Source organism: Corvus kubaryi, unplaced genomic scaffold (assembly GCF_017639235.1).
Source record: "Corvus kubaryi isolate FWS band 111438036 unplaced genomic scaffold, C.kubaryi_AGA036_p1.0 split3-131, whole genome shotgun sequence".
NCBI classification, from domain to species: Eukaryota; Metazoa; Chordata; class Aves; order Passeriformes; family Corvidae; genus Corvus; species Corvus kubaryi.
In genome coordinates this window covers 3954545-4242902 of record NW_024582083.1, presented here as the reverse complement: position 1 = coordinate 4242902, position 288358 = coordinate 3954545, and the positions used below count along the sequence as shown (strand labels likewise).

The following is a 288358-nucleotide window of genomic DNA, read 5'->3' as shown; positions in this document are numbered from 1 at the left end:
AGATCTAGCCTACTTTGACTCTTAGATAAGATCTACCTGATAAATGCAAATTACCACACTTGTTGCCTTTATCTTTTCTAGCTGAACTTCATTCTTTTGGCTTAGGGTGACTGGAACTGCCTAGAGTTTATTCCTGGAAAAGTGTCAGGCTGTGGGCCAAAGGACCCATTCATAGGATCATAATATAGTAAAAGAGGATGATACAGATTAGAAGGACCTTCTGAGACAATCTAGTCAAACCTCCTGTTCAAAGCAGGGTGAGCTATGAGGTCAGGACAGATTCTCATGGTTTTATCTGGGCACTCTGTTGCGCTGATATTGGACTGTAAAATGCCGCGACCTTCCCAAGAGCGCCTCCAAGGAAGCCTCTCGGTGCAGCCAGCACACTGGCACACACACACACACAGGATAGCCGGCTAAAACAGTCCGACAGTGAATGAGCAAGAAGGGTCTTCACGTAGGGTTCTACAGGAGAGATTTAATGCATCTGCACTCCTGCAAGGTTCCAGAGAAGTAGGGGAGAACAATGGGGTGTCCAGGGTCAGGGAACCAATAGAGAAACTCTGAGGGGGTATCAGGTTACAAGGGGTGGGGTGGCCAACAGAGCCAACCAGGGGAGCAGAACGGGGGTACATTAACAGAACAGAACAGAGCGTTCTGGGGGAGGCTTTTTCAGTCACCGTAAGTTGGAAAGGAACCTAGGACTTATCCCACTGTAGGACTCCTTTCATTCCTTGTCCAGCAGGTCCACTGGCCTCCACAGCAGTCCTTCACTGAACTTACTCTATTTTCTTGATGCCTTTCTTGTGTTGGGAGCCCAAAACTGGAAGCGGTATGACAGATGTGGCCTAAGAAGTGCCTAGTAGAGACAAAAAAATTAAACATGTAAAATAGAAAACAGTTCTAATACTTTCTCTTTTACATGCTAAGGATAGAGAATATTTCTTTAAAAAAAAATTAATCACATTTGTGTCCATAAAGTAATTTTCTCTGGATTCTGAGATTATATTTAACACTGCAATCTCTGTTATGTTGTGTTTTATTTTAGTTACTCAGAAAATGAATAGAATTTTTACTATTAGGAGTGTTGATTAACCTAGGCATACCTAGAAAGTCCTTTATGGAAGGTGTATGTCGAGCTCTGCCACACTACTAAGAACAAATCCTACTTTTTCTAGCTTCTCTGTGACTTTCATCTCAAGAAATAAAGGTATCAAGGTGAAATGCAGTAGTTTACTGTCATCCATGTCCACTATACTCATTAGTAATCTACAGCATGTTAGAGTTACTAGAGCCTCAAGCTTTTACAGAATTTTAATTTGTTCTTTCTCAGTCACTGAGACTGAGCTGAAGTTTATTCAGATAGTTGTTTCTTATTTTTACCAGTGCTCTGTATTTTCTCCTGGACTCCTGTTATTAAAGGAGGATACTTTTATCCAAATCATGAATAATACAATTAAACTAGTAGAAATAGAAATTTAAATGGATTGAAAATGCAATTTCAATTTCTATCACATGTAGAATCAATGAGTACTTTGAATTTTGGTAATTTTCATTTTATTCCTATGGTATGACTGACCTCTGGTGGGAATCACTAAATATTATTTTAATTTCTCACCAAGAACGGGTTTTTTTTCCCACTAGTGATCCTATTGATTTGATCCCTGCCTGGCAGGGATCATATGCCTTTCTACCTCATGAAACTGAGGTAGAAATTATATCTAGCAAATTATTTTATTGGGAACTGAGGCTGGTGATTGTCTTCCTCCATTTCTTCTAAGAAGTCCTTACTGAAAGATGTCAAAATGAGAAAATACTTGAAAGAAGCTTAATTCATTGTGTTCATGCAGTTGTTTATTAGGTGCATACTGTCTCTGCTGTGACTAAAATCAGTAACATTTCATAAACTATTTTAAGTGGAGGAACCGCCACCTTGACAATGCTGTTGCTGTTTGTTGGTAGTTACAGTGTTCGGACTGCCTAGAATTCATTTCAGGAAATGAAATGCAATGAGTCCAACATTTGCAAATGAGATCAGGCCAAATCAGAAAGTCCCACTTGCCCTTAGTGACTTGCACAATGTAGACTTTGAACAGCTTTTGCAGGACATGAGGAAGAAGAAGGTGACAGACCCTTCCTGACTGATGATTACTGGTAGTTTTCAAAAAGCTGTAACCAGGGATAATCACTACTCTGAACAGGCTTGCAGACAGGCTCTGGTTGCCAAATCTAGCCCTCGGGTGAGATTCGCTTTGAAGTGCTGGACCAGTAGGTCATTACTATTTTCTCTCACAGGAGTCCCACAAGATCTTCCACAGTCTCGTGCTGTGGAAGTGCCCAGTAGCTCAGTTTCTTATAAACTAGGAGTTTAGGGTAAAACGAGTTGTTTGTTCTAATCTATTGAATGTACTGACTAGATCATTACTGGCTATAATGGGAATTTTAAACACCTAAATTTAAGCCATCTCCAGAGTTTTAGTGGCAACAGATTTTTAGGCTGGATAACACCACCATCCTGGAGTGCCACTCACCATAAGACCCTTTCATATTGCAGGGCTACTGGCCCACATGACATTGAGCCTGAGAAGGCTCAGGCCTGTGTTGCGCTGTGCTGCACATCCCACCAGGCTCTCAAGCCTGTGGCTGCAGGACACTATCGGCCAGCTCACTGCGAGAGAGAAGACTGCAAGACTTCTCCCACTTGGCACCCGGTGTCTTTGCCATTATCTAAAAGTGCAGTAGGAAGTTTTCTTGTGGATATCTTCCCTGTTCAGGAGTAGAAATGATGACTATAGTTATACATATGTAAAAAAATCTATAGTAGCTCAAATGGTCAATATGGGGTAACCTTTTCTACAGGCAGGGTCTGCATGGTGTGCTGAACATCTAAAGGAAGGTAAGATTACTTGTGCTGTTCTCTATTTCTTTAATTTTTCTAGCTATAATAAAAAGCATTTAACCTATACTTTGCAGAGTTCAAGTGTCTTTCTAACTGGGAGCATAATGGACCAGTATCTTGTAATGCAAAACACTTCCTTTTCTCATTTTTCTTTTTTTTTTTTTCAGAAATACTGGTGGGATTTCTAGTCTACATTGAAGGGGAAAAAAGTAACCCCAGAGGCAAATATTTTAGAATCAAAAAGTATTGAGGCTTCTCTGGTTCCTTTCTTTGGGAAGAATTAGCTTGGCAGAACTCCTTCAAGGTAGAAAAGGCAAGGAGCTGGCAAATGTAATTATATGTAACTCCTTTTATTATAGACCAGAATAGATAAAATTGCTGCACTGGAACAGAGCTTCCCTTAGAACTTTATGCTCTTAAACATCTATATAGGAGCAAGCTCTTATAAACAGTATATACAAGCCTTTTAGTTAAAGGCAGTACCTAATAATGTCATGATATGTGCTCAGGCCTTGCAGCAGTAATTCATTGTATTGTTTTAAATTTATTGTTACTCATGCTGCAAGCTCTTAACACCTCCAATGAACTTTGATATTGCAGTACTGCTAAAGCCCAGATCTTCCAGCAGATCAACCAGATCTATCATCAGACACAAAGACTGAAATCACCCCTTTGGCTAGGAAAGTCTGACATGCTCAAATGGCAGTGGCTGGATCCAGATGAGGTGGGATTAGGTGATTTCAAATACAGTGCTGTGTCTAGTGCCAGCAGGTATGTGGGCATGGAGCTCCCTGAGGCGTGCCATGGAACAGGGATATGTGGTGGAGCTGTGTGCTGTGGTCAGGGGCCATTCAATGATGCTGTAGGATGACATTACAGAGCACGTGGCATGTGTGGGCCAGACATCACCACTTCAGGAGATGGAGACTGGAAATTGGCTGGAGTCAGTGTTTTCTGTTTTTGCTGAAACTTCAGTTTTGAGGTAATCCTGTTCACTGTCAGTACATTAAATTGTATAACTACATTCTGATCTCTTCCCTCATGGGTCTGTGAAATAATTTCTTTAGTGTTCTTACCACATCCCCCACTTCTGTTCTACCTCCTTCTTACTTCTTTCAGTCCCTCATCTGCATCTTTTATCCTTGAGAAGCCTTTCAGTGACCAGGTTCATAGTTAATTTTCTCTAGCCCTCTTCCTCCTGTGCTTTTCAGAGTGTTTAAGTCTACCTCAATGTAGCCTCTCCTTAGCAGGAGTTCTCTCTGCTTTTCTTTGACCTTCTTCTACTGTTATCTCTTGATTATAAGTAAAATCTGACAGCTTAAATAAAGGATGGTAATATAGTCAATACACAGTAAAATTATGTCAGGCTGTGACAGTTCTGCTGAAGAATTAAAAAGTCAGAGTTCACACACTCTTTTTTTCTGTAGAAAGACATTATTAGCATTGATCCTTCATATGCAAAAAATGGAAGATTAAAAAACAATTTTACTTAATTAAGTTTTCTTTTGATCTTTTTCTTTGCCCTTCCTTCCTGCTCCCTCCCTGATGCCATTCAGACTCTTCAGTTTTCATTGAATAAAGCTGGATATTATGTTTCTTTTCAAGTGCTTTCATGCAGGTAAAATATATTAATGCTTTCTTATTCATCTCTGGAGGCTAAATCAGTAGTTTTCAAGAAAGCAGCAGAGTGGATGTAACTGGAACAGGACCAAGGTCCAGAACTGAGATCTTGTTGCTTTCAAATTTGGAGCATCATGGCATCTACATAAAATAAGGATAATACTGTAACTGCTTTTATAGAAGCAATGCATTTTAAAAGCTGCCTTTTAGAGAACTTTATAATAGTAAGATCCAAGACTAATGAATCCTGTCTTTCATTATATCAAACAAAATTTTTGTCCCTGATTTTAATGGGGGCAAGATTGTGCTTGGACATATTTGAAACAGAAAGATAAAGTCTGTTTTAAACACATTTTCAACATGATAGAATTTACTGAAACATCAAATATAGTGTTAGGAAAGTACAGCAGAACTACTATGGTAGATAAATGCATTGTACCATTGTGACTTAAAAGATGTTAGGAAAAAATGTACATTTTTGAGTGCTAATTAATGAACTCTACTTTTGACAACTGCTAAGCTGGCTCAGATTTATAATGATTGACCTGAATATCTCTGGTTGTATCACTGTTTTGATCTGTCATGTAATTATTTTACATTTAACTAGAGCAAAAATTGTTTGACACAAGTTAGTTACTGCATATATGTGTTAAATTTCCGATATTTTGAATATTTTTAGTTGTGCAGAAGCATGTCCTAGGTTGGTATTTGGCAAACCTAGAGGAATTGCTAACAGGTTGACTTTGAGCATTATATAGCTACGCTACCTTCCTTTATATAGTCATCATAAGTCCTTGGGGTTTTTTTTAGGTGAGATGCTAAACTATTGAAAAATATGATTCTAAATTTCTCAAATAAAAGGCAAATGAGAAATACCCAAATTAATCATCAGTGTTAAAGATCACCTTTTAGCTGCCTGCTAGATGTTATAAAAATCTGAAACTTTTAAGTTTTGAGGTAACTTCCTTCTTTTATGTAAAGCTCTTGCAAGAGAAGAAAGAATATGTTTGCTTCTTGACTTCTATGGTTTTGCAGTGAAATGTTGCTTTCATCTGAAATACTTTATTTAAACAGGGTAGCAAAAATCAAATGATCATAAACCTTTCATGTCCTGTCTCTCCCTGATCATATCTACAAACTCAGTCTTAGCCATTGGTACAAGTGAATACGACAGTTCATGTATTACTGGGGAGAGCCTGATTTTTAAAAATATTGTGTCTAAAATACTAATTAAAATTAATTGTGATCAGATCGTGATTATTTCTTGGATTTAATAATATGCCAAGACTCTTTAAGTCTGCATTCTTCATTCATAAAACATTTTCATTTTATACATTTTGAGCTGCTCATTTCTATTGCATTTTGTAATTTCAGCATCTGTATATATTTCTTTTGAGTATATATTACTTTTGAGTAATAATTTCTAATACTTATAGCTTCAAGTAAAATTACATTGCTGGGATGGATGACCAAATTAAAAAATATAAGATGAATTTATCTTAATGGCTTGTAAAACATAAAGTTAGAGAGATGTGAATGTTTCAAAACATAGAGCTAGTTTCAATGTAAAATGGGGAGTGGAAGGGAAAGAATTGCAATGGTTTGCTAATAACTTTCTCTCTTAACTAGAACAAGGAGAAATAATCTTTGTTCCTTTTGCTTCTGGAAAGATGTAGATGTGATTGTCCCAACTATAGGCCTGTGGATATTCATCCTGGACTAACCTCTTTTTGGAAATAAATATAAGCAAAACGGAACATGTGTGCAATTGCTAAGTGACACTCAATCACTTAACAGTAAGTTTTAGAGTGATATACATTTATTATCTTTGAAAAAGATCCCATTTAAAATAATGTAATAATTTATTAAAATTATCAGTATGCTAAAATTGCACTTGCATCAGTTGCTGGTAAATATCAATTTTCAGAGCCAGCAGTTGATAATGTATAATGGTTGTAGTTAAAAACCTTGGCAGCCTTAAGACTTTGTCTGGGGGCCAAAAAGCTGGTCTCTTTGACTTGTTCTTTGGCTTTCATGCTGTCTTCTGTCAAGGAGGTTAATAGAAGTGATCTTGGCCAATGAATTCTCATCAGATGCCTTACCAACTAAATGCCCCATTCGTATAAAATGTAAGTTTCTAATCATATTCTGCACTGACAAAAGCAAGTGTTTTTGCTGAAATACATGGAATTGAACACCACAGCCCACTGTGGTGGTGCATCCTACCCCTCATTGGGCCTTCTCTGCCTTCTCAGGCCTGTTCCATGATCTCAGTAATTCTCGTTAGGCCACAGCCTTTGTGTAACGAGTTCAGCAGTGAAATGTCCCTTGGCCATACCAGGACCTCTTGCACGGCTAAGACAGGAGTGGCACTGTCTGTTACAGGGACACCTGTTGCATGACAAAGGAGGGGAATGAGAAACAATCAGTCATCCCTGACAGCCCTGGAACATGACCCACCTGAATCATAACCCAAGTGAAACGGTACCATTATTACTGGACTTTTGAATAATTTCAGTAATTATCAACTTGATTATGGCCAGGATGGAAACTTTCTGATGACTAAAGGCAATCATCTTGCCACCCAATAAAGAACAGTCCTAAGCGAGGCCCTTTGAGCTCTCCTGGACTGCAGTGGGCTGTGCCGACATCTTTGCCTGAGTGGGACACTTCTCAGAGCTTGAAAACTCTCAAGTTTGCAATGCGTGAAGGACTGTCATCAGCTGAGGACAGGGTCTCAGCTGATACCCCAAATCCTCAAGGCTCAGCCCTTGTCTGTTGATAGACACCAAGGTATTCAACATATTTCACTGACACTCGAGGGGAATTTTTGAGGTACCTCTGTGCATATAAATCCATACATCTTTGTGTCTGTGTGTGTGCATAAGTGAATTGATTAAATACCTTATAGATAATTGAGTTACTGTTGTGATTATAATCAATACTATTGAATCACTGTATAAATTTTAAATTAACCACTTACTCAGTTCTGCTAAATCCTTCAGGCTTAAACTCCTTGTACAGGTCTGAGGCTAAGATTAGACCCAGCTGCACTTGGGCTCCATCCAGGAATTTAGAAAGCAAGGGGGTCTGCTCCAACCCTTGTTACTCAATGTGTGAATCTCCATTATCCTTTTGCACCCTTATAATTTTGTATCCCTAGACTCTGTGGAAATCATTCTAAACCGACTCTAATTCCATTTTTCTTGTACACTTCATCTATGTAATCAGTAATAGAGTGAAGCTTGCCACCAAACTGTGTTAGGTCACACTTCCAAAATATGTATATTAAGACCTACTTTTGCTAATAACTTTGGCAGTGATTCTTTAAGTGACCAAACTACTCACTTGTAACACCACTTAAAATAAACTAGTTTCCTATGGAAACATTATCTAATTTTTTTACTAGTGGACTTTGTATTGTAAAATTTGGATACCTTACTAAGAATGTTTAAAAAATAACACCTATTGCTGTCACTTTGTTAAAAAAAATAGTTTTACACTAGCCAGTGTCATACATTTTTGTGGAGCTGATCAGTTTTTGGACTAGTACTTCTACATAATAATTTAACCTGCTGGCGCTAATTCTTCATATTATTTATCTTCCTAAATATGTAAATGCAAAAAAGGAAATTTGTTTTTATAACCAATTAGAAAATATATGTGTCTCAGATGAAGGATTATAGTAGTTTTCTAGCCTATAGTATATAGATTTGAATTTCCCTGGTATGCTGTAAACAGATTGCTAATCCTTCCGGTTGGCAGTGTAATAGCTGTAAAGATGTGTTTGATGTTCTGTGGCTGGGTCTTGCTCAGATTATTGAAGTCTTTAAAAAATCATGGTGATCTGCCTACATTATGGAATTTTTAAGCAAGAAAATGCATTTGCATAAATATAAGAAAAGAATCTGAGAGGCAACATAGATTTTTTTAAAAATAAATTTCTGATGATTTATTAAATATAATGAAACACTGAAAAAGGGTCAAACCCATTTTTTTAGCCTGCCACACTCATTAAATAATGGAAAATATCTGCTTGAATTGCCTAAACATACTAAACATAAGAGAAATGTACTCTTTAACAAAATAGCTTTTTCCTTTCATAATGCAACATTTCATAATCCAGTGTCAATGGATACACCAGTACATTCAGTAAAAGCCAAATCTAGTACTTATTCTGTACCAGATGATTTACCAACTCTGTGATTGTTATAATGTCCCCTTTGCTCCATAACTGAAGCTTAAGAGCTGGTAGAGAATTCTAATTTTCCCTTTTATCTTGAAGTAGTTAAGGATATTTTTCAATTCCCTGTTGTTTTTATGCTTCGCCCCCCTGCCGCCCTTTTTTAAAAAAAATTTCTTTATGTTCTTATTCTGTGCTATTTTTGCCTGTAGATCTGGAAAACAATAAGTGTTTTCCTCCCTGACTGCAAACTTTGCAGCTTTCAGAGCACTCATCTCCAGTAACCACCTCAATGCTTTTGCCTTGTTGCTGAGAGACCCCATCTCCTGACCTTACAAGCTCTGCTTGTGGAAGTTGACAGTTTCATTCAACACTGCTGAGAAATACAACAAATAGCAAGGTTGGCTTTGTGGATGGAGATGTGCTTTCCAGGAGCATTTGAGTATTTGGCAGGGAATCTGGAGGAGTAATGTTATAATGTTATCTTGTTTGCAGAGGAATCAACCCACCACTGAGAATGGTGGACCCGTTTTCAGGGTTTTATTTGGGTTTTTTCTGAACTTTTTTTGTTGATGCTGTTTGGCTGTGTTTGGTTTTGACCTCTGGTTGTTTTTTTGTTTGGTTTTTTTTTTTGGTTTTTTTTTTGGTTTTTTTTTTTTTTTTTTTTTGGGGGGGGTGGGTTTTTATATAAATTTTTTTTTTTTTTTGTTTTTTTTTTTTGTTTTTTTTTTTGGTTTTTTTTTGTTTTTTTTTTCCGGAGGGGAGGGATGTTCTATAAATTGCTCGTGTTACCTGCATGGCAGGATGTTGTGATTTTTCTGCGAAATGGTGCTTGGCCCTGTAAAACACAGGCAAGTGGTAATATTGCTGACTGCCTTATCAGTTCTGCACCTCATTCAGGCTTGTTTAGTTATTGCACAACAGAAAGGTAGTTCATATGTGGTTTGCTGTGTATGCCAGTGACATCTCCGATTTGGCTCAGCTGAATAACCTGCGCCGGTGGCTGTCCAATGCGAGGTGTTTCTTTAAGGCTTTCTTTGCAATCTGGTAGTGTTCCGATACCAATTTTTTTCAGAGCAGCTATTTAGAAGAGGTATCACACAAGAAAAGAGAATAAAGAGGAAAAAAAGAGCAGGGTGAAAACCTGCCGGAGCGTTTGCCCGCTGTGACAACGGGCGGACGGGAGAGCGGAGCCGCTGCGGCGGTGACGTCATGCTGAAGGCGCTTCCAGGGAGCGCGCCCAGCAGGGGGCGCCGCGCTCCGCGGCCGCGCGGGAGGGGCGCGCGCGGTGCCCTTTGTGCCGCCGGCAGCGCGCGCTGTCCCTGTCCGTGTCCGTGTCCGTGTCCTTGTCCCTGTCCGTGTCCCTGTCCCTGTCCGTGTCCCTGTCCATGTCCCTGTCCCTGTCCCTGTCCCTGTCCGGCTGCGGCTGCACCGCGGATCCGCGGGGAGCGCGGCACGGCTTTAGACTAGCGAGCTGCTTTTGAGCGGAACACAGCGAAAGCGAGAGCCTGGTCTAGAAAACATTGTCTCGTGGTGCTCTGCGGTTTTTTTACTGTGTTTGATCCTGTCTTTGCTTTTCCAGTAGCCTGTGGTAATTGCCTCTGTTCTATGGAAAAACAAAACACCGCCCCCCACGCCGCCAAAAAAAGGGGAAAAGCAAGGATTACGTCATCTGTTTTTAAAGAGAGTGGAAATCCCTTTTCTTTGAGGAGAGAAGGGAGATTGTTTTTCTCGCAGCCTCCCGCAGGTGGAGAGCTGGAGGATAATTTAAGGTCTGATCTAGAGGACGTCATGCGGTCGGACACAGAAGACAGCGCAGTTCCTAATCTTAGATGGGGATTTCTTGCAGTCGAAATTGTTGATCTTGATTCAAGTCGCCGCCCAATCATAAAAACAGCCCCTTTTTTTCTGTTTGATTCGAGCTGGTTTGGTTCAGAGAGGAATGCAGTTTGTATGAAAAACAATGCTTCCATTGGACAGGGACATCAGCTTCTCAGAGAAGTCTCCCTGTATCCCCCCTCCCCTGCTACAAAACCTTGCCACACAAACCCAACACAATTGCCAAAAGAAATAGTCCTGGAAGATGATTGTTTCTGTCTTTATAAGCACATGAAGCAGGCCAGTGGTTGCTTCAGGTGTTGTTGAGTTGGGTAGGCAGCGGCTCAACAAAGTTGCAGTAATCAATTTTCTGGTAAAGAAAATAAAATAAACTGCTAAGAAGGAGGTAAAGAAAATAAAATATACTGCTAAGAAGGAGGGGAAAGGGAGCATGTTGAAGAAGGCTTGTTCCAAAATGTTGCGTGTGAAATATGCAACATTTTGGTGATCTTTGAAAAGAAAAATGCTCTCGAGTGTGAAAAAGACCCCTAAGTCCTTTTTGTAATATCATCCTGAATAATTTTGTGTTTTGTGACAATCCTGTTGCTAATAGTGAAACCCATTAGGGTATTGTCAGTTATGTTTTGGTACTGTGTAAGAAAGCTAGTGCAATCATTGAAATGATTAGCATGGGGAAAGAGAGGATGATAACACTATAAATGAATGAAGGAACTGATACTGGAATAGGAAAAAATACTGAAAATACTTTGCTAATAACTTTTGTGTTGACAACTCCTGGCTTTTATTAACAAAACAAATAAAATTTCACAGGTGTCCTAGGTAGACATGATTTCTTTATCCCAAATACTAAATCATTTTACTTTAGCCTTTTTGGTTTGCTTTTCTCCCCCAAATCACTTAGATTCATTGGCAGCATCCCCATATTCTGAGAGGAAACATTTTTCAGCTGACTTTTAAAACTATAATTATTTCAATAACATAGTAAAGATAGCAATTTGAGATTTTTCCTCATCTTTCAGTGTAAAGGTTGTATAGGTCATGAGACATGTCTAGTCAGCATCCTTTTGTAGGTATGGACTTTTGCATTCTCTTCTCTTCCAGCTGTGAAAATACACTTGCAAAACTAAATCCAGTTTATGTTGGTAACCTTTTTTTCCCAAAGTTCCAAAGAAATTCTTACCTGTCTCTACTGATGAAGGTGTGACTTCAAATGCAGCAAAAATTGATGAATGTAGTCACCATGCAGGACACAGATGTTGCATTTAAAGATGATTATAATGACAGCTTTCCTCACCCAAGTGATGCTGGTATGATGAGTGTTGACGAGATCCTGTCGCTGGTTCTACTAGATTTTCTTCCTTTAGAGGATGTTAGAGCCTATGCAGTAGAGGAGATATGATAGTAGGAAGCACTTTTTGAAGCAAAAACTCCAGGGAGAAGTAGCAGGGGAAAAAAGTCTCTGTCCGTCAAAGTGTTGCTCTTCATATTTTGTTTTATAAATATTTGCAGTAGTGCTGGGAGGCAGCAGGAGGAGTAGCTCAGGAAAACACTTAACTGAGAATAATCAAATTGAACTTATTAGACCAAGTGTTTCCTTGAGAAGAGAGTTTGAAGTGTAAGATTTATCTGCTTTGGTATTATTTGGGCAATGAGGAGAAAAGGTTTTAGTTCATTCTACAGGATTTTTTAATTTCAAAACGTGATACTAATCAACAATTTAATACTTTCTGACCAGGTCAATGTCAGGTCTTTCATACCAGAAAACTCTTTAAGTCTCTCTGAAAGTACTGATATTAATGTTTATTCATCCTTTGCCATAGCCCAGAGAATGGCATATCCTTGGACCAGATCCCCTTCCACAGTCATCTTCTGAGATAAGTGTGCTTTCTGAACAGTTCTCTTATGTTATATATGACCCAATAATGTACCACATATTGACACTGAGTGTCATAAATTGTCCCTGTCTAAAGGCAGGTACAGTTTGCTTATATGTAATATAGCTAATATACCTACTGTTTTTCCATTTTAAGATTTGAAAATCTTAAGGTGATCTCTTTGGGCCTCTGGTCACTAGCCTGCCAGACCTCTGTGCCTTCTGAGAAAGTTTGGGGGAGAGGAATGCTAACTATGTGAGAGGAAGACCGAGTTAAGAGTTCATATAAGCAAACTGAGACTGATTGATGTGCATCTAATATTGCTATTTCTTATTTTTCTTTAAAGGTTATGGTGATTATGAAAGGTCCTCAGGAACTGGAGAAAGCTAATTAATATGCCTACTTTCAAGAGGGAAAGGAAGGATATCCAGAGAACTGTACACAGGACAGTCTCATCTCTGTTCCTGGGAAGATTATGAAATGAATCTTCCGCGAAGCAATTGTTAGGCACAGCAAGGTAAATAATGTGATTTGTAACAGCCATCATGGCTTTACTGAGGACAAACCATGTCTGACTAACCTGATTACATTGTGTAATGAGGCACCTGTCTCTGTAGATGAGGGGATGACAGGTAAACAATTTTGTTTACTTTGACTTAATCAAGTATTTTGACATAGTTTCTTAAAGCGTTACAGACTAGTGGCCACAACACGGGTGGGAAAGTGGCTGCATTGTATGTCTCAAAGAACAGCGGTGTACTGCATGATGTCTAAGGAGTGGCTGCACTTTAGAGGCTGATACTGGTGCAAATATTGCTTAACATTTTCATCATTGACCTGGATGAGGGAAAGTGCCCTTTTCTTTGTGAATGACAGCAAAATGGGTGGCAAACTGAGTCAGCCTATATGCTGGGCTATATGCAGGGCTAGCACTCAAAAGGACCTCAGCTAACCTGACTATAAGGTACCTGGGGAAATTTGGTAAGAACAGACATACCTGGGCTGGCATAACCCCATGCAACAGCATAGGCTGGTGAGTGACTTGCCACAAAACAGCTCTTTCATAAAAGACCCAAGGCTGAGTGAGAATTTAAACATGAGTCAGCACTGTGTCATGAAAGCTGTCTGCCTGCTTGGTGGTCACAGTATGTGTAGCCTGCATAGCAAGGGAAGTAATTCTTTTCTCTTATTCAGTACTTGAGATTGCATCAGGTGAGTACAGCTCAGAGATATGTCCATCCTTTCCCCATGGCCATCAGGAGATTGCTAAACTGGAATATGTTCAGCAGATGGCTGTCAGAATAGCTAAAGGGATAGAGCACCATGGAGATTTTCGGCTGTTGAAAACATGGAGTTCTCATTTCATAAAGGGATAAATATATACGATTATTTAATACAGAATGGATCGCTAAAAATGGTGTGCTTTTAACACCTAAGATTGTGTGGGTAGAGAAGTTCTGGAGTGAAAACAAAACTAATACCTAGGAAGTAGTCTGGAAAGAATACTGTTCTTTCCAAACATACAAAGGTTAAAAAGAAAGTAGTATTGACCCTTAGTATTCCAATTGCATTACGAGAAAGATTAAAAATAAACAGGTTAAAGGAATTTTATGATTGGCTTACTCACTATTCTCCTTTTACACTTATTCTAGTCTGCTTTGGTTTCCATAGATACTAGTTTAATCATGATGCACAGAGCTATTTCTAATTACAGTATATGCCAGCATAAAATTAATTCTTTGAGTATCTCAAGCAAAAAACCAGCTTGCAGCTTGTTCTTTGACATTTTATTATCACAAATCCTGAAGTAGCACACTAGGACATCATATTTAGGCTGTTCATTTTATTTAGGAAAAAAAGTCTTTAAATATATACCTGCTTAGATCTGTGTCAAGGGAGGCAGGTTACAGAAGGACTATATTGTACCCAAGGCTGCTGCATTAATTTCAAATTATTTCGCACTTGTAAATGATCAGTGGCTACTATAGAAAAGACCTGTCATACTGAAGATCCAATGCAATCTAGTTCTGTCCTCTGTCTTTTATCAATGTGAAGTTTTTGTGACATCTTTAAAATCTTCTTAGGCAAATACATGCTTTTTCCTTCCAAAAAAAAAGAGAATGAGTTAGATATATCTTGTCTTGAAGAACTTGCAAGGACTCAGGTCCTACAGCTGAGTACAGGTGAACCAGACACAGAGTTCAGTGAGAAGTTATTCAAGTGCAGTGATTGCAGGCTAGGTCACAAATGAAAAAAGGCTGATTTTTTCAAGAAAACTAAATGCTAAGCATGAACATTAGAGAAGTTGGTGGGACTTGATGATCAGTGCTGTTGAAAACCATGCCAAAACTTGCTGATATTAATTTTCTAAGTGAAGTAAACATTTGTCTCATTGTTTTGCCTTATTATAGTACAAACTTTTCTTATATGAAATAATAATCCTATTTTATTTCCCTATTCAACTGCCATCCATCTCTGAAGCTGTGACTATAGTAATATATTATCTTTTCAAATATGTTTCTGCAGTGTAAAGTAGAAAGAACAGAATCAGAACTTTTTGTGTTGTGATTGTTGCTGACAATAATAGCATATTTAATTAAAATGTTTTCCCCATCTTTTTGACTATTAATGATCTGTGTTGTCAAGAATCAAAAATAGCCTTTCCTTAAATGTTTAGGATAAAGGTAGAATTTTGCAGACTTGTAGAGATTTTAACTCTACAAAGAGAGTTAAAATGAAAATTTTCTTGAAATACAGAATTTGAACTATAAATAAGCAAAACTATTTGACGATACTATACAGGTCATCCATTTATCAAGCTTGAAGTGAGAAATACAGTCTTCAAGTCTTCCTGTTTGCTATCTAATGAGTGTTCTGACAGTTCACTGCCTGTAATATTGTTTCATTGACTCACTTAAACATTGAAAGTATGAATTAAGATATATGGTGCATACAAAGAGCTAATTTAAGTAATTCTAAAATTATTGAGATAATTATCATTCAAACTGGTGTACAGTTGACTTATTGAATGCACTTAATAGATACACTTTTTTTACTCTTGTTTCTGACTAGAGACTACTGTAAATTTTTCTGAGTTTCTTCTAATTAACAGAAAAGAATGGATCTCTGTTAGGGGTGAACTTCTGCTTCCTATGTAAAAAAACATATCTGTATAGATTCTTTAAAACCTGAATTGCTAAACAATAAATGGTTTTGATAGTAATCTTCCCTTTGAATTCAGCAAAAGTCTTTCTGTGAGCAAAGAATGTGAATTGGAATATGAACGCATTTGTTAAGAACTAGAATTTTTAACTTCTAAAATGATGCACTGACTTTGCTTGATTTATGAGTATTAACAATGTCTAATTAGTTGGAAAAGCTTATGGGCATCTTTCCCTTTAACACAATTTGGATCATGGAATACAATAACCAGTGTCTCTCCCATTTGCTTCTTCCATAAACATCCTTGCTATATTGTATAGTGAACTGTCTTTTTATATAATGTACATTGTATACTAGTATTTCTTAAAAAATTTTGCCAACTTTTATTGACTCAGTCACTTCTAGACAAGTTTTCACATGTAGATCAAAAGATGCTGCACTAATTGTAAGATAAATCATTAGTGTGTCATCACTTGAAATATTATCTATAGACTGAGGGTTTTAGTTAGGTTCTTTTAATGTTAAATCCATCTTGCTTCATCTTTAGCCTTCATCTCCAAACTTTCTATATTTTCTTATGTAGAATTTTACCTGCATGAGATGGCTGGTCTACTAGACTTTAAAGGTATTTTTTAACATTTGATATACGTGCTTTTTTCAGGTACATTATTTCTGGACTTGCATTGCAACAAATTAGAATATGCTTTTAACTGAAAAATGTAAAACTATTTCACTTTCTCATCTGTAAAGTATTTTTTTTGAGGGTGAAATATTAGTGTAGTTAAAATACTGTTCTGTAAGCACTGTGTAAATGTTGTCTTTTCCACCAGTACTGGTAGAAGTACTACTTTAAATTGACTTGGCAAAAAAAAGAAAAAAAATTAAAAGAAACCAAACCAATCAACCAACCAACCAACTCCAATAAATAATAAAAGTAAGCTTGCTAAGTTTGATGCAGAATTCTTGGAATGTTTCTTTTGATGCTCTCTTAGCTATTGGGCATTCTCCTCCTGTTGTGATTAAGAAGCGCTGTTGTAGTACATTAGAAAGAGTAATCAATAGATGTTGTCCTATAGCACAGCACACTCAAACAAAATCCAATCTAAAAACTCTCACAATTCATGGTATTCTCATATATTCCCATGAACACTGTTTTAAAGTTGATAGGCATATATTTGTTCCAGAAACTATGGGGCTGAACTGATAATAAGAAATTGTTTCTCTCATTGGAATTAACTGTGAAATTCCTTGTAGAGTTTCCAAAAAGATTGTGGATGCTTGCTTCAAAATGTATTGACATATTCAAATATATTGGTTTCTTATTTGAGCAGAGTGGTTGGCCATCATTTGTTATTGGCAGATGGAATTGATATCTCTATGTTACATATTATAATCAACTCAAACTTTATTCTGTCCTGATTCTTCAAGCCTAATGGATACAGCATAGAGCAGTGCTTACATCCATTTGTTTTAAATGTCTAGACAATTTACTTTTTTATTTCCCCTTTTGAATGATCTTATAGCTATCCTAGTGTGTTTAAATAACCAAAAAATTGCTAAATATTTCTCTGGTGAACTGATGAGGGAGAAAAATATTATAGAAGAGTCACAAAACCCAGTGGATCATATGATCATTTATTTTCATTTTTCCTCATATTTAGTGGTAGAGGAAGCGTGAATTTATCTCACAAAATTAAAGAAGTTAATGTTAGCCAGTTCAGAGTTAAAATAGTTTAAAATAACTTGTTTTGATGGTAGCTGAATCCAATGAACCTTGCTAGATGCAAGATAGCAGCTTCTCTCAGTTTCCAGGCAGTCTCTAGCCAGACTGCTTCCCTGTGGGCACACACATATACAGACACAACCACACATATGGCAGGGACAGCCAGCCATTGCAGACACCTGCAAAAACACACAGAGCATTCATAAGCATGAACAAGATGAGCCAGACAAACCTAATGGCCAGTAGCTTGCTACAGGTGTCAGATCTCTTTTATTCCCTGACTTCTCTCCATTTTGCTGGTCTTGTTTCTTGTTGATTCATCTTTATCCCCCCTCACCTCCATCCTTGTCTTCCCCAAATTAACAATTTTTATGTAATTACTTCTACTCAATGGGTCACCATTGTACCTAGGTACCACTGGCTTTACACTCTCTGTTTGGTGAAGTTAGACCATTTTTTTATCTAACTGGGCACACTATTCATATTGTTTTGTCTAAAATGGCGTGTGTGGTTGTTATTGTTGCTAGCTGGAGGAAATAGGCAGTTGCCTCAACAATGGAAGCAAACTGGTAACAACAGGATTGTTCATATTATAGTTCATGTTTTATCAGCCTTTTAAGTGAAACATTGGTTAAAAAATTTATTCTAAAAGGCCTTAAAAATATTCTGTGTGACTCATTTAGAGTTTGGGGCTTTGTTCTCAATATATACTACAGTAGTGTGGGGTTTTTTTAATATCTATTGGCTTTGAGCTATAGTGTATACTTAATAAGCAGAGAAATTTACTGTTTAAAAAGCATGAAATGCAGATGTTTAGAATTATGCAATGTGCTTATTTTGACTCAATGAGTGTTCCGATGGTTGATGATGCAGACATTTAAATTTCATAAATGATTGCTTTTCAGAATCTCTGTTAATGGAACTGAAAAAATTTCAGTATCTCTCGATTTTAGCCTTGAGCAGTACACAAGGTCTAGTTTGGGATGCAGTTAGGAAAAGAGTTCTATGAGGAGTTATATATATGTTAACAGTAACACATTTAAATTCAAAATCTTTGCAGGAGTAATCCATCCATTCAGTTTAGTAGTAGTTGTGTAGGGATTATTTTTTTTAAAGTGGGAATTAGAAGGGCCCAGTAAATAGCTGATATGCTTGTAGATAGCAGGGAACTTTTTAGAACGTGAGGAGGAAGTTACCTGGGAAAGTCCTTCTGAAGATGCTGGGGTCCATCAGCGCTGGTCAGTTTTTAAGCACCACCTTCTAAAGGACCTGGCAATTCCAAACTGTCAGAAGTCAAGCAGGTGATGCAGAAGGCCAGCTTGGCTGACCAGGAATCTTCTTACGGATATTTGGCAAAAAAGGAAAGCATATGGCCAGTGGAAGCAAATTCAGGCAACATGTAAGGCACACAAAGATGCTGCTTGCCAGTCTAGGGAGAAAATTTGTGTAGCCACAGCTCAACCGGATTTGAAGCTGCTGAGAACTGTGGGGGACAATAAAAAGGTTTTTAAAATATATTAATGTCAAAAAGCAGTGCAGAAATTACATCAACCCATCACAGGATGGGGATGGTCACCTCACAGTCAGGAACATTGACAAGGCAGAGGTGTTTAATGCTTTCTTTGTGTCTGTCTTCAGCATCATTCCTGGGCTATGGGGGTCCCAGCATCCTGAGCAGGAAGACCATGGCTGTGAGAGTGATAAACTCCCAGTTGACCCTGAACTTGTGTGGCGTTTGCTGCTCCAGCTGGATCCTTCTAAATCTGTGGGGCCTGATGGGATTCATCTGAGAATACTCAAAGAGCTGGCTGATGTCATCACAAGACCTCTCTAGATGAGTTTTGAATGGTCTTGGGAATCTGGAGAGGTCCCAGTTGACTGGAAGCTGGAGAAAATTGTCCCAGTTTTCAAGAAGGGCAAGAAAAATGACCCTGGAAATTCCAGGTCTGTCAGTCTCATTTTGGTGACTGGTAAAATTATGGAGAAGATTATTCTGGGAGGTATTGGAAATCACCTGAAAGACAACACAGTCATTGGTAACAGCCAACACAGCTTCATGAAAGTCCTGTTTGTCACACCTGATTTCCTTTTATGACAAAGTTACCCATCCAGCTGATGAAAGGAAGTCATCTGATGTGATCTTTTGGGATTTCACTAAAGCTTTCTGTACTGTCTTTATTAGTATCCCTCTGAACAAAATTACTCAGCTGGATAAACACATCATATGATGGGTGAGTAACTGTCTCATGGGTTGGGCACAAAGGGGGATTACTGTGAATGGGATAATATCAGGCCAGTGACCAGTTACTGTAGGGCTCCACTGTAGGGCCAGTGCTCTTCAACATCTTCCTAAACAATTTGGATGCAGGACTTGAAGGAATACTAAGTTTGCAGATGATAGTAAATTTGGAGGACATGTTGTCTCCCTCGAAGGCAGGGAGGCCCTGAAGAGGGACCTAGATAAAATAGAGGGCTGGAAAATCACCAGTCATATGAAGTTTAAAAAGGGCAAGTGCTGGATTCTGTGCCTGGGAAGGGGTAACCCTAGATGTACAGATAGACTAGAGAACAAGAGGCTGGACAGCAGCACTGCAAAAAGAGATCTGAGGGTCCTGATTGATGGCAAGTTACATCTCTGCGCAGGCAGCCAGGAGGGTCAACCATGTCCTAGGTTGCATCAGGCACAGCATCACCAGCTGGGCAAAGGAGGGGATTGTCCCTCTCTGCTCTGCACTGGGGCAGCCTCACCTCGAGTGCTGGGGGCAGTTTTAGGTGCCATGATATAAGAAAGATATTACGCTATTAGACAGTGTCCAAAGGAGGGCAACAGAAATGGTGAAAGGCCTTGTGGGGAGACAGAAAGAGGAGTGGCTGAGGTCTGTTCAGCCTGGAGAGGAGGAGACTGAGGGGAGACCTCATCATGATCTATAGCTTCCTCATAATGGGAAACAACAAGGCAGGATCTCATCTCTTCTTCCTGGTGATCAGTGACAGTACCCTAAGGAATAGTATGAAGATGTGTCAGGGAAGGTTTAGACTGGGTAATAGAAAAATTTTTTCACCCAGAGAGTGGTCAGGCACTGGAATAGGCTCCCCAGGGAGGTGGTCACAGCACCAAACTTGACAGAGTTTGAGAAGTGTTTAGACATTATCAGGCACATAGTGGTGTTCTTAGGGCTGTACTCTGCAGGGTCAGGAGCTGGATTTTGACGATCCTTGTGGGTCCCTTCCAGCTCAGGGTATTGTATGATATAATAAGACACAGCCATAGCACACAAAGATAAATCGTTGTGGTCATTGCTTACTCCATTGTTGCATAAACTACAGGAGCAAGATTCCACTCAATGAGGAACAAACCTAAATCATTGCCTCAAATAATGTCTAATAGATCTTTAATAAGGAAGATAGTAATCAATTGTCACAATCATAGAATTAGTCTGAGACTGCTGAAACCTGAAATTGTTTACTTGGTAACAGTGGTGTTTAATCTACAAATGAAGCCAGCCTTGGTGGTGCTAGGTAAGTGGCAGATACCAAAGAAATGTTTTATGTTTTGTTGTTTTGGATTTTTTTTTTAAAGAAGGCAAGAGGGCTCCCAGAAATTTTTAGAGTGCTACAGATTAAATATGTTTGAAAATTCATGCTATAGTGAGGTATATTCTTTATTTTACTTCTAAAGGTGTCTATTAATGAACCTTTTCTTGGAAGGTGAATATTGGGCTATTAAGATGTATTGGTTTGACCCACTAGGACTATTTCAAGTGGGTTTGTATTTTATTATGTTGATTGAATTTTGACTAAGCTTTTCAGTTCAAGGGTGAAAAGGTATTTTAAAGATTGAAAGAGCCTATAAAAAATTAGGCTGTCAAAGGATATGTCTACTTTTCCATAGAATGTGCCCACTGACTTCTAGTTATTCATATTTTGCATAGTTCCCAGCATGTGTATCTTTACAGTCCTTCAGGAGGTTCCTTATAGCCTGTCTAATGAGCTTAGTAGCAGTTGTGAAAGAATATTAAAATCTGTAATGAAGAAAATTAATTGCTCATTTTGGTTCTTAAATATCTGAAGTAGCAAAAGGAGATTGAGGTTCAAAACTGTCATTTTACTATCCACTGGATTGTAAGAGAAATGTAAAGAAAATAACTTTGAATTCTCTTGGTCATGGAAAGTGAGAGAGGATCCTTGAGTACAGGGCGTCTAAAAGCATGGCAGCTGAGACACTGATCTTCTTGGGGAAAAGTCAGAACACAGAGCTCAAAATATAGTCTGAGTAGTTGATAGGGTTTGGGTTGTGGGTGAGATGTCTTGTTTTTTCTGAACATCACCTGGGAGGAATGAGGAATGTCCCACCAATGAATGCTACAATTTGGTGATGAGGATGCATCATTAAAACTGTATTTGGATTGCCTCAGGCAGAAGAGGAAAATGAATTAGCATCTTCCATTTCACAGATAAGTGTTCTTAGATTGCACTGTAGTGTAAATTATGTTTTCTTTTTTCTCCATCTGCATTTTACAATAGAATATTTATCTCCTAATTATTAAAAGAGAAGCAGTTGGCAGTTACCTTCCTTCTGATACCTACTTTACTGAAGGTATGCCAGAAAAGGGATAGATTTGTATATATTCTGCATTTCTTAGTCTTCCTGTTGGTTATTCCTAGACATCCTTCTGATTGGTGAACATGATATTATTTATACCCTTTAAAATATAAAGCTTTGTTGCTGGAGTCCTGTCATAGGATCCTAACTTTCAGACTTGTGACCAAGCAGATAAAATTAAGGTAACTTTTATATGCCCAAATATTTTCTTATATTTAATTCTTATCAAAGTATTGAAAAGATCTGAAATCATATGTGAAAATTTAACTGCACACTGATCTCAAATCAGCAAGAAGCAGGAGACATGGGAGTTCCTTGTGTAAATGGTTTTTTTCTTATTCTGGTGCTGTTCTCTGGGAAAGTATTCAAGCCTCAAAGAAAGAACTGTTTAATAAGAATCCTTGCAATTGCCAGTGAGCACACACACTTCCATGAAATAACTAGGCCAATTTTTTGTTTTCTTTTTGTTTTTTTAAATACATTGTTTTCATCAGATCTTTTTAGATATTATGATGTGATATTATATTATGATATTGATCAATCATCAACTATTACTCCATAACATCCATCAGATCTAGATGGATGAAATGTATTTGAGTCTCATCCAATGTTAGTGATTTTAATTGCTGTCATGTCCCTTGCTTGGACTGAAAAATGTGTAACTTGCTTCTGAGTCGTTTCTGCACAGAGCATACAGGGAGCATCATGCCGAACACATCCCCAGTCATGTGACTGAAAAGTCTGATGCATGATTTATCTTGAATCATACCCTGTATGTTTCTGGAACAAACAAGATATATTTGCAACAGCCAGGAGCATAGCAAACCTCACTGGTTTTCTAAACAGACATTGCAGTAAGCTCTTTAAAAGAGTAGAAAAGTTAAAGCTTAACTTAGGTTGTGCCAAGAGATTTAGACTGTATTCCCAGTCCTCTTTTCTGTCTTTTTACTTTATATACAGGGACAACTTGGCGTCCTTGCTTGTTTCACACACATTTTCTTGATTGGCTATATCTGTGCTTCTGACTGCATAATCTAGATATTGCTTATGTATTAGGTAATCTGTGAGTGTGAACCACAAAAGATGAAATCATTACAGTCTTATGGCAAAAAGCCTGCCTTGAGTTAGTGAGGTGTTTTTTTTGTTTCCCAGACCTCTGGGGAAAAGCATGTCCTCATCTTCGCTGTTTCTGTAGGCAAGTTCTGGATTGTTCCCTGGCTTAACCTGGGATGCTGTCCAGAGGGTCTAATTCTGACATCTTAGGAAAGGAGTTTAGGTATTTAAATGGGAGAGTATTCTGTAGCTATTACTATAAATATGTGACATTAAAACAGTCTGTAGCAACAGCTCTCAGGTGAATTTAGAAATCTTTTTGTATAGATGCTTTCTGGTTTTTTCATTTTATTTAAAGACTAACAAAATTTTTAGATGTTTAAATGCTTTGTTCTTTAAATAGTGGATTTTGAAAATTAATATTCCTCTCACTAGAACAGTACTGTAAACAGAAAGCAGTCATACTGCCAAGTGACTGTGAATGCAACAGTTGCTTTTTGAACTGAATAGAGTTCTTTTGATGTGGTTTATACTGTGAAACATTTAAAAATGTTATGTACTTTTCCACACTATATAAGTAGTAGTAAGAGTGTGTCAAAATATACAGCTTTAAAATAAGTAGTGTGTTTACTCGCAGATTTTACTTTGTATGCCCCAGAGTGTAAAGATTACTTTTTTTCCCTTGTGAAATTCAGTATGTGTAGAATTGGAATTGTATTCATAATAGAAAATTTATTTCAGAAACTACTTGGCTCAAAAGAATAAGCATGTTAATTTTAACTAGTCACAGTAAGCTAAGTTTATTCCAAAAGTGAAATAGCAATTTTTGTTTATTACTGTACTGTTTGCTGCCTTCCAGGCAAACTAAAATAATTTTGTTCCTTCCTATTTTGAAATTACCACTACCATTGCATTCTGAATCCTAAGAAAATCTACAAAGATTTACTCTAAGATTCATTCATCCGCTATTTGAAAATACTGATATATATTTTTGCTCTTTTAAGGAAGGATGATGAAATGGTTTTAGCATGTGCTGATTCTGTGGTATCTGTATGTATGTATGCTATGGCTTTGTCTGTATTGAATTGTATTTGATTGGAAACATGCAACAGCTTATTTGCTTTTTAAATATATAGCTGGAAAAAATTTTATGGAGCAGGTAGGCTGAGAGAGATACTAGCAAATGTTTATTCTATTTTTTTTTTGTGTATATGTGAATTGCAAGATTGTTATGGTTGGTATTTATATCTGATCCACTCTGGCAAAATATTTTATTTAAATGTTAAGTTTGCTACAGTAGTTCTTTATGTCTCTGCATTGCCTGTAGAACTTTTAGCAGCAGAATGCTGCATGTTCATATATTTTTATTTCACTCTGCAGTGGATATCTGAAAGGAAAAAGTATTCCAACAGCAGTCATATGTTTAATATCAGTCCTGTTTAATATTTTTATCAATGATCTGGACAAGGGAATTAAGTGCACCCTCAGTAAGTTTGCAGGTTGGATCAATGGGGCCAGTTGTACAAGGTTCAACAAGGCCAGGTGCTGGGTCTTGCACTTGGGTCACACCAACCCCCTGCAGCACTACAGGCTTGGGAATGAGTGGCTGGAAAGCTGTCTGGCGGAAGAGGACCTGAAGGTGTTGGTCAATGAGAGCAGAATTCATTTGTCAGGTAAGTGGATGTCTGGAATTTCCCAGAGAGTATTAACACTTGAGGATCTTATATCTTTATAAGGTAGTCTAAATTTCAGTTGTCAGTATGTTCTGGTAAGTTGTTTTTGCCCATGATGAAGATCTTTTTTGGGTATAGCACCTATTTAGAACTATAAATTCAATTCTTACTTACTAATCTTAGTACTATATTTATACCTTGAATTTTCCCGTGGATCATCTGAGAATTGGAAGTCTTTGTCAGGAGTCCAACTGGACACATGGCCTGAGTGTCAAATAACCACATTTCAAAATTTGATGGCATATACTGGCCTGAGAATCTGCTGTCAGAAGGTGCAACTTTCAGGCTATGCCCTATTCACTTGTCATTACTGGCTCTAGGGGATAAGGAGAGCTTAAAGTAGGCACAACATTAATTTAATCCTATGATACCTTGTTGCAAGCGTCTTACAGAGAAGGTACTGCGTGCTGCCGGGCAGTTGGTAGTGGTGAGCAGGTAAAGGAGAGCGGGCAAAGCACTACAGCCTGCTGGGAATTCCCAGTACAAGTGTTCTCATGAATTTTGACAATACTTGCGTATAACTCTCATTAATTTTCTCATAATTCCAGGTAAAAAGAGCTACCAGAACAAAAGAGTAAAATTGTATTCTATTTTATATATCTTCTAAATATAAATATTGATTTAAAATAATAAGCAAAACCCAGACCATCTCCTAAGAGAAGCTCCTTTTTTAACATATGGCAGGCCTGTGGAAGGTAGCTAATGTTTTGTCTTCATTGCTTGACTAGAGTTTCAGCATCTGTATCTCTGGCCTGAAGCCCTTATCCTTTCCAGGAATGGTCTTTGGCCTACACCTGCTTTTATGTAGCTAGATTAAGATGAAACAGATGGCTGGTTGCAAAAGAGAATATAAAACTGCATAGAAATATTCTAAATGCTTTACTGCTTCTCATCTTATTTAACACAAGGTCATTTTGTGATTTTTTTTCCTATCCAAATCCTTGCTGAAGATAAAAATGTGCTGTGGGTTGTAAAACTCTTAATTCCCCACCCTTAATGGCCTGATGAAAGACTGAATAATCCTCATGCAAGTTAGAACATTAACATGAAGTCCACAGAGGCGGAAGGAAACCAGGAAGGCCTAAAAAAGAAAGATCAACAGCTTCTGATTAAACAACATGTTATTTTAATTCTGTCTTGATTTAGTGGATGAGTTCAAATCAGTGGATTTCGAATAAAATCTCTTCTACACAGTAGATGTAGCATGTGTCTGATGCAAGTTGATATTCAGAACAGAGGTTTGTCGTCATGGGAAGCTGTTTACTAGTTTGGGGTGACCCAGCTTTTTTGATCCTTAAGGGATAGAGTTCTTACTTTTAATGAGCTTGAAGATCTTTATGCTTAATTGATTAGTTAGATTTTTAAAGTAGTAGTGAATGAATTTCTTAGCTTGAAAAATTATTTCTGCCTGTGGCCCACAGTGTTTTCCTGTTTAACCATGGAGGATGCAGAACTTTGTAGTCTCATAGTGTTTCCATTTTTTCACTTTTCCTCTGATTATCATCTCCTGTTTAAACCCTGGGTCTCCTGACCTGTTTTTGTTTTATAATATTAGTCAGACGGATTATTTGCATGCTAGATTTTCAATTCAAAAAAGGAGTCAGTGGAAGACTGATGAACCCAATGCTGCACTGAATAGAGTAAGAGTTGTTTACTACATCATAATACTTATTCATGTTTGTCAGGTAGTGTGCTTGACATCTCATCCTCTAAGACCTGTGCATCTCCTGATATATTCACCTGAGAATAATTTGCAATCTGCAGTGTTCCACATTCTTGGTATTTTGTTTTGAAGACTGTAGTACTTTCATCAGCAGTTTTTGTTAGAGAGACTTCTACTCTTCCATGGGAAATGGAAAATGTGGCTAATTAAGGAACTTTCATTGTGGCTGATTTCAGTAGTTTTTGGGGGTTAGCTGAGTCTCAAATTTGAATTCTATACTTGAAATTGAAGACAGTAAATACTGATATCTTGCTCTGTAGTTCAGGGAGTAAAGTTCCCTGAACTAAAGGAAAAAAGGTTGGGACTTATCTGACTTGCTCCAAATCAATCATGACTAGCCCTACTGAAATCAATGTGGTAAGAGTAGAAAAAAATGAGTGTTGAGTGTGTGTCAAATTAAAGTTAACAGTATTTAGGACTGAGCATGATCAATGTAATTTCTATAGCCTAGTATTTTATCTTCTATTATCACATGGAGCATCACTGCAGTGACTTCCACAGGACCTCTATGCCTGGCTAAATTCTAACTAAATCATTTTGAGAAGGAGTTGACAGAAGACCTTGTTTGTAAGCCCTATTCCAATCTACTAAAACCAAAGCTATAAATAACCCACCTGCTCTCTGTCTGCCTGCTGGCATGTTTGCTGACTTTCCCTTTCTTTTTCTTAACTGGCATAATTTTTGGAATGATATATGAATAATCAAGACAAGGCTTTTTTAAAAACAATTTTTGATAGCTACCATTTTGACTGTTTCAGACTTCCATGACTGTGCATATTTGATAAAATTCCTCTCAAACAGCAGGTAAGTGGTGGTGCTGCTTCAAAATAAATAGTTTTGCTTAGAAATAGGACAAGAACTGTCATCTAACAGCTATGTTTCCAGAAAGACCATCTCAAAATGGACTAAAACTCTCTTGAGACAAGTTCAAGATCAAGATTTAATACTTTATTTATTTATTTTCTTGTGATCCTAGAAATTACAAAGTGAAGTTTGCAGAAAGCTCGTTGAGGGCCTGGATTGGTAGATTAAATGGCAGCCTTTCAAGGAGTCTCAAGGAACAGATGAAAGAATGTCTTTTGCACTTGTGAGACTGAGTTTATAGCTTCATTGATATAACACTTCTCTAGAATATAACTCTCCTGTTTAGCAGAGAGAAAGAGAGAGAGAGAGAGAAAAAGAAGTCTCTTTTTCAGAGCCTATGGCAAATTTCCTAGGTGTGAAATATTTATTCTACTTGAAGATCTGCTGAATGTTCTGGAGAAGGTAGTTTGAAGATTTTAAATGTTAAAAGACCTAATTATTACTTGGGATTTAATTTTTGGAAATCTGTCAAGTGTTCTATGGCTTTCAGAGAAAACAATAAAGTCAACAGATCCTGACTCAATTTATGCATAATAGCTGATATTGTGGTACGTCTGTACTATTCATAAAGAATTCAAAATTAACTCAAGGAGCATGTGATAGTTCCAGCGTCTCTTGTAACCTCTAGGCTTAGTATGTGTGCTCTTGCTTTTAACTTCCATAAATCCTTCATTTCTCTGTGTATTATATCTAAATGCTTCTTAATACCAATGTCTTAGATCATTGAGGAAGTATAATGAAGGAAAGAAGACTAATTACTTCAGTTTGATGAGAAGGTTATTCTTAAAGACAAGAAAAAAATTGAATTTCTGACTTGTCAAGCATCACTTTTTCCATCACAATATTTTCATGATGTAAATATATTTTAGATGTTCCATGGAAAGGAAATGGTTCTAAGGACCTTGGGAAATGTAATCCAGTCTTTCATTTTTAATATTGTGACTAAGTAGCTGTTTTTATTTCCAAATGAATTTGATGACTATATTTTAAATAATGAAGTTGCCTCTGGTGAGGCAGAGCTAGAGATGCTTCTGAATATCAGTAAAACTCCTGGGATGTTAGAAGACAGACTGTAATCCCCCCGAATGGAAAGACAAGAGGATTTTATTGCAGTTACTAAATGGAAGCTCCTGCCCAAAGATGTGTTAAATTGCAATATATACTTTGGAGTTGGGAATGCCTGCTGGTATATAATTCTTTCAGGCATATCTGTATATTCAGTTGCTATAGGAACAAGACTTTAGATAGAATTAAGTAGAGAATAAACTGAGAACTTAATGTACAGCTCTTTCTGATGAAAGAAATGTCCTGTAATCCTCGCATCTTGATGCCATCTGGATTATAGTTCAATATTATTTTACCACACCATCTAAGTTTCTTCTAAAATATACTTTTGATCATGCTTCAGCAATAAATGTTGAGTACAATAAACTATATGATTGAAGGAACTGTTACTCTGCAGGGGATGGGTAATTCACAACTATAACTAGAAGGCTTAATAACAGATCTCAATTTCCTTTTACATACGTTGCGTATATGCCTGTAAAATCCCTGCGCATACATGCAACTTGCATAAAACTTCAAATAGCAATTCTGGAAATAACTGTACCAAATTCTATCTAGTTTTCTGGTGGAATTTGGTGCCTGACCACAGTCTGTTTTCAAAGTTAATGAACCTTTCCTTTTGTCTGAGTAATAAATGGCATCAATGACTCTAGTTCTTTGTGTTCAAATGTAAGGGCTGATACTGAGAAATGCGGGACTAGTCATCAAGAGGAGATTTCAGATGACATGTTTAGATGTTTAAAATAGAGAAAAAAATAGTCAAAATAGAACTCTGCATCAGTGAAAGCTGTAAGTAAGCATAATGATAGATTTAATGAACTGAGAATTTGACAGGCTTTAGAAAAGCACAGTGAAAACTGAGAATTGAAATGCACCAAAATATTTCTTTTGTTATAAAGAAACATTCTCTGGGTAATATAGACTGCTACAGAAGCTTTAGATTCTTCTAAACACCATTTTCCCTGTTCTCAGTCTTATGGATGTCCAACTGTGACCTGAAACTCAGTAGCTTCAAGAAAGATTCTGTGCTCTCTGCTGGATCCCCATTGCCTCATTGCAGTCTCTTTTTTCATTTTTATCTTTTCTTTCTCCTTTATTTTTTTTTTTATCATAGACAAGCAGTGTTACATATCAGACAGTCTGTAATCTGTGTCTTACCTTTTGATTGATATATAGGCCTTTAGATTTTTAGTATGTGTATGTATTGCAAATTCGTTCTGCATAAAATCTTCAGAGACTCAATCTTTCCTCTTCTTCCATGCAACTCAAACTTCCAACCTGAATCTCATTATTTTGAGATGTAACAGAGAGAGAAGTATTTTCAGTGAAAGGAAGCTTATATAAACTGTCTATAATTTTGCATTTTATGATTTTTTTTTTAAATTTAGTTTTGTTTGATTTTTGAAATGTCTCTTGTAGCATCAGATCCCCTACTTATTTTAAATAATGGCATCAGGTAGTGGAACTGAGAAATTGAACTGAAATAGTTTTCATCAACTAGAACCAAGGACTTTTGGTGTACATAAGGGTGCATGTATTACAGACATGACAGCTGGAAAAAATATTTCTCCATAAATCTATGGAAGTACTGACTGAAGAAGGATGTTGATCCTTATTAGATTATGTTCATGATTTTCTGAATGTGTGTACCCAAATAGCCCCACTGAAGGCACTCCACACAACAGATTAAAGATATTAAAGTCTGTAGGGCCATTGAATAATTACTGTGCAAACAGGTGCACTCTCTGAACAAACGGGCAATTTGAAAAAGGTGGTTAAAGTCCCAGAAGAGGAAAGACATGGTATGCATTTTTGAAATGTCAGGTCTGCCAGTCTAATTCTTTTCTGTGTGGAACAGATTTTATTTTATTTGCCAGGGTAACTTGGCTAGTGCAGATAGAGGAAACAGTGCATCTAAAATATTAACACTTTGATAGTGTCTCATATCAGCAAAGTAGAGAGGAAAAAGAAAGTAGTTTCATCTAACCATAAGATGAATGCAAAGATATTTGAAATGTTTTATTCAAAATAGGTAGAATTTGTATAAAAAGTGATCTGATAAATTGAAGAAGATATCTGAAAGCAACAAGCTAAAATTAACAAACCTTGGTGGTTTGGGTTTTTCAACATGGAGAAGAGAAAGCTCTGGGGAGACCTTAGGGCAGCCCTCCAGTACTTAAACAGGGCCTGCAAGAGAGCTGGAGAGGGACATTTTATGGGGCAGATAGTGATAAGACAAGGGTTAATGGCTTTTAACTGAGAGAGGGCAGGTTTAGATTAGATGTTAGGAAAAAATTCTTTACTGTGAGGATGGTGAGGCATGGGAAGAGTTTGCCCAAAGTTGTGGATGCCCCATCCCTGGAAGTGTTCAAGGCCAGGTTGGATGGGGTCTGAATAACCTGGTACAGTGGAACAGGAGCTGGAATTCGATGATCTCTAAGGTTCCTTCTAACCCAGACCTTTCCATGATTCTGTGAACTACATATGTGTGAAGCACTGCACTTAAAAGAAGTCAAAAGCAAATGAGAATAGCAGAATAAATGAACCAACCACAGAAAATGCAAATCTAATGCTGGGAAATACTGAAGAAGTCATTGCATGAAGATCCTGAATGTGCTTGTTTCTCTTTAATATTCCAATATTGTGTTAGAGGGCATCTGTCAAGTTTTGGCCGTTACTGCAGTGGAGCAATTTATACAAAAAGTCAAGGCATAAAAGGAAGGGAAAAGCTGTAATAAAAGGGTTGGATAGAAAGACTCCTCCAGTTCTCTCATAAGAGAGGAAATGGAGAGTAATGGAAAAATAAACTATGGTTTATTAGAATAATGATTGTAATAAAATTTTCTCCAAATCCACATCCTCCCTCACCCTCCAGTGAGATAAGATATTAAGTCCCAGGAGGCAAAGCCAATATGCAGAATATTTAATGGATTATAGAATTCAAAAATCATCTACATTAAAGAGTCAAGTTTGTTCAAAGTGAAGTTTTGTCTTTTACCTCAACCATACTGTTAGTTTATATCAGAATAGCTTAATACTTTTTTTCATATTTATATAACCACTTTTCCTCTGAAAAATTATCATTTAATATTATTATTTATTGTTTACATTATAAATGTAATTGACTTGAAACTGTAATTTTTATATTATATGAAGATGGTCAGTGCATAATTAGGTGAAATTAGGTCGAAAGATACATGTTTCCAGAATATAGAAAAAATATCTTCCAAAGAATTATATATATATCTGTTCACTTCTTTTATTGAAATATCTGTTCTGCACAAAGTATAGTTCAGATTAATGTAAGAATTTTTTTTGTTGTGAAGAATATTTTTTTTCCTGAAAACTACAGGTTATCATATTAAATTTCTAACAACAAAAGAGAAACTAGTGAAATATGGGAATTTATTTTATATATATCCTATAATACTCTATTTATTAACAGAATAGTATTTAATCAAATACTGTACACCCACATTATAATAAAAATCCAAATTCTTATTCATGATTTGAAAATATTTTTGGACACTTTATTGTGAACAGATAGAATGCAACTTCTTTTATACAATTCTGTTTACAGTTATTTGAATAAATTTCTTTTGTCTTTTGTGGGAAGAAAACTTGCATAACAAGTGCAGATATAAGAACTGAGAATTTTATTACCTGACTTATTTTCAGTATGAATTATTAACAGATTTATTTCTGTGTGGCAGTGTCTCTTCAGGAATGATTGAATATCTACTACTGATGGAGCACTCATAAATTTTCAAAAAGTCAATAAGTTTCTTGTTTAAGCATTTATTTCAGATCTTACCTATAATACTTGCTTAATATTATGTTGATGTGGTGCTATGATAGCTTATATCGAATATACTATTGTAATAGGAAATATTATTCTCTAGTGGGTCCCAGAGAAGTAAAGTTATGGGGTTTTGGGTTTTTTTTGTTTTTTTTTTTTTTTAATGATCCACAAAATCCAGGATTTATAAGAACAAAATTGGAATTACTGCCTTCCTAAATACAGAAAACTCAAAATGATTATGTCAGGGAGAGGAGAAATAAAAGAGGGCAGTTGTAAAATTCTGCCCACAGTGGTCTAGCTTGTGGAGCCTTACTTAAGTTCAGTGGCTTTCTGAACTACAGGGAAGTCTGTGGACTCCTGCCTGGTATGTGGGGTGTTTGTTCCCTGAAACTTGGTTGCCTGCTTCACATGCTGCTCAGCACTAATCTTACTCTCTTTGCTTGAAATGCAGCTTGAAGGTCTTTGGTGTCATTCTTACTTCCTCCTTTGTCTGCTGCCTACTTCACAGTATCTCCACCATAAGCATGCTCAGCTTCTCCTTGGGAAAAGAGCAGCCTTCCCCTGCCATCCATTCAATCTTTCTTTTTTTTACTTTTTTTTCCCCAAGGGGTCTTACCTTAGATAGTCTACTAAAGTCATATAGCATAAATGAAGAACAAACCAATAAAGCACTATCTGCTACCTATGCATATTAATTTCAGGTTTTTTTAGGACCATTATATGAAGCATATCAGTAAACAGAATTACAACCTTTTGCTTCAGTTCCCTAGGGACTTTACTGTAGCATAATAAAACAAGTAACATGAAAAACCTTTTAGCTATAATGAAACTCAAGAAATTGTTTAAACTTTTATGAAGTAAGCTGATCTCAAACTGAAATAATCTGAATGGGTATTCTAGCTACATCTGGTTATGTAATAAAAGCATCAGACCAGTGATATTTCCCCCTGGTATTGGAATGGTTACGTGAGTGGGAATTTTAGTTTATAAGAGCTGTCTTTCCTAAATTTCAAGTCTGTTGTTCTGCTATTTCTCATTTCATTTGCTTCTCTGATTCATTATTCTTTTCACCCTTTTCTTTGAACTCTTCTTTTACAGAAGAGGGCTTAACAAAAAAGATTGCCTGAAGCTGTTATGAAGGGGGAGATTTGACTTATTTTGAGATGTTTCTTACTCCTTATTTTATTCACTTTTTCGACTAGTCTGGATTGTTCAGACATTCTTTCTTTCTTTCCTCCTGACTTCTTATCATATACCTGCCCACTTGGTCTGGAGTTGATTCAGTCCACTTTGTCTACAGAGGCAGTTCAAGCAGCTGTTACTTAGCCAAGCTGTGAAGTAAGCATTAGACCTTAATTGTTGCATGCTGGTCAGTGCTAAAGTCAGTCCAGTCTTTTTCTGATTGGAGATGAGATTTGCATTCTCAAGATTTAATTAAAGTATGAGTTTCAAAGGCAGTCTGCACTGACCTGCTTAGTATTTAATGACTTTTTTTCTTTCTTCTTCCATGGACTTCATTAAGTTTTCTTAGTGTAAGTGTGGGTAATAACTTTTTAGTCAGGGGGGATGATCCCCCAAAAGGCAGTGCTTTTCATGCCCTTTTTCTCATGGTAATAGTGATACAGAACACAATAAGCAGTCCCCTTCTGTGTTCCAGTTCTTTACCAGGGATCTTTCCTAAATCTAAGTTCTGCAAATGTGAAATTCCCCTGTAAAAGGCGCTTTTTTGTTATGTATTCAGTTTGGACAGAAGACTTGTGGAGGAAGAGAATAGTACCAGTCTGGATTGCCATAGGTAAGTACTGTGACTGGAACAAAAATGGACAGCTGCTCCCTGGTAGATCTGTGTTATTGAGGACATAAGGTGCTGTGATAAACACCCAGGTATATCCCCCCATAGTGCACGAGGGCAAACTAAGTGATCTCTAAAGACCTGAAAATAGCTTTATTACAAGTTTGAATCTGGCAAGCTGACAATGTGTACCTGCACTCTGACCTAAAACTCGGACATGATCTGTGGGGATGTCACAGAAGTTGAATCCACAGATTCCAAAGATTTCACAGAATATTCTGTGTTGGAAAGGACCCACAAGGATCATCAATTCCAACTCTTAAGTGAATAGCCCATACAAAAGAGCTGAATTGCACAGTATATGCCAGATATAAAAGCAAATATTGTACATCTAAAGAAATAAAATACCCCATCTTTATAACACTGTCCTTAACCACAGTGATCCTCAATGCCCAAAGCCTGGCACTGGATGTATGGTGTGGTAGTTTTATGTTACCATGGCATAATTCAACACTAACACATAAAAATCACAGATTTCTCATGCAAATAGAATTCCTTTGTGTTATTCTGTGGAGCATCCTGAAATGCACTATTATTAATTTTGTTTTCAGAAAACTGGTAGATACTACATGCATTCTCAATACTTAAGGCCTGCCCTATTGTGTAAAATAGGCTATTTTGCCATAGATTCATGCGGCTGAATAATTATGCCATGCAGTTTTGGCTTATACTGTTTCTTTTTACAATTAGTCTGGTGACAGCTTGAATGAAAATTAGTTGAGTGACATTAGCTAGATGAATAACATTCATCAAGTTATTAATAGACCTTGAAAATATTTCTGTCTTCTGGAATCATTCACCTATTTTCTTTGGCAGCGAATGTCTTAATGAATATTAAGATCATAAAGGGTATGCTTCTGTTCTTACTCAGCTCGTTTAGTGCTTTTAAAAGCTGTGTTTGTGGTTCCAAAAAGTGCTGTACTCTTTGCTCTTTATTATATCACTGGACTTACTCATAATAAATATTTATATTAAAAGAATGAACATTACTTGTGTATGCACCTGTTTGGATGGTATATGTACATGTGTGTTTGTATATATATATGTATTTTATAAATATATATAACAGTTACATGCATTTGAATAATAATCTATTTTTCAATATTTAATCTTAAATAGTGTTATTTTTCTTGCTATATCTAATCTTTACAGTTCTGCTTCCCATTTTTAATGTTACCTCTATTCCTCTCTTCCAGTTATTGTGTCTTAATTTCTCAGTAATTACAGTAACAAAATTGTTTTGGGCCCTAGAGGTGGATATCCTTGATGTACTAATGCCTGCTGATGGCCTTACTATAATAGCGTGGATAAAGAAATTGTAACTATGGCTTTTCACCATTGTCTTTAATCCAATAGCATGGTAGGTGATGAGGTTAGATTTTAGTTTAGCTACATTAGATTTTGGATTGTATTTAGCAAAGCTACTAAATAAGATTTCAGTACTAGTGAATGAGGGGGGAGATGGTGGTCTTTTAACTGTAGATCACTTTCAGGAGAAATCTAGGTACTGGAATGACTAAGTAGTTGGAAACTAAAGACCTGAAGATACATCAAGGTGCACATAAAAATGGTGTCATAATTCCAGGTGGATGTTCACGCTGACAACATAATTTAAACTCTCCATCCCATATAACTAATTATCTTACACGTGTTAAGACCTCTTAATAGTGCAGAAATTAGTATTCCTTAACTTATGGTAACAAAAGTTACCATAAATTTGGCAGAAAGTTTCACCTCGTAAGTTCTGGTTGGGAAATGGCATTTGTTAATGATGTTAATCTTAAAACACAGTGAGACCATTACCATGTATTGAAGGCAACTCCTTACTTTGGCTTCCAAAATGTGGGGATATAATGGATATAACCGAAATTGGAATGTGAGCTGATTGTTTTTCCTGGTACTGATAAACAGTAATGGAAGTGGATCAGCAGATAGACACTTAAAGAATCTAACTTACACTGGAATTTAATTGAAAAATGCTATTTTCATATATCCACCAAAGCAAGGTTTACTCATAATAGTCTAATAAACTGTTCAATTAGAGATGGATTTAAATAACAATTAACATAAACACAACTAACATTGCAAACCAGTTGAAAACAGCTCATAATATCTTTTACTACACCAACTAACATGTACTCATTCAGTGATTAAGTAATCATCTCTGGTGGAGCTAACACAACAGAGCACACTGAATTAGAAGGTATAATTGCTGTGATAATAACTAAACAAAGATGTGAGTCTTTAGGGTTCAGATTGGTTGTTGGAACCATAATGACTTTTTAATATTTTTTTGTATTGCGGCTTTATTTCACTTTTGCAAAGGGTTTTTCTATTATTCTTATACTTAAGCTTACCAAAGGCATGAAGTGAAAAAGGAAATACAAGCTGCAAAAAGCTACAATTCATATTGCAGTCATAATTTGTCTTGATTCATTGCTTTATAGTCCTTTAGGTCAGAATTTGCAGGAGCCTGTAGAAATAGTGTCAGTAATCCTTATTAGACAGATGATGTGGATTAATCTGCCTCCTACACTGCAGCTCACTGACATCTATCTTGAACATGAGTATTAATTTTCAGTCTGAAATTTGCTGTCACGAATTAAATCTCTAGATCTAGATTTGTTTGATAATTTGGCTTTTTTAATGTTGTGACTAAGTAGAGGGTCTTTTGAGCTTTGAGAAACATGGGAAAATGTATATTTTCTGAAGGAGAGCATTCAAAACATGAGATGGAATTCTGATTTCATAACGGTTGTGATTTTTAGAAATGATGATGTTGAAACCTAATCATACACATTTAATAGAAAATTACATGTTTTTTCAACCTTTCCTTATGGTTCAGCTTACAGAAGTCCTAGGGGTACAACAGTGAGAGAAATGTCCAAACATGTGATTCTCTAGATTTTCTGTAGTAGACTAAGGGCTTGTGTGTCACAACATTCACACCAAGAAGTTATAACTAACATTTCTCATTACTGCAGATATGCTCCAACCATCTCCACCATAAGGGTGTGATTTGGATTCCTATCGAAATTTTTGGCTTCTACTTTTTAGTGCAAATTTTTGTACATCAATGTGATGAGTGTTATGGGAATATCCTTATGAGAGGCAATAGAATGACAAATATCTATTCAGATGACGTATAATTCTTGCCATAATTTATGAGGAGAAAATTCTTCATGTAGTTTTACTTAGTATAGAGATATAAGGAGCTATGGATTTGGAGCCTGTAATTTCAGTGTTATTTTTCTTAGGCTAACTGTCACCAAATCACAAATGAGTGTAGCTTGAGGTGAAACAACTCCAATTAACACCATAACAAGTGTTTTAAGTCCAGATAATTTATTTCATGCTTACAGAAGGTGTAGAAGGTGAGAAGTGAGGATTTGGACAGGTAGTAATTATTAAATGATTAAGTACAGTAATTTATCTTGCAAAGAGAGATGCAAATAAAGTAACAGAAATGACTGAGGTTTGGTCTTGCACTGAGTTTTGTGTTATAGTGCCAACTTGTTCTGAGTCTGAGATCACCAAGTGGCTGAGTATCATGGTAAAGTTATGAATATCAAACCTCTGTTACTAATCTTCAGACATTTCTAAGGTTACTTCCTTTCTTACCATTCTGTTGCACTGATGCCCCAGACCCCTGCTTAGCTTTTTTGTGATAGGGCATTTGTTTTAATGGTTGAAATAAAAGTACTTTGGGACATGGTCCCTGTCTCTGATTTTTTCTTTTAACAGTGCACAACACTGCAGGTCTGTGCTACTTCACTGAATTTCTAGGCAGTGCCACATTATAACTGGAAAAATGTTATGGTTTGCTTCCACTTTCCATGTAATTAGCATTCCTGGCTGTATAGGAACTTAACAAGATTGTATACTTCTTCAAATGCTGTATAAGAACTTCCAGGGAAAAAGATCAAAGAAATAGTATGGTATCTTTATCAATATTTATTATAGAAAGTTGTACATATGCTAAAGTGCATATGTTACATATGTTACATATACTGAAAGGGGGATCATCAGGTTCTGCTAATCAGTACACAAGATGCTGCTCACATTACAGTTTCATGAAAATGAAAATTTTGTATCTCCTATTTTCACAGGTTATGCCATCTGGCTTCACTTTTATTCAGTGCATGAATAGCACTAACTTTTAATTTTTATCATATACAAAGTGCTAAATTAATTATTTTATTTCCTGTGTCTTCCAAATTGTTAGCCTAATTAAGAGCTCACTTAGCAGAATATTGCATATTAATCACATGGCCTCTTTCACTAACATGCTAATTTATTAGGATAAAATAACACTGTAACACTTCAAGACATGGAATTTCCATAGTGTTTCTATTCATAGTACCTACATTCTCAGAATTATCAGCAGATCTCATCATCCAGCATTACTACTGAATTAAATATGTGGCATCAGTGTTTACTGCTGGAATTTTAACTTTCTTCATGTTAATATTACTTCCATTCTTCTTTGAGGTAGTATCAGCTGCATAATACAAAGTTGGACTTCCTTCAAAAGAGGATTTTCTGTTACTCTAATTTAATATGTAATTTTATTTGGAGAAATATGAGATAGTGTATATGTGATTTTGAAATTTAAATCCAAATCCCCAAAGACTCTCAGTTTTATGAGATCAATTCTCAAAATTAATTTATTTCTAATGTGTGTATTGTTTAAATAGTTTTTACTGTTGCAGATAATACTAGGTGTGTATGTCATTTAAATTTTTTTATCATTATCAAGAACAGCTTTTATTACATTATTAATTCAAGAGAATGCTCGCAGAAAAAGCTATTTTTCTCTCCATTATGTCTTCAACTCAGTAAGATAATGTGAATTTTATGAATTGAATGGTTCCACCAGAAACAATTTGCCTGACCATACACTTGAAAATACAGATGTGCTTTAAATACCTTGATACTTCAAGGCTGATTTCTACATGTTGAACTTAAATTGTCAGGATGAGTAATTGCAGCCCTAGTGAGACCAAATCTGGAGTGCTGTGTCCAGCTCTGGGCTTCTCAGTACAAGAGAGACATAGAAATTCAGGAGTGGGTACAGTGAAGGATGGCAAAGATGATTGGGGGACTGGAGCATCTCTCTGGTAAGAAAAGGCTGAGGGAGCTGGACCTGTTCAGCCTTAAGAATTCTTGAGAGAACTGCGAGGAGACCTCATCAATATCTGTCAGTATCTGAAGGGAGGGTGTCAGGGGATGGATCCAGGCTCTCCTTGGTGGTGCTGAGCAATAGGACAAGAGGCAACAGGCAGAAGATGATGCACAGGAAGTTCCACCTGAACATGAGCGAGAACTTTTCTGTGCAGGTGACTGAGCACTGGAACAGATTGTCCAGAGAGGTTGTGGAGTCTCCCTCACTGGGGACATCACAGAACCATCTGGACAAAATCCTGTGCAATGTGTTCTAGGATGGCCCTGCTTAAGCAGGAAGGTTGAACCAGATGACCCCCTGTGATCCCTTCCACCATTACCCATTCTGTGATTCTGTGAATTTTGCTAAGTGAACTGGTCATGAAATATGTGCAGCTTCCAAATGCTGGAGTAGATCCTAGTTTATAAATATTGGTTGGCAGCAGGGTTAGTGTCAGAGATTATGCTATATTTTGTGTAGTCAGATATCTCTGAAAGTCCAACACTTTGCCTTCTATCTATTTCATATACTATCAAAACTGTATCTTTTAGCTGATGTTTGAGTAGTCTCAGCAAATGATGTGCTTTTTTAAAATCCTATTAATAATTTTCAGCTTTATGGATTCGTTCTATGATTCTAGTCCCATTCTCCATGTTTGGAAGAAGCAATACTTTGATACCCTCCTAACTGTCAAAATATGCATTCTATTTATGTGCCTTTTTTCACTTCTCTCTTATCCTGGAGCGGTATAAGAACAAAAAGTCTGCAAAAGCCTTTTAGTTTTAAGAACCAACTTTGTTAGGTTTCTAAAAAAACCCTTGTAGTAGTTTCTTGGCATAAGAGTTCTAATATTGAAAAAGAATGGGGTGAAATAAATATTTATATTCTTATCAGTATGACTGAACTCAGTCAAGAGATTAAATATTTCTTATGGAACTTCATTAATCAGAAACTGAAAGAACCAAAAATAATTAATGCAGTCAAGTGGGGTTAAAGGAAAGTAGATCTTGCTCGACAAAATTAATGTAATGATTTATTTAAATGCAGACAGGCGATGTTGGAAATCAGTGTCCTTAAAAATGTCATACAATTTTAAAATTATGTACTATAGAATAGAAGTTGGTTGATGGCTCCCAAATTCATTTTAAAGGGTATATAGGCACCTATATAGTGTATTTTAAGTGGCACACTTAGGGAATTGATTATAAACTGTTTACAGTTTTTTCCAGAGATCTGGAACAAAATTTAAAATCACTGAATGAAACACCCAGAGAATGCAGTGCACCTTTTAGCCTAAAAGAAAAGTTCTGAGATGGTCACATTCTGTAGTACGATACAATAAGGAAGAACTTGACACTAGAAAGCTGTTTAGTCTCATCAATATAACATAGGGCTGAAAGTTGAAATTGTTTTTTCAGGCCAATGTTTGACCAGGCACAGCTTTAATGATACACATAGTCTTGTGTTGGGACAACTTCCTAGTGGCTGTTGCGCTGGCTCTCTGACTTTGCAATGATGCAGCCCCCATGAATGGGTATTCGTAAGTGGGATAGATTACACATCAGGAAAACCCTGATGCTTTTCAAATCTTAAAAAGTTGAGGTTTGTCAATATTTTATTAGTCTACTCTGCATACATGCTGTACAACTGTTATGAGTTGAAAATAGTTGACATGACTAGTATATTGGAATCCTGTCTCAGGATTTTGTCAGAGCCAAGACTTCACCTTTGGTTACTGTGTCGATTTTGACTGCTTTGTATGTATGGTTGAAAATTTGAAATCTCAAAAGGTAAAACCTGTGGGACTTCAACACATAAGCTGTACAGTGTGTGAGCCTCTACAACACTGGGGTCTCTGCCATTCAAGCCCAGCCATGTGTGTTTTGGCTTTTAATATCTTGGTCTGCAGTAGCAGTAGAGGGTTTGCAGTAACAGGACTATGTTATGGTGCATTGTTCTGCATTGTTCTGCAGTACCCATCGGAAAGAGACTTCATGGTAATTCTAAATATTTCGACCATATTCCTCAAATGTGAATTGTCTCTTGTTTGATCTGTTACCCATTATTTTTCTCCCCATTGCACAAGACTTATATCACCATAGGACACCACCAAAAGATAGTTTAGAAGTCCCTGGAAATGTTACTTTTGCAATGATGCCTTTGTTCTTTCTTCAGGAGGATCACTTTTGCTGTTGCTTTCTCCAGCTCTAGTGGGGAAGGGCCTGGAGACCTATCCTGTTCTGAGACCCAAGAGGATGCAGTACTTTTCTATCCATTTTAAGGGCTCTGCAGCAATACCTAGGTGCTGTTTTGGAAATCTTACCTCTTACTCTCTGGATTGGTGGCTGTGTTCTTCTCCAAGGGCTAATAGAGAAAAATTATACCAGGTAATAAATGATGCTTAAATTTCTGTTGCAGAAATTAACCTTGAGGTCTGACATGTATGCTTAACAGGGGAAGGATATGGATAAAAGAATTAATATCTGTGCAATTTTACAACAGAAAAGGCATGAAAAAATCAGCTTTAGAAATAGATAAATACACATCTAATTGATATTGTGAAAGTGATTATATCAACCACAGTTAAATTAAATATCTAAGCCAAGGAAACATCTATAGAAAACAATTTTTCCACTTGGTGGAAGGTTGCCTTCCGTTTCTTTGTGATCCACATATTACAATGTCTCAACAATATAAATGTATGCATTAATATTAATATTAATAACTTCCCTAAGGTCATACATATAATAGATGTGCTAATTCTCTCAGAATTGCATAAATAATTCAATTTACTTTGGGGAATTTTTGCTGTATTTTTTTAGCATGTTGTCTTGAACTACTACTTGCCCAAGTAGATTGTTGATTCTTGTGTACTTTGGTTCAGGAGGCTTGAATGAGGCCTACTAATTTTGTCTTTAAAACATTCAAAGAGGGGGTTCTTCTGACTTTGAAGCAGGAGTTATGTGTCCATTATACATAACACTAGTAAAGAGTAGGATTGCTGTCAGTCCGGATTAGAATCCAGAGACGTTTCTACAGAGCTCTTCACATTTGTGTGTGACCTCTATTGACTTCCCTTTCTCATTTCTGCTTGATGTCAGTCAGAAGGAGTGAAAGGATGTTTATTCATTCCTCACAGCAGTGCTTCCCACCACACGTCTTCAGGGTTGTGTTTCTTAAAGTAACAATTGACTAAGCTTTGGCAATGCTCTCTCAGTGTATTTGCAAGCTATTTTGACACTTTTAGTGACATCTTTTCCTTCATGGTGGAAGTATAACAGAAAATATGACAATTATAATGGAATATATCGCTGAAAAGAAGTATTTAGCAGAGCAATGACAGGACTGTGGGAGATAGTCATCCACCCTAGCAGTCCTTTCAGAAAATGACCAAATAGGGGAAAAATATGCTGATGGAACCAAAACTTCATTTGTAATTTTTTTTATTTTGTCTCGGGTTAAACCTGTATCTTTTCTAGTATAGTCTTCTATTTCTTTTCATCTAAACTTTAAGAAAAATTTGTGGGAGGACATCAAGTGTCCTGTCTTAGACAAATGTCTTGATCTTTGTCTTGACTCTTTTCCAATTCATAAACCTGCAGGATTTGCTATTGCTTTTTTCTGTAACAGGTAGAAAAAAAGACGTAGTGTTATGCTATTAGTAGAAAATTGAGGCCAAATATGATAAATTGTTATCATCTAAGAATTAAAATAATTCTTATACAAAATATTTGAAATGTTTGGTTTTTGTTGGTTTGATACTTAATAAAATCAAACAGAAATATTTGTCTTAAAAATATTTATTCTACAGTTTTTGTGGGCTTTTTTGTTTGGTTGGTTCTGTTTGGTTTTTTGGTTGTTGTTTGCTTGTTTTGTTTGGGGTTTTTTGTTTTTTGGGGTTTTTTGTTTTTTTTTCCCCAGTAGCCCAATTCCCTTCTCCACTTCTTGCAGAGGAAAATGTGTGTTAATTCAGGCCTTACTTGAATGTGGGAGACTGGGAGGTCTCTGCATTGTGTATTCCAGTTTTGTCCATTTGACAGGATTCTGCCAGAGTACCACTTCTTAAAGTGTTAAATATGTCATTTGCTGGGACAAAACTGAAATGTAGTTGCTATTGAAATAGAAATTCAGATCTCTTGTCTGTTAAATCTTAAGGTGATGAATCCTTTTATCCTCTCCACTTTTTAGTCCAATATCTTTCACCAGCATTCTTGATTGTAGTAATCAATGCAGTCCTTCATAGGTTCCCTGGAAAAAGTTAGTGTGGTTTATGGTGTGTGGTGTGTTCCTCCCCCAGGTCTGCCGTTTTTCGGTTTTCCTTGCTGCCTTCTGTAAGCTTTTTCCAAATGAAGGTGAGGAGTTGCTTTTCAAAAAAATTCCTTTTCTCCCCAAGAACTTGCATTTGTCCTCATTAGCAAGGCAAATAGCCCATCCTCGGCAGCTCAGCCATACTCACAAAAACACAGCTTAAAGGTACTAAGTGGTGAGCACAAAAATGAAGTGCATACATCCATCACAGTTCATGATGGTGTCCTAAACAGGAGAGAAGCTTCCAGAATAGGATGTCATTGAGCCCAATAGGAGATTATTGAAAATGAAAATTGCTTAGAAACAACACAACTCTGGACATTGAGCATGGAGGGAGAGGACTGTTTTGCCCAGGAACCAGGGCAAGCTGGAGAGCTAGCAAAGAAGTTTGCTACTAAAATTTCATTGGTATGAGCATTTCACAAAATACTGCATTACAAAGAGGTTTTTCAGAGTCACCAGATAGCTTGTTTTTACAATTTTTCAGTAAAGATAGCTGCAGGCTCTGTGCTAGTCAGGCAACAAAATTGGGACTGTGTTTTAGAGAGGAAAAAAAAGGAAGCAGATATCAGACTGTCCATACAAAAGTGAAGCAGAAAAAATGCCCTGAAGAAACTCTCATAACTCACTCACACAAACACTTTAAATATGAGATAGTAAAGAAGGTGGTCTGTAGTTTCTTTAGTCTTGGTTTATAACTAGGTTGGTTGCATATGTGTAAAAAAATAAAACACATACATGTAAAACAAAATAATATTTTTAAAAAGTAGAAATAGTGAAATAATCAATTTTTAAAAATCTAAATAGGGATTTGAAAAGTTTATCCAGACATTGAAACAGTTATAATAGACTTATGTATATCTGTGTGTTGGATCAGCTATAGAAATTATTTTCATATGGTAAATTCTAGCTGGTGTGCTATTAGATGCTCAATTTTTCAGGTTGAGGATCCAGTTCCCCAGCAGCCCTGTATCTCCTGGTTGTCTTTATGGAATGGTATGTGGATTTGAACATGTTGTCTTTTTATTATGTTCCAAAATCATTTTGGCTTAATAATCAGTTTCAAACATTCTTTTCTTTAACTCTGTCTGAATCTCTTAATTATAATTTAGTTAGGAGGCTATTTCAGTCTTTATTCTGCTGTAACATTGCTTATGCTCCCTGTTCAGAGTCCATTTGGAAAGTAGAGGTATGACTTTTGTCTAATTAGATAGAAAAAGTAGTCAGCTAAAAAATATTTAGCTAATGATTCTGATGCTTTGTTAGGGCTTGAGCAGAGTTTTATAAACAAATGCAGCAATATATTATAATGATGTAGCAATAAGGTGGTTTGCTTCTGAAAATAGTCATGTATCAAGTAGTCATTGATCATCTAGTCAAGTGGAGCACGATAACAACTCTGACCTAGAGTACATCATTTTTCAAGTTTAGCAGTGCACCCTGCCAGCATTTTTTTAAAATGTCTTCATTTTATGATCACTTATTAGTATTTTAGAGTAGCTGAAGAAGTGAATTTTATTTTTGAAATACAGACAAAAGCTGTGGTACTAGAAAGATATAGCAGACAGCTTGGGTCCTGGTGATGTTGTCCAGCTAATGAACCTGATATATAGCTGAAATTCTGGAGTTTTGTTAAGCTGGGAAAAGCTGTGGAGAAGAACAAGATGGAAATAACATTAGGAAGAAGTTGATTGATTTTTTTTTTTTTTCTAGAAAGTGTTAAGTAAGGGATCATGTGTTTCAATAGGTAAAGCTAAAATGATAATTTTGCTCAGAACAGGGATCTCTATAAAGGAACAGTATAAATACAGTTATAGTGATAGATTGGTATATTTTGCTTGTTAGGAGAGCCTGATTCTGTTTCCATCTTTATAGCATAAGTGTGTGCTTAAATAAATGCGTAAAATATTGAGGCTGCCATGAAAAGGTTGTGGCTGCTTACATATAATCACCAAAGAAGAAAGAATTTTATATATATATACACACACACACACACACACACATATATATATAAATAACAATGTACAGCAGTCTCTTAAGAGCAAAATTATATGGACTTGTTTTGTAAATGAACTTCATAAAGTCAAATAGAATGCGTATGTGAGAATTTTGTAGCTTTGTGATAGTCTTATAAATAATTTTTTGACTTCTGGGAGATAATATGTTCAGCATTGCACACAATAACTCTCTTTCTTTCTTTCAGGTACCATTTAGTGAGGCTTTTTTTCTTACATATCATGAGTAGCCATTTTCCTTGTGTTCCCTTATCAGTTTGTTTATGGGAAGACTCCAGAGGAAGAACTTTTCTGCTTAAAAACAAAAATATAGTTAATGTGCTCTCTGTTAGAGAAAAAAGTTCTTCTGATGTTTAGTGGCCCTTAATGATGTGTTTCTGTTGTCATGGAAATGAGGCTCCTTTTTTTTTTTGGTAGGTTTATTTGTTCTACTTTTGCTTTTTATAGCCTTCCTTTTATAAGTTTAGCTTTGTACTGGCAGTGTTCTGCTTCATAAAAGAAAACTTATACTTCTTTTATTATCCTTTTACTTCCCTTTTATGTCCACTAGAGTTTGATGGCTAAAAGGCTGAGGAAGAAACAAATACTGGGAGATGGGAAGGTATTGGGCATGTACTTCACCTTACAGGAACAGAGTCTCAATCTGGCAGGAAAAAGAGGAATCACTGCTGTGAAGCATGCAATAGTAAAGTTAAAAATTGGATTGGACTAAATATTAGATATTGTTAGTACTTCCCATCTCATAAAAATGTGAGTTGCAAAGTCACTGATGGAGGCCATGAAAGCAATCCAGTTTTTACAGTGTCTGTTTTCTGTCATTGACTGAACAGGAGATTTGTTCCTTTGTGCTTAAGTACAGTGTCATGTTTTTTACAGTTCTTTCATACTTGTTTTTTCTGGGTCTTGATAAGAAAAATGATTCAAACTTAAAAGTGGTTAATGCTATTTACTGAATAATTAGAAAGTGATATTAATGAGTTAATCCTATGTCAATTCTGATGCCAGGAACCCCTGAGGCATGTCAGCATCAGACAGACCTCTTCAAGATGTCCATAACCTGCTGCACAGAATTTCTGTCCGTGGTGAGGTTCTATATACCTCACCACGTGCCATGCTTTTATAATTTTCTTCCTCACCATTAAATTTATTAGTTAAAAATGGTCTGTTTCCTCACAATAAAACCATTAATTTATGATCTAAAAAGTGTGAAATGTCCACGAAGGACATATGATACATGTTAGAACATCAGAGAGGACCATCTGTACATCCTCCTGTAACATCTGTACATCCTCCTGTAACACCTGCAAGCTACCATGACAGGACAGGGTCATTCAGCTGCCACTTAGAATGACATATGGGTACTAGCTGGGGAGGCTTAGCTGGGTCAGCATATACCTCAGGATCACTAATTCCTCATTATGTCTTCAGAATTGTTCCCCCATAGCAGTTTTTCTGTAAGTATGTGTTAAAATGAGCTGAAGCACTGTAAGCAAGTGATATCTGTAAAAATAAGCACATAAAAAATTTTGTGATGATTCAGAGAGGAAGGGTAAGCATGATTCATATTGTGAATAATTTGAGCCTCTGCTCTAAAGACACAGGTTCCTTGCTTCTAAGAAAAGGTGGGAAAGGTTAAAAGAGTTCATACTTGAGAAGTGAGTGTGATCTCTTTTGCCTAGTGTCTTCTTTCATGGGAGAGCCTTCCTTTTACATGTACCACTGTTTTTGCGCTGATATGATATTTCATCCTTCCTTCCAAAGTTCATATTATAATGAAATAGGTATGCAGTCAAGAACAGCTGCAGCTGGGTTCCTGGGAGGTAGATCTTGCAAACCATTATAAGTTCCTATAGTCTGCTTAGAGCGTGAAAAACATGGGGGAAAATCTGCTAGTCATAGCAAATCCCATGTGTATCTAAATCAGCTTCCACTCTTTCTCAAATTTTTAATTGCATGCTGTGCCTCCAGTATCATCACTTTCAGGGATTTTATGCTTTCTGTGAGTACTTAATTTTTTAGCTTTCCTGGTCGTTTATTTTTCAACAAGTTTCCTTATTTTTAAAGTTACCCATATGAACTTTAGTAAAACAATGATTGATATGCTGTGTTCTTTTTCTCTGTTTTGTCATAGCTTTTCTGTGTGTTGCTGTATGTTTTGAAATCTAATGCCTCTGTCTCTCCCTGATTGTTTTCCTTCTGTATTGATGTACTCAGTTCGTTAATGTCTTCACTTGGGGCAAAACTATATTTTTATATGTGTAAATGGCTCTTTCTATTTAAAAATAAACAAAATAAAGGTATGATATTTTGATGCTTATTATTATTACAGGTATCATACAAAGTGTTTAAAAAAAGAAAAAATATCTTGTTAGTGCAGGATAATTAAAAAAGGCACATAGTGGGTTAGAATTTTATTAAACATGTCCTTCAAAAAATTATGCAGGTGGTTAATTCACTCTTGAACGTCTGAGATTAATTCTTTTAGGTTTAGTATGCTAAGTATACAAAATATTTTTGAAGTGATTAGAAAATAGTTTTTAGAGTAGATATGCATTCTTATGATCTACATTGTTAGCAGATAGATTTAGAAAAACAAACAATCTTCATGGTTATAAGTCATTACACATTTCAGGAAAGAGTTTTCCCTTTACTGTGATGCACACTTGAATTCTTAATGGAAATTTAATAGTTGAATAACTGTCATGAGCATAACAACATTAAAAAAGTCCTGATTTTATTCAGCCCAGATTTTTCCATTATTTGGACAATAGTCTGAGAGACAGACTAGTGAAGTTCCTGAGAATCCCTTACCACAGTAAGCGTCAGCTTTACAATTATTATATTTATCCAAGGATTAGTGGAAAAAAATGCTTTGTGATACTTTTGTTTGCTAAAATTTCTACAGTGTAGGGTGTAAATTTTAATAGGTGCAAAGAGGGCTTAGAGGAATCTGATATTTAAAACATCTAAACCAGTAATTAGTTTACTTTGGTGAGAGAGTAAAGGTGATAATTCAAGAACTGTGGTTTGGTTTGCTGCGTTTTAACTATCTGACAGCTTTTACTCTCTTTGTGGGAACCTTTTTTTTTTTTTCTTTTGGTCATCTGAAAACTGGTCTGTAATCCATTTATGTGATTTAGTTTTCCAGATTAGGAAGATCCTCTAATTATGTTGTATTAAGAGATTGCAACTAGAATTTGTGATGGAGTCTTAGCTTGAATACCACCCAAAATGTGCCACTTCGGACCAAAAAAAAAAAAGTTTTTGCTAATCTTTATTTCTCCCAACTTGTCTTGTTGTAATGTTGATCTATAATAAGAATATTGAATGCTACTTTGAGTCTTTCAAAAGCAGTAAGTGAGTAACAGAGATTAAAAAAGGGATTACAGGATCCAGGGAGTTCATTGAACCAGCATCTTTAAACCACCACTCATGGAAGATATTTATAAACTGTTCTTTTGCAGCCGGTAATTGAACACTCAGTTTCAGTTATGGTTTTTAGATCTCTTTCTCTGATTTTCTAGGAATGATAAAGGGGTGGGGTGAGGGATGCAGTGGAACACTCAGTCTATGCTCTGTGAGGACATGATTTACATGCCTTTTGTTGAGGTGCATGCATATTGCATAAAGGTCTCATTCACTGGATACTTTGCATCTGAATAGAACTGCGTAAGTATATATGTGTATGGGTGTGTTTATACTTGTACATCTACATATATATATACACATACACACATACGTGCATATTTATACATCTAGGTGCACTTCATCTCTAGAACTTTGAATGGCATTAGAAGTGTGCAATTTTTCTTTTAAAAAAATTCATTTTGGGGTTTGGGTTTTTCCTTGGCATGACAGTTTCTCTAAGAGAATGGCAATGATGCCTGGTTTAGATTCTTTACATTTGTTGCATTTAAGCTATAAGAGACGAATGCATTGCTCATTAGGAGGTATGTTAAGGAGTAAAAAGCTTGCTGGTAAATTGTTATAAGCACAGTCTAACTTCTATTATTTTGCAAATTATGTATTTGTGATCTCTCAAGTTTTAAAAATAAGGCAACTAAAATTGTAATTATAATAATCATTAAACATATCTGATTTTTTCAGCTTGACAATTCTCCATAAATCATAACTTTCTATGCCAATGGGAGGACCCACCCAGCAGCCTTTTGTTTATTTATCTTTTTTCACTAAACTGCTAATCTCCCTTTTTTGGCTTGTTTTTCCTTTCTTTTTCCCTTCAGAGCTTGGATGGAATGGATGCACTTGGAGAAAAGTCAAATGGTAGCAAAAATGTAGTTGGCATCTACACAAAGAATCTACTGTAGCTGCTTGCTAAGTCTCACTTCAGTGCCTGGAAAATCGTGGAGGAGGTCATTCTGGGAGTTAGTGAAAAACATTGCAGTCATCAGTCACAGCCAGTACGGGTTTATGAGGGGGAAGTCCTGCTTATCAAACCTGGTTTCCTTTCATAACAAGGTAGCCCACCCAACTGATCAAGGGAAGCCAGTTGATGTGATAATTTTTGATTTCAGTAAGGCTTTTGATACTGTCTCTCACAGGATCTTTCAGGACAAAATGTCCAGTGCACAGCTGGATAAACACAACATGCAACAGGTAAGCAGCTGGCCCAGGGGTCAGGCACAAAGGGTTATAGTGAATGGGGTGACATCAGACTAGGGACATCTTCATAAATGCCTTGGATGCAGGATTCAAAAAAGTGCTAAGTGTGCAGGTGATAGGAAATTGGTATTTTAAGGAAGGCAAAGCCAGATCCTGCACCTTGGAAGGGTCAACTGTAGATGCGCATAAAAACTGGGAAATGAGACGCTGGAGAGCAGCACTTTGGAGAGAGATCTGAGGATCCTGGTCGATGGCAAATTGAATCTGAGTCAGTGGTGCCCTGGCAGCCAGGAGGGCCAACCGTGTCCTGGGGGGCATCAGGCACAGCATCGTCTGCCAGGCAAGGGAGGGGATTGTCCGGCTCTGCTCTGAACTGGGGTGGCCTCACCTCAAGTCCTGTGTGCAGTTTTGAACACAACAATATAATATAAAATTATAATAATAATTATAATGGATAGAAATAATATATATAATCGATATAAAGCCATTAGAGAGAATCCAAAGGAGAGCTACAAAGATGGTGAAGGGCTTGAGGGGAAGCTCCGTGAGGAGCAGCTGAGATGACTTAGTCAGTTCAGCTTAGATAAGAGGAGACTGAGGAGAGACTTCATTGGAGTCTCCAACTTCCTTGTGACCAGAGATGGAACCTCAGGAAATGATCTGAAGTTGTGTTATGGGAGTTTTATGTTGGAATTAGGAAAATGTTCTTCACCCAGAGAGTGTTTGGGCTCAGGAACAGGCTCCCCAGGGAAGTGGTCACAAGACAAACCTGACAGACTTCAAGAAGCATTTGAACAATGCTCTCAGGCATGTGGTGTGTTTCTTGGGGCTGTCATGTGCAGGGACAGGAGATGGACTTGATTATCCTAATGGATCCTTTCCAACTCAAGATATTCTGATTCTGTGTCTTGTGTTGTCTAAAAGCCTTAACTGCAAAGATTATTCTGTGTCAAATAATGAACAAAGCCAATGCCTAAACTACAGCTTGTGGAATAATGGAGGGATAACTTTAAATTAACTAGCTTGGGTATTGCAGGTAGTCAGTTGGATGTTACAGTGGGGATACTGTAACACGCATATATCAAACCAGCAGTCCCGTGGAAAGAAATATGTATGTGGACATATTCTTGGTAGATGTTTCAGAGATGTTTATTTCTCCAGCCGCATGGCCGGGGCTCTGCCCAGGAACTGTTCCAGTCACAGGACCCGAGGGTCCTTCTGCCCGCGCAGGGAACACAAACCAACCCATGGGAACGAGGCTGAGCAGGGGCAGGGAAACCCCGTGTCTGTGCCCTCAGGGCCCCTCTCCCAGGGCTCCATGGCAGGGGAGGGACCCCAACAGTTGGATAGGTTATTATTCTGTGGTTTGTGTGCTGTACATGTGCAGGAACTTGGCTATTTGTTCTGTATTGTGATTTGTGTGGAGAAACTGTAGAATATGAAGTGAAAAGCAGAAGAAATGGATGAGTTTATAGGCATGCCCCAATATTAAGTGTAAATCAACTCCTTCATCTGCACCTTGTAGGCAGGGTGTGGGTAACAAATAGTGAACCTTAAGGTAAGATTTAAGGCATAACTCTGTTTTAATGCTGCCTTGAATTTAGTCCCTTACACTTGCACATGGTGAACTGTGAGGGAAGTGAGGGTTCATGAATTCAGTTGACCTATGTGATGCTGCTGTTTCCCAAGGGGAATGGTCAAACTCTTTCTAATAAATAGGAGCAAGACATGACTGATAGGGAGAACTGTTTTGAAGCATTCTTGTCTGTGCATTTTTATCTTTAGCCTCTCTCCTACTTTATGTCCATACTGTTATATTAAATTTTTCTTATTACAGTAATTGTATGTCACAAGTGTGTTGTGTATTCTTTAGTGCCCAGCTGCCTTCTTAGTTCCTAACTTAGGAGTCCTTGTCAAAACAAAGGATTATACCATGTACTACATTTTGAAATCATCAAAAGGTGCTTTCAGAAATTTCTCAAACATTGAAAACAAGACAGAAACTCTGTGGAGCCAAAGAGAAACTTGAATGTTTTAATAGACCAATAACCTCCAATGGAACAGAGGCACACATGGAAATATGCATACTGTTGTTGCATGTAGGATGGATAACATCTTTAATCACAGTTTTTCAACTCCATAAGACTGGTGAAAAGGGAAGAGAAAACACAGATTTTTTCTGTAACTAATTCTTCCATAAATCAGACTCCAAAATTTTGAAGATATTTGAATGAGCACTTTGGTGTACAAAGACCACAGAAGTCACAGGAATCTCAGAGCACATTAAGGTATGAAATCTCTCAGCAAACATAATTACAGTTTTAAATAATTGATTAAAACCCAGAAGGTTCTAATGTGGTCATTTAGTCCAAACCCCTGCATAATGCAAGTATTTATCAGAGAATTCCTATGAGCTAATTAAACTAAAGTATAACTAAGAGAATACAGATTATGGTTTTAATTTTTGTGTGTGTGTGTGTGGGTCCAAGAATCCAATCTTGTCTAATTTCTCTACTGTTTGGAAGAAATAATTTGAATATAATTGCTGTTCTCCAGTGTCTAGTTTCAAATTCCACTAATATTGACTTAACTTTAACAACTTCCTGTTAGATCTGTTTTCTTGTAGATACTCTGGTGTAATGTAGGTGCCTCTTACCTTTATTCTTAAATTTGACATACTAGCACTTCACATTTTTAAATTAAAGGCATGCCTGTGGCCAGTTTTGAAGTACTTCCAGTTTTCAGCAGGAACTTTGCATTGATAGCACCAAAAACTATATGGAATATTTCTGTGATAGTTACACCAGTAGGAGATCTTAGAATATAATCACAGTGTGTTTTGGTTTGGAGAAGACCTCTGAAAATAGTGTAGTCCAAGTCCCCTGATAAAAGCAGAGTGAACTAGAACTGTGTGTGTTAAGTATGCTGCCCTGAGAAAAGTTCTTTTTATAATAATTTCATCCAATACATATCTGTATGAGTATTTATCAGCATATCCACTTCTTACAACACTGTCTGGGGTGAAAAATGCACTGTTGGATGATCACAATGCTGTGCTTATGGCATGGCCTCCAGTTTTGAAGGGGGATGTGAACATCTATCTGTTGTTGGGCTTTAAATATAGGCTTACTGCTGAGATCTAGAGTGTCTTTGTGGAGAATCCAGCCATAACATTTAGAAAACCTTATGCAGAAATGTATTATTGGACATCTCCCTCAGTTATACTGGCATTCATGTTCAGCTGATTGTTCTTCATTAATCCCTCAACCAGGAAAATCTTTTCAGAGTTAAACCTTACCAGATGAGTAGCAGTAACCTTTGGGAATATGGCCAACTAATCTTGATCACAAGGATATTAATTCAGAACTTGGCCTGTTAATAAAAGGCATAGTTTTCTTAGTCTTAGGTATCAAAATGATTGAAATTCTTCAGAATTTTAGAGGAATTACATTCATGGTGTCAATTAATTTTACTCTGGAAAATTTTACTTATTTTCAAAAGTAAAACCGGTAAGAATCATGAAACATATCCAGCTATACTGAAGGTTTTAAATTACAGATAATGCTTACAATAGCTACAGATAATAGTCTGGAAGTATATTAAGATTGGTATTCTGAATCAGAGATACTGTTAATCATTTTTATTAGCTTTCTCCTCTTGATCGATATAGCGTATATGAAATATATATTTGAATACTGATATGAACAGGTTACTTCTTATCTCTTGTGTTTTAAGTCTGGATATCTTATGCAGTGGTGAAAGATCTTCTCAGTGAAGGAATTTTTTTAACCGGACGAGTTTCACAAAGAGGTTAGTTTTCTGAATATGATAATGATGTTAATGTTTATTTGTATGGAACATAATGAGGCTATATGCAAGGAGATTGTCTTCACACTCTCCTCTTCAATAAAATTCCTGTTTCTAGAAGTGTTAGAATATAGAAGAATGAAGAAAGAAATGAGAATAAATTAAGGTTGCCAAGGAAAGGATCTCCATTATTTTTCTATCAAATGTAACATCCAGACTCGAGGACAAAAAGTAGTAAGAGACTCATTTCTATCAGGTGAGGGCCTGTTCTGAAACTTCTTTAGGCTATATGACCATCTTGCTATGTCTTGAGAGCTGCCTGTTTTAGTATTTTGTTCCTCTAGAAGAATATAATTTGCTCAGAAAAAATAATTATTGGGAATTAGTAGAACTATACAAATCCTATCAATGGGATAAGCAACAGTATTCTGCTAACGTTACATTTTGCCTTCTACTTTCTTCCTTCCTCTCTTAACATTCCATTTCCCCGCTAATTCTGATAATTTTCATGTCATTAAGCATTTCTTCTTTCCCTGGACACTTGTGTGAGTGTCTGCTATGAGTTAAACTCTGGGCCATGTGCTCTTGGTTTATTATTTTGTAAGTATCTCATGAAGTTGTAAATATGAAATATACATCCCAGAGCAAACATTTAGAGACATTTTGGAAGTCTTAAAGCTTCTCAATGCTTCCTCCAACACCCCTCTGTTGGGATATTCCAAAGATGAAATATGATGTGCCATTATTTTATAGTTACATTTCTATTTTGAATATAAAATATAAGTTGTGGAGCACTCTAAATAGAAAATTGGACCACCAGCTTTAATTTTTCTCTGTGTGTTTTCCAGATTTCCATAATCTGCTGCCTAATTTACATAAAATAATTACTACCTGTGCATCTTTGTCAGTGTTTAGGCACATTTAGGAGTGAACTTTTAAAATGAATGTCCCATTTTTCCTCACCTGCTGTATTTTGGCTTGGATCATAGAATATCCTCTAAGAACATAAATTGTACTTGTATTTTATTTTTGCATAAATGTTTTTATATAGTCATTATATTTTTTCATATAATGAAACCAGAAAATGCTTTCCAGGAGTGAGCTCTACACTGCTCCAACTCCTGAAGGGCAGTGTCTTTGTGGGACATGACTGGCATTAGTCCAAAGTGAATTCCCTTGAAGCACAAAGAACACATATTGCTTCACTCCCCAGGTCCATCACAACTTCTTCCTGTAGTCATAGGTAATATAGCTGGAGTAATCTGAGCTGGCTTTTGATTTTTCTTGCTTGGTTACTGAGGTAGTAGTATTAGCAACATAAATAATTTTATACTTTTAAATTATGTATTCATAATCAAGTTTATTATGTTGTCATGATCAAGACATCACTGCACCACAACATTATCATTATTATGTAGTTGAAAATCGATAGGACTGAAGGATGAAATGGTAAACTGATTTGAAGGCCATACAAAACTGGGAGTAAAAGTCAGGTGTTTGTCATGCTGTTTAAAGCTGTAAGTGCTCAGCTACATTTCATAATATCATAATGGACACCAGGGGATCTGTTAATGTCATCAGCTTCCAATTATTCTCTTGATTAACTGTTTATTTAGTCTCATTATACAGTTGGATGTTCTGTCTTGCCTTGCCATTTACAATTGGCATGGTTGTCCAATGATCACTTGCACCAATAATCACATTTCACGTTCAAAGGGAATTTTATGCAGTTGAATGTAGTTCCCACTAACATAGCTCTTTTCTGTGCTAGAAGTGTTTCCAGAAAGAGAAGCTTGTGTAGTTTCTCTGTACAGTTTGAAAGTAGCTTGTGTATCACTGGTGGTAAATATATTTCCCAGTATACTGAAGAAAGAAAGCCTTTGGAGTTGCTGCTTAGAAAGTTACATATAGTTGGCTTTTTCTGGGTCCGTTTGTTACTCTGTGTAAGACTTGCAGAGCTTTTCTGTTCTATGGCTTTAGGATTAACATCTGTTCATAATTTAATCTTGAAAGGTCCCTGGAACAGTTTTTAAAGAAACATCAAGGAGGCAGATTTACGTTTCACCCTTGTTAGTAAAATGCAGTTAAATATGAAAGAAGCTTACATGAAATCTCTTTCACATTCTCTATGTTGTTCACTCTCACACAAGCTGTGTGGATGACCAGTTAATAGCACCTGGGAAAAAGCAGAGTTTTCTGAAGAAGGACCTTTGACACTTACATAGTTTTGAGGAGTTGCTGTTTAACAGGAGGAGCTGTTATTATCTTCATAACAATAATATTTACAAAGAAAATAGATTATTGAAGAGGTGGGGGTGAAACTTAAAGCTGTTTTTTGTCAATGCTATGCTTTGCTTCATCAACTACTGTGATTTCATCTTAACCTCTGACACGTGAGCATAGTAGGCTTTTTAGGAAGTTACAAATCCTGTCATTAAAATTAAGATGTGTGTGAACCTGATGTGAAAATTACCATAGTGGGAAGTATATCAAGGATTCATTCAGCTCAACATCTCATGTATTTGTGCCAAAAGCAGTCTGCCTTAGAAGTAGTATGAGAAATGGCTAAAATTTTTTCACAAAATATTCCTTCCCAGTAATTTGCAGCTCAGGGATCTCATATCCATGAATCCTTGTGATTCAGATTCTCCTTGTTATTTTGTTGGGTTCTATTCCTTCTCTACAGTAGCCTGCTACAACAAGTTTCCACAACTTAAATACACCCTTTATTTACTTCTGGGCCTACTTTGTAGTCTTGTGCCTTTATTGAACAAGTTGTTTCTTCTTGACATTTTTTATGTCACTCAAGATTGTGCTATCTTTATTGTGCCATCTTCTCTGTTATCTCTTTTCAGCCTTTTTTCTTTTTGTTTCCTGTTATATTCGAGAAAAGTTTGTATGACTGTTTCAAGGAACAAGGTAATTTGGTTTCATCAGTGACCTATATATTGCATTGTTGCAAACATCACTGTTGAGGATGTTGGTCACCTCAAATATTTGGTGCTATTGAGAAACACAGCTTAGAAGCAATTTCCCAGACTAGGTAAAATATTTGCCAGACCCTCTTTAAAATATGAATATTTGTTAATTCTTATGTAAGAAAAGATTTTGAAGAGAAAGAATAGCAGAGGAGACTTGAACAGGAAATCTTCTGTTTTAAAGGAAATATGCCTCTCTTAAAAAAACTGTCTTAAAAATAATAATTCCTAGAAAGATGGAAGGCACTTAATTCCTATGGTGTTTGCAGCACTTCTATATGTATAGACCTTCTCAATGTGTTGATATTTAAATGATCAATTAGATCTGAGAAATAAAACAACTGATAATGTTTTTTCAGTTGTTCCAGAAAATGGAGCCCTAGACGTATGAATTAAAAGGGAAAAAAAGGTAGGAGATGTGGGAGATGTGTTGAGTTATAAATATTGATTCAGTTATTTGATTATATATATACACATTTAACTTCATACATAATAATTATTCTGATGTGAACCAGATGTGAACAGATTTATATGCAAAACGGGTAAAAAACAATAAAAAATCCAACAATAACCCCCCCAAAAACCCCTCCCTAAACAAAACCCCAAACAAACAAAACCCAACCAGCCAAAGTAAACAACTTTTTTTTTTTTTGTGGCTCAGAAGGCAGAACTAAGTCAATGTATTTAGATAGCATAAAGTAAATGGATTAGCTATTTATCATTTATATGTTAATAGGAATTTTGAGCCATAGTAGTTTTTATTTTTGTTTTAGTCACTTCCCCCAGAAGGACGAGAAGTTAAACCTGCAAAGAAAAATTGGAATTGTGTTCAGTTTTCACTTTTGGTGAAATCATGAAAGTCTTAAAATGATGATATTACTCTGTAGACTAAGGTACAAAAATGCTAATTTATTGCTAGACTGCAGCGTCCAATTTGCATTCCAAATAAGACTGCAGAGCTCCCCAAATTAGTAGGTGCCCTCACAGTGTATTTAACCTATGTTTTTCCAGAGCAAATTCCCAGCAGTGTATGTGTTTGTATGTGCTTCCTCGTGTACATACCCACATGTGGTGCTTCACCATTTTATGATCCAGTTATTTTAATAGAGCTTTGAAGTATACAGCTAATTTGAGGTATGAGGAATCAGTAAAAGAATTGATACAAGAACTGTTTTAAAGCTCTGAACTGCCTCTAAATTCATTTTTACTGTGACAATGAGAAAGTGTAGAGTGCAGAAAATTTGCAGTGATTAATGTCATGTGTTAAATTGTGCCTGTGTGTGTAAACACATACACACACACAATATTGTATTGCTATAAAGATGGTTTTTAGAATATTGTAAAGGCAATAGTGTATATTTGTTGTTAGTTCCTGATAATACAGATATAGGAGAAAAAGGGAAATGAAGAGTCATATTATTCTTAAATGTGCTGATACAGGAGGAGGGGGAGAGGCGGGGGGAGAGAGAGAGAGAGAGAGGGAGAAAGACAAGTAATACAGCATAAAGAACCCACAGGCATTTGGGCTTTCCCACTTCAGTAGCAAATAGGGGGAATTATGGGTTGGTGGTCTGCTTCCCGTTAGGAGGACACCCCTCCATCTGTTTTCAGTACAGCCTGTTTTCAATTTAAAACACAGATTTCAATACAAACCTCAATTTCTTTACTCCATTTTGTATGCAAAGTGAGGCTTATGAATCGGTGTCATTGCCATAAGGGCTCAAACCAAATTTCCCCCCAAAATTCACAGGCTGTTCATTTGAATACCTGCTTACAGTGGTACACAATGGGCAGCTTTGAGAAGAAAAATTGATAATCTTCACGGAAGAGCAATTTGAATGAAATTACACTTGACAGCCTGTCTCCAAGCAAACAAGGAGAGTGAGGGAGCCTTAGCTAAGCTCTGAGGACTTGCCTAAGCCTCTGCTGTTGGAGCTTCCCAGGGAAAAAAAAATCCACACTTTTTCCTACATCTGACTGAAGCTTTTGATTAATTCTCTGTAGCTGTTTCTAGTGAAGAAAGGTAGCCATGGAAGAGAATATGGAAGAGGGACAAACACAGAAAGGTATTGTGTCAAAATTGCTTTTTCTTTGCATGGAGATAATTATTTTGCTGTTCCTTATTTGCCTTAGCAGCATGCTGTAAGGTTGGGGAATATCCGTATGTGCCAGATGGGGAAAGACATATTATTTTCATATCATTTTCTTCATTTTTCTCTCTGCAATAGCACATAGCATTAATATAGTGACTGCCAGCTGATATCTAGTATTAAAAGAATCTAGGTAGCAAATTTTGCATCTATACAAATAACGTTGCGAGCATTTAATGCAGCCTGCTTTCCAGACTAGTCTTTGTTAACGTTCATTTATTTCACGTTTTCACGCTTGTCTAGCTGGGTCAAGGGAGTCTAGTGTGAACTATGAGAGAGCTACTCACACAATATTTGGAGCTGGTTGCAGTTGGATATCTAACAATGTAACCAGTATTTACACCTTGAATGAGAATCCAGACTGAACAAAGACATGGAGTCTATTTTGTATATATTAGGCAGTATTGAAATTTCCCTCTGCCTTTTTGCCACTTTGGTTTTGTAATGTATTGCAGCAGACTTGCCATAGTTCTAATACTTGTATGACACAGATTTGAATTGTGCAGAAATTAATTTTGCAGGCTGCAGATGAAATTGCTTTAGCAAGATGTGCACAGCATGTTCAGAGCATTTCTGTTCCACGGCTTCTGGTTAAAAATAACTGAACGTTATGGGCTGTGTTAGCATTTAAAGGTCCAGTTTAAAGTGATTGTGGACTATTAATTAATGTGTGGATCTTTGGGAGACACAGTGTTTTCAGTCTTTTCGCTTAAGTGTTATTCTGTAGAAGCGACATAACAGTAGTGAAAGGAACCAAGGTTTTTTCATTTTTCTTTACTGCAAGCACAAAGGATAATCCTAGTGAATATTTGCTATGTTAAATTTTTATTCTTTTCATTTTACATTTCTTGAATTCACTTCCATTTTTGAGGAGTATATAGGAAGTTGCCAAATAATTTATAATAAATTGCCTGTAAAGGCAAGTTTTTCGGCACTGATGCCATATTCTGTTTTTCTGCTCCCTGATCAATCTCCTTCCTACATGTAAATGTCATGCTTTCTCATTATAAGTGACCCATTTAGACAGAATGCAGCTTTGAATTGTTTATGGTCCTGACTTGATCTAGATGCAGAGTAAATAGTCATGAGAACATTAAAAGAGGATATATGTGCTCCGTGTGTATACACACTTATGTTTATAGATAAATAGATTAGTATCTGGTTGGTGATTACAGCAGTTTCTTCAGTTCAATTTTATTATTTGTAAATGACAGATAGAATAAGAAAGTACAGGACAGGTCAGTTTTTCTGTTTTGTTTTGGTTTGGTGTGGTTTTTTTCCTGAAGGTAAAATCAATACTTTTACTGTATGATTCAAATTATTTAAGGTGCTTTGCACTTAGAAATTGAAGACATGCTATTTTTAAAATTCTGAAATGCGTTCTTTTGCTTCTTGAAACAAGTAAATTGAACTGTTTGACCAATGAATCAAAATACGTCATTGTTACCAAATGATATTGCCTGAAGAAACAGCGTGAAATTCAAACTCCCTAAATTCTTATTAGAAAGAGAAAAAAAGAGAAAAAAGTGAATAATTTTTGTATATTGAAAGAATGTGTTGTTATCGATAAACTGTGTCCTCATTGTTCATACGATAAGCAGTTGAATGGCCAATAGCCACTCAAAATGGTGTGATTAATAGTGTGATTACAACAGCTAACACGACTTACCCTCCACCCCCATTTACAATGCCATGTGTTCAGCCTTTTTTCCCTTTAGTGGTACCCAGCTGTCATCAGAGACAGAGAATGTTAAGAGCTCAGAAATCATATGTATTTATCCTTATTGCTGTGAAAAGGGATGCTGCTTAGTTTCTGTGACCATACCTGTGAACTTGTCATTTCAAGATGTCATGTTCCCTTATTGGAATATGACAATTTTTAAAATGCATTTAGAGTTTGAAAAATATTTGCAATTCAGGAGACAAATTAAAAATTATTTTCAGTTTTGAATTTTTGGGGGTGCTTGATGGCATGATAGGGAAGTATAGGGATGATTATGAAATCGTGGATCTCCTTAAGTTTTGCATTTTGCACTTGAAAAATATTGACTGGTACTAGTATGACATGATAGTTCTCTTTCATATTTCCTGGGTTTTTTTTTGCTTTCATTTAGTGTGATCTATCTACTAGGTGTTTAATTGATATCCACAGTATAGTTCCAGGTCATCCAGACCATTTTTGTTAATTGTAGTACTTCAGCAACAGTAATTGTAATTCATATATTCTGTTTTTCATCCTCCTGCCATCTCGAATGAAAATGTTTCTTTCCTTTTCTTTTCCAATTTATACAAAATCAATGGGAGTATAAATTGTCACTGCTTATCAACTCTGTGCTTTTCACAGCAGATGCTTCGAACCTCCCACTGAACAGCATTACGTCTTGCTGGCAGCCATGATGGAAGTGAATAACTTCATATTGATGCGTTTCATAAATATGATGAAGATAGCTCTAGCAGATTTGGAAGTCTTTTTATTTCTGACAGTTTTATGACATAAGACATAATTAAGTGCAAACATAATTCTTAACATAGTGGTTCCGAATAATGACCTTCTGCCACAGTCTCTCCACATTTTAATGTTTAACACTTAGGATTTCTTTATGTCTGTATCTTGGAAAGTTATAATCAGGGAAATAGATTCCATTTTTTTTTCCTAAAAGTAGTCAATCACGAGAAACTTACTTCAAAGTAAGGGTCATCTTCTCCCTTTCCCATTTTCTTTCTATTGGCCTCGGAAAGTGTGTTTTTGTGTTGGCATCACTACCCTTATTATTGTAAAATAAGATAAGGCTGTTGTCCAGCAGTTTTCATATGTAAAGCTGTAAACATTGAAGCCAAGAATAATTTCTATTCATACATTTCCTGTTTTAAAGTACTAGAAGACTTGTTGTTCTTCCTCCACCCCCTTTTTTTCCCCTTGATATCACATTTCCTTTGGTAGGATGTAAGTACAGGTTTGGGAGGAGGTTTCAAAGGTATTTACTACTCAGCTATCTCTAGCTGTCCGAGAACTGAAAGTGTGCAGGAAGTCTGTCTCAAATATAAAGTAAATTAACACTAAAATATATTCTAACAAAGTAAAAAGTCATAACATCTCAGAAATACAACTTGTTCACAATTTCCGTAACACTGACATTATGCTACATCCTAGACCTCTAACATACTAAGACTAACATACTAAGATTGCAAATTTGCTGTCTTGAAAACCCAGGATAACTAAAGCCTGCAATTTATTTGACTGGTTTATTTTTCAAAAAATAGCAGGTCCACTTATAAACAGAAGTTTCACTGATGTCTTTAGGGATGCATGCTAATTTTGAAAACCTCATGCATAAATTGCATGTGGCAGTGGTAGGCCTCAGCTGCCAGTGTTTGAAAGACAATGACGTCAAACTGATAGCTTTGTGATATGGAAAAATGTACATTTCAGGTCTTCCCTCTGTGAAAGCACTAAGATTGCAATGATGTCTCCAGCCCCAGTTATTTATCCCAATAAAGAACTTTTCAGAGCGCAGGCACTGTAAGTTTTTGTACTGTAAGGAACTTGGTACAGGGGAGTGAGAGGTTCTCACCACAATCTGTTTCAGAAAAAAGGAGAAATGTTCTGAAGCACACTAAGTCATGCTATACCATTTGCACTAAATTGAAGATGAATTTTCTTTTTTTTTAATGATTCATCCATAACTTCATTTTGCAGTTTTAATTCCTTTTTAAAATAAACTCTTGGGAATCAGTGGAGCAACAAACATGAGGAGGATACAAATGTTATTTCAGCTCTCTGGGCTGTAGTATACCTAACGCAGTTAAGGGCTCACCAGAAGGATAGCAAAAAGATATGTAGTATTATTGTGACTAGAAATGATTGAATGCCAGGAAATAATGACTTAGTATTTGGCCTGCATTAGTGATATAAGTGGATCTTCTGCCTGTTATCAGAACTTTTTCATTTGTTCCACAGCATACCAATAAAGGAGAGCTTTAAGCAGAGTTTTGGAAGAAAATCATAAGGAGACCAGGATGCTATCAGTAAAATGTAGACACAGCCTCTGCTTCTTCAGCCATGAGAGGCTAAATTGTTTCCCCTTACTTCAGTACTTTTTGAAAAATGCCAGGCTGACTTAGTAGGATAGTAGAGAGTAGATGAAAATAATGTGTTTTATTTCATATTAAGAAATACCAACAGCCAACGGGTCCAAACACTTCTGGCATCCTTTGTAAGTTAGTCTTCTAAATCTTCTGATTTACCTCTGAGAGAAGAACTGTCCTTCTCTTTTGACTATTGTTACAAAGTTGGTTAAAATAAGAATGAGGAAATCAGTATTTTGCACTTTGATTTTGTTTGGTGACAATATTTGTAAATAAAGCAGAGGAGTTATTTTTTGTTCTTTAATGTAAATGCCACACTGAGTGAGGGCCATGCTTGTATCTTCTGTAGTTAGATGTTATATGTTAGTATTCAAAAGTAACTTGGAAATCATTTTTAAATTTGGCCTTATAAGTAGGAAGTAGCAGACATTTTCTGGTTGATATTCTTCATACCAAATCTGGATTTGTAGTGCTTGATTCTTAAAGAAAACCTGGTGGGCAGAGGTCAATCTCTATTTGCTTTGGGAATACCTTTTCAATTTAGTAGGCTTAGTTCCCAAGCTTGTGTTCAGATTGGATTCTTGCAAGTTGCTTCAGAGTAGAATGGTCTTAACTTTCATCATGTTTATTGTTCCCTGTTCTTAAAGGTGTGTGTGTTATAATAAGAGCATCAGATAAAATACTCACTTAACAGTTACAAAGTCACTAACAGAGTAAATAAATTTTCTTTGTAATCAATGCTAAATATGGAAATAGACTTTAGCATCTGGTAAACTATGTCACTGTATTTCCTGCTTAATACTCCTTAGTAGTTAATCAATAGGGTTTATTAAAGAAAAATGCAGTAACAGTCAATATGAATTTGAAGTTAATTGTTCTAATACTGTAAGAGTTATTCTCCTTTATGTAGTAACTACAGGCTACCTTACTTAATATTCTTACATTAGGAGCACTGAGTTGTAGAGTTGTAATTTGAATATGTTATTATTCAATACATTAGGCTTTTATTCATAGATAATGATGTAAATAAATTTAGTCTTGCTTGCTTATTTAATCTTTAACATTGAAATGTCTCTGTTAATAGTAGAAAACTTTGTATTTCTTACAGGCTTAACATTATACTAGTCCTAGGCATGAAAATCCAGCATTAATAGGACTTAATTATAATTTTATATACACTCTTTCAGGGCAAAAAACATTCCAACTGCCCCAAGGCAGATGGAATCCTCAATTCAATGTGTGAAAATTTAAGTCTTCATGGTAATTTTGACACTTGGATGTCAATTTCATAAATAAGCTATATTAAAAAGATTTTTCATAGTAGATGTAAATTCTTAGGAAAAAAGTATTGAATATATTTTAAATTATTTATTTACTCAAATTCTTGAAAAAATACTATATCAAAATAGAAATATAAATTTATAACAAGTTTTTTTTACACTTTGTGAAAGTAAAGGCTCACCTTTGGGGAAAAAGGGCTACTCTGGGTTTCCAATTACTCTAAAAAAATAAGAAATTAGGAAGGACAATGCAATACTGTAGATACAGCAAAGTTAAATTTGATCAAGCTGAGTGCTTAGGCTCCTTATGGAGAAGGACTGAGAGATTGTTATACCTAATATCTAAAATATTTTCATTGTATGACTGTGCCTTCATTTCTGAGAAGTACCTTAAAAAATTTGGCAATGTGACTTTGTAACCTGTTTTAAGTAGCCTGCTGCTGCACTAAAATTCAAGATGGAAGAATGGAGGAAATGCTACTGGGCTCACATAAGAAAGATGTTTGCTTTCTTGATACAATAATTTTTACCTGCTAATAATTCTCCCTATGTACACAGGTGAGAGTATACTATTTCCCCCTAGTAGTTTTATATGGAGGACTGAGTAGAAAATAATAAAAAAACCCCACATTTCTGCGTTGTTCTGCCTCAGATTGTAGACACTGTGAATTATTTTATAAAATCCATGATGAATATAGGCAACTGATAGCCATTGAAAAACAGAATGTAAAAAAGGCAAAGGTGAATATTGATCTTATACAAAATACTTTGTCAGTTAATGTTCTGTTTGACACTTCTATTTCAGAAGACTTTTCAGCCAATTCAAGGGACTAAAATGCATAATTCTGCTAACATCTTATCACATGGCTGATTTCTGAGACAGGCAGCAAGTCCCACACTGATGTGTTGTCACAAATCTTTTTCTTGTGGGAGTGGGGAGTTACAGAGGCTTCAGTTCCCCTGTGTAAGGAATGAGGAATAAGCCTTGTCATTTTCTCAGCTACAGAGGGATCAAACTCAGAGCATCAAAATTGAGAGGGTCAAAGACATACACCAAGTAGGAATTAACAAATCTGGGAACTATTGTGTACATGTGCTCTAGGGCCTTATGGAGGAGCTGCGCTGACACAAAAAAATGGCTTAAGTGTTCTCTTAGCTTGTCCATGGTAACTCTTATGCTTCAATGCATTAGTCTCAAGAAAGCTAAATGTTATCTTTTTTTTTTTTCCCCTCGAAATTTTCATCTCCTTCTTACTAGTTATCATGGAGGAGTTCAGTACTCCTCCCAAAATTTATACTGCAGCTGTCTGGAACAACATTTTCCAAATAACACTTGCTGAAATATAGCTACTAAGTGCAAGCATTACTCTTCTTTTTGCACTTGCAGTGCACCTGACATTTGCACTTGGATAGTTTCTGAGGACTTTTTTATTTGTTTCACATAGTAAAAGTTTCATTTTTTTCCCCCAGCAGTGATAGCAATAGAATTATACACCAAAGGAATAGCACAATAAATTTGGTATCAATTCTAACGAAGTTCAGTCTTTTTAATGGTGGCATGGGGAGAATAGTGCATTTGCTGAGGTTCTGGTATAAAACTAGACCAAGACAAATGCATTTGCTGAATTTTTGGTATATGAGCTTTGCAGAAAGGTACTACTGCCAAAATTTTTTAAAAATCAAGGCAAAGTATTTTTTTCCCCTCACTTGTCAGTATCTTCCTATTTGTACCTAAAGACTGCATTTTATTTTTTTTTTTTTTTTAAAAAAAAAGAGTAGTTCTTTTTGATTCTCCTGGTTTTCACTTTTCTGTGGAAGCGCTTTCTTTACTTTCTTTTTAATGCCTGGAAGACATGGAATTTAAATTCTACAACATTTTTTTACTTTCTTCTGGGAACATGTAATAGAAGATGACAAGTGTTGAATGTTTATTAATTAAGTTGTAGCTGGTCACATCGTACTTCTCAGGTTGCAGAAGAATGATTATATACAGGCAAAATTGGACATTAAGGAGGAATCTGAAGAAAGAGAGTGTAGTAGCCTAGCTAAGGGATTAGGCAGGGATTGCTTTGCACTAAGGCACGATGGGAAAAAAGTAGAGATGATTGATGATTGTGGTGATAGAAGTTCAAGAGAGGCAATATGAAGAAAAGAAGAAAGGGATAAGCAGTAGAATTTGAAATACCTTTGGAGGGCTTCAGAAGTCTGAAGTTGATATGGAAATAGGGGAATCATATCATCTTTTATTTTGAAACAGACCTCTGAGGTCATCAGGACCAACCATAAACGCAACACTGCCAAGCCCACCAATAAACTATGGTGGAAGACAATATTAGAGTTGAAAGAACATTTGAGTTTTACCTGAGAAGTTAATAGAAGCATAAATTTGAATTACCTTTTTAAAATAATGACCATTTAATTTAAGCACATTTTTCCCCCAAGTAAAAGAGCAGCTATGTTCATGGCTACTAATAATACTGTAATTTTACTATGGTAATGTAACTCTGGGCAGTTTCTGGCTATTTAAGGCTATAGGTGAGGGAAGAGGGAGAGTAAGTCTGTTTTTATCTTAAAGTGATGAGAGATAGGAAAGATTCTTTTAGTTGGAAAAGGAAAGTATATAATTTCACATTCATGGAAAGAGTTATCAAAATTGACCTGTTGGCCTAGTTTCTCTGGTGAAGGAAGCTGGTACTGCACCCCCTTGCTTAGCAAGGTGATGGAGCCAGTGTGGGAGGCTCCACAGTGTAGTGGCACCCTCTACTACTGGTGAATCAGCTTAGCTTTCTTTATGCAGTTCATCAAAGCCTCCCACCCCCTGCTTTCCCACCAAATCATCTCTTACTCTATTAAGATACTTGCCATAGTAAGCACCTGGCATAACTTTGAATCCATTTAAAATCCTTTAGAAAACAACCATGGGAAGAGCTTGGGGTATATTTTTGCAGTTCTCAGGTGAGGACGTTTGATCATAGCTAAGAATTTAGGTTTGCATATTTTTATGCCAGAGTAGATCCTGAGCTTCTGATGTCATGGTTTTGATCAGTACCGCAGGGTGAGATGAGGAAACTTATCCAAACCAAGTACTTATCCCTGTGCTTGAATGGCACAAAGCTCTGATTCTCATCCCTCCAGAAGAAAGCTAATACATACATCCTGTTGTCTTCTACTTCCATCTGCCACATTGTTTGCTCCCAGTCTCTTTTACCATTCTATGACTCACTGCACACCAAACAACCTTCAAAAGATTTTCTGCTCTGAGACAGTGGAAGTTACTGTCAGTAACTTGAATGCTTTGGGAGAGTTTGTGAGTTACCTAACAGTGAGGTCATTCACTTGAAGACTGCTTTCCTTGTTAGTGGATGGCAATAGACAAGGTAAAGTTACCTTAACCTTTCCAGTAAATTAATCTTTGCCTTTTGCCAGTTAAATACCATAATGTGTCCTCTTGTCGTATGTGCTAAGTGATATATATTCAGCAGCTCCTTGCTCTTTACTGGTCTGCTTGTTCTGTTACCTCTGTGGTGAAAATTTATTTCCAGCTACATTTTTATGCATAACTTATTTACCATGTTCATGATGCAACTTGGAGCCGGGATCTGTTCTCTGTGATGCTTACGTTTGATTTGCTCCCTTTGCAACGGAGGAGTCAGGGAACAACTGAGACGAAGGTGATGCTGTCACTTGGACCAGACAAATGCTTCTGTGCCCTACCTGAGTACAGTGTTAAACACCTCAGGCACCTGTAGTAGAAGAGGATGCAGTAGCTGCTTCTGGGGGCAGTGAGCCCAAATTCAGCCTCTCTGGCTGCTGGATTAGTCCACTGTGGAAAAACCTTAACTGAACAGATGTCTGTGAAATTATTTTTATTTTTACTGATAATGATGATGATAGTATAATAAAATAATATTTTGAATTCTGCATATGGTGTGAAAGAACTTATAAACTTTAAAAGGATGGTGTTTTTTAAAAACATTATAACCAATAAAGAACATGTACTTGAATTTATGGGGGTAGTTGGCTGATAAGTCATTGTAAATAGTAAGTCAATATGCATAACTGAGGATGAAAGTAAATGTCTGAAATTGCCTTTAGAAAAGGACCATTGACTATTTGCACTGTGTTGGTCATAAAGGTATTCAATTATATTACTGAACGTTGTATTATTGATTTTTAAACTGAGCAGCTTTAGTGTGAAAAGCTTCCTGCTTAAAATGGCTTGCCTTTGTTCTTGACTTGTTGATAAACCAGTCCCATATAAGAAAAGTAATTTACATTTCTAGCTCATTGACACAAATACAGTGATTTACTTTATTGTGAAATAATCTGAGTATGTTAGAAAGATAAAATGCTTTTCCTATTTGTTGGTGTGCTTCAATATAGCAGCACAATTGTCTTCAGAGAATTTCTCAGCCTTCTAATTTTTAACTGACAGGTTGACCACTGCTTCTGACCAAGATACACTTTTGACATTATAAATAAACATAACCATGATTTCCCTGACCTTTCCTCTTAGTAGAAGATTGCAGTTCCTTGAAAACACCTTCAGGTTCTCTTTGCAGTTCTTATGGTAGTCAGGAGCCTTATTGCCATTTTACTTAACTAGATGGTTGAACTAGATTAAAATGAAACAGTGTCTTCTTTCCCAAGTGTTCATAGTCAGCTTGACATCTACTCCTCTGAGTCACAAAACATGTCTACTATTTAATCTTGATTTATATTTGGTATCAAATGCTTTCCTTTCACTGGAAAATTCATAGTTCTGATAGAGCATTTAGGACCCCTTTTATTTACGCTGCCCACCAATGTTGTTGAAAAGGCTAGATTTGCTTGTAAGTGCATATATGGCCCTTGATTACTTCCAAAAATTATAGACATCAGTAATTTGAAAATCTGAAAAATCAATGACCAAAGGTCTGATCTTGAAAGGACTTAAATATACATCTTTGATGTCATGCACTGTGAGTACTCATTGGTTTTATACCAATGTAAGCAAGAAGGAAACACATGAACGTCTAAGATTAAGACCTTACAATGCCATGGAGTAATTTGCATGTTGCTGTCAGGTTTTTTGGCAGGATATCTGTGAGAAGATGTGATGATGCAATTTAAAAGAGTTTGAGAGGAGACTGGAAGGAAGGTTGAATGGAGTTTTTTTGTCAGCTGAGGGGTTTTTTTGTTTGTATCACATGGTATTACAGTGACTAATATGCTTTGGGTCTACTGTGGCTGTCTGCAGTTTCTAAAAAAATATAATTCTTCTTAGACTTTTTTTTAAAGGTTTTTGTTTGTGTTTTTCTTTTGAATTAGTGGAATTTGGATTTACTCCCGAGCAGGGTATACTGGACCTTCTAGTGGTATTGAACAATTTTGCTAGTGTGTCTTGTTCACATACTTAAGCCAAGATGGTCATCAAATTTGCTGTGCAGATGGAATTTTTCCCAAGGCAGGCTACTAGTGACCTTCTTTTTGCCTTTTTTTTTTCTGCAACATGGTCATGGTCTGCTTTCTAAGATTATCTGGGAGTTTACTTTCATTAAATTCTTGCTTCTAGTGCAAGACTAACACTGATGTTTTCCTTCTTGCTGTCCTCTTGTAACAAACTGTAGATGAGACCTTTGGTCTTTGAATGTAGGTCTGGAGCAGCATTTTGGTCACTTGCCTGTATTTTTGGGCCAGACTGCAGTAGATTTAATAAATCCTTCTGAACTGAGCATGTATTACAAGGTTTTCTTTTATTAGAAGTTTCTGGACTCTGACAATGTCTAGTCTGAGCACTACACATTTTTTTGCCATATGAAGTGTGCTGTTAAAAATTGTAAAGGGAAAAAGATACTATTTTCATCTATGTGTAGGGTTTGTGTATCTTCTATTTTTATACCATTATATTAATATAGATAAAATTAATAAAAGGATGCTCATCAATGTGACTATCCTAAGAATTCAGTAAAATATGTATGTTTCAACCACACCCATGACATGTGGCACATAGGCCAAAAAATGAAAATTAATTTACTCTGTTCAACAGCATATGGAGGCTACCATTTCTCAAAGATGTTATCTTTCAATGTCTCCAAATTATTCTAGATTTATGAACATTGTTCACCAGTGAAAACACTGGAATAATTATAACCTAGTGGTGGGTAGGTCTTTCAGGTCAGCTGTGTTTATGTTTTTGGTTCAGACAAGATATTTTTCTCCCCCCTCCCCATCTGGTACAGTCATCAAATATTTAAGACACAGGGGAATCTATTAAGGGCATTTGGGCTCTCTTGTCTGCTTTATGGCTGTGTTTATCTAATGGGGACTTTCGCTGTTAGTATTTTTCATTTTCATTTTGATCTGTTACATCTCTGTACCATCTGTATTGTCTGTACTTCCAGCAGATATCCTTCCTTTATTGCCTGTCATATCCCCTTCTAGAAGATGAATACATGTCTTTTATACATAATTATTGACAGTATGAACTTTTAAAATCCAGTTTAGACCCCTCTGAACTGCATCTAGTGATTGTAATATGCAGATTTCAAGACTTTAAAGAACCTGTAGCTGGCTGTGGGTGTGTTTTGTGAATATTATACACAATCAAAGCAATGACATACAGTTTCATGATAGAAGAGTAGCTATGTCCTTGCCTGGGGAGTGACCTACTAATACACAGTTATTCGTGCTTGTCTGTCTTGATTTATTCCTCATACTGTTTTATTTTCATTATTATCTTTTAATGTAGAGACAGCTGGATTTGATGTAGCTGCTGCAGTTTCTAAGTCTTGTCATGTCCTCTGGGATATATTTTTCCTCCTTCATGTTATTCTTGCCTTAATCACTCCTGATCTTTTTTTTTTTTTTTTTTTTTTTTGACTCCATACTAACTCTGTACCTCAAGTTGGGAAGATGGACTGCCTCCTACGGGAGGTATGAAAGTACTGCCACTCCAGAATCACTGACCTGTAATCATTCCTCTAATCTAATACCCTGCCAAGGTGATAGACTTCAATGTTGTTACAGAATGTGGTTGTTTTATTTCTAAAGGGATAATTTTACTAGGCTTTTTGTGGTCCTTCAGGGACAATGAATTACACAGTGGCCCAGATGTAACAAGCAATAGGTAGCAGCCATTAAACTAAATTATTGCAGTCATCCTCACTGTCCTTAATCTGTTATCGTTTTAGGGTTTTTTTCTATAACAATCTCAGTGTGGTAAACTGTATGATTTAAAAGCTGCCCTACAGAAGTATAATTAGGAATAATTTGATTAGGGGTAAAAGTGGGTAGTAATGATGCAGAATTTTTTCAGGTAAGTATGGTCATAAATTCTATAATAAATTAAACTAGTAAGTACTAAAATATAGAATACTTGCATAGAATGAATATAATGAAACAAATTCCTCCTTTGTAAGTGGGAAAACATGTTCAAAACTTCCACAATTTATTCACCATTGTCAGAATATGAAAACTTTCAATAGTTTTCATTTTAATGATGTTATGTAAAAAGAGGGTAATTATTTGCATTTGCTTTATGCAGTTGCTTTGACTCTTTATTTTTGTTCTTTGTCCTTTTTGACTCATTTCATGAAATTGTTTGTTTTACCTTTGTTAGGAAGAATTAAGAAAACACCTCTTTTCTAAGTGTCTTTATGATTACTGGGGTAGATTAGCAGTTGCTCTGTCAGTGACACAGTGTTTATTTTAATCTCTGAATTAATTTTCTTGGTTGCTAGGCAATTCTACTTCATAGATTTAATGGAAATGACTAATTCAGTGTGCTCTCATTTCATAATAGGCAATCGTTTGCATTAAAACTGAAACTAGGTTTCTCTATGACATAATGTTTGACAAATACTTGTATCAGTATACAATTTTATTACTTTAGTGAATAAAATATCCAAATTTCTGTTATCCAGTCCTGTATTTCTTGTACAATCCAATGAAGCTGTTGTAAATATAATGTATTCAAAAGAGGGAGAATTGGGCTTTTATATATATGTAGAGGGCAAACATTTGCCCTAATGTCTGACATTTTGGAAATTTTTTCAGGCAGCTTATGGAGATGGTTCTGTAGTATGTATTTAGAGCTGGTATCAGTTAAGCCTTTTTACATCCTCAATGGCAGTGGAGTAATTAATAAGTGCCCTGTATCTCAGTTACTCAGCCTACAGATATATTCAGCAGATACTGCTTATTAGCAGCACATGGAAGTTCAAAAATAGGTATGAATATTCAAAGTAATAATAGCCATATTATTAAAGAAAACCTCTCAGCACTCAGTAGTTCTGGAGGATTTTCATACTGTAAAAATATGCCTGAGGACAGTTTCTTTAAAATATTGTTTTCTGGTATTTCTATACTATTCTTATTTAAGGAAAAATGTATAGGAAACAGAATTTTAAATGAAGCTTCTTAGGTTTCTCAGTATCACAGTAGTGCAGAAATACAGGCCTTTTTCATTTTGGTGCTACCAGCTATGCTTTAATTTATTCTGAGCTATCATCTAGTGAAATACTGTCTTTTAGCTTGTTATTTCCATTTCACTCTTGCGTTTCCATGTTGGTGAACTGCACAGCTTGAAAATGAATGGAATCCACCCTCCTTCTCTGCAGAAGAATAAAGGATTCTGTGAGCCAGACTGCCAGTGGTGTACCCTAGTGGTCTCTGTGTTCTGACATTGGTTCAAGGTTTATCAGTTCAACTTTCTTAGCCCAGAACATCATTCTGCATGCTTAGTTGCTCTTTATTTTCCTTCTCTTTAGTTTATCATACATTTGTATTCCTGATAATGGCCACCTATTTGTTCAGTTAGTGTGCTGAAGACCACAACTCATTTGGTTTATCTATATAGTTTATGGCCAGCAAAACACTAAATTCTAAATCCAGTTCTCAAGGATATAATATTTTATCAAGACAGTGAAGACTGGGAATGCTGTATATTTTAATGATTTTGTATTTAGTACACAGTCTTGCATTATCTATTAATACAAAAAACCTCTAGCAAAATCTTCCAATTGCTATCTTACAACTTTAATTACCACCTAATGGTGGTAAAGTAAGCAACAGTACCATGCTATTTTTGAGCTCTCTTACTGTATTTGAGAGAAAACAAATTTCAAAAATCACATAATTTAAAGTATTTTCAATATTTTTTCAAAAGGACAGAGGAGGAAATATTAGATCAGTCAGCTGTATTCCTCACAGAACAAAGTGCTTTTGTTCAGTTTTTTTATATATTTGAGCTAATAAGATGGGTAGTTAGCCAGGATGCTTGTAACTGTAATGGTAATGGACACTGAAATCAAAAAGTTGGCTGATTTGTATTCAGTACATACTTGGGAGCCTGTCTCACTTTTTGTAAATGAAAGGTGGAGTATGCAGACAAAATTAAAAAGATTATATTTATGTTAGTGAACTCTCCCTAGTCATCTTAATCTATTTTAGCATATAAAGAAAGCAGTACTAAGATGATAGTCTTCAGTTTGTGAAACTGGGTTATGAAACTCCTGCAACAGAATGTTAATGTGGGTGAAAGCAAACATCTAGGGAAAATGAAATAAATTTCTTAATGAATATGCTCCATGTCCATGGCTCTGTGAGGTAGAACACTTACTTGGATAAACTGATTATCAAAACAATTGCTTTAGTGCACTAACTTTACAGAATAGCAGCAACTGCCTTTCAACAAATGGGGTAATGGGAAAAAAAAACCCCACAAAAATAAAATCAAAGACCTCGAGGTAGCTTCAGCAGTGTGCATACTCAGTAGGTACAAACATAAATTCTATGTGTATGGGGAGATTTAGGTTGGATATTAGGAAAAGGTTCTTCACCCAGAGGGTGGCTGGGCACTGGAGCAGGCTCCCCAGGGAAGTGGTCACAGCACCAGCCTGACAGAGTTCAAAATCTTTCGGACAATGCTCTTGGGCACATGGTGTGACTCTTGGAGATGGTGCTGTGCAGGGACAGAAGCTGGACTTTGATGATCATTGTGGGTCCCTTCCAGATCTGGATATTCTTTAATTTTGTGATTCTCAGTAAGAGTACACAATGACAAAAAGAAAATAGGTCATAGCAATGATTTCCATCATGCTTGGTAATTCTGAGGAATGAAATTGTTATGAAATAGTGAAGGTATTAAAAGTCATGTTATTGGATTAAAAAGTAAGCTCTTCTTTCAGCCAGTAACTTGTAAGTTACTCCTTCAGAGATAATGTTTTGTGAAAATTACTGGAACATCATCTAAGATTCTGGACTGAGATATGAAATATCTGAAATGCATTATCTGTATCATGTACATTTTTCAGTTTGACTTGCAGTAATTACTACAAAATTATTTGCGACCCTGAAAAATCTTACTGTAATACACTCTGTCTTGATTTCCCATTTGTGAAAAACAATACAGGACGTAAATAAACTTTCATTTCTTCCACTCATTCTATGACTTGTTTATTGCTTTAATAGGTGGCAGTCTTTACAATTCTACAATACAGTCTCAATTGAGTCCTCTAGATATTAAATCAAGGTGAAGTATGCCATGGAATATTTACTAATTTCTAAATAAATGAATAATCTGCAGGCATTAAATGTTCTTCGCTATTTAAGGTGAAATGTAGCTAATTGAAGATTCTTTCCTGTCCCATGTTAATTTCTAATCAAACATTTTATTTAAATGAGCAAAACTAAAGGAGTTGCATTCATTATGCATATGGCATATGTGTTGTTAAAATGAAGAGTGACAGACCTTTGATTTTTAGCAGTGACATAATCTAAGGCAGAGTGCTGTGTTATACATATGGTGGATGTCTGTACAGCATGCCGAAGGGAGGAACAGTTCAGAAAGTTGTTAACTTCATTCCCTTCAAAAAACCTGAATTTCTTAGTGTTTATAACATGTGATATGGAGAGTTCAGGATGGATATATCTCTACTAGAGATTAGTGCCTTTTTTTACTCATTTTACAGAAGTGATACCCAACAGAGACAAATTAGCTTGCGTTTGCTTGTTTGTTTAAAAAAACTTGCATTTTCCTCTGAAGAATGCCTATTTTTTTTTTAGGAAGGTGATTGCAACATTTTCAGCTACTGAAATTTTGGCAAAATTTTTTCTGTCTTTGGCAGCAAAAAATACAGACTTTTTTTGCTGTTTTGTCAGCACATGATGGAATATAACCCCAAATACAAAGAAAATTTCAGGCTGAAAATTTACAGGCCTAACTTAATAGAAATATACTCCAAATACTATTTCTTACAGGTATCTGCTTTCTTTGAATATATTTGGTATATAGCCCATGCAAAAACAATCTCTGAGCATCTTCCTCCATGGTGCACGGGAGGTGGTCCCATTGTGTCACATCCAGTCTCTCCCCAAAACTGTAAGCACCAATATCTAATTTTTCTAAGTGGGAAGAATACACTGTGGTGAGCTCTGCACTGTTACAGCAAGATTTATTTCTGCTATTCAAGCTGTCTTTTTTAAATGTTGCTTATAGCCCTTTCTTTAACACTGCTGTCTATTAACAAGATGTACAGTTAGATTAGTCATTGAAATAACCAGTCTTCTGCACGTCCCTCACTTTGTTGCAAGTTTGAAGTCCTCTTAAGCAGCAGCTCCAAAAATCATGTGATACAAACAAAATCTTAGCAGTTTCATTACAAAAGCAAATTTCTGGCCTCGTTGGCTTCAATGAAAAAGTTATCCTTAAAATTACATTTATTATATATTTCATCAATAGGATATGGATTGTGTGGAGGCTCTGACAGTGCTGGTGACACTTTCAGCATGCATGGGCCCTATCCTTGTTTTCAATTACATGCTTCCAAAGAATTTGAAATGCTAGGTTGGTTTTATTTCTTCTTTTTAAATTTTTTTTTCTATGATAAATAAGAGTATTCCTCAGCCTTTGGTATTTTAGTTTTAATGTCAAAGCACATGATGGACCTAGTGTTTGCCACTAATGTGTTGAATAATACTGAACAGCAGTTCTGCCCTCAGACAACAAATGTTGCATTTAGAATGACTGAAAGCAATGTCAAACTATTATAGGCTTCCCTAGATATAAAAGTAGGCAGGAAGGGCTTATTGCAATTTAAAAAGATGAAGTGTAGAATATAAAGTTTCCTGAAGTATAGACTGTATAGTATGTGTGTTGGGAAAAAGTGGATGGAAATTTATCTTCAACATCCAGTCAGAAATTGTAATAGTACAGTTAGCTTGCTAGAGAGGATTAACGATAATACTAGGTCATTCCATGGAAGCATATTTCCAACTACTTCCAGTCTTTTTATTCAAGCAAGTAGTATTCAAAGAAAAGATTTGCATTAATTTTTTACAAATTTGATATTAACCTATGAAATTGCATTTATTAATTCAAACATTTTGGAAAAAGATTTTTCTCTTTAAAATTCTGTCTAATCTTATGTCAGTTTCTTGGGAAGTTTGAAAGGTTTTTTTAGCTTGTTGGCTTGTTTTTTGTTTTAATTTCTACTAATAAGTGTAGTGCTTTCTTTATATTGTGACATGCTGTTGTGTTTTAATCCCAGCCAACAGCCAAGCCCCACACAGCTGCCCACTCACTCCCTCACCAGTGGGATCAGGGAAAGTAAAAGGCTGAGAACTCGTGGGGGGAGATAAAGACAGTTAGAAGGAAAGCAAAAGCCATACACACAAGGAAAACAAACCAAGGAATTAATTCACTGCTTCCCATGGGCAGGCTGGTGTTCAGCTATCTCCAGGAGAGCAGAGCCCCATCATGCATAGCAGTGACTTGGGAAGAAAAACACCATAATTCCAAACATCCCCCCCTTCCTCTTTCTTTCAGCCACTTTATATACCGAATATGATGCCATATGATCTGGAATATCCCTTTGGTCAGTTTGGGTCACCTGTTCTGGCTGTGTCCCCTCCCAATCTCCCGTGCACCCCCAGTCTCCTCCCCAGCATGGCAGTGTGAAAGGGAGAAAAGGCCTTGGCTCTGCATAAAACCTGCTCACCAATAACAGATACATGTCTGTATTATCAGCCCTATGTTCATCACAAATCCAAAACACAGCCCCATGCCAGACACTGGGAAGAAAATTAATTCTACCCCAGCCAAAACCAGAATAAATACATAGCAAACTTTTTACCTTTAAGTAAACACTGCTATTTGTGGGAGAGAAATATACTGGTGGAAAAGACAGTAAACATATTATGGCTTGGTTTAGTCATGAAACAGTGCTTTTCTGAGTCTCAATTAGACACAGGTGAAGTAGTACCAAAAGATGCTTAGACAATGGATATAATTTAAGTCTGCAGTCTTGGGCTTATAGTCATAGTAGGTTATACTAGCTGTGCAATAACTATTTTATTTTTTTTAATATAACTATACTGTATTTGTTAGAAAAGCAGAGGATGTAATGTTTTGAAAAATAGTTTGGTTTTCTCAGTTCTGTGGAACAAATTCCCATAAATTATGATTAACAGACCTTCAAGAATATATTTTGAGGAAAAAAATGCATTTTATAGAATGTTTGCCTTTGTCGTGGAGCAACACTGTAGTTCAGAGTCATGAAGTAAAACAGACCCATAAAGTTTTCTGTGCTAGCAGCAGGGGTAGAGCACAGTCGTATGTTGGTATTCCTTATCAACAGAATTGGAAAGAGGAAAATGGAAAGTAATTGCAGCTTTCTCATGCTCCACTGTTCAGCAAAGCAGGTAGATCTGAGGGTGATCTAGTCTGGAAGAAATGAATGATTACCATAATTCATTGCCACTGGAGAATGAAAGAACAACAAAAGAATGAAGAGGGTTTTCAGCATGAGGGAATTTTGAACAGCTATGCAGTACATAAAGTGTCTGTTGTGTGGCACGTCTGCTTAGATTTTCAAAATTTCCAAGGACTAAGTAATAATGATTAAATGAAAATATCAGTCTTAATGTCATAAAAATATGAGACATCTTGAAAATGTGAAGTGGATACATTCTGAAAGCTCAGGAGCAAAAATAAAAAAGTGAAAGAATAGATGACCTGTTAAAAAACAAACAAAAAAGAAAACAAACAAACAAAACTCGAACACCTACTCACAAAGGCAAAACAAAAAGACCCTAAACATATTTTAAGTGTCATGTGGAGGCCTGACTTTCAAGCCTTTACAGTTGATGACAATTACTGTAGTCCTATACAGTTAACTGTTTTATGATAGTAAGGATAGCTGTCCTTTAGCAGTTCTTTTCATTTGAATAATGGCTTTTCTGGCTCCTAAAGCAGGTAATAACAGGGCTACTCAGGATGTGTAATTGGAGTCTCTGTATCTAGGGGTGTAGTGGAATGCAGTGAGTGGGTAGAGATTTAGTGTGTAGTGTTAGGTCATTATTCAGTGAAGATCTGTACTTGCAGGAGCTGGAGAGTGGAGTACATCTGATGGGTCACTGACAAGACTGTATGGTCTTACATGGAGTGAGAGGGTTGCTGGCAAATTAGATAACTATACAGGTTGGAAGTGTTTAATGTACAGAGGGAGTTGTTAGGACAGGAAGGTCTCCATTTTTATTCTGTGCTTAGGGAATGTGATATCGTATCTACATAATATTTTACTCCTGCTACTTGCTATTGAAGCAAGAAGCTGAGAGAAGAAAACCAAAATCCCTTTTCAGCTAGAAGGCGTTTCTGGAGCAGTTATATTGGATTTGTGCAAAGCTGTTGGGGGCGGCATTGGCACTGAGATTTTAGCCTGAGACTTTAGCCAGAGAGGAAGCCTCAAGGACTGCAACAGTTCCCCCAGCAACAGCAGAAAAAAGACAAAAAATGCTATGCCTGCTTCTAGCTGCAGAATTCCCATAAACTCATAGCCCTGTATCACAGAATCACAGAATAAGCTGAGTTGGAAGGGACCCTCAAGGATCATTGAGTCCAACTCATTGCGCTGCACAGGACATCCCAAAAGTCACACCATGTGCCTGAGAGCCTTGACCAAATGTTTCTTGAACTCTGCCAGGCTTGGTGCTGTGACCACATCCCTGGGGAGCCTGTTCCAGTGCCCAGCTGGTGAGGCTGTGCCTGATGCACCCCAGGACATGGTTGTCCCTCCTGGCTGCCAGAGGACAATGACTCAGATTCAATTTGTCATCAACCAAGACCCATCGGTTTCTTTCTACAGTACTGCTTTCCAGTGTCTCATTCCCCAGTCTGTACTGTACATACAGGGCTGCCCCATCCCAGGTGCAGAAGGTGGCACTTTCCCCCATTGAACTTCCTGTGGTTGGTGATTACGCAGCCTTCTACTTTACCAAGGCCTCTCTGCAGGGCCTCCCTGACTTCAACGGAGTCAGCAGCTCCTCCCAGTTTTCTATCATCTCTGAACTTGCTCAGTATCCCTTCTAGTTCTGCATCCAAGTCATTTATGAAGATGTTGAAGAGCACAGGGCCGAGGCTGGAGCCCTGCAGAACCCCAGGAGTGACAGGTTGCCAGTCTGCTGTCACCCCATTCACTGTAACCCTTTGTGCCTGACCCATGAGCTGTGTGCTATGACCCATGAGTTGCTCAACCATCACATGGTGTGTTTATCCAACTGTGAGCTGGACATTTTGTCCAGAAGGATCCTGTGAGAGACAGTATCAAAATCTTTACTGAAATCAAAAAAGACCACGTCAACTGGCTTCCCTTCATCAACTGTTGGGTTACCCTGTCATAAAAGGAAATCAGGTTTATAAGCATGACTTTGTCCTCATGAAGCCACGCTGACTGTGACCAGTGACTGTGTTGCCTTTCAGCTGGTTTTCAATACTTACCAGAATGATCCTCTCCCTAACTTTACCAGGCACTGAAGTGAGACTGACAGGCTGTGCTGGTTTGGACAAATTTGGAGGAAAATATCCTCTGATAGAGGGCAGGTTACAACCAGCCCTCCCCCACCAGGTTTGGGGAAAAAAAAAAAAATTTCCTTGGAGGAAAGTGAAAGAGATAAAAAACGTATTTATTTAACAAACACACAGGAAAAGGATAATAATGCTAAATAATAAAACCTCTCACTGTGGAGAGAACATGGGAAGATTTCAGAGTCCTTCTGTAGGTGTGGTCTCTCTCCTCCTTCTTGGAGCTGGGTCATGGTGGGCCCACCTCCAGGGCCTCGGAGGAAAATTCTCCTGATGTGTTCTGATGTTGAAACAGTCCAGAAGAGAAGAAGGGAAAATCCAAAGTCCCAGGAAAACAAAGTTCAACTCTCCATCTGCCTCCAGAGAAAAGGAGCTGAAAGCTGGCTGAAAAGCAAGAAGGGTGCTTCCTCTGCTCTTGCTGCTGCAGCAGAAGAATGCAGAGGAGTGTGTGTCTGTGTCCTTGAACAACTGTTTTGAAAAGTTCACACAGTTTTTTCCTCTCCCCCCTCTCAGGCTCAGTTTAAAGGCACAGAAAGGCACAAAATTAATTTCTGGGCAAATAGCAGTGATGGGGAATACATATCATAAAGTCACCCCAAGACATGGGCCTATAGTGGCGTTCTCTTTCTCACCCTTCTTGAAAACTGGGACAATGTTTGCCAGTTTCCAGTCAGCTGGGACCTCTCCAGGTTCCCAAGACTGCTCAAAATCATCCTGAGAGGTTTTGTGATGATATCAGCCAGCTCTGGGATGGGATTCTGGAATGAATCCCATCAGACTCCTTAGATTTGCAGGGATCCAGCTGGAACAGATCCTGCACCATTTCAGGGTCAACTGGGAGTTATCATTGTCACAGTCATGGTCTCTAGCTATCTAGTATCACCATCTAGGTTGCAGTGCTGCATAGGATCTGCACATTAATTTTGATAAAAACATTTTATAAAACATTGCTTTGCTTTAAAGAGCAACTTTAGCATAGTCCATTGCTAAGGCTGCTCTTTGGGGATACTTGCCAAAAAGCCAAGTGCGGCATGTGCAATGAGTCATAGAATGTTCCTTTAGTACAAAAGATCTAATTCTCTCATTTTTGCTGCCCTCAGTCTTTGGCTTTGGGAAATGCAGCATAGTGTCAGGAATCATTTGTTACCATTGAAAGTATTTTGCAGTTGTTTCTCATGGAGATGGGGGGCACTGGACTGGGAGATCTGCTAGGAGGAAAGGCCAGATTTGTGGAAGGGAGGACTACCTAACAGCATGCAGTAGAGTCTGATTTTCCCCTTCCAGATGTGGTTTGGAAAATGGAGAGAAAGTTGAAGTAGTACTTACTCCCTGTTTGTCATTGACAGCATTTGGAAAGCTTCACTTCCAGAGAGGCAAGAATGCTGAAATCATTCTCTTACAATGGGTCTCATTTAAGGATATGTTGAGGAGAAACTTAGGTACCTTTTAGTGACTGGCAGATGCAAAGCAGATTACTTGGTGTGGGCAGCAGAGGGGAACTGGAAGGTTCATATATCCTGCAGCCAAGAACATCAGACTGGGCTGTACAAATTCTTATAGAGTTGCCAGGAACTGGAAATCATGGTGAACATTTGGTAAACCAGCAGATATTCTCTTCACAAAGGCACCATCGGGTTTCCATAAGATGCAGTCAGTTCAGGGTGATTCTTTCTATGCCCTGTTTTGCAGAGATGCAGGAGAGGCTGTGCTATAGCCCAGCACACCTGGACTGTATTCCTGACAGCATTTGTTCTACAGACACAGCAAATCTCTGAGTGTATGTGTGTGTATCACAGATTTCATGGAACAAGTCTGAAGGAATATTTAGGAATGCTTCAAAGTGCACACCTCTGAGATTATGCCTGTCACATTGCCATTTTCAAGTCCCTCCTGTACATCCTAAAAGAAATCTTAAAGTTGTTCAAAGAAAAGCTTGCTAGATTTCCCACCCCCAAGGGCAAATTAATATATTTTCCTTTAACTTCACTCTTTGGAATAGTGGGAGGTATTTTGGCTGTAACTTTAGAGATTGCAGCCTGGAGGGCCACCATGCATAGCCAAATGCATCCTTAATAATTGACTGAAAAATTAGTAAATAAAAAAGTGTTTTACATTGGAAAATATTGGCATAATAATGCAAGTTCCTACATCTGAGAGAAGTTGAGTGTAAGGAAGAGGGGGAAAGAGTGGAAAGAGAAAATCAACACAGCTGTGCATCTCTTACTAGTATGTAGTATCTGTGAAGAATGAGAGCTTATGGATTTGATAAAATGTGTATCATTTAAAGGATTTAACGTATGTGGTTTTTTAATATTCTGATATTTTAAACAGCAAATGCAGACATGAATTGAACTCTGTGTGGAACAAGACAAGATTATAAACAAGGATAACCCTCCTGGGACATAGAAAGAAGCAGCCCTATTTCACTCTTGCATGGCACAGTAGCATGGGCCTAAGGAGCCTTTTAAAGATATGACAGATTTGGGATTTAATTTTGTGGAAAGAAATAAAGCTGGAATAGCCCAGAGAAAGGACTGAGTGGTCAGTAGTGTGGAATATAAAGAATGTGCATGGGAAAGAAGGCTGGAAGTAAAAGCGTGGTGTGTGGTTCACCACATCTCTAAACTAGCTGAACTATTAGACAATATGGCAGGGATATTGTATATGATCTAGAATTGCAATTTTTACCACTCACTTATGCTGAATTTTCTAGACTAAAGTTTTCACCTTTAAGTTTGTCTGGTATCAGTAATCTCCTGCAGGCATAAGGAACATTTGCATTCCCCCACACCTCCTGAAAATAATTTTTAAAAAATGTTATACAGAAACTATGGGTGTCTGCAAGCCACATAAGTCTGGAAATACCAGTTTCAGGATGTGAAGAAATACCCACTCTTAGGTGTTAAACAGAAAGGTATTTCTGCCAGAGGTAGGTGATGGAGAAACAATCCAAACCAGGAATTTTGGTAATATCTAATTGTTGTAATATGGGTTCCTATAGCCAGACAACTAATAGAAATGTGCAAAATATTAGAAGTAAACATATAAATAAACCTTCGTTGGATTAAAAAATAACCTGTTCTACAGATACTGCAGAAGGCTGCAGCTATTTTTTGCTCACTGCATGGTTCCTTAGATAATTCCATTTGGTAACTGGTGACACATGCATTTAAAAAAAATTGCTGACTTTCATTTAAAGTCACAGGGTAATATTGCTAAGAAACTGAAGAATGTAGGTAACCACATATTAAACATATAATTTTTGCGTTTGGTAATATGCCATTATGTATATTTAGTTCTCTTGGTAGTTGCCAGTCTCTTTAAGCAAATTATTTATGTTTGAATAATCTATTTGCAGAGAATGAAAAGAACAGAAGGAAACTGGGAAGTGAAGGAAGGGGGAAGATTTTGAGCATGTCTGCAATAATATATTTGTAAAAGGGCAGAATTGAATGGGAAACCTGTAACTAGCTTGCACATAGCTAATTTTTAAATATAAATCCATGATCTAACTGTCTTGCAGAAATCACTGTGGGGGTTTTTGTAACGATTTGCTCCTACGATGACCATCTGTACAAATATATTCTAACTTAACCATTACATTCTTATGGCTTGAAAGAAAGTTTTTAGGTCTTAATTCTTCTCAACTCTAGCCAAGAATGCAATATACAAAAGCTATTTCATTCCCATTACTCTTATGGCAATATTGACCTAGCTTTGTGAACCTAGTTAAAAAAATAAATACACAAATAATGAATACAGATTATCATGATAGAAATTTCTCCTTTAAAGCAACAAATACATTGGAGGATTAAAACATATTACCATTAACTCTGTTTATAGTGTTCTGGCTTTTCAAACTGACAAAGATTTCTTTCCAGACATCTTTGTAGTTCAGTCCCTGGGATTTAATCTCTGTAACGTGTTACACTCACTATTGTCCCAGTGAATTTGTTGACAGACAGTAAGTGGGTCACTGCATTGAAATGCCCAATGTAAGCCCCGAGTTCTCCCTTTGCGTTGGCAAGGCAACGGCAGTGGTCCAGGAATCATGCGCAGAACAGGCTCCCAGCCTACTGCTCTCACGGGGTCTCGCTGGAGGGCAGGGAGGAAAAATCCCTTGGATGATGAAGCAGGCAGTGGATTCTTCTCTCTTTTTTAATGGGTCTATTGTCTTAGAGTGGTGGTGGGAGGGACAGAAATGCAAACTTACAAATAAAATGAAGCAATGCACAGCAATTGTCTCTATGTTATTGCTTCATTCTAAACTCTTTGGATATTAGTTTGGTGGGATTGAATATATTATACATCAGTCAGACCGAGTTGTTCTAATGTATAACAGAAGAAAGATAAATATTTCATAACTGCTTTAGATCTTGCTATGGTTTGCTATTCTCTCCTCCCCTCTTCCACAGCTCCCTTTAGAAAAGAAACGGATAAAGTGCTTTGTTCCATGAATCTGTAAGACTAAGAATTCCATGTGCTGGAGTCCTTATGTATGCTAACATTCAAAAACATCTGCTATAATTGAATTTATAACAGTTTTTTGAAAAGCAGTCTGTACACAGCGAAAACTTGAGTCTGAATATCCACCAGTTCATAGTAATTGTTGATCTAATTAACTGATTTCTACAGTTGACACTAACTGCTAGTATGTTACCGCTAAAATTGGAAGAAAAGGCATGTGAAGAGAAAAGGAAGGAATTTTGTAATTGCAAAAAGATTAAAATCTTTCCCACTGACCATGTCACAGCATCAATGAAAGTCCTGCATCTGGAGGAAACAGCTTTGTTACTGACATTGCTCCATGGACTATGTGTTCATTTGCTTCAGTTGAGTAGCTGATGACTGGAAGAGGTATGGACTTTGGCAAAACCATATATTTTTGTAAAATAAAAGAGTTGTACAGAGCTGAGGGCATGTAATGTTCCCTAGCTACAAAGCTTTTTTTTCTAAAAAAACTATATTCAGATAGGAATTCCAAGCAGTATTCTCCCAAAAGCAGCCATAGAAGTGGGAACAATAGCAACAGCCAGCTCTCTTTTGCCATTCATGCTAAGCTAACATAGGGAGCCAGGGTTAACTGTATCTTTCACGGAGGTTTCAGCTATTTAAGAAACCCCTGAGAATGCCAGTGTTATAATGCTGCACATCTGGACCTGAAATAGCATGTTGCTTTTGTCACCTTCACAATTTGTGTGCTTCACATCCTTGGCTGATTGGCAGAAGTTCCTTCTTCTGGAGAGCAACTCACATAGCATGGTGAATATTTCATACTTCATGTTTTGGGCCAGCAGGTGTTTCAGAAGTACCAGAAAAAATACAGTTTGGAAACTGTCTTATACACAAACAAAATTCAAACTATTTGGGAATCTCAGAACAGTTTTGAAAGTATTTCTAAGTCAGTGCTCTAATAAAAAATGACACACTGGACAAATAAGAAGTGGACAGGCTCCAACTCAAAATAGCTGGAAATAGAAGGTGGGCAAAATAGCTATAAAAATTATTCAAGTTTAAAACTGAGGCTGGATGAACACTGAGTCATGATCTGGTGCAATGCCTTGTTATGCTCTCCATAGATTTTAAGCAAAAGGGAGTAAAGTGGGGAGCTAATAAGTCTTGGTTCTCCCAATATTCTTTGTAGCTTATCTTTCTCTTTTCTTCTTCTCTCAAACTGTCCTTGTCTGACTTAGTTCTTTACCTGTGCAGTTTAACTCAACCAACCTTTGAATAGAAGAAAAATGAATTGATTATTATACTACTAGTAAAAAAAATGAAAGGGAGAAGAACAGTAGGTTTTGAATTTTTAAAAAAATGTTATTACAGTTTCTAAAGTAGTTGACTGTTTTAACCTTTCACCTTCATTGCCTAATTATTATGTAGGCAATTGAAGGTGTATTTGCCTTTTCCTTCATTTTCAGTTCAAGTTTGGAGAAACTCCATGGCTTTTGAAAGAATTGCTTGTTCCTTGATAAATGGGAAATAATGTAAAAATAATGCAAAAATTTTTCAGCTTTTCGAACTATTTTTATAAAACAATTATCTTTTTTTTTTTTTACTTTTAGGAAGTTTCCAGTCTCTTGTAACATATTTCTTTAATATTTTCCTGCTGCTTGTTTCTCTTCTGAGCAAAATAGCTCATATTGCTGTTCAAAACAGCACATATTGCTGTTCAGTTTGACCCAAGTAGTCCTGTGATTCTAATTCTTTCTGTGCTGCTTTTACAGAAATTGATAAAACTGCACAGAACCTACTGATGTATTGTCAGGTCTTAAATTATTTGTCTCTGCAGGGCTTTAAATCTCTTCAAGTTCATGAATAGGTGCTTCATATTTCATTGGAACATATTAAGGAATGTGAGAGACAGAGCTGCAAAAAAAGCCAGGGACAGTAAATAAAATGGCCACAACTCCAGTCACTGGCATGGGGGACTCAGATTTCTAGAGGCTGTGCTAAAGGAGTTTATTTTCAAGTGGGTGCACAAGACAGTGGCGGACACATGGCACAGTCTTAAATCTCACAGATTTCTCTGCTTTTATTTCCCATTTGTAGCACTGTTATTTTCAATGTGTTACATATTTTCCACAATGAACTTTACATTGTCAAAAGACATGGGAATTAAATTTTGTTCACCTTCAGTGATGCCCTTTTCTCCTTTAGACTGTGTATACAGAGACAGCTAGTACCTGTAGCAAAGTACATCTTAAATAATCACTGGATATCTTTTTCAACAGATGGACTGCAGTGAGAATACAGGAAGCTGGTGCCAACTTCCAGACAGCAAAGTGTGTCAGGGATGAGGATATCTTTAAGACATTAAGGAAAAATAATTTCCCCCTGAACCAAAAATGCCCAGATCCCCCAAATAAAATAAGCCTAAAAATCCTATCACTTTGATTTTTGGCAAGTGATTTACTGCATAACTAAAATGACATCTAATTTTCCAGAAAGAGTAGAAATGCATTTTCATTTTGAAATTATTTTGATTAAATATTTTACTTTAGCTCAAGATGAAATGTGTGCCTCTTTCTTGGGCTGGCTGTCATGTCTTTTGAGTAGCCTACTAGAAGTGAAAGGTAAAATATATGTAAATTAGTGTTTGGAGATGGAGAGAAGATCCTTTTCCTGGGCTCCGATAAGGTGGGGCTTCTTCTAGTATCTTTTCCAATCATCTTTGTTTGATTGTCGGTTTTGAAAGTGCTAGATGTGACTTTTACTTCATTCTTAGGAACACAGCACATAGCCTAATGGATTGCAACATCACAAAGAATATTTACAATTTTCTGCATTTTAAGATCTTGCAGAGTTAATGGAATGCTACTAAAGCATCTCTCTCCATGTTTCTTATTTACATAGTAGTCAATGTTATTGTAACATACCCTGCTGCTCTCTTTTATTTTAAAGTTTCTTTGGGGACTCTGAGGTCTCTTCCTTCCCCTTGATTTCTCTTCCGTAGTGGGATGGAATAAAAGCTGAAGTCAATAAATATGAATGGAATGGAATGGAATGGAATGGAATGGAATGGAATGGAAGGAAGCACAATTCTTATTGTCATATGTTTCTGCAGTAGAAATGCTGGGACCTGAGCATAACTTTGTCAGAGTTCATCTGCAGAGCAAAATATGAATGCCTTTATTTCAACAGCTACGTGTCGGGGTCCCTTCCCCCCTGCTGTGGGGTCCTGGGAGTGGGGCCCTGGGGGGAAGGCACGGGGTTTCCCTGCCCCTGCTCAGCCTTGTTCCCCATTGGTTGTTTTGTGTTTCCGTGTGCGGGCAGAAGGACCCTCAGGTCCCGTGATTGCCACAGTTCCTCGGCAGAGCCCCGGCCATGCGGCTGGAAAAATAAACATCTCTGAAACATCTATCAAGAATTGGTCCATATCTATTTCTTTTCCACGGGCCATATGTATCCATGTTTGGTACATGCGTTACAGTATCTGCACTGTAACAAATGGTGGATAATGAGTGCAGAATGATCCCCGATCCCTAAGTGACTGATTTGTGAGTAAACTCTAGAAACTCTGGACTTCTCCTCATTTTTGTTTTGCTATTCCATACCTAAATTATGGAGGAACCATGGGAAGACTCTGGGCTCTCCGAGCTGCATATGGACATTTATCTTAAACTTGAAAAGATTCTTGAACAACGATTTGTAAATTTTACCTTAATTCAAGCCCAAAAGGAACTGAAACACTTCCTGGCATGATTGTTTAAGAACTTTTTCTATGTTTCTTGGGATTTAATTCTTACCAAAGACTTTTGGAAGACCTTTTTGAACAGTTAATTTTTGAGTCAAAATATATGCCAATGGAAGAATATTTTTGTGAATATTATTTACTTACCGAGACTTTTGAGCAATGTCAGCTGTGTCCTGGTGAAGGCAAGCCTGGCTCAGGGACCATGCAACCGTGGCCACATGCACCGAGCCCTCTCTGAGCAGCAGCGAGGCAGTTCCCGAGTGTGGGCAGAGCGACGCGAGCTGCAGTGTTGGTAGCGGAGTGAGGCACGGCGGGAGCAGCGGGACCCGGCAGTGCCCGCCTAACCCCACGCAGCGCATGGTGGAGCGAGCCCCGTGAACGCCCGGCCGAGAGGGGCGGTGTCTGGTGGCGTCTGGCGGCGGTGGCAGTGGAGCGGAGCTGCGCCTAGCCATGCGCTGGAACAGGGAACAGAGCGGGTTGCCACACAGGGGCCCAGCCGAGACGTGGGTGTAGCGCCAGGCAGCGGCAGCAAAGCTGAGAGCAGAGGAGACGGCACGGGGAGCTGAGTGGCATGGCCCTGCCTGGCCTGCACGGCCCCGAATGCGACCCCAGGAAGAGTGCACAGGCACAAGAAGCCCCAGTGGCCCCAGCAGTCCTGGCAGTTCCAACACAGGAGCGAGTGAAAGAGAAAGAGAAAGCAAAAATGCAGCGAGACAGAAAACAGCAGCCACTTGGAAAAAGGAAAAAATCACCGTAGCTAAGGTTTTAGGAATAGTAAAATGGTATAATGTTAAACAAAATTATGGTTTTATACCGAGATGTGAAAACCAAGAAGACATATTCCTTCATAGAACTGCTATTAAAAAGAATAACCCTGAAAAATGCATCCCAAGTTTAGGAGATGGGGAAGTTGTACAATTTGATATAGTGCAAGGAAAGAAGGGTTTTCAAGCAGCAAATGTTACTGGGTCTGGGGGTATTCCAGTGTAAGGCAGCCGTTATGCACAAAATTATAAACACTATCCATCCCAGCAACTTCCCTACTGACAACCAACTTCCCCCTTTTACCCTATACCCAATATGAACCCTTTCCTAAGTTTACCCCATCCCCAGTTTATTCCTAATCTGCTTTTCACCCCATGGCTTCCCTATACAATTCCCTTTCCCTACAACGCTTCTCCAATGCCGAGGGGGTGATGAAAAGGGGGAGGGAAGAAATTAAACCCTCTCCTGCCTCAGTTTCTCCACAAAGCATGCCCGGAGAGTCCTGTCTCCCTTTCGTCAGCCTTAAGATGTTCTGGAGAATCTGTTTGGACATTTAAAGTCTCAGGAGGGTGGCTTGTTTTGTTTTGAAACTGTTCTTGTTATGCTTATCCAGTTGTTTTCAATGTTAAGTTCCAAATCACTTTTTGTTAAAAATAAATGGATGAAATGTTGGGGTCCCTTCCCCCCTGCCATGTAGTACTGGGAGAGGGGCCCTGGGGGGCAGACACGGGGTTTCCCTGCCCCTGCGCAGCCTCGTTCCCATTGGTTGGTTTGTGTTCCCCTGCGCGGGCAAGGACCCTCGGGTTCTGTGACTGTGAGAGTTCCTCGGCAGAGCCCCGGCCATGCGGCTGGAGAAATAAACATCTCTGAAACATCTAGCAAGAATCAGTCCATAGATATTTCTTTCCACAGCCTCCTTGTTTGATATATGCGTATTACAGTATCCACACTATAACAGGTATGCAACCTGAATCCACAGATATGTTAGCTGTACGTTTTGACATTTTATGCCACAAAATATTCAGCAGTCCTCATCAAGTGTTTGCATAAAGTGTCTACATCAAGAACTTCCAAAGAGGCATGTCTTTAAGTGTATCCATGCTTTAAAATGAAAAAAAAAGCTCTACTCCTTGCAAAAGACATTGTGGGAATAAAAACTATCTAATACCAAGAGGAAGATCTAAAATCTTCTCATCATGGTGTTTGATTTTGTGGTTTGTTTTTTTATGGGCTTTCATTTTTCCTCCTTCCCCCTCCTCCAAAGCTTCTTAGGTGCTTGTCCCCAGAGAACCTCCCACAACTCAGCTTTGGATTGGATTGGCAGGGAGGCTTCCTGTGGCAGTAGTTTCATGTAGGCTGTGATGGACGGTAGCGCTATGTTTTCAGGTTCCCAGCCTGAATCTCTTGCAGTTTTCTGTATAAAAGGAGTGGAAGACTTAGGACTCATCCAAAAGGGAGTTAGAGTTTAGGTATGTGCATTTTAATCTGATCCTCGTGAAACCTCATGACGTTTTGCCTAATCCTGGTGGCTTCTAAAATGTGTATGTACCAAAATACCTTAAGTTGCATTAGAGACATCCTGGAAATGGAGCTGCCAGTAACTGGCTTAGTGGGTTTCACATCTTTGTGCAGTTCATCTACATGCCGAGTGTTGCTTTGCCTGTGCTGACTTCCAGGTTTCATCTCGGGAAGTGTGATCTGAAAATGCATCAGAGATGAAGAGTGCTAAGTTAATGGTTACAGCATATGCTTGGGATCAAGTCCCTTCTCACCCACATTTCCTACGTCCCTGAGTATATTCTAACAATTGAGCTGTATGTCAGGTTAAAACAGGGCCATTCTATCTCTGCTGAAACTGTTGGCTCTAACTGAAAATAATTATAGATTGAGTAGAAAATAGAGAGGAAGGGGAAAAAAAGAAGAACAGTAAAGAGAACATGATGACGAAGTCTAGTGTTTGTATGCATATTTTCAATATGCTGTCAGTAAATAAATGATTGAAATAAGAATTTGAAGGTTTGCTTATTGTGCAGGACTATCACAGTTGCCTTTCTTGTAATTCTTGCCCTTGCCCCAACTAGGGAAATTGTGCATCTTACAAGAAAATTTCATATTCTGCAAAAGAAATATGATGCCAAGGTCATTTTGAACTTGTAGCTTAGTATGTGTAAGTCTAGATACCTGAATGAAAAAATCCCTCCAATCTTAACATAGGAACAGTAGCTACTTTGTATCATAATAAGGGTGTCCTTATTTTTATTGTTTTAAAAATCATATAATGGTTTGATTTAGAAGCAACCTTTAAAGATGATCTAGTTCCAACCTTGCCATGCCCAACATGGGCAGGGACACTTGCCTTTAAACCAGGTTGTTAAAAACTTCATCCAACCTGGCCTTCAACACTTCCAGGAATGGGACATCCATGACTTTTCTGGGCAACCTCTTTGGAACAGACGGTATGTGACTCAGCACTCTCAAAGTAAAGAATTTCTTCCTCACATCTAATATAAACCTACTGTCCTTCAGTTTAAAGCCATTCTCCCTTGTTCATCTCTGCATGTCCTTGTAAAAAATCCCTCTACAGCGGTCTTGTCAGCCCCTTTAAGGTACTGGAAGGCTGCTAAAAGCCTTCCCAGAGCCTTCTCCAGGCTAAAAAACTGTCTCAGCCTGACTGTAGGATAGAACTACTTCATCTTTGCATCTCTCCTCTGGACTTGCTCCAACAAGTGCCCGTCCTCCTTATTCTGGGAGCCCCAGAGCTGGAAATGCAATATGAGAATGCAAAAATAATTATAAAAATTCAGCTGATACTCCCAGTTGCTGAGATTCTGGGATTGTTGGTCCTTTTAAATCTTCAAGAGTGTTTCAGTGTAGCACACACACTTTTTTCTGCCTTTTCTATATCATTAGGATACATGGGACACTAAATTCAAGATCTTAATGAGCATACATTTTGTATATATAAATAAAGCACTTACAATCTATTGCATTCTATGAATAAAAAGACCCTTTTGCCTAAGCAGCTAAGATATTAAATATTGTTGCAAATGAAGTGTGAAAGATGAAGATAAAGCATGTAGCTGACATATTTCTATGCAAATATTAAGTATTTTAGAATTTTATGTTTTATTTTTTCCATCGAGCTATTTGAAAGAAAAAGTGCTAGCTCATAGTAGTTAATGGAAGATAATTTAGGATGAATGTGCTGTGGGGAAAATGAAGCTTATGTAATGGGTGAGATGTCACAATGGAAGCTGTGAAATTCTTTGTTCTGATATTCTCCATGTTTGAAATTGTTTTATTTATATGTCATTAGTAAATGAAGTATTCATAAAAAGTGCATGAATTATCCTATGAAATGTGATAAAGTAACAAATTTATATAAATTCTAAATTTTTCTTTTCTGTTCTCTCATTGTCTATTTAACATTTCCTTATGAGTACATTCCAGATCACTTTGTAATACATTTCCAGTAAGCGATATTAAATAGGACAGGAAAAAAATCCTGAAGAAAATGGCTGTAGTGGGTTTAACAACCATAATAATTCATATTCAGCTTACAAAAGAAGCAAACCAACATGCAAGAGGAGGAATATCTTACATGCCTACTTTGTCTTATTGCAACTACACTTAATAGTTTTCTCATGGAAGAGATATTTATTTCTTTACATAGATTTTTCTAGTATAATTCTTGTCACCTGGGTTCATACCACTGTGTATGATTTTTCGTGGAATCATGGAATATCCTGAGGTGGAAGTCACCCACAAGGATCATTGAAGTCAAACTCCTAGCCTGCATAGGACAGCCCCAAGAATCACCCCATGTACCAGAGAGCATTGTCCAAACACTTCTTGAACTCTGTCAGACTGACTGGTGCTATGACCTCTTTGCTGGGGAGCCTGTTCCAGTGCCCAACCACCCTGTGAGTAAGGAACATTTTCCTGACATCCAACCTAAACTTTCCCTGACACAACTTCATGATGTTCCCCCAGGTCCTATCTGTGGTCACCAGGGGGAAGAGCTCAGTACCTGCCCCTCCATATCCTCTCGTTAGGAAGCTGTAGATTGTGTTGAGGTCTGCCCTCAAAACTGCACACAATATTCAAGGTGAGATGCACCAGTGCAGAGCAGATTTGGACAATCCCCTCCCTTGACTGTCTGGTGATATTTTGCTTAATTCACCCCAGGACACAGCTGGCACTCCTGGCTGCCAGGGCACTGCTGACTCATATCCAGCTTTCTGTCAGCCAGGATGCCCAGGTCCCTTTCACAGTGCTGCTTTCCAGTCTCTTGTTCCCCAGTCTGTAGGTATGTCTAGGGGTGCCCTGTCCCAGGTGATCAGAATTAATCTTCTGCCCAACTAGAGTATTCAGCTGCACTGGTCAAGTAAAATATTATTTAACCTATTAATATTTAAAATATACCTTCATTTTACTCTGTGTCCAAAAAAATGTGAAGAACCCTAAGTTAGTTAAACCAAAGATGCTTAGTTTTCTAGTAAAAAAATACATTATTAAAATGGCACGGAAGTTTTTCCAAGAATAGAATGACTTATTTAATGTGTTGAAGGTAAATATCTCATGGGTGAGAATTTCAACCTGTCTTGGCAATGTGAACTTGCAGCCCAGAAAGCAAATTATGTCCTGGGGTGTATCAAGAGAAGTCTGGACAGCAAGTCAAGGGGGGAGAGGCTGGCCCTCTACTCTGCTGTCATGAGACCCCATCTGAAAAGCTGTCCAGCTCTGGGACCCCCAACACAAGAAAAATTTGGACCTGTTGGAACAAGTCCAGAGGAAAGCCACAAAGTTGGTCAGAGGGCTGGAGCTACTTTCCTATGAGGCAAGTCTGGGGTGGTTGAACCTGAAGAAGAGAAGGCTCTGGGGAGATCTTATAGCAGCCTTCCAGTACCTCAAGAGAGCCTACAAGAAATCTGGAGATGGACTTTTTACAAGGGCATGCAGTGTTAGAACTAGGTGGAATGGCTTTAAGCTGAAAAAGAGTAGGTTTATATTAAATATTAGGAAAAAATTCTTTACTATTAGGGTGGTAGGGCACTGGAACACATTGCCCAGGGAGGCTGAGGGTGCCTCATCTCTGGAAGTGTTAAAGGCAAGGCTGGATGGGACTCTGAGCAACCTGATCTAGTGAAAGATGTCGCTACCCATGGTAGAGGGCTTTGAACTAGATGATGTTTAGAGGGTCCCTTCCAACCCAAGCTCTTTTAGTATCCTATGATCTTAGCCTAACCCAGCAGGATCAATATTAAATCAAACTACTTATCAGTTCTCAGTCTACCTACCATTTAATTGTCTAAGTTGAATCATAACTACATAGTATATGCCTGAAGGGGATTGTGTCCCTTTTTTGGCTGCTGGGCTGTATGGCCAGAAATTGTGGATTTCCAAGCCAGCTGTGCAAAGACAGTGTTTCATATGAAGCTGCATAATAAAAAATATTTGAGACTCACCTGTGTTTTTGGATATACTATTTTAATTTTGTTGTTATCAGTAATTGCACTGCTCTTTCATGCAATTCTTCGTTGGGCTATGTCTCTGGCCTTGTTCTTGCATTATCTGAATTTGCTGATGTGAGCATGCTACAAGAACCAGTTGCCTGCTGTAGTCTTTTTCTGATAGTTGGAAGTAAAGACTGGTTGTCCTCTCTTATTTCTTATTTACATCTTTGTAATCTTTGCACATTTTTAAACTGATTTGTATTTGCATTATTAAGTCATCTTTATAGTGTTTATTCCACAGTTTTGAGATAGAAAAACAAGGGATAGAAATTTTGTGGCAACAAAGCAGACTTTAAATTTTTTACCCTTTCAAAAAGAATGGTATGAAGATATCTTAAGTATATCTATATATATATATATATGTATATGTGTGTGTATCTCCTTGTTTTTCTTTTGTGTGTATGATGCTGGTATTAGGAGTTCCACTATGTACATAGAAAAGAGCTCAGTAAAGTCTGCTGAAAAGTCATCCTTTTAAACAAACAAAAAACTGCTAATGATAATCAAAGAAGTTATGGTAATATAGCACTGCTTTTCAGAAACTGCTAAGCAATTTTCAATTTTAACTTCTTTACTGATAGATTTATACTGCAGGTTTAGTATTATAGCTTTAGTATTGCAGTAGTATTTTCTTACTCTCCTATGGTTTTTTTTTTTTTTTATTGAGCAGAACTGAGAGAAGGAAGTTTGCTGGGAACTTAGTACTTAGAACAATGGGAGAAACTTAGGGGGTTTTGGTGGGGGTTTCTTTTGTTAATTTGACCTTAATTTCAGTTTTATTTTCTTGTCCTTGGTTATTGCAGCATAGCACTGCTTTTGTGCTCAGTTCAGTGTACTTGCTTGCCTTGGTAACTGAGAGGAGAAGTTAATGCAGAAAAACATACTTCCTGCCGTGTCCATCCTTGCACTTTCCTAATTGATTTAATCTCTGTTCCATCAGAGCATCGAGGCCTCAAACCTCTACCTTAACCCAGCCTATTAGTCTGATGAGAATTGTGCCATGAGGGAGACTTGATTTGTCTGTCTTTATTGACTTACAAAAGCCAGCAGCCAAAAAACCTTGAACTTTGCCATGTTACAAAGCTGTGAACATAGACTTAAATCACTGTGAAGCAGACTAATAGAGATATTGGTAACTGATTTTTTTGAAGAGTTTAGGAAAAAATCTGTGGCTTAATGAAGTATTTTGCTTCTTATTTTTTCTAAATTGTGCAACAAAAATGAGGTAAAAGAGCATTTTGTTTCCTTTCATTTTTGGCTATGCGAAAGCTATGCAAGCTTCAAGACAAGTCCATTAACTTTTTGTTTGGCCTGTACAGCCAGAAATAATAAAAACTGGTTTTCTACTCAAAAATACTTTGCACAAACTGGTTGTCTCCTAATTTATTCTTTATCTGTAATGATTTTTTTTTTAATATTTGATTTTCCATTCTTCTCATTGTATATGACCAAATTTAAATTTCTTTAAATGCACTTGCAGTACAGAATTGTGATAGATGTATTGCCATCTAAATGGGCATTGTTGCATGGTGATTTATAGAGAGATGTCCTGCTGACTTCCATGTTTGAATTTTTTCCTAAGGAGTTTGGTTTGTTATTTTTTTTAACTTATAACCTTTTTTGTCTGTACCAGTATAAAACTGCTTCATGTGATGGTGACACTGGTGATTTGTACTTACACAGAGGAAGAATCAAATACAGTTGTTTAAGTTGCTTTTTCTTTTCATACAATGTTCACCATTAAGAGTCTTCTATACCATACTTCAACACCTGGATTTTTGGTGAATTTTTAAAGTTTCACTTTTTATATCTAATTCTATTAATATAATTGTTGAATTTGTTTGTCTTGGAAACAAAGTTGTGCTAAATCAAACTGGCCAACAAAAGGAAGTACCTTGTTTCCTAGGGATACATATCTACTGGAATGGCATAATGTGGTTAGTGACTCCCCATGATTAGAGAGTTTAGGGAGACACTCTGAAGTCTCCAGGGTACTCAGGTAACGAGTGCAGTTATCTGAGACTCTGGTGCACCCTACTATGCATTCCTCCTATCTGGAGAGTTACATTCTGCCATAATTTTAAATGTGAAAGCTAAAGTAAATGGTCTAGGCAAGCAAGATTTGAAAAATATTCAGTCTTATTTTCATTTAGCAATTTGCATATACTGAGGAAGAATACAGGTCTCTGAGCCTTGAGGTGTCAGGAAGCTGTCTAATCAGACACAGAGTCATATGTCAGACTGCGATAGCCTTGACTGTACCACTCTCTGCTGCATGTAGCCAGTCATCACTCCTCTGCTCAGCAGATGTATCAAGTGTTACAATCATAGAAAAACGTAAGTGTTTGTCCTACAAATACGTTGGGGGAAATAATTTGATGATGAAGTAGAGTATACATATGCTGGATGTGAGGCAGAGGAACTTCATAGGTGCAAAATAATGTTTATGAAAATGTTACTCTCGCAGGTACCTAACCCTTTCACAATTAACTTCTGTTTATTCACTGTCTTCCCCCTAGAAATATTCTAGGTAAAACAACATTGTGAAGTGTTTGGTGGTGAGCCTATCAGCATGCATTTTTAATCACAATTATCAGACAATCAGTGAATGTATGCATACTGCTGTTAGATATGTATTTCATCTTCTGACTGGGAGACAGCTGGTTATTCAATCTTTTGATCAAGCACTGGCACTTTGCTTTTATATTAGTTGTCGTTAAGTATATATAGTAGTTATTTATAGCACACAGTGATGTACTTAACACTTTCAAAAGCTTTATATCACATTTGTAGGTATGTGAATTTGCCCTTATTAAGAAATTCAGAACTAACACAAAGCTTCTCAGTTTGTGCATGCTAAATTTGTTGGTATTTGAAATGTCTGGCATGATAAATTATTGAATATATTTATCTGGATTAACTTTTCAGGGCTTACTAGTAAAATGGAATATTTTTTACCTAAAAGTGGTTTCATGCTAGGAAGGTTTTGAAGGCATTCCGTGTGCACAAAGTACTTGTGCTATAATCCACTTAAAACCTGTCTATTTCGTTTGAACTGTAAAGTCAAGTACTAGGCAGATCTTATGCATTAAAATGTCTGGTATTCCGTCTGCATTAGCATGTGATAAAGCTACTATTTTGCATATATTTCAGCTTCATATGGGCAGCAGCATATTCAAGACAAAACCAATTTGCATTTATGACTTATACTTTAAGACCTACCTCTTCACATTCTCTTTGTGTCAATAATCCTTACAGTGATTCTTCTGAGACCTAGAAAGATTGCTTGTCTCTGCAAGTACTACTGTACAAGTACTGTTGGTGCTAATACAAGTCCATCTTGGCAATTTTTCTGTTATGTGCTTGAACAGCTCTTTTAGGCACATTAGAAAACATTTTTAAGCAGTATTTTTGGTATTCTGGGTGTTACTTCTGAAAAATAGCATACTCACCGGCAGTTTTTTGCTGGAATCAACTTTTATATGGTTCTATGATTTTATAAATATTATATTAACAAAGAGAAGTTGTACCCTTGTTGAATAGTGTGGCAGAGGTAACTGAGTGACTAGAATGAAATGTATGGTAAAGTCTCTGCCCTTGGCATTAATTATCTGTGTGTGGAAAACATAGGTCTGAATATATTGTGAGGAGGATAAACATCTACATTTACCTTTCTCAATGAGAACCATACATTGCAGTTCTCATTGAGAAAAACAACGCAGCTGTGGTTTCTATGCCATACTAGGACTCTAGATGTTACAGTGTGTGCAATTCTTAGCTAAATGTGAAAACACCAAATTGCAAGTGAATAGCAGTACTCCTTGTCTAATAGTACTCTTCTAGACATACTACTAAGATGTCCACTTCAAAGTTTTCCAGAGTGAAATGCATGACAGAGAAAAGGTAACTTAAGTCTTCAGCCTTGAAGGAAAGCCTGTCAGTAGTATAACAGAGAAGATAATTTATTCAAAGACAGTTCTTTGTTATTTTTTAAACCTTATTCTTTTAATGTTTCCAGCATCTGTACCTGAGTAAGCTATAAACAAACTAAGCTAAGGGATTGCAGAGACATTTTTTACGTCTTTTTTTGGAACCAATCCAAATTGGTTAAGTTTTCTTAACTGTGCTAATTAGTCAAAATCATTCTATTTTTTCCCCATCTGGATTTACCTCCTTTGTATTCCTAACCAGCCGAGTCACTGTTTTGCATGCCAAATATCATGATAAATACCTACTTTGTATGAGCTACTTGAAAAAGATGTGACACAATTTTCTCACTTCTTTTATCTGTCAACTTGCACAATACGGTGTGGCTAATTTAAAAAAAAAAAAAAATTCTTGTGTAGTATTACTTAAGACAACTAAATATTTGACCAGGGAAAGTAAAAAACCTTTAGAGAATAAAAAGAGTATATTTGTACTTTAAGCAAATACACAGGAATGCACCAAGTTATACACAATGATGCCCAGATTTACATTTGTAGTCTAAGACTGTCATATAACCTTAAAATTTTTTGAATCTTTTGAAACAAATACTTAAATGCACATCTTGTTGCTTTTAAAGTTAGCTTTTTAATTATTTTAAGCTTGAATTTTGCAAGGGAAACCATTCAGTGCTTTACTGAAACTTAAATATCCCCTCTTGAATGAGGAACTTTATTTGTTTTTATATGTACATTGTTCCTAAAATGCACAATAGTTCAGAATTTAGTGCTTGTTGGGGTATCAGAAGGCATTGCTGTCTGTGTCTGTCTGGGGACTGAGGGAGCAAAGAGTTTCCCACTGTCAGTAAAAGTCAGGTTCACACCCACCTGAGGAACCTGAATATATCTGTCTGTAGGACCTGATGAGATGCATCCCAGAGTCCTGGGAGAATTGGCTGATATAATTGCCAAGCCACTCTTCATGTTATTTGAAAGGTCATGGCAGTCAGGTGAAGTCCCAGGTGACTGGAAAAAGGGAATATTGTACTCATCTCTAAAAAGGGTAGAAAGGGGGACCCTGGGAATTACTGACCTGTCAGCCTCACCTCTGTGCCTGGGAAGATGATGGAACAGATCCTCCTAGAATCTATGCTAGGGCACATGGAGTACAGGGAATGGGCTGCATCAGGGTTGGGGTAAGGCCCAGTATCAACATAGACAGGGGGATGAGCAGATTGAGAGCAGCTCTGCGAGAAGGATTTGGGGATGCTGATGGATGAGAGGCTGGACATGATCCAGCCATGTGCATTTGCAGCCCAGAAAGCCAGTCGTGTCCTGGGCTGTATCCAAAGCAGTGTGGCCAGCAGGGAGAGGGAGGGGATTCTGCCCCTCTGCTCTGCTCTGGCAAGACCCCCACCTGCAGTGCTGCATCCAGCTCTGGGCTCCCAGCACAGGGAGGACATGGACCTGTTGGAGTGAGTGCAGAGGAGGCCACGAAGATAACTGGAGATAGAGCACCTCTCCTGTGAGGAAAGGCTGAGAGAACTGAGGTTGTTCAGCCTGGAGAAGACTTCGAGGTGACCTAACTGTGGCTTTCCAGATCCTGACAGGAGCCTACGAGAAAGCCAGAGGGGACTTTTACAGGTGCATGTAGTGACAGGACAAGAGGGAATGGATGCAAACTGAAAGAGAGTAGGTTTAGATTAGATATTCGTAAAAAAATTCTTTAGTGTGATAGTGGTGAGACACTGGAAGAGGTTGCCCAGAGAAACTGTGGATGCCCCATCCCTGGAAGTGTTGAAGGCCAGGTTGGATGGGGCTTTGAGCAACCAGGTCTAGTGGAAGGTACCTCTGCCCATGGCAGAGGGTTTGAAACTCAGTGATATTTAAGATGATCTTCCAGCCCAGGCCATTGTATAACACCTTATATCACTAAACCATCCTCTTCTAAGTTAAAAAAAAACAAAAAGAGAAGATCACTGCTAGATAACACACCAGGTGCCTAAGGCTGTGAGAATTGCTTAACGAAGGCTGCATTTTCAACTCATGTGAAACAGTTTCTTTCTGAACTAAAATGTGATCATTATTGAAAAATAAACTTTTGCCAGAATGTAGCAGATTAGATAATATCTAACATGTGCTAGTTTTAGATGTTATTTTGAAGGTGGCTTGAAAACCAATTTCTGTTTTCTTCTGAGTGAAAGAGCCTCCCTCTACTGGAGGTTTCAACACTATATAGTAAGCTAAAATCTCAAGACAATAATGTTAATATAAGATCCCAGTATAAACAGGCATAAAGGTAGTAGTGCATATGTTTGTGAATCTCACTGTCCAATGCTTCCATGAGTACAATTTGCAAAATTTGGGACCATCAAAAAAATCAGAAATTGGATGCAAAGAGTTTTTACTCAACCTTTTGTACCTTTGGGTACAAAGAGTTTTACTTAACTCAATTTTCTGTTGAAATTTGTCTCCAAAATATTGAATTAGATATGAATGTTATTAGATATCAATTGGATTAAATTGATTGTATAAGAGAAGCTTCTATACATTGCTATGCAATTCAATATTTTAGTATTTATTGTTCCTAAAATTTATTTTTGACACTAAATTATAAATAATCTGTAGTCAGTAACCTGTATTTCCCAAACTTCCCTAAGGCACATAATTTTTACTACTTTTTCACTAATATTACTATTTCTTGTGAGATGAGGCACTACATTATACTTGGGATATAGTCTGACTGACTGCAGAAAACAACCCAAACCTCCTGAAGAGTCTCTCCAAGACTACTTATTTAAGTATACTTGCTGTTACCAAGTTTATTTTGGCATCTGTTGAAGATATTTAGTGTCAGGGATGTTAACTGCAATGCTCTCTCCTTCCTAGTCCCCAGAAACTACAGCAAAAGTAAACGGTCTGCTCTTGGAGAGATAAATGGCCTTAGTAGGGCCTTGTAAAAAAAAGAAATAGATGATGATGAAAAGGACAAATAAATGTAGGACAAAGCCATCTGTCTGTCCATTTTAAGAACTGTTGCCTTTTTCTCCTGTATCTAACAGTATCCTAAATAAGGTAGGCAGGATAGTCCAATGAAATCAAATTAATGCTTTTTTTTTTTAATGAATGCCCCTAATTTTCTACACATTCTTCAACAATTTTATAGTTCATTACAAACAAGTTCTTATGAACTGGTTTTGCAAAGGCACTTCAGCTATGGAGAGTAGAAGGAGATATTAGAGGAGGGAAATGATAAGGTGGCTCTAGAGAGATTTTTTCATTAACTTTGTATAAAACTTGCATAATGAGGGAAAGTTTCCTCACCTTGTTTCTGAGATGTTTGTACATTTTGTGGCGCCAACAATAAGATGCATAGCCTCTACAATAGGCTCTCTGGCCTGAATTAAACAAGCACATTCATAAAAATAATCTTGAATAAATAGAATGTTTGCTTGCTTTGATTTTTTGGCAAAAAATGTTTAAAATGTGTCAATATGCCAATCAAATGGCTTCTGGGTGAATGGATTTATTTCAGTTTCTGTTTTCATAATTTTAAAGCAATCTGTAATTGGGATATAATTCTTGTTTATTAAAAATTGTATTAAAGGCTTAAAATGCTTTAGAAATTAACTGCATGGCAACAAAGTTTTATTGTTAAATGATTTAACAAAAGCATTTGCCTTTTAAAAAACAATCTTGGCATTTTTTGTTTAAGGCAAATATGCTTATTTTCTTTGAATCTTTTAAGATGCTCTGTTCCCACTCAGAAACTATAATGTGAGCTGTAACTAAATGGGGTGAATGTAGGTAAATACTATGCCTTAGTATTCATGTAGGTAAGATAGTTAAGATTCAGTGAAAAATGTGTATTGTGGTCTATTTCATAAAGTTGTCATATGCCTGGTTTTCAAATGATTTTAAGTAAATGTGGGGTTTTTTGTAATTTATTTGGTGATAATTCTTTTTCCTTATAGTTATTAAAATGAGCCTATGCAAAAAGATAAGTTGCTGTTCAAGTATGTTTTCCAGATTATTGTATTGATCCTGTATAGACAATGTCCCTGATAGTAGGCACTTTTTCCAGACTAGGGAGTAAAAGACTAGAATGTTAAAATTTTTGGTAAAACATTTGGGACAGCACAGCTCCTTATTGAATGGTTTTATACTGCCTTGCCATTAGAGAAGTATTTCCCAAGGTTTGTCTTTTGGGACATGTGTTTTTTTTACAGTCACAAATTGTGGACCATGATGGATCTCCCTTGTTTGTCCTGGCCCTCCTGGGAACCAGGACAACAGCTGGGCCTGTTTAACATTTTTAAAAGCTGCTTGGAAGTTTTCAAATGTGTAGCTTTTAGATCTCTTCTGGAGTAAATGGCTCATCTCTTCCATTAGATCTTCCCCATAACTTTATAACTCTAGTACCACTGCCAGTTATGGGCATTTTCTCTTTTCAAAACCAGACGTGTTTCATGTTTCCTCATCAAGAGATGCTGACCAGACTTATTTTATAATGAGTTTTAATAAGACTCAAAGGTTCTATAGCTACTAAACTTCAACCATGTTCATCATGTTTGTCAACATAAAATTCATTTCTGGAAAAATGCTTAGTCTAAGTTTGGGGAATATTTTGTTAAATAATTCCATTTACTATTACAACAAAAACCTTCTCTTTGGGATCTGTGAAAAATAATCTAAGACATCACGTAAAACTTGAATAATTAATTTTCCACGTGTACAGTCCGGAAATCTTCCCCACAAGTCTTCTTTACTTACATTTGCTTCAAAGAAACTTAGGGGCAATTTTTCTGACAGGTACATATTTTTCCATTTTCTGTGCCCTTCACACTCATAGGTGATACAGTATATGCATGACTCATGTCTGTTTATCAAGAATAATTCATATGATTTGTGACATAGAAATTTTGGATATATTCTTTAAGAACAGCAACTGATATGAAAGCTTTTGCTGCCTGCTTTACATTCCAAAAAGTTGTGATATGCAATGAAAATATTGAGGCTGTTTACTTTGATGAGTTTTTGTATCTTCCTGGAGGTTAGCTCATGGGCCCTTGGTTGCTGTATAAGAACTCTCCAACTTTTGTATTAGGTTCTGTGTCATGAATGGAATTCATCTGGCTAACGAAGAATGATGTGGTACAGGCCTCCCTTAGTGGCCTGAGGGAGGTGTGAGTGTTTAGTCTCTCCATGGTCTGTATACCATTTTTTCAAGGCCATTTGTAAGGTATGGCTGTCACTGTTAAATGTTAATGATTTTCGTATTTCAAAAGCTATTTGCCCATCTTGTGTGTGACTCTGCATAATGGGAAAGAACTTGATGACTGCAGTAAAAGAGTTTACAGAACAGTAAGAACAGTAAGTAGAGAGAGTTAGGTCTTGTGAGTGCTGAGATCCCCATTTGCCATAAGGATGCTACTTGTCCCACATCCTCTGAGAGAGTTCATTGGTTTCTAAGGAAAACCACGTTTATTAATGTTCTCCAGAACAGTCCCACAGGCTATGCCACTGCTGTCTAGTATAAAGATTTCACCTATTGGATAAAGAGGGAACTTTATGTATATGGTCAACAACAAGTGGCACAACCGAATTAGTTCTAAACCTATTTTTGTCCCAGTGGAAGCTCTGTGGTTTTTGCATTAGAAAAGTCCCATGGGAAATGACGAATTCATTTTCTTTTTGTGGGTTTTTTTTTTTACATATTTAGGCCACAGAACCGAAAATCTTTTTAAAGCACCTAAATCAGTAAACCTTTTAAGTGAAGAGGTTAGTGTACTGCCACTGTTTAAACAGAATTAACTTTTTGTCCTAGTTAATTGTTTACTTTAGTCTGGTTATTTTAACTTAGAATTGTACCTTCACTTAGTCTGAAAATATCAGGTGGATTCTTGTATGTGATGCTGGCATGTTCAGAGTTGGGGTTTCATTTTCCCTCAGTAAAACATGCTGTTGGGAGTCTGTATTTTTAAAGAGAGTTATATAAATATGGGTTAAAAAGGACCACTTTTTTTTTTCCCCAATGGTGTATACTTCACAGTATGTTTAATTCATCCCCTGAAGAACATGAGGATTCACTTTTAAAAGATTTATTTTAGCTTTTGCACTGAAAAACAGGGGTTTGAAATTTTGCTACGTATCTTTGCACAATACGTGCATATTCTTTTCAGCCTTATGACAGTTGGTGAATGTGCATTAAGAGATCATCTTCCTGTCCCCCACAGGAGATCACCTCCACACAACATATGCAGCGTTTATCTGCCAAAATTCAGAAGTCTCTTGAATCAAGCTTTTCAAAAAATTCTTCCATCTGGAGCTCCAAGTGTTTTCCAGACATTCTAGAAACCTACCAAGAGAAAAATCAGAACATTTCAGAAGCTATAGTTAAGGTTATATATCTTCTATAGGAAAAACATTGCAAAATAAGCAGCACATAATTTTAAAGACCTGCGTATATATTTCTGTGTTTTAATAAACAATATGCTCTTTACATGCATGTAAAATACATATATTCCATATATAAACAAAGAGAAATAGACATTAGCTTTTTATTATTATTTTTATTTTTCCTTCCAGGTTTAGAGAGGTAAGTACACAAGACTAATGTCACAAAAATGGCATATCCTCCCTGGGAGATTGTTTGTGATGTTCTCACTACATCATTAATTTGATACTAATACTGATTGCAAGTTTGCAGTACTGGCAAGTGAAAAATTTATGCTGCTTTTAGATGAGAGAACTTGAAAAAGAGAATCAAAAATGGAGTGACAAAAATAAATGGAAATTGCAAAGCCTTTATTCTTCTCACACTCTTCTCTTTGGTTTATATACACAGGATCTAACTCCCTAGTTGCCTAGACAGGGCAAAGAAAGATAGAAGTGATATTGTGAATACTAAACAATCTCTTAAGTACAGCTTTTTGGCTGGCAAAATGTTAACCTTTTTCTGCTAGCTTTGTAAAAATATTCTTTCAGTTATGGTGGTCAGCACAAAGAAAATGATTGTTGAAGAACAGGGAAGGGAAAAGGATTAGTAGGTCTGCGCCCTAGACTTTGACTATTTATTTGAAGAATGACAGTTGCAGACTATGATAGTGGTCAGCATTCAAGACTGAATGGGTGCAACTTGTTTTAATTGAAATTATAAGGTAATTTTAAAGTTCCATCATATTGGATGACTTCATTTAGCCAAAGGCTCATATTGCAGACTACTTGTTTCCTAACAGATTTTGACAATCTGATTTTATGAAACGGTTGTCTTGGTAACCCATTCACTTTGCTTCCATCTATGAAAAAGCAAATGAGAAAACAGTTATCTGGCTGGAATTGTTTCTTAAATCTTCCACCACTAGCTTGTTTTTATTTTCATGTTAGATACCATACAAACTGGAACCCAAAATAATACAAATATGTAATATGTAACCCTGAATAATGTTGTCTGTATAGCTCACAGGCAGATAGATATGCTATACTCAATTACTTAGTATATAATTCACAGGGGGGGTAATTATAAGCTCTTCAAGGCAGTGACCTCATTTTTGGAGACATCTGTATAGTGCCAAGCATAATAATAGTGCTATCTGAATAATAACACAAAAACTGCAAAAATTAATTTGTGAAATAGAAAGTAAATTCCTGTTTGCTCATTATATATATATATATATATATATATAATGCTTTCCTTTATTTGCATACTTACTTAGTGGCTATTTTTGTCAAAATACATTTGCACTAATTGATTTGTTTATATCATGTTTTCAACATATGTAGTATAATTGAGTAGCTGTAGCATGACTGAGCATTTGTTTTCATAAGGTACAATACTTTGGGAGGTTTAAATGCCACAGGAAAATTTGATTCAAAAAAAATGTAAATGACAGAAGGGTTTTTGAAAATTATCAGATAATAATCTGCTATGAGTTGACTGAAATAGTATGAAATTAGGCCATTTAATGTCAGGGTTAGAGCCTTCTTGTCTTCAGCATAGTAGAAGTAGCTCAGACCACATACAGCCACACAGGAATCTTAGAATTTGGGAAAGCAAATTTGAAATGCATTGAGAAATTTAGTTAGCATGTGAAAAATGAGTAAGAAAATTCTGCCAAAATGGAACACAGCTGAACAGTCTTAAAAAGCACACTGGTTAAGGCATGACTGATCACATCTCCAAGTGAACAGAGAGAAAGAAACAGGAAAAAAGCCGTGTGCCTTCATGATACAGTTAAAGATGTAAGGCTGAGAAAAAAATGTAGCTCCCAAAAGAAAAGGAAAGCAATGAAGTAATGTGTCAGCATTAGTTAAACTGGAAAGGAAGACAATAAGGAAAGCATAAACAGAAAATTAATTCATTTTCATAAAAAGGTTAGAGGATTTATGAAAAGCTTGTCTAACAGTATAACAAGATAAAGAGAAAATAGAACCAATATTAGGAAAGGTAGGTAAAGGAATGATTTCTTTGGTTGGTTGGTTGGGTTTTTTTTAAAGAAGAAATGAGTCCCAAATCCTAAGGTTTACATCACTTAATTTTTTAAATTATATATATTTTTTAGAAATTTTATCAAAAATAAGCCTCGATTTTCCTCTTTCTCTCTTTTCTCCACTAACTCCCACAGGTAGTTCATAAGAATTTAAAAAAAAGAAAGAAATAATACTTTCACATGTGAGGCAAAATATTTGCTTTCTTGTTTTTATTGTGGCAGAGAACAGTTTTCATTTTTACAGCTTAGCTCCTGAGATGTTGTTTGAACAAGTGGCTATAAAAGTTTGATGCCATGCAAGAGTTTAGGATCAGCTTTTCATAGGTTATGTGTGATACCTTACCTTAGCTTCATATGGTGGGTTTTATTTGTTTGTTTGTTTGTTTGTTATGAATGTGAGAAGTTGTCATGATTTCTCTTTATATGCACATATTCACTTTTCAGTTCTAAATCACTGGAAACCAGTAGAAACTGAAAGGAGGAAGGTGCTGTAGAAATACAATTTCCAAAATGTTAGTCTTGTTGATAGTTTTATAATTAATTCATAATATTCTGTCTCTCAATCTGAATAGGACATGCAGACTTCCAGAAGATGAAACATATGTTCTCTAATAGTTGTGGTCACCCTGTGTAGTTTAACTCCCTGCAATGGTTTGTGGACTCCTTACTGCTTCACTACGTGTATTCTGTTCCCATAACACTTGGAGTGAAGGAGATCTCCAATATTTACGGAGTTCCAGAGTGTCCCAAACCTTACTCAAGTCACTTTTGCTTTTCCTGACCACTGCTGTATCAGCTTTTATCTGGCCTGTGGAGCTCCAGCGAGGTCCCACATGGTCACCTGCTTGATACAATGTTGGGGATATAGTTAAGGGTTCTCAAAGCCCTAAAAACTACAAACTCTCCCTGCTCTTTTTGTGACTAATTCCTTGCTATTATCCATTCTTGGAAATAATATGTTATTTGAACTAAATTGATGAAAAATGCAGGTATACACTATTATTTATAACACTTAAATCAGGCAGTATGGTTCCAAATTATTATAAGGTGCTTAGGTAAAGAATGGTAACCAAAACTACTCTTAGATATTAATGTAGCTGTATCATGATAAAGCTCTTCCTCTTTTTTCTTCATCTGTCTTAGTTTCCTTCTTGAGCAAATGATAGTGATCATTTCAGCATTTTTTCATGCCTTTTCATTCATGTTTAGATTTGATTGTGTGTCCATTCTTTCAGGTTTTCTCAGGTTTAATCTTTTTTCCTGAAATTCCTTCATTTGTTTCATTCAGTGGGAGAAAATTGTCGTTTGACAAGACAAAAAGTTTGAATTACTTTCCCCGAGTTCTTCCTTTGATGAAACCCACCCACATTTGGTGAAAATCTTACTGCCAATACCATTGTCATAATAGGGAATTTTGGAAGTCCCTCATACATATTTTTCTGTGTTGTTTACCCTCCCTGTTTTGGTATGTCCCCACAAAGCACCAGCAGTCTTTAGATTGCTGTGGGCACACAAGTCATGTGTGAATGCTTTGCATAGCTGGCTGGGTGCCCAAAATCGTTGGTAGGTGGGCTTGGTGAATAGGAGAAAATCCTGGTGCCTGAGCACATGGCTGTACATTACGTTGTGTGGTAGGTAAGATTTTGGCTGTAGGCACAGATGGATAATATGAACACATAAATTTTTTATGTTAATATTAATAGAATGATAATTGTAAAATGTGGGACATGTAATACAAGATGACATGTGGTGGATTAAACATATTAATATTCATTTGGAAAGATCATTAGTACTCAGTAAGACATCCTGGTGATGGTCTTTATACCACTGCTCATGTATATATTATCTCTTTCCTCCCTTAATGGACCAAATTTACCAGTGTCACAGAAGCTTATCTTCCTGGTCAGCTAGTAATATAGAATAGACATGTAGTTTTGGTAAGTTCCTTTCTGGTATGCATTTTACCTTCTAGAAGAGTTTTTGGTGTGAGTCTTTCTAAGCATACACACATGTCGGTAGTGGTGCTCAGTTTAAAAAACAATGGTAATTGCATCACTTTTACAAGGCTAATTACTGCCCCCCAGATAGGTAAATAAGTATTCATGTTGTATAAATGACAGATTGTTAATTGTACTGATTAAAAGTGTCAGCAGAAGAAGCTTAGGTAGTAGAAATAAAAATGCCACAAATCTCTGCTGTTGTCTTCTGGGTTATATAGTAATCAGGGAAATGAAGACTAAACAAATATTTATAATTGATACCCGTCAATGGGTCTGCCTTTCTTGCTTATCTTGTAACTCTACAAAACTTATGAGATACTTTATGAATATTTGTCCTTTTTGTTTTTTCCTTCTGTTGTAAATTCTCTTGGTAGTTTATAGAAAACAATTTGTGTTTGAGAGAGACTGATTATTGAATGTGAGAATCAAACATGCCCATGTATTCCTGACACTCCACTAATGTTTTGTGTGTGACATACTGCAAGCCTTAGAGATGAACTGAATTTCCATCTGATTCCAATCATTTGTCATGAAGTAACTTGATGGGTACAAACAGAGCTTCAAGTTAGCTGTATATGGGTGCTGCAGGAAACATGAGGTGGATTTGACCTAAGTGGTGTATACCAATAGCTTAAAATTTTGTTATGCTAAAATGCTACTGCAGACTGCTAATGAATTCAGGTGATAGTCCAGGAAAAAAACGAACAACCCAAATTACCCAAAAGGTAATTTACATTTATGTAAGCTTTATGGATGGCAGAATGAATTTACAGTTTATTCTAACCACATGATGCATCAGTCTTGGCTCTCTAAATTATGTGGCGGTCATCTGTCAAGAGCACGGAGTTGCAGCGCAGTGATTTCTTATGGATGCATCAGCACTGTCCCTTAGCTGCCATACACCTCTCATGCAGAGAGACCATCAGGGAAGACTTAAGGACAAAATAGTTGCCTTTCTGGAATATCTGACCTTGAAAAGATAATTAATCTTATCTCTGCACAAAAGCTATGAGAAAGTTCCTTTAATTGCAAAGAAAGGGTCACTCAAATTACATTACAAATTCAATATTACGTGGGTTTCACAAATTGTGATATGCAAGGAAAGTGAAAGCCTCTTTCAGAACTTAAATGAGGTTCTTATGATTGAAAGCTTATATGGTATTATCCATGTTGCAATTTTGGAACTGTATTTAAATCTTTTGTCTTCTTTAAGTTATGTATTTGAGCAATACATTTTTCTACCTATGGTTTTGGATGCAATATTTGTTAAGTTTTTTAAGGAATTCTCTATTTTGAAGGAACACAAGACCTAGTTATGCAAGCATCTACAGGTGGGCAGATAGTCTTTTGCACATGGGGCTGAGCGGCACCTGTCACAAACACCTGATGGGTCTGTGGTCATGCCTCCCTGTTAAATTTGCTCACATTTGAGTGAAGTGAGGGAATGGCAACTGATCAAAATAAAAGATGAAATGGACAGACTGGTATCTACCAAGGCTCTTAGCTGGAAACACCTTTTGTCTCCAGGCTCATCCAGTTAAAATATTCCTCTAAGGAAATAAATTAGTACGAGTTTCTCTGTTACTTCTACTTGGAGATTTTTTGGAGTGTCTGCAGGGATGCAGCAGTGAGAGAAAGTGGAGATCTGAGATGCAGATGTAACTCCCTGAAGATTGTGCAGAAGTGTGAGTCATTTAGAAGGAGATTTTTTGAATTCCCGTAATTGACAGGCTTGGAAGAAATGACTTGCTTGTCGTAGTACAAAGTGGACAGTCCTACTCTCCAAGCAGCCAGAAACACTGGAAATAAAAATATCTTTTTTAACCATGATCTCAGAAACCCTGTGCCAGTTCTTTCCAGAAGGCTCACAATATATTCTTGCAATACACTGCAGATTCCTATGCATTTATAAGATCCTACAGCTGTGAAAATCTGCAAATTAGGAGCTGGAGGGCAGACCAACAATCATTGTACTTGAGCAGAATCATGATAAGATTCAGAACTGAATTTTTCCCCAAAGTTCTGTTGTTGCTACCTCGTTTCATGTTGAAATGTGTACATAGAGGAAAAACTGGTAAGTAGAAAATGGTTACTGCAGTATATGACTAAAATATTAATCAATATATACTTTAGTAGTGTTCTCTAGTTTGTAAGGCAGAAAAATCTTAGGTTTTCTTTTTTTTTTTCTCCATCATTTAAAAATTCTAGTTATGTCCATTTCTATTTCACATCAGAGTATATGCTTTACGTGGTTGAAATTACTCGATTTAAAAAAGAAACTTGGATTTTTCTTGAAAGTGATATGCAGATCTGGTACTGACACCATAATTATTAAATGTATATGATGCCTAAGTTTTAAGTGCTTGCACAAGTGAGATGCTATAAATAACCTGTAGCTGATTTGTTTAAGAACCGACTAGAACAGATTTTCCCCTACTTGTCTATCTCACTCACCCATTCGTCTCTGTCTCCTCAACTGAGATCCTCAACAGGGATATGTTCAGTAAATCACACTTCCCTTACACAGAGACTACTGCTGCTCCAGGAGGGTTGGGCAGAAAGTTGTACTCTTCCTGTGCTGCTTGTACTTACTCATCTTAGGCATTGTTAGCCAAGGACCCTGGGTGACCATAACAATTGTCTCCATCCAGTTACATGATCTCCTGGATCTTCTCTCACTCCCAGCATCTTTCCTCCAGCCAAGAGCTTTACCACCTTCTCTCCAGACCCCCTTTTTTTCTGTCCTCCTTTTCTTTCCACAACCCCAAGGCCCCAGGCTTCCCAATTTAAGCACAGTATGTGATCAGCATTCTAATTTGTGGTTTTGTCTTATGTTTCTAAAAATTGTAATATTTGGGACGTGCCACTTTTATACCAGAGGTTAGAAAGATTTACAACCATACTTGTGGCTGCAAATAGCAAACTTCTATTTGAAAGTTCAAGCCCTGAGTTTTTGACATTCAGTCCTCCTACACGCATGCACCCAATTATCTGCCAACTGTTAGTGTTCTCAGTTTAAGATGGAAGATTACTTTTTGTTTGTGACAGGTACTGATACTCCTAAAATATCTGCAGTTGGATATCCTGCAGACTGACCCAGTCCCGTGCTGTTTGCTGCACCTCTGTCCTTCCCTAGAATGTGGTTGTAAGTGGGGTCAGTAGAAGGGATAAGACTGTCCAAAGTTCCTTTGAGCTTCACCCTAAAGGTGTGGTAGTGCTTTAAAGGTAGGTGATGATATCAGTCTTTCAATAACTGCATATGAAAGATTAAGAACATTTTTGCCCTCATTGTTGGACTATGAGGAAATTAACTCCCATCAATACTCTCAATGATAACATGTTGTGTTACTGTCTTATCTTGAAATTCTTGAAGTTCTTTAGGGAAGAAATATAAACATTCACATACCTCTGGCCTGGAAATTATAGCTGAGATAGTTCACATTATTATCGAACTGTAATTTCAATTTTTTTTCTCTTTCACTGTGTTAAGCCAGAGTTGATGAAGCAAGGAAAATTTTATGTATTTTGTGAGGATAATCAAAATGCCTGAAACTTATTTTTTCTAGTTTCTTATAAATACAAAAAAGTGCTTATAATTAAAATGTTGGGATTTCTCTTTTCTTTTCTTATTATGTAATAAATAGAAAATTTAGTGGAACACTGCATTTTAATGGTTTTCATTGACTCAGAATCTATCTTTGTTTATCCCAGACACAGTCTTTATATGGTACAGCCATCGTTTGTGACTTTTACAACTGCACATGCTTTTGTCTTTTACAATGTGCATTTATAAAGTGCCTTTCCAGATACTTTAGTGGATTTGAAAGATCTCTGATGTCCAAAGAAATATACAGAAGAACTCACTGACATCAAGTGAGTGTATAATTTCTTTGCCAGTACTTTTGGCAGTCAGTATTTCATTGGAAATCTCCAATTTATTCATAAGTGCTTTTTTTTACACCACTGTACTACTACACATCCTGAATTCTAAATTTCAATAAAGGAAATGAAGGAATGTCTTATAGGAAAAGCTCATACAAGCACTTTGTGTTAAAGAGAATTTGTATTCTGGCCATATCCCCAGTGACAGCTGAAGTGAACCCAGTCAAATGATTTCAGGCATAAAGTTGTGCTACTTGCAGCTTGTCTATGGATTTAGTCATTCAGAAATTGTAGATAAATGGTATTAACTGCTACTCCTGAATTTTTATATAACAAGCATTGGAGTAGGATCTATTTGAATAAATAAGCATTAAAAAAATGAGTTAAAGTTTATTTATTTTTAAAATTATATAGAATTTGTCCAAGTTATGCCTACTCTGGTGTTCACTGACTGATGACTGATGTTTAATTTACATTGTGTTCCAACTTTATTGATATTACTAAGTATCTTAAATATCTTTTAAATGGAATTTCTATTAAAAAAATTAATTGCTAAATCAGTGTAGTACAGATAGGTGCTTCTGATGTGTCTTTGTCTTCATTAATGCTAGATATAAAACACATTCTATATTTTCATGGTTTACATAATAATTTGCCATTTGATAAAGTGAAGTTAAATGAATATGACAATGAGTAATTTCTATGAGCATTATGATGGTTCACATCTGTTTATGTGGGACAATAAAGCAACTACCATTACTAGACAAATTTCTGAATGCAAAATAAAACCCAAAATAATCCCCAAGTTTGCTGATTACAATTTTGTTCTTCCTCATTGCCACCATTAAACAGAAGCACAGATTCACAGAACCATCAAGGTTGAAAAAGGCCTTCATAGTCCATCAACCTAGCACCACTATAATCTTCCCTAAACCATATCCCCAAATGCAATTTGTATTGGTCCCTAATGAAGAAAAATATTTGTAAACTCTGGTAGGTTTATTTTGGTGTAAGGGGTTTTGTTCTGTTTTGAATTACAGATGTTGTTGCATGGTATGCCATATGTCAGAAAGGCTCAAGCAGGCAAGAAGCATAATCAGGGAAACTTGTAGTCTTAGTAGTCTCTGTGATTGTTACCTGGTATTCTCTGAAGCTTTTATAAAGCTGCACATCCATTAAAAAAGACTTGTTGCAGAAGTACAATGATGGCATATATATGAAGGTCTGATGATGTGAATGAAGCTGAAGCAACTGGCATCAAGGAGCATATTGTTTTCATTGGAATCTATTCTCTCTTCCTCAATATTTGGAGACAGTTTAATTCTGTTTTTACCCTGAGGTTTCTTTTTAGCCTGAAAATTCCTAGAAGAAAATGGCCTTGCACCATAAGTGTTAAATATGGGGTTCTTTCCCACAGTTATTGTTTTCAATTAATGGAAGGATCATTTTGGCTTTCATGAGGTATTTAATGGGTATAAAAAGATTCAAGCAAAATTGGCTGTTGCAACTCCTATCTGTATGATGTGAGTTCATGAATAAATGAATATGGCAATAATGAAGGAGTTTTACACAAACTGGATGGGTTTTGGAGCAAAAAGTATTTCAAAATCTTCAGACTAAACTAGTCCAAAATATTAGTGTTGCTGAGGAATTATGTAGAGGTTTATCTAACTGTTCAGGGGCTGTTTTCTTAAGTCCTGCTGTGGATTTTTTGTAGAGCAGGTACCATTGCAATTTATTAAATTTTACAGAGTGAAGCCTGAAGTCTTCAGCCTCAAGAAATTTATATATGAAAACTTTCTTCTATCATGTATTCTTCCTGCTAAAGAACGTTTTTAATACCCTGAAGTGTAAATCAGCTTGTACAAATCCTTAATCTTTATGTTCTGTTGTGTTTTTTGACAGTTCTGAACATCCTAGGTATTTCAGTAAATTCCTCACTTGTGTGTATTACCAACTCCAAAAACCCAGCCCATGCTTTTCCTTTGTCTTGAAGGATTCTGTTTCTTCATCTTCTAATAAAAAAATAGATGCTAAGGCTTTCTCTTCATGCAGCATTTTTCAACACAATTTGGCATTGTGTTGCCAGTAGATTTCCCAGTAACAATGGGAGTACAGCTGAGAAAATTGTCCTTTGTAGTGAAGCCTTTTTCTAGGTTGCAGCTATAGATAGAGTTTAATAAAGCAGCTCTTCCATGAGAACATCACCTTGGACTGTAGAAGTGAAACTGTCTGCACTCTATGACCTTCTGGAAATTCCTCTGGAATTGATTGTGGGTTCCAGACCTCACCTTGCATTTAATGTGATTTTTTTTAATAAAAAAGCAGCTCCTGGATCTTTCAGGAGGCAGTAGAGGCTATACTGCCTTTGATATCCTCTATTAGAATATGCCTACCTTGGCACTCTAATATAATGACAATTTTTTTGCACTAGATCTACACACTTCAAAGGTTGTTATGAGGACCTCTCTCAGTTATGATAGGCCAATAAATTAATAATTTAGAGATAAGAATAAACTAAATTTACCAATAAGATCAAAAACAACCTGGTTTTTATCTATGTTACCTCACTTAATACAATAGATTAATGGTGGTGTTAATGCCTACAGAAACCAGAAGTATACCATCTGGAAGCAAAGATAGATGCTTTCTTGTCTCTTTTGGTTTATAATTCTTATCTTCTTTAGGCTGATTCAGAAAAGGAGATTTGACACACAGGTGTCAGGAAGCTGTTTATTTATGACACTTGAGCTATGGAAAACAGAAGATCTTTCCACTCTCTTTATTCTTTTCAAAATAATTTCATATATTTTGGACCAGCCATGTGAAGGAACATTTTGGCACCTCAAATACCATTCTGCAGTAATTTTAGGGAAGATTTTGAGAAAACTATGTTTGGTTTTGATTTGTTTTATTGTAGCAAGGACTTATGAGTAAAGAACTGTATGGAATATCCATTGACAAGGGATTTCCTGATCAGCATACCAGAAAGCTGATATAAGGGTATTGGGTATGACTGGTTTTTTTGTGATTGTAGGAAATGGCCTAGATAGCTTTTGAAGGCCTTTTCTTTTTCATTTGATATCATATGATAGAAATTAAAATCTGCACATCTTAAATATCATATACTGTTATTTACAGAGAAGTTCCAGAAAAATCTACTGTTCCATTCTGGGTTAAAGCAAGCAAAAAAAAGAACAAAGGGGGAGAAGAGAGAATTCAGCACATGAATATACTTCTATACTTGCCTCATGTCATCTAGCAGAACACCAAAATTCAATGTCATCAGAGAGCTAGGACTGGAAATAACCCATATACTGTGCCAGCTTGATGGGTCACTATTTTTTTTTTAATTTCATGGAAAGGAAAATGTTAGCATAAAATCTGCTTGTCACAGTTTATAAAGTTCTAGGAGCTACAGCTGTGTAGGCCATGTTATGACCAATAGAACTGCTTTGAGCAGTAAGCTGTTAAATCCTTTGGGAAAAGCAGAAAATTAAAGGAAAAAAGTATTCAAATCTTCAGCTTCATAAAATGGTGCTCTAAGGACTAATGTGAAATCAGCTTTGCAAGGTGGGAACAAGGTTGCTGCAACTAGAAATCCATACAAGTTGAAATTTGAGCTAATTGCTCAATTGTAAACCCTGAAATATCTTTAGGCCATTATCTTTAAAAATCGACATATGCCCTACTGATCTCACACGGTTACTGAGAAATTTAGTGTTCTACTCCTGTAGTGAGGGACATGTGTAGTTAATTGCCCAAAAGAAAATAGTAATTTAACTAGACTAGAGGAAGCCTTTACTTAACATCAAAAAACCCTCCAGCATTTCCTTGCTAAATTTGTCAAGAATATAAATAAATCTCTCTCAAACTCTTTGCTGTTTTTTAAAAACATCAAATCTTTTGAGGCCAGAGAAGGATATTCTGTAAAACATCCCAGTTGTTCTTGAGAGCTTTCTCCTTGTCTGGGGAGTCAGTCCCACTTTTAGCTTCTCCTCAGGGATTTGACATTCAAATAAGGCAAATAAAATAACTCAATAATCAATAAGGCAAACAAGTCTTATCAAGAACAACAATTCTTGTTAACCTCTTTATTTGAAGGAGAAAAAACCCCACCCTAAACTTACGGAAGTAAACTCTTATCCATATTCCTTTATTAATTATTTGTACAAGATATTGTGTTCTCTTTAAAAGCCTTGTTCCAGATTTACCTGCTAATGTTACATCTTACACTCAATTCAACTCTGCCATGATCTGAGTTTGCAGTCATTGAGAAGATAGGTATTTTGTTGAAGAAATTGATTGAAATCTTGTAAGAAGCAGTGTCGTACTCAAACCAATACACAGAGATAACATGAAGACAAAGAGAAAATGGGACGGAATTTTGCTAAAACTTTAGTATCTGACCACTGGTTGAAGATAAAATATTGGTCAGCTAAGCAAGCTCATGCTTTGGTCTTGAATGTGCCAAATTCTGTCATGAAGAAAGAAGACAATCCTTAACAGTCTTCCATGTTCCACTAAGGAAGAAAAAAATCAGATAGTATCTTTAGAAGAAAGCTACTGTTTTATTTAATGCTTTCCTTTATAGACAGAAAAGAACAATGCCTGTATTTTTGATGTGTTCAAAACAAAATTTAAGACTCTACCACATTTATGGATGTCAAGTAGGTCCCAGAAGTTTGTATTTTTTGCAAACTTCCAAGACAGTTGCATTTCTGAAAGATGCTGGTAGAGAAGACTTGGTATTTAAACAAGTACCAAGCCTTTTCTGTATTTAAACATTTTGAGACAGGAAATATAATTGCAGCCTATTGTCTCTGAATTTCATCTCTATTTCTTTCTGATAATGAAGTTCACTTTTCTTCTTTCAATTTTTCTTTTCCTGCATGTCTTATTATCAGAACACATACACACAAAAAATAATTAAATAGTCAAAATTTCTTTGCATATATATTTCAATATTTTTAACTTGACAAAAGAAACCAGGGGCTTAAGGGAGGTTTTGTACCAGATTTATGCAATCAAACTCACTTTATTACAAAGTATGTTGAGCAATAGTTTGTCCCTGAGGAGAATAATGAACTTATGACTCAATTCTGACTGAATAATTTTTCAACATATCAACAATATATTTCTAGCTCTTTAGAAGAAGTGGAAAAGAAGGAATTCAAACATTTTATTTGCAAAATTTTTTCAAATGTATTTTTTTTATGAACACTGGGAGTTTTTTCCCACTTTGTCTGGGTTCTTTATCTTCTTAAGACAAATTATTGACAGCAGTTTTAACCTGTGCTTCACTGGGAACAAATGCCTTGGCAGCTGGCCATTGTAACAGATTTTCTGGGTGACATGCATGTCCTATACTGATCTTGCCAAAGCCTGGTGTTTCAGATAGCTTCCTTTTCAAGAGCAGGTGTTCATTTATTCCACATCATTCTGCAACCTTGGCAGATGAGACAAAATTCAGAACTAGTGCAAAAGAGCTCATCGATCCAGCTCCATGGAAATAAATCTTAACACTTGGAGCTTGAACAAGAAAATCCAGAAAGAGGCAGAGTGTGAAGTGGTGAAGTAGCTGGTTGGGTTTAGAAAAAAATGGTGAGTTATACCTGGACATACTACCATATTAATTGTCTGGATTTTGCACTTTCAATGGAATATGCCAATGGTTTTTCTGGGCAGGAATCTTACAGTAATGACAAAAATCTCTTTGCATAAGTAGTTGTATCTGATTGCAATAGCTTTATTCTTTGTTAAGTTTCATTACCTCTCTTATTTTCTTTTACTTTTATTATCTTGACTTTATCAATGTTGTTTTAATTACACATAATGTAAACTGTCAAAATCCATCATGAGTGCAAAATACATGCATGGGGTCTGATAGCAAAACTGTGCTTGAGAAGTGTGCTTGAAAGTGTGTGCTAAAACACCACAAACTGATGGAGAAAATATTTTCAGCCTGTGCAAGGTCCATGGATATTGTACAATTGAGGGAGGTAAATATTTGATGAGTTTCATACTGCAGTAAACTCTATTTCCATCTACTTTCATTGCCACCACCTCTGTTCCCTTGCTTAGAAAACATTAAATGCATTTTATCTTGAAATCATTCCTTCACCTTTGCATAGACAATGTCAATTAAACGAGCTACAGAAAACACTTATCTTATGCATTTCTTTATTTATCCCCTGGCCAGTGTAAATGTTTAAAAGCTGTTTATCAGACTTATGTCAGAAAAATAAACAATTGTATCTTATTAAGCCTGCTGAGAGAAAATAAGTTACTATAAAAGCTATAGAGTCTGTGTATAAAATAAAATTGAATTAGAGCCACCTAGCTGACCCACTCTGAACTGAAGACTTTCTGTGATGATTCAGAATCTTATCACAATGATAAAAGAACAAGCTATGTGTTTCCACAGGACCTATTGTAAAATGATAGTGCATTTAAAGGGAGGAAAAACCAAGAAGATGAAATATGACTGCAGCTCTTGGGGACATTTCTGATCTTACTTCATGCATAAAAAAACTGCTTAGGTATTCTTATCAGTGTACACTGGAGAGCATGTAGGCCAACAACCAAGTGGGTTTCTCAGGTGGATTATGGAGCTTGTGTTGCTCTGTGGTGGCACAACTGCTCTGATGGAGATACCTGAGCTTACTGCAGAGCATTTCTGTATGACTTAGAATTACAGAAATTTACTGTCTCAAAATAAAAGTCAGGTTCATCAAATCATGAAAAATTAGCTATAGTTTTGTGAGAAATAAACACCAACTTTCTAAAATAGATTTATCTCTAATTTGAATGCAACCACAAGTCAAGTCTTTGTGTTCTGCTGTTTTTAAACAGACACTCCAGTCTAGAAATGACAAAAGTTCATCAAAACAATATGTTCCTGTGAAATATTTTATTCTCAGTGAACTTGCCTCTTTGCAATGATTTTTTAAGCAAAAAATTACTGATCAGCCCAAGTTTTTTTAAGAAAAAAAAAATCAGTAATTTTTAGACTTTCAGCAAGGTTGTAAGCTTTTCTTTAGTGGTGCAAGATGAAAATGTGTATAGTTATCAGCATCATGCTAACATTGACTTCACAGTGACATACTTTTCTTCATATTCTGGAATCATTTTTCTTGATCTGCAAAGCAGTGGAAAAGGACACTGTGTTATTATGTGTTTTGGGCAGACTTAATTTGACTTAGAATGCTGTAGGTTAATTTTGCGTAATTAAAAAAAGAATTGCAAAAGCACTTTGATATTACAGTGTTAAGGTGTATATGGGGTGATGAAGGGGAAGGAATATTGAGAAAAAATCCATTAATATTAAGTACTCATAATATAAAAATTATATTTTGAAATAATAAAGGACTGAAGGATCTCTATTTGGTCTCTTAACCTAATTGGGTTTCAATAGTGGCCTTGGCACAAAAATTTTTCAAAGGTTGTGAAATTGTTTTTGAAATGTTCTAAAAAAATTTTGTACAGTGCATATAAAAAGTATGTGCTTTCCTTAGTATTGGGAGTATCTGTTCTGGGTCTTTCCTTCTGTGTTTCTTCCTGTGTTGTCTTCTTGTTAAGACTTTTCCCATTCCTAAAAGGAGGTCTAAAGCAACACAAACCTCATGAAGTCTTAAGCACAGGTTTTAATGAAAAAAACTAGCCAAAGAAGTTTCATAAAGCTAAGTTACCTTGTCTTGGTTCTGTCCATTAAATAACCCTCTCTCATAAGTGCAGTTGTTTTTTGCTCCATCCCTATCTGCCTCTTGCTTTCCTCATAGCCCTTTTACTTTCATTCTTTAGTACCTTTGTTCAGGACATACATAATCCATGGAAAACCCTTCTGTAGCTAGGGAAGAAAACCATGAATATTGAAGAAACTGGACCCTGTAAATCTACTTACGAGGACTCTAGAGAAGTAAGAAGGGATCCCAGCTGGAAAACATCTGGGGTTAGGAGAAGGTAAAGTACAGAGTACCCATACTCTGACAACTGCCTATGATCCATCAAAAAACAATATTGCTCTCTTTATTGTTCTGCAGGCAGGGGAATTATTGATATATAATCCTGGGTTTGGTGATAACTATTTTTTCAAAGCATAAATCATTATGACATGTTTATATTTGCATTTTAATAGAGAAAATTGTGATGAACTATTGAGCCTGTGTTTTTCTTTTAGGATCTTTTTTAAGGCAATCTTATGTGAAACTGTTGCTAGAGTTGTATAAAGTAGTAGAGTTTCAGAATAAAACTACTCCTGGAGACTTAAAAACTATTCTGGATTATGTAGATCTTAGAGACTTTTGGTACTGTACATCTCCATCTTACCTACAGTTGTCACCCAAATGCCTACAGCTAAAACACAGCATAGTGAAAGACAAGACTATAGATTTGGAAATGCAAACTGCACAACAGAAGCAGGTTCTAACATTTTAACTGATTTTGACAAGCAGTAAGTTCATTTTTTGTTGCCAATGTCGCTGTAAGTTTGTTTCTTATTTCCTGAGACAAAGATGTTGTATGGTTTTTGCTAGAAGATTCTTAAAATTCTTTTAAGTTTTCTGTATAAGAGAGCTCACAGCACATTAACTTTCCCTGGTTGCTCTGACTATTTGGAACATTTGAAAGACGTTATTCTTTTGAAAGAATTTTTTTTTAAGTTTTATTTTTAATAGCAATGTTAATAATGGTTCTGCAATTTCAACAATGTTCTAGTACAACTTGTTTGTTACTGCAAGTTAGCTTTCTGTTTGGTCAGTTATCATTGTTTTACTGATCCTATTTTTACGAACTTCTGCATTTGTATTTGTTTTGGCTTTGTAATACTAGTGCACTGATGACTGCAGATATACTCTTCTCATGAGGACCTTTAATGTGCTGCTGACCTTTAAAATGTCCAGGCTTTTTTGGATAGTAGTCAACTGGAGAAGATCTTTATCCCTCAGGAAAGACATTCCTAGAGGTCTTGAGAACAGAAACCAGAAATGTCTATTAGTCAATTTTGTGTGTGTATGTGACCAGGAAAATAACACTTTTGTATATGTTTCTAATGAGGAATTATAATGCTTTTTATCTTTGCAAAAAGGTGTGTTTCTAAGGAGTAGTTATAATCTTCTTTTCAAGAAAGTGTGTGAGTAGATTTTTTGTCAGAAAAAATAATTGGAACATATTCAGTGATTCTTGAGGCCCATCTGGCATTAGACACCAGTATAATGGCCAGGAATAGCCTTGCAGGCTGGGAAACCGTAAGTGTGACAGTGTACCTTAACACCGCACGAGAAATAAATGTTGCACCAGACTCCCAGGCATTGTACTGGGTATTTACTCTGATAAAAACTGCACGTGGAGCAGAATGTGAACAAACACTTTGGTGATACTTAACCATCCTAACTTTAAGTGTGTGGGAGTGGGCATCATCTCGAAAATGAACTGTCTCCTTTTTTTAGTGCAATTTTGGAGCCCATTCAGCCAGCATAGCTCTTCAAAAGCCTGTTGGTAGGAGTCTTTCAAGCTGTAGTAAGGTTTAAAATAAAAAAGGCCACAGCAAAAAAAAAAAAACTTACAAAAAACCTTTCATCAGCAGAGCTGAAAATTGTTCCATGCTGAAATACCATCTGCTCTCCAAAAGAAAGGATTTTTACTAGAATGCAGTATGTTTGGATGAAGATGCACCCTGCTGCATGTTTTGCAGTTTTCCTTTGTTGTATTTGCCCCACCATATTAGATAATTTTTGAAGTCTTTGACTTCTTTATTAAATTTAGTTGAGTAGATCTGAAATATGTGCTTTCTGTCTGAAGGCATGCTCAAATTTTAGAAGCATTCTTAGGTTCTTTATCATCATCATCTAAAGCATTATATTGACCTTTTCATGCCTCTTTAGAGCGATTTTCCTCAGAAGATACTATTTGAGAAAACAGAAGAAAGTCTTTTAAGGTCATTTAGATGAGCTCACATAAGCATATTGCCATTTGTGCTTTGTGGAAATTAGCAGTTTTCTGTCATTAGAGGATATATACTTGAAGATTCATTAGGATTTTTTTAACTGAGCTTACAGGAATTTGTTGGCAAAATGTAGTGCCAACCTTCATTTTTTTGCTATTCTAACCTATAGAAAAGCTGATTTTGTGTGAGGGTCCAATGAAAAAAAATCATGCTGGTTTGGCCTTGTTTTGCCCATCCTCTCTTGTCAGAATTTTAGGTGTATGAAAGTTAGATTCATTTGCAAATGTGAGAATAACCTGTCTGTTACTTTATAACCAAATGTTTAGAAGAAAGTGTGAGTCTTCTATACTGGCAGCAAATACAAGTTTCTGGTTGTTATGTTTGGCAATTTATGGAAATTGCAGCTTTTTTCTTTGCTTTTCTCTCCAAGAAGAACTGCCCTTTAATGGAAATTCATTTGCATAAAACTGTACAGTTACTTATATCATGAAAACTGCTTTGTACTATATATGTGCCATTCCTTCATGGCTCAGAGCCCAGGCAACCTTAAAAAAAAATGCAGTTTTGAGTTTACTAATTCTAAAGATGGATTTCTGGAGGTCACTGTATGTGATTGCAGGTAATATTTACTATAGTTTATCCAGAAGGCCATTGGTTTATAAAGTTTATAAATTGAGTTTAATGTGTTGTAGGAGAAGTATTTTTACTCTCAAACATTACTAGCAAATGATAGAAAAAAGCAGTTTTCATTTCATCTGCATTACCTTGTATCTCTTATTAGCTGGTCTCTTGATTTACTCAAGGACTCCTTCAGTTTCTGATTTAGTTACTGAAATTCTATTCAAAGGTCTATGTAAATAGTGGGAGAATTTGACATCACTCAGGCTGTTCAATAGTCTGTAAAGCTGAGTCCACTGGGAGTGGCCTGAATTTTCAATTTATCAAGTCTGATGAATAAATTTTGGTAGGGTGTCCCATACAGGAAAGCAAATAATTTCTTTTTCCCAGTATCTATATTTGGCTATGTAAAGCCTCTTTAGTGTGTAATGTTGAATAAGAATAAGGAAAGGCACATGAGAAATTATGTAACCATAAAAGGAAGATGTTGTCTGTGCAGTATATAGCGCCAGCATGTGCTGCATGGAAGCCAGACAGTAATGCCTGTGTGGAGTCTTCGAGCTGTTACATGTAAGGTAACTCTGTAGCATTGCTGGAACTCTAAATATTTACCCTTAATATACTCAGTAAGGGCACATCTAGCTCCCTGACTCTGCATCCTGCATCCACGCTGAGATTGCCCACCAGGAATTCTCTAGCTGTTCACAAAGCTACTGTACTCTCAGTGCTGAGTGAGCTTTGTTAGCTGTGCAAGGGAATAATTTACTGCAAATTGATTTTTTTTCCCTCATCATCTCTTTGGATGAATTCTACTAGGCCAGGAAGCAGATCAAATCCCTGGAGGCAGCTGAATTCTTTTTCCGTGTGCTGGTGTCTGTAACCTAGCCTGGTATGGTTGAAAGCTGATTGGCAAAACCCATGTAACACACGGATACACTCCTTGCATTAAAACAGAAAAGAATGTCAGATTCAATTTTTTTTATAAGAATGCAGTGGATTGACTAACAGTGATCTGAGCATAATTTTGGAAATTTCCCATGATATTTATCTGCGGCATCTGGAATTAGAATCAATTATAGTTGTTACAATAGCAGTTAGAATGCTTTTCATGGTGCTCCCTAATGATGTTTGCCTGCAGCATACACAGCTCTGAAATCTTTACATGGGGAGGAGATAATTGATTGTGGAGAGAACTTTCATGCATTCTTCTGCACTCAGGCACTACTAGATTTGGCTGTGTGTCTGAAAGACTAAAGGATTTGTCTTCAACCAACTAAGGAAACAGTGTTGCACATCCAACATTGCACAATGTTGCAATATTAAGAACTCAGTATCTATAATGAAAATACTTTTATAACATTATATGCATGAGTTGTTTGCAGCTTGCTTATGTTTCTTATGTGTTAGCAAACAGAGAATATTGTAACTTTCCATGTTACATAATATCCTCTTCATAAAACGGAAATTCTCAATCGATGTTGTTTCAATAAATAGTAAACCAGTGTCCTGGTTTCTGCTGTCATTTATGACATCTGGTTGCAAACTCTCATCAAAATGTTAATGCCAATAACTTGCATATTTCTCTTATGCATAGTTAATCAGTTAATCTTCAGCTTGTTGGTAGGCTCATCATGTTGTTAACATCTCATCAGAATAGGTGGAGTTCACTTAAAATTCAGTATTTCAGTCTATTTCCTTTCACATACATTGAGGATTTGGTCTCCAGAACAGCTCTCTTCCAAATCCTTGACTACTCCCTATATGGTATTTACTGCTCTCAATTTCATTTCACGTTTTGCAAGTTTAAAGAAGACATAATCCACATACTTGGCAAGTCAATCAGAACAAGCTTGTCTAGAGTTCAGATAATATATGTAATTACAAAAGAAAAGTTCAGAACTCTTCAAATACCTCCAGATAGAACAGGTAATGCAAGAGGCAAAGTAGGAAGGCTGTCTAAGCTTTGTTTAGATTTCGTTGGAGAAAACCAGAAATGGACAATTATTCAATGAACCAAAACCTGTGCCTGCCTTGTTTCCTCAAAGCCTAAACACAAAAGGAGCATCACTTGTCCGCTCTGTGCACTTCCGCTCTATCCTGAAACAGCTAAAGTTGTGAAATCTCAGTTTCTTTTATTAGTTGTTAATTCAGAGAAATCACTTGGCTTTATTAAAAACTGTGTGTGTATTTTAATTTTGGCTTCATTAAAATCTTTAAAAACAGATAAAGAAAGAAAGATAGCTTAAATTTACACATCCATTTGAAAATGCTAAAATATTTTAAAAACAAATAGACCCACAACTCTAAAAATCTGTGAAAATCATAATTTCCCTTCCAACAGATTGGTTTAAAGGAGCATTTTCTGGAATGTTTGGGGCAAGTAGGTGAAAGCACTGCTCAAAATACCTGTTAAAGCAGTCAAAACTCTTTTGACTGGCTGTACGGCCCTGTGCAGCTCCTTCACCACCTTAAGAAGAAGTGTAGTGGCAGTTAAATTAATTATCTACTTGTAGTTTGTATGGATGATATTAGGTCACAAAGAATCTGATTCTTCCATTTTAATAATTTTGTCTGTATCCCCATTGTGAGTACTCTGACTGTGGCCTGTTATCACACTGCAGCAGCTATTGAGTACAACACAGCTTTGTTCTCATACTTGAGTGATGAGTTTCCCAGGTAAATGCAGGTGAAGGTGTGTGCCTGGAATAATGACATTGTAAAGTTGACTTGAAATCCCAGACAGAATGGCCTAGACATAAGTGAAAGGGACATAAAAATTGATACAATAGGAAAGACATATTCTCCAATTTTTTTTCAAAAAACCAGAGTTTAACCTAAATTAAGTTGTATAAATACTTATACATAAGTGTGGTATGGATACACATATATCCACACCTTTTACATTAGCAAATTATTTTCCTCAGATGTGTTTGTCTTTTTTTCCTTTTTTTTCTGTCTCAAACCTCTCTGTCTGTTGACCTTTTCACATCTGTACTTTTTTAATTTCCCAGGAGTAAAATATATTGCTCTTAGCATAGTGCTACAATGAAGAGACTGTATAGGAGCTCAATAAGACTTCCTGAGACTGTGACCTTTTTTAATGCTAAATGGCTTACCTCTGGAGATAGATGTGCTAACCTAATTAAATTAGTGCAGAAAAGCTGCAGTGGATTAATTTTGACAGTTTCAAGTTTTAAAAAAAAGTGGTTTACAGCTATCGTGTCTTTAATTTTGGTGTAAAAAATTTACATCTTTTCACTTCCTCTAAAAAAAAAGGTTTTTTCAGTAAAGTTAGATACAATGTTAAACTACTTTATCAAACAGGCCTTAATGTTATTTTGTTCATGTTTATTGAATGGCTAGTAAACTTTTAAATTGAAGATAATAAAATGAAAACAAATTTAATCACCAAATGTGACCGCAGTCAACACAGGACTTTTAGCAGTAATCTTTGGTAAAAAATCACTTCTGTAAAAGAGACAAATGTCTTTTACTTGTGTAGTAATAGCAACTATGTTTTCCTAAAATATCTGCTGTTCCATTTCTATAGTGATCTTGCTTTAAATCATCAGCAAATTTAATAAGATATTTTATATATTTCATAGCTACTTTATATTATATTATATTACATTACAATATATTACATATATTACATACATTACATTAGAAAGCTTTTAAGGTCAAGCCTTTTGAGAGTATGAGAAAAATTATTTACATCTCAAAGACAAACACATTACTTGAAAATTTTCTGTTTAACCATAATAAAATAACTACACATCTTTTGCAGTAAGGAAAATCCAATATAAATCTTACATACTACAAATATTATTTGAAAGGCTTTGTTTTCACTGTCAAAGTACCAATACTTCTGTGAAATATTCTTTTGAACTTGTTTTAATATTTCTATTGTTTCTATCCAAATATGGTATATTGCCTTGATTTTTGCTTTGTTTGATTTCTCTCTCTGGAACTGCTTCAGTGAAATAATTTACTGGAAAGTAGATATTTCTGGCTGTGAAATGTGAGATTAGCAAGCATCCTATCACAGTGGTGTAGCTGAGAACTACAGAGATCTCCAGCTGTAGAGCAAGCCAGCAAAAAAGGAGATGCATGAGAAATGAGAGCCAGTCACCACGGATCATGGCTGCTGGTCATTGCTTCCTTATTTCAGGATTGGCCTGTCTTTTTCTCTTTCATGTAAAACCTTTTCTTTCCTCAGTATTTGGAATTTGGGAAGAACAAAATTTGTAATAATAAAAGTCTAAAGCCAACATAAACTGTACTCAAAGACTGCAGCCATTTCTCATTTTAAAGTTAAGGCATAGGAAGGGTCAACTGGTATACAGATATCAGATGATTTCTATATCTAGAGGTACAGGTGAAACTGTATCTATTCAAGCTGTCAGTGTACTGCTGAATTTCATAGAGTCTTGTAGTTTATATTTTGTGCAAATCACATGTAGATAGGTTTTATTCTGCATTATTTGAAATTGGTTTCTTTCTAAAGAAATTTTAAAAAGAAAACTCTAACTGTAAGTTACAGTCTTAATGCAATTTTGTTTAAGGATTAGGTTGGTCTGACTTGGTCTCATAATCAATGGTTAAAAGAATGATTAGTAGATGTCTGCCATTATTAGGATTAAAATGTTATATGGAAGCTCTACTTTTATTTTTTAGCATGTTTCCCACCTTGTATTGCCTTTGGTCTTTCACAGATCTTTTCTTGCTTTTATGTGCCTGTCTTAAAAATAGTTCCTTAACCTTAGATTTCTATGAGGAAAAACCAATTGCATCTAAGTATCTTACAAAGGAACATTTGTGAAACAAGAAAGTAGTCTTTAATGGCAAAGCAGCAGGTGAGTTAGAGTAATATGAAATATGATTTTAGAATCTGTTCTTGAAGTGGAATTTTCTTTTCTGTGTCCCATATATTATTTGTAAATGCCTTTTAGTATTTTCATATACTAGTAGAAATGCTTTTCCCACTCTACATAGAGAGTGAAAACAAAATGCGTGCTTAATTCAGATTGATCTTGCACTAGAGTCTATTCTGTTTGGTTGAGAGCCATTTTCGATACAGTTATTCATTCCTTTACTTTAAAACTTGTTTCTACATTGAATACTTGTTGAGTTTTCTGTTGCTGCTGGAGTCAGCTATAAAGGCTGTTTAACTCCAGCAGGAGGTAGCTTAGGTTTTATTTATATGGGGTTTTTTAAGCCATTAGAAGTCAGTTACAGATGTTTCTGTTCACAAGAAATACATAACTCAATCCAAGGTCTTGGTAGAAGGAAACTTAATGACTCTGTTCCAACAAAAAAACTTCCAGTTTTATATCACTAAGATTTTTAGTTGTAGACTTGAGTAATTATGTAACATGCTGGTCCACAGAGACTTTGCTTATGACGTGTATCTTTAAAGTTACTATCTATAAAAAAAGAATGTGTAAATTTGCACTAACTAAATGATACCTGTAGATTGTTTATTCCAAGTTCATTAACAAATATTTATGTTTGTGTTTTATTTACGTCTGCAAACCTGTTTATTGGTAGATTCATTAGTTTGTGGTTTTAAATGAGATTAGCTGTAAATTACTATACAGAAGAGTTCAAGCAGCACATTTTAAAGTGCTATATGTATTCACTTTTTTTTTTTGTAATATTTTGAGTGGCATTAATTAGCTTCATGGAGCAGTCTTCATAAGTAGTCGTGTCTTGAAGGATAACAGTTATCTGCCCCATCATGATCTAGTTCTTAATTTTTTTCCTTTCTGAGGTGTAAAAGTGACAGTTGTATAATTCTTCCATTAAAAGATTATGGTTTCTTTCCAGAAAGGAATATTCAGAATGTTCAAACTTTCATACCGAAGCTTTTAGCAATTCCTTTTTCTACTACTTTAGTTGAAGTTCTGCCCTTTTGGATAGTAACCATGACAATCTGTGCATGTCTGTTTCATTGAGGAATATCTCAGCCTTGGAGAGGGGTGGTGAACAAGGATGGGGGGAGAAGAGGGAAGCAATGTTGTGTTCCTGCTGCTCATTCCCCAGAGCAGATGAGCTTTCTGTCTCCCAGCTTTGAAGAGAGCTAGCAAGATTATCAGCTCTGGTTGTTTCTCAGGCAAATAGGTGTTCAAGGGAGTGGGAGTAGCCAAGATGAAGACAGCCTGTGGGTAAAGGGAGCAGATGAAGCAAAAAGAGGCTTTTGAGATAAAAATGTAAAACATCACTTAGACATTAGAATCAGAAGTTGCATATGATGTAGAATAAAGAGAAAGGGCTATACAATGCCAATTAAATTAAAGTTTTAATTGATACCATACCCAAAAGTCTGGGCTTTTTGAGTTCTAGAAATCCACTGCTTTCATCTGACAGCTGTGTAATATATACACTCTATCCTCTCCAGCAGTGAAAAGATCTATGAGGTAAAAAAAATCATTTAAGGAAGCTGAATATGTGGTATTTTATTCATATGCTTTTGACCGCTATGCCCTGCACGGCTGCTGGGAAATTTCCTGAGGTCAAAGTATTCACATCTTACCTCTAATTTCAGGTTTTTTATTTCTGAATTTCAAACACCAAAAATTAGAAATGATAACAGAAATGTCTACTTGATTATATAAAGAGCTATGGAAATGTAAGTGTTCTGAGAAATCATATTAATCTTATTCTGAGTACCAAACTGAAGAGTCACTTGGCAAACAACCTCTTTGATCCTCTGCTCCAACACTGGAAAAAAAGGAGGATGCTACCTTCTCTAGAATGAAGATGTGCAAAAAGCACAAATAGCTAATAAATATGTAAGAGGTTTGTAGAACATTCAATTAAAAAAGATGAGTGCACAGAAAATTTAAGAAACCATGTTTTCTGGGTTTTCAAGATTTGAATAATGCACTAAAAAAAGAAAAAAATATGTCATTTAAAGCCTCGTATAGCTCAGCCTATTAGTGCAGACTTATATTTCAGTACATACTTTGTAGAAGTTTTTCATTTGGGAGAAATAGTTCTGTTCAAGGCTGAGGAAAAGAATTGAGGGATTGATTCTATGAACTCTAGATGAAAGATGAAAAGGATACTTATTTTCTAGTTTTATGATCCATGGCATTGTCATTCACTTTGTAATTAGAGTACTAATTGGTGCATAGAACTAGTGTTACAAATTACTATTGTTTTCAATTGGATCAAACCATGTTTCAATCATCATCCATGCATTATTGATATATATAACATGCTTATAACCTATTTATTAACAACAATAAATTGTTAATTTATTTAATGTACAAATCTTACATGCATGATCTATGAAGTGCTTGTAATGGGCAAACTCTGAATTAACTGACTCACTTCTTCATTATTTGTATCACCTTTGTGAAGCTAGTTTGTTTTATTCCTGTCCCTTTAGCTTTAGAGTGATTTTGAAGCTGACAAATGTTGTCTGTGTTAAATCAGCCGGAAAGTTTTTTTAAGATTATAAAGATTGGCTATGTTATGCCTGAATGATTTGTATTTCAGGCAGTGACTGCTCTGTGTCAGTAGCTTTAATACTTATTAACTGCTAGATTGAGATCTGTCTCACTAAACAAAAATGAGCCTAATGTACTGAAGACTCTATAACAGCTAATCACAACACAGTTTTCTGTACATTGTTGTAATCATCAATGTCCCAAGTATGAGTATTCATTTCTGGTTTTAGTTTCTGTCCAAGGTGTGAAAGTGTAAGTTTTTTCATGTATATAATTAAATTATTTTAATTGGTACTTTTTCTGGAAAATTTGCATTGGTTTACATTGAAAGGTATAACAATACTGATAAAATCAATCTTCCCAAGCATATACAGGTCCTTTTTCCAATGTTTTCTCTTAATAACTTGTTTCTCTCTCACCAGAAGCATTACCCCCTTGGGCACACATAAACAAAACCAGCACGGAAATTTATAAACCTCTCAGGTGCAATTTTTTTTTATATGAATGTGGACCAATGAAGATGTCATATCTACTGGTGTAATGTCATCCAGTTCTGGATATCTACTTCACATTCTGTATATTTTATTGAAGTTACAGTGTTAATTTGGTTTTAAGTCAAATGGACAAGCCACAGGTTTTCAGCCAAGCACGTGCTCAGCACCTTACTAAGTGGAGCCTTGTGTAGGTCCCTAAATAGTAGCTAAGCCAATTTCTTTGACAAGCTGTGAGGTGTGCAGCCAGGAACTTTTGCTTCAATTAGTTCTTTGTTAGAATTAAAATTGACAGGGCTGGGAGAGGTAGCACTGATACCTTAAAGGATGCATACAGCATGAAGGATGATCATTTACCTGTCCATCAAAGAAAAGATAAACCAACCCTAGAGTGATGAAAAGGTTAGTTTCCTGTTTGACTGGCAAAGCAAATGAGACATTTTGCTTTAAAAAAGTATTTCCAGTCAATCCAAGGTAACTTTCCTTTGTTGTTGAGAGTTATGGAGTAGGAAAGAAATACAGAGTAGCTCTTCAGGATGTTGTGCAGTCTCTGCTAAAGTTTGGAATGTACCCTCGCTATGTGAAATCTAAACCTTTGATCATGACTCATGATGAGACTTTAATCCAAGCCACTGTTTCTTTGCTGTCACTACAGCTTAGATCTGCATTTTGCCACAGGGTACTAATCAGGTTTATTGCTTCACAGTGCTCTTTTATTAATATATGATATGTAGTGATTCTCATAATTCATTAGAAAGTTATCCAAGTTCAACAAATACTTTGGCAGCACACTTTGGTGCAACAGAGGGGGTGAACAAGCTATTTGACTATTGATAAAAGAGTACAGTCCAGTATGATGGAAAATGGATTTGTGTGTGTATATAAATATATGTGTATATTTATTCATATTCATCTATTCTAAGATGTGTTTCAGTTATTCAGGAAAAGAGGCTGTAGGTAGCCTGTTTGGTTTTTTTTCCCTTCCAGATTTCAGAGGAGTTCAGATGGAACAAGAGAAGCATGTTTGTCATCTTGGGATTAGCACATACATGTGACTCCTAAACTAGGAGAAAGAGAGCGTCTCTTCTTCCTTTCTGTCTGTTTTCATGCTTTGGGCTTCAATGACAATTCAAATCATGTTTATGTTATCTGTGTCTCTAAACTTAGCTGAAAACTTATTTTTAATATAATTTAGCTCAAATATAAAATACATGTTTAATTTGGCTTTGAAAGTTTATTATATCAGTTGATGGTAACACAGAAATTATGTATCTCTCTCCCAGGTGGATTTGCTAAACATAGTTGCTTGAATAACTAAGTCTTATAGATGTAGGCTTCTTGAAACAATGTTTCTTCTCATTGACAAAGTAGCTTATTTCATTTTACTTCAACTCTACATTAAGACAGTGAATTATTTGGTATCTAAATAAGCAATCCATTTGAGATTTAATTGCCTTGAATAAAAGTGAAGAAATGTGTTCAATGCATATGATAAAAATGTAAATCTAAGGTATATTTCTGATGTAGGAGGCAACCATGATTATTAGTGAGCTTGCTGAATTACTTTTTTTCTACAGTGAATGTTTGTTTAACAGTGTGTTAAATATTACAGTTTGAACTGGAGTATTGAGTAGTTAACAAGGAACAAGGGACAAGAAGAATGAGGGACAGTTCTGGATGAAATCATACCTAATTTTAAGCAGTGTACAGAAAATGCACCAATTCTATTACCCTTGTTCAGGTTGAATCGTTATCTGTTACTCAGATCAAGACAGCCTCCATATGAGAAAGGGAGGGAGGGATTTTGTGTAATGTACCATATTTTATTAAAATACCATGTAATCTCCAGACCCCCATATTTCAAGTGAAAATAACCATGAAAGAAAGAGCTTTAAAATTTTTATATGCATGAAGGATAAAAAAGTTATTAATAAATTAATTTGTAAATTAGGTCTTTGAAGGTCTTAGTAACTTTCTTTTTGAAAAAAAAAATTTTGCTGCACAATTTTCACTTCTAAAAAATATTGGTGCTGCTACAAGGAGGTTTTACAAACATAAAAATGCATTCCATGAAACTCTTGAATATTCACTGGACTACTGACCTAGGCTGGTATAAGAATTCTAAACTTTCTAAATAAAATTTCTCGAAGAATTAAGTTCAGTTTAGAAAAGTTTTTACAACAATATATTTTCCTAGTACAAGTACTGAGCAACCTTGTATTGATATACGATAGAGTAAATAAGCAGTTGATTATTTCAATTTTGTTTCTGTGAACCTACTAGGAAAAAAATGGTAGATAGAACTGAGCTGAAGTCAGTTATGTTCCTTAGACTGTGACCACTCTATTCCTTTTGCTTTAATGACTACTGAATATTTTCTGCATTTCAAAGCATGTTGAAGGATCAAATATTTCCCCTTTATTGCTTCAAGTATTTCCACATTTATCCACACAATGAAACATCATCTCTTAAAGTTGTCAATAAAGCTGGTAATATTTTGTCACTAAAGAATTCCTCACATACACATTCAGTCTGTGCCATCTCTTAAGGCTGCATTTTCAGACCACTTTATTACAAGTATGGAATTTCTCTTTTCATTTTTGTTTTGAAACCTCTTTTGAGGATTTTATTGGGGTTTTTTATGTTGGTGAAAGTCCTTTGTATCAACCTATAGACAAAATGTAGTAGTAAATAGGATGGAAGATTGTGTTTTTTATGCTGCAAAATTATCATTTTTGTTGTTGGCGTGGAGTTATGGGGGGATATCTGTGTGCAGACTTGATAAATCCATGGTGAGATAATCCCAGTATCATTCAAATATCTGAAGTCATATTCTTTTGATGACTGAACATTTCTCTAAGTTAGAGAATCAGAGCACAGTTGGGATGGATGTTGCAAAGGTAAATATTTTGTCCCTTTTTTTGTTAAAGGAGGAATTGTGTGAGATATTACAGAGCAGCTTCTGGCTGCGGGTTGCAGATGTTTTTCCTTCATATAATTCCCTGGGAAACAATGATATACTAACCAGTCTACAAAGGTGGCTTCTGGGAATTTTTTTTTTTTTTTAATGCAAGGTAATATAAGCACAGTGAGCTAGTGAAGGGGTGGGTTTGTGGGAGCTACTTCCAAGATCCAGCACAACCAGACTATAGCTCCACTGCTTAAAGTTGTCATCTTGGCCAGTGGGATTCTTATGAGCAAACATTCATTATAGTGATTTTGAGAACTCACAGTCTTAGGTATTTTAATTTATTTTGAGGAATTTTGCATCTAAATAAGAAAAAGTCTTTATGATTCCTCTTAGCCTTGGTCCCATGTTGAGTGCAAAAACTGATGCAACTTTTAACTGCAGAATGACTGTAAAAGCCTAAGGACTAACATTCTGGTTTTCAGTATTAGCTGATATCTGATTAGCTAATATCAAATCACACTGTGGAGATAAGTCAAAGTAGATCCAGTAATGATACATAATTTAATGTGTAAAAGGATACATGCATATTTGGTTTTTTATTTTCACGCAATTAGTTGCCTGTTTCTGAAAATCCTTTTGCTTGTTGGGACATTATTCTTGCTTTTCTACATACCTTGTTTCTTATAACTGTTCAATGTCTAATTTACTTTTCCACTGTCTTAGCAGTCAGGATACCAGAATTAATTTTGTGGTAAAATTACTTTTTTTTGCTTGACAGGTAATTCTGTAATTGCAAGCATTCTTATTGAAGGTTAATTTAAATGACAAGTCATCTCCTGAACAAGACTGAGAAACAACTTTAGTTCTGAGCATTTGATGTAATTTTCTTCTGATTTCCAGTAGATCTTGTATAATGGGAGATTGTGGGAGCAGAATGGGGATGTATTCCATTAATGAGCCTGGGACCAACCACATGGGACTGTGTATGCAGCGCTTCTTGAGCAGGTTTCCAAATCAAACTGCAGGGGTGATCTTTGATGATTCATTCCCAATGTTGCTTCACCTCATTTCCAGCTTTGTAAAACCACATCGTGAATGTCTTGTCTTTATTCTGTCTTTAGGATAGTATTGAGGGAGCTGGATTGCTTCTACCTGTTCCTATACTGTGATGTCCTGGAGACCAGTTTCAGATCAGGGAGTCATGCTGCATGTTGAATAATTGAGAGTATTAGATATAAGTAAAAAGTGATACTTTTTGTTCAGTACAATGTGTTTTGATGTCTGTATTTATCAATTAAAATATTACGTAACAATAGCTTGACTTGAGGCTAAGTCTATCTTAATAGAATTCAAAAGTAAATCTGCATGTTTCATGATGGGGCTGTATTTGAGTTGATTGGCCATGAAAGCTGTATGACAAGTGATACAAATTTAGATATGTGGAAAGTGCATGCCTAACCAGGCATGGAAGACATAGAAGATTTTTGTTATTTTGTTTTCCGTTTCAAGTTTATGTAGCTCTCTGGCATTTTACTTGGACTCTGCTGTCCTATCTCCTAATATTATATAGAAAACTAAGGAAAAATAATTTAAGAAAAATTGTTATTAAAATGTTGTGTGTTCTTCAGAGGTATTTGTTCCCATTGGAGATGTAATTATCTGTGATTAATCTGTAATTCTTTGCAAATGTAGTTGTCTCTGATTAATCATCATATATTCCAGGTGCAAACGAGTTGGAAAGGATGAAAAAAACCCAAAACCAAAATATCCTTCTGTACTGTCTATTGTTACTTTTTATACAATCTTTTAATATTGATTTTCTTAATGTTAATGTCTGGGGTGAATAGGTTTTCTTAACTGTTTATGTAAAAGACTGTAACATAACTGCATTCTGAAACTGGTTCTGATATCATTGATTTAAACTTCACTTTCACAGACAGAAGTGGCAAGAGATGTAAGTCCTGAATCTTTTTTTTTCTTCTAAATATACTGACCAGAAACGGATTGAGTATTTCATTTGTAGTTGTATGTCCTGATCCACACTGAGGAGAAAGAGTTCACATATCACTAACACACAAAGAAATTATTGTGGTGATGCAATTTGTGTGCATAATTAGATGTAAACCACAGGGAAAATTTCTTCTGCTCAATATCTAAATCTTCAACCTTCTTAGAGATTGTATAAACAGAAGGTCAACTTATCTTTGGCTGATGCACTTGGAGATATAATAGAAAATTTGCACCCAAACCCCAGAAACTAGAAGAGATTTGCACATATTTTCTGTATAAGGTGGTTTAGATATCTATATCAAGAATGTTTCTGATGTAGACAATAATAATTGTACTAAGGGGAGGAAAGAGGTAGTTGTCTATGAGATATTTGTTGACCGGAAAGTGGACATATGTAGTGCAACATGAATGTGTTGAATTTTGATAGCTGAATATAGTCAGTGTCTGGAGTTATATTTCATCCATGTAAAATAAAATTTCTTGTCTTGCCATCTTCTGTGTGTTTCATGATGAAATTTTCTCTTTGGAATGATTTTAATAAAATAGAGGAAAAATGGAACAGCACAGAAAAAAAAAAGATGGTGTTTTTGATTGCCTCCTACGGTTTTGGTGAGGAGACATGGTCCCAGAAGATTTGGATTTTTACCTGAGAGAAAAATATTGGTACACACAAGCAAAAAAAAGACAGTAGATGTTGAATTATATAGCACAAGCTTACTGTGCAGAGTGAACAGTTTGAAAAGTACTGAAAACTGTATTTGAAGCTGAGAACAAACATCAAAGGAGCATACAATGTTTTTCATCTTTCCTAGTAATGATTTCTGTGACTGTATGTTTTAACTGCCTTGTGAAGTTGGTGTTCGGAGAGGTGAATGACTGCCTGTCTCGCACAGACATAGACACACATCGCACAGCTGAGTCACACTCTGTGCTGCTTATTCAATGTCACTGCTCAGGTTAAAATAGCATTTCTATTGTTCTGTTATTAAACAGCAATTTTCACATTCTGAACAGCTGAAAGAAAAGAATTGGAGCAGATATTACCTATTGCACATTACCTTGTGTGGTGTATGAATGATGTGTGATATCCATTTTAAAATCATGGTGCTGATTCACTGGCTTTCTTTAGTTTTCAGTTGATTTGACAACACTGCAAAGTCTAGAGTTACTCATGAAGTAAGCAGTGAGAATGGTAGTAGGGCTATGGAAGAGCTAAATAAATGAGGAGGGCTTTGAGAATATGTGATTATTTGAAAATTTCATGTGGTTTAATTAATTTTTTCCTGGTATTTTTTTATGAATGAAAAGATCTTGAATTAGTAAAATATACCACTATTAAAAGCTTATAAGGCTTATAAATGTGAATAGTTTTAATGCAAGAGATGAATAGAAGCACTTCTTCAGAAACTATAAATTTGTTTCTGTTCTTTTACAACTTTTGAAGCAATGGGGGAAAAAATTATTTGTTTTTGATTAGATTTTTCCTTGGATTGTACCTTATTACATCTATCATTTATACTGTTTTTACTTTGTTATGCTATTTTACTATACTTTTACACTGTTTCACTATAGTAAAACTCAAGTAATATCACTGGCTGAGGGTTTTGATGGCATCCTAATTTGTGGCATCTGAGTGTGTGCTCAGCCCTCACTGGACTTAGAGAGTGAGGTGCAGCAGCTTCAGAAGGTAATGCACAGCCAGCAGTTCCCATACAACAATGCAAACAACTTTGTCCCTTCCACTTCACCTTTCTCAGAAGGGGAAAAATAAATCTTTACAAAATCTCTCTTTCTCTTCCCTGCCCCAAGCTATTGCAATATTAAGAAACACTCTCCTTAAAGTCTGTGTGTCCCTGAAAATATTTAGGTCTACTTTATTTTTTCATCTTCTACTTTACAAGCCCTCATACATCATTCCTGTTACTGCTCTATTGTCATCTGTCCCCCTCTTTTTTACTTTCTCATATAATGCCCATAGATGTACAGTGGTACTAGTTTTCTGAGGCTTTTTCTGCTGTTATTCTGTGCTGAAAATGGCAATGGGCATTTTGTGATAAACTCTGATGGCAGGTAACTATGTATTGTCCCGTAGTTGTTGTTCAAATAACTTATTTTAAATATATATTTCTTAGGTTTTTTGCCTTTTAGATGGTAGATTTTCCAGTGAATGATTTTTTTCTAGTATTTTTGTAGGCTTTTAGACACTGAGGAGTCAATCACAGTTATTATTAAGGGTAATCTTAGAAAACAGGACCAAAGGTATTTTAAGACATTCCTACAGTTATCTGCATGCAGAATTAGTTACTCCAAAAGCATTTGTACAACTTCCTAGTCTGTTCCTAAGATCTTGGACTGATGAAAAGGCCACAGAATCCTTGGGTATAAAACCCCCATAGTCTATCACTGAAGAAAGACACTAAGTGATCACAGGGCATCCAAAGCCTTGTGCTGCTGAAGAGGAGAGCTGCCTGCTGCCAGTGGAGTAGAATGGCATGAATTGCACTGACAATGTGTTCTTCAGCCAGTACTGTAGGGGCTCAGAGAGGAGGGGGAGAAATGGAATGCTCTCACCTAAAAGCGTGGAAGGTGTTACACCCATGGACGTGCGTGGTGGCTGCTGTACAACAGGTTACTCAGCAAGACTTTGGCAGCAGTTTGAATATATGGATGTGCACATTTTACCTTTGGTATTTCACAGTTGGCTCTGATATAGTAAGTTGTCCTTAAACAAGAGTAGTCTCAAGCTATAACTTTCTTTCTCTTTTTTTACAACTAGCATGCATAGTTGGGTATTATTTTGTCTTTTATATATTTACTATATTCAATGTTTATTATACTGTATTTTTCTACCAGGAACTATCCAGCTATTTGAATACTGCTTTCCATACTATTACTTATATTTACAAAATAGCAAGGGGGTTCTCTTTGGGTAAAATGTGAACATATTTGAAAGTGGCTTAAACTGTTCTCTTCAGGGAATCTTTTATATAAATAGTTGCTAAACATACATGTATGAGTATTCAAATTTGTTCATTAAAAGCAGTAAATGAGGGTTTCAACAGGCAGAGGAAATTATTACTTTGCTTATCTAGGCTAAAGGAAATAGAAACATACCAAATTAAAGGGCAAAATATGAAATCACATAGAGAAGCTACATTTGAGAATTAGACATAATTAAAATAGACATACTGTCCTTAAAGAATGGCTTTTCTCTTTTAACATATCTCTGGTACTATGATTTAGCATAGCATAAAGCCTTTGGAACAAGTTAAAATACATTGAATCATACCTGTTGAACATCTTATATGTAATTTTTATTTGGCCTTTGTCTGTATAAATATTTAAAATCTATATGCTCACTTTGTTTTCTATCCAGGTCCATTTTGCTACAATCTGGTAGTGTTTAGGAGAAAATAGGACTTCTGATTACTGAGTAAATGCCTGTTTGTCTTCTCTCAGCCAGTGGTTCCCACCTTCTCTGTCCCTTCAGAAAGTAATAGGAAGGGTTCCACAGGGTGTAGGAATTCTTATGGGATTGATGAGATTTGCAAGAGTCAGAGATGCTGCATTCATGAAACTAGGCAAGGTACTGCCAGAAACTTGAGCACACCTACTGAAGGAATGTTTTGTTGTGGAACTGGGCATTGTTTTAGGCATTGTAATGGCTGGGCAAAAGGTTGGCCTTTTATAGCTGAAGAGCAATTACCTTCACTTAAGAAACATTGCACAGAGTAAAATACATTGAGAGCAAATTCAACTGTATTTTTTTCTAATTCTGTGCTCTTTGGTGGATTTCTTTCTTTATTCTTGTGAGATATTTGAGCTATGCACATGGAATTGGTGCTGCAGGCACGAGCAATTCTGTTGTCACAAGTTGTCGCAGGTTCGGTTTGTAACCGGGCGGAAACACCAATTTAGTGTAGTGGTTTGGTCCAAAATACTCATTACTGTTTATCTTTCGTGAGATAAGAATTAGGAGAAATGCAAAACAGGCACCAAACTTCAAAGAATATAAAGAAGTTTATTAACAGACCTAAAAAGAAGAAAAAAATTGTACCACCTTCAGAACTCTCCTCCTCCCCCCACCTTCCTCCCTTCTCCCACTGACAATGTAAAAAGACAACCCTTAAGATGTTCAGTCTGTTTACCACTTCCATAATAACCTTGTTTAGTCCATTTAGAAAGAGAAGTCTCTTCTTGCTCATGCTATGAAAACATTATCACAACGAGACAGCCGCCCACTTCCAAATATTGTTCAGTCCATTTAGGAAGAGGAGTCTCTCTGCTCGCATGTGAGTCCTTTCCCCCGACTTGCAGCTTTTCCCGCAACTGCTTTCGAGGGTCCACTCTGGAAGTTTTTTGGGGTGCAATTTTAAGGTTGAGCCGTTCAGAAACAAAAACAGAGGCCCTTCTCCTTCCCTGGGAGCAAAGGGTCTTCCTCATCTTCATCGTTAGGACTATCTCTGGGAGCATCTCTAGGGACTGAGGTTTCTCCTTTCCCGTTTGGAGCAAAAGTCTTCATCTGGTCCATCTCTCCCTGTCCAAACTTCTCATGAAATTACAGCTGCGTCAGCATCTGCCTATCTCAGCGCAGGTGCTTTTGCTCACGAGTTGAACACTCCACCCCCCATATCTTCATGAAATGACAACAGGATACTCTGATATATCATAGCTTCACAACAGAATTTCAGCTTTAAGCATCTCCTCTCTCTCTTCCCTCAGGTTTTCAGCTCTTCACAGCAGTAAAAGGGTTAATCTCACCTTGGCCTTGCAGCTTTGCAGTTGGAATGTTGAATTTTTCTTATCGCAGTGGAGAGGGGGGAGAGCCGAGCCGCTCCGGCTGCCCACGGCAAGGCAGTGGGGGGGGGGGTTCCATGGCTGAAACAGGTCCATGGCTTCAGGATGGCCGTGGCCCGGCCCGGCCTGGCCCAAGCAGGGCCTGGGCTGGCCCCGCTGGCCCCCACACGGGGCCCGCAGCCACCTGTGCCAGCGCCGGAAACGAGAGAGAGCTTGGAGGGGGAGTTTGCCTATTCTTAAATGTGGATCACAGAGGTGATCACAACTTTAAGTGGCTTAGAGAATTGTCCATATTGAAACTGGCCAGCTGATAGGTTCTATCAATTCCCAGAGGAAACTGTAAGCACCCCTTAGCAAGGACGTCCCTTCCAGGACTATGCTTGCTAACCTATGACACAAGTGTATGTCCAAAAAATTGGAATAAACCTATGATGATGGAAGGAATTGGACTGAATATCCTTTTTTTTTTTTTTTTTTTTATGGTTTTCCTCTTATGGAGAGTCCTTCTCAGTAATCTGATAGGTGACCAGCAGGAATTGTGAATATAAGTATAGCCTAGGACTGACATTGTAACCTGATCTGAATAAAAACATGAAGCTCTACAAGGAACTAACTGTTTAACCATTCAGGTTAATCAGGTGGCATGTCTACATTTAATAGGTCAAGTAGCAACTGAGAAAACTCAGAAGCTGGATCAACCTTTCACAGGTTTTCTGACAGTCTGAGTTGTTATACTCAACTTAAACTCTCTTTGGCCTGCAGTCTTTAATTTTCAGTAGTGTTTCTCAAGAATAAAACATTCTTTTTGGTTTTTTGATATAATTTAGTAACGTATAACCTTTTTTGCCTTTCTTGTAGGATGCTTCGAGTGTTGCATCAAATGCCTGGGAGGTATTCCCTATGCATCTTTGATTGCTACCATCCTGCTCTATGCTGGAGTTGCACTGTTCTGTGGCTGTGGACATGAAGCACTTTCAGGAACCGTCAACATTCTGCAAACCTACTTTGAGATGACAAGATCTGCAGGAGATGTTATTGATGCCTTTACCATGTAAGTTCTCTGTTCCTTTTACTTGTTTCCTTTTAAAACTGCTGAAAAATTCCTTAAGGAATATAAATTTGACTCAAGAAAATGTTTTTTTAGTGAAAATCACAGAAAAAGTAGTTTGGGTAAGCTTAGCAGATTAAGTTTTGACCAAGCTGATATTTTTACTATTTACAAGGAATTTGTAATGCTATTAAATATCCCACAGCTCTAATTAATTTTTTACTAAAAAGTAGTTCATATAATATTGATGAATCTGTTCCATGCATCCTTGCATAAAAAAACCCAAAAAACTCCCAATGTCCACAGAACTCTAAATAGATAAAGCAGAATTGTGCAACAAGGAACAGTTCTGGGAATAAACAAAGTCAAGAATTAACCAATAGGTTGTGCAGAACCCTGAGACTTGAAATGTCAAAATTCTATTGCCTCTGTTTTTTCTAGAATTAATCTGTTTTGAAGGTTTCGTGCTTTACTATTCCTGAAAATTTATTTCTGGAAGACCTTTGTTTTGCTGAGCATCAACTTCTCTTTGTTAAATTTATTACGTTTACAAAAAATAGTTTTCTGTATGCTGAAATTAAAAGGAACGTTTCTAGTATCTTTAAAATTGCCTCTTTAGAAAAGGATTTTCTTAGATATTTGAAATTCAAGTTCTTACCTGGCTGCTAATGGTTGTAACTAGAGCTGAAGCATCCTATCCTTAAATTTGTAATTATTTTCTTTTGTGAATATTTTTGGTAAAAATAAAGTGATTTGATCATCAAAAAAATAGACCTCTTATGATGAATAGTTCCATAATAAACATCGAAGGGCTTAGAAGCGATCAAAAAAAAAACCAAGTACCAACTAATGGAAAAATCAGAGAGAAAACAGAGAACATACTTATGCCATTGTATAACTCCCTCTTTCATCCATATCATTAATACTGTATACAACATTGGTGCCTGTAAGAACAAAAAAAGGGTGATTATAGAGCAGCAGATACATGGTTAAAATTTGAGTATAGGAGCATTCTTCAGTCTAGAAAGGGGGTAATTAAGAACTGTTGCACTTGTGGTCTGTAAATTCACAGTATTGTGAATAAGACATGCAAGATTAGATTGTCTTTCTATTCCAGTACAAGAAATTTGAGGTATCAGATGGAAGTAATAGGCACCAGATTCATCAGGAGCAAATTCTTCAATTTTTTCATAGCAAAGCTATAAACCTATTTGTATATTATGGATGCCAGAAGTTTATATGGATTCAAGGGAAGACTAGATAACCTTGGAAAACAAATCCATTGATGGTTTCTAATGACACACAGATTTATCCAGCTCAGGAAGTCACAAAGGCTAGACTAGTGCTGGAGGTTATCCTGTTGACTTGCCTGCTCTTGCTCTTTCCTTATATTCATTGTTTGACGTAGGAAAATGAGCAAGATATATATATTTGATCTGACTGGGTACCACTGTTTTCATGAGAGCTAGAAATGGAATCTTAAATTTCTTAACTTCTCTTGGGCTATGTTATCAACATCCTTTCCAAAGCTTCTCTGAAAATTTTAGATGTACTCACTGTGGGATTAGTAGCCAGAAGGGAGAGTGAAATAAATAAGTGTGTCATCGCTAAGCCAAATTAAAATTACTTCTTTGGATCAAGGAATTTATATATCCCTGTATGTTGGACGGAGGGGAAGATGTGTCTTCTGCTTTGCCTTTTCAGATTGTCATTTAGAATAATGAGTCTGGCTTGACTTGGTGGCTAAGGGTCATTGTTATCCTGAATGAATGATCAGCCATTTTATTAGGCTCTAACTTATTTTATTAGTCCCTAGGAAGCTATTAGTGCAGAACAGCCACAAATCAATGCTTTCTCTTCATAGCACGTTTTCCAGCTTCTCTCTGTCATATACTAAAGTGAAAGTATCAGTCAGGGGATATAGTTCAAATGCATATAGTTCACTGTAAAAGATTAAGGAATTGTAAAGGTTGTTTTATTCAGTTGTGAAAGATATATATAAACTTATGTCTTAAAGGCAGGAGGAGTAAATATTTTGACTAAAAGCAGATAAGCCATTGCTTTGAACTGGATAAACTGTGACTCGCAAGGAAATTTGCACGTTAACTTTCTACCTATTTAAGTAGATATTACACTGCTTTTAAAAATAATTTTGTAGGGAGAAAAAATAAATGATATTTTCTCACAAGTATTGATTAACAGTTAGCAGTATAAAAGCTCTATAATAATTATTCTTCTGAAAGAACAAAAAACAGAAAGATGAATATGTAAGTAGAAATAAACGCTGCAGTGCCTACATTCTTAAAACAATACGTATTGAAATGGAAATAAAACTTAGGGTATTTGTTGTTCTGATTAAAAATTAATTTCAACAAAACCTAGCAGTGTGCCCTACTCAACTGTACTTTTTAAAGGTTATTTAACTCATTTGGGCTCTTAATGCCTCTAGTGCTGTGAAGTGTCTCAGGCTGGCCTGGAGTTTGTCCTTCTGTGATGAATGTGCCAGGCAGATGCTGTAGTGGAGTGAAGTGTATTAGATTCTGTCTAATCATGCTTATGGTTTCTTTCTATATTTTTATTAGCATGTTGTATTTCATATGTCATTCAGCATAAAAATCAATCCTTATCTGAGAGCTATTTACGTGGGTGGCAAGAGATAAAGGCTGTTTTAACTGCGTCCACAAGTGTTTGTTCTGAATGTAAATAACACAACTTGCAAGTGACCCTGTACCTTTTATCTTTGTCAATACAACTACTGGCTATAATTTAGAAGAAGCAGAGAAAGAAGGGCATAATGAGGGCATAAACAAAATCTAAAACACTCTCTAAATGTCTAAAATAAAAGCCAAAGTACCTAGATCTAAAAACGCCATTCAGAAACTCCCATATAAATGTCCCTGAGGGCATCAGCTGCCCTGACTGTCCCTGCCTGGCCTCTCCTAGGGCCTCACCTCAGCCTTCCCATGGTCCAGGACCCCACTTCAGTGAAGCCTGAGGGATTCAGTCCCTCACCACAGACTCTCCTGGCCATGGGGTTGGGGCTGCTCTGGCTGTCCCATGGGGAGCCCGCATCCCACGTGATGCTTTGACACTTGGAGAGAGATAATTAATTAAGAACCTGCAGTAGGCAGCAAAGTTCCCTTGGAGCATTCAGCCCTTGGGGATTCAGCCAAGAGCAACAGCCCCATAGAATGCAATAGGTGATCTGAGTCCTGGTCTAGCAGATTGGTCCCTCATTCTTGGACTACTGTCAAAATTCAAATAGTATATACCAGCTGCAGTTTGTATCCATTTTGGAAATACTGATAAGTAGTAAATATTTGTAATTTTAAAAATTATAAGCAATTTTTGCAGCTGTCATTTGAATTCTATAAGTGCCACTCAGATTTTCTTTCTGAGTTAAAATCTGGAATAATCATGGTCAATAATTAGTCAAAAAATTGGTCAGAGTTGTGGAGGCAACCTAGAGAGATGCTGGGTAGGGTAGAGAGGATTTTGTCTCAAAGCACTGGATTATAGCCTGACTTTATTTCTTCAGGGGAGACAGGTAGAACAGATACTCTAAATACTTGAAAGCTAATATAAATCAAATGTATTCAAATTCATGAGAACACATGCTGTGAAGACAGGTATTCCTTATGGAGAGAGCATCAAAAAGCACATAGCTGAGTGGTGGACTCTTCTCTATTTAGACAGCCATTTTAAAATCTATGAACTTTTGATAAATTGGATGGCTATAAAAACATTTGGAAATATCAGTGTGTGACGTTTTCATTGGGATTAACCTCTAATTGTATTGCTTTCTGAATGGCTTTTGAGAAGCTTCATTCCCTCTAGTTCCAGACTTTTTAACTATCAACATTATCACTGTTCTAATGGTAGCTGTTTCCCTCCACCCACTCCCCCACCAAGTGAAGGAATGACTTTGGAATTTTGCAGAAGTCATAAGTTTTTGTTTGGGATGTGGATTCTTTCAGTGGCTGTAGAGTAGTTATTTTACTTCTTTGTGATCTGAAGGAAGCCTAAGAAAATAAATATGATGCTTTAAATTATCCTGAAAACTGCTTTTATAATATTTAACTGCAAGAGGTGAATGCTTTATGTTGCCGACTTTGTCAGTTTAACAGCTCTGTAGGCTTCACTAAAACTGAGCAATATGCTTGAGGTGGATGTGGTATTTAGTCATTCCCCTAATAACTTAATAAAATGCAGTGAACACTCCGTCTGTAAAGGGCCAGGTATAATCAGATTTGCTTACTTAATCACTGATTTTGAGGAGATTACAAAGTCAGCAGAAACAGATATATGATTATCAAGCATGTATCACATGAGCTGGATTTTTATATTTTTCTGGTGTTTGGAACAAATTCCAAAAGAAGATTTCAGAAAATCAGTGGCACAAGGTATGTTGTGTGTATTTCCCAACAGTATCCTTTTCCAGTTCTTTCTCTTTAGTACGCAAGGCCACTTAGTGCCATCTGTCACATGTTTGTGATATATAGGCCATGGAACAAGGGAATCATGCTCTTAGAGTGGAAAATGAAGAAACCTCCCTGATAGTAACATTAAACCTATTTTCCTACTGCAGTCAAAGCTAATTCAGGTAGTTGTAAATTCACTTTTTTTAAAGATGTGAAACCAAATCGTAAACTAAATTAATGCAATCTGTAAATCTGTTGTCACTGTGTTCTTTACAGGAAGTTTCATAGACACTCTACTGGTGTCACCTTCCTAGGGCTAAAAATTCCCTTCCTTTCAGAATGTGAAACCTGTGTTTCAGCTACTGCTGTGGCCAAGTTTGATGCTTGCTGATGACTTCTCTGTTAGTGTATAGTCAGGGTTTATTAAGATGGTATTGTTTAGTATGTACAACTGTGTTATGTATGTACAACTGTTTTCTTTTGAGTAAAACAAAAAAAAATTGGTGTAGAATCTTTTCTATCTCCCTCTTAGTGATCAAAACCAATGTTTTGAGAGGTAGATAAATGAATGTTATTCTGATCTGCTATCCTTTTTTTTTGTTGACTTTGCTGCTGTCACAAGTTAAATGTTGGTAGCACTAAAATATTGCTGTTATTATCAATATTTCTACACTTCTATTAGTGGAATACTGTAAAAGTTATTACAATGTGACCTGTAGTAAAGGACAGCTAATATGAAATGTGATATTTACAAACATTTGCATTAGACTGTGTGATGATTCTGTTTAAGGCATCTACTTAATACACAGTAGTAGTAATCTGGTTTTCCCTATGCATGTTTTATCTCTTACAAAAGCTTGGCATTCTTTAAATTTGAACATACATTATGTTTAAAATGCTACTTGTATTATGGAAAGCAAAACATATCAGGGTCTGTACCAAAACAAACAATTCCTAACTTATGCAGGGCTGTGTTTGGAAAACATAGCATGTTTGGAAACTGCTGCTGACTATGTGTAGGAGAATGAAGTTATCTCTGCAAGGAATATCCAACCTTGACCCACGTGTCTTCTTCAGGTATTATAATTTGGCAGGAGCCACCAGAGAGAGCACAGTGTCATTGAAGGTGCAGTTTACTTAAGGAGAATAGTTTCTATTTCATTGGAATAATTGAGTCATGTATAAATAGCAACACTGGACAAATACAGCATATTAAATGTTAGATGCAGAGCATGGGATTTTAGATCTGGTATTGTTGGCAGACACATCAAATCTTGCAAAAAACAGCAGCACCTGAGAACATGACACTTACAAGATTATACAGTGCTGAAAAGTCACATTTACCACCTACTCAGCTATATTATGTAGTCTAGTCTTCTATATTCTGTTAAAGGCAATACCAGTGAGAACCTATGTAATTAAAATTTAGGATTTGTGAATTACCTGCAAAGACATAGTCCTCATTTTATGAAATTAAATAAAGAAATTCATAGCACCACATGAGAATACCGTCGGAATAATCTGGAACATTCATAGCAGTGCATGTGAATATCAGCAGAGTGATCTTACGTAAAGAATTTATTGGTTGTCTTCTGTGGAAACACAGTCTCCTACTTTTAGGCAGACATCTGTATTATTTAGTACTGTGTTAAGCAGCTCTCCTTCCTGGTTGACCGGAATCTTAGATTAGCTATAATCACTGCACATCTTGTGATTTTCCCTTTCTCAATAGGTGGTTCATGTCCATAGGAAATATCTTTTTCTTTTTTAAATACCTTTACTTCCCTTAGTCTTGGTTCACTTTATAAACAGATAAAATGGAAAGTGTGTATTTCTATGTAATATCCATATTGCTAAATATGCTTTATGTGCTATCTAAAACTAACTCACTGTTCCACAGAATGTCTGAAAAGGGTAAAATTCACAATTATGATCCCAATCTGGACATACAGCAACAAGCTGCCAATCTTACACTGTCAGTACATACTTTTTATGTCTCCAAGTTTATAGCTGTATTAATGAAACACTCTCAAATCCTGTGATATGCTTTTGCCACATTTTTTTACACTTTATTGCTATAGAAGGTTGCCTGGGAATTCAGTATCCATAGTGTACAACAACCATAATGTAATTCCACTAGAAGTCAGCTCAGAACGCTGCACTAGTTCCAGTGGGTCTTTTGCCTTCCTCAGGCAAAGAAGGCTCCTGATCTCTTCTGCAGCATCTCTAAAAATGTTTCTAAGGGAGTAGTTTTAGACAGAAAAAATTAGGTTATAAAAAGCCCCTAAACAATGTTGAGGAGAAGCCTTGTCCATCGGTCATAGCAAAAATTCAGTGGTTTGGACTCCAAGATTTCATGATTACTAAAATTCTTATGCTGGATCCTTTCCTGCTCCAAAAAGTTACAAGATTCATAGAGCAGAGGTGTGATTTGTGCTGCTTTTTCTCTTCTTCCATTAGCTTGAGGATTCTGTACAGCTTTGAGATGTGCTGCGAGAAATCTCCGCTCAACTGTTCCATTCCGAGGAAGGAAGTAACAAGCTTAAAAACTTTTAGAGGGTGACGATCTAGGATTCTATTCTGCATGCCTGTAGAGAGTGGTACATCACAAATTAAAACCAATGGGTACTTATGTCACATCATCTTTGTTTCAGAGTAGAACAAGAAAATCTGGCCCTGCAGAATGTGAATGTAACTTGCATATTGTAGTACAATGATCTCTTCTTTATATAATACTAACAATCTGGCTTTAATTTTGAGCAAATGTTTTGTATGATTACACACAAAATTTCTTCCAGAAATACATAATAAGAAGTCTCTGTTTTATTTTGTTTCTATTATGATAAAAATTACTTTTTTGTCTTTTTTGGTCTTATCCTTTCTTTACTCTTAATCATTTCTCTTCTTATCATTTCCTGACAAACTTTGGTTGAGCATTCTATGCATCATTTTTATTTTCTTCCCACCTGAAATTTAGAAGTTAGACTCCTTATTAATGTAATCTAGAAAAAATTCTTCACGGACTTACACTGACATTTTCTTAGTACTTATATTTTCCCTTCATAATGAGAATATTTCAGTTTCTTTTACCTCATTTGGGCTGTTACTTGGGGTTTTTTTGTCTTAATTTGCAGGTAGTACATGACTATTAATAAATTCTTCCTTCTCCCTATTTGTTTTCCTTCTGAAGTTTGTCTTTGCTTTTCTCCTCCTTTTCCTAACAATTCCTCTCTTTCATGGGACCAGCTATTGTCTTTGCTCAACCTGTTTAAGTGAATAGTATCATGAACTGATACCCAGAAATTGTTCCCAGCTCGTTTGCAGGAGAGCCTGAGCACATCCTTTTAAAAGTTCCATGGGGCTTGGTTTCTGCAGCCTAAACAGATCTTTTTGCTTGCAAACATCCCCTTATATCTTGTCTGTCTTCTAAAAACACATTTGCAAAACTATTTCTACAAGCTTGAGACAGCTTGAGGGGGAAGGCTGCTATCTCAGTGTCTTAACACCCTCTCAGGATCAGTCCCTTAGAGGGCAAGAGGATCATCATGAAGGCCAGCATTGCTGGTTTACAGAGTAATGGAGATTATTGTGTATTCTAGGAATAAACATCAACTACTCAAAGTTCCCTGTAATTGAAAGAGAAAAAAATTTTAAAAACTAAACACCCCCCCCCCCCCCCCCCCCAAACAGAACAACCTATTCTACCTCAGTGGTAACATTTGCATGTATTTCTCATCCTTCTAAGTTCTCTATGCCAGCTGAAAAAGAAAAAAGGTAGTTTTTAATTAGGTATTGTACTATAGTAATCTTATTAGCATACTTTGCTAATACACTACTTTGATTGCTTCAGTATTTTATTTTTCTTGTTAAGTTTAGGGGTTTTTTAGCTTGGAAATAGATGTAATTGCCTGAAACTACTCACATTCAGAGAGCATATGTACAATTTACTGGAAATGGTGTTCTATTTAGCGTCTGTAATATCTTAATGCCATTGTATGTTTTGGAGAAGTTATGTTATAAATTCAGGAATAGAAATGTGAGACAGAATAATAAATTCAGGAAAACTAGTCCCACAGTAATATCTAGTACTCTGGTGCATAGGCCAATGAAAACCTTTGGAATATTAGTCTTTTATCATTTGTTCAGTCTTAAGTGCACACATAATTTATTTGAATATAATGGTTTTCTGGGCATCATGAGAATCATGTGTCACAAACTAGTGCAATCTTTAGCTGTTAATTACAACTAAATGTCTGTACTGAATTCCTATATTAACCAAATTAGAAAAAAAAATATCTCTAGCAAGGCTGTAGATTGTTCCAAAACACTATTAACACACTTTTCAGAAAAACCTGCCACACATAGACATGATCATTCAACAAATTATCTTATTGCTTGCTGATTTATTTTAATTTTTAGTACTTATATTTGCCAAAACACAATGAAAATACACAGTAGGAAACCTGCAACATTGATCTGACTCACTAAGAATGTTTTCACTCACCTCTGACTTGTCTCTGCTGGGATAGTCTACTCAGTACTCAGTTTCAACCTGTTCATTGAGAAGTTTGCATTGATGGCTTCCATGAATACTTTCTGCCAGAAGAAGAAAGTGTTTTCTCTAAAGATATTTTAAATATTCTTCTTGTTGGATAGAATCCAGATTCAGACTAATGAATTAGGGAGTCTGGTTAATATGGAATAATTAATGAGCCAGCAGCAGAGAAAGAACTAAAAATTGAAAGAACAGCTTGATTTAAATCATAAATTAAAAACAGTAACAGGTTTTTTTTAACATTTCTGAACATAACATTGTGAGGAATGGCAGACCTGAATCCTTGCAGCATCTACCAGGATACGAAAATATACAAAATATGGTTCAGATTATTCTATACATTTTTTTAAAGCTTTTACTAACTTCAAGATGCTTCTCACAACTATTTTATGTTTAGATAACCATTCAGCTTATTCTACTTAGCAGCCTAGGTTAACATGTGAAGATTGCATGATCAACATGATTTTTAAAAAATGTTTATCTTCATAATTTTCATGATATGTGTTTTAGTAGAAGCATTACATGATTTTAATTATATCTTTATATAATAATAATGGACTCCTGAATTTAGTGACTAGGTATCTACTATTTCTTTTTGTTCATCTTATTTAGAGTAGCTTTAGTCTTCCCCTAATGTATATTTTTCCAATCCTGTCAGAAGCAGAAAATTTCTCTTTATCATTTTGTGTCCTTTCTTTGCTCCTTACTCTTTCCTTCCATTCCAGCTTACAGAAGTGTAAGCCTTGTTCTTTTCCTTTTCCTTACTCATCTTGCCCATTGGCTCACGTTCATCACCCCTTCTGCCATTCCCTTCTATCTCCCTGGTTGCTCCCATGCTATCTCTGCAGCATTTGAGAATTTGCTGAAGCACAGATGGCAATTAATCTCCCTGAGTTCATCCACAAATAATCATGTTTTATTTTAAAGAAAGGCAATCTCCATTTTATAAGGTCTATGTTTTATATATTATAACTTAATGAGAAAATAAAAGTTTATGTGAACTGTATTAGATGCTGCAGAATAACAATATATATAAAAAGTTACTGTTGTAATACATTTTCTTTAAATACAGCTACAGACACTGTAGCTATACTGCAATACAATTCTATCTGGCTTTTAAAGACATAGTTGAGTGATTGTCTCAATTTTTTAAAATCTATTTATTCTTTGCTTTATAGGAGATCCTTTTCCCTTGGAATAAGTCTGGCTATTTCATCCCATGTAGTCCGACGAGTAGAGATTTTATGACCTCTCTGTAACAAGTGGAGGAGAAAGAAATTGATTTCTATATTTGGCTAGTGTTTGGCTATATATATTTTTTCTTTTTGTGAAAGGAAGGCTTAAGTGAAAGTTATTCCTGTAGATGCACAGAAGGCTAAGGAAAAAGCAGAGATCTCTTAGTACACTTTTTGACACAAGCAGCTCAGTGGGAGACTCAGCACAGATGGTTTAAAGGGCTGTTGTAAGGACTGAAATAGTCTCTGGACTTCTCAAAAGTCCTAATCTCTTTAGGGCAATGATAGCTTGTAACCGAGCCCACAGGGGTCTGAGAGAAGCTGCTGCTGGCAGAACTCCCAGACTTCAACCACTGGTGAAGGTTGCAATTGTTTAAAGTATATAATACAGGAATTGGAAGAGTTTTTATAGAATAGTCACCAAGTTGCTATTTGTTTTTGTAACCTTTTTTTAATCACTAATGACAAGATAGGCATATTAAAACACGGGTTTGATGTTAAAAAAAAAGTGTTATAATGGCCAAATTACCATATAATCAGGGAAATGGGATTTTTCAATGTGATCAGAATTATATATATTAAAATAAATTTAATCTTCATCATCTCAGACCATCTACAGTGTTAAATTTGTTTCACCCTTTTGAGTTGTTTACGTACCTATTCCATACAGTAATCAACTTACTCCAGTTTTCACTTGAGTATGAAACAAAAAGCAATGTAAAAAAAAAGGCTGGAAATACTTTGGTATTAGAATCTTAGGAAAAACATAACCTGTCTCATTTCTAGAAGCATTCATTTATAGTACTTCTCCCATCCCCATTTAGGTCAGAAGTTTAACTGCATTTTTATTACATTTTTTAGCATAGACTTGAACCTGACTTTGAATATTTTGAAAACCATTCAAGCTCAAAGATATTTTAATGGGTTTCATTGTATTGTACATGTAAAATGTGTATTGTGAGTTGTCTTTTGGGTGATGATGAAAAGTGTGCTCCTAAGGAATTGTTATCATTAAATATTTCCTTTCATAACAATAAAAATATTAATTGCCTTGAGAAAACATCCATTGTGGGTAATGGCATGTCAAAATTCATCTGGCAGATCCTAATTGTTCTCAGCCTTATTTTTTGTCTTGCATTGTTATGAGGGGTTGCTATCTTGACCTGGAGAATAAGATTGGAACTTAGTACCGCCTTAAATCTGCTTATTACCATTTTGTAAAGAGTTGCACAGCTCCTGCCCTGTCACATCAATAAACTGAAAATTTACTGTGGCTAGTGTTTTGGAGAAGTTCAAGCAGAAAACTGAAATCTGCTGATCTAAGGCTATGGTCAGTAGGAATGTTTCCAAGCTTAAACAGAGCAGAGAGGTGCTACTGAAAATCTTTTCACTAACTGGTCATGAGAGAGCATTTAGGAGGCAGATCCTTGAGCCAATGTTGAACTTCTAGGCAGTGCTGGGCAGAACAACCACACAACCCAGGTAACCTTCTCTGTAGTGAACTGAGCCTTCTAGGATTCTGCATGTCACACTGCAAGCCATCCCTCCGTTGTTTCAGCTGTGTCTGTGAAATGATGTTTTAAAGCCGCACTATGGAAGAATTCCAGATGATCTGACCTCATTACTTCTGGAATGATATGTTTCTGGTTTGAAGGAATCTCTCTTGATGACTTTATTATTCTGTGTTGGACACTTGGTCCACCAGAGAATAAGTGGGAGAGTAACAATGACAAGATAGTACAGACTGACATTGCAGCTTGAGAACTACTTGTATGTGCAGAAAGTTTTATTGAAGAATGTATCTTCTATAACATAAGTACTGGATAGGATGTGTGACTCAGCTGATGTGTCAGATTTCCTTTTCCTTTTGTTTTTTTCTTTTCCACTTCATTTAGAGAAAAAAATAAACTGAAAAATAACTGACTTTTAAATTAATGTGAGAATTTTTGCTGTCTTACCTACCCAGATCCATTTTACATTTAATTAGATTAAATGACTCAGTGTTTCTTATATCAATGCTATTTTATTTCAAAGTTCGTTCCTGTCCTCAGCTTCAGCTGTCATTATGGCACATCAACACTTAAACGGACTCCAGTGTAGAAAGTTTGAGACTTAGTGGGTCTTAGTGGGATTATCTCACCCTGAAATTTCAGTCAGCTTTAAATATTTATGCAGATAATTAATTTTTGCTGTTCCTTTACAGGATTGACATCTTCAAGTATGTGATATATGGTGTAGCAGCTGCATTCTTTGTATACGGCATTCTGCTGATGGTGGAGGGATTCTTTACGACTGGTGCCATCAAGGATCTCTATGGAGATTTCAAAATCACCACTTGCGGCAGATGTGTGAGTGCCTGGGTAAGTGGTTAAGAAGGCTTTTGTACTTATAACAAATTCATCATGCTTTGTATATTTTTTCGTGCCTTGTGATGTTTATTTTTCATTTTGTGTTTCTTTAATATTTTGTGATACCTCAGTTCAGTGTTTAAAAATTACAGCAAAGGAGAACAGAGTGTTACAAACGTTCTCTGTATTGGTTAAATGCTAAGTAATTCTTGCTACTCAGGAGTAATGAATTCCACCCGTTGAATGAGAAAGCTCATTACCTCAGCAATGTAAGCTGTACTGAACAGGACTAAACTGTAAGGCCTACAGCTCTACTGGGAAAGAAATATTTCCCTTACTAATATTTTCAGTTATTTTAGGAATCTTGCTTGTTCCTCTTTGGAACAAGCTGAAACCTGTCATCAGGTTCTATTTTGTTTCTAAATGGCAAAGAGTCCATTATTTACTCCTGTGTTAATCTCTGATTTGGAGAGACCATTCACTTATGACCCTGGAAAACCTAGATTCAAAAAATTCCTATTTGTACTAGGACTTAAATGAAAGTTTCTCATACTAAAATTCCTGACTGTTTCAACTGGGATTATTATTTTAACATTTCTGTTCAGTGTCAGGTAGGTAACAATTTTTTTTTGGTATTTGATTGTTCTGAATCTAAGGTAAGAGGCCTGTGCACTTGGTATCTTTTGGAGTTGGATAAATCTGCAAACACAGCCTTCATCAAAACCTCATATTTTGTGATGAATATTAAATGAATAATACACCCAAATAGATCTGTGTGTTAAAGTACACTTATTTTTATGCTATATTAACAATAAAGAACCTTACTTTCCTCATCAGTAATAATTTGCATTGCTTGTGTTTTACTTTGAGAAGCCCTGGGTTGATACACATTGTGCAGCTGAGGTTAAGGCTATACACTCTTTATGGTCACAATTACAATAATGCATCAATTAGTTTGAGTTAAATACATTGTGGTCATTATTGCTGAAGTCAGTGGAATTTTTTTCTTTTTCTTGGTGAAAAACCCCATGAATCTGTTGTTTGATTGCTTGTCTCATTTTGATGATATGTCAGTAAGATTGTTATACAAATGTCTGGAGTCACTTTTGATTATTATTCTGGCTTTAGTGTCTGTGCTCTAGAGAGTATGTGTCAATTAAAACTTGATACCCTTTTTGATTAGGTCGATTTTCATTGTCTCATCCTTAAAATTCCTAATGGGAAAACAACATTTGAGATTTGGAAAAAAAAAAAAAAATTGGAATTAGAAAATATTTTAATCCAGCAATGATGTGTTTAGAATTTATTCAGTTCCTTAACACACACAATGACATAAAGAAATAGGATAGAACCTAAGAACAACAAAAAGAAGAGTGGAGAGGTAAATGAAACTGAATCAGTGTTGTATGTCGAGGCCAGATTGTTCAATTGTTAAAAATGTGCTGTAATAAATTTTTTTGGGTACAGTTGCCAAAATGAGATAATGCTGTTGAAAGGAGTTGGCAGATACTACAAGCTGCAAGAAAGCTTCCTTGTATACAGTTTTGAGCTAGTAATTTTGTGAGTATTAACATTTAATCTGTCAAAGATTAAACGGTTCCTTTTAGCAATGCCTTAATACTAACAGAAATGTACACACAGGATATTTGTTGTTTTGAAAAACTAATATTATAAAAATGGCTCCACATCAAAAGCACCTTTGTAAGAAGTCCAATTGTGACTATGATTTCACATCAAATTTGTTGATGTCTTTCTAAATAGAAGTTTAGCATGTTACAGTCTGAAAATGAAGTCCCTCATCTTTACTGTTGTCACTAGTTGTTTGTCATTAATATTTTGCACGAGCAAATTTGTTATGTCAGTGACTAAACCTACTTTGAAAATGGAGGAAAAAAATCAATAAAAAATTTAAAGAAGGCAAAGTTTATTTTAACTTGTATTTCTAGATATGGAAATATGAAAAGCAATGGCTTTTTCTTAAGAAATATTGTTGAAAAGCAGGCTTTTCAGAACACTGATAGCCAACATCTGAAGGAACTTTTCATGTGCCCTTCCTGACCTCCCTCCTCAGCTGCAAATAGCTCACTTTCTAGCTCTGAATAGGAAAAATAGGGTAAAAAGAATTTTTTTTGCCTGAAGTAATGGAAAAAGAAATAGCTCAACCTAACCTTTCCAGTGACAGTATAGTTGACTAATCAGCTGTTTTGAGCATTCAGAGGCTTAGCATCCAAGTCGTGTCAGTGCTGCCGTGGAGTAGAGCCTCTCACATCTGAGAGAGGCCTTGTGAAAGTGACAGTGAAGACTCAATGTTTGCAGACTTAATTTACTGTGAAAAGTAAAAAAAAAGCAGTAAAACAATACCAGTCACATTCAAGGAGGAATGGCTTTGTTTCTAGTTTTCATTTTTCAATGCCTGAACATGCTCTTAGGGTATTAAATACACAGTCATATATAACAGTTCTGCAGCATGATTGGTAAAGAATGGGAGACAGGCCTGAAGCCAACTGTAACACTGTTTTCATGTTTGCAGTTTAATACCCTTCCTATTTATATTCAGCTCCGTTGGTCATGGAAAGCCTCATTTACACCTTGTTTTCGAATATCTGCTTGCACAGTCAATAGAAAAAAATGAACAAAGAAACACAGTGACACTTTCCCCCTCATTTTATGCTCTAAAATGGGAAAGGGGGTTTGGGGTTGTTTTTTATTTCATCAGAAAACATATAATTGGTGGTTGTATTTCTATTTCTTTGTATCTTGCTTTTCAAAAGAACCATGTTAAGGCTCTAGAGAAAGATGTTTTATATGCTAAACTGCACTGACATATATTTTCTGTGTCTTTAGTTTTAGGATTATTTTATTTAAATTACTGACAAGGATTTTTCTGCCTTCGAAAATAATTCTGGGTACCTGATTACCTATGTGCTATTTCACACACGCTTCTTGAGTGCCTAAACTATAACATGAGCTTCCCAAAATATTTCCAGATTTTATTTTGCAAAAAAAAATGGAAGCTGCACAAATGTTTTGAAAAACCATCTGTGAACTCGTTACTTCATCTTTTCCTTACCAGACCAGTTGTTCTAGAGGCAGTGAAACTGCATCATATTGATATTCGATTCTTTGTGTAACAGGAAGAAGAGAGCTCAGTGCAGGCTCATCTGGCTTTCCCACCCAGAACAGATGTATTATTTCTGAATGTTAGAAATGAAGTTCTCATTTCTGAAGATTAGATACCCTGTCTGGATATTCTGGGGAAAAAAATGCTGAGCTGACAGACAGGGAGGCCTTGCTTCTGATTAAATTCTGCTCCATCTGAGGAATATAGTATGCTTCATACTATATTTGTGAGAAATAAAGGACCTTCTCTCCAAGACAGCAGATATGCTTATGGGTCCAGAGCCCTTTAATCCAATCTTAACTAAGAAAAGTATCTAAAAATCTCTTGTCCCCCTACATGTTAAGTTGTGCATGCCGTAAGTCATTTCAGAGAGTGATATGGGAAATGGGGAAGGTGAGATTCATAGCGCTCTGACCTTTCAGATTGCTCAACTGAATACCAGAAGCATGAATTTTTTCCAGAAATTACCCAGAAGCTAATGGAGTAGTTAATTTCAGAGGTAATATATTATGACACAGATATATCCCACCTAATTAGGAATGTCACTAAGGTTGTCAAGAGAAAGGCTTATGCTCCTTCAGCAGTTAAAGGAGAGGGAGGCTTAGGCAAACTTTGTCATATGAACTGAATTTTTTTGTGACTGTCCTATTTTCTGCAAAGAGAATAACCCTTAAGTCTTTTAAGTTATGTCTTTCATATTAAGTTCTTCAATAACTGTATACATTTAGTTGAATGTATCCTGCCTGGCCCCTTTAGTTGGAACTTAGGTGAATAACATTTGCTATCTAAACACTACTGGAGTTAATAGATGAAAGAAAACATATTAGCAATTTTATAGATTGTTGGAATTCATCTTATCCCTGGATGCTAGACCAGTGTTGGAATTTCTTTAGAGAACTCTGTTCCTTGCAGTCTTCTGCTCTTGATCTTGAAATAGGAAGAACAAGCCCCAGAAAAAGTTCAAAACTCAGTTGAATGGTTAAGAGAGTCATCTTTATGCCATTCTCTCCCAACTGCATTGCTAGTATATATATGGTATCTAGAAAAGAAAGAAGAAAGCAAGTTATTTTTTTCACTATTTGTTATATTTTTAGAAATCTTTTGCAGTGAGTTCAGAAATTATTTTGTTATACGTTTCTAGTTGCTGACTCTACTTTTTATCTGTCTTATTTCTGTAATCTGTTCAAGCCTTTTTGTTTTTCTTTATTGTATAGTTCCAGATTTTCCCACTCAGGAATATTGCACCCATAAAATCATTCTTTCATTTGGTATTCCTTTTCTCCCACAACTTGCCATGTGTTGTATATTCAGCGTTTTTGTTGACTGCAGTGTTCATTACTTCCTTTAATAGAGGAGTGGGCCAGACATTGTAATGTTCCTTGCCAGTACCTTCTCAGCTTCTCTTAGTCTTGCTGCTAGCTGATAGCAATGTTACTGCTGGTGATAAACCAGATGAAATGTTTTTGCTTCAGATTGTGCTGTGCATCTTGCACATCGATGACAGATTTTTTTCTTGGCATGTGAGCTCAGTCAATAAGTATTTTTTGTTAATTAAATTGCTGTCATGCATTTCCAAAGTATGCTTGACTTTGGGAGAGGTTGCACTTTCTCCATGGGCTCTTTCTATTACGGATCATCATAAATTGCTCAAGATGATAGCTTTATTTCCCCTACGTTCAGGTAATCCATCTCAGCTTTAACTTGAATGTTTTCTCAGATGATGACAGTTTTCCCTGATCCTTGTTTTCAGCTGGCCAACTTATTCACTGCATCTAGCATCTTACTCTTTTTATAGTTATTTAAGCCTTTGAGTATCAGTGGAATTATCACAAACTCATTATTTTTATGGTGAAAGAAAACCCACAGAAACTATATACATTTGTTCTCTGTTCATATGAAAAAGCTTTGTTCATGTGAACTGCGTCTTCCTATTGATGTCTTAGGAATTTATAGTTAGCTTTGTAAATATTTTTGGCATTGTTTGCACAGGAAGGAGGGAAACTTTTAAATTTATCATTTAAGGTCACAATAAAAGCTTAAAAATCTGTGTTATTGATTCTGAATGCTTGGCAAGACAGGAAACAAGCAAGGAAGGTCCCTACCCCTTCATTTTCACATGGGCTTCTCAAAGCCCACTAAGAATATATCAGGAAAGAGCACACATAGGTTTTTTTTGACAGCCAAGTAAAAAGTTTGAGTGACACATCTGTTTAGAGTTATAAGTATTATTTCTACTTTCTAGTTTAAGCTTCATTGGCTTGTGTCCAACTACAAACCATGGAAACTTCCTGAAAAAATGTTGCAATTCAAATTTTGGAAATGTGAAAAATGTAAAAAATCTGTATTGTTCAGTCTTTTCCCAGCTGAGTGATGTACCTTCCTCTGTGTATAGAAAACTTGTCATCACTGAAAACCATTATATTATGGTTCAGGATTTTATAAATAAGTTATCAGCTATTTGCTAGCATAACCTGGAAAATTTACTACTAGGATTAGCCTACAATATCAGGGAAAGGGTAATTATGGAAATGATTGTTTTTCTTACTTTATGTCTTTGAATTGAATAGTTATGTGGCATGAACATAGAAGAGCACATGAAAAAGGGATATTTAATGTAGAAATCTAATACATATTCTAAAAGGCCAGTTTTAAAACCAGATTATTTATCTTTAATCACATTTAAATACAAAGTGAATATCTTAGGTATATTCCCAGATAGTACCTCCTATTGTTGGAAAAACACCACCAGAAACAAAAACAAAAGGAAGAGGATAACTTTGAGAATGTGAAAATATAAGCATATGCATTTTGAGAAAAAGTAATTCCTGTTTGAATGATTGTGAAAAAAAGTACATAAGAAATTCTACTTTTGTCAAGCAGCAGTAAAAATCCAGTGCTTTCTGTAGGGCTTCAGAAACCTGTCAGACTATAAAAATTATTGTCTTGCCTGAAGGACATATAAAATAACTAATGATAACAACTTTGGGCAACAATGCTACAAACCCATCAACATTCTAAAAAAAATTCAGAAATAAAAAATAAATTAGAATGTTTGGTTTACAAGGAAGTACCAAAGAGAGAAATTATATGATCTTAAGGTAAAACTTATATTTGTATCAATGCAAAGCCATCTTCTTCAAACTGATATTTCATCGATTTGTTTACTAAGCAATATTTCAAAAAGTGAAGCAATTTGTTAGAGAATCATTTCTGAGGTGACTGTGGAAAACTTCTCCACTGCTACCAATAAATCAGCAGCATAAATCAGAAAGTAAGCCAGCTTTCTATATGCATCTAAATTATTCCCAAAGCCATAGAAATAATGCATGGAGTATTTTAACCTTGAAATACACATTTAAAGAAAATTTTAGAAAAATGTATGTGCAGACGAAAAGCAGAAAGTAACAGTGAGAATTGCTCCTAATTTTCACAAAATCAGGTTTTTTTTCTTCCACCTAAACTATCTGTAGAAGAAAAATGTTTTAAAAAGCCCAAAAAACCCTGGTCCATAAAATAAATTCAATTTTCTTGGATTTCATATTTTGCTAGTCATATATTTTAAAAATCAAAGGAAATTCACATTAGGTAATATTTAGTAAATGAATGAATTTCAGTTAGGCAAACCTGAGAAGTCTGTCCCTCTATGAAGAGAAATTTAGACCAATACTGGCTTTTTTTTCCTCTCAAAGCAGTTGATTTGAATGCAAGCCAAGGAGGATCAAACACATGACAGTAATAGCATACCATGAAATCTATCCATGTTTCAACAAGACTCTTGGAGCTGTGTCTGAGAGTATAATATGTCATAGAGAGAGAGAATGAACATGTTTTGTGGAGCAAAAATAATAAATGTCCAAGAAGTGATTGTTAGCAATGAAAGGGATACTACAGACCAAGCAGAAAGGACTTTGCAAGTGTGTGTTTTCTGTGGTTTGCAGTGCATTGAGTGGTAATATCAGAACAGCAGTCTCTTCCAGCAGCATTGTATATAAAATGAGACAAGTTGAAATACTTTTGTTTCATCTTTTATTTCTCTCCATGAATGACACGTGGATTTGGAGATGTTAATGTTTGGAATGGAGATGTTAATTTGGAAATGAGAATGTTAGAGGCCGTTTCCTTATGAGCTACTCAACAGTCCTTCTTAAACATACTAATGTCTAAAGACATCTACACAATTTTTTTATTTCAGTTTCTGATTTATTTACATTTAAATAAATAATAGCATTTTTGGTTCTAGACAACATTTTAGATTAAGCAGCAAAGGCTGTTCGAGCTTCTGCATTGTTAAAATATTTTCCAGAGGAACTCTGCAACTTTTTTACTTGCTCTTTTTCATATTTGCATATGGGGAATTATACATGTAAGATGCTGTTGCAAAAAAAAAATCCATTGGGAAGAGGTGGAAATATTTATGTAGAGATTCTTCTCTAAAAATGAAAAAAAATTTCAAAAATTTGCTGGATGAAATCTGAACCTCTCGAAAGAAGAATTAAACTGCTGTGGGGTAATAATACAGGTGACAAACAGGAGCAAACATCTAATCTTTAAACTACTCTGTCATACAAGTTTATTCATAACACGACATTATTGAGTCTGGACTGTTGATGTAAGGTGTAGTCAGAACTCTGCACTATAGAAAACTGAATGCAAATAAACAATAGGCCTAAAGTGGGAACCCATGTAGTTCTTTAAATCTGACTTCTTGTACTGAAGAGAGAACTGTGCACTCTATCAGTACTCTACCAGTACAACTTCATCAAGACAAATTTCAGCATTTGAGAAAATATGTGTCAGCTGCAATTAATAATTTTAAAAGAGTATGTAAATGCATTTATGCAGAATGTGCACAGGGTAAGGAGACAGTAGCAATAACTCAGAGGAATTTTTTTCTGAGTAAAATGAACAAGATGAAGCAGAAGGCCTGATAGCCAAAGGTTAGTTATGAATCTAAGGTTGGGCAAAGTGCTAAAACTAATTAAGCTTTTATTAGTATTGAAAGCAAATATATGGACAATCGAAAGTGAATGGGACATTTGAGAGACAGGGCAATTCAGGAAATAATTGAAAAGATCTTTCTGTTCATGCATCTCTGTGGCCAAAAAGTCCAACACAGGGCCTTGTTCTGATATTTCCTGTTTTGAAAATGCACCCAAAACCAGGACTACACTGCACTGCAGAGGCCAGCTGCTTTCCAGTGTTCCCATCAGAGACAGCCAGGCTAACCCCGGGCTTATCCTGGGTGAGGTCCAGCACTGCCAGGAATTCATAATGAAGCATGATAGGCTTTGGGCAGGATGGATGTACATGATCTCTGTAGATACCGTTTTGATCGCTGGCAAAACTGTCAAAGACAATTTCTGAAGCTGTGAAGAGGTCTGGAAGGAATGTCTTAGTTCATGTAGCTGAAAGTAAACATTTTTTGTGGGTGTGTCATAGAATAATAAATCCAAATGGGATGGAAACACAGCAAGGCGTACATCTTTTTGCAAGTCTCTGGGCTGAGAGCTCACATCAGGGAGTTCATATAAAATAAATACATGATGAGATTCAGAGAAAGTGTAAAAGTAAGTACTGAGTGGTTTGGAACAAAGATAAAATTACATGGCAAATGAGTTTTCTAGAGTTAAGTTTTATTTGGGCACTTAATTTGTTGCTATGTTTCTGTATTATTTTTCTTGTTGTAAGCAGTAGTGTCCTCATAAAATGAAATGAATGAAGTTTAATTTGGTTCCTTTTCATTCCATGTCTGTCTGTAGAAAGATAAGATTTCACTGTCTCTGTCCCTAGGGCCACTGAAGCCATCACACAATGTTTCTTCAGGGGTACTAAAATATTTATAACAAAACTAAAACAAGAACAGTGTTTGAAATTTAATGAATGTGCTTTTCATGGGACAACTACCCATAAATTAAAAAGAAGGAGGGGAAAAAAAAAAGGAGTAACTGAAATCTTGATCTTATTAAAACAGATACGATTTAGGTAATGTTTTCAGTGGAAAAAGGATTTCAACCAGATGTGACCACCAAGGAAGTTGTGCTCCGCACATATAATTTCAGAATATACTCTGAAATACCTTCTTCCTGACATTGGTCTGTTTTGATTAAAATAATCATTCTATAAGGTTGATGATTCGCCTACTTTGATAATTTATAACTCAGAAAAGCCATTACAGGGACTGAAAAGCTTACAAAATCTGGCAAGAGTGTTTTGCCAGCCATGGGGATGGTACAAAAAAATAACCACTGAAAAGGTTGAAGATTTGTTTGTTCAAATAATTATTCATTTAACTATTCTTTGCAAATGTGAGCTGAGTTTAAATTAGTGATCTTTTATCTTCATGATTTGGCAGATGAATTTCACTATTACCTCTAGTTTGTTTTGAGTTTATGTGTTTGGCTTCTTAGACTGAAAATCAAACTGATCAGAGAAAGTAATTCTCACTATAAACACAATAGATAGAATGCTAAAGAACAAACTGTGATATCTCTTTAAGGTGCTATACTGCTATTTCAGAAACCTTTGGCTTGTCATGTAGCAGAATGCTACTTCAAAGGAGAAAGATACCTTTGAATCTCAGGAGGCTGAGCTCTGAATTTAACTCCTGGAGTGAACAAGCTCCTTAAGCGTTACTTGTAAGTTCTCTAGAGCAAAGAGGGTTAGGTTGTAATAGCAGAGGAAATTATCTACAAAAAGACTTTATTTTTTCCTGTGCTTATTTTTTATAAAATAATTCACATTTTCATTCAATTATAAAACAAATTTATAAGCTAACACCTGCTATGGCTAGAAACTAGTAATTTGTTGTGCAAGGTTAAACATTTTTACTTCTCTTACAGGAGGAATTATATTACTTCCCAGATCACATTTCTGTGGTTTGCTTCACTGATATCAGTGATAGCAGCTTTCAGGCATAAGCCATAACTACCACATGGTTTAACTTGGAGTTTTATATTTTAGTCATTCTTACTTAAAAGAAAGGAAGCTTACGCATTTTTTCCCGTCTTCTTGGTGTTCTTGGTGTTATGCCACGTAATTAGGCACATCATTGGCCATTGGCCCTTCAGCTGAAAGTAACTGACAGGAAAACTGAAGTTCTTCCTTTTCTAAAATATGTTTTTAAAATGAAATCATCATTTGAGTGACTTTTCTGAAATACTCAGCCGATCAGGTCCATGTTTTTAAAGAGAATCCGTTCTATAAACAGGCACGCAATTCTCTCTGAGAAGGCAGCTCTTATGACTCACAGCAACTATCATCTGACAGATTTTTATGGCTATCATTTTATGCCCAAGGCAGATTTTTTAGAGACTAATAAGCTCTTTTTTTCCCCTCTTTGCTATACCAATGCTTTGTATTATCTGAGATTTTAAAGCAGGCTTCTTCATCTCTACTACAGAACAGAAAATAAATAGATATTAAAAATAAATTGTAATGCTCATAGTAAGGCCAATCTTTTTTACTCCATTTGGTGTTAATCACAAAATAGGAAGATTCCTAAATCTATATGGAGCCCAGTCATAAAAACAGTTATTACATTTCAGTAATGTAACTAATATAAAAAATTTAGTACTCCATTAAATTATTATGATTTGCTACACTGAGACGTATAAATTCATTAAATATTGTTATTTCACTAATTCTAAAAGACTCACAAGTAAGACTTCAGACTTGCTTGTGTTTGACAAGCTCAGAATATAGGCTAGGAGGCTGGTTTACTTTTAAAACACTTGTAGAAGATAGTCAACTGAGAATTTAAAGTCTACACCAAAACAGTCTTATTTCTTATTTCTTACTCCTGCCTTAGAAAAAAAAGAGTGCAAGTCTTTAGCTTGATAATAAATTAAGATTGGACACAGCAGTTTAGTTGGGAATTCATAGCCCTGAATCTACATTTCTAAGTAATTTTCCAAGTAATTATTTGTAAGTGCGTGCCTGGGGCCGAGCCAGATGTTGTTTCACTAGCTTTAACACTGTAATAAGGAAAGGAAAAAAGAAACCAGTAAAACAACAACAACAACAGAAAGGTATTTACTTGTGTTATCTCTGCAATAGATGGAACAGAATTTCCAGTATATAAAGCCACTGACACATGGAAAGGTCTACTGTAATATTCAAGGGTCCATATTTATTATGGACTTTGCTATCACTTTCTCTGTTCTATCAGTTGGGTTTCTAGTAAGTGGGTTCTTGGGAAAATTTGGAGTGGAAGACAGCCATTATCTGCATGAATGCATTTTTTGAAATCTTTATGCATAAATTAGAAACATCAATTTTCCTTTTAAACTAGCTGGATGTTGAGTGAAAAGTTAAAATAGTTTGTAACTCTCAAACTGGTAGGCATGGAGGTAAAGTATGAGTATTGAAACATGGACTTCTAACTAAAGAAAAGGAGAGAAAGTTGATATCAAAGGTATTAAACAACTTTTTGAACTACTTCTACAAGTCTCATTCACCTAGGGACAACCAGGAAAATTAATCTGAAGTAAATTTTAAACTGGATTAATTAAATTTCATTAAATACCTATGTAAATATACTTCCTCAGAATAAAAATTAATTTTATTTAATAATATTTGGAAGTGAGTTTAAGTAAATCAAATTAAGGTCTCTTTAATATTGCTTGAGAACATCCATCCTATAACTTCAAAGCAATAAAAGTGCCTCATTTAAAATTCAGACCTTTTGTTTTGGATTTCTTTTCCTGATCAAGTCAATGTAGATAAGCCACCCTACTACAATATTTAGTACCATTTACAGCTGCTTAGAGTCTGACCTTATTTGATTTCCTAACTAAAATTTGAATTTATATTAGGCTATTTTCTGTATTACGTGATGTGAGGGAACTTATATTTAAAAAAAAACAAAAAACAAACAGGAAAATATCTTCCATTTTCCCCTTATTTACTCTTTAAGGTTTAATTTTAAGCAGATTGTAGACTAGCTTATTCAGCTTCCAAAAATATTTCTTATTTCTTATTCTCAGAGCCAATATTTTTCTGAGGTAAACAGCGACAAAAGTGTTAGTGTGCTGACACATTTTTATTTCCAGTAACGTGTTAAGATTCATCAGCATTTCTGAAGCTACCCAATGCTGGGGCTGTTTGGATTCAATATTTAGAGACTGATTTCCACATTTTACTGTGTAGCCTCTTCATATCCTTTCCACAATATATAAGGAAAAGATGGTTTGTTATTGATGAGGGTGTTTCCCAGTGGTCTCAGGCCAGCAAAGGAGCAGCAAGGTAGCATGTTTACATATTTACAAGACATGGGTGTACCAACATGACTGCTGGCTGAGAAGGCAAGGAGAGAGCTCAATGCCTCCTGAGAGCACATTGCTGCAGTCCTGAGACTTTTCGCTAAAGAAAGCAAGCATGTAGCCTTTGGAGAACATATGATGCAGAGCATGTAATCTACTGTGTTTCTTATTAATAGAAGTAACCACCCTACTTTTCTTTCTGAATGATGAATTAGATTGTATCTAGACCCCAAATATATCTGGATGCAATAACAGAATGGTAAAAATATAGTCTCAGTGATTCAACACAAAATGGATTTGCCAGTGCGATTTTGTGGCAGTCATAGAAAAAGGCTCATTTATATTAAAAGCCCAATTTTAAAATCAGAAGAAGCAAAACCTACAGTATTTAATTTTAATTTTTTGCATCATGATTGATAGTGAAATATACAACCATATCTTGTCCTAACTATGGAGTAGTGGTGATGAGAGAGAGGGACAGATACACTTCACAAGGCATGTAGCTGTCTGTACTTCAGGTGCTGTGCTGTGCATCCATTGTTGGCACAAGAGTGAGAGGAACATGGAGTAAGCTTGCGTTTCTAGGAGCATAATTCTTCTTCAGAAACATCATGTTAGTGCTCTGGCATCATTTTGACCTGATCATTAATAGATTATCAGACCACAACCATAAGTTGAATAAGGACAGAAACAGACAAAGCCAGTCACAGATGCATTTGTTACTTCTCAGTGGCTCCTTTTTTTCCAATGGTGTATCAGTTAAGCTCTGACTTACCACTGGTTTTGTTTTTCCCTCTTTTACTGCAGTTTATTATGCTGACATACATCTTTATGTTGGCCTGGCTTGGCGTTACAGCTTTTACTTCTCTGCCTGTTTACATGTACTTCAATCTGTGGACCATTTGCCGAAATGCCACCGTAGTGGACGGAGCTAATCTCTGCTTGGATCTTCGCCAATATGGTATGTAAAGAAAAAGCACTAAATGAAAAGTAAGATTTCACAAAAGAAAGCATTCCACTGCTTTGCTTCCATGTATCTGAAATGAACTGTTCAGTGTTTCTGAAACAACTGTTTAGTGTCTCTCTCTTCCCTTTTACACACTAGTCTAAGTGTGTAAGAGGCAAACTGCATTTCCATACCTGACAAAAATTGAGTCAACCTTGTCCATCTTCTCAGAGTAATAAAAATCTGGCATGGGGCTTCTGCTTAGTCTCTTCTTTAGAAATTGCTGGAAATTTTCTAAAATGCTTAATTAGTCATTTATCTGGAAAATTACTCTAGTCTTGTGGTAGGACACTGACTTGGAGATGTGAGATCCTAGGGTATCAGCTGTCTCTGCAGAGGTGAATTGGGACATGACAAGATTGATTGCTTCCAAAAATTTTGATGAGGACCAACAATACCAATAGTAACACTCTTAAGAAAGAGGTTAGAATAGTGTGGGGATATGCATCTATGTGTGTTTTGAGAGGATGTGAAATTTGGATAGAAAGGGATTTGTAATCTTAAAATGCCTGAGAATTCCTGTGAGGGTAATTCAATTCCTTCCTTCTACAAGACTGATTCGATTCTAATGTTGTGGTCTCAGCAGTTTCTCAACCCACAGAGCTTTGGGTAATCATAGTCTCTACAGACATTTTCTTGTCTTTTGTTTCCTTGGCCTAAAATAAAATAATAGTATATTTTTAATTAAATGGAGATATAAAAGATGCTACATTTCCTGGCAAAGAAACAGTTTCATTCATAGTAAACATTTCAATTAACTTGCAATAAAATATTTGACATTTTTCTTTCATGAGAGGGAAGGAAAGTTGGGTTTTTTTATTATTTATTGAGTTTTTTCCTACACAGCATGGCAGGTCAGTTTAAAAGCAATTATCTGTATAGATCCCATCAGATGTATTAATTTTTCTTTCTATGACCTTTTATTTTGTTAAAATTTATGACTATTTTTTTATTAATTCTACTTAGAGTGTTCATAGAACACTAACATATAACATATAAAGTGTGTGTTCTGTGAATGTACCTGTTTCCTGTAGATTCAGTGCAAAAAACCACTGATTAATATTAGGAAAGAATCATTTTTCATGATAACTGAGTTAATTGCAGCTTTTTCTTCAAGCTAGTCTTTGATTTAGTATCTGGACATCACCTAAAGGAAGTAAGGTAGCAGATTCTAGTTATTATTGCTTATAAGAGAAACAATAAGTATAAGTTTGTGTAGTGCTTTTTTATAACTTGTGAAAGAAGCTTTATACCAGATCCATATTTCTGAAAGCAATATACAGCGCATTTCTCCACATGAGGGTAGAGAACGTTTTAAGTGTATTTACTGGTTGCAAATAATTTCTGGCTTTTTAATTGTTGTACTGATCAAAGTGGGGAAGATATTTTCAAAAATGGCTGAAAAATTGTTACCTACATGTTTCTTACTAGGGCTTTTACTAAATAGATGATGTGTTAGTTTTGGGCTGGCTAAAATAGAATAGAATCCTAGAATGGTTTTAGTTGGAAGGCACCTTAAAGAACAGGTCCAACTCCCTGCCATGGGGCAGGGACACCTTCCTCTAGATCAAGTTGCTCAGGACCACATCCAACCTGTCCTTCAACACTTCCAGGAATGGGATGTCCACCATTTCTCAGGGAAACATGTTCCAGTGCCTCAATACCCTCACAATAAGGAATTTCTTCCTCACATCTAACCTAAACTTATCCTCTTTCAGTTTAAGCCATTACCCCTTGTTCTACTGCTGCATGCCCTTGTATAAAGTCCCTCTCCAGCTCTCTTGGCAGCCCTTTTTAGTTACTGGAAGGCTGCTATAGGGTCTTCCCAGAGCCTTCTCTTCTTCTGGCTGTGAAATTCCAACTGGCTCATCTTGTCTTCACAGGAGAGTCGCTCCAGACTCCTGATTGTCAACAAAACCCAGATATAATTTTTAAAATAAGTTCTTAGCTTTTCTCATGCAAAGGAAGTTGATCTGTACTAGGAATACTAAATAATGTGAATATTTATACTTCTCCAGGTATTGTAACTATTGGAGAGGAAAAGAAAGTGTGCACTTCATCAGAAAGTTTCATCAAGATGTGTGACTCTAATGAGGTAAATAAATATCACAGTATTTTTGGCAAATCCATAATATATGTTGTAGTAGGAAGTAGCTGATCTGTGTTTTCTTACTGCTAATGTTCTAATTTTAGCTATGATGGTGAATAAAATCACAGCAAAAAATACAGTCAAGCAAGTAGTTTTCCTAGTCTTTTACCAAGTACCAAATTTAGTCAGTGCAATTTCTCCATCCATTTGTTTTCTAAATGCATTTGTGGTTTGTTTGGTTGGGATTTTTTAATAATTCCAATATCTCGTTCTTTGTTCCTGAGATGTTTTTGAAAGCTAATACTCCTGCTGCATGATGAACAGGTCCATATAATGAATCATTGATTGAAGGGCTTATGATTACTGTTGTGACAGGAGAGTAAAGAATTCAAATGGATTTGGCCAAACCTTGTTTTGTGTTAGGATAGTAGCTCTTAGTACATCTTCTTTGTAGTTTTTCCCTTGGGCAAATGCCACCTGTTTCAGGGCAGCTGAGGGTTCTGGTTTTGTTTTTAAATGATAAAGGATGAAGACAGGACAAACAAAATTACATCTCCCTAAAACAAAGAGAGGCTAAAATGCTGATCCTTCTGAAGCCAAAGGGATCAACACTTGATAAATGTTTTACTGGGTCTTACTATGCTTGAATAAATCTTAGAGTGAAGGTACACAATCCACCCTTATACCAAAACCATCTTAGAAACTGCAGCTCTTATAGTGTAGTTGACTCTGTGACTGCTGCATAAATCAGGTCACTGAAATTAAAAGCAAAAGTAATCATTTGGTTTGAGGTGAGATGAGGAAGGTGGTTAATTTGAATTATATAAGTAACCTGGTTTATATTTTATCACTATGAACAAATTAGATAGGCAAATATGAGAGGAAAGTGTATCAATATATGTGGATGGAAAGGTACAGTTAATGAAGGGAAAATGGGGTTTCTTAGGCTGTCTCTGCCACTGGAGAAGCCACCACAAACATAATTCTTATGAGGTAGTATTGTAGTATTGTAACATAAAAAAAAAAACCAAACAAATCCTTCAAAATGTACTGGAGGGCTTATTTTTAAATAATTAATTTTCTTAATATTTTATTATGTAAATGCTATATTTTTAAATGGAGTTACGCTTTTTCCCCAATATGAGCATTGTAACAAAACAAGCACGAGCACAATGACATGTAGTGATGTCAATCTCTTGGAAAAATATTCGTATTCATTACTTTTGTGGAAGGGTGGCACCAGGAAGGTAATTATTTGTTCTACGTTATTCTGAATTTTTGTTCAGTTTCTCTTTGGTGTACAACCATGAAAGTCCTTTCCTTTGTCTCCCTTTGCAGCTAAATATGACATTCCACTTGTTCATTGTGGCACTTGCTGGAGCTGGAGCAGCAGTCATTGCTATGGTAAGCTACCCAAGACTCTACTCCTCATCTGAGTTGCTAATACCTTCTGGTTCTGACTTAGGATCAGCTGTTGAATTTCCACATCATCACTCAATGCTATTATTAAAATATAGTTCTGTAATTCAATCCTCTCTTTTTCTTTTTCTTTTTTTTTTATATGTTTATGGATTCCCTTTGAAGTAGAATATAATTATTACTTTTTTAAATTAAAAAAACCGCCTTTAAATATGTGCTAAGAATTTTTAGTATTCTCTTGCTGTATTCAGGCCAGTGTCTGAATTCACGTGTCTGTGTTGTAACCATAGTATTATACTTTTATGATCTCTGCCTTTCTGGGTATTCATAGGCTTGCCACGCTGCTATTTTAGGAGCAGAATCTTTTTGTCAGTTCTGGGAATATATAGGAATGTGTTGATTTTTCTGTCAGGACTAATTTTTCTGCTCCTTTATAATGAAGATTACTTTAAATTTAGTGACATTTTGTCAATGAGAAGGTTCCACTGAAGAAAAAGTGTATGAGCTATTGCCCTGCTCTTCTGTCTTTTGTCTGCTGTATTTGCTTAAGCATAAAGATATTTTTAGACCTGCTATTCTGTACTGATGTAGGTTTGCATTATGCATGCTAGAATGGGAAATGAAAAATGACTGTTGCTTGGTGCTGATGCATTCATAAGTGTTAGTGGTGGTGATTACTATATACTCCTTATACTAGTAAATTTTTATGGATCCTAGGGCCATGATTATTTTGTTATCCTCAGAATTACATTTATAAAAGAGTACATTCCGAAAATATTCAATGAAGCTAGTATTCCTCTTGCATTCATGGGTTTTTGTTCATCTGCCATTTTTTCAGTATTACATGACACCCTGCAAACAGCAAAGATAGCTAAATGAAAAATATATGTTTTCAATGTAGTTTTTGTTCTAAGGCGACAAATAATAAGTGTAATATTAGAATACAATTCATATTAATAATTTAATTCGTTTTCCAAACTGAATTTTTTCTGCTTACAGTTCCAAAAATGATGACCTTATAGCAATTATGGTAGTATATCATTAATGTTAGGAAATTATATCCAAAAGATCATTAGTTTTCCATTGTATGATTATTTTGAAGTATATTCAGTAATTATTATCAAATGCTATTTTGTTCAGATGAAAATTCTACATTTCAAGTGAGTTTTGAATCCAAATAGCCACCAAAAGATATTCAATGAATAATAACACATTTCCAGTGAAAAAAAATTAAGTAGGTACATTGTGCCACATAGTTTAAATACATAATACTTTCAATGAAGTTTTTAAAAAGACCCTTCAAAGCTCAGCATATCAAAGATGCCATAGATGTGTTACACCAAACACAAATACCCTAGGAATTCAGGTTGATGGCACACATTTATTCACATAATTTTGAAGGTTACCCATATCCAAGTGCACTTTCTGTTGAATTCTGTGACTGCACAGAACAGACATGACAACACTGTTTCAACAAAAATACAAATTAATGCTCTAAGTACTAGTAAATTACATAGTGTCCCAATGCTGGTAGATGTATGTTTCATTAAATGTTTGCAATAGTTTTGTATATATTTCAAGTTTGTAATTTTTTTGTTTGTCTTTAACCTACCATTCTAATCTGTTTGGTACCTGGTAAAGCCTAGCACGTTCCACTCTGATGCTGGTAACTTCTAAAACTAGCATACCAGACCACATCTGAAGGTTGAGACATGTTCTTCACACTTGACACAGTAGCCCAAACACAAGGGATAGGCCATGAGGGAAAATTCAGAATTTTGAGGTTGGGTATGCAGATATTAAAAATTCTCTTTAAGGGAGTTTACTGTCCCAAGGAAAAAGTAATGTAAGGTAGGAAAAATCAATTTGGGGTCCTAACTATCTCATCGAGGAAGAAGAAAATATCTTTTTTCCCCCAGATCCTACACTCAAATTAGCAGACAGAGGTAGTGCATCAGCAGTGGACTGAGGTGAGAAACAGTGTGCAGAAGCCATTTAAGTCATTGGAGAACCACTGCCCTTCACTACATGTGCTGTTTCAAGAATAATCACAGATATGAAATTGTGACATTTGTCTTTGTGTATATCCGGACCTGTAGCAGATCTCCATGTTTGTGAAATTCAACAGGAAAATGAGATTAAAATACCAGTCTTTTACAAAAGAAAAATCTTATGAATGTAATGCACTCTTAAAATATTTCTTACGAACAGTTACTTTAAACCAGAAGAGTCCATCTGACTAAAGGAGTAAGTATATTGTATTTATAGCCCGTCAGTAACAGTAGTGCAACTTCAGGGACACTGCTGAATAACTGACTTGGTAAAATCTGCTCTCTGACATGACATTTTAAGTTTTGACATCAATATACTCCACTGTATCCTCACTTCTGGATTTGCAAACATTTGCCAGACTATTTAATATCAAAAGATTTCCTAAACTCTCTAAAGTCAATATGATTCTACAAAAGTCACAAAAGAATCAGCTAATTCATAAACATTAAGACTATCTGTTCTCAGGATACTTTTCATGAAACTGCATTTTAAAAATATATTTTTTCAAAAAGTAGTCATTTATTACAAAATGACCACAAAAAATTGTTAATACTTGCAAAGCCATTTGGTCACAAATCACCATTTCCCCATATCTCTCAGTCTCAGATTTGTATATGAATGTTAGAATATTTTCACAATTCACTAAATACCTCTTTAGTCTGCAAAGAAGAATGTTGTTTCGGGGTTCAAAAGGAGGATTGTCCTATGTATTAGGACTGAGATATAGGAAACATCAAATTTTTTAGAGTATGTCAGGGAAAGTTTCATTTTGCAGCAAAGAAAACTGTCAAAGAGTTTATTTTGAAAATATATCATTCTTATGTCAACACAAGATGGGACAAAAAGAACCAAACTCAAAATGTGGTAGAATTGAAGAAGATATCTAAGCAGAACACGTATGGAAAGACCCTGCACTGTCTTGCATATGTCTGTAATTGAAACCTCCTGAGGCAAACTGTGGAAACTGTCTGGCTTCAATTTAAATAAGCCTTGACGAGGGCCCTACTGGCTTCAGGCTATTCAGGTCATGGAATTGTGAAATGCAATTAGACAGCCACTTAGAAATGGCCTCCTTAGTGTGGCAATGTTATCTAGGAACTTGGTGTTAAAATAAAAAACAAAGGTGGCGGGACTGTTCAATGTATATGTCGTTATAAAACATGGATATGTATTTGAGATTATGCAAGTTAAAGTAGGAGTCTCCTGGCAAGTCTTCCTACTTACAGTGAATGTGAACTCCAAGTTTTCAACAGTTACTATAGTAGCTTGGCCCTATAACTTCTTATGGAAGGAATGAGCAAAAAATGGGTGTTTAATGAAGGTCAGACTGTGACCAATATATCTTCAAAATAATCTAATATTTTAATAAAAAAAGAAAAATCCCAAGTGAAACTGCAAGACATTAAGTTTAAATTTGTCTCTTACTGGGTCATTATTTTTGTGAGGATAAGAAAAGTGCGTACATCATCCCATTTTTATCACAGATTCTTCAGTTGCAAGGATTTCTGGCAGATGTGTTTCAAAAGGTCATGAAGATGTGAGTACACTGCTCAGATACCTCCCACTCTCAGAATTCTCATGTCTACAATCTGTTTGAGTTTCAGATTGTATTTTTAACTGAAATTTCAGCCTCAAAGGACCAGTATTCATGTTTTCATTGGGTGCAATCTGTAAATAAGATGACAGAATTGTTAGGTTTACCAGACTGTTTTGACTTTTCTCAAGAGTTTTACCATGGAGGAAATTTAAGGCATTTCGTTCAGTACAGTGGGGATTCAGGATTAGAGTCTCTTGTTTGATCTAGAAATGCCTGATCCAGAAACTACCCATGGTGAAAGCTTTTGGAAGAGCTGAGTTAGGATAGAAGGTGTTTCTTTTTCCTGTGCGCTAAATTATGACCAGAGAGTGTTCCAGAGTGACATACGACATGCTGCCATCTCCAAAATCTATCCTCACAGGTTGTCTTAGTAGTGCTGTTCTACAGATATTAAGAAACTCCTAAAAACACGCAGAAATACTACTCTCTAGGTTTTTTTCCTAGAGGACTGATTATCTGACCTTCTTTCTATGTTTTGGCTCCTCAAGTCAGAAAGTTTTCCTCAAATAAGGATTAGTTGGAAGCTTGACATAAAACATGAGGATAAAAAAGATAGCAAAAACAAGAGCTTCAGAATGCTTTCCTTGATCTTAGTTATCCAGATTAAGAAATGTACTTTTGCCTGTACTAATCAGCAACAATTGCTAACAAACATTTGTGGGGAAAAAAAAATCCAAACATTGGCTTTTCCAAAAGAGAAAAAACATATTAAAATGGATCTGTTTATTTAGTACGAATCTAAAATACTCATATCTACAACAGTAAAACATGAACAGGAGAATTTGCATAATCCCAAGGTGGTTATTATTTATTGTATTATTATTCCATTTTCCATTAATTGAATCCAGTCTAATTTCTTGCTTTCTTAAAGAGGGGTGAAATATTTTGGATCTCACAAAATTGTCCATTGCCTCTAAAAGGAAGTTGATTAACATAAATTTAAGAGACGCTCTCATCAGAAAGTGTCTGAAAGCCTGCTAGGGAGGGAATAAGTGTTCATAGAGTCTCACCATCAACCAGTTGAATACCCTCATGGAACATTTTTATTTTCTGACTGAGTACAGAGACCATCCTTTTTTTTTTTTTTTTTTTTTTTTTTTTTTTCCAACTATATTTTGTCATATTTTGCCTGACTGAACTTATTTTTCACTTAATGGCAATTTTTCCACAGATTAGCAAGTTAAATACAAAGCTAGAATTGTAGTTGAAAGAAGTAAGTCATGGCTAAGTGGAAAGACAATGCCAACTTTAATAAGAAAGTAAAAAGCAAAACTTTCTGTAATTGTATTAGATATACAATCTTAAGATGTATCATATTTCTATTTTAAGAACTACTTCAACAAATACTTCTTCAGTGGGGAAAAGTGTCCAATAAATACATAACCAGAAGGCATTTTTACACATACAGTTGCAGACAAGCTGAAAAATAATGCAGGGATGATTTGTTGATTTTTCAGGTTTTAGGTTAGTTTTTTTAACCATTGCTACCAACTACCAGTTATAGTAACAGTAACAGCTGTGAGATGAGTAATCTGAAGATTAATGAAGCCTGAATTTGCCATCATGGTCCTATATTACTTCTTGACATAAGAATGCCTAGTTCCTCCTGATGAGAAACCAGTCTCTGTTCTGCAGCCTTCAAGTTTAAACGTGCTCTATTCTGACTACCTCTACTGTTGCTTAACTCTGTGTTACCTCTCTTACAGGTTCATTATCTCATGGTCTTGTCTGCCAACTGGGCCTATGTGAAAGATGCTTGCAGAATGCAAAAATATGAGGATATTAAATCAAAGGAGGAACAAGAGCTGCATGATATTCATTCTACTCGCTCTAAAGAGCGGCTCAATGCTTACACATAAAAGAAACCTTGTCTTACTTCCTAACATGTGAATGCTTTGTTGTTTAACTAAAGGCCATCCTACCATTTTAAAAACAATTGAAAGTGCTTCTCACAAAAGATAGTTTAGGTGACTTACATATCACCTACATACAATTCTTGGTTTTCTAGCACTTGGTTTCTTAATTAGTTCTTACTTTGTGTGACCATTCTATACCACAAAGCTCCTAAATAGCCTTTCCTGAATCCCTTTAAGCTAATTAGTTCTGATAGATCAAGGATACTAAACTATTGTCAAATACAACTATGTGTTTGATTTTTTAATCACTTTGTATGTGTTATGCATAACACCTTTTGCATTGTTTCTTATATGTTTTTGGAAAAAAAAAGTAGCTTTTTATACTTTTTAGTTTTGAGTTCAGTAACTACTTTAACTACAGGTATACTTCAAAGGGACCATTGTACATGATGTACAATATATAAAGAAAACATTCTGATGACTTTCCTTTATATATGGAAAACCTGCCAGAGGGACCCTGATCAACTTGAATGAAGGTCCTAAGAACGTTTTAAACAATCAAAGGTGCAATTTCTAAATTTGTAATAGTGGGTAAAAAAAATGAAAAAAAAATGAAAAAAGAAAAAAAAGAAAAAAAGAAAAAAGTGCTTCTTATCTTTGTTAACATTGTATTATTGATGTTTTTAAAGAATATTCTCTTGTTTCAAGTTCCATGGGTGATAATTCCTGTTTGTATTGTGAGCATGCAGTCCGTGGTGCTAACAATGCATGGCCACTTGCCTTTTGAAGGAATTCAATACCACGGCTACCTGTTAACGAGTTATGGTATATAGACAACTGTTAATTAAGTGATATAGTTATTCATAGTTTTCTACAGAATAATCTCTCTTTAATTCAATGATGGTTATGCTAAATTGGAGCTGTCCATGTGATGATGTAAGAAATTACTGCTTAGCTACATTTATGAAAGTAATATATCAAAAATGCAGTGACCATAGGAGTCAGATGTCTTTTTACCTGCTTTAAAAATTTAAATGGATTGCACCTGTCTGAACTGTAAAAGATATATTAAAGGAGACTTCCATAAATGTTATAGCGTGGCTTCTAGCTTTCCTACACATAATGGTTTACCTGTATTACGTTGAAGTAAGGTGAAAGACCACTACAGAGCTTATTATTTCAAAGTGTAGTAATATATTTGAACCTTTATTTTGATAGGAAAATTTTACCAGAAAGATAGTTCATCTTAATTTGAAATAATTACCTGTATCAAAAGCAGAACAAAAAACCCTATTTAAGAAAAGTCGGTATTATTGGACCAAATTTGGTGGATTTTTTTTTTATGTTGCCTATTTCTAATGCTACAAGAATGCTGTAAAGTGTCTTTTAAAGTGATGTAGCCTGACAAGACATTTTTGTCAGTGTTAAAAATCTTAGGTAGTTTTGTGCACTTATTGGACCATTGTGAATTCTCTCTCAGTGTAAGTGCATTTCTAATAAAACTTCTTGAGTAAAACTCTTCTTTGTACTATTACTAGTCATGCATCATCAGTAATTTTTAACAATTCTTGTAGTAAGTAGAAGGTAATACTATAGTTACTTGTGGCATGATAATGCATTAAGTAGTATTAGTTGGTTGAGTTTTTTTCTTTTTCTTTTCTTTTGCTTGTTTTGGGGTTTTTTTGGTTGTGTTTTTGATTTGGGGTTTTGGTTTTGGTTTGGATTTTTTTTACACTTAAGCTGTCCTACGGGGCCAACAGTTTTCTGATAACGTGCAGTACCGGTATTACAGTTCTGCAAAAAGTATTAGGAACCTCTTTTTGGATTCTATATTGTAGTGTTTCAGTTTTGTGTCTTAAAATGTTTGTGCTGATTTTTAAAACTATGTCTTTTAAACTCATGTAATGATGTTAATGCTTTTGGCTCTTCTCTGGTATTAGAGTTTGTATTTTCACAAAGAATGCTTTGTAGCAGGCATTAATCTGTTTTGTACATAAATGTGCCAACAGCTTGATGGTGGCGTTTTTGAAATGTAGAACAAAGTGCTTGCAAAATGTAATAAACACACTTGTGTACTTTGTGTTCTTGTTAATTCTTTGTGTAGTTTTTCTTTGCCTCTACTGGACAGGTCATTGTAACCAGAAATGGAAGAAGCTTGTTCCTCCTATGGACCTTGCTATTGCACAGATTGCTTTGAATATACCTCTCAATCAGCATTTAGTGTCAGAAATCATATATCCTAAGAATAAGAGAGTAAAATACTTTCTAAGAGCAGAGTTTCATAGTCTAGGAAGTGCCAAGTAACAGGAGCCACACTTGCTGTATTTTTGACATATCAGTCAAAAGAACAATTCGGAAAGATTCACGTTACTACAGTGTCATTTGGAACAGCTCAGCAGAAGCTGATCTGACAGCAGTTTGAATATTGCTGAGGATACTGATTCATGGATACTACAGTAGGTAATACTCTGAAACCTCAAAAACAATACTACATTACTTAAGTGCATGTAAAGTAATTTAAATGGTTAAGAGAGACCTATAGCTCTGCCAGCTCACGTGATATCACTAAGGAAAATTATTTAAAATACAGTTCCACAATATGTTTGTTTCTCAGTTAACTAGCTGTTATGTAGCTCTCTGTGTGCTCTCGATGAGAACATGTGCCATAATGGCAAACAATTTTTCAGAAGCAGCACAAGCCAAGGGAGTAGAGGAGCTTCCCATAGCACAGCACAGCACATCAGTCATAAGTGATTCACTTCAAAGTCTGCACATATTTGGTTTTTTCCAGAGTCTTCTCTGGTTGTTGACAGCCTAAGCTGATTTTTCCTGAGGTAGGCTGCATGGATCTTGATTTCTATAGCCTCTTTTTTGCTTAGCCTAAACTTGTAACTGTTGTGCTTTTAAGAAACAAGAAAACCATCGTAGGTTAACCTGTTTGGTGCTGGTTTTAGCTGCACAAAAGGCTGCAGTTAAAAGAAAATTTTCAGTTTAAGAGGATTCCAGCCCTAGATACTCAGTTTTGCATGTTCATCACCGTTTATTATGCCCCATCAGTGCTACTAATAGCATGTTGCAAAACAGATTAAAAAATTTTTTTGAGGTAGACATCCTTCCTACTTACTGTTTCCCACTCACATCACCCCCCTTTTTTTGCACAAGGTTATTTTATCCCACAGCAGGAGTGTTCCCCTCAGCAGCAGCATTTCTGCTTTGAGCACAAGCACATGAAACATTAAATCAGCATGATTTAGACAATGCACAGCAGTGCACAGCAGACGTGGGGCTGAGTGTGTGCGCCATAGTAGAGAGAATGGCAATTTTTAAGCCAATGTGCCATATAGTTAGGTGATGTAGTTAAAAACAGACACACTGAAATTATTTGCCTATTTAATATTTCTAAATAGTTAATGATATTTTTTTCCCACAGGACCTAAAGTAAGAGGATTTCAACTATAACTATCAACTATATCTATGAACTAATTTTAAATTATATATGCAAATTTTAATCTTACATTAATGCAATTATTTAAATTGTAATATGTATGCATTGATTGTAAGTATTTATTGAACATTACCATGATTGCAACTCACTTTCAGTTGATGTAGTATATTTTAGGACAGAATATTTCTGTACTGTACTTCTTATAATAGTAGATGGCAACAGTTTGTAGTCTTTTCCATCATCAAGGTCCAATGCATTTTTCAATTTTTCACTTTTGGGTTACCACAAGTATTTAAGTAGCTGGTTTTTTGACGAGCACAGCTCAGTTTATAAACCATAAAAGATTAGACTATAATAAATTTCATCTCAGGAGGAAAGGGGGTGTTTATACAAGCTCTGTCTTAAAAAATCCCAACATTTTATTTTCATTGGGTTGTACAGAAACCCCACATATATTTATATTGTTAAGCAACAAGCCAATTTATGTCTCCAGGTGACACCACATTTCAGAACTGCCTCCATTTTGGGTAGATATCAATTGGAACAAACAAGTCCAGAGCACACAGTGTATTTAGCAGCTCTTTCTGTCCCACACAAATTCTTCTAACTTGTATTTTCCACAAGGGAGGAATCTAGCAGTTTCTGAATTATGAGATTTTCAACTATAGTTTCTTGTTCTTTCAGGTGTCTGCAGAGGATCCCAACACATCACAGAGTTACTTCTGTGTTTAACAGTTATCAGCAATGATGAAGAAAGGTAAGTGACTCTGCTGGCACACCAGCAGAGATGGTGACTAGTAGAGAAGTGAATCATCTTTGGCTTGCAGTAGTCTAAGCATCAGCCAGGTTTGCAGCTATTCTGGAGGGAGAAATTTATCCTTAGAAAAGGGTTCTGCCCACAAGCTGCTGAGGACTCTTTCCCTGTGTAAAGTGGAGTTGGTCAGATAAATGTGAGCCCCAGGGAAGATCATTTCAGTTGGTCTTTGAATTGGCACTGCTGAGCTTCCCGTGACCGAAAGGGATGGTTTGGGGGCAGGTTTATCTACTTTAGGAGTTATTAAAAAACAAAACAAAACACAAAACCCAAGAGACCTGCATGAATCTCCTATGGTTCTACATGTTGAGTTACTCAAGACAGAAATAGAAAAGGGATTATTAGAGCTAGGTTTTTCAAAGGGTCTAAATATTTTTTCTTCTTAGTTGTCCAGGAAAACCATACTTAGCATGAATCACTTTCCTGTGGTTGATAGAGAATATTTCGGTATCTGAGACTGTAAGTCCTGCATTTTATTAAATAGTTTACTCACATGTATTTCTTTGTAATATTAATTTTAGAACAAATCTCATGGGAAAACAAATTAACCTCAACAAATTCATGTCCCTGTTAAAACATGCAAATCAATTCCAGGAATTTTACAATTCAGCTAGTTTAGTTGCATGTACAGTCACACCCTCACCACTTTGTCCTTTTGGAATAATAAACTAAATCACATGGTTAGACACAGAGGAAAATTGTCAGGTTCATCAGCTGTCTGGTTTGAACTGACTAAGCAGATGGAAACCTTTCCCAAGAAGGCAGTGCTGAATGCCTCATACCGATGCCATCTTCTGAAGTATGAAACAGGTAAAGCCTGGATACCTCATTAAGGTGTTTAATTCATATTTCTGCTTTCCTTTCATTATTTGCTTCTCCATGACATGCTGGTCCTTGTGCCATGATATGAATTGGAACTGAAGCAACTTATAACTTGCTGCTACTGAGGAGGGGACGTACTGATGCCACTGAGTGGTGATGTACCACATGTTTGGAAACAGGAATGAGGGCAGAGAAGAAGGAAGGCAGAAAAAAGGAGATATAAGATTTTCCTTTCCTAGTAAGCCCTAGCTGCAAGGTAATAAGCTGGGCTTGAGACCTGTACCTCAGTTAAAGCATTATATACAGGTATGCCTTGCAGGACTAGGGCTTTAGGAGTAGTGAGAGTTTCTGATGAGGTACAAAGGGCAAATGCTACTTGGAACATAGTGATTTTGGACAGTCTAAAGCCATGTTTCCCCTGAAAGGAGCAGATGGCTAAGAGAAACCTGTAAACCTTTAATTGTCACAGCAGGACCCAGTCACTGGTCATCTGGCCATGTGTTCTCAGGATCTCTTCCCAGCATGAGTAACATGGTGGCAGAGCAGATATGTGACATATGCAATGCATGGAACTATGGGGTAGAGTTTGTGTCGCTTAAAGCAGCTCAGGGGATGATGCAGAAGAGGACCTCTGCTGCAGACATAGTCCTGGCCCCACGGCAGTAAAGTTGTTTTTCACTAACACAAGGACGAAAAGGATTTGAGGGTGATCAGTCTGGAAAATCTGATTTTTATATGTGAGACGTGTCAGGTTTCTTTGCAATGTAATAGTTAAAGTTAAGTGCTTGCATTTTTCATATCTCTTAAATATACACACACATACATACAATATATAGTCCAATAAAATAGATTTTTTTTTTTAAATTAACCTCCATGCTACAGTAATGTTAATGGCAGCCTTAAAGAAAAATAGTAAATTCAATGATTAGGTGAAATTTTTCACACAAGAAATGGCATTAATTTTACTCTAGCACAGTTATCAGATACTTTGTAAATGATAAGATCATCTAAGGAGATAATAGAAGCTTTGACTTTTCTTCATGAGCCCATTCATCTTGTTTTGCTTTCTGATAATAGCGGGCCTCTGGGCTTCAGAGGTTTATTTTTTTTCACCTACATATCTTCCAAACATTCTGACAGAAATGTTAAGCCTAATAGGACTAGTCTCAGCATTTAACACACGGAAATACATGCGTGAGCAGATATTTTTCCTTGTCTTTCTTTAGCAAGCTCAGTACTGTTCTTTATTTCACTGCACAGCTTCCAGAGTGTATCCACAGGTGCTGTGTCTTCATGCTTGCTTTCTCCTAACCCTTTTCCTGGTGCTCCCTTCACCCACAAACACTGCCTCTGGGCAAGCCACTGCTGGGCTTGGTTTCCCCCTTCATCTCTGCAGGTCTGCTTTGCTCCAGCTGCAAGTGGCTGGGACTGGCATTAGGATTAATCTTACCTGGCTCAGATAAATGTGATGCTGTGCCCAGCTAAGCCCCCGACATGGTTACTTATCATGCTCCTCCTAGCACATTCTCAGCCTCATTATCCAAATGTGAGCCACCATGTGAAGAAGAACTATGGAGAATATGTAAACTAAGGAGAAAAACCTGAGCTCCTTAAAGAAATTTCTATCATCCTTCAATATTCCTAATGTAAAGGGAAAACCAGGAAGTGGGGGAATATTTATATATATTATGTTACCATAAATCCTAGGCCAATTTGTGCTATGCAATACTTTTCAACTGATATTCAAGATTTATTGTTGTTCTTCTTTAAGATCAAACAAAACAGTAAAGAGTGATATTAGACAAAATAATATTTTCCTAAACTGGGAAGAGTGTTCAAAGAAGCTGATGAAAGAAAACAAATCCACTAAGTTCACAATAAAAAAAATATTAAAAGTAATAATGTGGGTTCATACAATAATTTATGTGATATAATTAAGTGAACTGTAGGAAGTGATAAACCTAAGGAAAAAAGTTTGTTATTAGAAGAGATTAAAAGAATGTCCTTTATTAAAATACAAGACCAACTAAGAGTACTCAGAAATGTCTTGGTAATTAATGTACAATGTGAAATTTTTGCACTTTGACAACAAATACACAGATTCATATATCCATTTGTATATAACTCTATTAAAATATAATAGAAGACCACGTGCATTGAAGGAGCCATTGAACTGTGAAAGTCCTCTCTTCTTACCAAAGGCTTCCCTGTGTGCCATGGGGAGCAGTAAGAGTTTGTTATCTGCATTAATCTCTTTAACTAGATTAAATTCTTGAGAACAAAATCCACTCAGTTCCTGGACTAGTACATGGGCCAGATCTGTCAAACAGGTATTTATGAACAGACATGCAGACAATTTGACTATGTTCCAGAAGATTAGAGTTGAACTCTGTGTCACAGGTTTTCCCAGGAGGCTAACTGAGAAGACTGCACCTCTTTCTAGCGTCATAGTCCTTATAATAGTTCTGTTGTTCTGTTTTCTTTAATCCATCTGGAAAGAAAATAGACAAAAAAAATTGTAGAAACTGAAAATTGAATGGAAACAAATCTGTGTTTGATCCAGCATTGTTTTGGCTACTGACTTTTTGGGTTGATGCTAGGCTGGGGCAATATAGTGCTAAATTACAGTTTGATAAATATTTTGGATATTATTATTACTTATTCTGTGTTTTTATTTTGGCACTTGCAGTCCTGACTTCATATACTTACAGGTGACCTAACTTAATTTCTTCTGTGTAGCAAATGAGAGAATTTTTCAATAGCATTTAATTTTTTGATGTTGAACTTCTTTGTAATTTTAAATAATTCTTGATTATTTTAAAATATTTTTTCCATATGAATTTTTGAAAATGCAATCATTTCAGCTCTATTTCTTTCTAGGAATTTGTTCAGACTGAGAAATTGAACTAAAATAACTTAATGTACTTACCCTTTCTTTTTGAAGTATTATGTTTCAAAATTCCTTAAGCTCAAAGCAAATCCTTCTTCTAACTAAATAATTAGACTCATAAAAAAAAGGTGGAATCAAGTACAAGTGCTGTGGTGACACTGAAATTGAATATTTTACATATTTTTCTGTCCTCAACTGCATGCCAAGATATGCTATAAATAGCTGCAAGCAATCTTTCTATGAAATTTTGGCGTTCAAGTTTGTTTCTTTATGATCAGGCCCTCTGTGGGCATAATCACACCTCTTTAATATAATTTAATTAAACATCAGTGAAAGTCCTGAAGGAAGAAAAAAAATTTTTTTTTTTTTTGGTGCCTGTATGACAGAGCTGAGTGTTCTCTTCGTAGACGCAATTGTGGATAAATTGAGAGCATGCTGATTTTCTTGCTTATTCCTCATTAAATAAAAGTATCTTTGCATATAAACACAACCACCACCGCCCCCCAAAACACAACACAAGGAGATTATCCACGTAAAGTATTATTTTATAGCTTTTAATGTCAGTGAGGAAAACGGTAAAAGGGATGACGATATGATCAATCTCAGACATGGATGTGTGGAGTACTGACATCTGGTGGTAAAACTATGTAAAACAGAAGAATGTGGCTAATAAATCGCTTTGAGAGGGTCTGATTTTAAATAATCGCTTTCAGAAGACAAATCTGTTTCTTTTCTACTTCTGTATGTTTAGAAAATATTCTGTAGCATAGCTCAAAAACATTCAACCACTCTGTCTTTATATATGTATATATATATATATATAAAAATAGATTCAGCCCTTATCATTTGCAAATGGGAGTGAATTAACAGGGAGGATTTCAGCGGGGAACCTGACTTCTTGGCATTGCTCATTATTCTAAAGCGATTTTTTAATCTTAAGCAGGTTTTTCCACCTACTTTAGAAGTGGCATTTGCACATAATTATCGTTGCAAGATGGTAGTTTAAATCACCACACCACCATCCCCCACTTCAAATGACACTTATTTTTGTAGTACAACGATTTTTTTTTTTTGCATATTACAGGTAAAATTTATAAAAATACTATTTATGATGCTCACTTACCTTACCTGGTGGGAAAACAGGGATGCTAGCCTGTTAGAAGTACTTGTCACTTTCTAGAACAAACATATTTTTAATTAAACTAATGAGTGGTAAAACTAAGTAGTAACAGCTTCCAGCTGTATCTAAGCCTTGTTTGGCGTTAAAGCAACAAACACAGCTCTGAATTCCTGTGGAGCAGAGCTGTCTTTGGTTAAAAAGGCATGGGATCCTGAGACAACTCATCTTGGTAATGATCTGTGTTACCTCTGCAGATATGAAAGTTGCCTGTTAAGCTGCCTTATGTCTAGCTAGCCAAGCAGCTATCCAAAATTAAGCTGTGTTACTGTTAGAGCCCAGAACATGGAGGGGGATAGACCAGATGATATTTATGGTAATTTTAGAGGCCTTAGGATATATCTCTGCTGGTCTTCACCTACTGCTCCAGAAGCGGTGTCAAATGTGACATCTTGCACCTGCTGGCCCTGTCAAGGGTATCAAACACCCTGAAAAATGCAAAATGCCACCAGATTACTAAACTTAGGTGAGTCTTACATCTTCTAATCCCCAGTGTTTTAGCTGGGGCTTCTCAGCATGGGGTAGACTTCAGAGCCAGCCCTGTGCTGCTGTCTCTGGCTCAACCCTCCAGCCTTGTTCCTTGGCAAGAAGACAACACAGTCAAATCCTGTAGGTCTTCTGGATCCCAGCTGGAGGAACAGGTACATACATCATCTGTAGCTCTTCTCTTGATAAAGCATTTCCTCTTTACAGATAATTAAAATACAGATCTGATTTAATAAGGAAAACAGGTAGAATTAGGGCAGAGGAGAACCTTGCCACTCCACTTTCTGGTGCCTTCCTAAAGGTGAAAAAAATGGAAAATATTTTTTAAAAAGCACTAATTCAACTCAGCTGTGTTGTGGTTTTGTTTTGTGGTGTTTTTTTTGGTTTTGCTTTTTGGTTTTTGGGGTTTTTTTTTGTTGTTGTTGTTGTTCTTGTTTTTAGGTTTTCCAAATGTAGGGAGGGAATTTTATCAGGAATTAAGTCATTATCGAAACAAGATTTTGGCAAGAGGAGCAAAGCCTTAAAAATTGAACTAAATGCTGCTTTACCAAACATGTAACTTTCTTAATTCTGTCTTAATTCAGTTTAACAATGTATAGTCCCTTCCCAGGAAGGAAATTCCAAGCTAAATAGCATTCTTGCTAAATTTGTTCTTGATTTAAGTCTGGGAAATGTGCCTTGGCCACTGCTTAATTTTAGGAGATGCTTACTTACTTTACAGATGCAAGTTTACTTGCCTACAGACCTTGTCTGCATGACAGTAGCAGGCGTAAATATGTGTTGTCTTCTTGTTTGATTTAACCAATTATTAAGATTAATTGCAGAGCTTCCTCAGAAAAACTTTTATCCCCCAAAACAAGAACCTCCTTTTTCATAAATATGTATTTATCACTTCTTTTTCTCTTAAAAGTGATTCATAACTGGCTGCACAGTCAGTTAATATCTAAGTCCAGAATAAGGCACCAGAAGAAGTGACTAGGCAAATTCAAAGACAGAATATCTGTAGTAAAATTTCTGACTCAAGTGAAAACATTGGCAGGGTTTAAAAGCATGTTACCTGTCAAAGACTGACTTCGCTGTTCCCCTCTCTCATCCTCCAAATGTGTGAAGTATCTTCTTGCACACATCTCATAATTATTCATGCAGTATCTGCAGTCTGGAAAGAGTCCTGGAACTTGGCTTCTGACACTAAACACAGGAAAAGGAACTGTCAGCACATAGTTTTATAATATACTTATCTGATAATTTTATTTGGTGCGCTACATTTTCCACATATCAGTACTTGTGCTCATGGTGACAGTGTCTCTCCTTAACTGCCACACAACCACGTGTGCTACACATAATGCTGTTAATCATTCTGGCAGTCTGTGTGTGCCTGTCTCAGAGCCAGGGCTGAGAGAGGAGAGCAGACTTTTCCAATGAACTGGTGCAGGCAATGGAGTGGATGGACATGCAAAGCAGTTATTGGGAAAATGAACAAATGGGTATTGCTAGTGAGGCAAAGAGGATGCGATAGGAGAAAGACATGACAAGACAAATTGGTGACAGGGTAAAAGCAGCAAAGGGAGTGAATCAGAAAACGGTGTCATGTAGCAGGGAGCCCTGAGAGTGGAAACAGAGCTGGGATGGGTCATACCTCAAGCACTGGACAGGATGGGAAAACCACTGAGGCATGGAGATAATTTCCAACCTGATACGAGACTAGAGCACAGATCTGAATGAGAAAGAAAGAATTAAAAAAAACCAAAAAACAAACAACACTCAAAAATATATAGTAGTATGAGAGAAATAAGTCTATTTAGCTGTATTTGGAGATCACGGACGAGAGTTCCGAGAGAAGGTAGTTCTGGAGAACTTACAAACTCAGCAGGACTTTTAAATAATAATAAAAAGAATAAGAAATAAAAACATTCAGCTGTTAAGAGACATATATATAGAACACCTCTTGACAGTCAGACATCAGAGAACACCTATGGTAAGTTTGAAATACGGAGTGAAAAGAAAGATGAAAGATCTTGCCCCGTAAGTACATAACTTTGCAGTGACTCAGTCATTGAGACTGAGGAAGAAGATCCCATGAGACCAGAAAAGAGAATGAAATAAAAGTATTTTCTTCTGAATTGATTTGTGACATCAGAATTTTAGCAAGTAGCAAAAGGATGCCAAATATCTGACGGGACTTCTCTGCCGTGTCTTTGAAAAGTTGTGTTGCTGCCACCTGCTGTTATCCCACAGAATGACAGGAATTTGTAAGTTTTGTAATACTGTACTTGGTAAACAAGGATAAAATATTTAGTATCTGATGCAGTTTCTAAGCAAGTATGGGGGATTTTTTGTGAGATTGAAAAAGAATACCAAACCCTAATGACAAAACCTTCAGATTAATTTAACAGTCATATAAAAATGACAATACTAGACAATTTGTGTTGTCCTTTTTCTTGTGCAAATACTCAAAGGGTATAAAAACAAGTGTGGGATAAGATGCTATGCCAGAATGTCAGCTGGAGGTCTATTTAGGTCTCTGCTCTACATATGCTTACGTAGCTGCCACTCCCAAAATCTCTTGCTTACATACCCACATAAAAACATAGCTGTGCTACTAAAAAAAAGAAATAAAGACAGCTGTCAGAATCTTGCTTTAGCCAGAGTAAAGACAGCATACTTCCTCAGCAAAGAGATGGAAGCAGGAATTTCTCCCTCTCCCTATCAGGATATCAAAAGGCAGCAGATGTCTTGTAGGGTGAATGAAAAATTTGTAACTGAAGAATAAAAAGCCAGGGGTTACTGTTTAAATATGTAAAACAGAAAAGAGTTGAATAGGAATACCTCCAGATCACTGGTGCTGATGATTACATGTGGTCAGAGCTTCTTTCAGATTTTCTGCAGAATTTAGGCATATAAAATATGCTTTTAGAAGTTTATTGCAGAAAAAGAGAAAATAAAACCTAGGTGTTCACTGTTATATAATGATAAAATAATTAAAGATCACGGATATTATGATGCATCAGAGAAGCATTATAAGCCTAAGCCCAAAGCTTTTTCTGTCTTCTGCCACCAGCCCTGCACCCAGTTCTGATGATTTGTCAAGCTCATAGAAGTGCACCAATGAAGTACTCACTTTCCATACCTGAAAATATAACTACAGTGTCCCATAGGAAGCCAGTTTATGTGTTTTGCCCTTAAGATTGCATTCTACATGGTGAAAGGTGAACTTAAGCACCCAATGTCTGGTTGTAACTGCTGATTCAGTTTGTCAACTCATATATTTTCAGACAATGCCAAGGCTTGTTTTTCTGGGATGGTGTACTAGGCAAAATGGATGAGACTGTGCCAGGTTTTGTCTGTTAAAATAAAGAAAAAATCTTAGGAAGTCCCTGACCAGTCCTTCAGGAAGTCTGCTGCTGTTATTTCTTCATATAAAATCTATAACACTCATCTTCAATTTCCCATGTAAGAATATTCTGATGCATTACAATATGGCCTTCATTTTATGTCTTTCACTCTGAAGTTTAAATACCTAAAAAAATAACAATTATGCTGTATCTGTAAAGCCACCATATCCAGGCTGGAGGAGAGGCACAGCCCAGAGCTGTGCAGCACAGATGTGGCCAGTCTGTACCACTTGAAGTCATATTGAGATAATGGTCCCTTGCCTTGCTCTATTTATGTGTTTATGTAATCTTCCTTTTGTTAAAATTTATGGTGTCAGTAGCTCGTGTTCTGGGCTTTTGAAATGCTTGACATTCTTTCATTAAGATATAGCTTGAAGCAGGAGATTTAAAATCTACTGGAAGGCTTAATACAAGAAGCAAAACTCTGTCTCTCACTAAAGTCAGAAAAAACCTCAACATTTTAATTTTTTTTTATTTGTCTGTAACGTGAAATAAAAAATAGCTAGTAAAGAATAGAAGAAAGAAACATACTGACTACAAAAATATTAAAACATACTGACTACAAAAATATTAAGACTACTATTTCAGTCTATGTTGTTTTGGTTTTTTTTTTTTTTTTTAACTGGGTAATAAAATTTCCCCTCTTTTGTGGACTTGTAAATAAGCAATACCATATTTATATATATATTGGATTTGAAACATCACTAAAGAAAGTTAGGAAGAATACGATTTTAAATACAGTATCTTTTAGCTATAAATTAATGTGAAATGTCCTTCTCTCATTTTACTGCTGATTGTTTCTCTTCTGTCCCACATCAGGAAAAAAAAAAAAAAGTTTTACCAACAAAATGAAGGAAACACAAAAATTCAAGAAAAAGAATTCAAGAGAGAAAATTTTTTTTTTCTGAACATACAGAACACAGGCAGAGTGGACAGAGCTCCTGCAGAACTGTGATTCTGTTGTTGTGCTGACTAAGAATAAACGCTTCAATATGATAATAGCACTGCCTTGTGTAAAGTCTTAGCTGAGACACTGTGTGAGGGGACTTTGTGTAGTTCAAAGGAGTTGATTCTAGCAAAAAAATGCATGGAAATATTCCAAAGATGACCAGGTAAATGGAAAAGAGGCCATGAAGGAACTGACATACTCTGACAAGAAAACCAGGGCTAAGGGGTTTTTGGTTTTTGCCTCTAACAGAAAACTTGAATGGCAATGAACAACACTAGGGAAGGGCAAATAATTATTCAGTCAATTAGCTAACACTAGTAAAAAAATAAATAAGTAAAAATTAAACAGGTTGAGTTTAGGCTGGAAATTAGAAAAAAAAGACTCCTAACCTTTAACGTGAAGCCTTTCTGTAACAACCTTCTAATGGGAAAATAGTGGGAAAAAATATTTTTAAACAGAACTTAACCGTGATTTTGAAATTATTCTATGCTGTTTTTAATACTAGCAGAGAGCCAAATGCCGTGATGCCAGGGATCACTTTCATTCTTCATGTCTGCATTTCTCCAGACTAATAAATACAAGAAGATATTATATTTTCTCTTCCAGAAGAGAACAGGGAGAAGAGGATTTTACAGTGGAGCTGTCACCTAAAGAAGTTTTGCACTGTGAGTCTCAGCTCCAGATCAAGGTAAGAATTAAGATTTTAATTTTTTAATTTATATTATTTGTCCATGTTCCCAGTTTATTTTTGTATAAATGTATTATTCAATGCTCCAGTGGATTGTTTTTAGAATGGATGGGATTAATGCTCAGAAATATAATTGTATCCTACAACATCAATTCATCTTAGTTCATCTCTTACTATCTGTGTTTCAGATTTAAGTTTGGAATCAGCAGTTTTTGGAACAAAACCTGAATGTGAATTCTTACCTGCTCTGATACTGTGATCTCCTCTCTTCCCCTCATGTCCTCCTTCATGGGGTTTCTTATAAACAGATTCAGCTCAGGCTTACCTAATTGAACACCTAATGTTGGAGCTATAAACTCCATGACAAGGTGGATGCAAGAGGATCTCTATGGATACATTACCTACTACAGCTACATTACTAGAATCATTCAGATCATACCCATGAATTTAGTTTTCAACTAAGTAGTAACATGCAGAAAATTTCCACAAGGTGGGGATAAAACAATGTTTCATATCAAGAAGTTTGCTTTTATAAGACTCAGCTTATAGTTTGCACTTCTGCATGAAGTCTAGTCTATGGAAGAGAAATTCCATCTTACAAATCAGGGATTCAAATAAAATATTCATGAAAGCACATGAATAGCTTTCCACTGAGTGCTGTTGGATAAAATGTAGGCTTCTTTTAATAACTTGAAGTGTATAATCCTAAGGGCTGTTTAGCAGTGGTCCTGAGAGGGTTCAATTCAATATTTTTCCATTTGTTTGATTTAAAATTATCAAACTTATGCTTCATTTGCCTAATGTTTTGTTATCCTTCATTTAAGGGTCAACATTCTAGTTTTATAATTATGGAAAAATATGGGGGTTTATAAAAACCTCATCTTGTTATCCTGAATCCAAATAAGTATGGTTGTTGCAGCACAGTATAAATGAAAATTAAATGCAAAAAATTATAATACATGTAAATCAGATCTGGAGAAATTATGAACTAAGTATAATTAGAAGAAGAGAGTCTACATCTTCAGGGTATTAATGAGTTTTTTTACTAGAAGATTTTGATTAGTTTGACATGCCTTCAGTACAGCAGAGACAACAATTCTTTCAGAACTCACCCACTTGTTCTTCTGAAAGAGATTTTAAAAGCTTTTGTTGTTCAGGAGGAAGTTAAGCAATAACTTGATTAAGAGCTACAGGGAATAGAAAGTTCACGGGTTTAGAACCAGAGTACTAATCAGCCATGTTAATTTAACTGTGTGTTGCATTACACACAATTAGAAATTGAATAAATACTGCATTATAATGGCTTAAATCAAGAGGAATGGGCCAAAATCAAATCAAGAGGAGACTTGCATGCATTTACCTGTTAGCAAATTGAACACAAAAGTTTCCAGTTTAGATTAATTATACATAACTGTGTCAGGTTATTTCACAGCCCAATACTTTCTGAACACATCTTTTAAATATTCCACACAGGAAGGGTTTGATGTTTTCATACCAAGTTTACATTTTTGAAGGTACTTGACTCTACACAGGATTTACATTTAACAGCATGGTTGGGTAATTTCTCACACAATCACAACTTAGTCACAACAGTTACAACACACAGTTGGATCACAATGCAAATGTGATCCCCATGACTAGTGTCATTATGTTCACTCTCACAATGTTACCCCCTTGGTTGCTAGGAGGAATACATAAGATGAAGTTTCCTCAAGTCCTCTACTTCCTTCAAAGGTCATTTTGTAGGTGGTCAGATGTTGAGCTGAGGCGCTCTGTGTTCAGCTGAGCCACTAAAAACTTCCCCCTGAGGGTCTTGATAGGTCAGGAAGAACATTTACACCTCTTCTGGTGTCAAACTGATTCATCAGCAAAACTCCACTTGACATCTGTTAAGATATGTCTCTGCCTGAATTAAAATGCAAGCAGGATCATATGCTGAAGTCAATAGTACAGATTTTATTTAAAAGTAAATTGTGATGTAGAGAGACAGAAAGATATAAAAAAAAGGAGAGATGGGGAGGTGGATGGGGCGGGGGGGAGACAGAGAGATTTAGGAGAAGATAATCTCTACCTGTGGATCCAGAGGCTCTTCTTCACCTCAGGTTTCTCAGTGATGGTCATTACTTATACATTTTAGCAAAAAGAGGAATTAATGGTCATTGGCTATACGGTTCTCTTATTCTGTTGGTTAAATGATTCCCTTGCTTCCAATGCTAATTAGTCCCAGGCTCAGCCTTTCTCTTCTTTTGAATCAGTGGGTTTCTTGCCTTGGGTTGGTAGGTTGTGATCTCCCCCTGGTGGAATTACCTTTTATGCAGACGGAGCTGGTTTCAGCACTGCTGCTGAGTTGGCCTTCCTTGTTGCCCATAAATTCCACATTCTTTGTGGCCCATAAATTCCACATTCTTTTTGGCCCATAAATTCTGCATTCTTTGTGTCCATTAGCCCATACATTCTTCTCCCCCAGCTTTGTTACCCTCTCCTTAGGTCTGAGGTGACAGCCAGTACCACATTTATCTTATCTCAAGTTCCTGCTGTGGTGGTTTAAACTATAGTCCAAGTTCCAGGTATCCACGGAGGCATATTCAGGGGGCCTTTTGTTGAGGTTGGTGGTTGCAGATGCCATCTATCCTATAACTTGGAGTGGTCTTTTTTTGACTGGTGATGTGCATACAAGCAGTTACTTCATTATGCAGTTTGCCACGGTGGGAATTTTTGTCTGGATGCATTACCCAGGATGTTCTAGCCAGATCTCACCTCTTCCAGGCTTGAGTTATTGCCATCCTGTCTCGCTATGCTGTGCTTATCTCATGGCAATGTTTTCTGTGGCCTTAACAGCATCTGAGATAGGAAACTATGCTCTTTACATCCTTAAAACATCAGAGTCACTATTTTGCATTAGGATAATACACTGGGCAGGAAGTTTAGTGACTGGTACATGTGCTGGTGACGCATTACGTGACAAAAAGTTACAGGCTGTGGATCCAAAACCAGTGACTCTTGATCTATTCTGCCTGCATCTATTAATTACACATTGTCTCTTTATGATGACATTTCTATAGGTTTTATTCTTTTATCTGGTTGCTAGGGACATATTTGTCTTGGTTTGAGACAAATTGGAGGAAATGTCCAAAATGAATGTATCCTCTAATAGAAGGCAGATTTCAGCAGCCCCTACCCCACAAGGTTCAGAAAGAAATTCCTTGGAGGAAAGTGAAAAAAACCTATTTATTTAACAATCAGGGTGCACGCAGGCACCAAAAAAAGAATGACTACTGTTAAATAGTAAAACTCCTTGCAATGAAGTAGATCTGGGAAGATTCAAAGTCCTTTCTGTGGGTGTGGCTCTCTCCCTCCAGAGCTGGGGTGCAGGGTAGGCTCCTCTGGGCGGTGGTGTAGCGCCTCCTGGTGATGGTATTCCAGACTGGAGCAAACAGTTCCAGGAGAAGAAGAAAAACCAAAGTCCCCGGAAAAGTTCTTGCCTCAGCTAGCAGGCTAGCCAAAAACAAAGGCTCTTAACTCTGTCTCTCCTGAGAAAAGGAGCCAAGAGCTAGGAAAAGCAAGAAGGTGCTTCCTTGGCTCTGCCACAGTGAGAGCAAGCAAGTTACCTCTGTTTTTGAACACAGGCCACCGAAAGAATTCCACAGGCTACCCCCCTCTCACTTAGGTAGCTTTAAAGGCACAGAACTCATGTCTGGCATAGGGCAGATGATAGGGAATACAGTGTCATGCAGTCACCCCAGGACTGGAGTATCCAGTTGTAAGCAGCACGATATGTTTAGGTCAGGCCTTATAGATTTATATGTTGCGTTTGTTTTTATATTCCCTTCCCTGCAATTCTATGAATTCTATGATTCATTGCATACTTTTCATTGGTTTTTAAGCCCATAAACATATTTTTCAGTATTCTCTTCTGAAGTTCCTTATAAATTGCGTGTTCAAGCTTGGATTCATAGTGTGGTTCTAGTAGCTAGTATTCATATTTTTTCAGGCCTCTGTATCATTGCTCTGTCTTATACATTTGATTTTTAAAGTATTGCTCTTGGTCTTCTGAATCATGGTTTGTACTGGCCAATTCTATTACTTAAAAAGATGCATCATTATACAACTTCTGCAATTCTTCTCATTATGAAAGTTTATTGTAGATGGCAGAATACTTTTTTTTATCAGGAAGACATAAACACATTAATTGAAGCTATCGAATTGCGTACCTTCCTTAATAGCAGTTTTATTAGCTGCTACCAACTCCATTCGTACTCTTGGGTCATTAACTTTGATACAGCAGGCAAGTACAATTTTGTTGTAATCAAGAAAGTAATAAAAGGATAGTTTATGCACCACAGGACAGTTTACAATAGCAATAAAGTCTAATTAATTCTATTATTCACTCTTTCCTATTAAAGGTTGAGTTTAGGTTCTGATATCAAATATCTGGGGAGTTAAGCAGATAAGAGAGGGACCATTCTGTCCTGATATGAAATTGATAGTTTGCACTTGAGAAATTAAAATGGAGCAATAGAAAATAAGTGGATTCCCATGGGTATTTCAGTGAAAACAATATATTGTGTCTCAGATGAAGCCTATTCTTCAACATGATTGTGAGTCAGCAAGGTTAACCTCAGATCGATTTTACTTGGACTGCTTTTACAGCACAAGATCCCACTGCTGAGGAAAAGGAGTCCAAAAAGTAATTGCTGGATTTATCCAAGATGGGCTGGCAGCTTTTCCCTCTGTTTCCCTATTTTCCCTGTGTATGCATCAGGCATTGGCATTTGGCTTGGCACAGCAGGTTCCCTTATCATAAGAAAGAGAAAGCTATGGAATCCTACCTTTCCCATCAAGTTTGCACCAACCCATGTCTTAAAGCAGTTCTTTTGGAAGTCTGTGTCCTGGATAAGATTCCAGAAAATGGTTAGAGTAATAATGAGTGGTGGAACCTGATTAGGACCTGAATGATAATATATTGGCTCCTTTTCAAGGACTTGTCCATTTTAAGGTTGGAGAGAGCCTTTGAATTATAGAATACAGGGAAGCCTCCTGTGGAGGTTGAAGTACTTTTGGAAATCTCTTAGAAATTTGTGTGGTTTGTAGAAACCTTCTCAGGGGTTGGGGAAAAAAATGAGTTGGCTTGAAGCTGTGCTTTGCAATCTCGAGATTATACTTTTTTTTACTTAACTAAAATTAAAAGATTTTAAAAATCCATCTGCAACAGACACATGCCAGAAATGGGCTGTACCTCATCAGGTATGTGCTGTAGCAATTTATAGCATCCTGCCTAGGCCTGTGATACTCATATTCTTAGGTATGCTCTTGACTACATTCAAAAATTAACCCAAGGAAAATGCATTACACTGTGGTAAGATGTACAAACGGCCTGGTGACTAGGAAAAACTCCATGCATCCTTTATTCCCGTTTTCCCCTTTTCCCCACTTTTTGGATGAGTTGTGCCCAAACACAGTTTGCCTTGGCGTTTGTATACATGGTGCTAGTCCTCCTCTTTCACAGTAACAACCTAATTTCATACTATTTCCTTCCTCCTCAATGCTGTCATTCATGATTGCAGGGGTAACTCAAATCATGCCTTCACCACCTCACCAGCACAATACTCCCTGGATCCTATTCCGGTTTCCTGAGGGGGAATGAAAGCCCAGGACTGTCTGCATTCTTTTACCAGACCTTGTGAGTAGCTTGGATGAGAAAGTCAAGAGCTTCTAATGAGTTGATTGATGTTAAGTGACAGTCAACTGACAGTGGCAATCTATTGTCCAGCAAAACAAAATAACATATGCACAATTACTGTCACACAAGACCTCCGTGTACTTGTGCCTCTTCACGGTTGCCAAGAGGGTGGCTGCGTGGGGCTGGTTTGGAATCCCTGCATAAGGCTGTTCAGAAAAAGGTGGCCTTTTTCTGTCTAATCAGGCAATTTCAAATAGATTCCTTTTTGTATGTTGTTGCATATTGGATCAGCGTCCTTAGGGAATCAAGGTGCAACACTGTTCATCTCCTGAATTTCAAAGTGCCTGAGGCAACTGGATTCGCACCTCTGCCAGAAGAGTGGCACCTTCTGGCACATGGCTTAGTGAAGATTGTCAGCAGATGTCTAAGGCATCTCCAAATGTAGACTTGGACACATTTTGCTCTATTTTCATTCTGGGTGGGATGTCAGTTTAAGTAAATGAACAAAAAATACTGCAGCTGTAATTTGGTGAAAAACAGATATTACTTTTAATTTATTAACTTGGGAGCTAATAAATTTTTGCAGAAAGAGAAAGAATGGAGAAATATAGGTTAACTGCGGGGGCAGTGAGATTTTTTTTGTTCTGGGGAAATACTGTAGAAGATTGCCTAGAAAGGCTGTAAAATCTCCATCCTCAGACTGAGGATGGAGCAACCTCTTTCAACTTGACTTTATTTGAACCGGAACTTGAAACTGGAAGACCTCCAGAGGTCTCTTCCGACACATTGGATTCTGTTTCTATGATTTGCGTCTATCTGGTAACATTGTTGCATGTGTTACTGATCACCTCAAGTTAGCCGCTAATACAAATAGGATTATTCATAACAAATACAGGGAGTTATTTTTTGCCAAAAGTTTTCAAGCCTGTACTTTACAGTTTAAAGCGCACCAGTAGGCAGTGTAATGCATGCTGGTTGACAACAGCAAGTAATTCTTAACGCTGGCAATTTCTAGTCCATCAACTGCATACCAATGTTTGAAAAGCTTCGATTCCCCACCAAAAAAGGATGTTCAATTCCACGTCAGAGCTAGAACCTGAGTCTCACAAGAGCTTTTTGTAGAAGTTCAGCTATAGAGTTCTTTCCACTCATTCCCACTTGTTTATGTAGGTAGGTTTAGCCACCCTCACTGACAGTGGTTAAGGGAGCAGTGGTCTCATCATGCCTCCTCTTCTTTTTACTGTTCACTGGGGTACTGCAGCCTTCCAGCAGCCTCCTTTTGCCAAAATCCTTCTGCTGCCTCATTCTTCACCTCATGCTTCTGTTGATTCTTAATGTAACTGATGATTCTGTTTTCTGTCTGATGTTGATTCCCTTCAGTGAGAGTGTTCAGCCATTGCCAAATCTGAGCTCGCCAGCTCCTCTCCTTCCCTGAGCTTCCCATTGTACTGCTGGCAAGGGTGTAATGCTTTTCTCTTCCCCCTCAACCGGATGGTGGCTCGCCCCTGAGCCCAGATGCTGTGTTTTGCATAGTCCTTACTTCATCCAAAACCCTGTGTGACACTATCTGTGTGCAATGAAGAGCGATAAGTAAGCATTTAATCAGATTTGCCACATGTAATGTTCAGGAAAATCAAGCACTTCTGTGTTAATTATAGGTTTAATAAAGGATGGGCAGTGCTCATCTTCAATAAATTCCCTGACAGTCCTCCCAGAACACAGGCTTCTAATGTGTACACATTGAGATAGATGTATATATATATGTGTGTGTTTGTGTGTGTGCATATGTATATGTGTGTATTTATAATACACTACAGCCTAGTTCAAAGGGAAAGGGTTTGAGCTCTGGATTACCTTTATGAAATTGTCTTTCAAAAGTAAGAGAAAAAAAAAAACTTTGAAATCTAATAATACTCCAAGTCTTGCTGCTGAAGATTCCGCATTGAACCAAGAAGACATTTATATTATTTTTTTTTATGAAGGTATACGGATCTGCAAAATGTGAAATTAGAATGTTGCTGTTCTATCCAAAAGCAGACAACTGAAAGTCTTTAAATATGATCTGAGGAAATATTAAAATAAATATTGGCAATGAATCCTCAACTTTTATCAGGACTTTTCAGTTAAGAAGCGATGAGATAGCAAAAGATGGGAAAATACAAGGCTACAGTGCTTTTCCCAAATTTTTAGCAGATAAATATATAAGGAAAGAAACCCAAGAGTGCCACTGTTAGAGTTCACTTAAAATTAAGAAGCCACTGAAGAAATAATCAAGGAGGCAAAAGTGTATAAGTCAGAGAGATCTGTAGACAGATAACATAACAATCATGGTTACATTAAAATTTGTTACATAGCTTTAAGTAAACATACATATCCCAATAATTTTATTGCAATTCATAGTTGCAGAAAGGGAAGTGAATAAGAACGCATAACTGTTCAAAATATTTGAGAACTGATCCTAAAGAACAGGTGCAGCTAGCTAACCCATGTAAAGGCCATCCTGCTGAGAAAAAACAAAACTAAACCAGAAGTCTCTGAAGTTTGTGCAAAAAGATTTATTTTAGACCTGACTTAGTAAATCACTCCCTTAGGTTTGGTTTCCTTCTTCCTAATGTTCCAGATGCAAACTCATCTATCACATTTTGATAGCCTGAAGACTTTCAGTTTTCACTTATGCAGTGCAGTGTAGCCTCTTTCACAGAAGATTTTTTGTATGGAAAGTTAATTAATTTTCCACTGACAGAAAAGTGGAGCAACTGGAATGATTGGTCAGGAGTTAGACCAGGCACTGCTGTCACAGGCAGCTATCTTATACAGGATCTTTACTGAGGATAACTTTTCTGTTCATGTGTTAAAGATTTCTTGAAAGTCAGTAGACATTTTCATTTTATTGATCATTGAGTCATCAGCTCAGAGTAGCCACAAGATGTCATTGTGGGCCTACTAAAATACACACTGTTGGGGTTGAAAAACTATAAATAGCATAATTAGAAACCAGACCTAAAACCACAAAGAATTATTTTTATAATGTATTAAAAAAAATATTTTGAAACATTTTCCATAGTTTTTATGTCATTACTTTGGAATACAGAAAACTTGAGTATGTGGGTTCTTCACATCAGCACTTTAACACTGTCAGCCTTCTGGAAGGCATTAGCTGCTGGGGCAAAAACCATTTTAGATGAGATGAAACATATGCTTATATGAGGTAAAACCAACACAGAAATAAAATTCTAGAAAATAAAATAAGAAAAACCACAGAAACACTATGAATTCTTAGGAGTTTTTAAACTTTCTTTTCATGCAGCCTTGAATTTCCATTAGTCTTTTCGGAGGATTTCCACACATAGAAAATTAAGATTTTATGTAGTACAAACTTCTTGAAAGCAAATTTTTATTCTTTGTGAGTTCCTCATGAATATGAGGATGTAATAAAGGCAAATTTTTGTGGTGGACTATGATTTTCTCCCAAAATAGGAACATTAAAAAATGTAATGAAGATTACTTTTGGTACACTTAGATAAAAATTTCAGACCTGATTACTTTCAGTTGAGCTCCCAAGATCAATTTTATTATGAGCCAAAAGATCTGGAGGGAAGCTTAGGCTCTTTAATGGATGTTGAATATGCCACAACATAATTTAGGTGCTATGATATTTAACATTTAGGTGTCTCACCAGCTATAAAATTTTGAAGTACGCCATACAGAGATTGGAAACGGGGGGTATGTAGGGATTCAGGGATTCACACTGAATGATGAATCACTGAAACCCATATAAAATGCCAGTAAAATATTGAGTTGCTCCTGCATCTTGCAGAGAGAGAAGTGCCCAGTTCCGTGACTCAGAAAGGTAACTTCACCCTTTTGAAACTCAGTATTAATGTGGGTCAGTATTCTCCAAAGTACTATAAAGAAGTTCACTATTGAGAAATGCAGTGTAATTAATGCTGGAAGAAGAAAAACAAACCAACAAAACCAAACCAAAATCGACTTACCAGATGTACATTTCATATATTTATTTTGAAAAGGAACCTGGACAAGCACACTGACATGTAGTGAGATGTACTCTAATTCCAAAACTGGAATACATAGGGAACAGACAATTCTTTGATGATGTTTCAGTATTGCTCTTCTGAGAATTTTGATTCCATAAAAAATTGTGACATTTCAGAATTTTCTACATAAAAAAAAAAAAAAAGCAAATTTTCTTATTCAAAAATGAATACAATGTAAGGTTGTCTTTTTGTTCTGGTATCACAGACATTTCTGATCTAATTATTGTACATGGCCTGGGTCGCTGTATCTTCACTGAGTTTTCAGTGTTTTTCCTGAGTTGATCCATGTTCTGTTAATTAATGAACTAGGCTTCAATTACATGTTAGAGAAATTTGCAGTAACTGGATGATCCTCAGAGTCTGTGGTCTGACTCCCAGTACAATAATTAGGAGAAATTTCAAAAGGATGCATATTTCTAAATATAACCTTTTTTTTGGTGATTAAATAATTACACGTTTGTTCATCACCTCTCTCACACTTTATGAACTTCAAACATAATTAGTTCGGCTATGTGAAAAAAATATTACTGTAAAAGGAAAAAACAAAAAAAAAAATTACTTGCAGTAACACAATTCCCTTGGCTTTGATAGGATTAAGATTTAGTTACTGTTGTTCCTTCCTGAACATAGAAATGCTACCCAGAGAGTGACAAATGCTTTTAGCTTTGTAACAAGGAGTATCTCTGTTTTCACTATATGGATTTCTTCTATGCTTTTTGGACAAATATTTTGCAACAGTTAATGAGCCTTGAGATCTCACTTTTCTTGTATAATAGCTTCGTAATCTGGTAATAAGACAAAAAAAAAAGAAACAAATAGAAAGAATACTGATCAAAGTTACAGCCATAAGGCACTTAATAAAAACTTACAGTTAGAATTAAAAACACATGAATGTTTTTACTGTGATATGTGAAATTAGCCATTGAATATTTTTAGTAAATTTTGCCTAGATGTGTTTTAGACTCTAGAGGAAAAATCCATTCTTATTTATTTTATTCTTTTCTCTTTTTTTTGCTGTGCCTATGTCTAAATTTATCAGCAGAAAGTTTGTACCTCCGTGGGAGCACAGCAGGGGTCTTACAGCCAAATTCTTTTTATATTTTGGGTTATATGATAAGGATCTGTAAACCTATGCATATTCAGGATGTAACAGGCAGAAGCAAAATGAAGTCATCAGCAGACAGTAATGATTTTATGGAAAGTTATTCAGTATAAATACCTGAGAAAAGGAAGAGGAATGTTCAAATAACAGCCTCAAAGGGACTGTTGTTGCGGTAGGAATTCTTGTTGGTAGGATGATGAGACAGGATGTGGGATGATGGCAGACACTGATGTTTTGCCAGCTGAGACGTTTAAAGTAGTGGCATTGAGAAAATTGTTGTCTGACAGACTGTCTCAACATAATTGCCTCCACTAGAAAAACACACAAGGAATGGAAAAGCAGGTAGTGCCTTTGGACTGTGTTTCAATGGGAAGACAGTTCGTGTAAGGCCAGTGATTGCTTGTTAATAATTTCTATGAAGGAAGTGGGAAAAGGAATTACCAAGAAAAAAGCGTTCTGAGAACCTGAATCACTGATAAAGCAAGGAAAGTAAGCAATGGCAATGGGGTTTATCAGTGTTTTTTGATGAGGTGATGTCAAGTGAATATCTGTGCATCAGGTAACATGAAGAATAATACAGGAAGAAATAGAACAAAACTTTTTTGGGGGAAAAATATGTCAAATGAATATGATTGGTCATCCATCACTTAAGAATCTTAATTGTTGAGAAGGTTTCATAGTGAGCTACTTCTACCAAAATCAGAGTATTTTTTTGAACGCTGCATAAGGTAAGATTTGGTAGGCTATGCAATAAATGATGTATTGGGTTACTCCCATTGTGGAAAAATTGAAATCTTTTGGCTGAGATACCTGGATTATGGTGAAACATGAAATACATTAGTTGGACAAGTCTTTGTGAAATAATAAATAAAAATAGGGAAAGGGAAGCTGAAGGGTGCAAAACATTAGACTGACATCGCATTACTGAGCTCATGATAATTCATAAAATATTGATCCAATGCAAATGTTTATTATCTGATGAAAACAAAATGCTTCTGTTCCTTGGCAGGGATTTCTGTGATGCACCCTCGCTTCTACTACCTGGATAAGTCATACTCCTCATATTCCCTGTTGCAGAGCTGGGGGCTGGAAAATGTCTGCTGCACTTCTGGGTCCTCGTTAGTCAGCTAAGAATATGTAAGGAAAAAGGAACCCAGGTATACCTAGACTCAATTTTATTTGAAAACTTTGTAAATTAAGCTCAGCTATATAAAATGAAATTCTTCATTGTTAGAAAATTTCCAATGGGTTTTTTCTGCTACAAAATTGATTATTCCCACCCTTCCCATCAAGTTCCAGTAGAATGGAAATTCTGATATCTTGCCAGCTCTAATCACAAATTTCTGTTTGACCAAGGAAGACCAGTTTGGCTGTATGATGCTGCATTAGACTTGCAAAACAATTTAAATCTCCATCCCTTGATTGTTCATGGAATTTGAGGGAATGATTTTAAAAATGTTTCCAGTTCACCCTCTTTCTGATTTGATTTTATTTGATTTGATTTGACTTGACACATAAGCACATATAGGTCAGGGAGCAGGATGGGACCTACATGTTGACTCAATGGATTTTATTTTTTCTCTAAGTGTTGTTTTTTTTATGGGTACTCCTGACATCTAACTTACCATGTTTTGGATTTCTCTGTCTAATAAACTGTAATAATTAATATTACATTTATCTGAAACAGATTTCAACACAGTATGTTTCCTCATCTTTCCATTTGTGAGACAGTGTTCTTTTTACTTCTTCTTCTCCAAGCATCAGCTAATAACTTCATTTGAAAAACATACTTCTAGTGAGATACTTCTATCTATATGCATATGTATTATATATTCAAGTATAAAATTATGGTTGTCAGTGTTTTTACCACTATTCTCCGTTCTGCTTCAACTGTGAGGGTACAGAGCAATATATAGACACTATGTTTTTCTCTATATGATTTAGAAAAAATAAAATCCACTCAGATAAAATTTGACTCAAAAGATTTGAGTCAGAGATCCAACAGGATTTTTCATTTCAGAGACACTTTTTAAAGATTGATCTATTTCTGTCCTGGCTCCTTGTCTTGCTTTGTTTTTGGTTTCCCTCCTGTATTGAACTGATTAGTCTTGACCTTTCTGGCTCAGGTTAATGTGTTTTTATAATAGGAATGATGATTGACTCAAACTAAAATTTTCAGCCTGGTAGCATTATTTAAAAACACACAAGCAGTACCAGGTCTTCTCTGTGGAAAGATCTTTCCAACACGAAACCCCTTGCCTACAAAGGAAAATTTTTCGCTGTTTTCCTCAGGAAGAGAACACCAGGGTGGTCTTTCTGTGATCCATTGTGTATATTAGTCTACATTGTTCATATATCATTTATATGTTTGGGTAAAGAGCAGGTATACTCTGTGTTAAATCTCTCTTTGTGGAGGCACCATATTTATTACAACCATGGGAAAGATGAGAAATTATTAATGTAGCACTTAAGCAAGGATTTTTTTCCCCTAATTGCTCAGTTGCAGTAGCAGGAGCAAATAGTAATAACATTAAATGCTGGACTTATTATTTATAATTTACATAGCATTGAAAGAGGCAGATAGGACATACACAAGGGCTATTTTTACAAGCAAGTATCGAGGCAAAAATGTCAGTTTTCCTTGTTTCCATTATAGAATTACAGTTTTTCGTATTTTGTTTGGAGGAGTCTGGAGTAAGCAGCATGATGGAGAAAAGGAGAAATTACTGCAATACACAGAAGGTAGGGTGGTCAATCAGTTATGTAAGGACAGAGAATTTTTATGGGAAGTCCAGTTAAGGCTAAATAATTGCCTGTGGGAATGTTCTCTCCCCTTCCTTAACCCATTCTGGGAACACTTAAGCTCATTTTCACCCTTCCAGCACTTTGCTCTTGACTACAGTGTGTTGCTCAGTTAGATAAGCTAGCGTTACTAATAGAAATATTATGCTAATCCCGAGTGACATTCAGTATACATGAGTGTCTGTATATTTAATATGAAAATTTATCTTCTGCAAAATACGAATACTAATAATTTGTCCCAGTTCAAGACCTTACCTTCCAGTCCCATACTCAGAGCTGTAGATAATCATCCATCTGTCTGAGAAAATATGGGTAAAATGAAGGTTTTATATTCTGGTTTTGCATCCTTATACTACTTAGAATCTGAATTTTCTAAATTAGGAAAAGAGAAAAAACAAATACAAAACCACTGTACTGATATTTTGAATTTTTTCCCACATGATCCCACATTTATATAATTCAAGACACTATTTATCATGTCAAATGATGAAATGTCTTTGGTCTGTACTGCACCAAAATTAATGAGGTTGATGAAAAATATAATGTTGGTCTTTTAATGCATAACTGAAGAAAATTAAATTTTAAATGACTGAATTCTGTAATATGAATTTAAATTTGTGATTTCACAAATTTGTTTAGGTATGTATTGATAGTGATGGGATTTTTTTAATGTAATTATTATAAAAATCTTGGGTATGGATTACTTAGATAATAAAGTACAAAATTATTTTTGTGGCAAGTGGCTGGAATAACTTCAGAACAACTGCGTGGTCTAAAAGATTTGGAATTTATTTTCTTTAGTTTTGGACATTATGTATGGAGTTAATTTAGGCAACAAGTCCTTCCTCTGCTTTTTCAGATTTTCCTCCAAGCTAGAAACAGTAATTTGTATTTTGCCTGTTTTAATTTCTTTACATATTTTGTCATCATCTCATGCTTGTGTTCAAAATTGGGCAAAAAACTCTCGCAACCAACCATTACCACTTCTTTTGAGGGGAGAGATAACACTATATTTACTTCTATTTATTATTGCATAACTGTCTTCTTGGATTTTTTTCTTTTCCTCTTTGATTTTCCTTGTATTTATATGGTTATGGAACTCTACAATTTGTTTTATTATCTTTTGAAGAATATCACTTTCTTTGTCTTTAAAAAGCTCACATGGCATCATAGATATCCTCTTGTTTTTCAAAACTTTTATTTATTCAGAAATCAAAAGGAAGCAATAAGCAATACTATCAGAAATTTAAAAAAAATTAGTGTTAAGCAAAGGACTATTTTAAAATCTGCATCCCACAACTTAAGCAAAAACTAGTCTTGACTAAAGAGGTACTTTGGGATTTGGAACATCTGTGGTAGCATAGTTAGCTTCAGAAGTGGCAGGAAGAATGCACAGTACAGTTAAGGTAGCATATACACAGTCATTTGAAAAATAGTAAAGGGCTAAATCAGCAGATTTTGTGCTGTAAGAGCATGAGTTCCTCCTAATTCTTCCCAAAGGTTTTGCACTTAAAAGAAATTGAACTGAGAGTTGTCAGAAAAGACACAGTGACAGGAAAAATGAAAGAAAAAGCAAAGAAGTTGATATGAGGTGACTGCCATGAGGTAAAATTCAGCAACTAAAAAAACTTGTGATTTTTAAAATTTGGGGGGTTTATAGACTGAAGTTTCCCTGATGAGGGTTTTGCTAGTGTTTGAATGTGTGCATAGCAAATGACAGCTCTGGTGTTCTTAGTTGTGTGCTAAGCAGAAATGACATGCTAAAGTCCTGGGTGAAGGGAGAAAAACGAAAATAGAAGGGACTTGTGGAAGGTCAGTGGCCCGGTCATGAACAGGATGAAGGTCTGTACCTTTCCATGCAGTGGCCTTTCTGCTGAAATACATGGTTTGCCTGATCTTGTATTATATTGTTTAGAAGAAATATCCAGAGGATAAGAGAGAGAAAACAGCACACACAAGAAATACAGTTGAATTATTTTATTAGCTCACCTCCAACACCACTTTGAATACACCTTGTAAATCCGGCATCATCTGACACATATGAAAGAGGAATTGACTGGTTTTCCCCATAAAGTACAATATAGCAGCTGGTAGGAAACTGTGAGGGAAGCATACAATGATAGTCTTAATGACTACACAAAGCTATTAAGGAACACATAAAGTAGACTCCTGGAAAAAATAAACTCTGGGAGGTAGGCAGGGGAGAACATCAGTAAAACACTCTCTTTAAACATCCACTGCATATGGATGTGCACAAATATACACCAGCATAAAACAAACAAAAAATCCAAACCAAAAAGAAAAGATGAAAGTACCAAAATACCATACACAGATTGAACTAAATGCATTTGATAAGTAAAAGTGAGGTTATTTTATCCAGTGCTAATAAAAAAATATGTATTTTCTTCAGCATTGCATTATGAATTACCCAGAGATATTGCATTATACACGGAGATTAGACCAGAACTGAATTCAGCAGAAATGGAGAAAGAAGACATAGAATTTTAAGTAGTTCTGTGATACTGCAGCCTGTGTGACTGTGGTGAAGATTTGCTGCCCCTAATGAATAATGCATAGAGTGTGATTTCTTCCAGGGGAATAATAGGTTATCTAATGAAAACTTTGAAGGGGGTTGCAATTTACCTACCTGAAGTGAACTAAAAAGAAAACAATCTATATATCTCATTATCAAACAAAATAATATCAACCCTAGAAAAAACCCCAGCTTATTCTCTTAGTTTCCAGTTATTCTCTCACTTTTTTTTTTGTCTGAAGATGCTGCATTAAAAATAAGACCTTTCCCATGTTAAAAACAAAAGAAGTAAAGAACTTTTCACCTCACTAAATAAATATGTTTTTTACTTCTATATTGAGGTAAAAAGATGAATGACAAGATGTTGAAATATGCCCCTAAAAGCTAATTTCAATATGCTGCCCACCAATGATATAGGGACGTATAATATTTATTTTATACATTTTTTTCCTTTGTCTTTTCTTCTGCCTTAACTTTCAAATCAGGGGTTTGTTTGAATGTATTTTTTGTTTCATATTACATTTGACACTTGTAATTTTGTCTGGAATGTATGGATGGTAAAATAACAAAGTGTCAGGAAAGTAAAATTGAGAAGAATCAATTTGTCTGCTATGTTTAATGTGAAGCCTTTTATACATCTGTAAAGAGCTGAAGGCTCTTCAATGACTTCATTGCATATGTGTGTCACAAAGCAGTAGAGAAGGGAATGCAATCTAGAACATCAACCAATGTGGAAAGATTCCTGAAAAGGTTAACATAATTACTGAATAGTCTAGCAGGCTGAAAGAATGTGCTTGTGTGGGATAGGCACAAATACTGATTCTGAGTGAATTGAACATCAGGTACTTTAATATAACAATTATGGCTTATTTTGGTTTTGTAATTACCATGGTAAGACGTAAAAATTTAAAAGACATCAGAAATCTACACTAAATGAGTGTCAAAACAGAACATATTATTGCATCTCGAAGCACCCTTGCAGTTCCAAAGGGTTCAAAGTAAACCCTGCTTTGTAATCTAGCCTCTGTTCTCTGCCTCTGCATATTCTAAAAAGTCGACTTTTTGCAGTCGACTGCAATTGGTTGGAAGATATTTGGTGATTCCTTGGTTTGTCAACACACAGAATATTTTGCCCAGAGTAATGGTTTTGCTAAAGTGCCTAGGGAGGAGTCCAGTTCTTGCACAATTTTAACTGCTTTTGTCAGCTCTATGGTAATACAAAATCTGGATTTATGATAAAACTCATTGCAGAACCTTGTGTCCAGGGAGTGGCTAAGTTTCTTACTCTGCAAGGCAGGATTTCCTGAACCATCATTTCTATGTGAAATTTAGTAAAACTAGCTCTGCAAAAAACAACCATACCATCCTTCCTTATTTGCATTTACTCAAGTATAGAAAAGTAATAATAAGTGGTCAGAATCCATTTTACAAAGTATTATTTTAAAAAAACCCCGTATTATTTTTAATGCAAGACAGACATTCATTTCAAGATTAAAAAGAATTATCTGCATACAGCTAACAGAAAAATACAGAGTTTTTATAATTGATTGTAAGACAGATTCTGTGACAATGACATTAAAGAATTGTTAGAGGATTTATCTATGGTTTTTAGTAATAGCTTCAGGTAAAACCAGGTTTTCCAATCGCAGAGCTGTTCAAATATTTTTTTTATTTTAATTTGAAAATTGCCCTTTTGGTCTTTATTAATAATTAACTACTCTGTGACTAATTTTCTTCATGTAATATATACACTATATTTTCTTACTCTCTGGGTCGAAAAAGGTACAAAGGATACAGAAAATGATGATCAAAAGAAAAGCAGGAATTAGAAATTACAGGAATTTGTCTTCAGCTCTAAACTTCTATGCTGGAGAGAAATATGGTTTCTGAAGAAAAAAGGACAGGGGACACATTGAAATGAAGTACTCAGGCATTGGTTCCTATATATGCTGGAAGTGATCCAAGTTGTTCCAGAGCCATTCAGGGCCTTATACGTGACTTTCAAAAAATGGCTAGTTTAACTCAGTTTAACCTGTCTTTTATCATATTTCCTGCATATATGTATATATGAGAAAAGAGAGAATTAAAATGAAATGTATTTTTTATACATTTACTAAAAAATAATCCAAGAATATTTCATCTAGCATTGGGAAGACATATATATTATTCTTTACAGCTGAATAACCTATTTGGTATTTAGAATTTTGTATAGAGAAAGTTCTGCTATATGAGCAGTAAAATTGAAAAGGAACATGTCTGATGACAGAGCACAGGAGTATGCAATATGTTGACTCTATATAATTCCTCCTTATGAAATTTATTAAACATGTTTTTCATAAATAAAATTTAAACTACACTTCCTAAAAGAATGTAATGAGCTGGTGTTTCCCATCAAAAACTAAGTGGGTAAGTGATTAATTATCAACAGATGACATGAGAAAATTTCATCAGTAGCTTAGAGTTGGTATTAGAGGGTTGTTCATATATACTAATGTAAATTTTATATATTATCTTACCAAATCTCTATGTAAATTGGTAAAAATTCTAAAGTTTTATGTAGTTAAAAAGCATAATTAAATTTATATAGCAATTCTGAAATAAGCTGACAATATAACTAGCCCTGAAGTCTACAAGCTTCCTTCTTTTTCCATGATCTCATGGTATATCAGACAGTGGATTACTCACAAGATTAAAGCTCTGTGATAGGAATGATTCAGAAAAAAGTACCTGATAAAGAGTTGCTTATTTTTACCCGATACATGTATAACTATTTACCCTCAACTCAAGCCTTTTGATATGTTTTCTTAAAAGATAGGCTCCTATACAGATGTTGAAATTGTTCACTGTCATGGTAACATGTTTTATGTAGAGATATTTTAGGAGGCCTGCTGTTATAGTCTTTTCTCTGTGTGTTAGTTAGTTCACATAGGCCTTTTCATGTAAGTATAGCTTAGTCATCTCTAAAGTGGCTATATGAGTTGAAACCCAGAGGTGCAGTTTCAAGTTGAATCACTGAATGTGGTGATGCAGTATGTAATACAGACCAATAACTGTTGTACTCACTGTCAAGGCATGACAAACAAAAGAGGAGGAAAGGTGTTGTTTTGAAAGTATTCACTTGCCAGGCAAGAGTGGTGCACTTCCCAGAAGTGTTCAGTTTTGATCTCAACAGCCACTGAAACCGATGGCAGATTTTATGAACTCCAAATGAATTCCCTCTAAAACGAGAGGAGTAAAACCATCAGTGTTATCAGTGCTGCAATGTCAGACAACTTGGTGCTTGCCAGACAATGGTGGTAACTGCAACTTATGGAGCATAATCACAGTGTTGCTTCCTGGCAGACTTGAGATTTATGGTCTTCAAGTTATGTCTCTAACAGGCTTCCTTTGACAAGGTATTAAAATGTGTACTTCTAACAAGGCACTATCACAAAATCGTGTCCCATGGGGTAAATATAGAACTTTCACTACTTCTTGCTCAGCTTTGAAATAGAGATCAAAATCAATGATATAGGAAATTACATTGGTATACCAGCTTTGATGTTCACATTTCATTCCTGTCACAGGGAGCAGGGCCACCTTGGAGTCAATGAACATTTCTTTCTTGTGTCTGCAGGACTGTGCAGCCTGAACCATCCTTCTGATTCTGTTCGTCTAGTCCCCTGTAGACCATTCATTTATAAATCACAGTTTCTGTAGGAACTGATATGTTAAATATTTTAACATTTATTTTGAGGATATATCTAGTGATCAGTGTCATAGAAAGAGCCCTAACCTTCTCCCCCTCCCCGCCATTTTAGAAGGAATGGTTCACTTACTATCCTGGTTAGTCATGAGGTACAGAAACAAGATAAATCAATGAGCCAGAGCTTGTTTTACAGCCATCTTTAATGTATATAGACATTAAATCCCATTTGTCTGTTGTATTGGTCTACACATTTGCTCATATGATGTGTAGGCTGTTGTTATGCAATTAATTTGTTCTGAATATCTTGCGTGGGAATACTACTGTTTGCATTTAATGAATTTATAAAGACAGCTAATAAAAATTTACAAGAATCTCTCACATCTTTAAAAATTACCACCTTTTGCAGTAATATAAATTCTTGTCCAGAGTTTTTTCAGAATGTTTTGTTCTCTAGTCATAGAATCCTAGAGTGGTTTGGGTTGGAAAGGACCTTAAAGATCATGTAGTTCCAACCTCTCCAGTCTCAACCGTTCCTGGGCAGGCACAACTTGCACTAAACCAGGTTTCTCAGAGCTCCAAACAGCCTGGCCTCGAACACCTCAGGGGATGGGACAGCCATAACTTCTTTGGGCAACCTGTTCCAGTGCCTCTTCACCCTCACAGTAAAGAATTTCTTCCTAATATCTAATCTAAACCTACTCTACAATGATTTGAAACCACTCCCTTGTCCTGTCACTACATGCCCTTGTAGAAATTGTCTCTCTATCTTTCTTGTAGGCTCCCTTCAGGTACTGGAAGGCCTCAGTTCAGTCATTCTGAAGCCTTTTCTTGTTGAAATATCCCAATTCTCTCAGCCTTTCCTTGTAGGAGAAATGCTCCATCCCTTTGATCATCTTGGTGGCCTTGCTCAAACAGATCAATGTCCTTCCTGTGCCTACTGTAATATTGTTTTTTCTTTTCATACTAAAGAATGTGGGGGAAGTAGGTTCCATATTATGCTCTTTTTTCTCTAAACTATAATTTTTTAATATTTTATTCTTTCAGATTACATCTAGCCCGATAAATATAAACAGAGTATTAACAAACAAATATTACAGAAACTTGTATATTGGAATTAAGGTTATTTGTCTGCTTTCTAAATAATTCAAAATGGTTACTTCAAGATTTGTAGTGGATAATTAATGCACAACAAGAAATCTGAAAATATGTGACAGTTTAACCTTGGTCTTGAATAGAGTAAAGCTTCTTCTGCAGGTCTTGCTGGAGTGCCAGATTGACGTTCTCACAGCAGTAAACAGACAAATAGTTATAGGTGCATGACTTCAGAAATCCAGCAAATATTTTTTCGACTACAATATAGCAAAGGTTTGCAGGAGTTTACGAGTGGAGACAAATATTTTTTTTCTGATTAGCTGAGCCGCAAACAGCATCCATATCATGTCATTTTGGGTCTAAAATTCTATTTAGCAAGCCTAACTAAAGCACAGGTCTTCAGAGACAGCAATATTGTTGAGATATAGTAGTCTGTAAAAATATTAAGGGTTGGTGCTCTTCAAAAAGTTATTGAGAAACAGTGCACTACAGTGTTTTCAAGAATCAAATTGCAAATATAAAATATGCGTAACAGCACCGCGTCAGGGATATAATTCTAGATCACTAGACTTTCAGAATGCCATAATATATCTTACCTGTCTGTCCCTCTATTGCATTCATTTTATTCAGGTTATAGCTTAGACACAGACTGAGTCTCAAGTCTCTCAACTTATGGTCTGTAAAATGAGGATTTAAGCATTCTTTATTTAAGCATTCTCTCTCTGTGTTTGCTAATTACATTTATTTTTCTTGTTTATGTATGTTGCATCTGACTTAACCAGGCTCTATTTTCTCATAGGTACCTATATACTGCATCAATGAGAAAGGAAAACTGTCTCAGCTTCCAAAGGAATGGCTCTATTTTCTTATTTAATGAAAATGACATCATTAAAGCTAATTGAGTAACTATGAATGATGATGCTCAAATCTTTGTTGCAGATACAGGAAAGATGACAGCTATATAATCAACATAGTCTAAGTATTTGCTACTGTGATGATACCCCATGCCATGTGTAAGCTTTTAGTTCAAAACCTTAGCCAACAACTGCGTTTTCATGTCCGGGAGTATTTGCAAATTTGAATAAAAGTTGTTGAACATTTTTTGATGACTTCCTTCCTTCCTTCCCTCCCTCCTCAATTTTATTGAAAGAGCACTCTATTTACATACACTGAAAATGTATATAAGTTTTCCAATATGAATTTTTTAAAAGAAGAAAGAAATCTACATTCAATATAAAGACATCTCAAAAAAAATCAAAAAGAAAATGAAACATTGTTTGGAGGAACAACAACTTCTGTTCACCTCAAACAGTTTCTGTGGATTTTTAACTTGTTTATTTATTTTGTTTGTTTGTTTTGAGAAGTTCATAGAAGCAATTCTCTTCATTTTGAGTCAGTTTTCTGCATGACCAGTGAAATGAACAGTAAGATTTTTGCATAGCACCTTTCAATGCCAGTTGTCAACCTGCCAGTACAGTACTAATGCTGTTTAAACAAAGCTGGTTCTGTTTCATTGCCGGCAGCTGAGCCAGTGAGTTGTAATGATGGGAACTGGAATCGGCTCTTCCCTGGAAAATGAAGCAGTGACTCTGAACAGGAACTTGGCTAACTACATAAATGTGCCATATTTGCATCATGAATGTTTAATGTGTAGCATGTCAGATAAAAATTCCTTTCTATGAATCATAAATAAAAAAATATATGGCAAATTTAAATGAGGTCAGCAAGAAACTGTTTTTCCCTGTATAATAAATGGTAAGGAGTGTGAATACATAATTAAAGGCAGCTTACAGTACCAAGATTTTTAGAAAAGCGGCCAGACTGGTATAACTGCCAGTGGTAAACCCATTTTATTTAATTTAATAAGCTTTTAGTTGTTGGATCAAGCCCAGTCTTACAGAATATTGGACTTTGCCAAACACATTTCTTATTCATAAAATAAAGGCAGAAACTCTGGGGCCTCCTTCCCATTTACAGTTTTCTAATCAGATGGTGAGCAAGACAGCAGAAGTGATCCATAAACTAACTGCAAAATATTTTAAGTGCTGAATCAGGGGAATTAAAACTCCATTAAGTCATATAAAAAACTATAGCAGTAATTTAGAAAAACATAAGCAAAAGAGCAATTCCTCTTATGGTGGGAATGGCTAAACGTCACACTCTTTACGATTTCTTCCTCTTTGAGCTTTAGATTTGGTATTTCATTCAGCTACAACCAGGTGGTAAATATTTACTTCTGGCAGCGCTTATTTGGGTTAAATGACTTAATAACTGACTACAGCTAATTGAAACCAGCTTGGGATCATCCAACACACTCTAAACTAATCGAACTTAGATTGCAAAAGTCTGTAACACTCTGCTGTCTGATATACAGGCCAATTGCAGAGGAAGTCAAGCAAGATTAACATATGGGTCAGAGATTGCTGTAGGGAAGAGGGGTCTCAGATGCTTGTATATTGTAAAGTGAGCAGAGAATTCTCTTGGTAGATAGATTTCACTGCGTACCCAGGAGAGCTTTCTAATCTTCAAGCTGGTGTGAATGATAAGAGCTGTGAAGGATGGTTCTGCAACTGCCAGTTTTAACATGAGGGATGAGTTGGTCCTTACAACATATTAAGGAAAATATGCAGCCTTCCATTTCCTTACAGACTTCACAAAGTGGTGTGTGCTGGAAGATAAATCTTACTTGATGTTCACATGAAAACTGTTTTATACTCTTCATTATCTTGTCCATTTTTAGAATAGATCTTAAGGAAAATTCCTTCCCTGAAAGGGTGGCAAAGCATTGGAACAGTGTGTTCCCAACAGTGGTGAAGTCACCAAACCTGGAGGTAAAAGATCTGCAGACATGGTGCTTAGGTACATGGTTTAGTGGTGGACTTGGCAGTGTTAGACTCGTGGTTGGACTAGATGACCTCCAGAGGTCCCTTAAAACCCCAGCCCTTCTGTGATTCTGTGAGAGTGCAGTAACATCTTCTCTTGTAATGGGAAACCAAACCTTCACATTCAACATACAGTTAGTCCATGGATGTATAACTTTACATGCTTTGTTTATTTTCCATTCTCTGTTTCTTTCCCCATGATTGCTAAGATTTTGTTTTCTAGCTCTTTTGATGCTGAAGAAGTGAAGCATCTTTTGTAGCCTCTTCTGTTGTAATATCAAATGGTTTGTCTAATTTATAACTTATTTGAATTTTGATCACAATGAAAAAATGGTTTTGCAGCACTGCACGTTCTAGGGTTTTTTTTCCCCTTTCCTTTACTATTTTGCCTTTAACCCAGAAAACTAATATACAGCGTGTTCACTGAATTATCCAGATATATCATCAGTTCCTGCAATCTCAGAAGGAATGACTTCTACCAAGTCATTCAACTTCACATTTAGCTGTGGGTGTAAGGAAAAGGACCAAAGTTCTTGGGGTCTCAACTAGCACTATATCTGGATAAAACAGAGTACTTTTTTTCAAAGTAAAACTTTATTATCTTTTTTTCTCTTTCTCTTTCAAAGCATACAATCAAGAATAATTCCAACACCTTTCTAAGCATGATCTCTATCACTTTTTGGTAGACTGTTTAACTTTCAATACTAAGGAATAATGGCTTTTTATAAATCTAGATTTATAAAAATGTAGATATTTTAGATTTTAAAAAGGAATTATAAACTGTCTTTTCTTCAGAATAGCTTTACCCTATAATGATACCATTTAGAATAGCTTTACCCATTTTAATAATTTTTTCCTTTTTTTTTTTTTAATAGGGGAAGTTTTATATATTTGTGGTTTGGGCAAGACTCAAGAATTCATGTCTGCTTGGATTGTTTTTATTGACATGTACAATGGTGCTCAGATATCAAAAGAAGTGATATAAAATAAACTATTGATAGATGTTCTTGAAAAAACATGAAATTTACGGAGGGACTTTTGGGAATCTCTCCTAAATAAGTTGGTGTCTTACATGGAAATCTCATGATAATAATGTATTTGGCCGCCAGCAGTATCTATTCCTTGGTCTCACTTCTTTAGTAAGTGTGATCTTCAGGTTGGGTAGCCAAATTTTTTTCCACTGAATCCCACTCCTTCCACACTCCCCATAAAAGAGAAAGGGAAAACCAATCCTTTTGCTCTGTTTGCAGTTAGATCCCCAGCCTGATTCCTAGCACAGCCAGGAAAACCTCTGTTCCAACATGAGCCAGAACAGCAGCTTATGGAAGGGAGCTGGGGCAGATAGATCACTATGGTTTCTTCATCTGCTGTATTCTCTCTTTAATTGTTATTTAATGCCTGAATGTTTAAATCTTCAATTATTTTGAGACCAATTCAAAACAACAGGAAGAATATATCTGGTTTTGCTTCTTATCCCACATATTTGCTTACTTGTACAATTATTACATTTAGGCAATTCATTTTCTTCAATAACATTTCATCAGTTTGTATTTATTTTTTCATATAGAGTCAATAGAAATGGCATTAACATAAAGGGAGTTGTCTCCCATCTCTAAAAGATATGTGTTTGTTTGTTTTATCTTGATATTAAAGTATCAAAAGCTGTAGAAATAAAGTTCGCCTTTGGTAGACATAGAAACAATTATTTCTTGGTGCATTTTATTTTTCATTATTGTTCTTGACCCTTTTGCAGACATTAATTATAATTCTAAGAGCAATATCAAAAAGAAAGAAATTGCTTTTCTAAAATAATACAGTTATTCTCAGTGTGTGAGTTAGTTCCAGTAAATAAAATTACAGGCTATTTGCATGCTGTTGCAAATTAAGGGAAGCTATAATTTCTTTATCTGCTCCTACAATTGATAGGCTTTTCAGTAAGGTCTGCAACCAAGTACTTCAATAGCTATCTCTGAAATATTCTTTGCAACTTCTAATAGTGACTTAGGAGCATATCTCTTTCTATAACTTTGATTGCTATAAATGTACATGTTCTCATAATCTTAATACTACTAAACACTTAATTTGGTGGCATCTCCTTGTAGTTAATTCCTCAAGACAGTACAATTTTGCAAAAATAAGAATTATTAATCCTACTGATATGTTTACATACGTTGTATTCAGAATACCCTAAAGCAGCTGAGTTAGGTCATTGATATTTAATAAATTTATATTTAATTCACTTTCCTTCTCCCACTTAATACATTTTCAGCCATCAGGCAGCCTAAATCTAACAGCCCTTGATTTTTTTTTCCGAGTAACTCCAGTAGTATGCCTGGATTGACACCTCCAGAATGCAGTGTCATATAACAGAAAAATTAGCTGCTCTGCAGTTCCAGGTGCTCCTAGGTTTGTTTTGAAATAGAATTTTGTAGGTTTGTAGGTGGGGTATAATACACTGTATGATTAAATGAAATGTATGCGCTGAAGGTATGCCAGGTGTTTGCTATAAAGTTTTGAAATTTCTTGGTTTTTTGCAAGAACATGAGTTCTTTTAACACCATCCTTTGTGACGCATCTATTGCCAAAAAGCAGTAGAAACTTGCCCTTGTTTAAACAAATCACACTAATATTATGTGAGTACTTTTATTCCTATATTAGTAAATGGGCAAAGCCTTGAAAACATTCAGTACTGTTTCCTCAGCGACCAACACTGCAAATCCTGTTGCTAGGAAACCATTTTTATTTGTTTTCCTTCAACATGACTGAATCATTTTATGTCTGGTTTCAAAGACAGCTGGGAAGATGAGAGAGGAAGGAAATGCATTTCAGGATTCTTACCTCCTCTCCTCATTTCTTTCCGATATGAGGAGAGCGGTGAGTTACTATGATGGGATGGGATTCAGGGGAATATGTGATTAAATGACCCAGGAGCAGTGGGATCTCTGTGTGGCTACACTGTGTGAAGCAGGGTGGGTATCTGAGTAGCGTTCCTCGCTCCCTCCTGGTTTCCTCTCTCAGCATCTCTTGTACCCCCTCCTGTGGCCTGCTCCTTTCCCTGGGAATAACCCAGGTATAGCTAGTAGCTCCTTTCTATCCATTTCTTGGGGCTCTCTGGGTCTTTCTTTTTCCTTTCATCCTGCTCTGTCTCTTCAGCTCAGTTTCCCACAGTGGGGCCGGAGGGGTGCCAGCCGTGTGGCAGTATGGCCCTTGCAGGAGGTGGGATTGCCAGGAGCAAGGTCTGGCCTGGCCCTCAGGCGAGCTCCAGCAGCCTGATGAACGGGAGTGTGGGCTACACCAGCTCATGGTTTAGGGCAGAGGGGAAAGCAGGGAAAGATCGGTCCCTATGGGGCAGCTATGGGGTAATGGAGGTGGGAAAAAGCCCTGGCTCACTCACTTGTTCAGGTACCTTCTCCCCACTGAACTCCCATGGCTTCAGTTCTTCTTCAGGTCACGGGTTTCCTTTCCTTGCTTCTGGCTTTCTCCTCTCCTGCGTTTCCCTCTCTGTCTTGCCACATCCTGCATCTCTTCTGATGTGTTCCAGCCTGGGTTGGACCTTGAACCAGAGATGGTGAAGGGCATCTCTGTAAGTATATGGGAAGCTGGGTACCATTTGGCACCTGAACTGGAAAGAAAAGTTTCTTACTTCCTCTTAATTATTTCATGGAACTTGACTCCAGTAGCTGTTCTTGTCCAATAAGGAAAAGCTGCAGTATGAGGCTGCAGGGGAATAAAATGTTTGGCACACCAACCCCCACACACCTCCTGCTGCCCACAAATACTTCATACAGAAATGGCGGCTCTCCGCATTCTCTCCTATCAGAACAGATGGGCTTTGGGTGGATGGTGAAGCTTCATGGAAGCAAAGGCCTTCGATTTTCTTCTTCCCACCTATCCAAAAAAGAGACTCTTTATTTCTGTTTTTATCTGGGCAATCCCTTGAACTTAAAGACTCCCTGGTGGTAGCTGCAGATCAGTTCAGGGGGTTCTCTTCCGTCTGTGCCAAAATGAAATAGTGCATTGAGATGTAGCAGAACTGAGGGATACTTTTGTTCACTTCATGCACTGGATAGGCAAAATTTTCAATTTACCATCTTATTCATAGTCTGCCACAGTTTTGGCCAGTGCTAAATACTAGTGGTTAACTCGAGTTGTGGAGTTTTTGTTGCCTGCTTTCAACAGGCTCTGGGTATGATCCTGAATAAGATGGTATCTGATGAGAGGAGTTACTGCTGCTTGTGTAACCTACATAGATTTTGAAAAAAGCAGGGCTGTAAATCAATCATTCTCAGGGATAAACTAGTTAATCAAAGGCTTTTCTCTTAGCAATGGTATGTGTTTTATAATGCACTTCCAGAGTAACTGTGTGCCACTGAGATCTTTTCCTAGGTAGCCATGTATCAGTCTTATTAATATCAGCCTTCCTAAGTGGGCACCCCAGGACAGAATCTGATTTTAATTCTGTTACTTGCAGTTGTACTGTTTGCTATTGCAGTTTATAAGACAGGTTCCTTTGCACTGTGTTGCTATGGGTTTTTCCTTGTATTTACTGAGAAGATATAGGTGATTTATTTGTCTGGTGTCTCAGCAAATTCTTTCCTGCTCTGTTTAGTTTTTTTGAGGAGGGTTGAATCTGATCTCTTTCAAATTATGAGGAATGGTCTTCTTGGTCTCCAAAGCATTAAAGACCTTCCTGCTTGTTTATATATAGGAGTTAAGTGAAGTAGGTTCTCTCTTAGCTCTTTTTAAAGAGACTTTGTTTAGATCAGCTCAGGAGGCTCTCTTCTGTCTGTGCCAAATTGAAATAGTGCATTGAGATGTAGTGGAACTGAGGAATATTTTGGTTCACTTCATGCAATGGATAGGCAAAATTTTCAATTTATCTTATTCGTAACCTGCTACAATTCTAAAATGACTTACTGAAAATTTAGAAACAGTTGATAAGACAGAGTTCTGTAAAATGTGGAAAATTTAGTAGTTATTGGTGTATGCATTGAGCAATTACTTATCTGCTGTTTCTTGTTGATAAGACACCAGTGTGTCTTATCCAAAAACAGGAGGAATAGGGAGAAAGGAGAGCCCACTAAGGAAAACCAAGAAACTTTAAATACAAAGTCTAAGCAGAATTTCTCTCATTTCCATTAAAAATCTTTCCCAAATGGAAAACCCTAGAAATGAAAATAACTGTCTCAGAACATCTGTGGACAAATTTTTCATGTGGCTACTATTAATATTTTCTCTAAGTTGTTCTGTAAGACTGAAGAAGTACATCCTGACACCTGTAACATCAGTGTCTCTGTCACAGCCTTCTGGAAAAATACTATTTCTATAACATAAATCATGGGAAGTTTTCAGAGAAAGATGGAACACAGAAAGAATATGTAGGACATAGCTGGAGGTGAACTTTATCATGAAGTAGCAGTAAAAGGAAAATTGTGTTTATCTGGTATGTTTGCATATAAACTTGCAAATACTCTGCATAACTAAGATACACTTTTAACTACACTTTTTCATTAATACTTCCAGAAAATGAAACCTTGTTCTTCACAAATTCTTATTCTGGACAGTTGTTTCTTTTGTTTGACTTCTTATATACGTCATTAAGTTAGATCAGTACCCCAATACCTGCTGAAATCCTATAATAGTAAGCATGACAACCAAGTTGGTTTAAAATGACAACAAAAAGAAATACTTGAAAGTGTCTTTTAATTGTTCTGTTGAAATGTTAATTCTACCTCAAGAATACCAGATCTTTTGGGCATCTTGCACAATTTACAACATACTTTTTTTATCAACCTGTTTAGACATTTTTGCTCTAAAACTGACTCTTTTATTAATGGTGTGTTTTAAAGTAGTTATTGAAACAGAGAAATGATGAATTATATCCATATCTGTCTTTGTGAGCCTATAAAGCATACAATTTTAAGGACTTGAAGGTATCTGGGACCAGTCATGCAAAGTCCTGCAGTCACAATCTAATTGATTTGTGTGTTAGTGATGGCTGCTATTCTTTGAAGAAACTTCATAACTTTGGCACTGAAAATTTGACTTTTATTATATAAACACATCTGAAAACAAAACACTTGGGAGAAATGTGGTAAAGATAGTTTAAGAAGAAACAAAAATTTGACACTGGGAAGTGCAGGTCAGAAGACAGGTGGAGAACCAGAAGCAGAATCAGTAAATGTGAGAATGACAGACATGAACAGGAGAAAGTAGGCTTTGAACTTCATAACATTTTTTTAGTTTGGAAAACGATTTATCCTTCTATGCTATGTCTCATTCTATTTCTGTATACAAAGTAACCTTTTCTGCTTTGGGAAGATTTTATGGGATGAGAGGACCTGTCACTGGTACAAAGTCAGCATAGTGACCTCCCTGTCTGTTTTAATTTGTGCTGTAGAAAATAGGCATTTTAAAAAAGCATCTGATTCTTAAGCATTCATCAAAGCATTTGTAAGCAGTAAGGAGAATATCTCAATAGATCTGAAGAAGGGATATAGCATCTGAGAATTTGTATGCTTTTTCATCTATACTCACTACCTAAGATGTGTTGCCTAGCCTTGAAAATCCTGTACCTGTTCTATCTCCAGACCTCAGTGGTAATGCCAGAAGTATGGAAAACTGTCTTCAGAATTTCCAGGAACTGAAGCTGGTTCTATCACTGAAATGGCAATGATCATTCTAGAGCATCAAATGATGCTCAGAGCAGTTTAACTTCTATACTTTTGAGGTCATACATAATTGTCATGAAATAAAATCCTCACTCAGGAAAAAGGGTGATTAATTTGCCCCAAGGCTCTTATCTTTGAAACTATTTTTATTTCCTCCTAATATTTCACCCATGCACCACAACAGAAGTGTTCTGTCTGCTTCCAAAGCTATTCACCATACAGGGAAATGACACCTACACTTTCCTGCCTTGTCCTTTTTCTCTTCGTTTTTTTTCTGGTATGTATTCAGTTCTTTTCCTTCTAATCTACAGATCAGAATATATTCTCATTTTACACATGTCCCTGAAATAATTCCCAGTATTGGTATGGTATTCCACCATACTAAGTTTCAAACTGGAAATTTAGTTTAGAGCCTGGTTAGCTGCTAGATAATAGGTGAAGGATGAAGAGTCCTCTTCCTCCTTTATCTTAATGTCCAGTTCCATTCCAACACCAAAGAAAAACCCTTTTTCTGGTTATTAACTTGTCTATGAATGCTACCTGTTGGTTGGTGCAGGACTGCTAAGAAAACTGAAAATATATGTTTATATTTAAAGTTACTTAAGACCAGCATTGGAAAGCATTGCTTTTACTATCTTTTTCAGGAAAAAAAACAGATAAAAACCTTCTGCAAAACTTGCCATTTCCTCTGTGCTAACAGAGCCATGATTAACTTCCAGTCCTTGTAGACCAGTCATGCAGCGTTCAATTAATTCCTTTGTAATGGAAAACCTTAGCAGAGATTTTAATACTACCCTGTGGGAGTAGCCTAACTGATAATAACTGCTTAGCTTCATAGCAGTACAGACATAAAAATTAGCTCATTTGGTTAAAGCATGGTGTTAACAATGCCAAGATTGTAGGTTTGATCCCTGTGTGAGCCACTGACTTAAGTGCTGGACTTGATGATTCTTGAGGGTCCCTTCCAACTCAGAATATTCTCTGATTTGAAATAGATGCAAGAGAGTAATAGGGCAAAAAAATGGAAAGACACAAGAATTAAATGTTTTAGTTCTGAGGTAGAAGTGTGAGAAGCAATTTAGCCTTTGATCAACATGACTATATAAATTATGCATAAATGCATGCTTGTTTCCACATTATTTGTCATATATGTTTGTGTGTATTAGTGGTTTTCAAAGTCTGGATTCTGCATTAAGGAAAAAAACACTTGTTTTTTTCCAGCTGTATCTATTATGATTCAGAATAATGGTTTAAAGGAAAGAAAAAAATTACCTACAGGGTGTCTCTCAAGTTCCTAGTGCTTCTTCAGGGAAAAAAAAATTAAAAGATGCCTACAGATTGAAAATGAACAAGATTGTTGGGGTTTGGTTTTTTTTTTCAGGGGACAAAGAACGACACTGACCTCCTATCAGAATATTTCAGCAGCTTTTCTTAATGTTAGGCTGCTAAATATTGTATCCAAGTACTGCTGACATGTTCTGTAGTTAGGCAGAGATGAATAATTTGTTCAATAACTCTACTCCCCTTCACCATCTGGAAGTTTTCTGAAATACAACAACGTTAAACTGATTAACTAATAAAAAATCATTGATTTCTCCAACAAATAATTCTCGCACTGTAGATTAATTTTTTAAACTTACTAGGATTACTGTTTGTGATTCTGACTTCACTGGTAAATTAAGCAATTCACTTGATGTTTCTGTTTTTGTCTGAAATAGAAATCTGTACAGAGAGGGTAAAGCTGCACATTTCCTGCCTGGTGGCTGTAAGAAAGGAGATTTAGACCTTCCAAAACTGTTGCTAAGTTTGTAGAAACAGGCTCATCCACGTCTTCAACACTGTCATTTTTAGACTAAATGGAATGCTTCAAAGGGTCTTGCTTTCTCAGCCTACTTTTTCTCTTTTATCCATCCTGGAGTAAGGAGAGAGATAAAGAAGCCGGAAGAGTTCAGGTTTATTATGTTTCTTTAAAAGCTAATGCTGCTACCAGTGACCTACCTCTTAACCCTCATTCTTCTGCCATTATTAGACATGAACAAACTTTAAATGTTCTTGTGAGGATTTTCACTTGTGCCTAAGCAAGGTAGTTATTCAAGATTAATATGGAGTTATATCCTAACTAAAGGTCTCTCTGGGAAGTTACCATATTACCAGAGAAAATGGGTGAAATGTACTGTTAACCTTCACTGCCTTCCAGTTTTGGCTATGCAGATGAAGTTGTTAGGGACAAATAAACAAGTTTGGTCCATTTCCTCAAATTTCGTGGTGAATGACCTTCCTTTTCACATTGCTAAATTTTCTTTTCTCTTTCATCAATACTGATGCATTATTATTTCTTTTTTGTATAATATAACTGTGTTTAAATACTTATTTTTAAAATGTAATTGCTTTGTTTCTGCTTTCTGTTTATTCTGTTTCCCCCATGTCATTTATACTACAATGAGAGAAATAGGCAGGGGCTCATTAGTGCAAAATTAGTCTCTATTGCAGAGAAGATTTCACAGAATATTAGGATATCAAGCAATTGATATTCATGATGGCCAAGATCTTCACATCACAGTGTGTTGCTTTCTAACTGCCATCTAGGATTGCAATCTGAAAAGCAGTATTCCTCTAAAACTGCAGTATACTGATATATCCACTGATAAAACAAAGTACAATATATGGGTAAATGTACTGTTTCACTAACAAGCACCAATAAACTGACAATTTTTACATAAAATAGAGAAGGTAAACAAGTTCTCAAGATGATTAATCTTACTGTAGCTGATACAAATTATCACAGGGTGGATGCAAGCTCAATGAAAACAGTATAAATCACATTTATTGTCCTTGAGTTAAATCTAAACATCCCATTGCTGTTTGGGACATTAATCTAGCTCATCTTTTTTAAGGTGTCTGTGTACCTATTTAGAATTTCAACTGGATTTTCACAAGCTCCCTGCTTTATTATAATAAGAGAAATAAGGTTGAATGCATGTTGCATATTGTTTATGTAGGTAAAATCAATTTAAAAACACAAATCATTTTCTTTTGGTAGATGGTAAGAACAAGTTCTCAAAGGCTTTTTAAGCTTCTTTGTAGATTGCCATTTAAATGGTGATACTGTAGCTAGCCTGCAATTCTAAGCTCCAAATCATTCAGCAGTGGCTGGAGAAATAGTCATATGTGTTAGACCAGCCTTGCCTTGCCTTAATTATCACTATTTATTCAACTGCTGTAGCACAAGTAGTTTACATTAAAAAATTTAAAATAGTTTTATGCCTAGGCACAAATATCAGTAATCTAGTTCAACAAAGTTCATCAGTAATATCTTTAGAATTAAGAGGTTTATTAATTGGTCTACATTCAACTTATTTTAATGGAATATGTGTATTTTTTTGTTGTTTTTATGGTGAACTGGATACGGAATGAGCTCCACTTTATGCCCTGTAGGATTTTGTAAATGTAGATTTTTGTAGCATAGTCTGATTCTGCACGATTTACTCATGAGGTGTTTTTATATCAGTAACCTAGACGGTTTATATGTGTGTTCAATAGGTGATCCTGTTGTCAATAAATCCCTGAAGGCTCTATGCAGCCCATGTTGTTATACAGGTTCAGCATACTAATAAGCTGTAACAAACCTTCCCACTCAAGATACTGAGAGTGGATTCCAGCTGTTTGTGAAAGAACTTGTATCAATGCTAGTTTTAATGATAGCCTTCGTGTGTCTTGAATGGAAAACAGTATGATCGGAACTTTATTTATGCAGAATGTCAAATGAAGAGAGAAGAGCATCAGACTTTTTTGGAATTACAAGATGCAACTGTAATTGTGCTTATCCTGACAGGAATAAGCAGCAGCATTTAGTTAGGCATGGCCTTAAGTGTTTGCTTTCCATGCAAATTTGAACTACAGCAAATATCAGGGAAAAAAGGTTATTTCTGGTTGTAAACAAATGCTGACAATAAGCTTGTAAAATAAACCCTTATTTTTGTGTACTCTCTGTCCACATTTAAGCTTATAACATCAAGGATATGTGAAATATAGGAGGAAAGTGTATTTTTAATAAGTCTGCATGGTGGTTGGTTGAGTTATATGAATAGCTCATATAGTTTAATATTTCAGCTGCAGAACTTTCCAGTCATCTCAATTATAATAACAACAAATGCCTTGTGTGTTTAATTAATGTAGAACTATTCTGGACATGCAAACACAAATAATTTCTGATGAGCATTGCTATTTTTGAGATTTGTCACCTTATTTGTAAATATCAGATTCATCCTTCAGAGAAATAAAAAAACTTATGAAAAGCTAAATGATTTTTTAAAGCATTTTACATTAAAAACATTGCATGCCTGATGACCACCATGCTTTCTTGGCTTTACCTGTAGGGAACACTTTATGTTGAGAGAAGGAAACAAAAAAACATGTCTTGCATTAACTAATCTAAGGTGTGTCAAATCAAATACTGTGCAAAGATTATTTTATTCTGAGAATTAAGAGAAGCTTAGGGACCCAGGGAGAACACTGTTGTTTAAACCAGTAACAAAACCCACTCCTTTTACCAAGGTGTTTTTTTCTGCAGGAGCATTCTCCTGAAAAGAAAGGACATTGAGCTGCACTAATAGTGGTGCTAAATATTTGCATACCACCTGGTTATGCAACCCTTAGTCATGCATTTTTATTGCCCATGAAACACCTGAAGAACCGTGTGGGAACTTCTGAATAGCCAGTGTCTTTAAGGGCCACTCATTCTGTAGATCTGGGTGTCTCACCTTGTTTCTCAGACCTGAATCACAGGGCAATGAGCTGAAGAAAGGATGCCCATATAAATCTAATTATTTAGAAGATAGTATAGCACAGTGCAAAGTTCTGGTTTGCTCCTTCCCTGTGTTTTGGGATTTTTTAAACGCAGTTTATCTTTCCCTAGTGTCAAAGCTGTCTTGTTTGATTCATGGGAGTCTAAGTATCTGTCGTTGTTGGTGAACATATTCTCCCTTGTGCAACAAAAACAGACAAACATTCTTGGTCTCAGTGAATGGTTTTTTTCACATCAAGCTAAATTTGTTTTAAAGTTGTGAAGTTGTTGCTTTTGCTTGGGTATCACTGCAAGTCACTGTTTTATTCCCCAAAACACAATGTATTGTGAGTCTGTGCTTTACAAGGTTGCTTTGAATACCTTGTTATGACTGCTATAGTTTTCACTGTTTGAACTCTTAAATGTCATGTTGAAAGGAAGGCCTTGACTAAACAATTTCCTTCTAAATTGTAGCTAACATAATTTTTATTATCTTAATGTATCAAAAGCAAAAAAATAAAAAGTTTTATTTCATGGTCCTAATCTTTAGTTCCTTTAAAGCTAAAATCTCCCTTTACTGGCTTACATTTCAGTGTCGTTCACTTTCCATAGAGTATGGGAGTATGTATTTTACACATTTTTTTTGTGTGTGTATGTAACAGAGATTTTCCTACTTGCCTTTTTGTTGGTCTTGCTCCTTAGACTGGCATGCTTCATAAAGATTAGGCCTTCAGCAAAAAATAAAAATTCTGGTTAAAAGTAAGTGTTTAGAATATCCCAGTATGTATGGTAAAACACCAATATGAAATTATTAATCCTTGTCTGTTTTAATTTTCAACCAGCGGTGGCTTTTTTGCCTCATTTTTTCTTGAATAGGCAAATACATCAGTTTCTGACTGAATGCATGTAAACTCTTTGTTCAGTGCACTGGCCCCATGGCCACGTCTCATTAGATGTACTTCACTTTTGGATTAAAATGAGTCCTATCCCCTGGTTAGTGCAGTAATCTGCATGGTGATGTAGCTGAAATGACCTTTGAGTAGTTCCAAAAGCCTGTATCTTAAGGATATTTTGAAAATTTTAGAGATGGTGAAGAAGAAAGATTCTAATTCATCAGTTGGACAACTTATTACTTTGATGCTAGATTTGGTTCTTTAAACAGTCATTTACCCTGACATGTTAGTAAAAAAAATGAACTTATCAGAAGCTTAGAGAATTATTGTTTCTACTTCTAACAATGTCAGTAGTAGCTCATCATTTTCTTTTCAATACAGCAAATGACTTTTTCTTAAAGGTCAAATGATGTCATTCTAATTTAGTTCTATAGTTTCCTTTCCTCTGCTTCCTTAAAAGAATTTTTTAAGAAAACAATGGTGTGAGGGAGGTCCTTTTCTTTTTTTTCTCCTCTTTATTTCTACAGGAAGTTGAGGTAATATTGTAGCACCACATGAAGCCAGATTTTTATCAGTAATTGGTGACAAAACATTTCTACATAAATTACAGCTTGATTTAGAAGGTTTTGGGTGATACTAAACCACAGTTTGGAACCTCCTAATGTGAGTCAGAAGCTATTAGCTTGTGAGACTATGCAAATGAGGTTATATAGTACTAGTATGCAAAAACTAGGATTTGCAAATTAACAAAACACAGGAGAATGGATTTTGAAACAAAAAGTTGATGTTGACTGTGGTTTTGCAGGCTAGAGTACTAATAACTTCAGATTTTGGTCATTTGGGTATAGTGTGTTGTTAGCCACTGTTCCCACAGTCTGAGTCAGGCTTTTGGTATTCATCACACACTTCAACCTTCCAGACTCAGGTTGTGAGCAGAAACAAGGATACAAGAGGAAACAACTGCGTAAAAACTGCTCTGTGGCCTGAGGACATGATATGCTGAAAGAGAGGGATTCCATTAAAATTGAGCAATATATCTGCTGTAGCCTTGCTCAGGGGAGCAAGTACATGGGGTGGAGGATTAGAGGAGGAGTGAGTATTCATTGCATCTTTCCAACTGCCATGAACTTTTGGTTCCAGTGAAGTGCAGGTTCTCAACAGTTAATATGTCCATTCCTCAGAGATCTCCCTCCCAGAGTTGCTTACCCCTGCCTGCCTGCCTGATATCTCTCTTCTGTACAGAAGAATGAGAGAAGGCAGAAAGGACTTATACTAATGGATGGGTTATTACTAATGCATTTGCTAAAAAAAGAAAATTAAAATTATTTCACTCTCGTTCACACAATGTACAAGCAAGTGAATTCAGGCTGGACTGATTACTTACCTGTTGTTTCCAGAGCACAATTATGTGATCATTGTTACAAATCCCAAAACTTTTATAAATTAGTGTACGTGTCCAGAGAGCCCTTGTATCTTCTAAATAAGCATTATCTCTAATAAATTTTAGAAGATTTTATGAATAATAACCCTGAAGGCTGCATTACGAGGAATTAATTTTCCAGAATAATGTAGCAGCTCTTTACAGATGTTCACTGGGGGAAGGTGCAATGAGAGGGAATTATGTGGGAGGCATCTATCAGGGAAAATGAAGATTTCCCATGAGAACAAGATCAACTTGTTACACAAATTCTTTATGTAAAGACAACTGTTGCATTAATTAATGAATCATCAATTAATATAAAATGAATAAAGTCTAAATTAGTATTTGTTTGCTGAACCAAGATATAGTACAAACACCATATATCTCCCAGTGAATCAGTAATCTAATACTGTTTATTATACAGTTTTAAATTTAAAAGGGCTTTTGGGTTTTTTTTATTTTGCTTTTGTTATAAGTCTAAATGAATACATGAAATACACCTATAGCAATGAGGCAGAATATTTGCTTTTGATTCCAAGAATATTAGTTTTCTTTAAAATTATGTTTTTTCAATAGAATAAAGTCAGATATCAATGATACTTACAAGGACTGCACTGCAAATGTCTCATAATTTATAGAGACACCAGGGGACTGTTCTTTCTTGGGTGAGTCAATATTGCAGAGCATCTGTGGAAATGTGACCTAGGACATAGCCTTCCTGTTCTCACATATTGGTCCACTGATTCCAGTTCCTCCTTGTGTCTTCCTTTTCCCTGTTCTACTTTCTACCCCCCCCCCCCCATGGTATGATGGAAAAGACCTGATTTTCACTATCTACCCTAACAGGAATATGAAGTCAGTCTCATAGAGGCTGCCTACATTAGCCAGAATACTTATCTGTAAATTAAATGCTTCTCTGCATAGACTCAGCACTTCTGAATGCCTTTACAAAGCACATCTGTATTTTTTTATTCTAAATGTTGAAGACACTTTGAAAAATACTTTACTAACCCTCATATATGACAGGCTTTTTACAGACTTATATCAGCACGATTAGGAATCCTTTGTCTCCAGCCTGGTAGCAAAACAGGATGTGAAGTAAATGTGGACATAGGTCAGACAGAACATAAGTTATACATAAAGAAGGAGCTTGCAAATAAATTATTATTGTTATCCCAACAGACATCACCTTGACTTTTAATAGAGCAAAAGCAAGGATGGGAATAGTGAGCCTAGGATTTAGGGTGAAAAATAATTCTAGTTATTGGATATGGATTCCTCTTTTTATGTGTAGTCTCTGCAACCACTGAAAAGGTATTTTGATCTATTGATTCTCTAAGAAAAAATAATACCTGTCTTGCCACATATATAGTGGTCTGTTCAACAGGTGTGTGGGGAGTGTGCCAGGTGAGGGCATTTTCTAACCACCTGTTCTCAGCCAGGAAGAGCTGTATTTTCTAGGCTATCCCTATGTGCCCCATACCCCTTACTGTGTAGTCTCAGGGCAAGGATGTAAATACTTTGTCTGTCAACTACTCTTGAAAACCCTGGACAGGAATATTTTCAATGCCATTCCAGTGGGTGCTAAGAAAACTGGTGCTAATGGCTGGATTGGTTGAATCCTGGCATGCAGTAGTGATAATGAAAAAGAACAAAGACCTACTCATCTTGAGGCTAATTCTGGAGATGAGTCCAGCAGAGAAGACAGTGAGCTGAGATAAAGGAAAATAGCTGCACTAGGTTTTTAAGTTTATCTATTACTTCTGTTTGTCAAAGGGTGTCACAGGTTCTGATTGTGGCTCCTGTGACAGGATGGAAAAGGCATGTAATGAAGAACTGACCCTGTGCCTTTCCTGGAATTTCTAAAGATGATTTTGTCTTGCCTCAAGGTATTTCAGTGTTGTCCTTTATTTTGCTGTTCATGGATGCATGTTATTGAGGGGAGACAGCACTATACAGGAGTGAAAGACTTTGAAACACTCAGATTTAGGGTTTTGTTTTCCCAAGTTTGTTTATCTGGGCCACATCCAGGAAGCCCTTGAATATGCTCGGGGTTCAAAGAAGTTTAGTCAACAAACACACACCTGTGGAGATCTTTGTGAAAAGCACTACAGGCAATAGATTTTCTATGCTTTTTGAGTAGCACAGTAAATGCATATAGTGAACTAGAACTTTTGCCTTCTGTACTGTCATAATAGCTGAGTTAATACTCATTAGTTTCCCAAGTGGCAATTGTATTGTCATTCTCTGTAATATCCTGGTTAATTACAATAACGTTAAGGTGTTAATCTACCAGAAAAATAAAAAAAATATATAAATTCAATGAATATTTAAGGCTCTCTAAGCAAGAACATATTCTGAAATTAGAGCAGTAAGCTTTATATTTAGCAACACTTGCTTAAAGCCAAATTTTGTGCTCCAATTTTTAGTACTGTTCAGAATTTAGCTTAAGGACTGGAAGAACATCTAGGGATGTGCTAGAGGGTTGAAGTGGTATGAGAAACAAGTGATTCAACTTGTTGTAGGTGAAACGACTTTGTATTATATTGCTAATGTGTTTAAACAAAACTTTTCAATGGATTTCACTGTTTATGATGGGAAATTCTTCACAAATCAGGGGAAAAAATAAGGATTACAAACTATTTGAAAATTTCTGCCGTAGGGGAGATATCTAAGAACTCAGGCTAAACAGCTGACATTCAGAGACTGCATTAATATAAAATAAAAGAAAAAAAGGACTATTTGAAAAGCAATGTATGAGGAACTTCTTGAATTTTGACTGTCAATTTATCTATCTTTTGGTCCTTAGTCCTACCAAACACACTTGTGAGAATATAATTTATTATAACTAAGTTCAAGAAAACAAAAAAATCACCTTTGATTTCACCTCAAAAGCTTCAGCTAGAAAGTATCAAATACAGAGTAAGCATTTGAAATAAGGAAAAAAATGAGTGCCATTTTACAGAAGAGTTTGGAGCCATATATAATTATTGCATGAATTTCAGCTGCTAAGTTCTTGAAAATGGAAATAATGCCTGATATTGTGCTTGCCAATTACACCTGTAAGTAGGTGCTGCTGCAGCACTCGCAGCTAATGTGTAAAATGAATTGCTATCGAGCTCAGAGGTGGTAACAGTCTCTAGAAGCCTGTAGCTTTAAACTAAACTTTTATTCATCCACAGATTGGTGTGTATGACTCTGCAGATCTCTGCCACTCTGTAATGGCAAAGCCCCTGTGTGAAATCACTGTATTTGCCGAAGGAATCCTTTCTGCTTGCATAGCATTTTGCCTCTTAAATTGCATAAAAAAAGTCAGTAAAAAACAAAATCTACTTACAGGATTCGTAAAGAGCACATAACTGATGATTGTTACAGCAACGACAGCTTGTGATGAGTTACTTTTGTGAGCAGAGCTTTATTGAGCAGACCAATATCTTTTCTCTATCCAGATCAGTCTTTATTTTTGTTTGTAAATAGATGTGTAGATACTACAGTAATTTTTTTTCCTATAAATTATCTTTCTAGAAAGATATTTGCTGAATTTAGAACACAGGACTGCTCTAGGGTGCTGAAATGTTGTTAACGTAGGTTTATTCAGTGAGAAGAAAAAGCAGTACAAACAATCTCAAGGAAGTAGATAGACTTAAGACACCCAAAAGCCTGAGGCAGTGCCTTAAGGTGGATGTCTCTGTGGGCCAGAAACAAATGAAGTCTAGTGATACTTCGCTGAAAGCTGTCATTTCCCAGACTCCGCTGGAGTCAACTTAAAAGTTTTGTAGTTATTCAACGCAAGATTCATACAAGTTCTCTGTCAAGCAAAGGATGGAGTTAATGGTTATAAATTTCTAATCTGAACTATCTCCAGTACACCAGTGCTTGCAAACAGCACTGTAGTATAAGTGAGTAAAATAAATGAAAAAAAGGCAGACTTCTAGAGGGACTTTAGTACTTTAAAAATACAAATTAAGGCTGTTTCATAAATCAAAAGCACAAATTTCTATGCATGTTTCTTAGTTTTATGTGCATTATTTACAAGTAATGTGTCTTCTTGCTTTATTATTTTATTCTAGAATTGTAATTCATGTCTTTTCAAAAGCAGTTTTTCTTTGATGGATATTAAATTTGATGTAGCTAGGCATGCATCTCTATAGATTAAGCTGTAAAAAATTAATAACATCCTTTCCTCTGAATGTAAGGGGCCATATATTTTCAAAGGATATCTGCAAGTCAGTGTTATTCACAAAGGATTGAGAAAACCCAATCAAAGCATAGTTTTCCTATAAGATAGCAGAGTTTTTATCTGCTCTACTGAACTGTGCAGGCCATATTTGAAAATTGTTCTCAGAATGCCAGTTTAACATTTCCAATGACTTAAATTCTGGTTTGAGCTGTTCTGTCCAGACCCATATATTAGAAGTTAAAGTGCTACCTAATGGGGATGTTTGGTGAGTTTGCCCATCATCACAGTGTAAGAGTACTTACCTGGTTTTTATTGTGTTTTAGCCTGGTATTCCTTGGCGCAAAACACACTGAACTATATTTGTTGTTTCAAAATCTTAGTCATTCTTTTCAAGACAATCCTATTTTTCTGATGTTTGAATGAACTTTCTTATTTGTATATTATTCATTATTCTTTTCACGTGAATGTTTTTTATTTCACTGTTATTTGTGAGCATATGTGCGTGTTTGTGCACGTGGAAGGTGGACTTCTGATCTCCTGAAATTCTTTTTCATAGAGCAACATAAATACGTGGAAAGAAACAAACCACACCTCCTAATGCTATGCGAGGCCGCCTCGTATCAGCCTTCCAGAATCTGGCCTATAAGGAAGCCAAGGAGCAACCCTTCTTAAGGAGCTGCAGTGACAGAACAAGAGGGAATGGCTTGAAACTGAGAGAGAGTAGGTCTAGATTTAGATGTTAGGAAGAAATTGTTTTTTGTAAGAGTGTTGAGACACTGGAACAGGTTGCCCACAGAAGTTGTGAATGCCCCATCCCTGGCAGTGTTCAAGGCCAGGTTTGATTGGGTTTTGAGCAATTTGGTCTAGTGAGAGGTGTCTCTGCCTGTGACACAGGATTTGGAACTAGATATTCTTTAACGTCCCTGCCAACCCAAACTATTCTGTGATTCTATGATTTTTTTCTTGAATTGCCACTAATGACTTGCATCTATTTGGCTATCACAGTAGCAAGGGTTCAGTAAGCAAGCTCCCTGTCTTTAGCTGCACTGTGCTATTCCCATTAGAAATCTTGTATTTGTGCACCTGCTTGTATCATCTCCTGAAACAGACCTCGGCAACAAGGAGCTGAGAAATACAGACTGTTAAGAAAATGGCTCTGTTCTGTCACTTTGCTTTTGGAAATTCACTTGTTAACTCTGTATATGAGGTGAAACGGGATATGGGATTGAGTGCTGTGTTTTATGGCGGTAGGAAGCACAAAGACCTGAAATTTTCATTAAAAGTGCTAGGCTGTAAATCCTTCAGTTGAGTCAGCATTCAACTCCAAGTGTGATTAGATCCCCTAAATAAATCTTTCATACTCTCGCACTGAATGTGGAAGTGCCCTCCTTAATTAAGCAATGACTGTAGAAGTGCTCTGTGGTTGGCACATCACATAAAAATGGGCTATTCATGCTTTCAAAAGCACAGTGGAATTAATCAAATGTGCCCTGCTACCCTTGGGGACAGGGATAACCTATTTCTATACGATCTTTAATAAGTGTTAGCAACTAATGGGACTAAAAACCCAAAAACTCAATTCACTGATTTCAGTTCCCAAGAAACCATAGTCAGAATGAAGGATTTAAAGAAAAGTGTAATGATAATATGGCACATATTAATATAATTATAATATAAAATACTAATAAAATAAAAAACTCCCTGGCTCTGCTTTTGATTAGGTGGTGGTGAAGGAATGTAGACCAAGATACGACCAAGATCACAAAATTAATATTTAGATTCAAAATAAGCAGTCCAAGTTCAACAGTGGAATAGGGAATCAAAGATGCAAAACCAGGCACTAATTTTAAGGATACTGAGAAAACACAGAGAAAAACAGGAAAGAAAACACAGAGAGAGGACAACCTGTTGGAGGAGAGAAAAAAACAAACCAAATCTTCTTCTGCACTATTCCCAATTATTTGATTTGCTACAAAAATTGTTTAGATGTAATATCTACCAGTACAGGAACTTACAATTTAGAAAATATTCAATTGAAAAAATATGAACATCATGCCAATCTTATTTAGGTTTATTTCATTATACCAAACACCATGATAAATTCAGTCATTGATTTCTGTGCTCCTTAACAAATTCTCCATTGGCAAATTATTTACTGGTAGTGCATTAAATTCTCCGAGGACAGTCTTCAAATGAGTAATTTGGCTTCATACTATGTTATATAGAATTAGTGAATTAGCAGAAAATTGATCTTAATCTAGATCACAGATTAAATATTATGTTTGATTGTGGCTTTAAACAATGAATGCTAGGATTACTTCCAACACCTGAAAAGGAATTATGGAACAGCCATGACAGGATATTTCACATAGTGAGGCAGGGAAGGACCCACAGCAGGAATCATGTAAATGACTGTTTTCTTGACAATTTTTGTGGGTGTGATTATCTTGAGCAATATATATTTATGCAACCTTAATTCTAAAATTGTCATGTTATCTGGATAGAATATAACATTAGTTGCATAAAATATATAAAATTTTAGATTGCTTATGAGTGAATTTAAGTAACAAACCAAGTTAATCTAAACAGGAAATTTCATGAGATTATTTAACCTCTTGGCTACCATACAGCTTGTTGTCTTAGAATGCAACCTTTTAATTTGCAGTTTTGGAAAGTCTTGTCTTTCTCAGGTTTTTTGTGTGGGTTTTGCTTGGAGTTTCGGTGGTTTTTTTCAGTAGTTGAAATATTTTGAAGGAGTTCTCTAAAATCATTGATCTTTACTGCCTATTTCTCTTAAACCTGCATTTATATTCACAATCACTTACAGGTAATTTACAAATAAAGTGGTAACACTGGGCTAAATTAGTCCTCAGTATAATAGAAAGTCTTTAACAGATGTACTTATTTGTCATGTAGTGTATTTTTGTATAAGATTACAGACGCCTATGAATGCTTATGTATTATCTGGAATAAGAAAAGGATGCTTCCTCTAGGTTCATGTTGTAATCTTTTATTTCAAGTTCTAGGTGATAAAGCAGCAAAGTGTGAAGCAGCATTCCCTACACTACCTATTCAAATTCTATTTTTTTACTTTATTAATACATTGTCTTCATTATGAAGGAGTTGAGGAATCATTGTCAGGCCAGAAATGAATCCTTCACAGAAGTGGTATCTCTGTTGAATATCACCTGTGAGGATATCCCCTATTATCAGTGTTACAGGTGGTTTACAAAACAGAGAAATACCCATAAAATAGTAAAGGGACTACTTAAAAGCATATGCCTATACATATTCCGTTTATTATCCTGGTGTTTTCTTTTCAGTTAATAGCTACAACAGCTGGTGATAAAAGAATAATATTAAGAAAAAAGCTTGAAATAATTAACTTTAGAAAAAAGCCTCACTTCTAATCTTTCTAATCTGTTTACAGCAGTGTCATAATGGAGAAGCAGAAACAACTGTTTTTGAGATGAGCAGCTAATATCTTAAATTAGATTTGCTGTTGAAAAAAATGTGACATGAAACTCATAGGCAATTGCTGCAAAATTCTTTGGAATTATTCACAATACATAGATAGCCAAATATACCTAATAGTCTAATTTGCAGTTTAAAGTGTCTTGTTCAAGAATACATAAATTTTGAGAAATGAGTTTTGGAAATTAAAATGGGACATACACAAAAATATTAGTCAAGTAGAAATGTGATGGTGATAAAAATGAATAAGTTATCAAGAAAGTAGGAATTACCAAGGATTTGTAAAGTGAACATGGCACACCTGAGGATTTTAAACTACAGGTATAACTTAAAGTGATACATTTTCAAGATTTGGAAGCATAGAATCAGGGAATAATCTGAGTTGGAAGGGGCATTTCAAGGTCATCTAGTCCAACTCCCCCTCCAATGAGCAGGGACATTTTCAACCATCAGATTGCTCAGAGCCCTGTCTAAGCTTGACCTTGAATGTCAAGGCTTTCCAAAACCTTTGTTAGTATTTCTTAAAAGTGATAAAATTTTGCTGTTAAAGTGTGGATACAATATTGCTGCTAGCAAGAATTTTTCTTGCTTCTTTCCAGTCCCATGAGATACTTTTCTCTTTCACAGAAGATATTAGCAGAGTTCTATAAACTATGAACACCTGCGACCTTGCAGAGCTTTGTTTATGGTACAGTAGAAAAATATTTTGACAGTGGATGTTTTAGGATTTTAGCCAATCACCCCAAGGGGTGGCTGATCCTTTGGCCAATTAGACCATGAAGAAAAAAGTCTATAAAAGAGTTTGCAAAATAATTAAATAGATCAATCTTGCTGCACAACTCCTGCCTGTTGGATCTCTCCTCTCCCCCCTCCCACTGCGGGATACCGTAATATTAAAGACCTAAATCTCATTGTTTTATTAGAACAAACTTGAGATGTGACTTGCTATTGAATACTTTTTATTAGGGAAAAATGCTGTATACTACAGAGTCCTAAATCTGAGGTATAAACTGAGCATAAATTTTAACAGTGAGGAGATTAGTCACTGGAGAAACAGCAAAAGGAAATGAATTTTCTGTCTTTTGTCAACAGGGGTAGATGACTCTTTTTTCAAAGATGCATTTCAGCTAAACAAATGGTTTTTTGATCAATAATGAGATAACTGGTGGAAAGTTGCTACCCTGAATCATACAAAAAGCGAGGCTAGTTTGAATACTCCTATCAGTGCTATGAATAATGTATATAAGTATCAGGAAGTTTTTGCTTATGGCTTGCATACATTTCCCCTTTCATAATCATCTTTTATTGTGCTACAGCAAAAGTACTTTTTTTATACTGCACAGTGTTTCTCTTACTATCAGAAGTACTAGAATTTATATTTACTTTTCAGTCAAAATTATTTTTCATGCAAAAAATTCTGTTTCAGTATTTGGGGATATTTTTAAGATAAAAAATAAAAAACTTTGGAGTTTGTTACTTTTTATGAAATAAATCTTTTTTTTTTTTCTTTTTAGAGTAAAAAGAAATTTTAGTTCTATTCCTGTTTTATGTAGTGTTGAAATCTGAATGCTGCCTGTTACCCTAGCTGTTTCGTTCTTGAAGTGCACAGGTTACTTATTGCTTAAATACAAGTAGACATTGTAATTTCAGCATATCTTGCAGTAAAGTATTTAAAATTGCAGCTTTCATTTCTTAAGGGACTTTTCCTACCCCTCCATCTCCAAAGAAAAACTTTAAAATTCAAACTGAGATGGTGGAGATTGGGCATTTTCATTCTGTGAGATATTTTGTAATCTTAGATTTTTTCCTGACCCCTTTCACAGGCAGTCAAAGATATCTGAGTGTTCTCTCTGATTCAAACTGTCATTTTTAGGATTTCCAGCTCTCTCTGGTGAAGAGAGAAGTGAATACTCTTACTTCACAGCATGAAAAAATCCTTAGTATATGCAGGCCCCAAGAGATCCACTGAAAAGTTTGAGAGCTATGATTTTCGGTCTTCCTGCTGCATGCAGAGGCAAAGACCAAGCCCTTCCAGAACCGCCTGGAAATATGTACCTAGGCCTCATTTAGATGGACTAATATGAAAACTGTAATGAGTCCATGATTGAATATGAAAAAGTAACTAAATAGAAGTTCACTAAAAGTTACATTTGTGACAATATTTCAGTATTTATTTTTCCACATCTGTGTTTAATCAGAAAATACAGGCCTCCTAATGCTTTCAAATATAGATTTGGAAGTTCACATGGGTGACTTATGCCTTATTTGTTATTCTTATCAATCCTAAACTACTCTCAAAATTTGAAATAGTGCATGATATGTTTGAGAGCACAAGTATGAGTAGATGAACACACAAAAGGACAAATACGAATATATACAATATATGTACACACATATATATGTGTAAAACACTTATAAGGAAAAACAAATGTGATGTGAGAGTGTAAATTTAAGGTAGAGACAGGTTCACAGGTTTGATCTGAATTTAATGTAGAAAGAGAATCAGTGAAAGTACTGAAGACACATACATCTTCCGCATGTAGGCCAGCATCCTGTTTCTTGTATACAGGCTGAGATGAAAAAGTTCTGAACCATCAGCCGAGATTAAGTTTTTGTGTTGTTTTAGCAAACACATTCTTGCTCAGATTTAATTTTGAGAGGTTTTAAAATATCTTTATTTGATCTTTCAACATGTAGTCCAGATTCAGACAAGTTTAGACTAAAAAAGCTCTTACCCTAAGGATGCACATACAGCCTTTTTCTCTGTGTGTTGCAAGTTCTTCCTTTTGGGTTCATTTTACACATTATCTTTTAATCACCCATTTCTATCTAGTCATATTAGCAGAACGGAGAAAAAAAGTTGTTGAGCTTGAGGATGTGCAGCTGAGCCTGCGAGTGAATGTCAGTTTTCAATTCCATCTATAGTTTAGGAGCGCTTTTTTAGAAACTTATGCTTAATAGAATTCAAGAATGAGTGATCATTAGAATATGTGTCAAAATTGATGTTTTATTTGTGTTCTTATGTTAACTGAGACTCACAGAAACTCTGTTCCTCTTTCCACTCCACTAAAAGACTATGGAACTAGCATCTTCTGCAGGTAAATGGAAGATATCTGAAAAATCACACAGATACTTTACCCTGAGAAGAGTTTTCATTTTAAGAATTGATGGAAATCCACATATAAAAGTCAAGTAATTTGTCAAAATTTTCCTATCTGCATAATGAAGATTAAAAATTACAAATGTTAGTCAACTCAGACTAAGTTGACTAAGTTTCAACAAGTACAAGGGGATTTCTTTCAAGTTTTCTGGTCAGAAATTGCCATCTGATGCAAAACGACATCTCCAAAATGAGTGTTGATGAGCATCTATCACACTAAAAACATTCTTTTAAAAATAAACTTTAAGAATTAGTTATGTAGGGGTTTTTTTAAAAATTTTAACCAGTGTAGAAGAAATTATTTTCAAACAGAGAAAATTCTTACTTCCTTTTTTTTTTTTTTAATTTAGCTATTCCTTGTGTAATGACCCTTGTTTTGAGAAGCACATTATGAAGTATTAAAATCATTAATACTGAAGGGTCATGTATATTCTTTCAGAAGTTAAGTGATTCTGGATAAAGGCATCTTTCTTTCTGAATACAATATTATGCAAATTTTTAGAATTCATAAATGTAATTAATTAGAATGATTAGATACTTGAAAAGTACTTTTAAACTTGTTTCAATCTACATAGGAACTAATTATTTTCAGCTTTTATCTATACCACTCCCTGTAGTCATTAGTCTTGACTCAATCTCTCGACAAGCACACCATTTAGATGAACTGTTATCACTTCTCTTGCAATTGGAAAGGCCAGGGAACTTCTCTCAGTTGCAGAACAAAAAAATAAATGGAATGCAGCAGTACATGCTTTAAAGGCAGAGTTAGCCTGCTCTGTGATATTTCAAAGGATCTTAGGGAATGTGTGAACCTTGGCATTTCATAACACTTGCAGCTCCTAACAGTGATGAAAAAAAAAATTGGAGACAATGTTTTGTTTTCTTGAGTTCTGGTGGTTGTGGAGAAGTACATCTGGTCTTATTCCATTTGTCTCTACACTTCTTCAAACATCCAGTGTTTACTATCAGTGGATGACTTTTGCCTAAGAACCCTCTAAACCTAAGAAGGTTTCTTCCTTCTTACTGAAGCATTTTTCCCCATTTTTACTCTCTTATATCTTATATGCCATATATATTTTTTTCTGTCTTCCTGTGTTAAGGAAGAGAAACGAATCACACTAAATTGATTTTACCACTATTTTGTCATTACAAACATGAGGCAGTCAGACTTAACAAAAACCAAAAATATGTTTCTGATTGAAGCCTGTAAAAATTCCTTGTACAGAGATGAATGATCTGTACTTTTAAAACACCTGTTGCAATTCCTTCCAAAATAGGAGAAATAAAAGCTGTATCCTACTTCCTAGCCATACTGATCCTAGATCTGTCACATTTTCAGACACGTAACTCTTACTGTGTGGATTGTCTGTCAGTCTTAAAGGTAATTTCTTTGTGTAACCAAGCACATGATGCAGTAACTACAGACTAATCTATTCTATAAGCATCTTAAAAGTGAGGATTTTCACACCTGCTCTAAAACCATATTTTCTTTAATATGCTGGAGACTGTTTTTGCTGCCAGCACCTTCCACTTAAAATCATGTTTCACAGACCTTAATTTCAGTATCCTCTCTGGAAATATTGATGCTAATGCAAGGTACTGCGAAGCTGTAGCAAGACATACAGTATAAAGCTCATGGGTATGAAAAATTAAGCTACATGAATTTAATATTTTCATAAAACATATTGTTTGGTTTATATTCAGTTGCAGTTTTACTGGGAAGAAAATATTTGCTCACTTTTATTACACTATTATCCATGCAATAATCCTTGTAAGTATTAAAAATGTGGAGAGAACTGGAAATAAGCAGTAGACATCTAGAGATATTGCTCTTACATGTGTCATTGGGAGAAAGCAGAGGAAAGGTCTTCAGCCCATAGTTTGTCTTTTCATTCAGAACTCCAATGTTGGAACTTTAGTTAAATGGAAAAAAGGTTTATGTTTTATCAAGTGATGATCAACACTGCAGTAGAAAAAAGCAGTGGGGTATGGGTAGAAGCCAAGGTACATCCAGAAATCTGTGACGCACAGAAAATCATATGGAGAGGTGCCGTGCACCCTGAAAGGCACATTGAGGGGTGTGTGCAGACCCAACAGGCACACCCGGGGCCCCAGGGTGGTGCTGATGGTTCTGTGCTGGTGGAAATGCTGATAGAGACTCATCCTGTAGGCAGCTGCCGGTGCCCTGCTGCACACAGGAGCTTGGCTCCTCTTTTTGCAGGTGGCATCTGGCAACACCTGGCAAGTCCTGCCTGTCGCAACCACCTGGGGAGAGGTGAAGTTAGGCAAGGGGGTGTAGTGGCCATTCCCACTGGGCCATGAGTGGACCTGGTGGTGCTGGGGAGCAGGAGGCCGCAGGATGGACCCGTGTCCTCCAGGAGCAGCAGAAGCAATGAGTTCTGGGTCAAGGAACAGGATGAGCTGTATCTAAAAGCCATCAAGGCTAGAAAAACTTTGGGGGTACGTAAAAACAAAGATTTTAAATTAGAATCCTCCTTTTAGGATTGTATTACACTCTAATGCAAAATAAGACTTTCCCATGAATAATGTCGAATTTGGAGTTGTTGAAAACTCATTTATAATCTGATGTCGGGCTGGTGGCAGTCCTTTTCTGTTTGTACGTAATGCTGCCACTGGCACTGTGTCCTGTTTTGAATTAATTTCCTAAGTTTTGTCAATTTGTGTTCTTTAACTTTGAATAGGTAGAAGATGTAAGAGGCTGAGTACCAACATCAAGGTACGATTCATCCTTTTCCCACCTGAGCTGTGGGAGTCATGAGACATCCGAAAGTGTTCATGTGCAAGTGTTGCAGAGCATGTGAGCAATAACTTCAAGTGCAAGAAAAGGTCAATGGGACTTCTCAGAGAAGTGAGAAACCAGTTGAACAAAGCCAAACCAAAAGCTAGCAGGCTGGAAAAGGAAATGGAGCAACTGAAAAAGCCCTCTAGGAAGGGTCATTGTCTTTAGTTATACGGCAGAAAGAGAATTACATCAGGCCTGGAGATAGGCAAAGGAGCAGCATTACTTATCTCTTGAGAAAGTTCAAGGGAGAAAAGGTACAAGAAGGCACAAGAGCTGCAGCAGCAACTGGCCTAGCTCCACCATGAAACCTTTGGGGGGAACATCCCATCCTGAACCCTAACCCAGTGTACTCCTCAAAATCCTCCCAACCTCACATGGGCTGTCCTCTACCCCACCCCAATACAGTCCTGGTCCTGGTGCATCCATACCCTGGGGTGTTTTCCCCAAAAACAGCACAACTCCACACCGACCCCTCTTGAGAGTCCCTGGGGTCTCCTCTCTCCTCAAAACATCCTTGAGCCCCCAGACACCCACCCTACTGTCCTTGGGAGGGCATACCCCAAAACCCCAAGTTTTCCGCCATCTAGAGCCACACGCATTGCCTCCTCCAGATGCTGCCCAGCCAGGTGAGGAGTATAGATGCTGCTAGTGGGGGCACAGTTGAACACCACCAGGCTGTACTGGGTACACCAATACCGTTGGGGGGAGGCCTGGGGTCACTCCAACCCCTCCTCCTCCTCTTCCTTCCCACTGCCTCCCTACCCACATCAGCCTCAAAGGTACTCTCTCCTGGTGGACCTTTGTTGAAGCACCTGGTGGTGAGCAGACTTACATTTTTTACTAGAGAAAATAGAAACTACCGAATATTCTTGTAATGTCTGCTAATTGCTGCACAGTAGAGTTCCCCTGGTTTACTGTTTTTGCCAATGTCACATTGGCAGATTGACCTTAATTAATGAAGCTTTAAAGTCATCTAAGTCATTTTTGGCCACTCCCAGAAAGATATAACAATATCTAAGGGTTTTTTTCTGTAAAAACTTAAGCACTCTAATACGTAAAAGGCACTAGGGTGAAATGACTACGGATCAGAGAATTGTTTGAGTTGTTTGACCACATTACAGGGCAGAACATCCTGCTACAATTATATACTGCATTTTTAAGGTAGATTATCACTGCTAAACAGGAGTAAGCAGAAAATCATTACAAGAGAAATGTGTTTGCAGCTAACACATAATGATGCTAACATTTTCTGAACATATACCATTTTAAATTCTTACAGCTTTATTATTCCTCATTTATTACAGTGAGAATTTGGGAAGTTTTAGACTATTTTTTTACATTGTTACATTTTAGGTATAGCAGTTAGCTGTTTCTGACATATGCAACTTCTTGGCTCTTCACCAGAGGAAAGTTGTTTCTAGTTGAAACAATCAACCACACTGAATCTAGTGTACCTTGGGAGTTAGTTATGAAAGTCAGTGATTTAAAGGCTATTCAGCTGTAAGCTGGTGGTTTCTGTGGTGGGATGATAGAAGCATTGATACAGAAATCACTGAGAGGGAGCAGAGGAAATATGTGCATACAAAATAACATTTCAAACCCTACTGTCCATCCATGATTTCTTTTTTCTCCTATTGTTCAACTGATGTGCATTGTTTTGAGCTCAAACATCACGCTTTAGGACATATAGGCAGATTCTGTACTTATGCTAGAAGATGTTCTGAAGAACTTTTCAAGATTGTAGGATTTCGGTTTTTTTTAAATAGGTAGAAGAGATAATGTTATGATCCACAGGAATAATCTTAGTATCCTACTTCTGAAAAAATGTTAGGGGCCAATTATTAAAAGATGCCTCTGCCTGAGCTAAGGTGCAAATGAGAACATATGCCAGAGTCAACAGTACAGATTTTATTTAACAATAAATGTGAGATAGAGAGAGGAGGGGGGAAAGAAAAAGAGAAGGAAGAGACAGAGACAGATTAAATAGAAAGATAGTCACCACCACGTGGGTTCCTGTGGCATCCCTCTAGCCTTTCTTCGTCTGGTCCTCTCTGTGGTGGGGGTCCTGAGTGTGCTTCTGAAGGTACCACTTCTGTTATAAGTCCTGGTACCCAGAGGCATATGTGTCATTCTGACAACTTGAGATGCCATGTGTCTAATCAGTTGCTTCCTTTCCAACAGTTTGCTATGGTGGCAATTTTTGTCTGGATTTTCCTGTTGTTGCATCTGCGCTTTCCCCACAGTCTGCACAGGGAAGTCTTGTCTGGTGTGTTAATTGCAAACCTTTCACCGCCGTGTAGGACAGAAATTAACACCTTCCTGTTTTCCGTCTGTGCCCGTTGTGGTATCTTATCTTATGGGGACAGTGTTTTGAGACATTTTTACTGCATTCTTGAAGTTCTGACAGATAATAACAAGGAAGTGCTTCTTTAAGGAGAGGAGAATTTGGCTTTGGTTTAGCAGTAATCTATTGATCAACCTTTTTTTCAGAGGTACTCAGTTTTGTGTGTATTCAGTCATTATTTTTCTCATTCATTTCTAAGGTGATCAAGAATGAAGAGCAGCCACTTGTATACTTCCAAATAAAAGAAAACATAGAGAAATCTCTATTTATTTTAATTGCTTCCAGAATATGTTTAAAAAAGATTGTGTTTTCTTTGGAACTCTGTTTACCCAGTTTCACTAACATTACACTTTGAATTTAATCGTTGCTTATAGATGCTTGATGGTAATTCAGAATATTTTAACATTATTGGACATTTAAGATTTTCAGTATAAAATTCCACTCTACCTAAATTGAATGCTCTTCATTAGGATTAATTAATTATGATTTCTTCCTGGAAATCTACTGAAGCCTAACCAGACTTAAAGAGCAACTGACATTTAAAAGTAGCTATAATTTGATTTATTTCAGTTTTGACAGGTATGTTAAGGGTACTTATGTTCCTTTTGTGTACATCAGTCTCAAAATGCTCAATTATTTCAATAGAGGTCTTCTTTATTGCCTCAGTGGCATTCCTTTCTAAAACCTCTTTCTCTGCTTTAAAGGTCTAAGTTCAAGAAGTAATTGAAAAAGTTACAGAGTTCTTTGCATGTTCATATTGATCATCAACATTTTCTTAACTTTCCTATCTGAGATGTATCTTTTTTGTATTATATTTTACTTTAAGCTTATATCCTAGTGAGAACATCTGATTTAATTGAAATAGGAACATTACTGTTAAGATCTAAGCATTGTTCACCTCATAATTAATTCCAGTGTATCTGTGTGCTGTGAACTATAGTGAAAGTCCTAATAGTGTACTGAAATGAGTCTCCCGAGGGTAGGAAGGCAGGATTATTATATGAAAAGTAAAGGTTACATGAATAAGCTAAATTCTCAAACAAGGTTTTGGTGAATAGGGGAAATCCCCACCAAAATTTCTAAAGTGGTGAAACTTGGAGTGCCTTGTCACTATGTCCTGACTGTGTGTTGGGATGTGATCTGCATCCCGGCGATTGTATCCTGTTGTCCCTCTTGCCTGGCTTCATGAGTGGAAGGGAATGGGATAGTGGTGTGCTTCTGTAAATTCAGTAGTCTAGTTTCCTGGGAACAAGAAATGAAGGATTGACTTTTCTCTGAGTTTAGATACAACCAGGATGATTGTCCTCACAAAATAATAATTTCTAAAGGATGTCTTGAAGAGTAAAATGTATTTTCCATGGACTGCCAGAGCAATCTAAATGCATTCACGTGTTTAAGTGGGAGCATATAGGTGTAACACAGAGCCTTGGAGTAGCACTGAATGAGAATAGATAGCTTAAGTACACCTGGCACAAGTGTCATGGTTCACAGCAATGCAAGGCAATTTTTACTTCACAATACAGTATCTAATACCAGCATGATGTTTTATTTTTGTTTATCACACCTGTTCCAAACAGTGTGAAAATTACTCCTGATCTGGGCAAAACAAAATTTAATATGTGAAAAAAAGGGGAAACTAAATGTTATTTTTATAAGAAAGGGGAAAAAATACCTAACCATTCATATGTCTATTTAATGCATTAGATAACATAATAACATCTATGAAGAGTGAGTAAATTCTAAAAGACCAATGTACCTTTATTTTCTAACACTTTAGTATCTCTACAGATGAAGCCAACATAATGAAAGTAATCTGTTTCATCAGATGGAACAATTGAATCATTAAAACGAATGAAATCATATTGTTAGTATTTGGGAAAAAAATAAATCACTTTTTTTTTCAAAGCTGAAATTGCTACAACCTTGGATTTGTCTGAAAGCATCAAACTCAGTATTTTTTGCTGAGTGCTTCAGCTTATCTTATCACACTGGATTCACAGAGATATTTCTTTTGGAGTATAGGACAACCAAGCACTGTCCCCTGCAGTCCTTGGTGCTGAGGGAAAAAACCAAAAAAAAATTGAAAGCTTATTTAAAAAGGCCCTCATAAGGACCCTGCAGCTCCAGGGACCCATAGACTGTCCTTTAGGCCTAAAAAGATTTGAAGCTTTAGGGAAACTTTAAGAAAGCTTTGGGTGTTGCCAGGGAGAAAACACTGCAAAAAGACGACCTTAATCTCCAGCAATGAAGTTAATGGGCAGAAACCAGCAAGACATTTTGAGCTAGTTAAAAGATCTGGAGGAGTGGGCTAGTTTAAAGACTTCTAGATATAGTCTGGGGAGAAAATCCCAGTGCATGGATGGATATCCAGATAGATCAATTTGTTCTGGAAGATATGGGTTTTAGTAGTTACTTGACAAGAATTTAATCTAACATGTGTCTAGTGTTATAACTGCAAACAGATTTTATTAAATTCTAATTTTTTTTTTAATGAAAGAAGAAAAATTATCTGAACAATTCATGAACTGCTTGTGCTCTTTGTTCAGAGGGTGAAATGTGAAGGTGTATTTTTTGAAGTTACATATTCCTATTCATATCAACTAGTATTCCTGCTGTACAAATTACAACTAACTAATCTGTAACTACTTTTGTTTAGTAAGTTAAGCATGAACTTAACATCAGTACTGAATCCTGAATCAAAGGGTTTGTGGTCCAGCCCAATGAGTACCTCTGCATGTGTATTTCTCTTGATATAAATACATAAAAATAATGAAAACTGATATGATAAGTTCTGCTGAAGGTTTACTATCATATGACATAGTGAATGACATTTCAAAATATACTGGCAAATTCAGTCATTTTAAATGTGGGAAGAATTTCAGAAACAGCTATGAACTAGACCTATGCACACCTCTTTTAAAATTTCAAAAATATTCTAAAGAATTGTATGGACTTCTTTATCTTAAAATAATAGATTTATCTTTATTTTAATCTTTAATTTCATCTTTATTGTTTTGCTTTCCACTTATGTTACAAGCTGGTTCAGAAATAAACAATATTTATTTATTAATTCTTGAATAAAGTGTGGCTAAAGAGATCTTCTCTTAAAGCTATGTTACTGATATTGCAAATTTTTCCACTTCTAGGTATACATGTTATCACCAAATAAGTTGGCAGGAGATATTTTAAAATATTTTGATATTTAGGCTTGTTACTGAAACAAGATGATCTGAAAGAATATCATGGCTAAACAAAATTAATATTTTTACTTCAGACTCCCATATCTTGAAGGAAAATTTCACTTAAATGTAGAAACTGTACTTATTGCTATATTGTTTAATAAGTGTTCTTTGGATTTAAATTTTCCTCAATGGCTTCATAAAAATGCTGGTTTACATTTCCACTATCAGCTAACCTCTGAGAATAAGGACAGGGACAAAAATAATCAGAAATGCTATGCTTTCTTTTTTCCTGGCATGGTTGAAACAATAGATAACACTGTATAAGACACAGAAAAGACTTTTATGGAAAAAGAAGTATGTTCTGCCAAACAAATCACGGTGGGCACTTTAAACAAATTTAACAAGTAGCTAGAATAAATATGGTGCTGTATGATACATATTTTATGAGACCGTAGGCCCTTACATATTTTTTCATAAATTTTTAAACCTGTGTAATTTTCCACTCCAATAATTTAAAAGGAAAAATGTTTTACCTTTAGAGAAAATTAGTTAAAGGACTGAAAACCACAGTAGGAATAAAGAAACTTTGCTTAAGACAGGGAAAATAGATTTTTTTAAAGTGAAAAGCCAATTTATATAATTTTGTTAAATGTTTGAAGTAGAAAAGTGCATAAGCAATTTAGAAGTGCAAATTACCTTGGGTTGGTTAGTAAATTACAGGGATGTTTTAAAAAATGCTCCCCATTGGCTACAAAACAGTAGGAGTAGGAGTCCTGAAATTAGTCCTGTAGGTACAACAGAGCACATCAAGACTTTCACTGACTAAACAGAATTCAGCTTTTGTATGAAAAGCAGGCTGAATTCAATGGCTGGTATCCTTCAATAATGTGAAGGAGGATTTTTTTGTTTCTAATTTCCAGTACTCATCCCGGAAATCTTTTGTGATGATATTATTAAGAAGCACATTCTATTTGTTCAGAATTGATTCAGGACTGTGTCAGAAGTGGGCCAATGTCAATAATTTACTCATGTAGAAGTTTTTATAATAAATCTATTCTCTATGACATAAAAATACTATATTTCAGGTTAATTTTTAAAAGTCTCAGGACCCTATTAACTGTAAAATGAGAATTTAAAATTGTTTCTAATTTTACCATGGATTTTCAAAGTTTTGGATCCTGGAAAAAAACTAAAGCTATATGTTTTTCTCCTCTTGCAAGTCTAACTTTACAGTTGCTAGCAACTAGAGTCTACCCCTTTGGGACAAATATTTTTCAGGTGTTAGTGTGTGAAAATACAGAATCTAGAGGACATGGGATCAATCAATAGATGTTAGCTATGTAAATAATCATCAGTACAATGCAGACAGTTTTTGTAGGTGTTACAAAATTGAATGTTTAAGAAGAATTAAAGGGAGAATAATTGGTTGATTACAGCAGTAGGAGAGAAAGCACAGAAATGTTTGTTAGAAAATTTAGAATCATAAAGCATCTAGGTTGGAGGGAGCATTATGGAGTCATCTAGTCCAACCTCCTCCTGAAAGTAAATTGGAAGCTGGTAGGGTCTAGAAGTTAAGGAAATTTTGAAAGAATTTTAAACTGAATTACAAGGTGTTGCTTGTCATTACAAAAGGTCCTGAAGGGTCTGTCCTTTCAGACTAGAGATCATAACCTATGTTCAGCGCAAAAAAATGTTCAGGATGGTGAATGGATCTGAAGGAATAGGTACAGGACCAAGCCAACTAACAAATGGTGGGTTCTGGAGCAGTTTGAAAAGGTAGGAGAGCACTCATTTGGTTTATCAGTACCAGAAAATTTGGTGCTGCAGTTTTTGAGATGAAGCCCAGCTGAGAGGGTAGCCTGGGTAGGTGGGCAGGAAAAGCCACACAGGGAGAGTCACTGAGGTGGTACTTCACAGAAAGGATCAGTCAGCAGTGATGGTTGAATCATAGTCTGGGGTCAGCAGAGTGACACTGCAAACAGTGGCTGGGAAAAGATTAGGAATTATTGAAGGGTTTGGAAAAGCATTGCTTAGTCATGTTCGCATTTAGGTGATGACTAGACCACTGTGAGGAGGTCATAGAGGCAGAGAATAAGATTTCGGGTCAGAAGAGACACACAGATCCTTGAGTTGCTGTCCTTAAGGTAGTGTCTAGTTTGTGGTGATGGATGGGACTGTAAGAGGTGCTGTGATAACACAGGATCTAATTATAAATTAGCCAGATTAAAATTTGCCTCTTTATGTTATTCCATTCTGAAAAATGGTCATACGAACTCTATTTTTACAAGTCACTGAGTTCCTATGTATTTTCACATAAATACTTCTATGCTTTCTATGTCAACGGTTTTTTCCCCTTGTGAAATAGGTTTTTTAGCTCTAAAATGACACCAGATTTATTTCACCAAAGACATCCGTCATACAGTAAGCTACAGCAATAAATGTCCAAGGTGCATACAGCCTACTGTTTATTAAATTTGGAAAGCCTTCTGAGCTTTATTTTAAATTTCCATTACTAAATATTCACTACAAAACAGCTAATCATACTCACGGAGTGTCACCATCTAAATAAGAAACCAACAAAAAAGTGTTTTGGAAGGTCCTTTAACAGATATTAGGTCAGGCCCAACATTGAAAATCTGCTGCACTACTTACTGTATGATCGAAAGGCATTTGGGGACCTTTCAAACTTCTATTGACTTTTTGGTACTTTGAAAAGTACTAAAACATTTTAAAGCCTTGGTTTAGGTAACCATATAGGACTCACAATATCAACAAAGATAAAACGTTTTTAAAAGAGCAAACTATTTTTGGATTACCCTGGAATGCTGTTGTGGTGATAAAAGGAGTTGAAAGGGTACATTAAACCACTTCAGCAAAAAATATATTTTTAAAAATATATAATCAGTTTTGTTGTACCAATGGTCTTTAAATTATGTCATTAAATGTCAGTATGCAAAAATTACATGTAGTTGGGCTGTTCCAGAAGGTGTTTTAGTAAGTTCTAATTGTCATTGTTTGCCATTTTTCTTTTTAGTATTGTTTATCTAAGGGTCCTTAATCTAAGAATTAAAACCCTTTTTGACTTATTATCACTAGAAAATTGTCTAGCTTGTTATTTTTCACAAAGCACTGTCCTGTAGAGAATCTTATATGTATTTGTTTAATGGAAACAGAACAGAGCAGCCTGAATCATTAATTATTAATGAGTAATTTATCTAACTATCTAATAGAAGGGTCTGATGGTGCAGTCATTCACTGAGGAGAAGGAAATTACACTGACAGAAGCAAAAATTCAGTTTCCTATTTAACAGTGGTATAATTTAATGAGCGATGAAACTTAAATGTGAAAATATGCAAAATATGGGCAGGTTTTTTCAGTACTTGGTTATCTTGTTTGCTTATTCATGCATGTAGTTTCTTGTGTTTGTGATTTGCTTGGATTTTTGTTTGTTTAATTTCATAGACTTTCTACATCAAAGTAATTTGTTTGAACTGAATATTGACAGTGAACAACGATTTCACAAATTAAACTACTTCTCTAATGTAATATTTTTGTTATTTCCACGCAGAGTTTGTAATTTAAGTATTCATGTTAGCAGCTATCACACTGCTCTATGCTGCTGCCTCCTTGGGTCTCCAATCATCCACTCAAACTGTACTGAATTGTGGTAAACCCAGTATATTTTAAAAGTTTGAGACAGGTATGAAAGATTTGTTAAACAATATTAACTAAAGCAGTAGGAACAAAGGAGAAACAGATATATTCATTTCTCTTGATAGATAACATGGTGCTAAATTAATCTTCTCAACATTACTGGCATTCTGACCATTTAAAAATATTTTTTTCCTTACAAATCCTCTGTTTATTTCCAGCTCATAACTGAAACTTCTGAAGTTCATATGCTGTGCCTGTCCAGTCAAACATATGACCAGCTGATGATACTGTTTAATTGGTTACTTCATAAAATTTGAAAGTGCATGATTACACCAAATCCACAGATTTCCTCATTCCACTATTTTCTTTTAGCAAGGGACATTAAAATATTGTTCAAGTTACTTTAAATGACTAGAAAAAGGAACTGAGTATGGTTTTTTTCCTAAGTAAAAAGAGCTTAAATTAAATATATTGAGTTATACTCTTGTGTATATTCTTATTCTCCATTTTTTGGCAGCTGACAGATTGAACCTGAATTTGCAGGTGAATGACAGATTAACAGGGATCTTTCTGCAACATAGTCAGTCAGCGTATTTTGCAAGGGAAGTGTATTTATTAGGATTGTAAATGTGAAAAAGATGGAAAAAATTGAAATATAAGGAGTCACTGATGTCTCAACACAGGCTTTTAGAGAAGAAGGAATAGGAAATATTAAGTCTTCTCTTCTTTTCCTTCCATATATTTGAAGTGACCTGACCTCAGTTCTGTGGTCCAAGTTTTGTTAGTCAGAAATAAAATTCACAACTTTGGTTGTTTCAAGGAGTTCTTGTCCTACTGCAGCACAGAAAAAAAATATTTTAAGTCCTTTTTCTTTGATGATTTTAAATATTATTGTGTTTTGTGGTACCTGTATTTATTAACATATTTAAAGCAGTGCTGGTTTTGAGATACCAGAGTTGGTGTAATCAGATCTCTCCATTTTCTTTTTTTACAAAGAAATATCTTAAAAGTTGTAGAGATCAATTTAACATCTGGCAACTGTTGTCCATTTGAAAACACAAACAGAATTTACTTAGTGACCTGCTTATGAAAACAGCAAAACACCATCTGTAGGGTGCAAAATTACTTGATCTTTTATCCACAGCAAGTTGCATCAGACACATGGATTCTTTACAGTCCTCAAAACAGAGAACGTTTTTTGAGGTTTTTTTTAAATTTGAGATTTTGCTGAACTGGAACATGGAGTAATTGTTGCTTGTAACTTTCAGTAAATATGGTCTTGATTTGCTGTTTTGCCTGTTTACACAAGAAACCAGATGTATCATGGCAATCTTTTATTTTTATTGTTTTATTGTGTTGTTTCTTACTATTACAATTAGTTTACTATAGTGGAAAAATATAATTACTGATAAGCATATGCAATAGAAGGTCACTATTGATCTGTTATGTCTGTACAGTCCATAGTAACACAAATGTAAAAGGAAAGATACATTATAACTCTTACCTTGCTGAAAAGTGCCAATGGTTACACATTTTTCACTGGTGAAGTATAAATTCTAGAGTATATAATGTGGAGTAACTAACCCACAAAGCAGAAATCAAGACAGTTGAGTTTTGGAAAGCATCAATAACCAATTTATGATAAAAATAGAGGATATTGAAGAAACAAACACATCTGGTGTACAAGGTCTTAGGTGGGTGTTGTTTAGATCTGCTCCAGTGCCTTCTGTTTTGAAAACACAGAACTAAAGGAATGGATGGTAGAGACTGACTGACTATTGATGAATGAGTAGTTATTAGGGTATACTACAACATATTGGTACTTGTGCTAAAGGAATAGCCAATATCATTATGCTTAGAAGGTCTCTGTGAAACTGCTTCCTCTCCACATTTCAAAAAGTCCAAGCTAAAAACAATGCAGAAAGATGCCAATAGAAACTGCTGGATCCCAATCAAATAGTTTATTTGGATCCCATTCAATTATGGCAAAGCTCAAATAAGCAAGGCAAAATCTGTGCACAGATTTTTGTTAAACACCATGGTTTTAGTGTTCAGTCAGAAATAGCTTACTGAAAGATATACCTGTAAGTCTAACACATGGATCTATCTGTTAAATAGACCATAAAGAAGGAAGAAAAACAAAAACAAAAACAAAAGCTTACGCCAAGGACTAGAAGATGAAAACTGAATATCTAGAGTTTTTTATTTTCACACTCTCAACAATTAAATTATATGTATATACATTCATAACTCTGACGTTAATACTTCTGAAATTAGAGGGTGGTAAGCCCTAAGACTGGATAAACTAGTCATCAGATAGGGAAAACTGGTGCACAGAATGACAGTTTGCCAATATAATGCTGGAATGTATCTGGAAAAACAGAGATAAAAAGCAAAAGCAGAAAGCAAGAAAAAAGAGAAGAGCTTGAAAGACAAATATATTACATATTTTATTACTCTTAATACTGTGCAATGTGTATATCTTATGTCTTGCTAAAGAGTGAAGCAAAGGCTGATGCATTTTCTCACTGTCATTGTATTTCTATATTAGGACAATAAATTCATGCTTCGATACCAGTCTCATTCTATTAACAGTGTATTTTTCCACAGTGTTTGATCTAAGAGGAAATTCACTTTAGCACTTCCTCAACATCTCCAAAGGCATCTTGTTTACAATGATTTCTCACTACGATTTCTTTGAAAAGTGTGCTTAGCTGGAACAAATAACATTTGCATCTGGTTAGAATATCTGAGTGAATTTTCACAGTGTGCTACTGTGTAGGTGCTATATAAAACCATGGAACCACCTCATGCCCAGTCTATTGACTGACATTTTTTTTTCCTTATCTCTTAATAGGCTGTATCACATACAGACACTTTGATTTATGTTATCTCATATCATACATTTCCTTTTTTCCAGTTTTAGACTTTTAAATAAAGCTTAGCATCAGATGCAGCCTTTACCAAGCGGGAAAAAGGATTCTTTTTGACACTTGAAAATCCATTCTCCTCTATTCAGAGCAGACTTCAAACAGTATTTCCATCTTAAATAACCCTGGATATTATTACTGGAAGCAGGGCCTACCTGAAATATTAAAATATTACTCCCTTTCCTTCTCTCTCTCTATATATATATATACACACACTTCTTATGTGTTGTGGTTTTGATCACATATCCCAGCAAATTTTTCTAGTAAAATTAAACAAAACCAATGAGATGAGAATTTAGTTGCAAACACACACACATACATATATATTATATATACAGAGACAATAATTGAAAATCAATATCTTGGAATTAACATGTAAATTTTCTATCTAGCCACAGAATCATGTCTTTTTAAAATTAAATTACTGAGTTGGGTACCTACAGTCAATGGTGGCTCTAAAGCAGCAGATGCAGTAAATGCTCTTCAGTAAGTATTTCTCATCACACTCAGTGAAATAGGCTGGTTTGTGGTTATTTGAAGTAGAAGAAATTAGATCTACCAGTGGGAATGTTCATATCTGGATTTTAGAAATACAAATGCTCTCATTTTTCTATGTAAGTATTGATAACATCTTTCCTTCCTGATCTCATACTTTTCAATAATATCTCATTCATATGGACTGCCCATGTTGCTTTGAGACTGCTAAACATACAAATTATTAGAAATTATTAGAAATACTTTTTAAAAATCTTTGCATTCCTATTTCTCATTTTCCTGTTAGTAATTAAACCCTTCACTGTTGAAATGTTAACAATCATCTATGACACATTATATTTCTCTTAATACATGAGGACTTCTTACTTTGTCTGGTAGAAATCCAGTGGGCATGCTGACTCCTAACAGGCAATATTCCAAAAGAGAATGAAAATGGTTTTTACTGTGCATCTAATGCCAAGTGCTTGGCATTACAAATTGGTGAGGGTTTTCACAGAGCTGTGTCTTACTGCGGTGCCACATGCTAATGGTGGCACTTATTAAAATATCTCACTAAAAGGTCTTGTGAAATGAGATGCTATTTCATTAAGATGACCTTTGTCACTATTGTTCATGAATGTCTATAATATTTGCCCCCCTACCCGCTTTTTGCCGTTTAATTCTTTCTTCTCTTCTGCTGATCTACCTCTTGGAGTTGTGATTATTCTTACTTGGGATATCTTGTCTCAGATATTGTAGTTTTATAAAAGAAAGTCTGAGAATCTGACTGTCTTAAGCAATTTCATGTGATATTTTTAAGAGGAAAGAGAGATGGTATGTATTTTCATGTGTCTGTTTTTCTGTGACCCCTCTGAAGCCGGTATATCACAATCATACCTTCACTGAAACAGCTGTTGGAAACTTTTGAGGTTGAATTTACGTAAAAGTTATCTCCATGATTTAAACAACAAAACCAAACAAACCACAAACCCTCCTCCTAATAAAAAGGTAGCTAGTCCAGTGTTCTTGTTTGAGCTGGGATAGAGTTAATTGTTTTCACAGTAGGTGGTATGGGACTAAGTTTTGTATTTGTGACCAAAATTGTGCTGATAACACACCAGTGTTTTAGCTCTTGCTGAGGAGTGTTTAAACAGTGTGTAGGCTGGGGGTGCACAAGAAGTTTGGAGGGACACAACTGGGCCAGCTGACCCTTACAGACCAAAGTGATATCCGACACCATATGACATTGCACTCCACAGTAAAAGCTGCAGGAAAGAATAGGAATATTTGAATTTGTGGAATCTGCCTTCCCAAGTCACCATTAAGTGTGATGGAGCCTGGCTTTCTTAGGACTAGGTGAACACTGACCAGATCATGGGAAGTAGTGAATGGATGGCCTTGTTCTGCTTTGTTTATGCACAGCTTTTCTTTACCTCCTGAACTGTTTTCATCTCACATCATGACTTTTCAAGCTTTTAGCCTTCCAGTTCTCTCCTACACCATGGAGGAGAGTGAGTGACCAGCTGTGTGAGGCTTGGCTGCATACTGAGGTTAACCCACAGCATCCAGGTCTCATGCTCTCATCAGCTGCATTCAGCTGGCCCTGGTGTCTGCCAGAATTCTCCTCCAGTAGAGGCAACTTGCTAATGGAAAAGAAAGCTGCCATCCCTTGCTCTCCCTCACCCTGTTCTGTTGTTTGCAAGGATAGTTTTCTCCTGTTTGATATCAAGTGTCAGAAGTTCTGCAAACGACAGGGCAATGGTGAGGTGTTCCTTGTGATTACCCTCATCTGGTGAAAATGAGCTGCTGGATTGGCACTTGCTTTCTTACTCCAGGAAACAGAAATGAAAGGAACAAAATATCTAACAGGTCAGCTGGGATTTTTTATGTTCTCCACAAAATTTTCTCTCTTGGTTCTAGTAATTCTGTTTCAGTCTCAGATAGGGGAACTATGTTGTTAGGATTAGTTAGCAGGATTGTACCCCTAATGGTTTAACCTGTGTGACTGCATATGTGTATGTAATATTAAAAATATTTCAGCAACAGTGTTGTAATTAGATTAATATTTGTAGGGCTTACTGCTAAGAAAAATGATAGTATTTCTATGGATATATTTGAAAAGTGATCTGTGAAAACCCCATATACTTTGTTATGAATATCCAATTATGTTCAAAGCTGCTTTATATAGAAGGGTTTGTTTCATTACCTGTGGGAGCATATATTTCTTGTCTGCTCTCAGATGAAGCTGCCTTTGGAAAAGTATAAGTTGCTAGTCATTAAAATGCATTCCTTATTCTAATCTTTATTTTAATTTTTTTTTCCAGGATCAGTCTGCATGCCCTGAAATTCCTTTTTTACACTCAGATTCTCATAGCTCGCTTATTCCAAAAAGCTAGAAGCAAAATAATTAGGATTTCTGTGCAGAAACAAGGATGCATTATTTACAAAGAACTGGGAAATTAAAAAAAAAAACCCTGACTATTCCCAATTTTTCATAGGAAGCTCCTATAATAAAGTCACCAGCTATCTAGGAGTCCATGACAAGCAAGTAGAACAGATCTTAGTCTTGTTTTTCCAAGTTGTTTTCTTTATGTCTCAAGGAAGATGCTGCATCTGCCAACCTTCCACATACAACCCTTCTTCTGGGGTTAAATGTTCTTTTTCTTTCTTGTAAGGAAATAAACAGGGTTCACCTTACCCAGCTCTTTCAGCACAATCAAGAATCAACTTTTTTACAACTGTATAATGTAAATTATTTTATTAAAATAAATGATTTTTCCAAATAAAAATAAATATCCGATATTTGCAAGGGAAGTTGGGTTGTAACCACATCTCTTGCCCATTCCTAGAAGAGACTTTTCTGTAGCCCGAGGAGGACAGAATTTCAGCCAGCTGCTACAACAGCCCAATTCCAATGGAGCGATGCCGAAGCAGAAGTGATACAGACAGATATTCCTCTTGTTTAAATTGCTTTCATTGCTGGATCTGGTGTATGTGGCATTGAATCTGTCAGGCATGTGCAGGATTATAGCCATGTCTGTGGGATTTCCAGGCATTGGCAATTCATCAGATCTTTACTTATATGGAATTACTATTTACCACTTGCTTAGTCCTTAAAGGATAATTCTAAAAGCAAAGAAAGAGCTCATTATGGAAGAGGGCCTGTAGAAATTTTGACCTCTTAACTGGCCAAATGAAGATTGAATGTAATTTAATTAACATAATTAATTAATTAAGCAGAAATTTAATTCCTGTTTAAGTACGAAATACATGAAAGGGTGGGTATGAGGATTCAGACTGTAGATGGATTATAAGGACAGTGTGGTACACTAAGTGTACAATATTTTGCAGTGTAGGGAAGTGAGTGCTTCTTTTACTTCACTTTAGATTAAAGACCTATGAAGAGTAAAGACCACAGACAAGTATTTATTATTTTAAGAAAGATAGCATACTTGTGATAGAAATCTTTCTAATAATGTAAGGAACTATCTGCTAGCTTTTAGCAATGAGCCTTGCTGTGTTTTCTATTTTTCACTTCTTGCTTTTCTGTGCTTTGCCTCTTCTAAGGTGGAAGAATGTATGACATCAAATGGATGATGATGTGTTTTCTTCTCACAACATATGAGTGCAAAACAGTTGTCTGTGATTGGGATGGATTAACTGAATGGACAGGGAAATTCAAATAATGATGTAATAACAGCTACATAGGGAGTACATATATTTTAATTTCTCTGGATTGGTTATGACTCTCAGTCCACGGAAACTGACCATCCATAAAGTCTTTGGTTCTGAAATGCAGGTGAAAGCAGAAAGAGTTTTTTGAAATGAAATCTGAGAGTCAGGGAATCCTAGATATTCCTTATGGTTACATCCAAAATGAAGGCAATTCTGCATTTAGGTTGACTATTCCAGTGAAAATCCTATATTAAAATAAATATGCCTCCTGACTTTTGGGTTGTTTATGAATTACTCTCTGCATGTACTCTGTGCATGGAAGAATTGTGAAAACAAAAAGTGGCTGGAGAGGATATTAATGAGAAAAAAACCTTGAAATAAAAATAAAAATCTATTCTTATTTACTAAATACCAGCATGTAAAAAAAAAAAAAATGCTAAGCTTCCTTATTTGAAAATTAGAATTAACCTTCTGTGATAGATCCAGGGTTGGTTATTGCAGCTGGCAGCCCAGAGACTTTGTCAATAAGTTTAGTCAGTTTTTCCTTCATCTTGAATTACTTTGTTCACTTAGAGTCACTCCAGTGATGCCCTTTTGCTTTTTAATGAAGTGTGTCAATGTCTTTCCAAAGGTCTAATCTAACCTTCAGGGATAACAACATGAGAAAAAAATGCCTGGTCATAAGCATGTCTAAAAAAGGACATCAACTAAATCTCAGCTGACATAGGCATATGTCTGGTGCATTTGCTCAAGTGTCCACAAGCTAACTGTTAAAGTTTTATATGCACATTAATTCACTTATACACAGTGTAGTGTGTTGTTGTTGCTGCATTTGCCAGAAAACAAAGAGAAACTTACTGTGCACAAAGTAATATCACAGCCTGACAGCATTTCTACTCATTGAACTTACTGAAACATGTACAGGCCTTATGTCCTAGTTGAAGAGATTAGAATTTGCCCTAGTCATTTAGTTTAAAAACAAAGCAAAAAAGCAATATGTTCTTGTTTTTTCCTTCTGTTAAAAAATTTGTGTAATTCATCTGCAGAGGAGCTATCATATCTCGTTTAGCTGCTGCCACTGGTTACATCCAGAGAAAGAGAGTCTTTATACTGTGTTCAGACATGAGTTGGCAAAACTCCCAGTGATTCTTCTTTATGCTGGGACAGGAATGTTTATGCAAGCATATTAAACGAAAACCTTCCTCAAAAATACATTCTGCAATATAGCAATGCTATCAGAGAACAGCATGTCATATGGATGCAACTACATTGGGTGAACTCTCACTGTTTCTAGGGTTGTCTTTTTTCTACTTACTAGTCTTGTGACAGGTGGAAGAAGAGACCACAAGTAAAGGCAATGAGAAATAAGATTGGCAAAATGCAAATGTTTAATACCTTTTGTATTATATATTTTCTATTTCTCCCACTCTATATTTAATATCTGATTTTTTTGGGTACACAGTATTGTTCTTCTAATGTGTTTTTCTGTTATTTTTGAGTGTATTAATTTCTTTTCATAGCAGATAGAAATGTGTAAGAAATAAAAAATTACAACTACCTATCGGTATACAATCCACTTTACACAGACCCTGGGTTTTTTCTGGTATTTGAAGGGAGTTTTCCATAACTGCTTTTCATGCCTGTTGCCTCTTCTCTTGTCTTTGAGCACTGTGGAGAAGAGTTTGTCACTCTGTTTTTTGCTACCCTCCACTAGATGGTTGTACACATTGATAGGATTCCCCGATCCTCCTCTTCTGGAGGATAGTCTCCCACCCATTTGCTTCACTCAAATTTCTCTTTTGTGCAAGGCAGGCAGCAGATTGTATATGTAAGTCAAGGATTTATTATTAGCCTAGATGAAATCTTAGCAGTTCTAATGGAAACATTACTATTAGTCCAGTTGTGGTATTGCTAGGACTGAGAGTTTTAAGGAAGTACAGTTAAAATTAATATACACAAACTTCTGAGTATGCACCTCTTTCTTTTATACTTTCCTTCCACTCCTCTCCCAAGTCCTGGGATTGATGGCTTTGGGCTGCCAGTGGAAAAGTCAGCAGCATATCAAGCTCTTTGCTAGAAGTATGATGTCGATGACTTCTTCATCCACATGTAAGAACCCAGCTGAAGTTGTTTGTACATGTTGCTAGCACACTCCATGCCTTAGTCTTTCTTCCTCGGTTTACAGCTCCATGGTGTACCAACATCTGCTATCCATGGTACATGTTCCATACTTTGTTCTCTCTGCTGTCCCAAACACTGCTTTGCTCATCTCCAGATCTGGATTTCTTTGCTAACCAGGGAACTAGCACTGGTGGGTTTATAGCTCTGGTGCCTCCTGTAGCCTCCTGTGATGTCAAGTTCAATGTCTGTCTGTCCTGGCACACATTGTGCCCTGTGCTGCAGTCAGGGACAAATACTCTGCACATAAATGATTGTTATCACTAACCATCTCCTGCAAACCCCAGATATAACGGCAAATGTTATGCCTCACACCTCTGTGAAACTAAAGCCACCAGCATGTTTGGCTGCTCCTCCCGGCCAAATCATCACTCCAGGCAGGCCAACACAAGCCCAAAGTCAGAGATGGCCTGAGGCCAGCACTGTCAGCTCAACAAGCCTATGGCCAGATACAATCAGTATTTACTGGGCTACAAGGACTCAAATACTTTTGAAAAATCATTTCTGAAACACCCATAGTTGTAAAAGAGGAAAATATAAAGTGATTTGCTGTTTTTCTTACTTTCTGTGGTCTTGTCTTAAAGTTACATTAATAAACCCAACACTTACCTAATAGCAGGGTTTTTAATAAAGTGGAAAAAAGCCTTTCATGTCAGAAAGTGACAATACTTATTGCTTGACTTCTGACCTTAGAAGAAACCTGATTGAAATGTTGTGAATACCTCAGTCATGACTTCATTTGTGATGCCATCTTGCTGTTTTTAAGCATGCTTTATTTATTAAACCAGGCCCTTGTTTAAACTTGCAAAATACAAAGGGAAGCAGTTCTTTCCCCAGCTATGCTGCATCATCATTCATTTTTCTCAGTACTGCTTGAATTGTTAAGTGGTAATTCCTTGTGCCTACCCACGTTATGTTCTTACATTTTTAGTCGTTCTTCTGTGGTTTGCACATTTTGTCTATTTCTACAGCTGTGGTAAGTTAAGTTAAAAAATAAATAAACATATTACTTTTCTACTTCTAAAACTAAAAATTCTATGAAAAGTCCTTTGCAATTTATAGTGTTATGAGCAATTTTCCCTTGGGACTCTGTCTTACATATTCTAAAGAATTAATGATGTTGGAAATGAAACAAAACTCTTTGGTTTAAACAATCAAGCAAGACAACCATCCAATAGGAATTATTTATTTATTTCCTTGGGTTTTTTCTCAAAGCCAGTGAAGTTTCTTCATAACCTGAAGATCTTACTAGATGAGGAAAGCAAGTGAGAACTGACCTCCAGCACCAGAATGTGTAATGGTGTGAAGTTTCCTTGGTATAATGAAGCTAACAAAAAGCTGCTACACCAATTGAAATGGACTAAATCATAAGAAAAATAAATTCTTAATTCTGCCTCTAAAATTTTGTATAGACTCTCTATAAAATCTAACATAGAATCAATGTTTTGAAAACCTTTAGAAATCAAAGGAATATTAACTCCCGGGTGGGTCCATTTCAACCTATTATTTATTCACTAATCTTTATGAAATACATAGTCTGCATAACAAAAGCAATGGTAAGCAGTATGCCTTCTTACACCTTTCAAAGACACAGCATAAGATATAAAATTAGCTAGTGGAAAGGCATGAGTTAGGCACTTGGATTCTGGCTTTGTCCAATTAAACCAGAAATTGGTTCCATGTTTTTTCAGCCTCCTGTGCAGAGTAACTTGATGACTAGCATATCTGTCACTGATCATGTCTCCCGAATTCCCTCTCAAGCATTCTGTCTGCTGGATCATATTTATTAAAATGTTACTCTGAAGATAATTGGAATTTGCTCATGTAAGAAACTATCTGAAAAGTTTTGTATAGTATTCACTCTTATTTGGGGAAGTTCATCATAATATTGGTTATTTAGCATAAACTTTGGACTAGTATGACTTTTTTAGTTTATTTCTTAGCATAATTTAAATTTAAATCACAGGATGTCCAAGGTATGCAGCATTTTAAAGGTTTACAGGGCTTTGCCTTTGGGCCTGCTGTAATGAGACCCAGTTATTAACATATCATTTGTTTCAAGTCATGTTTTTCTTGTTCATTGCTGTTTTAAAGAGTAGCATAAATCACTGAGCATAACCGTGAAGAAAGGCAATAGTGTGTACATGGATAGCATTCTTTCTTCAGTACCTCAAACCTTGTTACTTTTCTTTATTAACCTAGATCAAATTTCTTTTTCTTTAATAGCTTATATCTGTCTTTCATTTTTGTCTACCCAGAATTTCTTATTTGGAATTTCTTCTTTATTAAAAGGGATTTTTTTCTAACTATTGATGTAAGAGAATGCTTTTCTTCATCTATTTCCTCATCTTGCTGAAAAATTTATGGCTGTTTTTCTCTTGTTGTATCAGAATGAAATTTGCTTTCTCTTGGTTTCTGCTATTCTGATGTTAAATTTGTTTAACTCTTCCGACTTATAGGGAATATTTTGACTAGGAAGTATTTTAGGTAATAGTTCTCCGAGAGAACTATGTCCCTACATACATCTGCAGAGCTGCTGTTTTGTCTGAGTTTTTTTCCCAACAAGACAGGCTGTTTCAATTTTACCTGTACCAAAATTTTCATTTGTGCGATTTCCCCATCTGATATCAGAGGAATTTTCTGTGAATAACATTTTCTCCCCTGGGTGTCAGACACTGTGTGACCCTCACTGAAACTAATCTGCAGTTGTAGGGTTGTAAAAATGTAGAGAATAAATGGGGGAATAACAGCTGTGTGAAAATTGGTTTCCTGAGAGTAGAAAAAAGAACACAGTTACTAGTGGGAAATTGTGAGGCATATCTTAATTTTATATACAATGCCCTTTTATATGGAAAAACTTTATCAGAAACTTTGAAGTGCTTGTGTTACAGTGACATTCATCTAGTATTTTCAGGTAAGAAATAATTATTTCCCATGTGGGAAGATACATGTTTTCCTTTCTTCTTTAGGCAGAAAGATTACAGGGAGCAGAAGACAGAGAATCTCCTCACTTTTGCATCCAAATACAGAAATAAACCAAAGAGAAGTCTTCGTTGGGGCAATAGGTTTCATGTCTGTGTACATGTTATACTATGCCTGATTTTTATGGCTAATTGAAATGACCATTTGAGAAGACATTGGCATTAGACATTGATTAATACCACTGTTGATAAATATTTTTTAATTTGGGGCTAAAACTGCATGAAATCTTGCAGCTAAATGCTCTGCTAAAAATTACAGAATGCGCAATGTATGATCAGACACTTTTGGGCTTCTTTCACATTCTTAAATGTTTCAGAGAAATAAGATAGATATCATTGTGTATAAAGGAAATCTGAAGTGATGCTAGAAGGCAGAGTAACGTGCTACCCCATGTATGGGGCTGCTTCTGTACATCTAAACCAGGCCGTGTGCCTGTGTTTTCTCTCTCCTAGGGCTGATGTTACACAGATAGGCTGAATAGACTTTACTGAAAGCAGGAGCAAGTATCCAGGGAGTGGTCATATGGGGCTACTTGTCTTTTTTGCTATTCAAGCGGTTTAAATAATTCTACAATGTAGGTTCACATTACACTGGATCCTTTAGGAAGCAGCATTTTAGTTTCAGGTCAAGAATAGGGTCTAGGGAAAGCACTCCCTTTCTGCATTATTCCTGAGACATTTAATGACTATTTTTAGACTGCAGTAGAGTCTTCCATAGTATCCACCTTGATTTATGATAATCATATCTAGCATTGCAAGGAAGCATTTTATGAGTTGTCTCACAATTAAGTATTCAAATGTGCATAATTTTTATTTGGAATGTTTTGAGTTGATTAATAATTATATTATGGAAAAATATGTGGGGACTCAGAAATAAAGGGGATACAAAACTACTTGTATTCGATTTATATGCCAAATTTTTTTCTAACAGAAACCTAAAACTAGAAAGACATGTTGATGTTTTTGACTATCTGAATAAATTCATATTACATAGGAATGTTATTTTAATACCAGTTATTGAACATATGTTTTGGGGAAAATGCCAGTTTTGAATGTGGGATATAATAGAATTATATCTCTACCTCCATATTGGACTATAATTTTGATGAGTCGTAAATGGAAAATGGAAGAGGAAGAGTCTTAACAGTCAAGAACAATAAAGATTTACTATTTGCTAATTGTAAGTGAATATTTACAAGAAATCTTTCTACCTAGAAGAACAAAACCGTTTTCTGTCCTGAATTCTTAAGGAGGAGAAATTAAGCCCCACTGACGTGATGGGTCTGAGCAGGGATCACATGGAATAGACACAGGCCCATCAGCCAACCTCCTGCTCAGACTACAAAGCTTCTAAATAACAAGCTCTTTATGAAGAAGCAGCCTATGAAGGAGAATAGGATAGTGAGTGGCAGAAGCATGTGATACTGTAGTCACTGAACTGCTCTGCCCTCAGACAAAAATGCAGTTTGGTAGTGGGTGAAACTCCTGAGGCAGCGATGCCAGGGCCACTTCTGAAACATTTTACTCAGGTACTGTCCTGGGGAAGTCAACTGAAATACTTTGGTTTGATGAAACCAACAGAAATTTATCAACAAAATGAATGGCACTGACAAATTCAAATCCCACACCCAGTCTTGTGCCTATCTAAGGAGGTTTTATTAGGTCAGAAACTGACTTACAAAGACAGGAAGAGTGCATGCCAATAATTAAATCAAAAGCAGTTTGGTGGAATTTTATATAGTAACTTGTGCAGCATTTGACATTTAAAACCCTTGAAGTCTAAATGTAATACAAAACATATGTATAGATATTTTATATACCTTTCTTGGAAGCAGCTTTGTTCCACTAAATAGTACAGAGAAGAAGGAAAAGATGTCCTGTTTCACTAGACTGTAAGCTGATTGCTGGGTGACCCACACCTTTGCGAGAATAATGCCGCTGTATCTGTTGTTGCAATTTGGAAAAGTACTAGGACCTCAGATAAAAGAATCCTCTAATGGAAACATAGCAAGACATGCAATTAAAACATGGATTTTAAAAAGTGTATTTCGTTTGAATGTGATTTTTCTGGGTGTTGTTTAAAATGTTAAATATTCAAAGGGAGGTGGTAGGGAATAGATTTAACTGTTAGTTTTTTTGTTTGTTTTTGTATAATGTTTCAAACATTTTGACCGTGGCTTTTGTTTTTCAATGGAACTGAAAAAGAATTTATGAGTTTGATACTCATGAAGAACCTGAAACTTAAGGACATTTTAAATTTCATCCAAGATGTTAATTATACAATAACCTCTTAGGCAGTATTAGATCCTTACAATTAAAGTGCATTTCCACACTGCAACAAGCTGAAACAACTATTACCAAAAGTGTACCTACTTTATCTGGCTTATACTATATGTTTGTAAGACGTACAACTTTTTATTCATTTCATGAAGTTTTACATGGTTTTTTGCACTCTTAAGTAAAGAAGATTCAATATTTCAGAGCAATTGATGATGACTTTTTCAATTCTGTTGCCTGAATTGCAGGGCACTTGGAGCTCAACTGTGATGAAGGTAATTTTCTCTTCTAAACACTCTATGCTTCCTAAAATGTAATTCAGGTTACCTTGAAATTTGCTGCATTTTGATAAAGGGTTTGTGAATTATTACTAACTGACTAAGGAGTTATTAAGGTGTGTAATGGCTGCCTTCTCTGTCCTCCTCAGGAGCAAAGTACAAGCACACCTTTCTTTGAGTTTTGCATACTGAATTTCAATTCTAACACCTGTGGCTTGAACGGTAGCTTTATTCCAGTTCTGAACAGCTTTCACCACAGGGTAGTAGCTGAGTTAGTACATACACCCCACCATCCCCAACACACTGGGAGTTACCTGAAAAGAGATTTCAGTGAAGTAATGCAAGTGTGGCCTGAATGAACCTCATCTGTTGTGGAGGTGATATAGGGTTAAAAAGTAACTTGAAAGGTCAGCTGCTGTGGCTTTTTATCATTGTTTTGTTCAGATTTAATTAAAAAAAAAAAATCACAAGGTAGTTCGCTATTTTCTTCATGGACTAAATAATATGAGTAAAGAATGATGAACTGAAGAGAGAAGAATGGTGGAGATAAAATACGTTCAGGAGAGAAATAAATTATGAACATGGTTGTGGGGGAGAGCTGCCTCAGGTCAGGAAAACTGGAGGAGTCTCTGGAGAGTGTTAGAGAGGTCCATGGAATTAGATCTGAGCAGCAGCATGCAGAGCATCCAGAAAAGTCCCAACACTGATAATCAAGTAGAATTTTCTTTATTTAACAATCCACATTTGTAATGCACATTCTATATACCCTGTGAATTTTCACACAGAATCACACTGACCCTGGAACTGCTGAGAGAGCTATTGATTGTATAGCATGAAACAACAATAAGTCAAAAGTCAGCAACAGTCAAGGCTCAGCCATCCACAATCCAAGAGGAAATTACAAGTCAACTCACTAACCATTATTAGTCTAAAGATAGGCTTTATTCAATCCAGAACAGGATGCTTCTAGGTTTGCCTAGTCATAACACAGTTTTTGCTTTCCTTATAAATGCTGCCATACCGATGCCTTAGCTGATCTTCATTTGAGGTGACAAGCATCAGTGTTACTTCAGGTCGCTGTAGTTTAGATTTTGTGGATCTTTGAAAATCTGAGTCTCAACTCAGTCAACAATGTTTGACGTATGTTCATCCCTAATGAAATCAAAATTGAGTTGATCTGATACAGACTGACTAAATGAATAAGAAGCACATGTGTTTGGAGTGAGACATAATTATTGCCAAAATTGGATGGGAAATCCCACTTTTAATTCTATCTGTATGCATTTTTGTAGAGCCAAATGTCAATGAAACAGCAGATATATAGATGTGGACTTTTGAGGTAATTAATGGGTCAGTGGTTGTTCTACTATTACTGACATAGTTCATCAAATAGTAAGACCAACATCTCACAACAATTTTTAAATTAGTCTGTGGTTTTCAAAGACATGATGCATGATGGCATCAATTCCAAAGAGTGTTTATGAACTTCAATAATTATCTCATCTATTTTAAAAGTGAGACTGTCATTAAATAAAAGATCGAATTATTTTCATTAAATAATTTATCATTAATTGATAAAATACTGAAATGTTCTCATTCTCCAACAACTAACTTAAATATCTAATCCTTAAAAAAACAACAAAAAGTAAGAAGGGAAGTCTTATTTTCAATTTGGGAAATGAAAGAGAATAAATCCATGTTTCCTGAATGAAAGAAAAAAAGGATTTTAGTTCCGTGTATCTTGGCACTGAATTTGCTCTATTTTTGCACAGATGGGTGATTAACTAAGTTGATAGATTCAAAACCATATAGGAAATTCAGTTACAATAAAGTATGACTTCTAAAAGACATAGTGAAACAATCTCAGATGTCAGATTTTGCTTATGTTTTAATAACAAGGAAAATACAAATGCAAAGTTTGTAAAAGTAGAATTACCATTTTTCATAGGGTTTAAATTAATTGCCATATTTTCTTTCTCACAAGATTCTACTCTTGAAAAATCAATGGAAATTTTCTTGAATACTAGATCTAAACAAATGTGAGTGGAAAAGTTTAGATAGACAGCTCCAAAGGTACTGTTTTCTGTTTTGAATATTAACAGTCTTTGATGGATATGTTTTGTTGTATAGAGTGGGTTCATATAAAGGTAAATTCTTCTGCATTGAATCCTTCAAACTGGAGATGAATTCATAACATTAGTAGCAGCTGTACGTGGATCTATCATGTGCAAATGTAGCCAGAGTGTGCTAAGACAGATAATTTACTGTTTCTAATGAGAAATTATAGGAAAATTATCTTAATGTCTATTATAATTTTCCAGGTTTCAATTTGTTAATTCTTTCAAGTGTCTGTGGTTTTGAAAGTTTTTTGTGATTTTTTGAACTTGGAAAGTTTCCTTGTCACCCTTTCCTTGTTCTGTATGTTAAGTTATATTTTAGTACTACATCATTGGAGACTGTGGATTGTTGAAAACCTAGTGATTTAATTTATTTTCTTCTGGTCTGCATATAGACCCTGAGCTCTTGCAAGGTGGAGCTGACTTATGCTTTCATTGCAATGACTTTCTGTAATCTTCTTAACAATGTGAAAGGGAAGTATGTGGATTGTCACACGAATAGTTTTGTTACTGAGCAGATGCTAGACTATGTGTTAGGATGGTAAAAGTCATATTCAGATCTTGGCCACTCAGTAAAGGGAAAGGTGCACAACATAGAATTTGAGCAGGAAAGGTCACTCACAGGAGAGTTTCAGGAACATTTAAATGCTCAGGGGCCCTGCTTCAGATAGAGGAAGGAGCAGAAATCTGTCCAGCAGGTGAGCTACAAAGAAATGGCCAGTGGTCCTAGGGAAACTCCAGTCAGCTTGATTGAATAGCATACTTGATTGTGTGGATTTAGAGGTTTTTTCTTACATAAATAGACATCATGTGAAATTTGTATCATCACCTATGTAAGTAAAGCTGGAGGGTTTTTTATCTAAGACTAATGTTTGTGATTTTTAAATTATTTATATTGGGGATAGTGTTTGATTTCCTGAGGCCACCTCTTGGTAGGCAGGCAGACTAGATTACATGCAGATGTCTCCTCCAGACTTAATTATACTGTGATACAGAAATACTTACATTTGCCATAAGGAATCTGAAAATTTGAATTTCTTTCAAATTTCTGACTTTGAGTATCTCCTCCTGAATAGTTCCATATATCTACATAGATCTTCACGTTCATAAAAATTGTTGAGGAGAAAAAGGCAATGTGTTATGACTGTGCCTTTGGTACTTTTCAAGATTTTTGGTAACTAGAACAAACTGGATCCAAACAGTTTCACAATATCAAAAATAACAGAGATGTTTCAAAACTGAGCTTCACAAAAAAATAAATACTGCTTTAAGATATTTTCTTTACATTCAGAATTATATTTCATTGGCTTATATATTCATTATTTTAGACAAAATTAAAGACATTGCAGACCATTAAATACTTTAAGTAGAAGTATTTCTTTTACCATTCAATATGGGAAAATTTTGGGGATTATCACATAGAAGTCAGAATTTAATTAACAAAACAAAAGTACCAGCCCAATTTCTAAGGTTCTGTTTCCTTCTAGTGAGGACTGGGTTCCTCTACTGAGGAGCATGGATGTTATAACAGATTTGAGACAACCATAGCTTGTTTGCTTTTTTGGGGAGGTTGGTTTTTTTAATAATTGTGTAAAGAAAAAGATATGCCAACACAAGTAAAAGCATTTGCTATTACAAGTGGTGTTGAGCCCTGAAGCTTGCTAGTTTTCCAGAGGGCAACCTAAGTTGGACTAGAATGCAGGTTTTTTGTGGCCAATTGTTCAACAACTCCCTTCATCCCCTTGGTAATAATGCTTGACTGTACTGCCCTGTTTCCAGTAGACTACTCTTGAACTTAAAATGTTTTAAAGAGTGCCATTATTGCAGGCAGAGCTAATTTTATAATTGGATACTAATTGAAACAGAAGTTCAAGGACAGGATATGAAGATTTCAATTATTTAATTGATGTATCAACCCTCTTTACATATACATATATATACTGCACAGATGTTTAATTTCCAGAGTATTATTTCCACTTTCTTTTGTCAATCAGTGCTTTGATTGAGAAAATCGTCTACTCCCTGTTTTCCAAGTGACTCATTTATTTATTTCTCAAAGATACTATTTGCAACTTTTGGCTCCCAACAGTGAGTCACTTCTTCATGTTTTTTAAAGGCTCAGTTTTCAACTTTCAGTTCTTTCAACAAAATTATCTACTGTGTTTCAAAAGATCATTCAACAGAGCTCATACTTTCTTAAAATACTGTATTACTCTTGGGATCACAGTATATTAATAATTTTATGTTTTCAGAGGTATTGAGTTTCTTCTATTAACTAATTACAGTTTTCTTCAGAGAAGAAAATTTTTATAGAAAAGGAAATAGATACTGGTCAACTACAGATTAAAAATTAAATTCTCTTAAATAGTGTCTTTGAGCTTTAAAATCAGACCACAAAAAATATTCTAATTTATTATTCTTGTATAGCTAAATTTTTTGCTTGCTTAAGATTTTAATTTCTCAGAGATCACACTCCATATTCTGAATTGACACTAGATCTCTTTCAGGCTTTAAAAATGCTCAGACATAACCACAGAATCTTGTACATCAAGGACTCTCGTTTTCTAAATATAGACAAGGAAGCATGCATATTATTAGTTCTTGGAATTCTGAAACATGTTCCATTAGTGTTTACTGGAGCATCAGTATCGAAAAGAATGAATAGTTTTACTTCAAAGACACACAAAACAGATCTAGACTTTAATTACAGCCTGTATTAATTTCTTTCTGGTGACTCTGTCATAACAGATTTTTCAATTCAAACTTCTGTGGAAACACAGCAGTATAAAGGGGAAAAAAAAAATAGTGCTTATTCAAGACAGAATTCTTTATGACAAATAGTTACATTTTGGTAACACAAAGGTGTCATGGTGTTCTGTATTTTTAGTGTAACATAACATCAACATCTGTTGGTTTGCAGAGAAAAACTTCTCACCTGTTCAAAGTTAGTACAACACGAATCTGAGTGGGGTAGATCACATACTATGAGAGTTACTACAGAAATAGATAAACCTATTAAACAGAAGCTCTGTAAAAAAACAACAAGTTGCAGAAATTCATCTGTGTTATACATTGTAAATCAATCCCAAAAAACAATTGTCTCACTTCCTAGAATTTTTTTTTTAAAAATGCATACAAAATATTTTTTGACTTTGACACAATTTACGAAATTATTAAAAACCACTACAATATTAAACATTGTGATTTTTTGCCTATTATTGCTCAAAAATTATATTTTGTCCTAACTGGACTATGTTAGACATAGAATACTAGAGACACAGAAAGCATCTTGATGCTTTGTTTGCACTGTACACAAAAATTTGCCCTGCGAAATAGTGTGTTGATTGATTTAGGAATTTAAATGGATGGAGGCCATATTACTCCATGCAGATTCGTACAATATTGCTTTACTCAGATAGGACACCCACATGGCATAGGAGTCCTGTATGCTTCCATTCTGATGACTTGAAGGCAGAAGGAAATACTCATAGTGGATAAATCACTACCGTTCGCATGTTGCCCTGAAACATCTTAATCAAAGTTGCAATAATTTTATTTCTGGGACTCCAATTTCATTCACATTTTAGATCATACTTGTTTAAAGATTAGTTTTTAAGACACTGTCTTTAAAAAGAACCAACACTGTTTAGTTTGAGAACTGAGGTTCTCTTGAAATGCTCCTAGTTGCCGTGACAATTGAACCTTTACTGTTGAAAGCTCACTGAATAGTTAACATTGAAGTTGTTAAATAACGTTTCCTGAAATATGCATTTTAAATACTATGCAAGTAAATAAACCATAAATGCATAAGAAATATTTATGGGAAGATTCCTTTTCTGCTAATTAGATGAGATGCAGTGTCTTGGAAGAATTTCTTCATAAAGCACTTTGAGAGCTGTGATAGTTCTTAGTGTGCAACAGGTCTGCAGAAGTACAATTGTTCTGTAAGACTTTGCTTGTGTTTTTTCCCTTTGTCTTTCTTTTTTTTTACCTAAGAATATGTTGTTAAATTTTATTTAACCTAAACCCTAAAAACTGGAGATATGCTTTATTTTTGCATGCACAGCCAGTGGGTTTTCTGGAGAAATAACAAGCACACTGGCAGATTCAGCTGACTGGTGGATACAAGGTGAAGTTCACCCCAAATCCATTTCTACCTAATAGCTTACCAGGCTTTTTAGCTCTGTATTCTCTGCCGCACTCCCAGAACAAAGGTGTCACCCCCAAACACTGAACATACCTCTTGTAAGAAATATGCTATTTTTTAATTGTTATAACTAGGGCTATAACGCACTAAAAATAGTTTTCTTGTAGTCTTATGAAATGCTGTGGATTATGTATAAGCAGCAGCACTAGTGAGCCACATTGGGATACCCACTGAATCAGAAGCTAGTTTCAGTTTCCCTATACAGTGAACAGAAAATAGGAATTATTAAATTAGGTTGTTTCTGATATGACTGCTAAGATTATATTTTTAATAGGCTGAACTCATCAGTGGGTTTTCAGGCATGGAAAGGTCAAATGAAATAGGATATGGTGCATAAATATGTAAAGGTTTCTTCCTACAGGACTATCTGGTCTACTGCTCCAAGGAAATGGAGTAGGGCAACCCTTTAATTACTGCCACTGCACATTTAGTTCATGCAACCACTCATCTTGTACTGCATGGGAAAAAATATCCTTCTTATTCTGCATTGATTCAGAGGAAACTCTGAAGGCATAGAATTTAGAAATTTGCGATTCCACACCTGACCTAGTAAGTTTGTTGTTGTTACTTTTGACATACATTCTGAATTTCTGACAGTTTAATGAAAAATAAGTTTTCCTTTGGTGTTTGCTGCAAAGTGACCAACACATTTTCGTCCTCAAGAATATTTACTTATTGTGCTTGAAAAATGAGAAGGTGCTTTCTATTTAAAATTCTAGGTAAAATTTCAAATTATTCCATGGTCACAAAAGTAATCAATCTCTATTTTAAAAGCTATTAGTCACATGAGCAACGTGACAGATTTGCTATTTTCCTTAAAACTCTTCAAGTTTCATAGAAGTTTCCACTAAACAGAAACAGTACAGAGGATTGCCATTTGCCTAGACATTTCTGTTTTAAAAAGGAAGTGTTTAATATCAACAAATAAGTTGGAGGTTCTCCAAGGAAATATGCATTTCTAATGACATGCATAAAGCTGAGTAGTTTAGCCTATGTGGTGTATGAAAGCATTTTATGAACTTTTGAAAATAAAGGCGTATCTATTGAGATGAAAGAAAGAAGTAGTAGTAGAATGTTTATATGCACATATGTTGTTTTTAAAAAAGGCAGAATGACATCAAAAGAACATGCAAAGATAACGCCTTTTTCTCCACATACTTAAAACCTTTGTTGCTAACTGAGTTGTAACATGAAAAAGCTAGAGGAGGGGAAAAAAAAGAATTGAAAAAATTCAAAGCAGTTTCAGACTTTACTCTGTTTTGTTTTCATGTTCTTGTCTTTCCTACCCCCCATTCCTTTTACTTTCTTCACCCCATCAGCTTCAAGCTGTTTTAAATTTAGGTTGGAATCCCTGGCTAATATTTAGAGTTAAGAACACTTTTAGCTCTAATGAGTTCTGTAAAACTGTATGAACAAATAGCCACCTTAACATCTCACATTCTATTTTGAGAAATACTGAATTTACCACTCAGTTAACAGCTTTAGATTGCAGCAGTAGGCACCATCAGTGGCATGAAATATAAGAAGTCCAAATGATGGGTTGTGCACCTGTAGCAGAGTAACCCTGGGAACAAGTAAAAATCGGTAGAGTGGCTGGAGAGCAGCCCTGCAGTGGAGGGTCTGGGGGAGCTGGTCAGCAGCAGCTCAGTGTGAAGGGGCACCAGAGGGCAAAACCCCACTCTGAGGTGCATCAAGCTCAGCACGACCAGACAACCAACAGAGGTGACTGTCCTGCTGCATTCAGCTTTGGGGGAACTCATCCTGAGTGCTGTGCGCAGTTCTGGGCCCCACATGTCCAGAAGGAGGTGAAAGTCCTTGGATATATCCAGAGAAGGCATCAAAGTTGGTGACAGGGCTGGAAGGCATGTCCTAGGAGGAGGAGCTAAGGACTCTGGGTCTATCTAGCTTGGAGAGAAGAGCCTGAGGGGTGACCTCACTGCTCTCTACAGCTTCCTGAGGAGGAAAGGTGGCAAGGGAGGTGCTGAGTTCTTCTCCCTGGTATCCCCTGGTAGGATGTGTAGGAGTGGTTCAAAGCTGTGCAAGGGAAGGTTTAGACGGGACATTAGAAAGCATTTCTTTACTGAGAGGGTAGTCAAACTCTGGAATATGTTTCCTAAAGGGGTGGTTCATTCCCTGAGCTTGTCAGTGTTTTGGAGGAGTTTGGACAAAGACCTTAATAATTTTCTTTGATTTTTGATTGGTCCTGAAGTGCCTAGGCAGTTGGACTGGATGATTGTTGCAGGTTCCCTCCAAATGAAATATTTTTTTGATTATATTATACTATATTGTATTTGCACTTTTGAAAAGCTGCACACTAATTGATGACAACAGGATGTAAAGTGTTAGATTGCAGTCTGTGGACTCATAAATGTGCCTTTCAAAACATTTGAGAGATTACAGATTGAATGTACATAAAGTATGAAGTCAAATGTGTGCACATAAAAAATCAAGAGAAATAATTCCAATGTAAAAATAAAATTTAACCAGAAAATATCCAAATACTTTATAACTCTCATTTACTGAAGCACTGAAGTGTTATGTGGAATGAAAATATTTTAAATTTCTTCTCATATGATCTTGACAGATCAATCTGTAGTATGTTTGACATCAGGGCTTTCTCTCTGTCAGATATTACATGGTAGGTAACCTAAAAAAATCCTCATTTGCACATATCTCGTGTTGATAACCTCTTCTACAACAGTTGCAGAGGGCATGGTGAGTAGCACAAAGCTGGATATTTGTCTGTACTTGGTCTTTAGGCCACAGGTGTTACATTTTTCTGACTTTAATGCAGGCAGATACCACATAAAAGCTGCTTTTTCATTTAATGACTTCTAGTTTCCTCCCAGCTCATGCCCAAAGCTTTTATGTAAGTATTTTGAAAATGTCCAACACAAATTCCTGTTGACCTGTCATATGGATAAGCTCTCAACAGAGTAAGAAAGCAGAAGGCTGGAAGATTGTAAGTATTCCTTCTGTCATCCCTTTTATGAGCAGCTTTCATCATTCAAAGGCACTTTCTTCTGGAAAAAAGGTAAATGTTCACCCTGCTAAGCAACTCAAGCTGTGTAAAGCCATTCCACATTTGGTAGAAACCAGCTTCTGAATTTCATTTAGTTTTTGTATAAATTACTGCTGTCACCCATAGGTTCAAAAGTGACTGACCTTCCAAAAAGTTATGATCAGATCTTATTAATCTGAAGCAGCCTGTTCGCTTCTTTCAGATTTATTCCTCCCTTTGCTAGAACACTGAACACAACTAAATCTTGCTTTATCAAGAAATGTTTGACCTCCAGGAAAGAGTTCTACCCCCTTTGTAAAACTTGGAGTATAATAAAAAGCTAAAACTTATTAACAATACTGTTTACTTAGATAATAGATGGGTTTTCAGTCTACCAATGTGAAATAACTTTATTTGTTAATTGCTGGCTGATTTAAATATATTCAAATTGTCATGTAATGTACCACATATGCTCATGCTAAAACCTTCAGAAATACATACTTGGTTGTGAAAAGCCTAGAAAATTCAGTTTTCCACAACAGTTGCTTGGGGTCTGTAAGCTTTCCTGATACTAGATAGATGTAACCTCTTTTCTTTCTAAGTTTTTGAGTAAGAACTAGGTCTCATTATCTCTACTGTTCTCATTTATTAGGCTTCCAAAAACATGAGGTGTTAAACTCATTTATCTCCCAATTCACTAAATCAAAAATAGAGTTTTATGTTTAGAACTGTTAGGGTGAATCGAGATTTCACCAGCTGGGAAGCAGAATGATGTTTTCACTTGAAACAGATTTAAAATAAAAGTTTATTCCTTCTCTTTCAGTACTTACAGTGAAAGTGTCTCTACAAACTCTGAGTTGATCTCAGTATTTATTTCTGTCTATTGTTAGGGGTTTTTTTCAGTTTATCAAACTATGGGGGTTTTTTAATTAGGAATTTATCTAACTATATGTACTCATTTTCCCCAATAGGGAATATCCAAATCTATCGATGCACTATATTTTCTAGATGCCTTTTATCCCATACAGCTCTTCTCTGGACTCCTCTCAGCTTTTCTAGATTTTCTAGAAATGTGGTGGCAGAAATAGTCTTATTTCTGAACCAGCTGCCACATAACTAGTGCCAAGCATGCTGAGAGTTCTGCTGGTAGTTGTTGCTTCATTCCATAATTGGCAAGTAATTTTGGTGGAATTGGGTAGTGACGTTAATCGCAAATTTGTTTCCCCTTCCTCTACTCCTGTGTTACTGTATTTTAAACAGACTACTTAGTGGTTGTTTTTTCTTTTCCTCAGGATGCATTTTTTGTTTGTTTGCATGTATGGTTGGTTGGGTTTTATTTGGTGCTTTGTTTTTTTGGGATTTTTTTGAGTTCCAGTTATGGCTTGGCAGAGGGTCAGAAGAGTTCTCACTAATATTAAAAAAGAGAAACTATAAAATATTAATCTGGTTTTCAAAGGGTGGACACCCCTTCTTTCCCAGTACAGTATAAATATTTAAAAGTTATATTCTGTCCTTATTAGGATAGTTATAGCTACTAATAACTACTCTTGAGCAATTTCTTACCCATTTCCCTCAGTTTGAATATTTAAGTGGTTTATAGTTCTTTTTTCACAGTTTCTAAAACTAGAAAATTCAGTAACCTGCTAAAATTTTGAAAAATAATTCCTAGTGAGGTAGAGGTTACCCTAGCTAATTTCTTCTGCACTCTACTGTGAATTCTATTGAGATTGGCTCTACTTATCCCTTGAATTCTTTCTTTGACTGTTTTCCTAGACTGCTCTGATTTTGTAATCCTTTATAAATGCAACAACCTGTTGGGAGGAAGGTTTACACACCAAACTAAAGATGTCATTTTTTTTTCCTGTGTCATTTATGAATCACTCTTTAGGCCAGTAAAGATCTGTTTGATGAAATTTTATCAGCACACAAAACAAGTAGCATGATCATTTAAGCTGTTAGCAAGCAACAGTTTGTAAAGTCTTTCCCAGTAATGTTTCTCCCCTCTCTCTTCACACCTTCCCTCTTTCTGTCCTCAAGTAACTTTCAAAGAGATTTTCAAAATAAGTCATAAATGAAAGCTTTGATTCTGTAATAAACCACAGGAATAGATACACTACAAAAGCAGAAACTTTCATCTAAAACTGGGACTTTTTCTTATCTCTCAACTACCTGGATGTATACATCTACCTAGAGACTTTTAGGACTCTCACTGTATCTTCAGTTTTATAATACTGATGTCTTTGCCTGGGAAATGATAACACAATTATATCTGCCTTTAATTTTGTGATGGGAAAAGTGATCAAATTCAGAAAACATTGTTTAGAACACCCTCTCTTTTGTGTTTGGCCACTGAGGGAAATGGCCAGCCTTCCACAGCTCAACAAAAGTAATAAAAGGTTAAATATTATGCTCAAAAATTCTAATGGATAGATATTTTCTTTATTTTTTTTCTGTGCTGAGCTAGCCTGGTGTGAACCCAGGTAAAATATTTCATTCGTTTCTAATGTTTCAGCACAATATTAGTTCTCTTCTCTTCTTATTTTTCTTTTTTATTATTATTATTATTAATTTCTTTTAGTGTGGGTTTTTGCTTTGATTTTTTTAATTCATTAACTGTATTTACCTCTATAGATAAAATATTTTTTTCATGGAAAGAATACATACGTAATTTATGAAGAATGGTAGAAAATCTTTAGGAAAATATACATTTTCTTCATAAATGCAGCCATCATATTTTCTATGAAGCCTTGTCATTGACGAGGTAACACTGATGCATTTCATATTAACTATCTTTACTGTTCAGATTAGTAGAATTTCAAGTGGGGTTTAAGTGATCTTCACAAGGAAGGCAACCTAACTTACCTTATTACTTTTTGGCTGGAATACCCTACCTGTGAGAGCTATAGTTATACATAAGAAGAGAAAGTGGTAATATGTGGTTTTTAGAAGACACATTTCATGCTTTTATCTTGTCAGGCACTTTGGATTAGATCCCATTTGGGACTTTGGGGGCACATGCAAAGGATTGCCAAATTTAGCTTCAAATTTGACTGCAGGGTAAAACCCAGGACTCTAGGTAAAAAACCTTGGATTTTTTAATGTGTAACTCCACAAAGGATTAGACACTTCAGAATAAGAGCCAAATTATATTTAAAAAAAAAAGAAAGAAAAAAAAAAAGAAAAGGAAAAAAAGTTTACAGGTAGCGTGATTTGAAAGTTTCTTTCCACTGGTTAACATGGACATGCTTGAATTTATTCTCTAGATAGAGATCCAGATGGTTGTAATCACTCCTAAATTTCAAAAATAAAAATTAAAAAAAATCTCATAGTGCTGTTTAGGCAAAATAAGTCAGTGGCAGGAAGGCCCAGACTCCTTTTTATGTCTTCTCTCAAAGTAGTCTTTACATCTTACACCAAATGTACAAGCAGCCATAGGAAAGCACATGGAATTAACGGTTTGTTTTACTTTGTGGAACATGGAAAAAATTCACTGACAACATCACAAAATCATTTGACTAAGGAATTCAGTGGTCTTGATTTTCTTGTTTATCCTGTAGGTTATTGTTCCCTTGATTTTTTAGATCTTATTTGTTCCTTTCATGAAGAAGAGAAAATGGGTCTTCCAGGTGAGCACTTGGAGATATTGGATGATTCTTCCTACTCTTTCCACTGTGGGGGCCAGGTGAATGAATGTACATGAGTAAAGTGTGCTGCTTTGAAGAGAAAATTGAGACCTATGCTATGAATTGTTGGTGTGTCAACCGTGGTAAATTGGATGATGAGAAAATCTATAGGTATTATTGTTGACATTAAAAAATAAACTGGAGGAGATAAGATTTCTGAACAGAGATTAAAGATTGTCATAGGCAGAGAGAAAAACCCTGTTCATACAAAAAGCTGAGTGATTTAGTAGCAAACATGTAGGTTGAAAGAACTGCCTGACTCTCATGATTTGTGAACTGAATAGGCTACCAGGTATCAGAATTTTCTGGCTATAAAATATATATCCAAAATACCCCTTTGAAACTCATAGAAGCACAGTCTGAACCACAATAAACATGGGGAGGAGCCATTAAAAAAATCACTCACTTGAAAGTGTCAAGTATTAAATTAGCCTCCTGAATATTGCTTTGTGTGAAACATTGTTGCATTGTGTGATACATTTTTGGATCCACAGAAATACCACCTACCTGCCCAATTGAAGTAGCATCATGAAAAAACAACAGAAATGTACCCCCTGCATAACAAGCAAAACTGTCTGAAGAAGTAGGGCTGCTCTGGGGCAAATCTCTCCATCTGATCTCAATGGGATAAAGTGGAAAGAATGCATTCATGTTTTATGCAACATCTGTAAGAAAGGAGTTGGTTTTCCACCAGAAGAATGCCATCAAACAAACCCTGAGTTCTTTCCTTTCCCTGCTTTAAAAATGCTATCCAATTTATATTTGGAAAAGCTCTCTAAATTCAACATCAGAATTCTAGGGGGTCAGAACAGACAGGCATTAAGCTTTTGCGAGATTAAAACCAAAAAGTTAACTTTACAATTTATACAAAAATGAGTCACTTTTTCTGAGAGAAATTTCACTTTTATTTGATTTTGTGTATTTTGAAAAGTACTTTAAGTAGCTCCACGAGTTTAGGAGCCTCTGCAGATTACTGTTATTAAATAAGATTCTGTTATTCATGATGGTAATTGTATGTTGCAATAGTACCTACAGTATTAAAGCATTTTCCAGTCCAGGAAAATAACGTGCTTCTTGTCCAGAAAGCTTCTTAAGTAACAAAATAAATAGGCAGAACAGTGTGAAACAAACAGAGGAGGAAAATAGAACAAGTGTAAGAAATATGGTGATAATTGCTCCCCCAGGCCCTTCCAGGACTTTGTCATGCAGTATAGTATCTGGAAAGAAAAAGAAAAAACAGAAAAGGGGGAGGGGAAAGAAAAAAGGAAAAAGAAAAGTCAGTCTCTTCTAAGCATCTTAGCCAGGATCACTGACACTGATGGCAGGAACCATTGCTGGCAGGAATTATATGCTTGTGGTTGATAAGCATTTTCAAGAACGTTGCTCCAATAATTTATTTTAAAATAAATTTATTCCCTTTCAGCAAAAATGAGAATGAGATCTGAATATTTTATTTTTTATTAAGAAGAAATTATGTCAGTTTTGCATATCATGATAAAGGGCTGAATGTATTGTCATGATATTTGATGGATTAAGAAATCCAGGAAAGAATCTCTGGATTATTTTGATGGCTAATGTAAAACAAGAGTGGAACAACAAGTTGAACTTCTTTTTGTGTTTGTGTGTGTGTTTATATTGCAATACAGAGAAGATTGATATCTAATGCATGGTGCTTTTTAAGCTTAGTATATGTAAAAGCCCTGATAAAGTGATTCAGTTCATCAGCAGACACTGCATTTCTTCCTACTAGGTGTTACAGAGGGGAATAAACTAGTTTCCTTCTGTTAGACTGAGCTGTCACTTCAGTTGTCTTTGCTGCCTTATCAACAGGAAAGAGCTGTACAGTTTTCTGGTTTTCAAGGTGAACTTTCCCTTCCATCAGCCCAAAGAGGAAAATCTGATTCACTCAGATTTAAATGTTTGGTAATCTGATTATCATTTTTCTATGAGGTAATCCAATTCATTTTAAGCAAATGCAAGAGTTTCAGTCTTCATCTTTTTTTTTCAGGTTTATCTATTTGGAAGTTCATGAAGTTTTAGAAGTGCTAACTACATTATTTCTCTTTTGCCATTTCTTGACCATAAAGGGAGCCATGATTAAATACCAACAGAGTTCACAGCTGTATGTGTATATATATGTTTTTAGATGGTGAACTTTCCTTAGATCAGCTTTTTCTGTAATGTTTATGTTGCTATTGTGGGTTTTTTTGCTGGTTTTGTCTACAGTTTCTTTGCTTGTTTTTACACAGTTTTTTATTGCATGCATGGTAGTTTTGAGCAGAAAGTCTTAAATAAGCAGTCACAGAATAATTTGTAGCCCAAGGTCTGAGTGAGAAGCAGAAAACAGAACCTTGGGTCTGTTTTCCTAGTTTGAAAAAGGACTTTCTTTGTTCAGTATTCTGTTTCTCCATTGTAAGCAAGTTTCTTTGCACAAAATAATTAAACTGTGGTTGATACAAAACAGAATAAATCCAAATTTGCAGCATGACACTTAACAAGTGATGTAATCTGTGAAAAATATGAGTTTATTTAATCCAGATGAAATTTCCAGTTTAAAATGGATGCATTAAATTCCATCAAATTTAATTTTTGAAGTAGATTAAATTTCAAATCTCATACTACGATTCCTCCCATCCAGCACTGCTGGATCAACACATACAATTACTCCCTTAGTCATTGAACACAACTGGACACATACACTTACTCCCTTAGTCATTGAACACAACTGGAGGCATGGAAAACACAGTAAAAACAACCATAGGGCTGCTCAAGAACGAGGGTAATTCAGTACTTTTTGGGTACATGTAGATATTGGTCTAATAAGAAATTTAAAAGTAACTTTGGATTTGTTTTTATTGCAGTTTAAGTTGCCTGTGAATACAGTTTCTTAGTGTCTGTGGATACAGTTTTGCTTTCATTGATGTTGCAACTTTAATATACTCAATACTGTTTCCTTGGGAGAATGTGAAGGACCAGATAAGAATTTTTTTTTTTCTATAGAGAAACTATGATGAAAAAACTTTACCTTGTGTATCTATTATTTGTTGACCTCTCCATTATTGTTGCATTTAACAATTAATATATTTGTGGCTAAATAGAAATACAAGTTTTTACTACTATTCTCTTCTGACTGCTTCAGACCTAAAGGGCTTCAGTGTGCACATTGAGCTAAATGACTTTGAGAAAAATACCAATTTCTTTAAGTGAAATGCTTGACAATTTTGCAAATAGTCCCCTTTAAACTGTGTATAGTGATCTGATTTCCAGTATACTGATCTGATTTCCACTATAGAATCAAAGTTTAGTTTGGTTTTTTTTTTGCTATAGTCCCTGATTAGACAGATCTGCCTGCTTGCAGAGTCCCTTTCTTTACCATGAGTGCCCAGGAAGCATATATATGCATATATATGCATATAGACCCAGAGAAGGCCAGAGAAAAAAATTACATCCTAACCTAAAAGGTAGGAAGTGAAACGTGTTAGAACGAAAAGGGTATTCCAGGTGTTTGAACTGCCGAATCTAATTTCGCGTTGCTTTACTGTAGGGTTTTACCACCTCACAAGTGCATGTCACGTTTCAGCAGGGGACGGCGAGGGGCAGCGCCTCTCCTGCCGTGTGGGCATTCTGCTGCTGGGCTGATCGGCTTTTGTATGGAAATCGAGGGTATTGAGGGAGAACTGCTCCGCAGTCTGGTGAGAAATAGCGGGGAATTAACTCGAAGGATCGAGAGAGGCGCTGAGGAGGTCTTTGTGCTGCCCACTTTGAAAGATGTGTATGCACAAGGGCAGAATAATCGAGGTAAAAACAAAGCCGTGGCTGTACAGAACAACTGTAAGAGAACTTTAAGAGAGGGGAAGAATTTATTCTGATCTCTGGAAAAACAGATGTAAAACAAGTCTCCTTAGAGAGCAATACCGCTTTATATTAGCAGCTGGCAAGGAGTGAGCAGCGTGAGTAGCCTAACCTGCTCCTCCACATGTGCTGGAAAGGAAAGAAAGGAAAAGAAAGCAGACTACATTATTTGACTGTAGCCAGAAACTCTCATGGGAGAGATCAAGGCCTGGTTAATCCAGCCAAAGGAAACACAGAGTTAAAGTGTTTTATTTCTCCACTGGGCATTCACAGCCTAGAACCCTGTCAGAAATGTAAGCACTTGTTGCAAAAGATAGCACTTTTCTGGCTGAAAAATTCTGTGCTTTAGCTGGAGGAGGATCTTTTTCCTTAGAAATTAAAACATAAGAAACATGGATTGAACTCAGAATACAAAATGAAAAAGTATCCAAAAAATTTAATTTGAAATTGATGCATATTACAAATTCAGGGAGCTATCACAGCGCCTCAACAGATGAGACTGTGACTGGAACAAAATGTCAGATTCTAGTTAGAGACAAAAACAATTAAACTACATTAACTCAAATGAAGCTTGAGAGCTGCAAACATTCTGCCTTCTATAAAAATTGAGTATAGCTGAGCAATGAGTGATTTGAAGATGTTTAGGGAAACTGTATATCATACATGGGTCACGTATAATCAGCATCCTGGTCACTCAAACAACCTCATAAATGTCTTCTGTTAATTCAGCTGCAGCACTCTGAAGGTCAAGAATAAACACTTTCCAGAAAAATGCATTTACTACCTCACAACACCACCAGTGCTTATAATTTTAATAGCATTTCTGAGACTGCAAAGATATCAATGTTACTTTACTAGCTATGTTTTGTGTTTGATAATTCGATTTTGCATTTTTCTAAACTGACTGCTAACCAGGTGTTAATGCTGTTAATTTTGAAAGTTTATTGTTGGATTTTTGTGTTTTGCTGTTGTGGGGGCTTTTCTAGTGTTCTAGTTAGTGCTAGGTGAAGTGTGAGAATATTAGTGAAATTTTTCTTAAACAAATAGTAGGCCATAATTCACTAAATAAAAGTATTTATGGTTCTACTAGATGAACTAGAAAGATAAGCTTTAAAAATTAATGTTTAAGAAAAGAAAAAAACTACATTTCCCCTCTCTTCCACCTGTATCCTCCTCATCGCCTCATGCAGCTTAAAATATTTTTGCAGCAGCTGATTATTCAAGGTTATCTGTGAATTAATCCATAGGATTCTTACATTATTTCTTTAAATATGTTTTAAATTTAGCAGAAAACTGCTTTAAAATTAAGAATTTTTAATTATGGAAGCATAATTTATTTTACCCTAGAGAAAAGGATCCTGTCCATGCTTGTGACTCATTTTAAAGAAGGATTCTTAGATGGTCACTTGAACAAGAATTTCAGGTCAGTACTTTTGTGCTAGGCACAGATAATGCAATCAGGCATCCAGAAAATATGAACCTGGAGGCTTGATGTGCAAAACTGAGGAACACTTAGAGAAAAACTTTTGTTAAATGTACTCTGAGCATAAATCTGTGAGCTTTATACCCTGTTGAATTAGATTTACTCTTAATTTATTTATCTCAAGCTGAAACATGCCTTAATCAATGTAATTTAAGGTATACTTGAGGGTTTCCTTGAAGACTATTTTTAATTTTTAATTTCTATTTTAATTCCTTCGCATTTATCATTTGTTGGCAAAGTACCTCTGCCTGAAGAATGAAAAGGACTAACAAACAGCACATCCTTCATTCCCTTAGTTTATATTAATTTATATATGCTGAACTTTGAGTGCATATAATGAATTTATACAGTTAAAATATAGGAACCAGTTAGTAGCTGATCTTGAAAGCAAAATGAGTTATACAGGAGCTCAAAAGACCTGAAATTCTATTGCAGCTGTATTAATATATGTTTCCAAGTACATCTGGTCTAGAGCAGGAAGAAAACAAACAAATGCCAAAAATTAATAAAACCTGGGACACTTATCTCTAGAGAACAGATCATGCTGAGACACAGCTTTTCTATATAAAACTGCTTCTTCAAGGGGAGACAAAATAAACACGAGCCTTGCAGCAACTGCATGGGGCCGCCCACCAAAGCAAAAGAAATGGGGGCCCATGAAGTCTTCTCAGACTTTCTTGCTTGTGCTCCAAGGAAAATAAACAGTCATGGAAAGGGAGTGGAACTAGTTAGTTTTAAGATAAGTTTATCCTCCTTCTAAAAGTATTTTTTAAACTTATAATTCTTTTTCACTAGCTCAGAAAATGAGAAGGATTGAGAAGAGAATTGAAAGAAGAAGAGAAACATTAAAAAGAGAAGAGAGAGCAATGAGAACTTGCTGAAGTTGAACTGAAGAAGACAAGAGCCAATTGTCAGAGTAAAGATGAGACAAAAATAGACCAGAAGTCTAAATGCAGCCCTTGGAATGACAATAATTCAAGACAAATGAGGCAATAAAGAGAAATTCAAAAGGAGGTAGTTCCACATCCATAGAAAGACTGAATCTCACATGCCAGCAACATTCGAGAGGTGATACCTCAGATGCAAAAGGACTGAGGTTCAGGAAGAGGCTTGGAACTCTGCACAGGACCTTTCAGTTGCAATTCTAGAAATCTGGAAGGTTCAAAAAGAGAGGAGGAGGATATCAAGAATGAACAGCAAGTTGCAATACTGGAATCATACTAAACCAGTGGGCAGGAAAAATCAACTATAGTAGAGAGAGAGAGAAAAAGTCAAATATATTTTTTTCATTCCGGTCGTATAAAGTGTTTAAAATTCATGTGGTAGGTTTTCTGTATCAGAACAATTTAAGCTCTTTTCATTTATTGTTCTTGATGTGTTTTTTTTTAATGGAAAACCTCATAGATATCATTATTCTTTTCATTTATTGTTCTTGATGTGGTTTTTTTAATGGAAAATCTCATAGATAGCATTATTTTTTTTCCAGAAAGTGATAATCAAGGACAGAATAAGCATACTGTAGATAAAACAAGCAGCCAAATTAAAGCTTATCAAAGTTATATATAACTTCACACAGCATTAATTTTCAGTGTAAAACATCTGTAACGTACTGTGAGCTAAATTATGAATATTCAATTCCATCTTGCTTTAATTTTATTAATAGTATCAATATTTACTATGCCATATGCAAAGATAATTAGAATAATAGCATTGCATCAATACACATGAGTTGTCTTCATTTGCATGGATCATAAATGCTGTATAAAACTTTATATTGGGAACACGTAGGTCAAGTTCTGTTTCAATTATTCAAGTCAATTTTACCATGTGTTGGACTTGCTTGAGTTTCAAGTTATGACAGAAAATATACCTTGTCATGATCCACATGGGAATCACTTTGTTCACAAATGAAGTGCAACCATCCCTAGAGTGAACATCTGCTAGTTTTAGTAGCATACTGCAGCATTACACAAGAAAAGAATCTAACTGTTGAACTAACCACTGGATGACCAGGGTGTTTCCAATGCACAAAGCTTACACATCACGTGATATGTCCCCCAGTTGCCTTCTTGATAACTGGTTCGCATCAAAAGGGAACCCGGCGGTGTTTAAAACGGTGTGATTCCCCTGGTGTAAGCAGAACTAAAATATCATGGCACACAACCCCCGACTGAATTTTATGTAACCTGTGTGACTTGAATTTTCAAAATCAAAATTCCAGTGGGAGAAAAACCTATCTATAAATAATGTTCCAGGAGTAAATAACAAATAAGAGAAGCACAAGTGAAAGAAAATGTTCACGATGTTCAACTTGCCCCTTTTTTAAAAGTTATGACCTCATGCATTCAATTTTGACTCCAAATTAAGGAAAAAAAACCCACAAATATAAAAATTTGCAAAATATTGAAGGCAGTGTTGACTGGTAGTTACCGCTCATAGGTGTTACAGACACTGAAAATACTGCAGGCCCTGTCACAGTCTACATTCATCTCCATGCCAACTTCCTTTATGAGATAATTTCTTCAGACAGTGATATCCTCTAAGCATTGGTGGGCATGCTTTGCTCTGACTGTGATAAACGAAAAGGAAGGACATCATTATCTTCTGAAATTTAAGCTTCTATTTTCAAAGGTGAAAATTGTGTAACAAATTAACCTTCCCATGCACAACACACACATTTTCTGAATTTTCTTACAGCCAAAATCACGTTTTACTATTATTTTCCTTGTCACTCTGTGGCTGCCTTTCTCTACTTTTGGGCTTAACATAAAATTTTAAGAAAATAAGATGGACTTACTTTTGAAAACAAGTACAAATTAAATTTCTCCACATCTTAAAACCCTCCCTGTTCTTTTATGACTTTCAGCTGTTTAACCACCCTGAACTACACAGAAAAAGACTTGATTA

General features: G+C 36.0%; 1 protein-coding gene and 2 long non-coding RNA genes across 4 annotated transcripts in view; all 3 read left to right on the top strand.

The window, feature by feature from the left end:
* LOC121658264 overlaps window positions 1–50409 on the top strand; it is a 52012-nt gene extending 1603 nt beyond the window's left edge. Inside the window, exons 2-6 of the long non-coding RNA XR_006013909.1 lie at window positions 12762–12932; window positions 18939–19531; window positions 41335–41546; window positions 44409–44463; window positions 49727–50409. This is a non-coding gene — a long non-coding RNA (uncharacterized LOC121658264). The remainder of the gene's footprint in view (window positions 1–12761; window positions 12933–18938; window positions 19532–41334; window positions 41547–44408; window positions 44464–49726) is intronic.
* Window positions 50410–58384: 7975 nt separating this feature from the next.
* GPM6A (glycoprotein M6A) lies at window positions 58385–179345 on the top strand. Its single transcript, XM_042014906.1, has 7 exons — window positions 58385–58956; window positions 142105–142297; window positions 154709–154865; window positions 168042–168195; window positions 170259–170335; window positions 171668–171733; window positions 177104–179345. The coding sequence occupies exons 1-7, from the start codon at window positions 58920–58922 to the stop codon at window positions 177254–177256; spliced, it is 837 nt and encodes a 278-aa protein (XP_041870840.1). The 5' UTR covers window positions 58385–58919; the 3' UTR covers window positions 177257–179345.
* A 1670-nt stretch (window positions 179346–181015) lies between these two features.
* On the top strand, window positions 181016–214026 carry LOC121658278. 2 transcript variants are annotated; one of them, XR_006013916.1, is made up of 4 exons: window positions 181016–181455; window positions 191835–191916; window positions 203763–203910; window positions 213668–214026. It is a non-coding gene; the product is annotated as an uncharacterized LOC121658278 (long non-coding RNA). The 2 variants fall into 2 exon arrangements; XR_006013917.1 differs by lacking the exon at window positions 213668–214026 and adding an exon at window positions 205410–206162.
* The last annotated feature ends 74332 nt before the right edge of the window (window positions 214027–288358 follow it).

What these genes read in the sequence shown, in the direction of transcription:
- GPM6A (XM_042014906.1), top strand. Translation starts at nt 58,920, where the DNA reads ATGGAAGAGAATATGGAAGAGGGACAAACACAGAAAG. An exon ending in AGAGGGACAAACACAGAAAG is followed by an intron (nt 58,957 to 142,104) that starts GTATTGTGTCAA and finishes CCTTTCTTGTAG; the next exon opens with GATGCTTCGAGTGTTGCATC. An exon ending in GTTATTGATGCCTTTACCAT is followed by an intron (nt 142,298 to 154,708) that starts GTAAGTTCTCTG and finishes GTTCCTTTACAG; the next exon opens with GATTGACATCTTCAAGTATG.